General features: G+C 42.5%; 5 protein-coding genes, 2 long non-coding RNA genes and 1 pseudogene across 18 annotated transcripts; 6 read left to right on the top strand and 2 right to left on the bottom strand.

Moving 5' to 3' along the window:
• Positions 1 to 28,547: 28,547 nt before the first annotated feature.
• On the top strand, positions 28,548 to 36,712 carry fam98a (family with sequence similarity 98 member A). The gene is made up of 8 exons (XM_071481585.1): positions 28,548 to 28,719; positions 30,050 to 30,198; positions 30,546 to 30,680; positions 32,681 to 32,862; positions 33,152 to 33,232; positions 33,324 to 33,440; positions 34,163 to 34,330; positions 35,368 to 36,712. Exons 1-8 carry the CDS (start codon positions 28,682 to 28,684, stop codon positions 36,031 to 36,033), a joined length of 1,536 nt encoding a protein of 511 aa, XP_071337686.1. The 5' UTR covers positions 28,548 to 28,681; the 3' UTR covers positions 36,034 to 36,712.
• Positions 36,713 to 38,419: 1,707 nt separating this feature from the next.
• Positions 38,420 to 54,098, top strand: LOC139623375 (micronuclear linker histone polyprotein). Of its 2 annotated transcripts, none has more exons than XM_071481583.1 (8): positions 38,420 to 38,857; positions 48,385 to 48,530; positions 48,635 to 49,277; positions 49,612 to 50,266; positions 51,341 to 51,405; positions 51,495 to 51,591; positions 51,675 to 51,793; positions 53,003 to 54,098. In XM_071481583.1, the coding sequence occupies exons 1-8, from the start codon at positions 38,663 to 38,665 to the stop codon at positions 53,540 to 53,542; spliced, it is 2,460 nt and encodes an 819-aa protein (XP_071337684.1). In that variant the 5' UTR covers positions 38,420 to 38,662; the 3' UTR covers positions 53,543 to 54,098. The 2 variants fall into 2 exon arrangements, with proteins under 2 accessions (XP_071337684.1, XP_071337685.1); XM_071481584.1 differs by having other exon boundaries at positions 38,422 to 38,857; positions 53,006 to 54,098.
• Positions 54,099 to 71,947: 17,849 nt separating this feature from the next.
• Positions 71,948 to 73,461, top strand: LOC139623374 (uncharacterized). Its single transcript, XR_011691490.1, has 3 exons — positions 71,948 to 72,058; positions 72,540 to 72,647; positions 73,339 to 73,461. It is a non-coding gene; the product is annotated as an uncharacterized lncRNA (long non-coding RNA).
• Positions 73,462 to 74,257: 796 nt separating this feature from the next.
• Positions 74,258 to 91,592, top strand: LOC139623373 (B-cadherin-like). Its single transcript, XM_071481582.1, has 18 exons — positions 74,258 to 74,643; positions 75,875 to 75,989; positions 78,414 to 78,502; positions 79,006 to 79,254; positions 80,144 to 80,284; positions 80,712 to 80,867; positions 81,782 to 81,926; positions 84,252 to 84,424; positions 84,794 to 84,922; positions 85,639 to 85,824; positions 86,905 to 87,149; positions 87,445 to 87,587; positions 87,766 to 87,857; positions 88,000 to 88,132; positions 88,508 to 88,726; positions 89,667 to 89,797; positions 90,415 to 90,558; positions 90,720 to 91,592. Exons 1-18 carry the CDS (start codon positions 74,593 to 74,595, stop codon positions 90,930 to 90,932), a joined length of 2,754 nt encoding a protein of 917 aa, XP_071337683.1. The 5' UTR covers positions 74,258 to 74,592; the 3' UTR covers positions 90,933 to 91,592.
• A 3,602-nt stretch (positions 91,593 to 95,194) lies between these two features.
• On the bottom strand, positions 95,195 to 150,053 carry rasgrp3 (RAS guanyl releasing protein 3 (calcium and DAG-regulated)). 6 transcript variants are annotated; one of them, XM_071481579.1, is made up of 18 exons: positions 149,835 to 150,053; positions 130,413 to 130,601; positions 118,487 to 118,619; positions 117,634 to 117,736; positions 116,259 to 116,321; positions 115,911 to 116,042; positions 115,519 to 115,666; positions 114,344 to 114,517; positions 109,346 to 109,462; positions 108,402 to 108,680; positions 104,912 to 104,992; positions 104,572 to 104,685; positions 104,342 to 104,457; positions 103,053 to 103,200; positions 102,768 to 102,804; positions 101,583 to 101,732; positions 100,451 to 100,809; positions 95,195 to 100,186 (listed from the first exon to the last, which is right to left on the bottom strand). In XM_071481579.1, the coding sequence occupies exons 3-18, from the start codon at positions 118,554 to 118,556 to the stop codon at positions 100,178 to 100,180; spliced, it is 2,100 nt and encodes a 699-aa protein (XP_071337680.1). In that variant the 5' UTR covers positions 118,557 to 118,619; positions 130,413 to 130,601; positions 149,835 to 150,053; the 3' UTR covers positions 95,195 to 100,177. The 6 variants fall into 6 exon arrangements, with proteins under 6 accessions (XP_071337680.1, XP_071337676.1, XP_071337677.1 ...); XM_071481575.1 differs by having other exon boundaries at positions 100,439 to 100,809; positions 149,835 to 150,050; XM_071481576.1 differs by lacking the exon at positions 149,835 to 150,053 and adding an exon at positions 135,076 to 135,573 and having other exon boundaries at positions 100,439 to 100,809.
• Positions 150,054 to 153,164: 3,111 nt separating this feature from the next.
• On the bottom strand, positions 153,165 to 269,393 carry ltbp1 (latent transforming growth factor beta binding protein 1). Of its 6 annotated transcripts, none has more exons than XM_071481568.1 (31): positions 268,537 to 269,393; positions 261,306 to 261,376; positions 248,121 to 248,481; positions 219,304 to 219,449; positions 210,445 to 210,618; positions 200,134 to 200,337; positions 197,727 to 198,028; positions 196,781 to 196,883; positions 195,603 to 195,662; positions 191,177 to 191,299; positions 187,143 to 187,310; positions 182,300 to 182,473; positions 178,865 to 178,887; positions 178,317 to 178,419; positions 175,836 to 175,922; positions 174,491 to 174,616; positions 174,007 to 174,132; positions 171,442 to 171,561; positions 169,039 to 169,161; positions 166,192 to 166,317; positions 165,949 to 166,077; positions 163,392 to 163,520; positions 161,829 to 161,966; positions 160,987 to 161,148; positions 160,397 to 160,486; positions 160,070 to 160,198; positions 158,471 to 158,611; positions 158,011 to 158,187; positions 157,734 to 157,889; positions 156,435 to 156,584; positions 153,165 to 156,348 (listed from the first exon to the last, which is right to left on the bottom strand). In XM_071481568.1, the coding sequence occupies exons 1-31, from the start codon at positions 268,911 to 268,913 to the stop codon at positions 156,176 to 156,178; spliced, it is 4,671 nt and encodes a 1,556-aa protein (XP_071337669.1). In that variant the 5' UTR covers positions 268,914 to 269,393; the 3' UTR covers positions 153,165 to 156,175. The 6 variants fall into 6 exon arrangements, with proteins under 6 accessions (XP_071337669.1, XP_071337671.1, XP_071337670.1 ...); XM_071481570.1 differs by having other exon boundaries at positions 178,865 to 178,884; XM_071481569.1 differs by having other exon boundaries at positions 210,445 to 210,615; positions 268,537 to 269,392.
• Positions 207,089 to 207,555, top strand: LOC139623372 (nicotinamide riboside kinase 2 pseudogene; annotated as a pseudogene).
• A 5,494-nt stretch (positions 269,394 to 274,887) lies between the features above and the next one.
• Positions 274,888 to 282,405, top strand: LOC139623369 (uncharacterized). Its single transcript, XR_011691489.1, has 3 exons — positions 274,888 to 277,819; positions 280,400 to 280,477; positions 282,113 to 282,405. It is a non-coding gene; the product is annotated as an uncharacterized lncRNA (long non-coding RNA).
• Positions 282,406 to 288,358: the final 5,953 nt, after the last annotated feature.

Genomic DNA, 288,358 nt, shown 5'->3' with positions numbered 1-288,358 from the left:
GGCTTCCGATGCATTCAGTGGATTTTGTCAGTTAAGACTGCCCCAACAAGTAGCACTTACTGAGTTCAACAGACATGTCAATGCTCTAGTCAGGGTAATAGTAGTGACTTACAGAAAATTCTCAAAATGTTTTACTTCCAAAAGCATAATGTTCTAGAATGGTTGTCCAAATGAATTTGTGGAAGCAAACAGGGGTCTCTGAAATCAGCAACACTGCCCCAACAAATAGCACTTACTGCTTTCATGACTCAAGTCTGTGCTTGTGTTAGGGTAATGCTGGTGTCAAATTGATGTACTTTGTCATGTGAATGTTATGCAAGCTGGTAGTCTGTAGAAGAGCTGAAGAACTCACAACCAGGACAACCCCAAAGAGAAGCACTTATGAACCAAAAAAATCATCAGTGTCTCCATTTGAAGTGATCAGAGCTGGATTCTCATTTGATTGTGGCTTCCAATGCATTCAGTGGATTTTGTCAGTTAAGAATGCCCCAACAAGAAGCACTTACTGAATTCACTAGACAAGTCAATGCTCCAGTTGGGGTAATAGTAGTGACTTACAGAAAATTCTCAAAATGTTTTCTTCAACCATTTTCTTGAATGGCTGTCCTGATAAATTCTTTGAGGGGAAAGAGGGACTTCTGAGGTCAGCAACACTACCCCAACAAATAGCACTTACTGCTTTCATAACTCAAGTCTGTGCTTGTGTTAGAGTAATGCTGGTGTCAAATTGATGTACTTTGTCATGTGAATGTTATGTATATTAGGGTAATGCTGGTGAGAAAATAATGCACTATGTAAACTGGCAGTCTCTTAATGTTTTAATTAGAATTGTACCTTTGCTATGGTCCAGATGATTATTTGTGGCATCTTCGTGTTGTGTCTCTGTTGCAGTGGATATTCTTTCAGAAATGTTCCCTTCTTAAATTTGACTGAAGCCACTCCCACCTCACTCCACCTTCTTTTTCAGGAAGTTTCAACGGTCTTGATAATGGTTGGCAACTAATCACACATTTTGTACTTGATGAACAGACAACGATCATCTCAAATTCATGAGCACCATTAGCAGTTGATGAGAGGACAGTTGGACTCCAATGAATTTCCATTATTCAACTAACTGCCACATGATATTCTGCAGTTACAGCTCAAAACAATTCAGTATCTCAAAACAATTCAAAGAAATGCAACATTGGGTATCATTGCATAGCTATAAAAACAATGAACCAAAGAAGAGCTACGTGTAGGAAATAGGTAACACTAAACAACACACCACCTGCATAGCACTTTCCTCTGTTCTTTCCAAGGGATGTGTGTAAAGTTGAGTGTCATACTGAGGTTTTGAAATTCACCTTCATTACACAAACCTAAAGTTCCAGAGGTCAGAGCTGGATTCTCATTCCATTGTGTCTTCCAATGCATTCAGTGGATGGTAGATAGATTCTTTGAGGGGAAAGAGGGACTTCTGAGGTCAGCAACACTACCCCAACAAATAGCACTTACTGCTTTCATGACTCAAGTCTGTGCTTGTGTTAGGGTAATGCTGGTGTCAAATTGATGTACTTTGTCATGTGAATGTTATTTATACTGGTAGTCTGTAGAAGATCTGAAGAACTTACAACCAGGACAACCCCAAAGAGAAGCACTTGTGAACAAAATAATCATCAGTGTCTCCATTTGAGGTGATCAGAGCTGGATTCTCATTCAACTGTGGCTTCCGATGCATTCAGTGGATTTTGTCAGTTAAGACTGCCCCAACAAGTAGCACTTACTAAGTTCAACAGACATGTCAATGCTCTAGTCAGGGTAATAGTAGTGACTTACAGAAAATTCTCAAAATGTTTTACTTCCAAAAGCATAATGTTCTAGAATGGTTGTCCAAATGAATTTGTGGAAGCAAACAGGGGTCTCTGAAATCAGCAACACTACCCCAACAAATAGCACTTACTGCTTTCATGACTCAAGTCTGTGCTTGTGTTAGGGTAATGCTGGTGTCAAATTGATGTACTTTGTCATGTGAATGTTATGCAAGCTGGTAGTCTGTAGAAGAGCTGAAGAACTCACAACCAGGACAACCCCAAAGAGAAGCACTTATGAACCAAAAAAATCATCAGTGTCTCCATTTGAAGTGATCAGAGCTGGATTCTCATTCAACTGTGGCTTCCGATGCATTCAGTGGATTTTGTCAGTTAAGACTGCCCCAACAAGTAGCACTTACTAATTTCAACAGACAAGTCAATGCTCTAGTCAGGGTAATAGTAGTGACTTACAGAAAATTCTCAAAATGTTTTACTTCCAAAAGCATAATGTTCTAGAATGCTTATCCAAATGAATTTGTGGAAGCAAGCAGGGGTCTCTGAAATCAGCAACACTACCCCAACAAATAGCACTTACTGCTTTCATGACTCAAGTCTGTGCTTGTGTTAGGGTAATGCTGGTGTCAAATTGATGTACTTTGTCATGTGAATGTTATGCATACTGGTAGTCTGTAGAAGAGCTGAAGAACTTACAACCAGGACAACCCCAAAGAGAAGCACTTGTGAACAAAATAATCATCAGTGTCTCCATTTGAGGTGATCAGAGCTGGATTCTCATTCAACTGTGTCTTCCGATGCATTCAGTGGATTTTGTCAGTTAAGACTGCCCCAACAAGTAGCACTTACTGAGTTCAACAGACATGTCAATGCTCTAGTCAGGGTAATAGTAGTGACTTACAGAAAATTCTCAAAATGTTTTACTTCCAAAAGCATAATGTTCTAGAATGGTTGTCCAAATGAATTTGTGGAAGCAAACAGGGGTCTCTGAAATCAGCAACACTGCCCCAACAAATAGCACTTACTGCTTTCATGACTCAAGTCTGTGCTTGTGTTAGGGTAATGCTGGTGTCAAATTGATGTACTTTGTCATGTGAATGTTATGCAAGCTGGTAGTCTGTAGAAGAGCTGAAGAACTCACAACCAGGACAACCCCAAAGAGAAGCACTTATGAACCAAAAAAATCATCAGTGTCTCCATTTGAAGTGATCAGAGCTGGATTCTCATTTGATTGTGGCTTCCAATGCATTCAGTGGATTTTGTCAGTTAAGAATGCCCCAACAAGAAGCACTTACTGAATTCACTAGACAAGTCAATGCTCTAGTCAGGGTAATAGTAGTGACTTACAGAAAATTCTCAAAATGTTTTCTTCAACCATTTTCTTGAATGGCTGTCCTGATAAATTCTTTGAGGGGAAAGAGGGACTTCTGAGGTCAGCAACACTACCCCAACAAATAGCACTTACTGCTTTCATAACTCAAGTCTGTGCTTGTGTTAGAGTAATGCTGGTGTCAAATTGATGTACTTTGTCATGTGAATGTTATGTATATTAGGGTAATGCTGGTGAGAAAATAATGCACTATGTAAACTGGCAGTCTCTTAATGTTTTAATTAGAATTGTACCTTTGCTATGGTCCAGATGATTATTTGTGGCATCTTCGTGTTGTGTCTCTGTTGCAGTGGATATTCTTTCAGAAATGTTCCCTTCTTAAATTTGACTGAAGCCACTCCCAACTCACTCCACCTTCTTTTTCAGGAAGTTTCAACGGTCTTGATAATGGTTGGCAACTAATCACACATTTTGTACTTGATGAACAGACAACAATCATCTCAAATTCATGAGCACCATTAGCAGTTGATGAGAGGACAGTTGGACTCCAATGAATTTCCATTATTCAACTAACTGCCACATGATATTCTGCAGTTACAGCTCAAAACAATTCAGTATCTCAAAACAATTCAAAGAAATGCAACATTGGGTATCATTGCATAGCTATAAAAACAATGAACCAAAGAAGAGCTACGTGTAGGAAATAGGTAACACTAAACAACACACCACCTGCATAGCACTTTCCTCTGTTCTTTCCAAGGGGTGTGTGTAAAGTTGAGTGTCATACTGAGGTTTTGAAATTCACCTTCATTACACAAACCTAAAGTTCCAGAGGTCAGAGCTGGATTCTCATTCCATTGTGTCTTCCAATGCATTCAGTGGATGGTAGATAGATTCTTTGAGGGGAAAGAGGGACTTCTGAGGTCAGCAACACTACCCCAACAACTAGCACTTACTGCTTTCATGACTCAAGTCTGTGCTTGTGTTCGGGTAATGCTGGTGTCAAATTGATGTACTTTGTCATGTGAATGTTATTTATACTGGTAGTCTGTAGAAGAGCTTAAGAACTTACAACCAGGACAACCCCAAAGAGAAGCACTTGTGAACAAAATAATCATCAGTGTCTCCATTTGAGGTGATCAGAGCTGGATTCTCATTCAACTGTGGCTTCCGATGCATTCAGTGGATTTTGTCAGTTAAGACTGCCCCAACAAGTAGCACTTACTAAGTTCAACAGACATGTCAATGCTCTAGTCAGGGTAATAGTAGTGACTTACAGAAAATTCTCAAAATGTTTTACTTCCAAAAGCATAATGTTCGAGAATGGTTGTCCAAATGAATTTGTGGAAGCAAACAGGGGTCTCTGAAATCAGCAACACTACCCCAACAAATAGCACTTACTGCTTTCATGACTCAAGTCTGTGCTTGTGTTAGGGTAATGCTGGTGTCAAATTGATGTACTTTGTCATGTGAATGTTATGCAAGCTGGTAGTCTGTAGAAGAGCTGAAGAACTCACAACCAGGACAACCCCAAAGAGAAGCACTTATGAACCAAAAAAATCATCAGTGTCTCCATTTAAAGTGATTAGAGCTGGATTCTCATTCAACTGTGGCTTCTGATGCATTCAGTGGATTTTGTCAGTTAAGACTGCCCCAACAAGTAGCACTTACTAATTTCAACAGACAAGTCAATGCTCTAGTCAGGGTAATAGTAGTGACTTACAGAAAATTCTCAAAATGTTTTACTTCCAAAAGCATAATGTTCTAGAATGCTTATCCAAATGAATTTGTGGAAACAAACAGGGGTCTCTGAAATCAGCAACACTGCCCCAACAAATAGCACTTACTGCTTTCATGACTCAAGTCTGTGCTTGTGTTAGGGTAATGCTGGTGTCAAATTGATGTACTTTGTCATGTGAATGTTATTTATACTGGTAGTCTGTAGAAGATCTGAAGAACTTACAACCAGGACAACCCCAAAGAGAAGCACTTATGAACCAAAAAAATCATCAGTGTCTCCATTTGAGGTGATCAGAGCTGGATTCACAAATGAATTTGTGGAAGCAAACAGGGGTCTCTGAAATCAGCAACACTACCCCAACAAATAGCACTTACTGCTTTCATGACTCAAGTCTGTGCTTGTGTTAGGGTAATGCTGGTGTCAAATTGATGTACTTTGTCATGTGAATGTTATGCAAGCTGGTAGTCTGTAGAAGTGCTGAAGAACTCACAACCAGGACAACCCCAAAGAGAAGCACTTAGGAACCAAAAAAATCATCAGTGTCTCCATTTGAAGTGATCAGAGCTGGATTCTCATTTGATTGTGGCTTCCAATGCATTCAGTGGATTTTGTCAGTTAAGAATGCCCCAACAAGAAGCACTTACTGAATTCACTAGACAAGTCAATGCTCCAGTTGGGGTAATAGTAGTGACTTACAGAAAATTCTCAAAATGTTTTCTTCAACCATTTTCTTGAATGGCTGTCCTGATAAATTCTTTGAGGGGAAAGAGGGACTTCTGAGGTCAGCAACACTACCCCAACAAATAGCACTTACTGCTTTCATGACTCAAGTCTGTGCTTGTGTTAGGGTAATGCTGGTGTCAAATTGATGTACTTTGTCATGTGAATGTTATGCAAGCTGGTAGTCTGTAGAAGAGCTGAAGAACTCACAACCAGGACAACCCCAAAGAGAAGCACTTATGAACCAAAAAAATCATCAGTGTCTCCATTTGAAGTGATCAGAGCTGGATTCTCATTTGATTGTGGCTTCCAATGCATTCAGTGGATTTTGTCAGTTAAGAATGCCCCAACAAGAAGCACTTACTGAATTCACTAGACAAGTCAATGCTCCAGTTGGGGTAATAGTAGTGACTTACAGAAAATTCTCAAAATGTTTTCTTCAACCATTTTCTTGAATGGCTGTCCTGATAAATTCTTTGAGGGGAAAGAGGGACTTCTGAGGTCAGCAACACTACCCCAACAAATAGCACTTACTGCTTTCATAACTCAAGTCTGTGCTTGTGTTAGAGTAATGCTGGTGTCAAATTGATGTACTTTGTCATGTGAATGTTATGTATATTAGGGTAATGCTGGTGAGAAAATAATGCACTATGTAAACTGGCAGTCTCTTAATGTTTTAATTAGAATTGTACCTTTGCTATGGTCCAGATGATTATTTGTGGCATCTTCGTGTTGTGTCTCTGTTGCAGTGGATATTCTTTCAGAAATGTTCCCTTCTTAAATTTGACTGAAGCCACTCCCACCTCACTCCACCTTCTTTTTCAGGAAGTTTCAACGGTCTTGATAATGGTTGGCAACTAATCACACATTTTGTACTTGATGAACAGACAACGATCATCTCAAATTCATGAGCACCATTAGCAGTTGATGAGAGGACAGTTGGACTCCAATGAATTTCCATTATTCAACTAACTGCCACATGATATTCTGCAGTTACAGCTCAAAACAATTCAGTATCTCAAAACAATTCAAAGAAATGCAACATTGGGTATCATTGCATAGCTATAAAAACAATGAACCAAAGAAGAGCTACGTGTAGGAAATAGGTAACACTAAACAACACACCACCTGCATAGCACTTTCCTCTGTTCTTTCCAAGGGATGTGTGTAAAGTTGAGTGTCATACTGAGGTTTTGAAATTCACCTTCATTACACAAACCTAAAGTTCCAGAGGTCAGAGCTGGATTCTCATTCCATTGTGTCTTCCAATGCATTCAGTGGATGGTAGATAGATTCTTTGAGGGGAAAGAGGGACTTCTGAGGTCAGCAACACTACCCCAACAAATAGCACTTACTGCTTTCATGACTCAAGTCTGTGCTTGTGTTAGGGTAATGCTGGTGTCAAATTGATGTACTTTGTCATGTGAATGTTATTTATACTGGTAGTCTGTAGAAGATCTGAAGAACTTACAACCAGGACAACCCCAAAGAGAAGCACTTGTGAACAAAATAATCATCAGTGTCTCCATTTGAGGTGATCAGAGCTGGATTCTCATTCAACTGTGGCTTCCGATGCATTCAGTGGATTTTGTCAGTTAAGACTGCCCCAACAAGTAGCACTTACTAAGTTCAACAGACATGTCAATGCTCTAGTCAGGGTAATAGTAGTGACTTACAGAAAATTCTCAAAATGTTTTACTTCCAAAAGCATAATGTTCTAGAATGGTTGTCCAAATGAATTTGTGGAAGCAAACAGGGGTCTCTGAAATCAGCAACACTACCCCAACAAATAGCACTTACTGCTTTCATGACTCAAGTCTGTGCTTGTGTTAGGGTAATGCTGGTGTCAAATTGATGTACTTTGTCATGTGAATGTTATGCAAGCTGGTAGTCTGTAGAAGAGCTGAAGAACTCACAACCAGGACAACCCCAAAGAGAAGCACTTATGAACCAAAAAAATCATCAGTGTCTCCACTTGAAGTGATCAGAGCTGGATTCTCATTCAACTGTGGCTTCCGATGCATTCAGTGGATTTTGTCAGTTAAGACTGCCCCAACAAGTAGCACTTACTAATTTCAACAGACAAGTCAATGCTCTAGTCAGGGTAATAGTAGTGACTTACAGAAAATTCTCAAAATGTTTTCTTCAACCATTTTCTTGAATGGCTGTCCTGATAAATTCTTTGAGGGGAAAGAGGGACTTCTGAGGTCAGCAACACTACCCCAACAAATAGCACTTACTGCTTTCATGACTCAAGTCTGTGCTTGTGTTAGGGTAATGCTGGTGTCAAATTGATGTACTTTGTCATGTGAATGTTATGCAAGCTGGTAGTCTGTAGAAGAGCTGAAGAACTCACAACCAGGACAACCCCAAAGAGAAGCACTTATGAACCAAAAAAATCATCAGTGTCTCCATTTGAAGTGATCAGAGCTGGATTCTCATTCAACTGTGGCTTCCGATGCATTCAGTGGATTTTGTCAGTTAAGACTGCCCCAACAAGTAGCACTTACTAATTTCAACAGACAAGTCAATGCTCTAGTCAGGGTAATAGTAGTGACTTACAGAAAATTCTCAAAATGTTTTACTTCCAAAAGCATAATGTTCTAGAATGCTTATCCAAATGAATTTGTGGAAGCAAACAGGGGTCTCTGAAATCAGCAACACTACCCCAACAAATAGCACTTACTGCTTTCATGACTCAAGTCTGTGCTTGTGTTAGGGTAATGCTGGTGTCAAATTGATGTACTTTGTCATGTGAATGTTATGCATACTGGTAGTCTGTAGAAGAGCTGAAGAACTTACAACCAGGACAACCCCAAAGAGAAGCACTTGTGAACAAAATAATCATCAGTGTCTCCATTTGAGGTGATCAGAGCTGGATTCTCATTCAACTGTGGCTTCCGATGCATTCAGTGGATTTTGTCAGTTAAGACTGCCCCAACAAGTAGCACTTACTGAGTTCAACAGACATGTCAATGCTCTAGTCAGGGTAATAGTAGTGACTTACAGAAAATTCTCAAAATGTTTTACTTCCAAAAGCATAATGTTCTAGAATGGTTGTCCAAATGAATTTGTGGAAGCAAACAGGGGTCTCTGAAATCAGCAACACTGCCCCAACAAATAGCACTTACTGCTTTCATGACTCAAGTCTGTGCTTGTGTTAGGGTAATGCTGGTGTCAAATTGATGTACTTTGTCATGTGAATGTTATGCAAGCTGGTAGTCTGTAGAAGAGCTGAAGAACTCACAACCAGGACAACCCCAAAGAGAAGCACTTATGAACCAAAAAAATCATCAGTGTCTCCATTTGAAGTGATCAGAGCTGGATTCTCATTTGATTGTGGCTTCCAATGCATTCAGTGGATTTTGTCAGTTAAGAATGCCCCAACAAGAAGCACTTACTGAATTCACTAGACAAGTCAATGCTCCAGTTGGGGTAATAGTAGTGACTTACAGAAAATTCTCAAAATGTTTTCTTCAACCATTTTCTTGAATGGCTGTCCTGATAAATTCTTTGAGGGGAAAGAGGGACTTCTGAGGTCAGCAACACTACCCCAACAAATAGCACTTACTGCTTTCATAACTCAAGTCTGTGCTTGTGTTAGAGTAATGCTGGTGTCAAATTGATGTACTTTGTCATGTGAATGTTATGTATATTAGGGTAATGCTGGTGAGAAAATAATGCACTATGTAAACTGGCAGTCTCTTAATGTTTTAATTAGAATTGTACCTTTGCTATGGTCCAGATGATTATTTGTGGCATCTTCGTGTTGTGTCTCTGTTGCAGTGGATATTCTTTCAGAAATGTTCCCTTCTTAAATTTGACTGAAGCCACTCCCACCTCACTCCACCTTCTTTTTCAGGAAGTTTCAACGGTCTTGATAATGGTTGGCAACTAATCACACATTTTGTACTTGATGAACAGACAACGATCATCTCAAATTCATGAGCACCATTAGCAGTTGATGAGAGGACAGTTGGACTCCAATGAATTTCCATTATTCAACTAACTGCCACATGATATTCTGCAGTTACAGCTCAAAACAATTCAGTATCTCAAAACAATTCAAAGAAATGCAACATTGGGTATCATTGCATAGCTATAAAAACAATGAACCAAAGAAGAGCTACGTGTAGGAAATAGGTAACACTAAACAACACACCACCTGCATAGCACTTTCCTCTGTTCTTTCCAAGGGATGTGTGTAAAGTTGAGTGTCATACTGAGGTTTTGAAATTCACCTTCATTACACAAACCTAAAGTTCCAGAGGTCAGAGCTGGATTCTCATTCCATTGTGTCTTCCAATGCATTCAGTGGATGGTAGATAGATTCTTTGAGGGGAAAGAGGGACTTCTGAGGTCAGCAACACTACCCCAACAAATAGCACTTACTGCTTTCATGACTCAAGTCTGTGCTTGTGTTAGGGTAATGCTGGTGTCAAATTGATGTACTTTGTCATGTGAATGTTATTTATACTGGTAGTCTGTAGAAGATCTGAAGAACTTACAACCAGGACAACCCCAAAGAGAAGCACTTGTGAACAAAATAATCATCAGTGTCTCCATTTGAGGTGATCAGAGCTGGATTCTCATTCAACTGTGGCTTCCGATGCATTCAGTGGATTTTGTCAGTTAAGACTGCCCCAACAAGTAGCACTTACTAAGTTCAACAGACATGTCAATGCTCTAGTCAGGGTAATAGTAGTGACTTACAGAAAATTCTCAAAATGTTTTACTTCCAAAAGCATAATGTTCTAGAATGGTTGTCCAAATGAATTTGTGGAAGCAAACAGGGGTCTCTGAAATCAGCAACACTACCCCAACAAATAGCACTTACTGCTTTCATGACTCAAGTCTGTGCTTGTGTTAGGGTAATGCTGGTGTCAAATTGATGTACTTTGTCATGTGAATGTTATGCAAGCTGGTAGTCTGTAGAAGAGCTGAAGAACTCACAACCAGGACAACCCCAAAGAGAAGCACTTATGAACCAAAAAAATCATCAGTGTCTCCATTTGAAGTGATCAGAGCTGGATTCTCATTCAACTGTGGCTTCCGATGCATTCAGTGGATTTTGTCAGTTAAGACTGCCCCAACAAGTAGCACTTACTAATTTCAACAGACAAGTCAATGCTCTAGTCAGGGTAATAGTAGTGACTTACAGAAAATTCTCAAAATGTTTTACTTCCAAAAGCATAATGTTCTAGAATGCTTATCCAAATGAATTTGTGGAAGCAAGCAGGGGTCTCTGAAATCAGCAACACTACCCCAACAAATAGCACTTACTGCTTTCATGACTCAAGTCTGTGCTTGTGTTAGGGTAATGCTGGTGTCAAATTGATGTACTTTGTCATGTGAATGTTATGCATACTGGTAGTCTGTAGAAGAGCTGAAGAACTTACAACCAGGACAACCCCAAAGAGAAGCACTTGTGAACAAAATAATCATCAGTGTCTCCATTTGAGGTGATCAGAGCTGGATTCTCATTCAACTGTGTCTTCCGATGCATTCAGTGGATTTTGTCAGTTAAGACTGCCCCAACAAGTAGCACTTACTGAGTTCAACAGACATGTCAATGCTCTAGTCAGGGTAATAGTAGTGACTTACAGAAAATTCTCAAAATGTTTTACTTCCAAAAGCATAATGTTCTAGAATGGTTGTCCAAATGAATTTGTGGAAGCAAACAGGGGTCTCTGAAATCAGCAACACTGCCCCAACAAATAGCACTTACTGCTTTCATGACTCAAGTCTGTGCTTGTGTTAGGGTAATGCTGGTGTCAAATTGATGTACTTTGTCATGTGAATGTTATGCAAGCTGGTAGTCTGTAGAAGAGCTGAAGAACTCACAACCAGGACAACCCCAAAGAGAAGCACTTATGAACCAAAAAAATCATCAGTGTCTCCATTTGAAGTGATCAGAGCTGGATTCTCATTTGATTGTGGCTTCCAATGCATTCAGTGGATTTTGTCAGTTAAGAATGCCCCAACAAGAAGCACTTACTGAATTCACTAGACAAGTCAATGCTCCAGTTGGGGTAATAGTAGTGACTTACAGAAAATTCTCAAAATGTTTTCTTCAACCATTTTCTTGAATGGCTGTCCTGATAAATTCTTTGAGGGGAAAGAGGGACTTCTGAGGTCAGCAACACTACCCCAACAAATAGCACTTACTGCTTTCATAACTCAAGTCTGTGCTTGTGTTAGAGTAATGCTGGTGTCAAATTGATGTACTTTGTCACGTGAATGTTATGTATATTAGGGTAATGCTGGTGAGAAAATAATGCACTATGTAAACTGGCAGTCTCTTAATGTTTTAATTAGAATTGTACCTTTGCTATGGTCCAGATGATTATTTGTGGCATCTTCGTGTTGTGTCTCTGTTGCAGTGGATATTCTTTCAGAAATGTTCCCTTCTTAAATTTGAATGAAGCCACTCCCAACTCACTCCACCTTCTTTTTAAGGAAGTTTCAACGGTCTTGATAATGGTTGGCAACTAATCACACATTTTGTACTTGATGAACAGACAACGATCATCTCAAATTCATGAGCACCATTAGCAGTTGATGAGAGGACAGTTGGACTCCAATGAATTTCCATTATTCAACTAACTGCCACATGATATTCTGCAGTTACAGCTCAAAACAATTCAGTATCTCAAAACAATTCAAAGAAATGCAACATTGGGTATCATTGCATAGCTATAAAAACAATGAACCAAAGAAGAGCTACGTGTAGGAAATAGGTAACACTAAACAACACACCACCTGCATAGCACTTTCCTCTGTTCTTTCCAAGGGGTGTGTGTAAAGTTGAGTGTCATACTGAGGTTTTGAAATTCACCTTCATTACACAAACCTAAAGTTCCAGAGGTCAGAGCTGGATTCTCATTCCATTGTGTCTTCCAATGCATTCAGTGGATGGTAGATAGATTCTTTGAGGGAAAAGAGGGACTTCTGAGGTCAGCAACACTACCCCAACAAATAGCACTTACTGCTTTCATGACTCAAGTCTGTGCTTGTGTTAGGGTAATGCTGGTGTCAAATTGATGTACTTTGTCATGTGAATGTTATTTATACTGGTAGTCTATAGAAGAGCTGAAGAACTTACAACCAGGACAACCCCAAAGAGAAGCACTTGTGAACAAAATAATCATCAGTGTCTCCATTTGAGGTGATCAGAGTTGGATTCTCATTCAACTGTGGCTTCCGATGCATTCAGTGGATTTTGTCAGTTAAGACTGCCCCAACAAGTAGCACTTACTAAGTTCAACAGACATGTCAATGCTCTAGTCAGGGTAATAGTAGTGACTTACAGAAAATTCTCAAAATGTTTTACTTCCAAAAGCATAATGTTCTAGAATGGTTGTCCAAATGAATTTGTGGAAGCAAACAGGGGTCTCTGAAATCAGCAACACTGCCCCAACAAATAGCACTTACTGCTTTCATGACTCAAGTCTGTGCTTGTGTTGGGGTAATGCCGGTGTCAAATTGATGTACTTTGTCATGTGAATGTTATGCAAGCTGGTAGTCTGTAGAAGAGCTGAAGAACTCACAACCAGGACAACCCCAAAGAGAAGCACTTATGAACCAAAAAAATCATCAGTGTCTCCATTTGAAGTGATCAGAGCTGGATTCTCATTAAACTGTGGCTTCCGATGCATTCAGTGGATTTTGTCAGTTAAGACTGCCCCAACAAGTAGCACTTACTAATTTCAACAGACATGTCAATGCTCTAGTCAGGGTAATAGTAGTGACTTACAGAAAATTCTCAAAATGTTTTCTTCAACCATTTTCTTGAATGGCTGTCCTGATAAATTCTTTGAGGGGAAAGAGGGACTTCTGAGGTCAGCAACACTACCCCAACAAATAGCACTTACTGCTTTCATAACTCAAGTCTGTGCTTGTGTTAGAGTAATGCTGGTGTCAAATTGATGTACTTTGTCATGTGAATGTTATGTATATTAGGGTAATGCTGGTGAGAAAATAATGCACTATGTAAACTGGCAGTCTCTTAATGTTTTAATTAGAATTGTACCTTTGCTATGGTCCAGATGATTATTTGTGGCATCTTCGTGTTGTGTCTCTGTTGCAGTGGATATTCTTTCAGAAATGTTCCCTTCTTAAATTTGACTGAAGCCACTCCCAACTCACTCCACCTTCTTTTTCAGGAAGTTTCAACGGTCTTGATAATGGTTGGCAACTAATCACACATTTTGTACTTGATGAACAGACAACAATCATCTCAAATTCATGAGCACCATTAGCAGTTGATGAGAGGACAGTTGGACTCCAATGAATTTCCATTATTCAACTAACTGCCACATGATATTCTGCAGTTACAGCTCAAAACAATTCAGTATCTCAAAACAATTCAAAGAAATGCAACATTGGGTATCATTGCATAGCTATAAAAACAATGAACCAAAGAAGAGCTACGTGTAGGAAATAGGTAACACTAAACAACACACCACCTGCATAGCACTTTCCTCTGTTCTTTCCAAGGGGTGTGTGTAAAGTTGAGTGTCATACTGAGGTTTTGAAATTCACCTTCATTACACAAACCTAAAGTTCCAGAGGTCAGAGCTGGATTCTCATTCCATTGTGTCTTCCAATGCATTCAGTGGATGGTAGATAGATTCTTTGAGGGGAAAGAGGGACTTCTGAGGTCAGCAACACTACCCCAACAACTAGCACTTACTGCTTTCATGACTCAAGTCTGTGCTTGTGTTCGGGTAATGCTGGTGTCAAATTGATGTACTTTGTCATGTGAATGTTATTTATACTGGTAGTCTGTAGAAGAGCTTAAGAACTTACAACCAGGACAACCCCAAAGAGAAGCACTTGTGAACAAAATAATCATCAGTGTCTCCATTTGAGGTGATCAGAGCTGGATTCTCATTCAACTGTGGCTTCCGATGCATTCAGTGGATTTTGTCAGTTAAGACTGCCCCAACAAGTAGCACTTACTAAGTTCAACAGACATGTCAATGCTCTAGTCAGGGTAATAGTAGTGACTTACAGAAAATTCTCAAAATGTTTTACTTCCAAAAGCATAATGTTCTAGAATGGTTGTCCAAATGAATTTGTGGAAGCAAACAGGGGTCTCTGAAATCAGCAACACTGCCCCAACAAATAGCACTTACTGCTTTCATGACTCAAGTCTGTGCTTGTGTTAGGGTAATGCTGGTGTCAAATTGATGTACTTTGTCATGTGAATGTTATGCATACTGGTAGTCTGTAGAAGATATGAAGAACTTACAACCAGGACAACCCCAAAGAGAAGCACTTGTGAACAAAATAATCATCAGTGTCTCCATTTGAGGTGATCAGAGCTGGATTCTCATTCAACTGTGGCTTCCGATGCATTCAGTGGATTTTGTCAGTTAAGACTGCCCCAACAAGTAGCACTTACTAAGTTCAACAGACATGTCAATGCTCTAGTCAGGGTAATAGTAGTGACTTACAGAAAATTCTCAAAATGTTTTACTTCCAAAAGCATAATGTTCTAGAATGGTTGTCCAAATGAATTTGTGGAAGCAAACAGGGGTCTCTGAAATCAGCAACACTGCCCCAACAAATAGCACTCACTGCTTTCATAACTCATGTCTGTGCTTGTGTTATGGTAATGCTGGTGTCAAATTGATGTACTTTGTCATGTGAATGTTATGCAAGCTGGTAGTCTGTAGAAGAGCTGAAGAACTCACAACCAGGACAACCCCAAAGAGAAGCACTTATGAACCATAAAAATCATCAGTGTCTCAATTTGAAGTGATCAGAGCTAGATTCTCATTTGATTGTGGCTTCCAATGCATTCAGTGGATTTTGTCAGTTAAGAATGCCCCAACAAGAAGCACTTACTGAATTCACTAGACAAGTCAATGCTCCAGTTGGGGTAATAGTAGTGACTTACAGAAAATTCTCAAAATGTTTTCTTCAACCATTTTCTTGAATGGCTGTCCTGATAAATTCTTTGAGGGGAAAGAGGGACTTCTGAGGTCAGCAACACTACCCCAACAAATAGCACTTATTGCTTTCATGACTCAAGTCTGTGCTTGTGTTAGAGTAATGCTGGTGTCAAATTGATGTACTTTGTCATGTGAATGTTATTTATACTGGTAGTCTGTAGAAGATCTGAAGAACTTACAACCAGGACAACCCCAAAGAGAAGCACTTGGGAACAAAATAATCATCAGTGTCTCCATTTGAGGTGATCAGAGCTGGATTCTCATTCAACTGTGGCTTCCGATGCATTCAGTGGATTTTGTCAGTTAAGACTGCCCCAACAAGTAGCACTTACTAAGTTCAACAGACATGTCAATGCTCTAGTCAGGGTAATAGTAGTGACTTACAGAAAATTCTCAAAATGTTTTACTTCCAAAAGCATAATGTTCTAGAATGGTTGTCCAAATGAATTTGTGGAAGCAAACAGGGGTCTCTGAAATCAGCAACACTGCCCCAACAAATAGCACTTACTGCTTTCATAACTCATGTCTGTGCTTGTGTTAGGGTAATGCTGGTGTCAAATTGATGTACTTTGTCATGTGAATGTTATTTATACTGGTAGTCTGTAGAAGATATGAAGAACTTACAACCAGGACAACCCCAAAGAGAAGCACTTGTGAACAAAATAATCATCAGTGTCTCCATTTGAGGTGATCAGAGCTGGATTCTCATTCAACTGTGGCTTCCGATGCATTCAGTGGATTTTGTCAGTTAAGACTGCCCCAACAAGTAGCACTTACTAAGTTCAACAGACATGTCAATGCTCTAGTCAGGGTAATAGTAGTGACTTACAGAAAATTCTCAAAATGTTTTACTTCCAAAAGCATAATGTTCTAGAATGGTTGTCCAAATGAATTTGTGGAAGCAAACAGGGGTCTCTGAAATCAGCAACACTGCCCCAACAAATAGCACTTACTGCTTTCGTAACTCATGTCTGTGCTTGTGTTATGGTAATGCTGGTGTCAAATTGATGTACTTTGTCATGTGAATGTTATGCAAGCTGGTAGTCTGTAGAAGAGCTGAAGAACTCACAACCAGGACAACCCCAAAGAGAAGCACTTATGAACCAAAAAAATCATCAGTGTCTCAATTTGAAGTGATCAGAGCTAGATTCTCATTTGATTGTGGCTTCCAATGCATTCAGTGGATTTTGTCAGTTAAGAATGCCCCAACAAGAAGCACTTACTGAATTCACTAGACAAGTCAATGCTCCAGTTGGGGTAATAGTAGTGACTTACAGAAAATTCTCAAAATGTTTTCTTCAACCATTTTCTTGAATGGCTGTCCTGATAAATTCTTTGAGGGGAAAGAGGGACTTCTGAGGTCAGCAACACTACCCCAACAAATAGCACTTACTGCTTTCATAACTCAAGTCTGTGCTTGTGTTAGAGTAATGCTGGTGTCAAATTGATGTACTTTGTCATGTGAATGTTATGTATATTAGGGTAATGCTGGTGAGAAAATAATGCACTATGTAAACTGGCAGTCTCTTAATGTTTTAATTAGAATTGTACCTTTGCTATGGTCCAGATGATTATTTGTGGCATCTTCGTGTTGTGTCTCTGTTGCAGTGGATATTCTTTCAGAAATGTTCCCTTCTTAAATTTGACTGAAGCCACTCCCAACTCACTCCACCTTCTTTTTCAGGAAGTTTCAACGGTCTTGATAATGGTTGGCAACTAATCACACATTTTGTACTTGATGAACAGACAACAATCATCTCAAATTCATGAGCACCATTAGCAGTTGATGAGAGGACAGTTGGACTCCAATGAATTTCCATTATTCAACTAACTGCCACATGATATTCTGCAGTTACAGCTCAAAACAATTCAGTATCTCAAAACAATTCAAAGAAATGCAACATTGGGTATCATTGCATAGCTATAAAAACAATGAACCAAAGAAGAGCTACGTGTAGGAAATAGGTAACACTAAACAACACACCACCTGCATAGCACTTTCCTCTGTTCTTTCCAAGGGGTGTGTGTAAAGTTGAGTGTCATACTGAGGTTTTGAAATTCACCTTCATTACACAAACCTAAAGTTCCAGAGGTCAGAGCTGGATTCTCATTCCATTGTGTCTTCCAATGCATTCAGTGGATGGTAGATAGATTCTTTGAGGGAAAAGAGGGACTTCTGAGGTCAGCAACACTACCCCAACAAATAGCACTTACTGCTTTCATGACTCAAGTCTGTGCTTGTGTTAGGGTAATGCTGGTGTCAAATTGATGTACTTTGTCATGTGAATGTTATTTATACTGGTAGTCTATAGAAGAGCTGAAGAACTTACAACCAGGACAACCCCAAAGAGAAGCACTTGTGAACAAAATAATCATCAGTGTCTCCATTTGAGGTGATCAGAGCTGGATTCTCATTCAACTGTGGCTTCCGATGCATTCAGTGGATTTTGTCAGTTAAGACTGCCCCAACAAGTAGCACTTACTAAGTTCAACAGACATGTCAATGCTCTAGTCAGGGTAATAGTAGTGACTTACAGAAAATTCTCAAAATGTTTTACTTCCAAAAGCATAATGTTCTAGAATGGTTGTCCAAATGAATTTGTGGAAGCAAACAGGGGTCTCTGAAATCAGCAACACTACCCCAACAAATAGCACTTACTGCTTTCATGACTCAAGTCTGTGCTTGTGTTGGGGTAATGCCGGTGTCAAATTGATGTACTTTGTCATGTGAATGTTATGCAAGCTGGTAGTCTGTAGAAGAGCTGAAGAACTCACAACCAGGACAACCCCAAAGAGAAGCACTTATGAACCAAAAAAATCATCAGTGTCTCCATTTGAAGTGATCAGAGCTGGATTCTCATTAAACTGTGGCTTCCGATGCATTCAGTGGATTTTGTCAGTTAAGACTGCCCCAACAAGTAGCACTTACTAATTTCAACAGACATGTCAATGCTCTAGTCAGGGTAATAGTAGTGACTTACAGAAAATTCTCAAAATGTTTTCTTCAACCATTTTCTTGAATGGCTGTCCTGATAAATTCTTTGAGGGGAAAGAGGGACTTCTGAGGTCAGCAACACTACCCCAACAAATAGCACTTACTGCTTTCATAACTCAAGTCTGTGCTTGTGTTAGAGTAATGCTGGTGTCAAATTGATGTACTTTGTCATGTGAATGTTATGTATATTAGGGTAATGCTGGTGAGAAAATAATGCACTATGTAAACTGGCAGTCTCTTAATGTTTTAATTAGAATTGTACCTTTGCTATGGTCCAGATGATTATTTGTGGCATCTTCGTGTTGTGTCTCTGTTGCAGTGGATATTCTTTCAGAAATGTTCCCTTCTTAAATTTGACTGAAGCCACTCCCAACTCACTCCACCTTCTTTTTCAGGAAGTTTCAACGGTCTTGATAATGGTTGGCAACTAATCACACATTTTGTACTTGATGAACAGACAACAATCATCCCAAATTCATGAGCACCATTAGCAGTTGATGAGAGGACAGTTGGACTCCAATGAATTTCCATTATTCAACTAACTGCCACATGATATTCTGCAGTTACAGCTCAAAACAATTCAGTATCTCAAAACAATTCAAAGAAATGCAACATTGGGTTAAGACTTCCCCAACAAGTAGCACTTACTAAGTTCAACAGACATGTCAATGCTCTAGTCGGGGTAATAGTAGTGACTTACAGAAAATTCTCAAAATGTTTTCTTCAACCACCATTGTGTTCTTGAATGGCTTCCCTGATAGATTCTTTGAGGGAAAAGGGACTTCTGAGATCAGCAACACTTCCCCAACAAATAGCACTTACTGCGTTCATAACTCAAGTCTGTGCTTGTGTTGGGGTATTGTTGGTGTCAAATTGATGTTCTTTGTCATGTGAATGTTATGCATACTGGTAGTCTGTAGAATAGCTGAAGAACTCACAACCAGGACAACCCCAAAGAGAAGCACTTGTGAACTGAAAAATCATCATTGTCTCCATTTGAGGTGATCAGAGCTGGATTCTCATTCAACTGTGGCTTCCGATGCATTCAGTGGATTTTGTCAGTTAAGACTGCCCCAACAAGTAGCACTTACTAAGTTCAACAGACATGTCAATGCTCTAGTCAGGGTAATAGTAGTGACTTACAGAAAATTCTCAAAATGTTTTACTTCCAAAAGCATAATGTTCTAGAATGGTTGTCCAAATGAATTTGTGGAAGCAAACAGGGGTCTCTGAAATCAGCAACACTGCCCCAACAAATAGCACTTACTGCTTTCATAACTCATGTCTGTGCTTGTGTTATGGTAATGCTGGTGTCAAATTGATGTACTTTGTCATGTGAATGTTATGCAAGCTGGTAGTCTGTAGAAGAGCTGAAGAACTCACAACCAGGACAACCCCAAAGAGAAGCACTTATGAACCAAAAAAATCATCAGTGTCTCAATTTGAAGTGATCAGAGCTAGATTCTCATTTGATTGTGGCTTCCAATGCATTCAGTGGATTTTGTCAGTTAAGAATGCCCCAACAAGAAGCACTTACTGAATTCACTAGACAAGTCAATGCTCCAGTTGGGCTAATAGTAGTGACTTACAGAAAATTCTCAAAATGTTTTCTTCAACCATTTTCTTGAATGGCTGTCCTGATAAATTCTTTGAGGGGAAAGAGGGACTTCTGAGGTCAGCAACACTACCCCAACAAATAGCACTTACTGCTTTCATAACTCAAGTCTGTGCTTGTGTTAGAGTAATGCTGGTGTCAAATTGATGTACTTTGTCATGTGAATGTTATGTATATTAGGGTAATGCTGGTGAGAAAATAATGCACTATGTAAACTGGCAGTCTCTTAATGTTTTAATTAGAATTGTACCTTTGCTATGGTCCAGATGATTATTTGTGGCATCTTCGTGTTGTGTCTCTGTTGCAGTGGATATTCTTTCAGAAATGTTCCCTTCTTAAATTTGACTGAAGCCACTCCCAACTCACTCCACCTTCTTTTTCAGGAAGTTTCAACGGTCTTGATAATGGTTGGCAACTAATCACACATTTTGTACTTGATGAACAGACAACAATCATCTCAAATTCATGAGCACCATTAGCAGTTGATGAGAGGACAGTTGGACTCCAATGAATTTCCATTATTCAACTAACTGCCACATGATATTCTGCAGTTACAGCTCAAAACAATTCAGTATCTCAAAACAATTCAAAGAAATGCAACATTGGGTATCATTGCATAGCTATAAAAACAATGAACCAAAGAAGAGCTACGTGTAGGAAATAGGTAACACTAAACAACACACCACCTGCATAGCACTTTCCTCTGTTCTTTCCAAGGGGTGTGTGTAAAGTTGAGTGTCATACTGAGGTTTTGAAATTCACCTTCATTACACAAACCTAAAGTTCCAGAGGTCAGAGCTGGATTCTCATTCCATTGTGTCTTCCAATGCATTCAGTGGATGGTAGATAGATTCTTTGAGGGAAAAGAGGGACTTCTGAGGTCAGCAACACTACCCCAACAAATAGCACTTACTGCTTTCATGACTCAAGTCTGTGCTTGTGTTAGGGTAATGCTGGTGTCAAATTGATGTACTTTGTCATGTGAATGTTATTTATACTGGTAGTCTATAGAAGAGCTGAAGAACTTACAACCAGGACAACCCCAAAGAGAAGCACTTGTGAACAAAATAATCATCAGTGTCTCCATTTGAGGTGATCAGAGCTGGATTCTCATTCAACTGTGGCTTCCGATGCATTCAGTGGATTTTGTCAGTTAAGACTGCCCCAACAAGTAGCACTTACTAAGTTCAACAGACATGTCAATGCTCTAGTCAGGGTAATAGTAGTGACTTACAGAAAATTCTCAAAATGTTTTACTTCCAAAAGCATAATGTTCTAGAATGGTTGTCCAAATGAATTTGTGGAAGCAAACAGGGGTCTCTGAAATCAGCAACACTGCCCCAACAAATAGCACTTACTGCTTTCATGACTCAAGTCTGTGCTTGTGTTGGGGTAATGCCGGTGTCAAATTGATGTACTTTGTCATGTGAATGTTATGCAAGCTGGTAGTCTGTAGAAGAGCTGAAGAACTCACAACCAGGACAACCCCAAAGAGAAGCACTTATGAACCAAAAAAATCATCAGTGTCTCCATTTGAAGTGATCAGAGCTGGATTCTCATTAAACTGTGGCTTCCGATGCATTCAGTGGATTTTGTCAGTTAAGACTGCCCCAACAAGTAGCACTTACTAATTTCAACAGACATGTCAATGCTCTAGTCAGGGTAATAGTAGTGACTTACAGAAAATTCTCAAAATGTTTTCTTCAACCATTTTCTTGAATGGCTGTCCTGATAAATTCTTTGAGGGGAAAGAGGGACTTCTGAGGTCAGCAACACTACCCCAACAAATAGCACTTACTGCTTTCATAACTCAAGTCTGTGCTTGTGTTAGAGTAATGCTGGTGTCAAATTGATGTACTTTGTCATGTGAATGTTATGTATATTAGGGTAATGCTGGTGAGAAAATAATGCACTATGTAAACTGGCAGTCTCTTAATGTTTTAATTAGAATTGTACCTTTGCTATGGTCCAGATGATTATTTGTGGCATCTTCGTGTTGTGTCTCTGTTGCAGTGGATATTCTTTCAGAAATGTTCCCTTCTTAAATTTGACTGAAGCCACTCCCAACTCACTCCACCTTCTTTTTCAGGAAGTTTCAACGGTCTTGATAATGGTTGGCAACTAATCACACATTTTGTACTTGATGAACAGACAACAATCATCCCAAATTCATGAGCACCATTAGCAGTTGATGAGAGGACAGTTGGACTCCAATGAATTTCCATTATTCAACTAACTGCCACATGATATTCTGCAGTTACAGCTCAAAACAATTCAGTATCTCAAAACAATTCAAAGAAATGCAACATTGGGTTAAGACTTCCCCAACAAGTAGCACTTACTAAGTTCAACAGACATGTCAATGCTCTAGTCGGGGTAATAGTAGTGACTTACAGAAAATTCTCAAAATGTTTTCTTCAACCACCATTGTGTTCTTGAATGGCTTTCCTGATAGATTCTTTGAGGGAAAAGGGACTTCTGAGATCAGCAACACTTCCCCAACAAATAGCACTTACTGCGTTCATAACTCAAGTCTGTGCTTGTGTTGGGGTATTGTTGGTGTCAAATTGATGTTCTTTGTCATGTGAATGTTATGCATACTGGTAGTCTGTAGAATAGCTGAAGAACTCACAACCAGGACAACCCCAAAGAGAAGCACTTGTGAACTGAAAAATCATCAGTGTCTCCATTTGAGGTGATCAGAGCTGGATTCTCACTCGATTGTGCCTTCCAATGCATTTAGTGGATTTTGTCAGTTAAGACTGCCCCAACAAGTAGCACTTACTGAGTTCAACAGACAAGTCAAGTTATTTTGTTGCATCATTCAGATAGTTCTTGGAGGGCTGAAGCGAAATAGTTTCAATGTCACTTCAGCTTTCACGCCATGCTGCAAGCAAATGTCACAGGAAGCAGAGAACCTCTTATAAGGTAATCATGGAGACTGGATTCTGTGGACCTTTCAGTAATAGTGGTGATGTTAACAAATACATCTAACTGGACCTTGTGAAATTTAATTAGAATATGAAAAAAAAATCAAGAAAAAATTAAACTTTTTGAGAGCAGTGGGGGAGGGGCTCTTGTGGCTCATGTCGGGCTTCATATCCACGACATGGCAAGTCTCAAGTTTCATCCTTTCACACAGCCACCAGAAGGATACAGGCTGTAATTTGAAGCTCTTCCATGTTTGAGAGAGTAGATGTAGGGTAGGAGGTAAACAGAAAAAATGACTCTCTCTCTCTCTCTCTCTCGATTTGAAAATATGTACTGTCATAATACATTTGGTCTGAACCCAGTGTTATACTTGAATGTGAATTAAAACTTCAACTTCAACTTGCTATCAAAACTTACTCCTGTAATCCTACAGTTGATATAAAAACAAAAGTGCCACTGATTTAAGACAGAACTTTGAATAAATGAGAATTCAGCATTCCTGAGCAGAGCTGGGAAGAGGTGCAACATATCGAAATATTTAAAACAATTTTTAAGATTAGCAGTGAATTTACCTCCGAACAAACTGCAGCATCCTTGCAGCATCTTGTTATTGTAAGTTGAAAATTGAAAACAATAAGTGAAACAATGTCATACATTGGTTTAAGGGCGCTGTCCAGGCATTTTTATGGTATTGCGATTGGCTAGAACACACCCAATGACTAATGCTCTATAAGCCTCACTTACCGAGCAGTAAAATAAAGATTAAAAAATACTAAACCCTAGGGAAATTCAAAAAGTTCAGTAACAGTTGCAGACTAGCTGATAAGGTCAGGTTGCACTCAACATCAACTGGAGTGGCAGATATCTGTAGAATATATACAATAGTATCTAAATTAAGAATTCATTTTGCATACAGTCATAGTAGACATAAAAAATAATGCTAAACAAACCTTACATCAGCAAGGAGTATCAGGCCTTCTGCTCTCTCATCAAAGCCATCAGCAGCTGGATGATGCAAGAGTCTACTCCCCATCTTCAACCTGGGAGATGACAAACTGCACATCTCTCTTCTTTGCTTTTGCACTGAAATATTTGTCCATTCCTTGTCCACATTCTTCAATAGATAGCTCCAAGGCATGGAACATACTAATGCCAGTTTGTAACTCAACCTGACAGTAGGTACTCTTTTGGGTAAAAAGGCAAGGTCACTGTATTCTTCAATATTCATTGGAGTCTGATGGATTTGGTCATGCTGAAGACAGGACGTTGTTTTTATGAGGTTTAAAACTTCTGCCCTCTCACCACCATGAATACCTTCCTAATTTGCAGGACATTTATTGTATATTAATTATTCAGAATTAATCATAAATTACCTATCAGCATGTTAACAAAAAATGCAGCAGTCTCCTCCACATAGCCAAGTTCTGTCATTGTCATGAACCTAATGTGTTTGTAATTTCCACAGTCTGACCTTCAATAAGCCAAGAGGAGTTGTAGCCACTGCAACAGTTGTTTGCCAGAAGTTAGCCCATAATTACCTTTCCCGCTACCTGTAAAGTGCAGTGTTTGTTGTTTCTTAAAAATATATGGGTAGTTACCAACATGAAAATGGGCCCTTCTTTAAGCCATATCCAAAGCTTCATTCAACAAACCTCCGACATTCCTTCCTCTAAATCTTTCAAATATCCACTCACACCATGACTTTCTGCATCCTTATGATCATTGCCCTGTTTCCAGTTTTCACCACCGGTCCAACTCGATGTGCAGTCTCCACCTATGGTTCAGATTAGAGTTTGTCTTTGAACAGTTGCTTAAAGAGGGAGTTCATGTAATTTGTGTGATTTCCCTTTTTAATGTCTTTAGTTACTCCAAACACTCATAAACTGTATTTTCTGCTAGGGCTGTCCAGCCTCTCTGCCCTTTCTTTTAGTTCATTATTCCTCTTGTGGAGTAACTCATGTGCTGTCTCCAGTTTAGTAATCTGACTGTCCATTCAGCATAATGTGTCTCCCACATTTCCAATTGTTCAATTGCACACAGATACATCCTCCTTTAAAGCCTTTAACTGTGGTTTTAGTTTGTCTGTCAACACATAAATATAGTAACAACAGAACATGTGTTTTATGTTTGTGACACAATCAAACACTTAGGAAAATCCTCATATGATTTTCTCAGCTTTAAAACCATAAATATAGATTCCTGCTCTTTCAAATCCAGTTAGGAGTCATCATGAAGAACAAGCATATTGAATTTCTAGTTAACAACATCATCATATCAAAATACTATATTCCCTTCCATTGTGTAAAACACTAAAAATGTATTTTCTCTATTTAACAAAAGTATAAAATTGTCATGACAGGAAATTCTGTGTCTGAATATCATTTATTCTGACCTCTTGTTCAGTTCATTATTTTTGATTTAATTATTACTTTAATGGCTCAACTTTCTCTACTCCTTTCATGTTTCTTTTTTCAACTTTCAAGGTTTGCCTTGTTTTTTCGGTTAGACAGGGAGGATTTAGCGTCCATGTAAATGCAGTCAGATTCTTTCAGCACGGTGGTTGTTTTTTCCTAAGTCTTTGTGATTTCTCCTTCACATCTTTCCCTCACCTCATGATGTTTTCAAGGATCAAGGAAAAGTGGTTAGGAAAGTAGATTATTTTGACTTTTCAACCGCAACCTTGGATTTCCATAAGATGCTTTCCTCCAATGCATTCAGTTGCTATTGTTAGTTATAACTGCAACAACAAACATCACTTTCAGAAAGTTAGACAACAATTCAAATTGATGCACTTAGCCAGCACAGACACTTACAGTCGACTAGACTACAATGACTTTTTTTTGATGCAACTTATTGCATCAGTAAAACACTAACAAGATTATCACACATTCTTACCTAATGATATTTCATATGTTTAGCCATATCTTCAAGACCTGGTTTGTAGTGGTTGCATCCTTTTCGACTGGACTGCAACGGCAAGGGCAGCCTTATAATGTCTGTGACTGACTGACTTACTGATAGAATTGAGGGATAGTTCCACCATTGGTCAGCTAAATGCCATGTGACTGAGTTGGGAGGGGTCTGCATTATTTAGCAGCTTGTCCTTTATCCTTTATCCTATCCCTTGTCCTTTATACTGTATAAAAAGTTTCTCCGTTTCAAATGAATTAATTGTTAAAATAGCCATGTTGTGTGCTTATTTAGACTATCAAGTTGTGATTAAATTATTTTAAATAAATATTTAGGTACATATTCCTTTATTTTAGAGATTTCTTTTTGTAAATACAGTGAAAATATTGTGACCCAGTCACTCCCAATACTCTAATGTTCTACCTAAAAACATCACATAGACACAGTACTTTCTTAAGTTTTATAACAATACTAATGTGTTTTTATTGTTTGTAGAAGTGGTTTTGTTATGGCAATCAGCCCAGTGGAGCAGGCCATGGTTCTCCCTCACCTCTGCCTCCCTCTCCAGTAAACTACGTAGAGTTCAGTCCTGCAGCTCCGTCCACCTGCTCACTGTTTCTGTGTTTGTGTAACTCTGCGGACTGTGGTACAAGAGTATAGCTCCCAGTGCCGCTACCAGTACAGCTACCAGTGTAGCTCCCAGTGCAGCTTTCAGTGCAGCTCCCAGTACAGCTCCGTGTGCAGCTCCCAGTGCTGCTCCCTGTACAGTTCTCAGTGGATCCAGTTTGAAAGCATAAGCAGTAGGCAGAAGACAACAAGAATCTGTTGTACAGCTTTGTTTTCTGGTCCTCAGAGTCGGTGTGATCACCTCAGATCTGCAGAATTTTATCACAGAAAGATTCAGTGAAGGAAACTAAACTGAAACTAAAATTCACATCTGTCTGCTGCTGTATTTACTGCTGTACCGTCCAGGTTTTCTTCACAAACTAATAAAATCATCATTGAGTCTGTAACTGAATTGTGTAAATAACAAATAGAAGATAATATTACAAAATTATATAAATATAATTTATGTGTATGCGTTTCTATTCAATGTATTCTTCTATAAATCACCATAATTAATCTATCCTCTGTTTACTACATGATTCTTGTAAAGTGTGACACAGGCTACATGTGATGGTGTCTCCAGATGGGTTTTGGTGGACCAGTCCTCGGGCCCACTCCGCTCCTGTGTCATGTGATCAAATGAACTGAAATCAGTGCCTCAGAGTGTGATTGTATGAATCAATCTCTTAATTTTTGGGGGATATTAGTCCCTTGAGATTTTAATACCAATATTAAAAACTCTCTTCCTCTTCCCTGCAGTTCCTGAGCAGCTGAAACCAGAGTAACTCAGTAGACTATAACAAGAGGTGTAGCTCTAAGCCCCTGGTCAGCATCCACACACGGTTCAGACAGGCACCAGACAATGTGCTAAGTTAGCAACACTGCAGACTGTAAACACCCCTGATAGAACCTGTTTGCCCAAAAACTCCAACTCAGTGATGTGGCATTCAGCTGACCAGTGGTGGAAATATGATCAGTCAGTCAGTCAGTCAGGGAGTAACATGACCATAGGATCATATGGCTCAACATTATTACAATGTGTGATGAGGAGAGAGGGGAGGTAGTACTCTAAAAGAACCAAAACATAAAGTCTTTGGAAGACATAGTGATAAGTAGGGTTGTGAACGATAAACTGATGCGACCGGATATTCGGTTCAACAAGTGAGAGATACGGCTGCATCGGTAGCAGCCTCCTCAATCGATATGAATTATCAATGAATTCCTAGATGAATCGGTTATAGAGTCATGGATCGGGTATCGCAAGACTTTGAATCAGTCATAGACCAAGCCTTTAGAACCAGCAGGTCCAATCTCTTTGTGTTCTGGTCTGACCTGCTGCTGCCCAAGCAGACCACAGCAGACAAGAGGACACTCTCCACCACTGACTGATAAAACATGTGCAGCATTTCACTGCAGATGTCAAAGCACCTGAGTTTCCTGAGGAAAAACAGCCGGCTCTGTGTGGGGGTAGAAGGGAACCTGGCAGCTGATAGGGCAGCTAAAAGGCACTGGGGGGGGACATAGATGTGAGAGTACTCACTGGGACACAAGAATACAAATCCATTATCAAAAGAAACATATCAGCTCTGTGTCAGAAAGAAGGGGTGTCATTATGTTACTATACAGAGCAGTGTAAAGACAGAACATTGTTGTAGAGAGGGAGACAAACTGTGGCTGGGGTGAGACTTAGTAAAGATGGACAAGCATGGAGATGGGATGTGTGAAACATGCAACATGCAACAAACTGTGATGGAGAGCAAATGTTAGATGTAAGAAAGAGAAAAGCTGCATTCTGCAGTATTGTGCCTGAGCATAAAGAGTGTGCTTCTGAAGAAGAAGAAGAAGAAGAAGCAGAAGAAGAAGAAGAAGAAGCAGCCGCCTTTCTGCCGCTTCAGCCCCTCCTCCAGTAGGTGGTGGTAGAGGCGTCCGAGCTGATTTGACAAGCTTCAGTGAACACACTGAGAACGCCACAGAAGAAGAGAAGTAAAACGTGTATCAGCTGAGCTGGCTGATGAGAAAACCCTGTTTTACAGTACGTGGCTTCTCGACATCATCGTAGTGGGATGGAGAATGACATCCTTGTCTCTCTGGAAGATTTAGGGTGAGTTGAAAATCTACATGTGCCTGACCCGTTGTGAACAGGATGTGCGGACACTGGCTCTCCAGTGACCAAGCCTTATCTGTCTCTCCCATGTTAGCCAGCGCAGTGTAGCTTGCTTTAGCTAAACGGCTAATTTGCCTTTTGTAAGAAACGTTTGTGTGACAGTGTCGAGCTTCTCCCCGGTGAATGTGCTTCATCGCGGTGTGTCTACACGGTGTGTCAGCGCTGACGGACCCGTGCGGGCTCGTTTTCTGAGCTGAGCCATGAGCTGCGTCAGCAAAGCTGCTCCCGTCATGATTCATCAGGTCAACACATTCCTGTCTGTTCACCGGGGTCAGACCCGGTTTCTGTGGAGCATGTACGTGTGAAATAACCAAGACCTCCAGATAAGTAAATAACGAGGTTTTAAAATGTGGTTGGTTGGTGCTTTGCTTGAGTCAACGCTGCCCCTGCACACTAAACCACTGAGAGGGTGAAGGTTTGATGCGCTGTGTCGTCATCTTTTTCTCTTGCTTTAAATCTCTATAAATGGAACAGATGGTTTGTCAGATGTTCAAGAAAATAACTGCATGAAACTCTGGGTTTGGACCAGTATCGGATGTGAGCCATGTTCACATCTCACCTGAGAGTCTGCAGCTCACCGGTCTCTGTGTGTGTGTGTGTGACATCAGAGCTCAACCGTCTGTGTGTGTTGCTTAAGACTGCTGTTGACAGGATTATCAGAATAAAATTGTGCCTGATGTTAACAAGCACATGAGTTGGACAAGCTGTGGCTAACTGACTTTATGAATAATGTTTGTGTATCAGTGACGGAGTAACACTCTGCACACTGTGCAGAGGGAGGGAGATCATTTAAAATGTGAACTAAGAATGACAGTAAACTTGAGGTTTGATCCCATAACTTCAGTTGCTGTGGGAGGTTCTTTCACCTACAGTGATGAAGCTGTTAAATAAGATGACATGTCTGAGCAACACAAAGCAAATTAGATGAGGTTTGAAATATTTCATTAAATCCTAACCCTTCATATCCACCACCACTGCTGGTCTGCAGCAGGTCAACAATGCATAATTTATTTTCTTTCACTCTTTATCATAGTAACCAAGGTTTGACAGAAAACAAACCAGATCCTACTGGGAACACAAGTGGAGAGTGTTTGTTTGAGATGGGTAGAAATACCGCAACACCTCAGCTTACGTAGGAATATGTCTCTGCTGCCCAAACCGAAATCTAAACCTATAACCACCACCTTGCAGCTGAACTGATGATAGAGGGAAAGGTCTGTGGCTCAGTTTGACTAATACGGTTTGGTGTGTGTGTGTGTGTCTGCAGGTACCAGGGCCCTCTGTTGGAGGAAGGAGCTCTGGACTCTGCCGTGAGTGGAGGAGCAGCTTCACCAGAGTTTACTAAGCTCTGTGCCTGGATTGTCTCAGAGCTCCGACTCTACTGCAAGTTGGACGAGAATGTCCACGCCACAAACTGTGAGACATGTTAACATCATTCAGTGAAGTCGCTCCTGACAGAGAACTAAGAGACAGAAGAGTCGCTCAGAAAATTATTTGACTTGTATCATTTCCTTTTCTTGTTGATAACAATAAAATATATGCTTAATTATCTTAAATGACACAGGCTTTTGCTCACGTTCTGTTGGTAATGAAGTCATTCGGTTTAACTGGATATTTCTGAATGGCGTGTTTCTGGTGGAGGTTTACCAGGCTGTTGCCAACATAACCTGCAGTATCGCTTTGAGTATGTGTGAGATCTGACCAGGCTATTGGTCTTTGTCATGACATCAGGTCTGATGCGTTTGTTCTTCCACCCCTCCCAGGTCCGAGTGAGGCAGAGGGCTTCCAGTTGGAGATGAGTGGTCTGCTGTCAGAGCTGGCATGTCCTTACTCTGTCCTCACCAGTGGAGATGTCACCCAGAGGCTTCTCAGCAGGACAGACTGTCTGCTGCTGCTCAGTAAGACAACAGTGACATCTTTAATTAAACAGGTGTTGCTGCATCCGTGGCCCTGTACATGGATTGTTGTGCAACAGTATTATGAAGTGCTGTACTGGGACACAGCATCTACTCACCACTAGATGGCAGCATAAGCAGCCTGTGTGCACTCACTTTTCCCATTCTGCACGACATGACAGTGACACAGCTGTTGTCAGTTACACCTCATTCAGGCTGATGCAGGTTAAGTGTCAGGTCTACCTGAACAGGTCAGCCAGCGTCAACTGAGCCTCCTTCAGCCACAGTTCAGACCTGGGTCAGACATAGGTTAGACCAAAGTCAGACCAGGGTCAGATGCTGCCAAGTTTGGTGAATTGTTGTTGACACAAGGAATAGCAACTAATGAAATGATACTGACGTCTTAACGTCATTAAACCAATCTACTGAAAAGAGAGGGAGAGCACGTGTGTGGGCGATCAACAGAGAAGAGCCAGAAGTGAAACTGAAACTCGACTTTTCTCTGCTGAATAGTTCTGTGTAGCCCTCAGGTTTATCAGTAAGGTGTTTGAATGTCAGTCCAGACTGGGGTCTCTGACACTGGGGAGGGGGTGAAACTGTCTCAAGAATGGGTCCAACAGGTGGAATGCAGGTTGTCCTCGCCTGCATCATATGAGTGACAGAGCTTTAAGACACATGGACCAGTTGATTTGTCTGTGACTTTCATGTGTCGCTGTTGCGTTGAAATGTAGGTTGTACCTTTGCTGCTTTATTTTATCAGCAAGCTAACTCTGACACTGCCTCAGTGAGTCACTCATTCAGATGAAGACATGTTCATGTTCCTCTTCTGCTCCACAAACAGCCACACTTTCTCCTGACCCTCAGTCCACATATCAGACTGACTCAGGTTTTGGTTGCTGTTGGTCCTTATTTTTCATCAGCTTGTGTAGATTAATATTCCATCCTCAGACTACAGCCTGGAACAGAGCTCTTACAGACACAACAGTTTGTGTATCCAGTGTTTATGTATCACCCATGTGAGAGGATTCTTTCAAACAGAAGGTTAATGTAACTGTACTTTATGTCATCAGGTTTGGTGACCTCATTTTAATTACTATATAGCTCCACCAGAGTAGATGTTAATTACTGATAACTGAAAGCACCTGAGTGTTTAGGGCCTTTACAGCAGACACTCTGGGTATCACAGGAGAATGTAGTTCATCCCATTAATGATGCCTCTGGACCTGTAGTCTTCCAGTGAACAAACGTTTACAATGCCCAGACCCTGGATAAGCCACCAGTCTATGACAGTGGCTATATCCTAATCCTGGGGCCCACATCCTTCAGGGGCCACATCCTTCAGAGGATCTGGTCTACGAAGGCATGGCCTACGTAGCCATCATAGACTGTGAAGGCTGAACTGAAATAAGATGGTCTGGTCTTTGTGTCACCAGCTGTTCCCGCACTTACTGTTGTGTTGCAAAGTGCAGCTCCTGTTGCCTAGCAGCCTTGACACACATCACCTTTTTTCACAGTAACTTGAGGTTTTAAGGTCCTTGGTTTTAACAGTTGTACTGTTAGCTTCATTACCGACACGCAATGAATCCTGGGAGTTGTTGGACCATGAAGGATCCACCGGTTGGAGCCTTCCAAGGATCCACCTGTTGGACCCTTCATGGTCCAGGTAAAGAAGGACAGACTTGAAGGAGCCTCTGAACTGGGACAATCTGGTCTCCGTGACACAGTCGGTCTTTAAACGCAGACTCTGACGGACGAGACCCTGAACTGAGACACAGCTGGTTTGTGGGCCTCATCAAACACAACTGGATTTAATAAGTCTTATTAGTCTAATTCCTGGTGATTTTTTGTCACTTTCATTGACAAATCAACTGTTTGATCCAGATTTCTCAAGTTTCTCTTATTTAACTCTGGAAACAACTAACACAGGTTTAAGTGTGACTTTCTGAAACCTGAGTGTCCTTTAGCAGGAATCAAAATTTAACCAAATCCACTTCCTCTGCCAGCCTTTCTGGTATCTGAGTTGGAGGCGTCTCGGATGACCCTGGTTAACAAGCCTCAGAAGAAAGCCCAGGAGTTGGGCAGCCCTGTGTTCCAGGAGCTGAAGGGCATCTGCGTGGCGCTGGGCATGTCTAAGCCTCCCGCCAACATCACCATGTTCCAGTTCTTCAGTGGCATTGAGAAGAAGGTCAGTGGGTTCTGTAACCAATAAGGTTCAACCTGTGTTTAAAACTAGACTTTCTCATTCAACCAAACCCTCAGTGCAGGTGGACTGTTGTGACCCCGACCATCAGATCTGTGGGTAGTTCAACTGCCTTCAAGAGCTGAAAACCACACACAGTTTTGTGATCGTAGTTGTTTGTTCTGATGAAACTATAATGATATGCAGTAGAAGCACACAGCCCCAGTGTCAGAGAACATGTCGTCCTGCTCATGTCACTTTGGTGTCATTCACTGGATGTGTCTGTGTTTGGCAGCTGAAAGAAGCCATAGGTCGAGTTCCACCAAATCATGTCGGAGAGCCTTTGCTGAAGAAGCCGCTTGGACCTGTGCACCTGGTAAACACTGACAAGTGATGAAGTATTACACGATGGAGGAACACTGTAAGTGACTGACTCTTCTCTTCTGCCTGCCCCCTCCTGTCTCCAGGAAAAAATTGAAGCTATAAACCAAGCACTAGTGAATGAGTACGAAGTGAGAAGGAAGATGTTGTTGAAGCGTCTCGATGTGACCGTGCAGTCGTTTGGTTGGTCTGAAAGAGCAAAGGTATGTGGCCACTCTGAACCACTGATGAGACACAGATAATGCCTCTTAAACAGGAAGTCTTGTGTTCAATGTTAGTTAGTCCTCTCTGATCTATTCAGTAATGGCACAGTGACATATAACACACTGACATTATCAGCACCACCACACAGGAGAAGCTCTGTTGAATCAGCTCCCCCTTCCCCAGGTATTCGGCTGCAGTCAACATGATCCCTGACTGTGATATTCAGTGTTACACACACAACTTCCTGCCTCTGTACTGTGGAATAGACAGCAGCATCCTCTGTTTTACATCACCTCTTATAACAGAAACAGTGTAAACAATCTGAACATACTCAGTTTACTGTAATGTATCTTTTTTTAGAAGCTGGAACTGTAAAAATCTTTTTACTTGTATTTAACACGTGATTCATCAATTATCGAAATAGGTGTTGATTCATTTTCTATCAGTTGACTGATCAGTGAATTGACTAGTTGTTGTAGCTCTAAACATGCTCATATTTATACTGCTTACTCTTACACAGGCACCAACAACCGCCAACAAAGAAGCTTCATGTTACTCAAAGTGTTTAGTGTTGGCCTGAGTTTCCATCATGGTCCATCCCACATAATACATTGATATAACATATAAAGCTTCAGGTGATTGACATTCATGCTCCAAACTAAAACACCTCCACATGTTACACAGTCATACAATATCTGATTGATGTGTTGTGTGTTTACAGACTCAAGCTGAGAAGTTGGCCAAAGTTTACCAGCCTCTTCGTTCTGCTCTCTGCCCCACGAGTAAAATCTCTGTCGCTCATCTTCTGGCTGCTCGACAAGACTTCTCCAAGATCCTCCGAACAAGCAGCGGCAAGATCCGAGAAAAGACGGCCTGTGCAATTAACAAGGTGGGTTCAACACCATGTGCTGGCTTCTGTTTTTAATGTATTCTAAAGATGATTTAATACTGTCTCTGTCTATATGTGTGAACGTCCTGCGCATTGTCTGAGTATTTTGTGTGTGGTGAAAGCTCCAGCTCTTGCAGGTTGTTGAACTAAACATTAACACTACTGATGACTTGTGTATTATCGTCAAAAAAGGCATTAACTTTGTCAGTTTTATCCTGTGCCTCCTCTCAAAGCACTGGTTTATCATTACTATACATTTTTCTTACTGTCAGCAAAACCAACAGAGTGTGAGGGTGTCAGTGTCTGTCAGTGCTGAACCACTCCCCCTCTGTCTGGGGCGCTCAGCCCCCAGCACAGTGTTTCCCATTGAAGACATAGATATTTAACAATGAGCCATAAATACATAGCTTCATTTTTCAAAACAGAAGCAGGAGGAAATAGTGCACTTGTGATAACTGTTAACATGCTAAAATAAGTTTTCAAGTTTTAGATAGAAAGTGGAGATGTTCAGGATGTTGTTTAAAATCTGAGTCCTCCTTCAGGAACCCAGCCGAGGAACCGAAGCACTGGCGTATGTCAAATTTAGTTTTAGGGCCCTCTCCTTAAGTCTGTGACTCCTGCCCTATAGTGGTCTCTAAGTCAAAGCTATAACAAAAGATGCTGTCTGGTGACATGATGAAGCAGTGTGGGATCATGGGAGTTATAGTCTCCTCCTGGTCTGGATCCTTCAGTGTCAGTGGTTCAGGAGGTTTTGACCTGGAGCTGAATTCTCCAGAGTCTCCTCTCCACACTGACACATGAGCAGAGAGGATATGATGTCACTGACAGGTGACAAATGAAACGGAGCGTTACCTGGATTAAAGTCACAGATTTCTCTGTTCGAGAATGATAGGTAATATATGAACACAACTCAACAACATGTAGAACAGAAGTGTGGTTGATTTTAGATGTTTAATGAGGAGAAGGTTTAACATGTCACGTTGAATGACTGATAGAAACAACTGAGCATCTCCTTAAACCTTTCTCCTCCTCCTCAGGTTCTAATGGGCCGAGTGCCCGATAGGGGAGGCCGACCCTGTGAGATTGAGCCCCCACCACCAGAGATGCCCACCTGGCAGAAGCGTCAGGATGCTCCCCAGGGTGGAGGACACTATGGTGGAGGTGGGCACGGAGGTGGCAGGGGGGGCTATGATCAGTACTCCCAAGGTGGCCGCGGAGGCTACGAGAGAGGACATGGAGACAGGGGAGGTAGAGGAGGAGGAGGCGGCAGAGGCGGGAAGGTGCAGGGAGGCTGGGGGGACGGAGGTGGAGGAGGGAGGGGCAGTTACAACCAGAGCCACTATCAGGATGCAGGAGGTCATCATGGGGGAGGAGGGAGGGGTGGTTATGGAGGAGGAGGGAACAACCAAGGGAGCTTCCAGGAACCCGGGTATCATGGAGGAGGAGGGGGGGGGGGTGGAGGAGGTGGAGGAGGTGGGTACCATGACAGTTATCACCAAGATGGAGGCTGGCATCACGAGAGAGGCGGGGGTCGAGGAGGACGGGGGGGTAGGGGGAGGGGAGGTCGAGGAGGAGGAGGAGGCTGGGGAGGGAGAGGGGGGCAGAATTTTAACCAAGGAGGACAATTTGAACAGTTCTTCCAGCACGGCGGGCAGCACTACAACCAGGCTGGTTTCAGTCAGGGCCGACACTACACAAGTTGAAGACACAGTGAGGCACTGCAGCAGAGTCCACACTGACAGCGACCTCGTCTCATGTATGAATGGATTTCAATGCCTTATCATCCTCCCTTCAGTTTCCAGCATGGTTCAAAGATGACTGAACTGTTACACGAGGACACACACACAGACATACTGCACACACTCCACACACTCACTGTAGACTGGTCTGGAACTATTGTTTCACTACAGAGGGCAGTCCCTTTAATTTCTCATCCTGGTGTTAATGTTTTCTTTGCTTCCTGAATGTTTAGACCAACAGCTTGTCATGGAGTTGGACTCTGCTGCTGTTTGACCTCAGTGTGCCACTAAATTAGCCTTATATTGGACATTTGTTTGACAGACAGGAAAGGTTCCTCAGATTTCAGTGTTGATGTACCTGCTGTGTGTCTGACACAGGCAGACATGACTGACATAGGAATTATTACATGTGTAATTCTTGAAATTCTTCTAGTTAAATTGAATTTGACAGGTACTTGAAAAAGAGCTTCATCTTTCCAGTCTCGGGTTTGTTTCAGTAGATTTGACTGGAATCTCCTTTGTTACTTATTCAAAAGATGTCACCTTGAACTGCTCTTGGAAGATTGTGTGTACACAGATTGGACATTGGAAGGTTTGCATGGATGTGTAAATAAGCAATAAAACCTGAAATGACAATATAATCGTTTTCATTCACTGGTCTGATTATCTGAGTCACTGTGAAATGCTGTTTAGGTTACAGGTAGTTTTGATCAGAGATCTGTGCAATAGGTAAAAATATCAGCATTCAGATGAGGTATACGACTAAATAACTGCAGTGTAGTTGTTTGTACCGTAGTATCAAAAGAGTGCAGCATACATTTATTAAGATGTGAAACATGAGTACACAAATTCATACTGTAAAACACACTGAGTGAAAACAAGAGACAAATTGAAGAGCTTTTATTTTGAATGAGTGGGCCTCATATCTAATATGTGAGTATTAGTATAAAAGTATAAAAAGGAGCCATAGAGAGTGACTTTTACCCTTTATTATACCAAATAAATAATCCACTTACTACAGGGAGAAATTTGTGGGATAATTAGAAATAGTGATAGTGCAGTAACGAATAAAGAGAGCAGAGTTATGATACAGTTCTAATAACTGGAGTGAGGAGGTAGGAAAGAGCAGGGAGAAAACTGACTGAAAACATGGAGGCACTGGAAAAAAAGCATCATACTCTAATGAGCTGAGTGTAATATTCGCTATGGGAGATTTAACTAAAGTGCTGCATGAACCAGGGAAAGGTGAGGTTATATAATGTTTAAGTACTGAAAGACTCAGCAGGGTGTTGATAGGGTATAATGGGGTATGAAAGAAAGGAAGCTCACCAACAAGCTGAAGCTGATGTACTGAGGCTGTAAAATCATCTCCAGTTCGCCTGAGACCCCTTTGTTTACAGTGAAAACAGCTGTTAGACAGTTGATGGTTGAATGTCAGAGGGCATGGACACACATACCCAATAAAGATGGTGTTAAAGACCTGGGTGGAGCAGGTAGGGGATAGAATGGTGAGAAGCATGTGAGCATATGACGTATGAAGTATATCACTCCAACTGTGGCCTGTAGCTCTGATGTTGATGTGTTAGAGAAATAAAAATGTGGAAGTGACTTTTATCAAGAGTAGATATACAGGATATATCCACATTTTCACAGACTGCAGGATCCAGTAACATGTGCAGCAGTTCTGGTCCTGTACTATAAATATGAACTAGTAAAGACAATGTCAGACCTCCTAAGTAGCAGTCTGTCATTCTGATGTCTTTAGACTGGGTGGAGGGAACCAAAGAAACAAAGAGCTGATATACAGTAACTGTGTTTCTGTGCTGTATAGTGTTAAATCTGGTAAATCCAGTTGTCACAAAGTATAAGCCAAACACATCTTGTCTGTCAATAAAACGTGCTCATTGGGACATGATGACAGGGGTCTAGAGAGTGGACTAACAGGACCAGGACTGAACCTGACTGTGATGGAAGTGGGCAGGGCCCAAGATTCTTATTGGATTTTCTAATGAGAACTGGTCTGTTGAGCAAAACGTGAGGATTTCCAGACATACATAAATCCAACAGTAAAACATCTCAGTGGATGCAGGCGGCTGTAAAACCTCATTTTTTTCATATTTATAAACATATAAAGATACAAACAAACAAGGCACTTTTCGTTATTCACAGAGCAAAAATATAACTCATCGAGGTTGAGCATAAGCATATTAAATAAAGTACAATTTTAAAAAAGTACATTACATAAAAAGAAAGAGAGAAAAGGGTCTTATTTAAGGTTAAATTAAATAAATCAAGTAAACAAATAACTTGAGGGCTTTCTTATCGTCCTTTATAAGCTTCAGAGACTTACTCAGGGAGCGTGTTCTGTCTCTGTGGTTTGAACTGCTGAAGAAACGTAGACTTTTATTTTGAATCTAATCCTCCGGATGTTTTTCTATGTCACTTCCTTTTCCGGCGGCAGAAACGACCGTTGCGCTCAGTGGAACCAGACTTGTGTGAAATGAAATAGCACATTTGCTTGGAAATACTTTCCCCTTCATTAGGTCTCTTCCCGCGGTGATACTGGGGTTAGCATGCCCACTTGAACACGACCATGTACCGCCCAGGTAAACCTCCACACGGCCCGCCGCCGTTCGGACCTCCACCCTCCCATGGCCCTCCTTTCAGACTCGGGGGGTCCTGTGGTATCCCTCCTCCTGGACACTTGCCCCCTGGTCCTTGCGGACCGCCATCGGCCTCATCACCGGACTTTCTCCACCACAGACCAGCAAGAGGGCATTTCATCAGCGTACGTACCCAACAGGCTGACAGGCTTGGTTTCATGATGAAGATGAGGGGCTAACTAGCATAACGCAAATATCATAGACCAATGTGAGCAGTAGTTAGTTACACATGTAGCTACATGTTATGCCCGAGGAGTAAACAGCACATTGTCTTATATGTATTTTCCATAAGAAACTAATCTACGCTGAAGTTTACGATTCCGTGGGTTATGGATAAGTTAAGAGAAACTAAACTCAAAGCTGAGTGACTGATCCTCGGTTTGAATCTGTGTCAGATATATGAGGTAAAACATTAACACTTTGTGAACCTCACGTTTGTGAAATTTTTATTTTACTGTGAAAATACAAAGAATGGAGATTTTACTGCTTTTTTTTCATGTCTAGACCACCTAGGACCAGGTCTAGGTCAAAAACCACTAGACTTAGACCACTAAAATCTGGACCAGATTAACCCAGAGAAGGTTAAGATTCATTAAGACACGTCACGTAAGGTTCAGAACACACTCATGAGTTAAGACCAATATCACCGTATTATCAAAAGCATCCGGACTTTGAAGAAACTGTGAACTGGGCCAATTCTGAAGAAAGACCAACTAGTCTAGTGTGTGTTAGTAAGAGAGGATTAAGATGCTTCTACCCTTACTGGCAAATAACTTTTAATTTTTAGATTACGATATTTACAGCTAACCTCTGATGTGGTTTGAATAACATATTCACAACATAGTCTTTATACCAGTAGATTCCTGACATGCACTGCCCTGTTTATTCTTACTCTAAATGAGATTGGTTTGTATGTGTTTCACTCAGACTGTGAACACTGGTTTCACAGACTCTTAACTTAAGGTACAGTGTTTATTTTATCCCTGAAACACAGTTTCCACATATTTTTCATTCTTTCATACTATAACTGGTTGGTAGCTCAAATTAGCTGGACAAAGATCCTCTAATGAAGAATGGTCACATAGTATATACAGTATATATAAGCTGTAGTTATGGGATGAAAATGAAACAGTCAGTGTCCCCTTAATGAGAGGAGAGAGCAGCCAGTGGACCACACTTTTCTGCATATTCACAAAAAGAATAAATTAACTGTTTTAAAGATTCTCTGGCTGTCATAATCTACTCTAGATTTGACCGGTCTCAGTTTAGTGGTTTTTGAAAGAGACCTGGTCCAATGTGGATGAGGTGTGGGGGGGAAAAAGTGAAATCTCCCTTTTTTTGCATTTTTATCAATAGACTAAGCAACAGAATGAGGAGCAAAAAAAACCAGAGGTTTGGTCACTCAGCACTGTAATGTAAGTTTCCCTTAAGTGCTGAATGGGAAGCTGTGAGTCTAGAGCTAACTTGATGTTCTTCCTACTCTGTCTCTCATTTTTGAGACAAATATGATGGCAGGAGGCCTGTGAATATGTCAACTGACCTGGGTCACACCAGAGGTTGTGTTAGACTTTCTCACTATCTGTCATTTTGATGGACACTGTAGAAAAAAAATCCATCATTTTGATTTACATTTTTATGATAATGAGACAAAGACTGTTTAACAGCATTTGATTTTCTAACTCAACTCCATCACAATAGAATTTAAAAACCAGAACAAACTTAAAGATTATACATTTATTAGGGCATGGAGAGAAGCGATGAACAGAGACATCGACTGTAGAGCAGTGACGACAACAGCATGACCCCAATACCACCGTCACCAGATAGAGAGACAAAAAGAAAGAGAGAGAGAGACAGAAAAAGAGGGAGGGAGAGACGGGGGCAGAGAGAGAAGGAAAAAGTGAGAGGGAGAGAGAGACAGAAAAAGAGAAAGGGAGAGGCAGAAAAAGAGAGACAAAAAAGAAGGGGGGAGGGAGAGAGACAGAAAAAAGAGGGGGAGAGAGAGAGAGAAAAAGAGAGAGAGCCAATGGGTTGACTTCAGCTCTGCTCTACAATGAAGCAGCAACATAAAACAGCTTTAGATCTGTTCGCTTATTATGAGAAGTGTAAAAATATTTCTACCCTCAAATCAAAGGTAGAGTAGAGTACTAGTAGAGCCAGGGGGGTTGTCCACTATTTATTTGATCAGATGGTGTGGTTCTTTTGGAAAGAATTGTTAAAAGAATGTATTTGGGTTTTTATTTGATAGGAACAATGCATTTTATTGAACATTAGTACAAAATACATGATGTAAACATGCCAGATTATAGAAAGAATGCTAATTTACATCCGTAGACCATAGGCATAGGCAGGTAACAGAAAACAGAAAACATGACAAGTCACAGCACACAAATACAAAGTACACAAATAAAGGACACAAATTCATTCATTAATTGAAAACATACAATGAATGTGACCTCTTGGTCAGATGCTGCTGGTGAACTGGCATTGTTACCAGGAATAGAAATTAATGCAATGATAATGATATTTAAATGTAATTTAACCAACCTATTGAAAAAAGAGAGAGACTGAGCGAGAGAGTAAAGGAGAGAGAAATCGAACATAATGAAGTGAGAGTGAGCAGATGAACAGACAGAGAGGTGAAACTCATATAATTGATAATTCTCAGGTTCGTCAGTGAAGAGGTTGGAACAACACAGCAGACAGGAGTCTCTGCTGACAGCAGCTCACAGCTGTGGATGTGTCCATGGTCGAATGTGTGTCGAGTTGCTGCTTTCTCTGAGCGATACAGATCAGCTGATTTGTTTGTGACGTTCTTGGGCTGATGGCTGCACTGATTTGAAATGCCATCACTGCAACCACAGGCTAAGAGCTGGGCCAGGACTTCCTTGACATGGTTCAATTAAAGATTTCTCATCCATGGCAGGACACAGATTAGGACACAAAATATAGCCCAATCTGTTTGATGAAAAGAGCTGAATGTGGCGAATTATTAGTAAAATTATACTTACATGGCATGTAAAACAGTGGCTACAAATATAGAGTCCTGTTTGGAGCTCTGGTCGAGAGGTGGTCCTGTCAGACCACAGAACCTTTCTTATACATGTGACTTTGTCAGTGCATCCCAGCTACCGTCCACTTGCTCTCTACAAACCTCCCATTTCCCTGACAGCCATACTGGAATGGTAATTTCCGTCGACGACAGAAGGTGCCATCAGATTTGTGATCACAGCACGGAACAGCTACTTTCATTGGCCACAGCGGTTGATGTACTTACTTTAGATCAACATAGGTAAGTCAGCAGAAGCAATCCTTGTATGTTTTAATGAAAAAGAGACCAGGTAGTTTGTGTGCCATTCTTTTTCCCTGCCATATATAATTACATAGCTCTGAACTGTAATGTTGTCCAATACTTTCTAATATGAGTAGTTATAACTTGTGCACTGATATTGTAAAGTTAAGTTTTTGCTGTTTTTTGTTTGTTATACATTACTGACCAGATATTAGATTCATTACAATATGCATTACATTATCATCATTTCTACAAAATAACAGGCAGTGTTCTTCATTTTGCAGTGAAAAATATAAAGGAGTCAAGACTTGGCAGAGTCACTTGACCATGCAGAAAGGTGTTTGCAGCATCCTCATAGCTGGAAAAAGGGGAAGGAACTTGTTGATGCACAGAAGAAACTACAACATTGATTTACTCTGATGTGGATTCAGACATCACTCTGGACAAAGCTTCTGCCAAACAGATGAATGTAAATGTAGTGGTGTGAAAGTATAGAAAGTAAGTCAGAAGGAAATACTTCAAGAAAGTGATGGTATCTTCAGACTGTACAGGAATATACTTGTGTGTATTTACATTTGTTTTATTTTGTTAACATCAACATGTTCTATTTAATGAATTTGATACGTCTCTGGAAGACAAGGTGCTGAGGTTTGTTTTGTGGCATTTAAAGGACATCTGAACATGTGACCAAAGATAACTTGAATCCAGGGCAGTGCCATCTACAGGAACTACGTCATTAGATATATAATAATAATACAGTATAATAACTTCAGTTCTGTCTGCTGGCATTGGTCATCCAGGTCTTTATGTCCTCGAGGTAAGGTTGACATTTAGCTAACCTCACCTGGCTTCACTGATAAATATAATTGGGTGTCATCTGCATAACAATAGCAGTATATGGAGTGTTTCCTAATAAGATTGCCTAAAGGAAGGATATGTAAGGTGAATAGAATGTGTCTAGACATAGAATCCTGTGAGGCTCTGTGTCTGTTGCATGCGTGGTGTATTCATCATTAACATTACAAACTGAGACTGCGCTGATACATATGATTTAAACCAGTCTATGTAATAGGATGTGATGGTCAGTGTTGAAGTCTAGATGCAGTTTCAGTGTAGCTCTACAAAGGCCAGAAGTATCATGTAGTATCAGTAGTTTCTTTTTTTTTTTTTGAGCCAGCAGCTGCATGACTCTAAAGGCCCTGTTAGACCAGGAAGTTGCAGAGTGAAATGTATTTATACGTCTTTGTAAAATGTGGTTTTCTAGAAGCTGATAACATAGCAACTATTTCCAGGGCCAGATGATAAACTGCTGTAGATGGTAAAATTTCTGTGAACAGAAATTCCACATTATAGATGCTTGTGTGACTGGGTCTCAAGGATGGTTATGTCTGTCTGTCAGTCCAGCACTTTTGACCACTTTGGTTTAAAATACTTGGAAATATTTCACATGATCAACTTAATTCATGTATTTCTTGATCTCATCTTATTGAAACACTGAGGCTCATTTAATGGGCTTTACAGCACAGGGCCACTGGTGTGGATGTAGTATTGATGTGTTGTTTAAACACCACATTCACATAGAGGGCAGTTACCAACTTGAAATAAAGGTCAGTTAGACACAGTGAATGATTATATTGATATGTACTGTTCATAATGAGATTGTAATGTGATCTCTACTAAAGGTTGTGGCTCTTATCAATTAAGGTGCTTTGAACAAGTTTTGTGTCATTTGCTCTGATGCCATTGTTTTCTGAACAGAACATGAATGTTGATCAAATATTTTTACTGACAGTAATGAGAGATGAAGCCAATCACATCATTTCATGTCTCATATACATGGTATACATATATCACTTCATTTAAACTGCTGTATATGTATTAACCTATGGAAATATCTTCTTGTGTTTTGTTGTATCTCATAGAGGGAACAACGTACAAAATACATGAGAAAGTTTAAAGAAATCCTGTTTCCTGTCTTTTTCTAAGCTGGTCCATTTCCATCTTTACTGTGGTTCTTGGTCTCAACAACATCAACATGCTGCACATTCTGACACTACTGTGTAATAAAATACACACTGTTTTTGTTTATCATCATATCCATCCATTATCTATACCACTTGTCCAAACTGGGTCGCAGGGAGCTGGAGCCAATCTCAGGGCTGAAATATAGAAACAAACAACCATTCACGCTCTCATTCACAACTAATTTAGAGCCATCAGTTAACCTAATGTGCATGTCTTTGGACTGTGGGAGGGCGCCGGAGAATCCGGAGGGAACCGATGTAGACACAGGGAGAACATGCAAACTCCACACAGAAAGGCCCCGGGGTTCAAACCCAGAACATTCTTCCTGTGATGCGACAACTCTAACATCTGCACCACCGTGCAGCCCTTGTATAGATTATCAAGTTTGGAAAAGTGTGATGTATGATTAAAGGAGGTACCATTCCCTGGCAAGTACACCCATAAGATGGATAGGCTGTTATGTTTAAGGGGTTACAGCATAGCTACACACCCTGCTAGTTGCTTCCATAGCTCCATCATAGCTGCTGTGGACCACCTCAGCAGTACAAGAACACATCAGGGCTCCAGTGTTTATAAAGATACTATGTGGAGACAGCCGTGACTGGTGAGCTTGGGCTGTTTGTGTTTCCTCAAGTATCAAGGGTTGGAGAGTGAAAACAACTTCAAAAAGTTTCTTGGCAAAACACATCTACCAAAGCTTTTTGCACTGTTGACCTTTCGCTTAGTGTCATCCTCACTTTCTATCGTAGTTAATGACAGTGTAAACAATGATTGCATGGAATTGTCGCCTCTTCAGTAATTAGACAAGATAAATGTCCTCATGTTGCTTGTCTTCGCTCAGTATCACCAGATGAATAAAAGAATGGATATCATTTAAGCACCAATAATCCATTAACACTTGATGGTGGTGTGAACCAAAACCTTCAGTGAAAACCTCTGACCTGTGTCCAGTAGAAATCTATACAGTAACAGTTAAATTCTTATATACACCTGCTTGATAAAAGTCTTTGTAAGATTCAGATTAATTAAGCTGGAGCGGCCCGATGGCAGAGTGGTTAGGGCGCGTACCACATCAGCAGGCGAGTGCCGGTTCGACTCCCGACCGGCCCGACTCTCGTCATTCCCCCTCTCTCTCTGCCCCTTTCCTGTCACTCTCCACTGTCCTGTCAATGAAGGCAAAAAAAAAAAAATGCCCCAAAAATATATATATATAAAAAAAGATTAATTAAGCTTGTGTGTCTGAGAAGAGCTGTGAAACAAGAATTGAAGGTTTGTTGGATTAAACAGTTATCAATGAAGTCATCCTGAAATTATTAGTTTGCATACAGTTTGCGTACTTGCCTTATCAACAATACACACAGTGAGATGGTGGTTAAATTCCACTGACAACACGCAACAAAAAATAGCATCGATTTTATGAAGGACTTGTTATTTGAATGTGTACTGCATCTGACATCATATTAAGCTAATTTTAGATTAGATTTATGTTTAAGATCTACCCATAGATTTTCAGTGACGTTCAGATCAAGGGACTGTGAAAGGTTGTGTCAAAAGCATTACTTTGAGCGTCATCAGTGGAAAAGGGAACAATCTGCATTCACACCCGGGTCACATGACTCTGCAGTAGACGCAGGTACTAATCAACTGTGGCTCCAATCGGCATTGATGTAAACACAACACCCAGGGCAACCTATTCACTTTCACCCCTTTTCCCACTGTAGCATTTTTCAGAGTAGAGTCACTGTAGACACACCTGTCACCTGTCCAGCACGGTGCTGTTGCACCATTAAAACCACAGCTGCACTGAGCTCGGAGATTAAAAAGTGAGCACATCCCTGAAATAAGTTTCGAAAACACACAAACACTGATGGCAGCATCTCACACAGAAGCCCTGACACTTCTACATCAAATTATGGTGTAAAATGGTATTTGTGGTGGATTTTGAGGTCTGCTGTGGATGACTGTCCTGCTGTAGAAGTCAGCCTTTTTTCACTGTCACTTTCTTGACTGCAGGCATCTGCCTCCAGAATCTGCTGATATTTGGTGGCTGTCTCTGTGTTTCCTGTGCCATTTTGCACCCAAAAACAGAATATTTCCACCCTTATGCTTTACAGTTGTTTTTCACAAATGCTCCTTCCTTTTTCTCCAAACACACATGTGGTGGTTGTGGCTCAAGAGCTCAGTATGAACGTCATCTGTCCACAGAAATTGTTTGCTAAATGACTCTGGTTGACTCTTGTCTCTCTTACTCTCTCTGCTCTCTTGACCAATACATCATGTTTTCATTGTCATTGTAATATGGACATGTACAATAAACCCATTGTGTCTTTTCTTCTACTGAAGTTGGCATGCTAACCAGCTAGCTACAGCCTGCTCAGACTGTCTTATCCCTTTCCGATAGCGAGCCACTGTAGCATCTAGTCTATCCTGAGGAAGTAGCTCCTCAGAGGACCTATTATAACCTCTTGTAATGTAAATGCAACAGTGGCTGAAGCTCTTAGTTGTTGCATTTACTCCTTTCCATTATAAAATCAGCAAGATATGTAATTTGCCCAGTGATGGCCAAACTATTTCATACAACTGTAAGCTCATAAAAGCTAAATATCCCACATGTGTGCAGCTTGTTTATCAAACATACTCATGTCACAGACTGTGGAATAATTTTACTGTGGCTGGTAGCATCTTTTTGAGCTCCTCATCAAAACCCTGTGATGAGAATAGTAATGGTAATTCTTGGCTGCCTGACACATGATTCCCTCTCCTGTCACTTTCTGTAGACACGTAGACATTTTCAACTCATTCTCACTCTTCAGGAATGAATTTCACACAAGCTGGGACATTAGTTTCAGTAGGCCAGTGCAAAAGCATTGGCCCAGGGATCCTGATTATTACCAGCTGTGACAGCAGGGCTGGTATTGTTATCACCTTGTGAGTGTGTGTGGTCATGGCAAAATGTGGTCCTGGAAACACCTACTGTAGCCAAAACTACCACACATGTGGTTTTGAGTACTTAGGAATGTCTCTGTCTGTCTGTGGACAAATGTCACCACAATGGTGTCACAATGGTGAAACTTCACAGGTGTGTAGTTGAGATCAATATTAAGTGTAAAAAGGGTTGTGGTCCAACCCATGAGCACTGAGTGCTCATGTAATAATGTAGTAATGACAACTCAGTCCTCATGTAATAGTGTAGTAATGACAACTGAGTACTCGTGTAATAGTGTAATGACTACTGAATGTTTATGTAATAGTAATAACTATTGAGTACTCATGTGATAATGTAGTAGTAACTACTTAGTACTCGTGTAATAATGCAGTAATGACTACCAAGTACTCGTATGGTAATGTAGTAATGAGTACACAGTGCTCAGGCAATAATACTTAGTGCTGTGATAGTAATAGCTGAGGATTACTCATATGATAATGTAGGGACAACCCCTGAGTGCTCATGTGATGATGTAGTAATGACTACTAAGTATTCATATAATAGTAATAACTAATGAATACTCATGTAATGTATTTATGACTTCTGAGTGCTCAGGTAGTAATTTACTATTAACTACTGCATACTTGGATAATAACGCAGTAATGACTTCCAAGTAGGCCTACTCATGTAATAATGCTCTAATGATTACTCATTCCTCATATATTAATGTATTAATTACCAAGTACTCAGGTGGTAAAGTAGTAATGACTACCAAGTACTCATATGGTAATGCAGTAATGACTACATAGTGCTCAGGTAATAATGTAGTAATGACTACTGAGTACTCTATAATCATGTAGTAATAACCCCTGAGTACTCATGTAGTAATGACTACAGTGTACTCATGTAATTATGAAGTGATGACCACTGAGTACTGATGTAGTAATGTAATGACCACTGCATACTGATGTAATAATGCAGCAATAATGCAGCAATGACCACTGAATACTGATGTAATAATGTAGTAATAATGCAGTAATGACCACTGAGTACTCGTGGGTTGTAGCGTCCACATGTTGACACTGTGGCTGCTGTGATCTTGTTGCATCATGGTGTCTTGTCTCTTGTCATTGAGCATCAGTGGTGGATATAATTGACGACAAGCTGTGATATGACTCCTCGGGAAATTGTAAAACCCATTTTACATTATCTGTGATGTAACAGACTCAGACTATTTAAACTGTTGCTAATTTGATCACTTAGTAAATGTCTAGTAAATTTGTAAGTATTAGCTTTGTGCAACCCTTTTTAATATATTCATAACGTGAACCACACAGTAAAATTGCCAAAAAATGCTACTGCAGTTCTGTCGTGTACAGCACTATAACATGAACTCTGAATACTCTCAGCCCCACTGTAGCAGCTTCTCCATAGACCGTAGTACAGTGATTGCTTTGGGAGGCAGCCAGCAGGTCGTCCCTCATGCAGAACCACCGCACCTTCAGGTCCCACAGTGGAATCCCACTCTTGTGGACCATCATCTCCCAGACAACAGGTATATGTGTTGACAAAGTATTTGATTTTATTTAAGTCTAAGCTTGCTGTAATGTACTTGTTGTGTTTACTGGTGTATGAAAACATGTGCCTGTTTATTTTCAGTGACCGAGCTGGTGAGGAATTCTTGAGATGCATTGCAGCTAACAAGCCTCTCCCAGACTATCTGAAAGGGAACATGGCTTATAATTTTGCTGATGCTTTTAAGTCAGCTAATGTCCTAAAAGATGCAGTAAAATCAGACCCTGAGTTCCAGAAACTTGTTACTAGGAGCAAAAGTCGTAGTCGAAGCAGAAGTTGTGGCAGAAGCCGTGGCAAGAGCCGTGGCAGGAGCCGTGGGAGATCACGAGCCAAGAGCCGTGTGAGAAGCAGAAGCCGAGTACGCAGCCGAAGCAGAGGACGGAGCAAAAGTCGTGTTCGTGGCAAGAGTCGAGCTAGAAGCAAAAGCAGGGCAAGAAACAACAGCACACCTCGCAGTATGAGTCGTAGCCCAAGCCGAAGCAAGAAGAAAAGTCATGCACGGAGCAAGAGCCGGGTCAGGAGGTCCAGGTCACACAGTAGCAGCAGTGAAAAGAGTGGTGCTAAAGACAAAAAGAGAAAGAGGAGCCCCAGCAACAGCTGCAGCAGCAGTGTCAGCAGTAACAACAGGACAGGGAAAAGTCTTTTAGAGGGACTGAAGCTGGTCATGAACAGCAAGGAACTGGACGAGCGGTTGCCCACCCTTAAAGACGCCATCCTCACTATTCAGGTAGAACTCCTCATCATTCATTCTTCAGAGTGTCTCATTTCAGTGGCTTATCAGCAGAAATCTCTACAACAAGTGATTCTGGAAGATGGTCTGTTTGGGTGTGCCAAGGTCACACCAAAGCCATTTTCATCAGTCTCATGAGTTCAGCATGTCTGGGCCACAAAGAGCAGCAGGTTGCCTCATAGGTTGTTGTGGTTATTAAATAGATGGGTGAACACAGGCAGTTATTCATTCAGAGACTGTAACTCATCATTTCACTAAACATTTCAGCAGCACTCCAACAGGAGCTTGCATGTGTTTAAGTGTTTGTTGTGATGTGTTTGCTTCTGTCCAGGCCTCTGATGAAAGCAAAAAAGTGCAGAGTGTGGCAGATGAGTACAGACATCAACAACCTGACAGTCAGGAGAACTCAGCATCACTGGAGAGCGACAGCGTGCTCCTTCCCCATGACAGAGTGGGCAGTGATTTCTCTTGGCTGCAAGTACAAAGTCAAGAGGACTCCACAGTCCAGAGAGCTGATGAGCTCGATGATGAAGAATCATTCTTGTATGGGAGTGAAGACACTGGAGGAAAACAAGACAACAAATCCTCTTCCAACCTTTTTGATGCATTTTCCCAGATTGGAAAACATCCCACACCACAAGAAACGGGGGTTCCTGCTTTGTGCATTCAACAGCATCAGACCAAGTCCACATTCAGCAGCTCTGGAGATCAGCTCGATCTGAAGCAACCCCTTCAAATGAGCTCCTCAAGCCTAGCCTCTGCCAATCTGGACAGCAGTGAGTGTGAGAAGATCAAGAGCATATTAAAAAGTCTGGGCACAGCAGACATCAGTGAGATCATGGTGAAAATGCAGGGGCATAAGGAGGAGAAGCAACTGTCTCCTACACTTCCTGCTTCTGACCCAACAGCAGCAAGCCTGGCCGTGGCAGCAGTGAATAACCCAAACGTGAGGCACGCACTGGAATCTTTACAGTCTCTGATCAAAGGTGAGAACCCGATTCACCTGCATCATTCATTTTGTGCAGCATTTCTATTTTATATTTTATATTCACTAACCACAAATACACACAGTGATCAACTGGTTTCTTCAATGTGGATGAAGTTTGAACTGCACTGTTTAAATATGTGCAGTACGTGTAGTTTTCAACATATGTTAATCGTTGTGTGTCAAAGTGATTTCATAAATCTACTATTAAACAAGTTTCTCATGACATAAATACCTGTTTTTGTTTTGCAGCTGCACCTTTTGACTTAATGGCTGAAGATATTCTGTATTTTTGTATTCTGTATCACATGAAAAGACCAAAAGCAACACTGAAGTGATCCAACCTCTGCTGTTTCTTCATTATGTTAAACTGTAGTTTATTTTGTGTCCCTTAAAAATCAGGAAGCTGTAAATACTCACTTCTGTGCTGCAGACTCACCTGTTCAGGTAACATTGGCTAAGAACTGCAGAGCTCAGAAGTTTGGGGAAATGACTGAGCCTTTTAAAGTGAAATGATATGTTTGCGCCATTTTGTGTTTGTGAGTGTTTCAGCTGTAGACCAAGCAGGAAAGTTAGAGAGTGATGAAAAACTTTGGTCTTTTTATGGGATTTGTTCATAACAGTAAATCTAAAGGTCCTGAAAATCAGTTTCCTTCAAAAAGGAGGTCATAAAAGGGATTTTGTTTTTGTGATGTGATTGTGGATACTACACAACTATTCACTCACAGTGAGCTGTTGTGACAGTGGATTCTGGACACAGGAGGATGTTAAGACTCAGATAAGTGAATCATTTTCAGTTGGTTAGTCCTTCCATCCGCTTTTCTGTCCAGGGCACATCAGTTTAATTAATTATGTCATTGTTGTTAAAAACAGCAGAAACAACTGAAAAGTGAGACATAATAAATAATTCTAGCTCATAATGTCTACCGCTGTCATCCTTTGGCAGGTCCGAGCGTCAAACAGGTATTAAACTTTGTGTGGTATCAACAAGGTCTTAGATTTCACCTGGTGAGCCCTGCAGGAGTGAAGCTGACCTGTTGTGAACTAACACAGGATCATGTTCTCTCTCCTTCAGCGACAAAGGAGAAACGGACCAAGAGTGAAAGCAGCAGCACGTCTCACAGCTCTGAGAAACACAAGGTGAAGAGCCTCAGTCTATGTCATCCACTCCTCAGTATGTGAGTGTGAAGGTGAAGACATTAAGAATGAGACTGTACCTTGTTTTCCAGACAAGTGACGATGAAGACAGGAAGAGAGAGAAACAGGCCAGAATCAGTAAGATGGGGTCTTTGATGAAAGAAGTGGAGGTGTTGTTGAAACAGGATGGTAAAGCACCTTTTCTCTTAGCTCTTTATCTTCTTCTACTGAAAAACTACACATGCTTCACTGCCTCTCTTGTCCGTCTGCAGGACTGAGTTTTTTGACACCAGTGATTGGCTTTTACTGTCAGAAATGTGAGGAGTTCATTGGAGATTTGAGTTGTGCTGAAAACCATGCAGCTGTCCACCGACACAGTACCTCCAACAGTGTGAGTAAAGACCAACAGCCTGACATCCTCCTCCTGGTGCCTCACAGCTCCACTGTGTCCTATATCACCATGAATACACAAACACACAGTTTATTTAACTCAGTCTAACACACCACACAGGCCCTGTTCAGACCTGGTACTAACATCCGTCCTGAGTGATCTGATGACAATGTTCAGCTCTAAGTTCAGGTGTGAACACATTTAGGACACATGTGAGATCTGATTTCCTTAGACCACATTCTAAGGTGGTCTGGACCACACATGTCCACGTTCTTTTAGCAGTGTGAATGTGAATGTGTCCTGACCACACTGAAGGACCATGACCATGACCAGACCATGTTAATACCAGGTCTGAACAGGGCCATATAGTCACTAAGTGTGGGTTAATCCGCTGCTGAAAATAGTTCCCAACAAATGTGCTATTTCTCTACAGTGTTAGGACACTACTGAACCTCTTTACCTGTTTTCAAAGATTTTTGTCTTCAGCTGAAACTGACGGGGCTGAGTGCCACAGACTCAGAGAACACCACAGCAACAACACACAGGATAATGGCATACGCTCAAGTGTAGCACAAGTAGAGTCTTAAAGATATCATAGCTTTGTTCTCACAAGGAGTGTTTTATGAAATCTGCTGTGAAAATTAATTCTTCAACAAATATGAAATTTTTCATCTCATAAAACCATTGGCTTTTAGCTCCATTCCTGACAAGGCCCTATGAAAAGCACAATCTGTTCTCTAGAGCTGTTGTTATCAGTCTTAAGTCAGCAGCAGATTTTCCAGTTTCTTTATCTTCTAGATAGATAAATAGATTGATAGATCAATAAAATACGTTATTAGTCGCGTGGGAAATTCAGATAATTCAGATTGTTGCAAAATAAGTTTGATTTTTATTCCTCCACGCCAGCAACAGTTAGAGCTGGAATCATGTTGTTTTCAGGTTCTTCGTCCATCTCTTTCTCATGGACACGATATCTCAGTAACACCTTCACAGAACTTCTTCAGATTTAGTACAAATGTTCACTTGGACTCAAAAACAAACTGATTAGACTTGAGTGGTCAAAGTTCAAGGTCAGTGTCACACGTTTAATATTTGATCTGACTCTGGATAAACAGGATGTGATCTGAGACTAGTCTGAGTGGAGGAGGGAGACGACCACAAGGCAGTGCTTCATTTTTATTGTATTGTTATTTATTCCCTTTTTTTCAGCAGAAAGTGCCGATGGAAAAACATGCTGGAGACAGCAAAGGACACTCACACAATGCTCGCAGCAGCAATAGCCGACAGCCACACCCCTCAGACAGGAGCGACCACAGGGACTACGGCTACCGTAGAGACCCAGGAGACCACGGAAATGACTATCAACAAGACTGGAGGGTGGAGAGAGATCACGGAGGAAAACTGGACGACAGCCGCAGGAATAACAGGGCGAGGCAGGGAAACATCTCCTTGAAAGAGGAGATGAGTAAGGAGAGGATGCTCATAACGGTGTCACGGGGACTGACACCTCCAAACAGCAGGGTCAAGGAGGAGGTGAAGGAGCAGGCTGTCGCAGGCTATGGCAAAGTCAAGGTGGAAGACACAAACAGCAAGGACAGCAGAGAGAAGGAGAGCAAAGAGAAGGATGACAGCAGCAATGGAAGTGACGAGGACAACAACAAAGGAAAAACGACCAAGATAAAATCACAGAAGAAGAAAAAGAAGAGGAAGGAGAAGAAGAAGAAGAAGGAGAAGGGGGGAAAGTCCTAATTGTTTCACAGATCCCTAAACCATGTTGTTCTCTCTTCCCAGTCAGTTCTTACTTGGTGCGATCAGGAGGTTGGCCGTCAGGACGAGCTGATATCAGTGTGGTGTTGTGTGATGCAGAGGTGGCTCTGTGGGGATGTTTGTGTGAACCCAAGGCTGAACAGACTGACACTGACAAAACTGAATGTTCTTCTCTGTCTGTCTCCACGTCTTCAAACAGCATTTTAAACAAAGGTCAGCATGTTCCTTTTGCTGTGTGGCGACCTACAGATCTTTGTATGAAAATGTTTGAAATATGTCGTCACATCCTGGTTTCATCTTTTAATTAAAAGTGTGAGTTATTTCTCTCAGCACGTTGCTCCAGTGCATATTTTCCAAGGACCAACAGCAGTGTAGTGTTAGAAATGTAACGTGTGTTTGAGTTTAGATCCATCATGTCTTTTTTTAATCTGAACCTAGATGTAAATACAGAATCTGTGTACAATTTCATAAAAGATGTTAAAAAGTCAAACGTTATCTTCATTAAAGTTCTCACACAGGTTCAGTTCTTTGGACATAACCTGCAGAATCCTGGGTAGTTATTGTGATAGAAAACAAATTCAGAGTGATGCTGGATTTTATACATGAAATATGTTTGTATGTATGTATGTATGTTGTGGTGGCAAACACAATTTTCCACCACCCAGCAGCTGCAGTGAGGAGGTCAAGGTGGATGGTCAGGAATTTGACTGCCCTCAGACCCGCCCCAAGCCTCGCCCACCGGGACCCATCATCCAACCTTGCAGAAGTTGGTCCCTTTAAGTGTTTACCTGAAATCTGCTATATTTTTATTGGATCACCAAGAAAACAGTCAGCCAATCAGAAGAGAGGCTCAGAGCCACTGTAACGTTACAAAATTATGTGAATATAATTTATATGGAGTTGTTTCTATGTCATATTGTAGTATAAATCATCATTAATTAATTTATCCTCTGTTTACTACATGATTCTTGTAAAATGTGAGGGTTTTGGTGGACCAGCACTCAGAAACTGGGGGAAACTCTGACAGGAGTCTGTAGTCCTTGTCTGATTTATATTCCCACTCCGTCCCTGCTGTATATACAGTATATAGAGTATATACACGTACAGTATATATACTGTATATATAAGAACATGTATTTATATAAGAAAACAGTGTCTATGTGCTTCTCCATACGTAATAGGCCTATAAATTATGTATTTGAGGTATGGATTAAGAATTAAGTAATTGAACCAGTAAATGAGATCTCTGCATCATTTTGGATAAGAACTTAAAATTTGACAGTCAGGTTAAGTACATTTGCAAGAATGTCAAACCAAATCTGAACTGTTTTTGTTTTATTGGAAGGCACTCCCATGTCAAACTGCAAAACTATACATGCACACAGTGATTTTTTCACATTTGTCATATTGCATCACGTCATAGTCACAAGCTTCTCCAACTACATTAAAACCTCTTAGTTCAATTTATAAGCAGACAATAAAAATCATGGACCAGAAACCTATGAGATGGCATCACTGTGATATTATAAGAAAATATAACCTTTTTAGCTTTGAGAATTTCATGAATTTTTGTTATATTAAAATGGTCTTTAACTGTCTGAATAATTATGTGCCACCACTGTTTTCCAAATTAGCCATTAGGTGTCAGAGCACTCAGAGGACGATCACACGAGCCCACAGCAGTGGTGATTGTCTTGTCCCAATGTACAAGACCTCTTTCGGTAAGTCTGCTTTCTCTGCAAAGGGGACTAAACTTTGGAACTCCCTGCCTATTAACTTAAAACTAGAGACCAATAGTAACATTTTCAATGGGGGACTTAAGCAATGGCTAAAATCTAAACAACAATGTTCACATGAATAGCCTATCACTGGTTTACTGTTGCCTTTGCTCTATAGTGCATTCATGTATTTAATTCTGAATACACCATTTCTTTTATGGTCTTTGTAATATTTTACAATCTATTGTCCCTCTTTCTTTCACTATTATGTTTTTATTGTTAATATTATTATTGTCATTAATGTAATTGTTATTATACTTTTTTCTTAAAAGCCTCCCGTGGACAAGTGTTGAGAATTAGCATATAAGTATAATATAAGCATATAAGTCCTAATATTGTGCTTAGAGACACAGACATACACTTGTGTCCAGAGGAGTTAGGAAACTCTTCATTACAGATTTTTTACTAAGTTGTTATATCCATGCTTGCCCAGCAGATAGAGACAACTCCTCTAACACTGGACTGTCTTACAGAGGAGGGAGTGAAACAGTGAAGCGGCTTTCATTTTCACAGTGACTCATGAAACACCCAGGAACGTGTGGCTGTACAACACTGGACGCTTTGATGATTCAGGTGTTGCTGCATTCTCATCAGTCACTGCAAGTCCCAACCTGCCCCATTTGTAACAACCTGTGATATGAAGAGGCTGAAGTCTGCTGCTTTGTACTTTCACTTAAATGTCTGTATGAGTTCACAGCAGCCTGTGTCAGTGTGTGCACTGTCCGAGACCCACATCATGTGACTATCAGGTACATCTGTTTAAAATATACATAAGAACGCGGGGTAATAATGTGAGACGTATAATAATAAGTGGTAGCAGAAGGTGTTGAGCAGGATCATATCCAGACTCTCAGAGGAGACGATGAAGCACAAAACTACAGGAGAGAGAGGAAGCCAAGTTGGTAACGTATTTATGGGATATGACCCTTTATTTTGAAAGGGTCTGTCATAGTGCTGAGCCCACTGAGAATCATCCATCTGCCGCTCTATGGTGCTTTTTACCTTTTTTTGTTCATTGTTTTTTTTCTTTCCAGCCCACATACAGACTGTACAGTTGACTCACTCAGATAATTCCCCTACTAATAAAAAATATAAAACCGAAAGCACAGTTTCCATCAGACAAGATAAGACAGGCTGAGTGTACCGAGGCCACGTCGCATGAGCAGTAGAGATAAAGTAAACTGTGAAGCCGCTGTATATGTGTGTATAGATATAGATATAGATATAGATATATAGCCATAGCACCACTTATCAGAAACAGGAAATGACATGTTGTATACATTAATGCACTTCAACTGGCGGGTTGACCACATCCATCTCAAACTCGGTCAGAAAATGTGTGACACCCTGATGATGCTACTGATGATATTGTGAAAATTGTGAGTTTTCATTGAACAGCTTTGTCTAGGAAAATTTTGATGTTTCGCAACGACAGAAATGAAGGAATGCGTGTCTGTGTGAAACCACACCCTGTTCTCCTCATCACTACCTTCAAATACCTACTGACTGTTTTTTCAACAAGTTAAATGGTGGTATTCAGATCCTTCACTGAGGTAAAAGTACCAATACAGAAAAGTAAAAATACTCCATTACAAGTAAAAGTCCTGCCTGAAAAATCCTACTGAAGTAAAAGTACATAAGTATCAGCAGCAAACTGTAGTAAGAGTATTAAAGTAAAAGTCCTTTTGTGTTTTTATCTATGACATCATTAGATTTCTTGTGGTGAAACCATGTGAGAAGTTCAGACTCAGTGTGTGATGAAGCTGTTAATAGCTCACAGACATCTGAACTGTGACCTGACCACGCTGCTGTTTGGCGGACGTCAGGTTGGAAACTTCTGGTTTCATCTTTAACTGTGTTGTATTTTAAAAGCTTGCTGCTATAACTATAGTATAATAGTAGTATATAGTATATAACTATAAACTAAAGCTGTCAGATAAATGTAGTGGAGCAGAAAGAACAATATCTCCCTCTGAAGTGTAGGAGTGGAAGTGTAAAGTAGCTTAGAATGGAAATACTCAAGTGAAGTACAAGTACCTCAAAACTGTAGTTAAGTACTTGAGTAAATGTACTTGATCCTGACTCAACATGTCCAGTGGAGATCTGACTCTGATCCCAACATCTAAACTTCAATATCTGCCTTTAACAAAGATGGACTCATGTCTCTATTGCTCAGATCTGATAAAACAGCCAGAAAAGGTCCCAGTCTATAACAAAGTGTATTAGTGAGGCACCAAAAGGTGAAGAGAAAAATCTAGATTATGTGCTTCTGCATCTACCTGATGAAGCTGGGAGCAACTGCCTAGAGAAAAATCTGGCTGCTCACAACAGTAACGTCATTACTGTGTCTGGAGAGGGAGTGGTGATAAAGAATGATGGCTGGGTCCAAATCAGGGTAGCTAATTAGAGTTAGTAACACAGTGTCTGCACTTGTTAATGAAGGTTTTCTTTGAGACTGTCAACCTGGCAAAAACCCTCCCTGTACTGCCACCAGCAGGCTCAGCAGTGCATCTGCTCATGTTTAGATGAAATGTGAGAAGTATCTGTGACCAGTCAGTGAGAGACTGAAGTTTATATGTAGATCTTGTTTATTTTTTTGACACAGACAAATCTCAGACAGACTACACAGAGTTGAGACTTGATCACTGATCACTGCTCTTGATTTATTTATGCCTCCATATAGTTGTGGGTAATAGAGTTCAACTGAGGCATGTGTGTTGTCTCATGTTCTCTCATTGGTTTCTTCTTGTTTAATGAGTAACAAGTCCAGACCTCTGCTGCAGCTTGAGTGACGGTGTTTTATGACATGATAAGACATGTCCCTGTGTGTGTGTTAACTTGTATTAGCACTCAAATAGATCACAGCTGTCCCCAGCTCTACTGAGAGGCAGAGATGTGTCCGAGTCTGAAGGAAACATGCAGAGCGCTGTCAGACCTGGGTACTTTTTTATCATTGTATTCAAAATTCCTCAAGACAGCATGTTACTTATTAAAAGTTTTCACTCTCTTTATTGTTTTTGAAGCATCGAGTTCAGCAGTTGCAAACCTAACCTCGTTGTTCCTCTGCAGTGACAGTAAAGATTTTCTCCTCTCCTTTGAAGTGTCCTGTGCTCCTGCCCTGCTCACTCTGTTTTAAGGTGGATTTGTTGCCTGTGTTTGCTTAAAGTCAATGACTGTAATTGTGAGGAGGAACCACACCCACAGCCTCAGAACCAGGACAATAGACTGATGGTTAAACACATGCAGCGAGGATAAAAACAGGTTAAGGTGTAGGGTGTGGTCAGGAGCTTTCTCAGAGATAAGCAGACTAACAGCAGACAGGCCTCACCTTTCCAGGAGACGCAGAGGAGGAATTGTGTGTGTAAGTCAGTTCATCTCCAGGTAGAACAGAAAGCACTTGTTTGTTTTTTTTTATCGCAGGACTGAGTGTACTGGTGAATTAACGATGAATAAGTGTCTGAAAAGTTTTTGGGAAATAAATGTTCAGCTGCAGAGAACATGGCAGCACAGGTTCCGCTGGGTGCTCCCTGAGGGTCTGTTTAGGTGAGAACCAGTCATTTGACCTGCAGTGAAACAACAGAGTGGGAACAGAAACAACATGAATGCTTTGTCACCAGATGAAGGACCCCTGGCCCCTTCCTGAATGGTGTTGGGGCCAGTCTTAGAGGCTTCCCATCACAAAGCTTTGAGAGGAGGCTGCATGCTGCAGTTTATCAGATGTCGTTTTGTCCTTGTCCTTCAGGTGAAACCTGCTGTCTCACCTTCATGTCTCCTTTAGCGTTTGGTATTAAGTGCAGCCTGAATGTCTCATTGCTGCCCCCTGTGGCAAAAACTTCCTGAGGCTGAAGTGAAGATGGGACCCTCAAGAACTGTGTGCATGTTAAAGTGTTTTTATGCTCTGTTGTTTCCTCTGCTGCAGTGAAGTGAAGTGAGGTTTATATCCACACACTCCACCTCTATTGTTAACTTTCTGGTTTCACTACAGAGGGAAATAAAACTGATGAATCAGTAAATGCTGTAAACTCCTCACGAACTCCACAGGAAGCTATTTTGGTCCAGTAAATGTCTGACGTAGTGTAACAGATGTATTCTGGGTATATTTATCTGTGATAAAAAGCAGGACAGTTGTGTTTTTATTACAATGATGGTTTTAATCTTGTGAGGCATCTGGATTTCACACAGAATCCAACTTGACGCAGTCCAAACTAGATTGACCCACTGTGCCTCTGACCAATCTGCATCTGAGGGAGGAGCTACTGGCTACAGGCATCACAGGTGTGACAACAGCGAGAGACAACTATTCATAAACAACAATGGCACAACTCCTAACGAGTTTAGCATCGATGCTAGTGTTGATGAGGTCACTAATAGGTGGCTTGTGGACCCATAGCCTATAAATTACTGAGGGTTATTACATTTTGACAGAGCATTTTTATTTTCATCAGTACAGCTTTTCTAACCTTTACAGTACTGGTCACATGACTCATGGCCACACAGCCACTGAGACATAAAGTCAGTGAGACACAGGAGGAGTCAGTGGGAGAGAAGGAGGCATTAATGTGTTCAGACTGTTTATTATAAAACTGTTTCATTTAATTTTTCTAAAATTAATCACTTTATATATTAAGATATTTAAGATATATTTATATCAAACTCTGAGAAAAGAAAATTTAATAATAATTATTAATTATTATTAATGATCTATGGGGTTTATTAACAATAAGAGAAACACAGCTTCATCCTTTAGCCTTTAAGACAAAGTCCAGCTGAATAAAAATTCTGTAAGAGTAAAGGAACAGTCTGTCTGTTCAGTGTTAGGTTGTGTACCAGCTGCTTCTGCCTTCTTCATATGTGTCCCAGTGAACTTTGCTGTTGGTGAATAAGGAACCAAATGTTGATGACAGGAAACGACACAACACAACACCATGTTCATGTTTGGCCACTCCCTTGTGTGTCTGTGTCCATCTTCATCAGACAGTGTCACAGCAGCTGGATCAACTTTTCCAGTATATCAGCTTGTGAGCCATGTGAGTTTTGGCTCTATAGATTGTGACTGTGAACTTACTAAAATAAAACCGTACAGTTAGTGAGACTGACCTGTCAGGATGTTTCTGATTGGCTGACAGATAATAAAACTCTACATTGATCAACAGTTTGTCAGTGAGCACAGTGCAGTTAATACTCAGGAAACCATAGCAACAACACTTAGTCTTTATATGTTATACTGTGTGTGTCGCCATTGTGCGCTATGACTGTTGAGAGTGTGGACCAGACCTTAAAGGAGGCAGAGCGGGGGATCGTCTACACGACAGTACTAAAATCAAACACACACTGTGTTTGTAGATGAGATAAGAGAAGACCTCACCCACCACAGGAGGAGGTGGGAGTTACCCTAAACACAGCATGACTGACAGACCCATCACAGCATGACTGTCAAGGCCCCGGGGGCATGACACACACAAACACACACACACACACACACACACACACTAACAGGAAGTAGCATAAGGGCAGAGTATCATATGAACGTCACTCATGTGAAACTCCACAGTGTGATTACAAATGTTTCATCACTCTTATTATTCCAGTTAATTAATTCTGTCGACCATCAGGTACAACATCATAATCATAAAACTCAACACAAAACACTACAACACTACACAAACTCACTATATATAGGCCTACATATATTATAGGCTATATGAAATATATAAAATAAAAACATACTGGTTCATGTAAAATTGTAACAATTTCATATATTGACATATATGTGAAGCCCATACAAAGATGTATGTTTATGTATGTCTGCTTATAGATATATATCACATAAACGTATATCCATCCCAAAGCCTGTCAGTATATAATAATATTATATATGCAAATTTAAAACATAAACATGTTTGTTTCAAGGTAATAAGACAAACATATATAAGGATGTAGGAATTTTAAATGGAAGTTGTTTTAATAAACTTACAAATACAAACTAAACATATATTGTTAACATATGACTACAACATATAATACCATATAAAAATTAATCATGTAGATATTTTTGATATGTGCATATATATGGGAAATATCTTCATATGTCCAGAGAGTGTAAACAGGTGATAATAATATATCTTCTTAAAGGTGACATATATGACATCATTCCTCTTGATATAGGGATGTATATGTTATATATTAGAAGAGGGTCAGTCTAAGGGGAAACAGGATCACATCAGTTCAGTCGCGTGAGGCTGTTTCTCTGAACACCAGTGCTATAAGCTAAATGCTAATGTCAGCATGCTAACATGCCAACAGCGACATTACTAACATGCTAGTATGTTCACCATTGCTAATTAGCCTTACACAAACAACATGGAAACATCATTACAGAAATTTTGTTCACAAACCAAAAAAACATTTTGACCTGATGGATGAAAAAAATTACTCTAGTGATCGTCATGGTTACCTGTACCTTGTGACCTTGTGATCATGTGATTCATCCAGAAGAATTCTGGGTAACAGAAAACAAAACAAATGCACCTTTTATAAATAATCTATTAGATTCCTAGAAGCCTAGAGGTAGTTTTCATAGACATGAGTCTATGAATTAGAGTTAAGTAGCTTACTGTATCTCATAACTAATGTATAATGTCCTTACATTTACAATATAATCAATGCGCAGTTCCTGTTCATCTCCTTCTGCTCCTTCTAACATTTCAAATGTCTAGTAAAATACAACATAAGAGGAGTATTTGTGATTTTCTGTGTCCTGTGGCCTGTATCAGACTGTCCTACAGGAAAGTTAAAATGAGATCTCTTTTGTGTTGAGCCTATTTCTCCGAGACATAACTGAGCTCAATTTAACATCAATGTAAGAGTTTAACCATTTTTCCATATTTAATCTCAAAACCAAAGAATTTAACTCTTTATTTCTCTCATTACTCTGATCTTTACTTGTGTGAAATAATCACTTCTTCAGACAATAGTAAGATCCTGAAGAAAACCTGACTGTGATCAGATGAAGGTCTGTAACTTTCTCCTGTTATTCCCAGACTGGACAGGATCAATCTCTCACATCTCATCTCTCCTTATTTCTCCTAAAAGGGGGGTTGATTTATTCTGTGAGACTAAAAAAGACAGAAATTTTTCCTCTGGCGTGTCAGTGTGATGTAAATGATCAGCTGTGAAAGCTTCACATGTACAACAGGCTTTGTTTTACACTAAATGCTGATAATCCAGACCATGAGTAAGAAGGAGGAGAGCTGTGAAGGTGTGAAACTCTGATGACAGGAACTGTTGTGAAAGACAGAACATTTCCCATCATGGGCTCCTTTTATGGACTCTGAGACAGTGTTGATGAACTACAGTGGAAACATGACCAGTTTTACTTTACACAACATGTGACCTGAAAATCACACTTTTCATATTTCGGCCCCCAAGCTTCAGTTTCTTCATCAAACACAAACTTGTCACATTCAGGGATGCAGACAACAACTGTGATTACACAGTTAACAAAAATGTGCTAAAACAATTACTCAAGAGCTGGAAGAGGATCCTCTCCCTCACCCCGCCAACCCCTCCCACACTGCATTAATGTGGCACTTCAGGTGAAACCACAGCACACACATTCCAGGTCACGACCAGGCCTGTCCTCCACTCACACACACACACAAATACACACACAAACACACACACACACACACTGATATAATCTAACACCGTGTGGTTTCAGGCTGAAGTTGTGTGTCTGCAGCTGTGAAACTCTCATCAGAGGTAAAAAGCCTTTGCTGCCATAAACATCTGATGGGAACTAAAAGCTTATGAGTGGCCTGATGATGGGCTCTTAACAGGAAGTGCAGTGCTGCAGGATGATGGAAGAGCTTTTAAGCTGCAGACGTGGACAAACACTGGACTCCTCCAGCACAGAGGACACAGATCTGATAGGTTCTCCTCCCGGTGGAGCGTTTCCTGTCATCCCACTGTGGTCATCATCACTGAGCAGGAAGTGAGATTGGAGCATGTCTGCTGGCACACACTGCCTCACACTGTACCACCACTGCTCACAAATGTGGCTGTATCATCCATTGTCATTTTACAGGCTGGTGCACAGGTGTGAGGAGCAGAGGAACAGTCTGACTGTCCAAACCAGCCTCCATGCTGCAGACGGACACACCAACAGCTACTCCCTGACCAACAGACACAAACCAGCTGAGGTGTATGAAGAACGGCAATGAGAGTCTGAGTCCATCCTTCACAGCAGAGATCAGAGGTTCAACGTCACATCTAATGTCACAAGCACCTAGAGGCCACCAACAAGCAAGAGATCAACAACCATGAAACACACCAGTGCTCAGACTTTGTTGAACAAGCAGCTGCAGACTACAGTGTTGGAGCTCTGTCACATTAAGTCCTCATCCACACTACTTATTTAAAATGAAAACAACCTTGGTCCAGACAACCATTTTAGCTCCATATCTGAATCGATCTCCATCCACACTAACACACCTGAAAACACACATCACATGACCATTCACCTACACTGAGCATGTGCGAGCTGGTGTAACCAGGAAGCATTTTGTCTCCTCTCAGTTGGTTAGTGACAGTAAATCCTCTGAAGGAGGAACAGCAAAGACAGTTGTAGAGTTAAAATACAAAACTGAACTGAACAACAGCTGCTGCAAAAAAGTGAACACGGGCTGGAGATGAGCCAAGGAGGGCTGGGAAGCAGATTGTGACTCAGACAGCATTGGGTCAAACAGAATGGCCCTGGGCCACATGTTCAAGTCCCCACATGTTCAAGTCTGGACACTGATGGCGAGGAAGTAGCTCTGTTCCTCTACACTGCTCAGTTCAGTAGGGTTTCTCTCACCCACCCTACCCTCACAGAAGGTTCCTTACTTGCTAACTATGGTTTCAATTTCTACCATTTAGTCAGTGACCAGCTGACATATCATGGGTTAAAATCCTGAAACTCCCTGAGCTCTCTGGTGGCTGAATGATTACAGCACATGCCTCCTACCACAGGGGACCAGGGGGCTGTGTTGCAGGTCACAGCCCCTCTCCTCCCATGTTTCCCTCTGCCTCTCCACTGCTCACAGTCTAATAAAAACCAAATGCAACCAGTGAATAAAAATTCTAGATTATTTTTTAATTTAATTTTCTTAGATTTTATGTCAAAACTAAAACACAACACTGATAGTTATAAAATCCCTCTCCCATCTGTGATTGGTTGTATTAATTCCAATAAAGTGTTGTGTGTTAAAAAAAAAAAAAAAATTCTATCATTTTATCTTAAATCAAAAATGGCAAAAGACCAGGTTTTCTAAAGCCCACATCTGTAGGTGTTAGTATTATTGGGCTGCAAATGTGAGTGTTGCTGTGTTGAGATCATAGTGATCCAGGTGATCCAGCCTCTGATGCCCTATGGTGGTTAAACATGGAGGTCATCACAGTCACCAACAATTCCCTACAGGCTTCACTTATCTCAGACCCACTGCAGAACAGATTCTGTCAGAATTTTGAACCAGATTAGGAAAGTGTTTAATTTAACCATCCTGGAACCAGATGAATGTCCCCGCGCCTGTAGAGGAATCAAAATTCTGAAACTAGTCCAACACATCACTGACTGTTCTGACATCACAACACACCCTGAGTCCAGGTGACTGTCCGTGGACAACAGCTTGTATATGGACACTCTGTCATGATGGGGGCACAGCAATGTGTGGGACATGGTCAATGCCACCAGCACATGACAGAGACATGAACATATGAACAAACCTGTTGTTATGGGAACTACAGGACACAGGGATAATGATGAACCTCAGAGACTCTACTGTAACTCCACTGACTCAGCTGCCAGTGCATCTGCTGCACTGGATCCAGAAAACGACACGTTTCTTGATGACAAGGCTGTTTTGAAGAGTTTGAAGATTGTTGTGGTCAGCCAGGGCACCAAAGTAGGGGTAGGGAGGGGGTTATGGTCCCCCCACTTCACACCTTTGGCAAAACTTGTGGATCACTGTATCCTAGTGTAAATCATTCCTGTCCAGTCTGGTGCCCTTTTTACACCAAAATTATCACGTACAAGCAGGTTTTTTTCCACTCCAGTTTGTCTTTCTGTTCAGACTGAGGACACACACAACTGCAAGGAGTGATGTCATCACATGCACATAGAGCACACACACAGACACAGTGGAGAGAAAGTGAGCTGCTGGCTGCTGTACAAACAGGTAAAACTGATCTGTCTCATCTCAGGTTGATACTCCTGTAAAAGTGTCAGAGCCTCAGTGTGAGGCGCTTCGATCTGAGATTGTGTGTTTTTGAAACTTATTTCAGGGCTGCAGCTTACTCTGTCATCCCTAAGCTCAGTGCAGCTGTGATGTCTCTGGACTAACAGTACCTTGATAGGTGGCAGGTGTGTCTACAGCAACTACAGCAGGAAAAGGTGAAAATTAGTGGGTTCACCCAGGTGTCATGTGTACATCAATGATGATCAGAGATGGAGCTGATAAATACCTGTGTACCCCCCCGGTCTCTCTCTGTCTCTCTCTCCCTCTCTTCTCTGTCTTTCTCTATCTCTCTCTGTATTTCTCTGTCTCTCTCTGTGTCTCTTTCGCTCTCTGTCTCTGTGTCTCTCTCCTTCTCTTTCTCTTTCTCTCTCTCTCTCTCTCGTGAGAGATTCTGACACTGAGCTTGTGTCAGAGAGAGTAACTACATGATCTTATAAACTTATTGATGAGTCAGTTCAGTATTAGCTCATACAGCACTGAACGCTCTGTTTCTGTGTTTCTGTATTTCTATTTCTCCACCTCTGCCAGCAGATACCAGATCCTCTAAACATTGACCTGACAGTTAATAATTGACATGAGCCTCCACTAATGGCCTTGACAGAGGGGACAATCTGCTGGACACTAAACAGACAGAGGAGCAATGCTGAATAAGTCAGTGTTGTGTATTGTTAGGTTTCACTAAACTGAATGACAGCGGAGGTTTACCAAATTAAAAGCTGAGCCATCTCCATGACAACTGTGCAAAGACCATGAGCAGGTTTGAAAGCTCCAGAAACAGCTGGTTACGTTTTGTTTGTGTACCTTTTAGTAAAGTGTTTTGTTGTTGAAGATCAGAAGTGAAAGAGAAGTGAACCTCTCACTGTCATTTGAATCACTCACTGATAAGGATGAGTCTGTTCAGTTGTTGCACAGGACTGAGGCTCTGCCCACACTGGCAGTACTTTGAGCCAAAAACTAACATTAGCATGCTCACAGTGAAAATGCAGGCTGGTGCCTTGCAGGTGTAATGTTAACTGTGTTCACCATCCTGAATTAGTATTTTAGCATGCTAGCATTAAAAACAAGTACAGCTGGAGCATAAACCAAAGAGATGACAGGTCGTCCTGAATGTCTGTAACAAATTTCACAGTAATCATTTCATTCAATATTGAGATTTTACTTAAAACCACAACTGTCAGCTTCATATTGCTGGAGGAGAAGTCATAAGGTCACTGGTCAGCAGGACTCATCCTCTGGGGACCATGAGAGTCTGTACAATATTTAATGTGAATCCAGCGACTGCTGTAAGAGTATTGTGGTACTGCAGCCTCCTCAACAATCAGTCAGTTCAGTCAACATGTCTCTGAAAACACAACAACACAAACTAAGCATTATAACCTAGGGCTCTGAGTGTGCATGTGTGTGTGTGTGTGCGCGCGTGTGTGAGACACCTTCGTGTCAAATTTATGTTGCCTGTGAGTGTGAACACTTTTTTAGCCATGTTAGCAGCGCGGTTGCTAACTTATTGTGTGTGTCCTTTACCTCTGGTCCTGAACAGAGTGTTTGTCTCTGTTGTTTCTTCCTCCTATAAAAGAAGCTCCTCTGCTAAAAAGTGATCTATAAATAAACAACAATTGCCTCCTCCTCTCCCACCCCATCATCTCCCCTTTGCTACTCATGCTAATTCATCTGATTCAAGTTCATGTGGATTTTGGGAGCTTGCCATACATTCCAGTTTGATATTGGAAGGACACTGTGCTTGTTTGTGTGTGTGAGAAAGTTTGAATATTTCACTATCAGAAACTCCACCATGGATAAGACAAGAGTAAACTGTCTCACACAGGCTCAGTCAAGGTCAGCTGTTCAACTTGAAGGAGGAGGATGGATGAATGGAAGACTGCTGCAGCTTGGATATGATTTATTCAGAGATGTACACAGGAAGCACAGACACTGACAGACGTGTTACAGGATCAATTCAAAGGCCCAAACCTTGATCATTTATTAAGCTTGTCATGGTTTATTTCAGTTAGAGGACAAATGGCTTCATAAGTGAAGATATTTTAAACTGATGTCACCTAAAGTAGAAACACCTGTCCACTGAGACAAACACAACAAAGTAATCTATTGAAGCATTAACCTCCTGTCAGGGGTTTTGGTAGGAATATCTCATGTCCCTGAACTAAACTCACTAAGATCAGTTTTTGATCAGTGTATGGCAGCAACAAGTTGTACTGAGAACAGTGTGTCAGGCTGATCAGATGTAAATACCTAACACTGTTTCATTAGTTGAAGTGACAGCTTTTAGACATCAGGACGATAGTGGGGAGACTCACAATGTTTGTGTGAGATTTGTGACCTGGTGCATGAGAGGGAGTGGTGTCAGAATTGAAAGGTAATAATATGAAGGAGGATGGTGTTATCAGTCCCAGGCTGCTGCACATAACGATGCACATAACAAAATTAACTGGATCAGACGTATGCACTCACTGTACACTTCCACACACTCTGGCTCCGTCCACTGAGACAACATTTCTGGGAAGAAGTAACCACCACACGATCTCTACTCCTTGGCTGTGTTCATTATCCCCCTCTGTGTGCTTAGTCTGCGATCTGGATGTAACACATGCTCTGAACCAGTGGAGAACCATGAGTATTAGAGCTTTAGAGCTTGGAGTATTTTAGAGGATTTTTGGTGTAGAGAGGTTGTGAGAGGCTCTGAGCATTTTCCACAAAACCAAAAGACTTTTTTTTTTAAAGATATTTTTTTGCATTTATTGACAGGACAGTGGAGAGTGACAGGAAAGGGGCAGAGAGAGAGGGGGAATGACACGCAGGAAAGAGTTGGGCCGGTCGGGAGTCGAACCGCCGCTCGCCTGCTGAGAGCATCTACTCATGTGGTACATGCCCTAACCACTCCGCCATCAGGCCGCCCAACCAAAAGACTTTTTGTAGTTGGCCTGAATCCCTGACACATAACATCGAAAAACAACTGTGATACAACTTCTCTCTGTGTAATGTTTGGGCTTATTTTACACACCTGTATTTAAATCCAACAACTGTGTAATCAGTCCACTCCTACTGTCCTCACAGCTTCAGTCACTACTGGTAAATCAACTGGATGGACAGGGAAATAGTCACAACACCAGTGACACCAGTCTCAGGTACAAAAGGGTCATGTCTCTGTTTTAATCTGGATTTTGGTGACACCTACATTCCTTGCAGGGCCACCCAAGGCAAAATAGTTGCGGGAGAGGGGTCAAAAAAATTCCCTCAGCCAGGACCCTGGGGCCAAGTCTGGAAGTGCTGCTCCTGGTGGCTGGGACATCTTTAGAAAGCAACAATAACACTGAACGGTCAGCACCTGCAAGGATGAGAGCAGAGACTCTGTTTGGATTGCTTCATATCCAGGTCTAAAACCATGCTTCACTGTTTTATCTCCTCACTCTGTCCCGTCACTCCGCCCTGGAGTATTGCAAACACTGTTGATTTTCAGCTAATCAGACTGCACATTTAAAAACTAGTTCTGACAGGGTGAATTGCATTGAGTGAGACAATAATCAGCCACGAGCAGTTTTGCTGCCAGAGTAGTTCACCTGTAGTGCCAATAAAGCTCCACAATAAAAGAATCCTGCCAGTTTTATCAGCAGTGACTTAATACGGCTCTGATACAGCTCAAAACTGTAAACAGTATGATGTTATGACATGTTTCCAGTGCATGTCATCACAGTGACTAACGCAGGTGAACCTGGGCAGGTAGAAAAACCCCTTTGTCAGTGGGACCTTGGCAGGGGAGAATGGCCTCTGGAATGTGAAATATGGAGTCTCTGTGGGGGAGGAGGCTGAGCTGTGCTGGGTCTGAAACTCCACTCCTTCATACAGGATGGTCTTTTTCCTCGAGGACAGGAGGACTATTTAGTTACTTTACCAAATGACATGTAGCAACCCCACTGAGGCACTTCTGTGATGTGCTGTGACTGAAGTTGGAGGTGCCTTCTAGCTGGTTTGACAATGTTGTCATTCAGTCTGGGTTTGACACCAGGTGAACTTGATGTAAAAGGTAGAAAAAAAAGGGAGAAACAGTTCCTGTCAATGTTTCTGGACAAGAACACAGATTTCCCGGGACGTCTCTTCAGACTCAGCCTGAATCACCAACATCCTTAAATGTTCAGATATTTCAGTACGAGGTGGTGGACCTCCTGACCGACTGACATTACCATCCAATGATGTAAAGAATTATCACAGTAGACTATTTGTTGACAAATCATTTTACATTGGTGAGCCTGTGCACTGTCAGATGCAGTTGCAGTTACAGCTGCTCTAACTTTTAACTGTCTTTTTTGGTCATACTTCTTTAAACTTCACCCTGAGACTTCAGGTCTATGTTTTTTGTTGTGAAATTAGTTTGTAGTGAGAGTAGTATTGTGTGTTTTAATTTAGCTGTGCTACCGTTGTGCAGCATCTCCAGGGTCACATTGTGAACACAATGGGAGCAGCTGAAGTCTGGCTTCCAGTATATTTATAAGCACATTCGCTCACTTTAAACACAACAATGCCACATGAGGATCCACCTTGTTTATGTGGGTTAGTGATGCTTTCACATGACCGGTCACATGACGTGTTTGATATGTGCAGTTGTCCACTGAATGTGAAATGTGAAGTGTGACCTTTAGACTTCAGAGTTATGATAGCAGCTGTGAATCACTCAAGGAAACTCAAGGAAACTAACAGTGTAACCTGACACCACTCATTGCCTTCCTACGTCACTGCCCCTAAATCCCTCCCTCCTCTTTTCTTTTCTCCTTCCTTCTGTCTCTCGCTGTCTATCCCACACTGATGCTTTTCACTGGCTAAGTGGTGGCCACTGTAAACTGACCACCCTTTATTCTGCCCCCACTTCCCTCTGTCAGTCTGTGGGAGGGATAGATGACTGATGGAGGAGTAGAGCAAAAGATAACAACACATAATTGCTTTTTGAAAAATCCCCCTCTTCATGCTTATTCACTGTGAAGCTTTCAGACTTTTACATTATTGACTGTATAAGAGACTCTATAGGAGCGTCCGTGATTGTGACTGTCACATGAATGTTACTAAAATCTCGGTCCTGATGAGTTAAATTTCACAGTTCTCCTTTTGTTTTTGTTTTTTTACTTTTCTAGAATGATTCCTTGTGTTCAGACAAAAGTCTTCTGTTCCCTCTGTGACCCTGACAGTATTTCACAGTTATTATGAGGACATAGTTGAAAGCTGTTGTGGAACCGCTGTAAACAACTGACATAATCACGTCCTATTATCAATCAGTCTATCAATCAGCTGGTTTCAGGTCTTTATCTGTTTGACTCCTCCTCTCTGTATAGAGTATTTTGATACACCCGCTAAAATCCTGATTTTATAACCATGACTGATGTCTGACATACGGTGGCCGACAAAGGCAAACGTTCTGCAATGGCCCAAAATACCTCCATTAAGAGAAACAAGGTAAGGAGACACCTTGAGCACAAGTTTGTGCTCCGACCAAGTGTCAACCCACCATGACGTCACCCATTGATTTGTGAACCGCCATTTTGAAGCATCAAGTTTTCTGAAACCAGAAGAAACCATATTTGGAGGAGAAGGTAGAGCTGAGGAGGAAACGGGGTGGATTTGACCAGCTCTGTACTCTATTCTGATTGTCAGGTACAGTCTGTCAATCACACAGTAGCCCCGCCCTAATGCATCCCCTGCTTTGTGGTCTATTTTCCTCTAAATTGACCATAATTTAAAAAATGAACATCATGTTGTATTGAGGAAGACTTGAAACTAGAGACTGAGACCATAAACTCATTAGGAAAACGTTTAGTGAGGTAATAAGTCAATGAGAAGTCGAGACATTTTCCCATAGACTTCAATACAATCGGACTTCTTTTTACAACCAGTGGAGTCGCCCCCTGATGCTCATTAGATAGAATGCAGCTTCAAGGCTCCTCAGCATTGGCTTCACTTTTCAGACCTGGAGTCTACGTCCAGGTTTATGAACAGTCTGTGGCTTCGACCCGAGAGGCAGAGACATTTTTATTTATTTTCTCATTTTTATTCAGAATCTTTATAATGCAGTCAAAAAGTCACAAATCACATTCAAGATAATTCAGCCACATGCTGACATTATTAGCTGACATTACAGTGTTAACCTCAACACATCACTGAGCGTTGAACTAACATTCTCAGAACCACACTACAATGATCACTCCAAATTTGTTAAATATAATGACCTTTATAGTGAAAGACAGTCTCAGTCCTTTAAACAACATGGGGCTAAACAGAATATTAAAACTCATACATATATCATGTTTTATGTTAATCATTTTGCACCCTGTGAATAAATATGAACATTTGCCTGTGATTATTGTACAGAACTTCAGGGATAAAAACACTACAGTCACAGCAGCTAATTTTCCTGCTCCTCAAATGAATACTAATGTTAACTCATGGTAAGTAAACTTAGATTCTGTGTTTTATTTGCTTTCCTCCATCATAAGTAATTTACTAACATTTAAAGAAGCGCTGTTAATTGTTTGCAGTTGAGTGAGCTAAGATTAGTTAAAGTTAGCAAACATTAACAAGGACTTGTTAGCAAGAATTTCCTGCTACAAGAACAGTTAACCAAGTTAACATTATATCAGCATCATAAATTTGAGTGCACAGCTAGTGAGTAACAGGTCATTTCTAGCTAGCATTGTCGCGAGAGACAGACACAATGAATCTAACTGAAACAGTTTGAATATGTTTACACCTTCAATGCACTAATGCTTCCTACAAAACACTTACCTGCTGAGTATTTATATACTGTTTCTACTGCTTATTCATTTGACACTGACAGTATTTGGAGCTGTCTCTTAGCTTGTTCACAGATGTTAGCTGGTCATGCTACAAACAGGCTGAGCACATTCTGTTTGTTTTTGTCCATCACAGCAGGCGCCTTTAGGTTCTCTGAAGGACCTTCCCTCGTGGGCCACGTCCTCCATCCTGAGCTGTTTGGGACGACGCTATTGTCACACTTAACAACTGGTCCAGTCACAAGTCAGTTGGTCAGGCTTACTTCACTTTGTCAAGGAGGTGGAACAAATGTCATTTTATCCAACTCAATGTTTAACAAATTCGTCTTCAGTTTAAATAAAGGAGTATTAAATTCTAACAGAAAAACTATGAAAATATTTAATTTAAAATGGAGTTATGATAATTGTTCATTTATTCAAAAAGAATTTCTTTATTACAATATTTCTGTGATGAAGGGTTTGGTCAAACTTAATTGTGGGTGTTAATTATGCTCCAAAAATGCTCATTACATTTCTAAAGATGAAAAAACAAAGATATAAATATACAGTTTGAATATATGGAGTTTTAAGCACATGAATGCAAATTTAAAGCACATTCCTCTTAACTTTCTGTAAAGCCAATGTTAACATTGCATGTTTTTCATGTTGAGCGGTATCTGGTGTAGTGGTAGTAAAAATCAAAGACACAACCATTAAAGCCTCACCTCTCCTACCCAGCTGCAGTCAAAAAGCCATACATTTTACTGCAATAAAACTGAAACAATGGCAGCATCAAGTGAGATTATTACACAATATTTTACTTTTTCATTTTCAGTTCGTACATTTTAGTTCAGGGTCTCAAAAAGCCAGTTAAATTATTTTGAGAAATGTAAATTAATAGTAATAAATAAAATCAAGCCACATCATCAACCTGCCTATGACTTTGTGTGTTACAGGGCTCATGGAAGTTTCTTGGCAGTCAGGAGTCACTTAGAAACTCTGACTGCAAATCAGGTCATAGTCCAGGCTATTAACCTCCTCATCTTTCAGTCAGCTGATGTCCAGACAATCAAGGGAAAGGGGATGGATGGATGGATGAAGGAAGTGCTCATGTCTTTGGGTTTAATTATTGATGTCTGAGCATTTTAAGAAAATGGTTTATAAGACTGTGTGTACTATTAGTCTGTGATATATAAAATGACACATTGAATAAAGAGGTTAAAAAAGGAAGCATCTCTGTATCGGCTGCACAAGCGTATCCTGACAACTGTTTCCTTTTTTTTGTGTGTCACCCTTGTAGGGAGTGTCATGGTGCCGAGCAGTGACTAAACTGTGTCCTGTGTAAATACAGTGAGACATCAGATTGTGCTTAAAATCTGTGTTGCATGACATCCTGAATCTGTCTGCCTCACCGTGCTGATATATATAGATCTTTTAGCTGTATGAAAATGTGGAACCTGAAACTTCCGCTGGATTTTAGAGAGCTACCGTCCGGTTTTCAGGCTGGTTTTACACTAATGACTTAACAAACACTTTTAGCTTGGTTTCACACAAACAACTTTACAAATGAAAAATAGTTCCCATCAGCAGTCCTCATCTAGAAACATATGTTTTGTTGTCATTCAAATCAGATAATTACATCACCAAACAGATAAATAAGTGTTGTCAATATTTAAGCAAAAACTGTTGGCAGTTTGTTTGCAGACAGTTCCAGTATGGTGTGTGTGGTGTGTGTGTGTGTGTGTGTGTGTGTGTGTATGTCTACGTGCGTGTTTGAGAGAGAGAGACAGACAGAGAGACAGAGACAGAGTTGGTTGGGGGTTGATCGGTGGTTGTCAGTAAGAGGAAATGAGACAGAAAGTGGTAGATGCAGCTGACTAAGCTTGGACACAGCTCGCTGTCAGTGAAGAAGAACCGGCAGCGTATTGACCTTTATCTGCTGAATATCTTTATCAACAGGAAATAACAGAGGCTACTGGAATCTGTCTCTGCAGGTGTGTTCAGCCTGTATGACCATATCAGGAACACGGAACCCGCGCACCTGTAGGCTGACGTCACCCCCTGGAAGTACCTGAAGCCACTCGTCCAGCTGAAGCCATCCAGTCACCGAAACTACCTCCAGGACACAGGACAAAGGAGGCCGACGATTCCCGGAGGATTACAGTTTTCAAACTTTGACGGAGAGGGACACTGACAGAGGATTCACACAGATGGGGACCGCTTGGTTCGCGGCAGTGGCTATTTTAATCGCCGCTTTTCAGGTGAGATTTCCTGCTGTCGTGACTTTACAAACGACGTCTCCCCCAATTTCGTCGTGTTTAACTTGGAAAACACGCTGGTAGTTAATGTTTACTTTGATTTGTTCTTTGTCTTACTTATTTACGCCAGATTGAGAGCTGTATGCGTTTTTTTCTTTAAATTGGAGGATAATTTCGGCATCAAGCTGACGCACCAGTCGCTTTTTTACTTGGTTAGTTTCATTAGCCTCCCTCTACCTGCCGCGGCTTCGCACCGGGGCTCAGAGGCGGCGGTAGTCTACGGTGAAATAGTGTTTTAACAAGCGCTGCTACGTGAATGTAGAGTTTGACGAGAAGTTAACTAAATTACCAAGTTTTGTAAACGTGTCAAACCCCAACGCAAAGTCAGCTTTAAATCGCCATTTTCAGGAGTCGGAGTCGGTGGATGTTCGCGGGCCTCGCCCTGTTTCGTTGATGTCGTCATCAGCAGGTTAAATTTCAGTCCAACACGTTTCAGTTTGATCGCACACAATTTATTCACATGAAGCTGTTCCACTTATGTGTTAATGCAGTTTCTTAAACACATGAATATGTGTATTAGTGTTTGATCGCTGCGTTCATGGAGAATTATAGGTGTAGGAGTTAATGATTGATGGAGTTAGAGAGCAGTAAACAAGGTTGATAATCTATTGTTCATTTATCAAGGGAAAAATGCTAAATATGCTCGTTCCAGAGAGCAAAAATACCGGCCCATACTTGGGCCACATGCTGGTATTCTTCTGGCCCAGTATGCACCCGTTTCCACGGCCCGAATCTCGCCCACACACACACAGCATGATTGTCAGATGCTATTTCACATCTGGTCCAGTTCTGGCGCACACACAGAAAATCTTCTGGCTGTCGGTCAATACCGGATTATTACAGCCAGAGTCTGTCCAGACATATAAATATATGGGCCAGACTCGGGCCAACAACCCAGGTGTATGTTGGGCCAGTGCTTTGACATCTCATAGGTTAAACTAATAGATTATTCAAGAAACAAACCGAGTCCAGCCTTATGAGGCATTTTGTGGGTTTTTCAGTTTGTCTACCTCATAACAGTTGCAACAACCATAACAATCGCACAAATTGTGATATGAAATGTCGTTTCGTGTTTCTGCAATAGAATCTGACACCGTCTTTAGTGACCTACGGATTACATGTTTTCCATACATCTGGATTCTGTTGGATTGAAATGCTGTTGTTGCTCTCCTAGGCCTCAGCTTCAGCTGCTGCTGAGGAGCCAACATGTGTACCTGGGTTTGAGTCAGACATGTTGATTTTCAAAGTGGACAGGAAGATCCTGAGGAAGGGCATGAGACTGGGCAAAGGTAAGAACAATCCAGGAAGTTGTTCTCACTCATTGTCTAATGCACACAGAGCTGAGTGAAACTGTTGTTTTCCAACAGTCAGCATAATGCACAGATTATTTTTAGTCTGTACAATCTAGGAAGAACATTTTAGCTATGGATGTGTCTAGACCCAAATCATAGCCACAGATGAAATTCCTGAACCTCTGTAAAGTGCTGCTCTGGCTCTGATGGCCTTCTACAGCTGAAGCCCAAACAATCTCACGTCTCAGCTTGCACTCGCTGCACCTCATGTAATGCTCTTATCTGCAGGGCTAAACAATGTCCCTGAGCCTGTTTTGCAGATCTGGCTCTTCAAGCCGTGTCAAATATACAAAGAAAAGGAGCACTTGATGTTTATTTTTGTGTCAGTTTACTGTAAGGTTTTTACATACCCTCTGTTCTGTCACTGCACTGTAACTATCATCTGTCAGATCATGAAAGTTTTCCACTGTTTTTATGTTCGTCAGTAACTATACTGATTGTGGTGGCTTTGCTTGTCTGTTTAACACAAGTTTAAGTTGTTGTGAACCAGTTTCCATTTTGCTGTTTGCAGCTTAAAATTGTGCAACATTAGTTGAGCTCTACCTTGTACTAGAAAAACTGGAAAAACATTGATGTGAGCTAGACTGAAACAGCAGTCACAGTGGACTAAGATTACTTCACTGTTCTTTGTGTGACTGAGTGGGGGGGGGATTTGTTGTTTTCTTTGTCCCATGTGTAATAAATCCAATTTATTTTAAAATTTTCTTTCCCATCAATACAGAAAAACTTGAAATTTCTGTGTTTCACATAACTTTATTGCACAATGTCATTCATTGCTATTCGCATGAAATAAGAATGGCTAATGAAACACACACAAACTAACTTGTTTTGTTCTTTTTTTTTCAAGGTAGTCATGTGTGAGTTTTGGCTGAACAAGATAGACAAATATGCATATACAAATGAAATATTACACGAGTATGACCCAAAAGGTGTGTCTGCCCTTAGAGGGCAGTAATGTGGGGTGACTGTTTTCCCTTTGAGCTGAATGTTTGTTCAGCACAACTGTATTTACGAATGTTTGGTTTCCTGCCTTCACCACATTATCGTGTGTGTTGAGTGCTTGCAGCTTCTTCTGTGTTACCTAGCTCACCTGTATCATCACTCCTGAGTCCACACCAGTGCTCTCAGCTGCCTGCTAGGTTCCTCCAGTCCCCTCTATCTTGACTGACCTCTGGTGGCGTGTGTCGTGCACTGCAACACAACACAATAGTAAAGCGTCTCTGTGCCAGTTTAAAAGGAGGAGCATATGTTTTTGACGGTATTGAAAGTCATACTTTAAAGTAAGTCTTAATATCATGGTATATCTTCATATCGTGATGCAACCGAAGCCTAGTGGAAGGCTTTCATCAAAAAGTCAAGGGATATGTTTCATCAATTGAATAAATTACCAAAACTGCAGTGCCAAGTGGAGTGGATGAAAAAAGCATTGATGTTGCTGTTGACAGACATTACGGGGCACTTGGTCGAGGTTAGAGTGCAGGCGGTGATGATGGTAATGAGCTTGTCCTTGCAGCAGGTGTCATAGTTGTGCTCTGGTAGTAATGCTCTAACTAGAACTGAAATATGATCAAAGTCTCAATGAGGCCAAGGTCAATATTCAAATCACAGGAGTTGTGTGTTTTTGATGCAGGTAAAATGTGCCACAGCAGGACATAAATGAAGCATTGTGCTGCTACAGAGACACCCCGGTCTGTGAATCATATTCTCCAGACCTGAGCGAACATGCCTTTGTGGTGGTTTTGTGCATATTGTTCAGCCCTAGCTGTAACCATTGCAGCCCCAGTGGAACTCATGCTGTACCTTGTGTTTAGAGGTTTAAAGAATACATGTTAATGTTAGTATGCTGAATTCTTTGCCCTTTTCTTTTATCAAGCTGTTTGAGACCACTTGTAATTTCATACTTGATTGGCTTGGTTATAATTCATAATCTGTGTGTAGTTCAGACCATTATATGGTACAAAACCTCTTGATAAAAGCTTAGTAGAAAACATAACGAGAATAGAAAGCAGTAGCACTTTAAATGAGTGGAGCACAGTGATTGATCTTCTCAGCTGTGAGTCACAACACATTAACAGACTTGTGTTGCATTAAACTTTAACATTTCCTTATTCTTTACAGTAATGTTACATTTACATCAGATGTCTGTATCAAACATGAGGGAAATGTGTGAGACACAAGCTCAGTTGTGCGTCAGCTCTGAACAGACGACCATGACGTGCTGATGTCAGCTCGTTAGTTTATTTATTTATTTATTTTTTTTTTTTTTTTTTTATCTAGAGTGCAGACTTGCCAATGGTTTCTGTGTTTTCTGTGCATGTGCTGCATTTGTAATGGATAACTGTTTGTTCTGTCCAATCTCAGTGGGCTTCACTGACTGCACGGACCGCACAAGATTTCTTTTCAGAAGTGATGACAGCCGTTTTACTTTACAGACAGATGGCATATTGTCGGTGAGTACACTTTAACAGGCTTGACTCCAAAACGCCTACCTCCCCAAAATCCTCACATCATTTTACACCTAAAAGAGTTGGAAGTAATGAGTATGTTTGGGAAATAAAAGAGGAGGAGGAGGAGGAGGAGGATTTTTTTCTGATAAAAATGTAAATTGTGCATGTTTAAGTCCTGGCTTTCTCTGTGGGAAAACAATCAGACTGAAACACAATTTTAGAGGGTTTTAGCTAAATCTGCAGTAACAACACAACTTGGACTCTTAGACAGTTGAAGTATGGGGACTATCAGTTATCATTATAGTAAATAAAACACATGTTAATTTCCAGGATCCTCCTCTATTAGATACCCCTGCATGTTCTCTAGTCTTTTCTAAGTCTTTATTTTCCTACAGCACCTTAACCCATCTGAAATGTTGCAGATTTAAGCAACATGGGTTAAGGTGCTGTAGGCTGTAGGCTGAAGTAGCTGTGACTATTTCAACCTTCACTTTTTTTCCCTCCAGGTAAACAGACAGGTAGTTCTTCATGAAGGACACCAGGACTTCTTCATCCACTCCTGGGACTCGCAAGGTCGCAAAATGACTGTTCCAGTCAGGGTACTCCACCATGGGCACCGCCATGGGCACCGCCATGGGGACAGCAATGGGGACAGCCATGGGGCCCACCACCAAAATGTTGAGCATCACCATGGAGACCACAGACACAACCATCAGCACCACCTCGCTGAAGTGGACTCTGCTAATAACACAGAGGTATGATTAAAGACACTGCTAATAGAGCTTGAAGAAAGAAAACAATTTGAAAAATACAGCTGCAAGCAGCAATGAGCAGGTTTCTGGCTTCGCAAAGTCAGCTTGATGAATTCTGTTTTAAAGGAGTGACACCAGTAACCGTTCAAATTTTGACTTTTTGATTGTTTATGATTGCACCACCATTAGGCTGATTGGAAATTATGTGCTACTGCTTCCTATGACATGTGATTCCAGTCATGTTACCAATTGTCACGTCTGTATTTTTTTCCAGTTCACAGCGAATTGAGATTCTGTCCACCAGATTTAGAGCTACACATGTTTTAGAATTGGTGACGACCCTGTGAGTTGGGTTTAAAATGATTTGGTCAACGTATTTCCGAACACAGACTGAAAATATCCACAAAGTTTTATGATGATGGGACAAGTCTTTTATGAGTTATGGCCACCATCTGGCCAATCTTGCTCATGTTTCATGGGAAGCATTTGCACATCAGTTCTAGTTATTGGGGCAAAGTTTCATGTTTCTAGCTCATTTCAAATAATAAAAACACAAACAAAAGGATTCTGGCCTTAGGGTCTTGAACCCTGATAATACATTTAATGGAAAATGTTGTTTGCAGGCCCTTCGTACATCCAGGGCTTTGAACAATATGGACCTTGTGAGAAACAGCCTTCAGTTTTATATATGTGGGTCAGAGTGGTTGAGTTCTCCTGTCTCTGCAGAGGATGGAGAAATGTCTCTGGACAGGGTCATGATCATCTGATGAAGCATTTGAAGATAATGTTGATGTCCACGATAACATTAGAGCATTTCCTTACAGTTGGTCTGTTTCTATGGGTGTTGTACTGTTCAGCCCCTTATTGACTAAATGTGTGCATGTTTTCCTAGGGAGCAGCCGACCCACAAGTTCCCGTTCTGCATTTCCCCAAGTCTGGTGATGGCCTGAGGAGGAGGAAGAGAGACTGGGTTATTCCTGACCTCACTGTTGTTGAAAATGACAGAGGACCCTATCCCCTTAAAGTGTCTCAAGTAAGAACTTACAGCCCCTGTGACTGACTAGTTGATAATGAACTGCATTATGAATATTTTCTTCTGCAAAGGATGTCTCCATGTTGGTTTCCACTGCGGTCATGGTGGAAACCATCACTTCTCCTAAGTAAAGCCATAGTCACAATTATTCATTAACCTGAGACACTTGAACTTGAGTTCAAAAGTCAATGACCTTGTTTCTCAGGACAACAAAGTTGATAACTTGGAACAATGGTTGAAGATTTCTGTTATCAGGAAAAATCATAAGGTTGTTCTCAGGTGCTCAGGCTGATGTGATGAAACAACACTGTTGTCCAGAGATCACAATATAATTGACTGGATCTAATAACAGGATGTAGAATATTGTAATCAGGCCAGGCTTCGTTTCTGTGCCTTCTATAACTCAGACCTGGTGTGTTTCGTCCAGATCCGCTCTAATGAAGATAAAATGAAGAAGATCTATTACAGCATCACTGGTCCAGGAGCTGATCAGCCTCCTGCTGGCCTTTTCACCATGGACAGAGACACTGGTATTCTGTATGTCACACAGCCACTGGACAGAGAGGAGGTGGCCAGGTACATGGTAAGAACTCCCTCTATCACTTTTATTCACTTTTTGTCAATTTTTCAGGATCAGACAGGGAGTCATAGGAAAACCCACCTGAGAACATTTAGTCCTGTTTCCCCTCACAAGTAATTTCATGCTGAGGTAAATGTAAAACTACAATGAATTACCACTGTCTTACTTACAAGCATAAATCTACTGTTGCTTCAGAAAGTATCAGACCCCTTCACTTTTTGCACACTTTTGCACACTTCATTGTGATGCAGATGTATAGAACTTAATTGGAGTCCACCGGTGGAAAGTTAAATTAAGTGGACATAGTTTACAAAGACACACACCTGTGTGTGTGTGTGTGTGTATATAAGGATCCCACAATTCACACTGCATGTCAGGACAAAAACCACAAAGTCCAAGGAGCTGTCTTTCTGAGGAGTTAGAGTTGGGTTAGGGTAATCCTAACTAAACTGAGTAACCAGGAAAGAGGTCATAGTCAGGAAGGAGACCAAGAACCCAACGGTTAGTCTAAGGGCTCATTTATGCTTCTTTTACATACGAAAATGGATCCATCCATTTCAGACTATGTAAACATAAGTGCCCACATATTTCCATGCATCATTCACATTAGCATGGATGTTAAGCAACATATCCACTAGAGGACAGTTCAGAGTCAATAAAAATATGACAATGGTGGAGGCGGTTGCAACAATGTCCCTCTTCAGAAAGAGGCAGAAGCTGAGGCAGTGTTGTAGAGAGTGGTGGTCTGAGGCCATTAAACACATCACACTATTGCTCCTCAAAAAATTCCAAAGTGGACTGTGGCTGGACTGTGCATCACATGACCTGCACACATGTTTTAGTGATATGGAATGAAAGCATGCTGATGAATTATTCTTTAATGTATGATACTAATGTGTGTCCTCCCTTGTGTGCAGTTTCAAGCTCATGCTGTGGCAGAAGGAGCAGGAAACGCTGAGGAGCCTATGGATATCGTAGTCAATGTAATAGATCAGAATGACAACAAACCTGTTTTCACTCAAGACACCTTCCTGGGAGAAGTTCCTGAGGCCTCACCAAACGGTACAGTCAGTTTATGAAGTCTGAAAAACATGTTGGTTGGTGTTGATTATGTTTCATGATAATCAGAGAAAAGAGCTGGGCAGAACTGCTAATGTCTGTCCTGAACTTTGATATGATAAAATCCAGGAGCTGCAGTGGAAGTGACAAATCATCCACACCACAATCACCAGGTGCATTCTTAGGTTGAAAAGAAAACAAACATATTCTTGGCCCTGCACAGCCCAGGTTTATCTTCTAAATTACCTCTTTAATGAAGTGATCTGAGTACATTGTGAAGCTTCTGTACTTGACTCCCATCGATCCGTCCATTGTCTGTTGCATATCTGGGTTCAATCCCGAGGCATTCCCAGACCAGATGAGAAATATGATCTCTCCAGTGTATTTCGGGTCTACCCCAAGGCTCCCTTCCTGTTGGATGTGTCTGGAAGACCTCCAGTGGAAGGTGCCTAGGAGGCATCCTAACCTGGACTACCTCAACGGGCTCCTTTCAATGTAGAGCAGTCGCTGTACTCCAAGCTCCCTCTGGATGTTGGAGCTCCTCACCCAAACTCTAAGGCTACATCCACACTACTATGTTTTTGTTTTAAAACATCGTTTTGAAATGAAAACAATCTCCATCCAGACGAGCATTTGAGCTCCGTATCAGAAACGATCTGCATCCATACTAACACACCTGAAAATGCATCCGCACGTGACCATTCACGGACACTGGGCATGCGCAAATGGGTTTAAACAGGAAGCAGATTGTCTGCTCTACTACTGTCCACCCCAGTTGCACTCAGCCGAGTAGTTGCAGAAAATACTATGAACAAGGAAAGCAAAGCTAGTTGTAACGTTATCATGCAGAACCTTACTGAATAACAGCTGCGGAGGCTAATAAGACCCAATCAGGGAGCAACCAGGTGTGTCTGTGTCATTGTTTCCAAAGGTCAGTTTTTGCCCATCCAGACTACAACACAGCCAGAGTTTTCAAACAAAAACGGGGCCAACAGCATTTCCAAAACGCTCCGTGTATGGGGCTTGAAAACTCCAGAGTAGTATAGACGGGAGGTGAAAATGTAGCAAAAGAGTAGTGTAGACATAGCCTAAGGCTGAGCCCAGACACCCTGCAGAGGAAACTCATTTCAGCAGCTTGTATACATGATCTCATTCATTCAGTCACTGTCTCAGCTCTCTCTTTATGACAACAGTCTGGTGCAACATGTATTATTTCTGATGCTGCACCCATCTGCCTGTCAATCTTCCACTTCATCCTACCCTTGATCCTACAAGAACCCAAGATACTTAAATTAAAGATACTTATATTTTCCAGCAATGAAAAATGGTACCACAGGCTCAGATTTGGAGACACTGATCCTCAGTCCAACAACTTCACACTTGGCTGTAAACCACACCTGTGTTTGTCATCATTATTGATAACACCATTACCTATACAGCTGTTCCTGGTCTTTCTCCCTCTCTTTTCTCTTCTCTCCTCCCCCCTCCCCCCCTTTTTTATCTCCTCCTAAACCCAACCGGTCGAGGCAGACGGCAGCCCACCCTGAGCCCGGTTCTGTTGGAGGTTTCTTCCTGTTAAAAGGGAGTTTTTCCTCCCCCCTGTCGCCAAGCGCTTGCTCTTTGTGGGAACTGTTGGGTTTTTCTCTGTAACAAATTGAAAGTAAGGTCTTGACCTTACCCTGTAAAGTGCCTTGAGATAATGTATATTATGATTTGGCGCTATTCAAATAAAATTGAATTGAATTGTATGCTGAAGGTCCCAGACTGACGAGGCCTACAGAACCACTATATCTGCTAATATCAGGAAGGGAATTCTGAGGCCCCCAACCGGACACACTCCTCCCCCCGGGTGTACCTTGAAATCCTATCCATGAAAATCACAAACAGGATTGGCGACAAGGGACGACCCTGGGGGAGGCAGATCAGATGATACAAGCACAAAATTCAACATTCTTCCATGAATTGCCACCTTAATGTGGTGAAGGTATTTGTGTGTCTCAGTGATCCTGGGAACTGTGTTATTTGTCTAACAACAGTTTGGACTATCTGGCCATATTGGTGTTGGTGGGTGGCGTTGTGGAGGGTCCCCACCAGGGGATTCTGGGGGACTTCAATGCCCATGTGGGCAATGATGGAAAAAGCCTAAAGGGGGGTGATTGGGAGGATGGTCTGCTTGAACTTAACCCAAGTGATGCTTTATTGTTGGACCTTTGTGCCAGCCCTGGATTGGCCTTAACAAATATTAGAGCATAATCTGGTTTGTAAGTGTACTTGGTACCTTAGGGCTAAGATGAACTTAATTTATACTTCTGAATTCCTTTTGTCCAGGTTTTGAGGTGATTACGGTTAAGGCCACAGATGCTGACCAGCCAAATACTGACAATTCAGATGTCCGCTACCGTATCATAAGCCAGGATCCACAGTTGCCCACTGACTACCTGTTTGTCATCAACCCAGTCACTGGAGCCATCAGAGTCAATGCTGGTGGGCTAGACAGAGAGGTGAGGTTTTTAAATCATCTTCTTTGTCTTACTGTGCGTTCACTCTGACCTGTTTAAATGATCTGTGTTTTCTCATTTGATTTGGTTCAGTTGGGTAAAAACTTTCACACAAACTCGAAGCTCATGATTGCAAATAACTGCACCAAGAACGATTGAAAAGGTGGCTTTTGGTCCACTTTACTTTGCAAACGCAAAGTGGTCTATATAAGATTAGAACTGTGTAATAGTATATGTGTTAACTTGGTATTGTGTAGCAGAGGTGGAACGCAAAAATAAAAGGTCATTTGTTTGTAGATATTTGGACATAAACACCTTAAATAATGAGTCTACTATCAGCTTGACAAACTCATTGTATGTCCCCTCCAACAGAAATACCCCAAGTACACTCTGGTGGTACAGGCAGCAGACATGCTTGGAGAAGGGTTGACTGGAACTTCCAAAGTAATCCTCACCGTAACAGACAGCAACGACAATGCTCCAGAATTCACTCAAACATCTGTAAGTGCAACATACGTGAGACTAGAAATGTATTCAAATGTATTTATTACATGTTTATTAGAGCAGTTACTGTCTGTAGCCAACTAGCTTACACTCAAAAGGAACCTAACAGGGTCACACATCATTAACTTTAGCTAACGCCATTATTTCCAGTCCCAGCCTGGTCGGGTGCGAGAAAGAACTGATGAAGCCTCTTGGATGAGAGGTGAAACGTCTTCCTAGACAAATAACCAAGTCCAGTTGCTTTCGATTTAAAACTCCTTTGAGATACTATGACCTGGACAAATGAGAATATTCACAAGGTTTGCTGGAGAATGTAGCTGAATATAGTCACTGTTGGTAATGTGCAAGTAATACACACTGATCCTTTTCATTTTACTTTGTAGTTGAAGTGGGATTGTATCTTGGTTTTGGTCCTGAAAGTTTGCATTAATCTTTGGGTCTTTAGCAGTACGTTTCATGTAATGATAAGTTTTATGTTAAAAAGATCAATTTGAGGTTAGAGGTATGGTTTAAACACTTGAGCATATAGGGAATTCATTATATTAAACCAAGAATTCCACAGCTGTCCAGGAAAACTAAACTTCATGATGAAACAGACCAAATAGATTTCTTCTTTTACTTGTTAGTTTGCAAGCAACACCAAAAGCCTTTTTTCAATCCTGACTTACCCTGTTTTGCTCTCACACTTTAACACATCTCTTGCATTCTCACAGTACGAGGCGACAGTAGCAGAAAATAAAGTGGGCGCTGTGGTGATAACAATGTCAGTAACAGATGGTGATGAGCCACATTCCCCAGCCTGGAACGCCAAGTTCAAGATTGTTGATGGTGATCCTGGAGGACTGTTCAACGTGACAACAGGAACTAACAGACAAGAAGGAATCATCACAACGGTCAAGGTAGGAAGTAAAGCAGACATTCTCAAATAAGCCACATTATTAAGGTTGAGTGATACACTCACTGACAACCTTATTAGGAACACAATATTAACACTGGTTAGCTCCTCTTTTGCTCTCAAGCAGCCTCAGTTCTTTTTCACCAGATGTTGAAACTCTCCCCTGACTCTGTTCCGTGTTGATGTGATTGCATCACATCATTTCTGCAGATTTGTCAGCTGCACATTCATGCTGCCAACCTCAGGTCTGAAACATGAAGCATCAACCGTGAAGAGAGTTAGAGTTCTTCTAATGACCACTAGAGTCTGGCTCTAACAGTGAGTCTGTCTCCATAGACTCCCATGTTAAAATGTCCAACTTTACAGCAGAAATAAACATGTTTACAGCCTGGTAAAAAGAACTGTTTTGGTCTCTAGAGCTAATTTCCTCGTTCATGACAACTGTATGCCTGAATTTTATAGAACTCACTGTTAACATTTTATTGAGGACTAAAATTATGGAGAATTTGAGGGAGTGGCCTCTTTGAGTGACGGATGGGTGAGCATATGCTCGCCACAAACTGACATGCACCACAGTCTTAGCTCCACACACACCCAACCTCTTTGACCATTTTTGGATTAGCCAGAAGTTAGGGGGGGAGTCAGGCACTGCCAAGATGGCGAGAGCAGTCCATTCTATTCTGACATCTCTCATCAACACAGAGCTGCTGCTCACTGGACTGTTTGGAGAAAAAACAAATATAGATGAGCAGCTTCAGAAACCTGCATCTGACACCAGCAGTCATGTGACAGTCACTGAGTCACATCAGTCCTCTTTCTGATGTTTGTGAATATGAACTGAAGCTCCTCACCTGGATCTGCAGGAAGTTATACATTGCCGCCACGTGATTGGCTGACATGATTAAGGAGGTGTACAGGTGTTCCTAATAAAGTGCTCAGTGAGTGTATCTGTCAAGAAATGACTTTTATTTCATGGATGACTTTTCAGTCACTAATTAGTATTGAAGTGGTTTAGAATGAATCAGGGTTTTGATTGGTTGAATAACCTGTTTGATGAATGAATATGCTTCTTTCATCTAACCAGGGTCTTGACTTTGAGATGAACAGCAAGCACACTCTGTTGGTTACAGTGGAGAATGAGGTCCCTTTTGCTACCCCGCTGCCCACGGCCACCACCACCGTGGTGGTGAATGTGCAGGATGTGAATGAACCTCCAGTCTTTGATCCACCACAGAAGGTTGTGTCAAAACGTGAGGACCTTCCCATCAACAGTGACGTGGTGCAGTATACCGCTTCTGACCCAGATACTGCACGCAAACAGACAGTCATGTAAGGTCAAACTCTGATGAAAGGGAGGGGGGATGTCTGGGTGGAAGAACACCTATTAGAGACTTTTTCAGGATTTTTTAATTATGACTTGTGATTAAAAAACTGAACATTCAGCCAAACAAAAGTAAATCTGACATGTGTCCAGCTTTCATTGCCCCCATGTCCAAGTTCATTATATGATAAACATAAACTGAATATTGTTTAAATGGCTGAGTATTTGAATGAATGGTTGGGTGATCCGTGGAATAAGTTTGTCTGCTCAGCATTGACATGATTTCCTTCTGTGATTGTCCAGGTATAAAATAATCAGTGACCCTGCCGGCTGGCTGAGCGTGGCCAAAGAGACAGGTCTGATCACAGTGAGAAACCTCATGGACAGAGAGTCCCATTTCGTCAAGGGCAACAGATACACAGCTCTCATTGGTGCATATGACAGCGGTAGGTAAAACACACGAGTGAAACATGAGAGGTTTTAATTGTTGTGTTTTTGACACTTGGATAATGTTGTGTTCATGTAAAACTAGAGTGTGTTAAACCAAACGTACAGATTAACTGATGACTCTTTGCTTTTCACTGTTCGTGTGTGTGTGTGTGTGTGCGTGTGCGCGCTCACCAGATGACATCCCAGCCACAGGAACTGGAACTCTGATCATTCAGCTTGAAGACGTCAATGACAATGCACCCAGCATTGAGGAGCGGTTCTTCAAGGTGTGTGTCCTTTCACAGGCATCTTGTGTTTTAATCACTGGTGCAGAACTTAGATTTTGTGCTGGTCTTCAGGGTGTAATGAACCTCAAAAGTGAGGATGCTATAGGTGTGCAGTGACATAAGTCTGACAATGTTTCCTCAGGTGTGTAACAAGGAGCCGGCTCCTCAGCTGCTGACGGTGACAGATAAGGATGGTCCAGGCTTTGCTGCTCCGTACAGAGTCTTTTTAGATGGCATGACAAAGAACAACTGGACTGCCAGGATGAATGACTCCAGTATGTACACTGTTAACACATGACCAAGACACAAACACAAACTAATGTCATCTAACCAAACATCCAGGCCCAGGAGAACCTCAGTCATTGTTTCAAAGGTTTTGAAAGTCAGGAATATGACTGGATCATGAAAGAGGAAGGTGCTTGCAGCCTTCCTCAGACTGCCTGGAGCTGGTATTCTGTTTCAGACATTGACATTTGAAGTGAACACATCTGTGTCCCACACAAAGTTAGCTCCAGAACTTCAGCATATTTAGGTCAGGAATAATTATTGCCAGAGCAGTCAGGAAGTGATGAAAGGTGTCCTCACTGTGAGTGCTGGTGACACGCAGGTGTTAGGAAGTACATTCTAACCTCTCTTCCTCTTTGTTGCAGAAACGGGCATCATCCTAAACTTGGTCACTGAGCTGCCCAGTGGAGAATACAGTGTGATCCTGAGGGTTTCAGACAACCAGGGCCTGTACCAGGACAACACCATCCAGGCCAAAGTGTGTGACTGCACTGGGAAGGACGTTAACTGCATAGTGCGATCTCCATCTGCCGCTGGCCTGCCTGCAATCCTGGGAATACTGGGAGGCATCCTGCTGCTGCTCAGTGAGTCTGACGTTTACTTTTAGTTACCGTATTTTCCGGACTGTAAGGCGCACTTAAAAGCCTTTAATTTTCCCAAAAAACGACAGTGCGCCTTATAATCCGGAGCGCCTTATATATGGATTAATTATGGATGTGTTTACTGACCTCGAAGCGATTTTGTGTGGTACACGGCGCTCTGTCAAAATGTTTTAGTACGACTTTGGTAAACTACAAAGCCACATCGCTTGCAGCATTACAGCTATCGTAGTCAGGAGTGTCGCGGAGTAATACATACTGTGCTTCACCATAATATTACAGTGTGTGTGTATAAGGAGTTATTGTGAATACGCTAACGTTTGATTTAGCGGTATCAGACTGTGTTTTTTTTTTGTTTTTTTTTTTAACGTGTTACAACTGAACAAGGTTGGGAGTTATTGTGTTTGACTTATCTGACTGTTTTGTTTCGCTTAATGCGCCTTATAGTCCGGTGCGCTTTATATATGAAAAAAGTTCGAAAATAGACCATTCATTGACAGTGCGCCTTATAATCCAGTGTGCCCTATAGTGCGGAAAATACGGTACATGTTGATCATCCCAGGGACTGCAGATGAAAATTATGTTTTTCAAGAAAAGAAAAGTCATGAAGCCAACTTAAACCCTGAGTTGCAACTGCTCAGTCTGCAGGACCTGTTCAGAGGAAGAGACGCTGTGAGTGTGAACATCAGTGTCAGGATTGGTTGATGTGCTTCTCATGTGATTGTCGTACAACAAACTGACAGCTCCACTAACAGACCACACTTTTAAAGAGTGAGGCTTTTGAAATGGAGCATCTGTTCGTCATCAATAATCCAAACTTGGTCCTGGAATATACAGCATCTCCTTTAAAGTGACTTTTCCAGGAGTAACTGGTGAGCTCTGATTGTCTCAGGTGTTTGGTGACTGAAGCTCTACTCTCTTTCAGTGCTGGTGCTGCTGCTGCTGCTGCTCGCTAGACGGAGAAGAGGAGAGAAGAAGGAGCCTTTACTGCAGGACGACGACATCAGAGACAACATCTACTACTATGACGAGGAAGGGGGTGGCGAGGATGACCAGGTACGTGCGGACCCAGGGTTTATTTATTAGACTGAGAAGGTCATGACCTGGAAGTGAATGCAGCAGTGACAAACTTTAAATCTTTAATTTTAAGATGTGGGGTCACACCTGGGGGATGGAGTCAGATTGAAGAGAGCTGAACACACCTCTGTAGCCCCCACCTCCACCTCATCTCTGCTGCAACTTACAGGATATGTTAGCCATTACTAGCGTAACACACCTAAATCTCAGAGCCCAACTGTCAGTGGCTGAGTTGCATTATGGGTAATGTAGGCAGCAGGGTTTGACAGGGAAGAGGAATGTGTGGAACAAAGATGTGTGTAGATGCGTGTGCTGTAGTCAGTTCGATGTTTGAAGGGTTAAAGGAGTACGATGCTAAATCAGTGGAGTTTAAATTTATGATTCCATGTCAGTTCTAATGAAACATTAACAAGTTGAGTCTTCCCTCACATTTTATGTGAAGATGTAGATCTGTCAAAATAATATCCTTATTAAATCTGTCATTGATTAGAGTTACATTGCCCAGCCCTGCTGCTGTAGTCAACACAGTGAGCAGTGTGGATTAGTTCTGACAGTGGATTATGTAATGAGACCAAACCTATCGTGTTTTCTGTCAGGACTACGATCTGAGTGTTCTCCACCGTGGTCTGGACAACCGGCCCGAGGTATTCAGGAACGACGTGGTGCCAAACTTCATGCCGGCTCCTCAGTACCGGCCTCGCCCTGCCAACCCTGAGGAAATTGGCAACTTCATCGATGATGTGAGTCAAAGATTCAAAAGCTTCTCCAAACATATTTAATTCTGACATTTAAATTAGATCCTTTACAACCTCTTGCTCCATTTCCAAAAAATTCCTAGTGATAAAGACTTCCGTCAAATATGTGTCACACACTTAGAATCTGTCCTCTGCTCCTCCCTCAGAACCTGAAGGCAGCTGACAACGACCCAACGGCGCCCCCCTACGACTCCCTGCTGGTGTTTGACTATGAGGGCGGTGGCTCCGACGCAGGAAGCCTCTCCTCTCTGAACTCGTCGAGCAGCGGAGACCAGGACTACGACTGCCTCAATGAGTGGGGGCCACGCTTCAAGAAACTGGCTGACATGTACGGAGGAGGAGAGGATGACATGCTGTAAATGTACCAAAGAACAAACAATATGTACAGGTGGATGCACAGGTGGCTGCGCGGATGTTGAAGTGATATAAGCATGAACTGATAAATGAATGCATCCCAGGGAAGCTGGTCTCAGATGTTGTTTCTCTTTGTTTGTGGTTCTATGAGCAGTTAACAGCCACTACTCAAAGCCAGAGGATGTTTTTTTTTATTTTTCTGCAGGACTTCCTGTTTTGAAAGCTGAAGCTCTGTTTGTCTGTCTTGTAGATCCCTGTTTGACTTGTAGGCCAAAAGCTAAAAACTAAAAACAATTAGTGTTTATTTTCTGTTCAGAGCTCTGCAACAACATCTTCAGTCTCCATGTTGATTTTGGAATTTTGATATTTTAGCCTGCCTATTATCGAATCAGGTGACACTGGACACAGACAGACATGCTTACAGTTGCACTGGTAACGTTTGTGTAATTTTGGTAAAGTGTGCTACTTTTGTATTGCTTTTCTGTGTAGTTTACACTACTACTACAGTTATTGTTGTTTTGTATTTCTGTTGAATGAAATAAGAAATGATCCACGTAGCTGCCCAACACCAGGGTGTGGTCAATGAGTTATCAATAAATGCTTTGCAGTTAACGCGTTATTATACACTGTTGATTTTGAACTTTTATAAAAGTATTTTAATACAATGATGGACTTTGAATGGTCTTTTATTTCAACAGAAATCTGTCTTTCAGAAATCTGTCTTTTACTGCAAATACATTAGACATCCAGAATTAAAGAAGCACCAGTGACAAAAGTACATCTACAATGTGAAGTTAAAGGATTCTCTCGTGCAGGTAACTGCAGAGAACGCTGTTGAAACAACCCACTCTGGAGATTCCATTTATTCTGGTTAATTTGACTTCTCCAACTCGGACAGAGCTTAAAGTGCAGTTTGTCCACTTCAGCCGAACTGGGCACCCAAAAGGTTCGACTCAGTTTCCCTGTTCCCATGATGCTTCGCAACATGCAACACATCACAATCACCAAATGGAAGACAGCTGTAGAGGGTGACAAGGACCCAGAATGATCACTTACCCCTGGGTGGCAAACATGCACAGTCAAAATGCCCAACAGTTTTGCAGGAACGAGTCCAATAGCCCAGAAATAAGTCACCACTTTCTGTTCCCTGGTCCTGAGTCTCAGGTTGTTTGAATGTGTTTCCAGTTGATGAATCCATCAGTAAATCCCCCAGTCCTGATTCTTGACAATTTTCTGTCTGTTAAGAAAGGCCGGTGAGACTACAGAGGTTGTTGGGGACATTAAACATCATTTCTCCAACATGAAAACCAACCTACTCACAGTCCACCTTTCCAGCCTCGTTTCTACTCGCGCTCTTACAAATTCTTACTAACTTTGTCAGAGGAAAGGCTTCTGTAGAAGAGCTCAGAGCTAAATCAAATTACAAGTTGAAGTTTAGTGGTGGTGACAGTTAAGTCATGTGACCGTGGTGTAGTTGGTTTATAGCCTAACATTAGCTTTTTACTGCTGCTGATTGTATTTAGGCTTCAGACATCATAAAGTGGTGTCATTAGTGAAGATTATCCTGCTGAACAAAGCCTGACAGGATCAGAAACTGATGTTTGTCACAGAAGTTTATTTCCTGTAATAATCCAAAAGTGTGATTGTGAAAGGTGACAGTAACTTCCAGGTTGGCCAACAAAAATACGTCATCCCTGCAGCTCAGTACAAGCCCAGGAAATTGGCTGCAGACCCCCAGATTCAATAAACAACAGTAAAAGTAAGAGCTAGAACTGAGGTCCACAAAACAGCACATAAATATTAACACATTACATATACAGATGGACAACAAATGAAAGAAAAACCTTTCAAAAATGTGCAACTAATATGTTTTTTCAACACCTACATCCAGAACAGCTTCACTACTCCTAGTCTCTGTACTCTGAACACAATTCTTCTTAAAGATATTCCCTCATCTGTTTTTTTGATGATGGTGGTGGTGAGCACTGCCAAACATGTCATTTCAAAATCTCCAACAGTTCAACTGGACTGAGATCTGGTGACTGTGTAGGTCATGATTCACATAATTTTCATCCTCATCAAACCATCAGTCATGTTTCTGTCTGGACTGCAATGTGTACAAAGTTGACAGTTTGTCCCGTGGGTGGCACAAAGAAATTAGAGCTGCAATAATTAGTTAATTACTTGTTTGGATGATGTGAAATAGGTCTGCCACTCTTGTGCATCCAATAATTACAATAGTTACAAACCTGGCTCATGATTTGCATCAAATAAGTCCACACATTACTGAAAGTTAAAAAAAAGGGTTTATTAAACCAAACATAAAAACTAAATGAAACATGGAAATGGTAGGCATCAGTGGTGTAAAGCATGCATTGATAAGTGAAGGTGGTAAAAGTAAAGGAAAATAACACAAACCAACTAATTTAAATTGTAGCCAATGGGGAAGGCGTAATTACTACTTAGCAAGAGGGAAAGGGAAATGTAAAACGTTTAAGGGGTTGTGGTCAGTATACACTATAAGCCATAATATAGACCTCAAAATGTTTCAGGGCCCAAATAAGAGCCAGGGGCTCTTTCCACAGTGGAATAATTCAACTCATAAGAATTGAATTTCCTGGAAAAAAAACTGACTGGGTGGTCAATATATCAGTACCAGTCTGCAAAACGAGTCTGCAAAAACCTCACTGACACTGAGGGAACCCGTCAAAGTTGACCTTGGAACCCAGAAGGGTAGTAAGAGGTACAACACAGCAGAGAAATTTCTTCAAAACCCTCTGTAGTACCCTGCCATGCCCAAAAAAATAAGTACTTTCTTAGTGGTCGGAGGTGGGAACTAGTCAATAGCGAATTTTGCTCTAACTGGACCCTGTCTAACCACCTTCCCCAGATAAGTGACAGAACCCTGGGCAAACTTGCTTTTAGCCAGATTTACAGTGAGATTGGCCCATGCAAGAAGATTTAAAAAACCACTAATTCAGTGCACATGCTATTCCCAGCTCCTGCTACTGAATTATTTAAATACACTGTGCATCCCTCTCCCTCACCACGACCTTACTCATCAACCGTTGAAAAGTGGCTGGTGCGTTTTGCAACCCAAATGGCATTTCCTTTTAGGAATAAAGGCTTGTGGGTGTTGTGAATGCTGAAATGTCTTTAGCTTGTTTTGACAAGGGGCACCCTTCAAAAGTTCAAACTTGCTGACAAATTTCGCTGAGCGCAGGTGGTCAACACAATCCTTCAAGAGTCTGGCTTGATGATATTTCATTTTTTTGAAACTGTCTTGATGAAATGACAAACATCACCGCCAAAGTCCTTCTCTCCTCTAGGTTGCCACTGTTTCCAACCACATGGACCCTTATGCAGTAATCCACCACTTCAGTTTCAAGGTTATTGTCTTTGGACCACAAAAAGCGCAAAACATCTCTGTGTTCTTCCTGGACAAGGAAGCAGTAGAACATTTCCTTAATGTCGACGGTTATGGGAAAAGGTTCCTTCCTGAACCTGAGAAGGACTTCTGGAAGGCTATTGTTGAGGTTGGGCCCTTGAAGCAGACCTCATTTAGTGACACACCCTCAAACCGAGCACTCAAGTCAAACACAACTACATGTAACTAGGCCAGCCATTTTCCATAAGACATGTCTTCAATGTGCTCACTTCCTTTGGACTGTGAGCTCCGCTCAAACAGATGTCACCCACTATGACCCACCCAAGGTCATGCTTTTGGGCAAATGGAGCGTTGTTCGGCCATAATACTGCTAACATACCTTGTGGACCTGGAGAACATTTCATCCTAATTGGAGCAAAATGTCTGCAGAGGTATCAGGTATTTAATTTGCTCTTGTGGCTGTGGTGGTATGCTGCTAATGGAGTTGGGATTTCTGCTCAACTCTTAGGCACATTATTGCACTCTATCGGGGATGGAAGAGGAATACTGATTTGTCCTGTGAGCGGTTCAACAGCGTAACCACAAGTTCTTCTTCCAGACACATTGACAACTTCAGCAAATGTTGTTAGGCTATATGGTACTGATGGTCCCTGTGTGTGGAAGGCATCAAGAACCAGATATATGTTTAAACATGACTTTCCCCTGAAGCCCTCACTACAAACCTGTGTGCACAATATAGTACCAGCTGAGCTTGGTCCATCACCAAGCACACTCTCAGCTACCCTGCCGTTATTTTTAGAAGGGTTCAGCCCCTTTGACTCCTTTGGAGTGCGACCTGGATGTAGTGCAGCTAGATATCTCTCACTGTTGCACCAGTTCTTGGCCTGGTGGGAGACTGAAGCACAGTAGCAAAACATATGCCCTTGTCTTTAAGGAATACAAATCAATTCAAAACCAGCTGAGATGTGGTGCTGGATGATATTGTCAGCTATTGGGATCACATTTCGCAGCAGCTTCTGAACCATTCCCAAACACACCTTTAGCTGCTGGAAGGACTAAAGTTTTCCCTTAAACACTCAAAGAGCCATTTGGACCCATTTCCCACAGAAAAGAAAACACCGGGAGCCACAAAACCCTTTTGACATCTAAAATGAAGATAACACTACATATATCGTTTTTTTACCTTTATGCTATGTATAAAAAAGAACTATAGTGTGTTGCATTTATGAAATGAATGAACTACTGCAGAGAAAATTAAATTACCGGGGGTCGAAAAGCTCAATAAATCGCGTGCCAGCGGGTGTCACACATCAGTGGTTGTGACGCATATTTTGAGCGACAAAAAATTAAACATGTTTTATTTTAATGTTACAAGATCACCATAATCTTCAAATTTAGAATTACATTTAAAAAACTAACAAACTAAAATAAAATAAATTTGAATTAAACACTCATTATTTATTTTCCAAAGCCACAGCGAGCCACAGCAGAGGGATGAAAGAGCCACATGCGGCTCCGGAGCCGCAGGTTGCTGACCCCTGCTGTGGGGTGTACCTACCTTACTGAGTAACACCACATGACATGATGCTTCAGTTATAATTTACAAAATTCAGATATTTCAAAATGATTTAGCATGAGCAAGCAGTGTTGCCAACTTATCACCTTTGTCACTAGATTTTGTGACTTTTCAGACCCTTTCACCATCTTTTTTTTTTTATCAAAAAGCATCTAGGTGTCACAGTGTTGCAGCGGTTAGTACTGTCGCCTCACAGCTGACCTGCCGGCCAGCTGGGGCCTTTCTGTGTGGAGTTTGCATGTTCTCGTACCTGCATGGGGTTTTTTTTTTTTTTAAGCATCTAGCAACAAATCAAGAAACTTTTTGGAAAAACATTTTATTCAATTTATTATCAAATAACTTCTTCACTGTGTTGGGACTAAGAAGATTTAGTGTTTTTTTTTTTAGAACAATCTCGTGGAGGATGTCTTTATTTCTATAGCACACTGTTATTCAGTCTTCAAAGGACAGTGAAAAAACCAAATCAGCTGGATGAGGGTTAACAGGATTATTTTAGCCTGATGAGAATAAAACAGGATCATGTTCTTCAAATGTGCTTTAATGAATCATTAACCCTTCCTCCCTCCACACTCACAGAGCTCATTCAACTGAAGGGTCTGTTTCTTCCACCTGTTGACACCTCTCGCCATGTCAGACCCTTCTGCTGTCAATTGTCTCTCCATGTCAGAGTCACCTGATGCACAGACATGCACACACACACACACACACACACATGGCTACAACAGCAGCACATAACCACACCAGAGCAGCTTCTTCACTTATTCAGACTTTCAGCTCTAACATCAACATCTTACAATAAAATGAAAATGTATCTTTCACTTTTATAATTTATCGAGCTTTTCTTCATTTTACTTGATTTTTATTAACTGCTATTTCTAATTAATTATTTATTAAAAAGTATTATTAACCATTAAATATTAAATATGATGATTTCATGTGTCTCTCTTTAATTACCCGTACACTTTGGGCACTGTATGTTAAAGGGTGTGTTATATCTACCACATACATATCAGCCTATACTTATGTAAACCTGCTCACATTAAAGCTGAGACTTGGCTCTTTAATGTAGAACCTATTAATTTATTTCAGATTGAATGTGCTGACGAACAAAAACTGTCCAAATACTTATGGCCTGGACTGGATATAAATGACAAATATATGAATATTATATATAAATATACTAATATATTCAAATATCAAATCTCAGCAGTGTATGTATTTTGTTTTGATGTATACTCTAAGGTTCATTTCCATTTATTTTCAAAATAAAACCATGAAAAAAACATTGTAAATATAAAATTTTAAGCATGTAAATAAAATCTGCAGTATTTAAAAAGATGGTGTGATTCACTGGGCTTCTACATCAGTGTGAACGAGACAAGACATTTCTTAAAGTGGGATTTATCTTACAAGACCATCACATCATCACATGTCCCTGGATAAAGCTTCTGTCCACCAGGTCTCTCTACATGCAGCACACACAAGTTGCAGTGTTGAGTATCTTAGATATAATTTAAAACCATCAGGTAGATCACACTGAAAAAAGGCCTCAGTACCTCAGTGCAACAAACGTGATTACACCTGTGATTTGCAGGTAAAATAAACTGTAAACACCACAGCCTCCTCAGTTCTTTGCTGGATTTTGTCTAATTCAACACGATTCCACGTAGTGAGGAACTGCCTGAACAAATAAAATCAGACTGTGAGACATCAGAGATGTGAGAGGGTCCGAGAGCATCACACAGTTCATGATTTACACAACCTTGTGAGTAGGTGCTTCTGACTTTGCACAAAGATTAACTGTAGAAACTGCTGGAAGTCTACGTCTACAGACGTCCCAGAAGGAACTGATGCTCACAGAACTACAGGTTAAACTTGAAGAAGATGAAGAGGAGCCTGATGAATGCTGGCACCTCAGTCTCTGATGAACAAGAATAATTAGTCTGGATCAGATGTAGTGCAGTGTGTTTGGTGTGGACCTGGTCAGGACCACAACAGCACCGACCATGAACTGTGGAGGTGGAGTGAGCTGATCTGAGGTTGCATGAGAGCAGAAGCTGGAGGACAGATGACGTTGCTTTGACCCACAGACTCTAAATAAAGATGGACACAGCCTCTGTGACGTCACCCACAGTTTTCTGAAGCTCGGAGTGAGCTGCTCCATGTCACCATCAGTGTCTGACTCCGCCCCTAACTCCCAGCTAATCCAAGAATGGTCGAAGAAGTGGGATTTGGGTGGAGTCGAGACTGTGGTGCATGCTAGTTTGTGGCAAGGATATGCTCACCCACTCAAAGAGGCCACGCCATCAATTCTCCACACCTTTAGTCCTTAATGAAATGTAAACATGTGAGTTCTACAAAATTCAGCCCGCACAGTTGTCATGAAGGAGGAAATTAGCTCTAGAGACCAAAACAATTTTTGTACCAGGCTGTAAACATGTTTGTTTCTGCTGTAAAGTTGGACATTTTAACATGGGAGTCTATGGGGACTGACTCACTGTTGGAGCCAGACTCTAGTGGTCATTAGAGGAACTGCAGCTTTTAGCTCTTCACTGTTGATGCTTCATGTTTCAGACCTGGAGGTTGATGGTTGGTTTGGATGCAGGTTTGTACCCAGACACTGAAGTAAAAGATGATTCCCACCATCCCACCAGAGGAGACAATAGTGATCCCAGACCAGTGAAAACCTAAGACCTGGTCAAGTCTGGACCTGAGTCCAGTAGAATAAAAGGTGAAGACAGATCAACAAACCTCGATCAAAGAGCAGCTGAGGAGACTCTGAAGCAGCTGAACATAAAGGTGGACGTACAAAATATTAACAAAATAAAAGAATGAAATCTCCGGTGAAGGCGAACCGACTTTTTTTGCAGTTATGTTTTAAATGTGGATGTCTCATTACAGTTTCATTAGTCAGACATTTCTGTTTTTTAAATGAATTGACTTCATTCTTCTTGAGCTTTCGCTAAACAAATTATTATATGGATTGTTATGAATATTTTAGTGATACTGAACAGAGGTCTGCTCAGTCTTGTGTACTGTGTGAACTGAAACAACACTTTACAAAGGTAATTTGTCTAAATGAACATAAATAATAAAAAACATTGTGCATTTTATGAAACAATGGGTCCCTTGACACAGTTATGAAAGAGGCCCCTACCACTCCTACGTTGGACCACAATGCAGTCACCTGTGTTGCAGCTCCAAACTGTTCCTCAGTGTTGGCAACATGATCAGTGTCCTCAGGTCTATTTTTATCCCTAAAACTATCTGAAAATTTAAGCTGCATAGCTGAACAAATGTGAGCTTTGTGTGCTGATCAGCACCATGGACAGTATCATAGGCTGAAGGGGACAGAGACAGTAAAGATGCTGTCTATAGTGCTGACACTGACAAAGCTAACCAAGACATATTCCTGTTCTAGGTCTTTGTTCCATCAACCTTTTTACCTTCATATCATCACCTCATGATATGACAGAGACGAAGATAAAGAAAACCAGACTGAGTAAAAAAACAAACAAACAAACTCACCACTTAGTGAGGTTTTTACATAAAGAAAAGAAAAGATACCAATTAGCAAGACAGCAGAGATTGTTAACAATATATCCGAGCAACACACACTGTTAGGCAATAGCATGTGTACAGTCAGATGAATGAGCGTCACTAAGACCGGGCATAAGCTTGGATGGTGCACACGGCAACTGTGTTTTGATTTTAATGTGTGATGGAAAATTCATGTGACATAAATGTGTTCAGTTATTAAAGAGAAGAAGTTCAATCATTTTAAGAAATCGTTTGTTCGCTCCTGTCCCTTAACATTCACTTTCAGATCTCTTTATTTGCAGCTCAACATACAAACATCTTTACACTCACATGCACCACGCTCTTTCTAATCCTCCTCAGGCAGAGACAGTTTCTGGTCCTGGATTTGTCTTTGCCAGACTGTAACAGAGCTGGATGTAAATCCTAGCTGCACTGAAGTAACTGGCAAGCAATGATCCACTGAACTGAGCCGTTCCACTCTGAAGTTTCTTCTCACATCTTCAACATCCATGTACATCCTGGACCACAGTAGTCTCAGTAGGTGTCAGTTCAGTATCCACTGAGCTCGTCTCCCTGATCACAGTGTCCACATGCAGCTCTGTCTGTGCTAACATCTAGAGAGGACATGATAACTTCAGGTCACCGAGGGGGGGCCTCAGGCAGCCCAGCACCTCCCCCAGAGAAAAGAGCTTCCTGGTTCCTGCTGCCAGGTGTTTTCTGGACCCACAGGATTGGTCCTCATCAAGTCAGCTGTCCTGTAGAGGTAGAGGAGACACACTGAGTCACATGTGTATGGAAATCTGCCTTTTGTGGATTCAGTTTCATTGTCTGACAACATAATGAATAATGATGTCCTCTAAATTACACATGACCTTTACTGACATGTCTACAACCAGAGGCTCCACATCAATGTCTACTAACGAGCACTGTCCCTGATAACTAGTCAATAAATAAAATACTGAAGAACGTAGGCAGTTAATTTCATTTAAATAAAGATCTGCAGCCACCTTCTGTGTTACCTCCCCCCTGAGCGTCATCCTGTTCTGTACGTCCAACGTCTTCTGAGACTCCAAGCTGCATCGTGAAGAAACCACCTGGTGCTGCTCATTCTGGTTTTCCCAGAAGGCGAAACCTTTGTTTTTCGATGTCTTCCTGTGAGTCCTGTATTTCATTTTAGGGAAGGTATGGGAGCCGCCATCTGTGGCCCCCCAGCTGTGTTCAGGCCACAGGGGGTCGGTCTGGGTGGCCTGGCTGGTGGTGGCCCTCTGCAGGCGGACTGAGATTCTCTGGGCTGAACCGGTCATCAGGGTGATAGACTGAGTGTCCAGAGCTGGACCTGCTGATGTGACAGCTGGGAACTCAAACACCTCGTCCTCATCTGAAGGAGGGAACACAGAAGATTATGAACTGAACAGTTATTGTATGGAGCAGTTACAACAGCAGAAATGTAATATGTAAAATAAACTACATTTATCAATAATAATGTAGTTTATTGTGAACTGGACAGAGGCCACATCTCTACTAAGACACATATCTTTTAAACATGAATGTAATTAAAAAGTGCTGAAGAAGTCTATGGTGGCTGAGAGAGCTCAATACACTTCAGAAAACACAAGCAAGTGAGAAAAAATCAATTTCCCCAAGCATGTAAAAAAACATGGCAAATAATTATAACTCAAGAAAAACATTAAAGCTGAATTTAAACTAACATTAAAAATGACGCAGCAGAACCACAGACATCGACTTTTTTATTCCACTCATTCTGCTGTTTTGTCAAAACCTGACTCCAACATTACCCATAATGCAAATCAACCACAGACAGTTCAGTCGCAGAGTGTGTTGGTTAAGTTGTAGTCCTCATCAGGATCAGCGCAGTATCAGTGCAGCTGCCCGGTCATTATTCAAACAAAAATATCATACAGGAAGTGGAAACTAAAGATTGTCAGAACATTATTGATGGCAGACAGGATCTACACTTATCTTAATGAGTGTGCCTAATGACGTTCATAACGTCTGGCAGCATGTGTTCACTTTGTGACTGATTACTTTCCAGTTGAGCACTGACTCATGCTGCTTTAAAATTCTCATGTAACACATAAACCCTTTGTACGTGCATTATTGCCATGTTTAGTATCTGTAAGTGAAAGTGACCTTTGCAGGCAGGCAGAGCAGGGCTGCTGGGCAGTGAGCTGTGAGTCAGTCTGGCAGGGGAAAGCCTGCCCACAGAGCCGGAGCGGATCAGCTTTCTGCAGGCCAGAACCAGGAGCTCCCGACACTGTTTATGACAGTTCACGCCACAGTCTGCAAAGAAAATGGAGACACATCAGCAAACGTTCAGGCCAAAGGTGTTTCTGGACACACAGGTAATATCAGATCATAGAAGAACCTGTAGTGTGATGGCAGTGAGGCTGAAAGTCAAAGTAATGTGCAGGCTGACCTCCTGGTCAGGTGATAATTGTCCTGTTACAACATCAGGTAGATCTATTTGCCATGTCTGACTTTGTGTCTTAATTTGTCAAAACATTAACAGTGGGCAAACATGTGAAGAGGATGCACCACTGGTTTATATAAAGACCAACAAACAGGCATTTTATCTTTCAGCATATTCTGTAGTTGAGAGCAGAATAAAATAGGTAGGAAACCAGGTATTTCCATACTGCAGACACGCAGGCAACAACTGATAAATCACTCTTAATTCAAGGTCCATTTACTCCCTTGAACTGGAGCTTTTGACTTTCTCACATGGTCTTGACAGTCGTGAAATGTCAAGCTCAGCTTTTATGTCACCGTGTCTCACAGCTGCTTGGTTTAACCTCTACAGTACCAAGACATCTGCTGATGAAGACCGTGTGATGCAGCCAAAGCTCCAGAACAGGTAGGTGAACTTTTATGCTGCCTGAAGAACTTACATCAAACATACAAACAGATACCAAACTCATACCAAGTCCAGATACAGTTTTTTTTGACAGTGGAACTTAAAGCCCCGTCACTGAACTGTGGTGTCTCTGTGATGTTCCCTCTGCTGTCTGAGCTGACACTGTTTTCACTTTCACCTGCTGAAGGAGCCAAGCTTCTCTGTGCTCACCTTAAATCTCAGTTTAACACCTGGACATACAAGCAGGACTTTGTGACATCACACCTATCAGCCAATCAGAGTCCAGTATGCAACTAAAACAACTGTGATATGGAGCCCTGAAGCCTCTGGAGCATCTGGTGTCAGCAACAGGTTTTCAGTGATTGGGAGGGAAAAGATGCTTTAAAGGATTTGTAATGAGTTGATTTAACTTTGTTAAAAAGCATATGGAATGCATATGGAAGAATCCCATGAAACTGTACCTTTGCACTTGTAACCCTGTTTGATGATTCCCCAGAGCTGCAGGTCCAGATGTGAGGTCATGGGAACAGAAAACACACCAAAAAAAACAAAACCTCATTAGATGATGAAGAGGAGCAATGCATTTTAAAAAAAACATTTGGCTCAGAATCCGGAAACATTTCCTGTAATCCTGTGAGGTCTTTTTGTCTATTACAGACATGATTTGGTTCAGGGTGACTCAGTTACACTGCACTGTCGATGGCAGCAGGACAATTAAAGAGGCATAAATTGTTAGAGATACACACAAATCCAGCACAGTGTTCACAGAAGGTGGGCTTCAGGTAAGTCATCTCCTGGAAATTGTGGAGGAATCCTGGTCCCATCTTACACTGGAGCAGTGGGTTAGCGCGAAGGAAATACGCCATCATTTCATCCTTACTGATCAGTCCATCTCTGAGAGAAAGACAGGGGGGGGGGGGGGGGGGGGGTTACAGAGCTGAACTCAGAGGTAGACAGGGTGCAAGAAACTAAACTATCTATCTATCTATATTCCAAAATGTAAAATTCAATTCCAGATTTCATTTGCAGTGTAAAGAGAGCAGCTTTGAAAGTTTGATAAATTAGCCTCAAGCTAATCTTAAAGTGGCTAAATTTTCCCTGTTGCTGAACAATGGTTTGTTGCCATTAGCAACAAAGAGCTTCAGCCATAATTTACAATACTAAAGGTTATAATACACCCTGTGCAGCTACGTCTTGAAGGCAGCCTGGACACTACAGAATCTATGACCCCATTCAGGGGCCACATCCTTCAGCGTGGTCTACCAAGGTGTGGCCCTTCATAGTTGTCATAGACCACAAAGGCTGAACCAAAATGAGACCGTCTGGTCTACAGACCATTCTCATGCCCGCCCTTACTGTTGCATCACAAAGCACAGCTTCTGTTGCCTAGCAACCTTGACAACACCTAACATTTTTAAGGTCCTCAGTTTTAACAGTTGTACTGTTACTGTTGAACTGAGCTGAAACACAATACAGACATTTAACAGTGTGATCCTCAGGGTCTCTGTCTGTGCTTTGCTTTCATTAGCACATGCAATGAGTCTAGCTGGTTAGCATGGTGACTTCAATCGAAGAAACCTTCGGAAACAGCTGATGGTGAGGCACCAAGTTTCATAATGAACTCACGTTCTTTCAAGACTGGTAAGTAAACAGGTGCTAATGCTAGCGTTAGCTATGTAGCAATAGAAAAACTTACAAATAGCCCCTTTAATTGTAAAAGGTAGCGACAGCAACACAAGGCTTTTTATTGAAAGTACTAAAATAGACTTAAAGCTGCCCAGAAGAAGTAGCTTAACAAACTGAAGCTGTTTTACATCATCAGACATCCACTGTAACATCATCAATGACTGAACCGGTTCTGTTGTGGTGAAGGTTATAAAACAAAAGATCACAGGCTCCAGAATGTGGCACAGAGAAAATCACTACTTCCAACTGTAAATGTTATTTGATTTTAAAGCAGCCATTTAGTAGCTAACTAAGGAAATACAGTTGCTGTGATTATCTGAACATCTATTAAGAACTTGTCCACACTCACTGGTCTTTGTCCAGAACACAGAAGGAGTCCAGAAAGGGAAAGTTAGCAGCGATGCTCTCAAAGTCTTCTTGAGAAATATAGCCATCGTGGTCGTGGTCATAATTCCTGAACACAGACTTCACAAAACCAGACAGGAAACAGATTACTCCAATAATACTTCATACACACTGTAACATGTCCTGAGTGTTTTTTCTGTGGGTGTAATTTGAAACAGGATGTTTTCTACTCACATCCACCACCTTCCTGATGTGTTTATTGACCACAGAGGGGTCTGGTTTGGTGGTGACACCAGAGGCCCAGTCCAGCGGGGCCAGGGGCTTGTTGGGGGTCGTTGGAGAGGTTGGCTGTAAAGACGGACACGCATACACAAATCATCAGTTACACCACAAGTACAGATGTTCACTGCTACATAAACGTCCACAGCACCAATTGAAATATCTCTAAACATGTTCCTATGATATGAAGAAGTATTATAATGGTACAGCATAAACATCAAGTTTGTCAAAACTGGACACACCCAATGTGGACAGTCCAGACTAAAAAATAAAAACCATTTCAGCTGAAACTTACCAATGATTTAGGGTTACGTGGTTCCCTCAGCAAGGAGAGCTCATAAATCTCATCTTCAGTGTAATAAAGGTCTAAAGAAAGCTGTAAATTACAAAGGTTATGAATGTAAATCAGCCTATATTTGACAATGGCATAGTTTCAATCAACCAAACTTTATTTGAATTTTTCCTGCATGTTAGTGCAGCTTGAAGAGCCTCACAGATGACTGATAACTGATAACAGACACCAATAAGATGAAAAAAAAAGCTGCTATAAAAATAATCATGAAATAGAGTGAGATAAAAGCTGGAACAAAAAAATTTAAGAACTTGAAATTTAGGGAGGAAATTTAATTTGAGATCAGTTTCTCTCTCTGAGCTTCAGAACCTTTGAATAAAGTTTCAGAATTGTTCTGGTTGAGCTGTAAAATATTTCGAGACATCCAGACATTAATATCTAAAATACACTTGGAAAGGGAATCAACTGATTTTGTGTCATGAGACATGACAACATGAAGTTGTGTGTCCTCAGCAGAGCTAGATGTCTCCTGATGACATTGTACATATGTAAATTAAACAGAAATTTGCCTAAAATTGAACCTTGGGGAAGCCCACAGGTTATTTTTGAGGTTTTGGAGACGTTATTAATGAATTTAACAAATGTAACACATTTAATATGAACATAGCTTTTTAGTCAATATAGTGTATGGTATGCTCTATGCAGGTGTCAGAATGTGCTGTTAGTCAGCTCAGCTCATTTCCCCCAGGACTGTACTCCCACACACTCATTCATACACACCAACCCAGGGACCTCACCAACCTCTGCTTATTGCACTATCACACTACCTCACCTTTAACTGCCATGTACTGTCATGATTATTTATGCACTGTATCACTGCACTATATCATTGCACTACATGGCACTGTCCTTTTGTAAAAAGCTGTCTACATTACATTTATATTTTATATTTATATCTATTTTTTTTTATTTGCACCGTGGGTCCAAGAGGACTGAAATTTCTATTGTGCTGTATGTCCTGTATGTGTAACATAATTGACAATAAAGCTGACTTTGACTTTGGCTTTGAGAAACTGATCACACAGGAGGTTCAGTATTCTCCTGGAAAGGTATTATTATTTTCATCTTATACTGTTACTGTCTAAAACACACAGGAAGAAAGGAGTTATTGAGTTTAAGGGTTGATGTTTTTCTAATCATTCAAGGCTTCATCATCTGTGTCATTTTGTGATAAATGTCTCTGTCTGTAACAAAGTGACAGTCGTCAGAATCACAGCAACAACAGTGGCTAAAACTGACAGAGCATGTCCACTGATGGTCTGGCCTGTACGGTGACTCTCTTTATGCTGACAACCTTGAGGTCTGGTTTGTTTTAGAACTGTTAGTTGATGATGAGTGATAAATCTGGTTGGGTGAAGTTAAACACTACACCTGTACCACAGACCTTTGATCTAGTCCTACACCAGCCTCACTGTACACTTCCTCAAGATTTCAAGACTTAAAACTGAGCCATGTGTCCATAGACAGCCTGCGTCCCCGGAGAACACACCAGAGGAAACATTGTGTGTGGACTACACAAGACTTCGTCTAGCTGACATGTACAGGAGGAAGAGCTGGTTTTCATCACCACCAACAACAGGTTTTGTAGGAAGCACATTGTCCTGATGAGATTCCAGAGAAATATCAGGTTTGTGAAAATGCAAAATTAGGTTTTCTGTTTTCTGTTTAATTTGATTTGTGGTGGAGAGCAGCCACGATGTAGGAACTGTTTTACAAGAGGAGGATATTGTAGGAAAGCAGACAGTCTCCAAAGACACATAGCAAATGGATCACAGCAGGAATTAATCATCTCAAGTTCAGGACAAGAAACAGTGAAGACTCAGTTCTTCTGCAAAATCTACTTTGAGGTGAAATGTGGCGGCAAAACATTAGGAGCCAGCAGTGTGAGGGTGGATAGCTGAAGGTAAAAGTGCTGATCTTCCTCGGACAGTGGTTTTAAAAGGTGAGCACTGAACACCTGAAAGATTCCAGGAACCAGAACCACAGAGTCCTCACAGGATTTCCACTGTTTCTGCATCACAGGCCTCAAGCAGCAACTGAACCTGTGGCCCCAGAGCCAGCAGCCATCACTGCAGCTACACCACCTGCACCACCTCCACAACCTGCACCACCTACACCACCTGCAACCACTGTATCTGTTGGCATGCATCCATGGCAGTGGAAGTCTGGGCAGCTGAAATCAAGGCAGCAGCCCCTGCAGCTATAGCTCCATCAGTGAAACCACCACAGCAACTGAAGCAATGGCCCCAGAGCCAGCAGCCACCACTGCACCTACACCACCTCCACAACCTGCACCACCTATACCACCTGAACCACCTGCACCACCTACAGAACCTGCACCACTGGCACCACCTACACCACCTCCACAATCTACACCACCTACCTGCACCACCTGCAGCACCTGAACCACCTCCAGCATCTGCACCAACTCCACAACCTGCACCTCCGACACAACCTGCACCACCTACACCACCTCCACAACCTGCACCACCTACACCACCTGTAACCACTGTATCTGTTTCCGTGGCAGTGGAAGTCTGGGCAGCTGAAATCAAGGCAGCAGCACCTGTAGCTACAGCTCCATCAGCCTCACCACCACAGACTGATGGTGGGGATTTTTAATGAACACTTCCACTGGATGTTAACAGTAGAAATGTGACTGGAGCTTTGATTGATTGTTAATTAAGAGACATATCTGTTCTCTGTTCTTCTCTCTAAGGATTGAGCTTTACTTCACAGCCTGATAACAGTTGGTGGGATGTAGCTGAGTTCAGGTTGTAGCAGATAAAAAGGAAGAATGATTTTCATCATCCACTCATACAACCTCACAACCATCCACAGCACAGCATCCCCTTCTCACATCCTTGACTCTCTATAGATGTGTTCATGAATTCATTTAAAGTTTTGATATTTTGTCGTAAATGTACACAGAGGTCAAAAGTCTGAGCAATACGAGCATTTCACAGTGAATGAGTGTTTACTGATGAATCCCAGTGAAAGACAGTAACAGAGGGGGGTGTGAGGAGACCAGCAGGACTGAAACCACAGTGTATCAGACCCTCAGTTGCTGCCCTTGCATCACAGCAGTATTTTAGAAAAGTAAAACACAACACAGTTGTGAATGTTTGTGTTTCCACTGAGTGATGTTATAGCTTTGCTCTCTCCTCTCTTGATATTGTTCCATTTAAACGTGACGATGGATTTACATCAGTCTGCCTCTCAGTGTGCCGCTGCCATGTTTACACAGGAAACTGTGTCTGACAGCACCTGAACTGAACCAAACATGAGTCTGATCATTGATGACCTGAAGCAGTGAGGACATAAAGAGTGAGGAGAATAATGAATCCTTTATCTGGTTTGTAAACTTTATTCCTCGTGGCCAGTTACACGTTATCATTTTCCACCAGATTTCATCTAGCTGGTGATCCCTCACCGTTAGCAGGTAGATGAGGTCCATGTTAGGCTCCACTTGTGCTGCTGCACTCTGTAACGACACCAGCTCATTGAAGGTCATGTAGAGCTGATTCATCTTCACCAGGTTCACCTTGTTACTGTCATCAACCCAGTCAGGAAAGACCACATGCACCGCGATCAGGTCCTTGAGGTGCACACCCAGGATGGGGATTTTAAAGCCCTGGCACTCGCTGAAGGCCTTCCTGTAGCAAGAGTAGTTGTTGCTGGAAGACACCAGCTCTGTCATCTCACTCCAGATCTGAAGCAGGGACAGAAAGTAAGTGGGTAAGTATGATGGTCGAAACACAAAGTGAAGAAATTTAAGCACAACATCAGATGTGAAAAGGTTGCTCCATCCCCTTTTCACTGAGCCCTGACCCCCCACATCATCATTGTGTTGTTATTATCATTGTTGGAGTATTAGTACTTTGGATAAATGTTTCTATTAATTTTTCACCCCTCACCCCCCTACTTACCTGAGATGATGGAATGCTCCACTTGGAAGGAGAAAGAGAAGATTAAATGCAAGCAATTCAGTGGTTAAAGAGAGAGAGAAATGGAGCAGGTGGCAGTTTGCTGATTTTTTTGCTATGGCTCAGGTTCTTTTTCTTTTTGAATTGCCGGGATTCATTTTATCTTCTGTTGTGTAGTATTTTGTTAATAAAATATCCCCTTTTTGAGCATGTACTCCAGCCTGCTGACCATGCTTGTTGAAACATCTTTTTAAAAGTTTCCAGTGTTCATACCACCATATGCCCTTTGCAGCGACACCTCAATCAGATTATCACTACACAATGATAATGGCCTAAAGATTTCACAGTTTACATCAGGGCTGGATCTCCTGTAACCACATTGGTCTTATTTTGTTCTCATGCTGTATGAATCCATCAGTGTGGACACATTATACAGCTGCTGTTGTCTTACCCTCACAACCTCTGGAGCCAGATAAGAGTGAGTCTCTTTAAGTCGAGATATGGCACTGTGGCTCAGCCCCCCCACCACCGCCATCAGAGTGTTGAAGTTCTGCAGCTGCAGGAGTTTCTGTTGAGACAGTGACAAGTTTTCTTCTTCACTGCTGATCAGAGAAAACATATTTCATGTCTTGTTTTGTAAAAATCCAAGTTAGGTAGATGAGAATAAGATGTGAATGGCCCATTCAGGTGTGTGGCCCCCATCATGTGTCATCAACATATATGATAATAAATGAGATAATAAATCTGTTAATGTCTCAGATTTTTTAAATTAAAGACTTTAATTCTGCACTGAATGAAAGCAGCAAGACGTTCAAAGACACCAACTGTTTATAGCATGTGGTTATATGGTTGTGTGGTTAGCAGTTAGCAGGGCTGTTCTATTCTCAGATTCAAATTGATCTTCATTTGAATAATCTGCTATCTACGGTGGCCCAGATGGGTCAATGCAATGAAAAGCCACAGCACAAATGCAAATTAAGCCACAACAGAAGTTAGCAGTGGCCCATCTACACTATAGGTGCAGGTTGCAGGGGAGCTATTATTGCTGGTGAAGGGGCATTTTAGAGAGAAGGGGAATGATGTGCACCAAAAAGTCTGAGTTGAACAGGGCACCCTGACCACTCAGATATCAGGTGGATTGGGAACATTTTTGAAGAAGTTTGAGAAGTAAGTAAACTATTGTTACTAGGTAACTGTAATTAGTGTGATTGTCACAAACAAACAATGTTGTTCAATCTGCCATCTAATGTTCACTAAAGCTGTAATTTTACATCTGACTTGAGAGAATTAAGGCTTCTCTGATATTATTTTATCAAGGGAATGACTCATCTGACTGAGAAAACTGGTGTTCATACATGACAGACTAAAGGATCAGTTAATCTTCTCTCACGGGAACATCTAATCTCACTGATATGTCTCCATACACAGGTACAGAGAGGCTCAGTTCACACTTGTTACACCGGTTCACACCTGCATTAATACAGTGCATCCGGAAAGTATTCACAGCGCTTCACTTTTTCCACATTTTGTTATGTTACAGCCTTATTCCAAAATAGATTAAATTCATTTTTTACCTCAAAATTCTACACACAATACAAAGTGAAAAACGTTTGCTTGAAACTTTTGAAAATGTATTAAAAATAAAAAACAAAAATATAACATGTACATAAGTAATCACAGCCTTTGCTCAATACTTTGTTGAAGCACCTTTGGCAGCAATTACAGCCTCAAGTCTTTTTGAGTATGATGCTACAAGCTTGGCACACCTATTTTTGGGCAGTTTCTCCCATTCTTCCTTGCAGAACCTCTCAAGCTCCATCAGCTTGGATGGGGAGCGTCGGTGCACATCCATCTTCAGATCTCTCCAGAGATGTTCAATTGGGTTCAAGTCTGGACTCTGGCTGGGCCACTCAAGGACATTCAGAGAGTTGTCCCTAGGCCACTCCTTTGTTGTCTTGGCTGTGTGCTCAGGGTCGTTGTCCTGTTGGAAGATGAACCTTCACCCCAGTCCGAGGTCCAGAGCGCTCTGGAGCAGGTTATCATCAAGGATGTCTCTGTACATTGCTGCATTCATCTTTCCCTCGAACCTGACTAGTCTCCCAGTTCCTGCTGCTGAAAACATCCCTGCTGCCACCACCATGCTTCACTGTAGGGATGGTACTGGCCAGGTGATGAGCGGTGCCTGGTTTCCTCCAGACATGACGCTTGGCATTCAGGCCAAAGAGTTCAATCTTTGTTTCATCAGACCAGAGAATTTTGTTTCTCATGGTCTGGGAATACTTCAGGTGCCTTTTGGCAAACTCCAGGTGGGCTGTCATGTGCCTTTTACTGAGGAGTGGCTTCCATCTGGCCACTCTACCATACAGCCCTGATTGGTGGAGTGCTGCAGAAATGGTTGTCCTTCTGGAAGGTTCTCCTCTCTCCACAGAGCAACGCTGGAGCACTGTCAGAGTGACCATCGGGGTCTTGGTCACCTCCCTGACTAAGGCCCTTCTGCCCCGATCGCTCAGATTGGCCAGGCAGCCAGCTCTAGGAAGAGTCCTGGTGGTTCCAAACTTCTTACATTTACGGATGATGGAGGCCACTGTGCTCATTGGGACCTTCAATGCTGCAGAAAATTTTCTGTACCCTTCCCAAGATCTGTGCCTCAATACAATCCTGTCTCAGAGGACAACAGACAATTCCTTGGACTTCATGGCTTGGTTTGTGCTCTGACATGCACTGTCAACTATGGGACCTTGTATAGACAGGTGTGTGCCTTTCCAAATCAAGTCCAATCTACTGAATTTACCACTGGTGGATTCCAATCAAGTTGTAGAAACATCTGAAGTATGATCAGTGGAGACAGGATGTACCTGAGCTCAATTTTGAGTGTCACGGCAAAGGCTGTGAATATTTATGTAAATGTGGGTTTTTTTTGTTTGTTTGTTTATTTTAATATATTTGCAAAAATTTAAAGCAAACTTTTTTTCACTTTGTCATTATTGGGTATTGTGTGTAGAATTTTGAGGTAAAAAATGAATTTAATCTATTTTGGAATAAGGCTGTAACATAACAAAATGTGGAAAAAGTGAAGCGCTGTGAATACTTTCCGGATGCACTGTAAATTGTGTTGTCCTTCAGTAGAGGAGGCGGTCCTTCAATGTGGCCCAGGACACATTAATGTTCACACTGCTAAAAGAATGTGACCACATGTGGTCCAGACCAGCTCAGAATGTGTTCTGAGTGACCAGGTCTGAAATGTGTCCTCAATGTGTTCACACCTGAATTTAGAGCTGAACACTGGTGATCAGATCACCTGAGACACAGGTTAAAACAGGTGTGAACAGGTGTGAACAGGTTTGGACATGTGTGGACAAGTGTTAACATGTTTGGACAGGTGTGAACACATATGAACAGGTATAAACAGGTGTGAACAGGGGTGAATTGGTGTGGACAGGTGTGGACAGGTGTGGACAGGTGTAAACAGGTATGAACAAGTGTTGACAGATGCAAACCAGTTTGAACAGGTGTGACCAGGTGTTAACAGGTGTGAACACGTGTTGACAGGTATGAAAAGGTGTTAACAGGTGTGGACAGGTGTGAACAGGTATGAACAGGTGTGGAAAGGTGTGAATAGGTGTGACCAGGTGTTACCAGGTGTGAACAGGTGTGACCAGGTATTACCAGATGTGAACCGGTGCCTCAGTGGCATCCTCAGATAATGTTGTGTGTTTAGTTCCAGATATCAGACATGATACACGGTATGACAGAATATTAGGAAACCATCCAAGGAGAGCTGTGATGACAAAGACATTGTGGAGTTTGTAGTGACATGAAGAAACACACACATTTGAAAATAAATGTTCTCAGATTAGGACTTGGAGGGTACTCAGACCTGAATGGATCAGGACTGTGTCAGGTGTTTCTGTTTTGTTGTGCATAACCTGCTCAGATGGTGGGAAGTAAGTGTTTTCATGTTCTTGCCAAGAGATTAAAAAGCAAGTATAAGTAAATATGAGGCAGCAGGTGATTAGCTTAATTTAGCATAAACGGTGGAAGGGCAGGCAGATGAGATGCTCAGATGATGTAGGAGCAGCCTGAGGGGAGTGTTTGTTTTCTTCAAGGGAAATTAAAACTGATCAGACGTGAAAAACACTGTGAAAAACACTACAGAACAGAAACGTAGTGACACTGGTCAGGAAATCTATGACAGGACTGTTCATGTGGCCAACAGGAAAAGACTGGATAATGAGAGTAACAGCCCAGTGATACAGTCTTATGGACCAATCAATAATATTAATGATACAATACAGTAAACAGCAGTGTATTCAGTGGTTTTATCATGTCTGCAGACAGCCACTGACAGGAGACAGGATGACAGAGGAGTAACGGAGAAGCTCTTTGGCCCCTCTTACCATTCATAAGCTTTTCTGATCGGAGGATGACTCAGGTGCCTCTCTTTGTGTTTGTGAATGGACACAATGTCTTTGGCTTCGTTAAGATGTGTTGTTTAAAAAGACAGAAACGACTGTTACTGATGTTAGAAACAATCATCAGGTTAGTTATCTCAAACAAAATGTCACCAAAGCTCCTCATAAAAACACAGGAGAGGCTGGAGGCGTGTGATGAGAACAGGTGTCAGTTATGATTGGATGTCTGAGCCCCGTCCTCTTTAAAGACCAGAACAGACTTAGAAGAGGGGGGCACTTTTGGAATAAGAGCAAAAATGTGTAAAAATAAAATTTGAGAAAACCCTTTTTTTTGCTGAATGCAGTGTGTTTGAGTCGTGAGTCCATATACTTCTAAAAAACAAATCAATGAGGTGAGCTACTTTTGACTCAGCAAGAGTCTATAAGATTGTACTTGTCTTTATCGGTGGTTAGCGTTAGGGTCAACCTTTTCCAGCTCATGTCCCACTTGAAAATCTCAAAAATGTTGGCGGCCCATATCCGACTCCTTAACAACAATATGATGTGGACCGCTGGTGAAGTGGTCCAGCCGGTCCCAACACTTCCTGTTACTGGCTTATCACTGTGGTAGGTCTTATTTATTTTAAATATCTTTAAGGCTGCTAAAGATAATTTTTTTTCAGACATTTAAAAACTTGTTATATTCTTATTTTTCTATGATTACAGTTTTTCATCAAAGCTGTTCTGTTTCACAAATGATTTGTTTAACCGCTTGCAATACCTTCGCAGCCCACCAGTGGGCCCCACATCACAGGTTTGGAATCACTGGTCTAGATCAACAGAGTTTTAGGTTTTTAGGAATTTTAGGGAGCAGGATTCTGTGTTTGGCTGGTGGGGGGGTTCAGGATGTATGTGCATGCCTGCCATCAGTGTGAAGAAGTGGACGATAAAGGACTTAGTTTAGAAAAGATCCATATAAACACAGTCCATGGAAACCAAGCAGCCTCCGTCCTCATATACATGAGCAGAATGTAGTCTCTGCCTCCTCGCCATCTTACCTGAGCCACATGGATGTACTTGGTAATGACCTCTGCTCGGGTCTGAGGGGTGAGCTTGCTGAGCACCATGAGCTGGACCCACTGTGAGACCCCATTGAACAGGGCAATGGAGCGCTCCAGAGTCGGGTTGTCCACAAGGTAGCCGTGGATCACGTAGCTCTGGTAATCAGTGAACTGGGGACAGACGGAAAGATCACGTGTCATTTTTCAGTCTAATGTAGAGGGACTTCCATGGTCCCCATAGGGCCCGTGAGGCCTGCTAACAACATCAACATCACATCTTTCCACAAAGACAAACTCTCTTCATTTCATCACTTCCTGTTCAGCATGTCCTGAATACACCTGTGATCCTCCTGCTGTGTAGCTACCAGTCAACCTGTCCAGTCTAAACCAGGAAGTTCACCCAGAGGTCAGCTCTACATCAGAGCTCAGCAGGTGGTCAATTTCCCAAAGGACCATCAGGAACATTTTATCAGAGCTGCAGTCAGCAGGGACTCAGGGAGTCTGAGTGACTGTTGATTAGAAACATCATGTTTCCCTCTGACCAACTTTATCAGCCAGGGGCCACCATTAGCTAGCAAAATGTGACATTTCTCACGTTACAACGCACACACCCTCACAACGCACACATCCTCACAACGCACACACCCTCACAACGCACACACCCCCACAACGCACACACCCTCACAACACACACACCCTCACAGCACACACCCTCACACACACACACTCCCTCACACACACACACTCCCTCACACACACACTCTCACAACACACACACCCTCACAACACACACTCCCTCACAATGCACACATCCTCACAACACACACTCCCTCACAATGCACACATCCTCACAACACACACACATCCATGTTCAGCAGGTCATCTTTTCAAGGTTTTTTAAGATCTGTGTGGGTCTGTGTGGGTCTTATAACAACAGTGTGAACCTCATGGAGGCACCTGAGAAGAAGTCAGAAGGTAAGAGGACCACCAGAGTCAGGAGGGTTCGTCCTCAGGAGGCCATGACTGTCATGGACATGAAAAGGACCCTTTCATTAAACCAGATGTTTCAGTTCAGACCAGCAGGAGGGCTGACATACCCCTGAGCCTCAGTGTGATGAATGACATAAAGTAAGTGGACAGTTGTAGGAGAGCGCAGCAGCCATTAGATCTACCGATATCCTGCGGATAGACTTGAACTCCAGGAAGGTGAGGTGTTCGGCCAGCTCCATGGGCTCCAGGTGGTCAAACAGCAGAGAGGCCTTCCCTTTCTTAGCCTGCTTCTTCCGCTGCGTCAGCTTCCTCATCCAGTCGTACGACGGACTGCAGAAGAACAGTTTATGATCAGCAAAACACATCTGGAAACATATGGCGTGCTTTACAAACAGGACACAGAGACTGTTTGTATCTGACAGAGTGAAAATGAACCAGCACTGTGGTCTTCTGAGCTGAGCCTGTGAAGGTTTTTATTCTGTAGGTCCTGTAGGTTCTGTAGGACTAATCTTAAATTGTTGAATCTTAAACCTGGAGCAGCTGCTGCACTGTCTGCTATCATCTGATGTCTTACATGGTGGAGATGTCGATGAGCTTGAAGTGCTCCTCACAACCAAGCTGAGCAGCCATGTCTCTGAACTCCTCTGTGATCCGGATCAGACCCAGGTCCAGGTTAAACTCAGCAGGGAATGTCACTATCCAGTACCTGTACACACACACACACACACACACACACACACACACACACACACACACACACACACACACACACACACACACACACACACACACACACACACACACACACACAGACACACAGGCAGTTAGTGTGAAACCTTTAAACTGTATAAACTCAGATTTATGTGGAACTAAGCTCTGTTAATAGCCACAGTGAGTGTTGGGATGGACAAGTGGACCTTACCTCATCAAATAACAGATCTTCAGCCTGGTTCTTTGGCAGTTGTCACCTTTGCAGTCACGGTACGTGAAGTTAAGTTAAGGTCTTTTTACAATGTCTGACAGACTGTACAATGAATCATCACATGAAGGCATTAATCAATTAAAGGTTCATCCAGTCTAAAGGTAGATGTCCATGTGTTCTATATTAATACTGCAAAGTATCAAAGCCTCAGTCCACAGAGAAATGCACACAGCCTGTATTCAGAAACTGAGCCTTAAAACCAGCCGTCAGGACTTCTGGAACTTTGTGATGTCACAATAAAGCAGTCACCACCCTCGGCCACGCCCCAAGCCCTGCCCACCTGAACCCACCATCTAACCTTGCAGGATTTGGTTTCTCTGGGTGTTTACCTGAAATCCACTATATTTTTATTGGATTGCTCAATCAGAAGAGAGGCCTTTCCTCTGATTGGTTGACAGATCAGTTATTACTAGAACTACTTTTAGTTCTTAAAACCACAAATATATGACCAACAGGAAGCCGTCCCCTCCTCTTCATCTTCTTCATCTTCATCTCAGCTGTCGGCCTGTCTCCTCCTCAGCAGTGGCCTCTGATAGTGGTAACTCAGACTGATGAGAGAAATGCTGTCTCAGACAGCACATCGAACACAGCCATCCTGGTTCAGAAAGGTGTGTGTGGTCATCTCTAAAGCGGTTTGACCACCTGACCTTTTAATGAAGCGAGCTGGAAGTTTAACCTGCACGTCTTTGTAGTGAGGGAGGAAACCAGAGCCGCCACAGGAAACACAGGCTCTGTGTTTTTATGAATGAAGCTTTGGCAGAGTTAATGAAGGATGTTTTCTCTTTTATGGCTGGTGTATCACTACTTCTTCCTGCTCTGATCTTGTGTCATTTTTCCCACACTGTCAGTTTCCCTATCACAAAGTATTTCTGTCATCATCACATCTGGCTGATGACCTTTCCCCCAGGCTGACTGCTTCTTCACAGCCGTTCATCCTGTGATTCTGTCTCTAACATCACCACCATGACAGCATCACAACATCAGTTTTCTTCCCTTAAAACTACACAGCAAACACACCAGTGATAAGTGCAACTGAAGACTGTAATGACCTTTTGATTTAATGACCCACCAACATCTCTCAGCATCTCAGCAGTGCTGCTGCAGATGTCAGGAGGAGGAACAACAACCCCTGACTCCAGGGTAGCTCAGCCAGGACTGGATCGGTGCTGCTCAGAGGAACACACCACACATTAACAACATCAAAGATTTAGGTTGGATTTCCTTCACATCAAGTCTTCAGTCACTTGAAGTACAGTCGTAGTTGTTGTTGTTGCTGTTGTGTGATCGCTGCAGTCCCTGCAGTTTTCTGGGATATATCATCAGTAGTTTTCCTGCCAGTTCTGAGGACGTGACATACCAGCGATGCATCAGCAGGAGGCTTCGAGGAAGCAGGTTTCCCTGCAGCTCACCATGGTCGTCTGTGAAGAGAGGTGAGTCACAAATGTCTCCACTGTGATAGGCTCTGTGTTCATGACATCATCTCCTGACTTACTGATCAGAAACTATCAGTCTGATATTATTCATTTTCTCATTGTTAATAAAGATGCAGGAAAGTAAAAGATTGTTTTTTTGTCACAGACCATGAACCATGAACACACACACACACACACAGACACACAGACACCATCCTGCTGCCTCAGATACTCTGTGAATAGTCCTAAACTATGTTTGCTAAAAACTGCTGAAACCTAATGTTTGTTGACCATGTTTAAAGGCTGACGTCAGATTGTTGGTTTTCATCATTAATAGAAATTAACCCTCAGGTGAATTCATGTGTGTGGGATCTGTGTAAAAGAACAATAACGTGTTTTGTGTCTGTGCAGTCAGTTCTGTTGTTATACTCAGAAGGTCAGGGCTGAAATTTGGGAAAACAAGTCATTAAATTAAGTATATCAGCCACGACTGTCATTAATGAGTCTTATTACACTGCAGTGACTGTGGACAAGTGACAGGTCTATATGTAACATAACCTTCATGTTCTCTGACTACACTGTGGCTGTGTGTGATGGTGCTGCCTATTCAACAAGATACAGAGCTAACAGAACCACAGAACAGAACCAACTGGAACGATGAAAATAAAACCAAAGCTGTAATGAACCTCAGGTTGAAGATGACACCATGTTCACGGACACTGATGAAGGCCGGACTCTGTCCCTCCTGGTACTTACCAAATGCTTGAATACATTCATCTAAGAGAGAATTCAGAGATGCTGCCTTTCCCAGTGTGGACGATCCCATTGTAGAGGCTGAAGGTCAGAGGTCAGCACTTCCTGTTCACCGTTCTGAACCACTCAGGATTTTCTGGGAGCAGGAGAGAGAGAGAGAGAGAGAGAGAGAGAGAGAGAGAGAGAGAGTCATGATTCATTATATAAGACAGGAATAAAACAAGTGGAATTGATCCCCACAGGGAAGCAGCTTTGTTAGCCAACACAAGAGGCTATAATACATCCTCTGAACAGCTACTTCAGGACAGACTGTACACCACAGTGACTCAGTATCGGAAAGTGATGGATGATCCAGTCGGATCGGGGCTAGTTGGTTAGCATGCTACGTAGAAGAAAAGAAGTGATAGGAACAGAAGCGAACCAACCGTAGTAACGAAATTAATGAAGTTTGACGCTGAACTGCGTGTCTTCTCGACTGGGAAGTAAACAGCTGCTGATGCTAACGTTAGCTATGTAGCAATAGCAGAACTTACAGTTAGCTCCTTTAAACAGACCGTGACATCTTGATCCCACAGTTTTCTCATATAGTTCATCTGCAGTCTGATAACACTAATACTGTTATTTCCTCAGAAGCTGTGTGACACAGAAATACACACACACTGACCTGCTGTCAGTCACATGTGGTCCTGGTGATGCAGGGTGACATCACAAAAACTGTCCAGTCAGTGCACTGCCTGTCAGTCTATTTCACTTCATGTTTACAGTATGAACATGATCAGAAGTGAAAGATGACAACATGTTTTCCTAAATGAACCAAACTGCAGGTGAGAACAGTGGCTCCAGTCAAAGCTCCACATATCAAAGGTCCTCTGTACAGGACCTGAAAACATCTGGTAAGGTGAATAACTTTAACTTAACTGTGTTAATGTCTAAAACCTTCACCAGCTAGTTTCTAACTATGTCAACAAAAGTCATATATCTCTGAATCTCCCATGGTGCACCAGACCGTACCACGTCAGTGCTGTGAACACATCTTTGCTGCAGCGCTGAAACAGTATGAGAGTCTGTTCATCTGTGTCAGTAAACCATAATAAAGTCAAACCTGGACATTGTAAAATATCACCAATCACTGGCTACTACAACTTTCAGTTACAGCTTCAGCCAATCACATCAAACAGAAAGCTATAGGACTGGTGCTGACGTGGTTTCCAGGGCAACCTGTTGACCCTGTCAGGAAATAAAACATGTTCTGTTGCATAATCACAGCCGTGTGAATGATTCCTTTATGTATGCATTCAAACTGTGGTGGGGGACCTGCTCACGTCCTCTGGTCCTCACAGCAACACAGCAATGTAAATAAAGTCCAGCAGAGCATTATTATAACTATGATCAGCTGGCAGTAATTTGATGTAGTAGCTGGTGAAGCCTTTTAGCCTCAGTAGTTTTATAAAAAGCACTACATGACATCTAAAACTGTGATGACAGCTTGTGATCAATATTTTCATTTTAATAGACCAAATGATCAGTGAATTCTATTACATTTTATTTGTATAGCACCAAATCATGATCTACATTATCTCAAGGCTCTTTACAGGGTCAGGTCAGACCTTACTTTATTATATAGAGAAACCAACATTTCACACAAAGAGCAACACAGGGGGGAGGACCTTAATCAGTTATTAATCAGATTAATCAACAAAGAAAAAATCTTCACTGCAGCTCTGAATGTATCTTAATTTGTAAGGTGACTACAGCTTTATAATAAAGGTATTTGTTACTCAAATGTAGTGGAGTCAAAGTATAAAGTAACATTAAACTTAAATATTCACTGCAGTACTGATACTTCAGCAGCAGGTGAGTAAATGCACTCCCACCACCACTCACTATGGAGCCCCTGATGGGTCACAGTGTCTGTTTTTTTTTTCCTCCATAGAGACAGTTACTGTGTTGGTCGAGATCAGACATGCACTGTAAAAAAATGATAAATAGACTGCTTTTATAGCTTTTCTAATCTTACTGACCACTCAAAGCACTTTAAAGTGTCAGCCACATTCAGTTGCCACATTCAGTTTGGGGTTCAGTATCTTGCCTAAGGGGAATGAACCACCAATGTGGTGATTAGTGGACGACCAGCTCCACCTCCTGAGCCACAGTCAGTTTAGGGAAACACTACAAGCAGAGATGATGGGACACTTCCCATGCGGCTAAGTCCTCCCAACACACAGAGCTCTGACACAGTCACCGAGATCCATTTGCAGCTGTGTGTGTGGTTCCTGTTCAGACTGTGGCTGTGGGTCAGTCTGTGATGCTGTGGATACGACTGTGGTTACTGTTACACTAATTATAAACTAATTTCTTCTAGTCGTAACAACCAAAGCACAAACACAGTTGTGATCAGAGCTGCAGTCACTCAGAGACCTGGGTTCACTGGCTCCATGGTTCAGAGTTCAGTACATTACAGTCCAAAACTGTACCAATGTCAAAACCAAATACATGATACAGCTCAGGCTTTTTCTGTGGATCAGACACAAAACATGTTGTGAAGTAACACAAAATGATTTCAGAAAAAAACCTCTCACTGTGATCAGTCACAGACAGACACATGTAAAGTGGACATGCTGCCAGGACATATTAAACATCTGACCTGAGGCCATGTGAAGTTTCTGATGACACAGAGGTCCAACTTGGCGTTGTATATTTTCCTATTCAACTCAATACATTCTATAGATTCATATATATATATATATATATATATATATATATATATATATATATATATATCTGAAATAACTTGAAACTGACAAAAGGAATAATACATAAAAATGTACTGAAAATTAACTAATGAAAATCAGACATTGCTTTTGAATTGTGGTTCAACAGAATCATTTAAAAAAACTATTTTGTTTTTTGTACAATTTTGTCCATGTGTATATATATATATATATATATATATATATATATATATATATATATATATATATTAAGGCTGTCAAAGTCAACGCGTTATTAACACATTAACGTAACATGCCTTTAATGGGAGTAATTTTTTTAACGTTATTAACGCTTGTGATATTTGAACCTCGGGCCACTCCGTAGCTCGGGAAATCAGGAAGCAATGCACCGAAGTCGATGCCATCGTGAGCAGTAATGGATAAAAAAGATATTTTGAATGGCATTTCAGCATCTTGTTTTACAATGCAGTTTGCACATGTTAGTTACTTGAACTGAGAGTATTTTTCATTGTAGCAATAAATAAACATGATTTTTTTGCATAAAGCAAGCATTTGTCTATTCTCATGTTGAAAAGAGTATTACAATTTGAAAAAAATCAGTTTAAGGTACATTTAGAACAGATTAAAAATATGTGATTAATCATGATTAACTATGATCACTCATGCAATTAATCGTGATTAAATATTTTAATCGATTGACAGCCCTAATATATATATATATATATATATATATATATACATGAATATATGTTTTCTTATACGTGCTTCAAAAACATTCAAGGAACAGAGTAAGATAATTAAATGGAGATGGAAAGATTTAAAGGACATGTTCACAGTTTTGAGGCCTGTCTTTAAACAGTACTCAGGTACCTATTCAATTCAATTCAATTTTATTTGTATAGCGCCAAATATACAATATATATTATCTCAAGGCACCTCACAGGGCAAGGTCAAGACCTTACTTTGTTACAGAGAAAAACCCAACAGTGCCCACGAAGAGCAAGCGCTTGGCAACAGGAGGGGAGGAAAAACTCCCTTTTAACAGGAAGAAACCTCCAACAGAACCAGGCTCAGGGTGGGCGGCCGTCTGCCTCGACCGGTTGGGAGATAAAAAAGGGGGGGTGGGGGGAGGAGAGAGGAGAAAAGAGAGAGAGAGAGACCAGGAACAGCCATGTAGGTATTGGTGTTGTCAATAATAGTGGCAGATAACAGTGGTTAATAGTAATGATGAGTAGTGGTGGATCTGGATCCTGCTGCTCCAGAGGCAGATATACAGTGGGGCAAAAAAGTATTTAGTCAGCCACCAATTGTGCAAGTTCTCCCACTTAAAAAGATGAGAGAGGCCTGTAATTTTCATCATAGGTACACTTCAACTATGAGAGAAAAATGAGAAAAAAAATCCAGAAAATCACATTGTCTGATTTTTAAAGAATTTATTTGCAAAAAAAATGAGTATTTGGTCAACAACAAAAGTTAATCTCAATACTTTGTTATATACCCTTTGTTGGCGATGACAGAGGTCAAACGTTTTCTGTAAGTCTTCACAAGGTTTTCACACACTGTTGCTGGTATTTTGGCCCATTCCTCCATGCAGATCTCCTCTAGAGCAGTGATGTTTTGGGGCTGTCGCTGGGCAACATGGACTTTCAACTCCCTCCAAAGATTTTCTATGGGGTTGAGATCTGGAGACTGGCTAGGCCACTCCAGGACCTTGAAATGCTTCTTACGAAGCCACTCCTTCGTTGCCCGGGCGGTGTGTTTGGGATCATTGTCATGCTGACCCAGCCACGTTTCATCTTCAATGCCCTTGCTGATGGAAGGAGGTTTTCACTCAAAATCTCACGATACATGGCCCCATTCATTCTTTCCTTTACACAGATCAGTTGTCCTGGTCCCTTTGCAGAAAAACAGCCCCAAAGCATGATGTTTCCACCCCCATGCTTCACAGTAGGTATGGTGTTCTTTGGATGCAACTCAGCATTCTTTCTCCTCCAAACACGACAAGTTGAGTTTCTATCAAAAAGTTCTATTTTGGTTTCATCTGACCATATGACATTCTCCCAATCCTCTTCTGGATCATCCAAATGCTCTCTAGCAAACTTCAGACGGGCCTGGACATGTACTGGCTTAAGCAGGGGGACACGTCTGGCACTGCAGGATTTGAGTCCCTGGTGGCGTAGTGTGTTACTGATGGTAGCCTTTGTCACTTTGGTCGCAGCTCTCTGCAGGTCATTCACTAGGTCCCCCCGTGTGGTTCTGGGATTTTTGCTCACCGTTCTTATGATCATTTTGACCCCACAGGGTGAGATGTTGCGTGGAGCCCCAGATCGAGGGAGATTATCAGTGGTCTTGTATGTCTTCCATTTCCTAATAATTGCTCCCACAGTTGGTTTCTTCACACCAAGCTGCTTACCTATTGCAGATTCAGTCTTCCCAGCCTGGTGCAGGTCTACAATTTTGTTTCTGGTGTCCTTTGACAGCTCTTTGGTCTTGGCCATAGTGGAGTTTGGAGTGTGACTGTTTGAGGTTGTGGACAGGTGTCTTTTATACTGATAACGTGTTCAAACTGGTGCCATTAATACAGGTAACGAGTGGAGGACAGAGGAGCCTCTTAAAGAAGAAGTTACAGGTCTGTGAAAGCCAGAAATCTTGCTTGTTTGTAGGTGACCAAATACTTATTTTACCGAGGAATTTACCAATTAATGCATTAAAAATCCTACAATGTGATTTCCTGGATTCTTTCCCCCCATTCTGTCTCTCATAGTTGAAGTGTACCTATGATGAAAATTACAGGCCTCTCTCATCTTTTTAAGTGGGAGAACTTGCACAATTGGTGGCTGACTAAATACTTTTTTGCCCCACTGTACCTGCAGAATGAAGACAGAGAGAGGGAGAGAGAGGAGAAGCACAAACTACGGGGAAGAAAAAAAATACAAAGTTCATGGCATAAAGTAATCGAGAGAGAGAGAGAGAGCGAGAGAGAGAGAGAGAGAGAGAGAGAGCACCCAGTGAATCATGGGAATCCCCCAGCAGTCCATCTCTATAGCAGCATAACTAAGGGATGGGTAAGGACATACCCGAGCCAGCCCTAACTATAAGCTTTACCAAACAGAACAGTTTTAAGCCTGATCTTAAAGGTAGAGAGGGGGTCTGCCTCCCGAACCCACACTGGGAGCTGGTTCCACAGGAGAGGAGCCTGATAGCTGAAGGCTCTGCCCCCCATTCTACTCTTACAAACTCTGGGAACCACAAGTTGACCTGCATTTAGAGAGCGAAGTGTCCTATTGGTAAAATAGGGAAGTATAAGCTCTCCAAGGTACGATGGTGCCAGACCATTAATGGCTTTGTAGGTGAGGATTTTAAATTCTATCCTGGATTTTACAGGGAGCCCATGCAGAGAAGCTAACACAAGAGAGATGTGATCTCATTTCCGAGTTCCTGTCAGTACTCGTGCTGCCGCATTTTGGATCAATTGGAGGCTCTTTACTGAAGTTTTGGGACATCCTGAGAATAAAGAATTACAGTAGTCCAGTCTTGAGGTAACAAATGCATGAACTAGCTTTTCAGCATCCTTTAGACACAGAATGGGTCTGATTTTTGCAATATTGCGCAGGTGGAAGAAGGCTGTCCTAGAGACTTGCTTTATATGTGAAGTAAAGGGCAAGTCCTGGTCAAAAATGACACCAAGGTTTCTGACTGTAGCACCGGAGGCCAAGGTAATGTCATCCAGAGTGAGTATATTATCACATAGTGTATCTCTGAGGTGTTTTGGGCCAATTACAATAACTTCAGTTTTGTCTGAATTTAAGAGTAAGAAATTACTGGTCATCCAGGTTTTTATGTCCTTAAGACACACCTGAAGCTTGGCTACCTGGTTAGTCTCACCTGGCTTCATGGATAAGTACAGCTGGGTGTCATCTGCGTAACAATGGAAATGTATCTGGTGCCTCCTAATAATGTTTCCTAGAGGAAGCATATGTAGAGTGAAAAGTACTGGTCCTAGCACAGAACCTTGTGGAACTCCATGACTGACTTTTGTGATGATAGAAGAGTCATTATTAACATGAACAAACTGGAGTCTATCTGACAAATATGACTTAAACCAGCTTAGTGCGGTTCCTTTAATGCCGACCATATGCTCTAGTCTCTGTAATAGAATCTTATGATCAGTGGTGTCAAATGCAGCAAGATCTAGTAGGACAAGTATAGAGACAAGTCCATTGTCTGAGGCTATGAGGAGATCATTGGTAACCTTAACCAGAGCTGTTTCTGTGCTATGATGGACTCTAAAACCTCACTGGAAATTTTCAAACAAACCATTTCTGTGCAAATAATCACATAACTGGTTTGCAACGACCTTCTCAAGGATTTTGGAAATAAAGGGGAGGTTGGAAATAGGTCTATAATTGGCTAAAACATCAGGATCAAGAGTAGGCTTTTTAAGTAGAGGTTTAATTACTGCAACTTTAAAACCCTGCGGTACATAACCAGTTGATAAAGATAAGTTAATCAGACTTGATATAGAGTTGTCGATTAAAGGAAAAACTTCTTTGAACAGCCTTGTTGGAACAGGGTCTAGAAGACAAGTCGATGGTTTAGATGAAGAAACTGTTGAAGTGAGCTCAGAGAGATGTACAGGAGAGAAACAGTCAAAATATAAGCCAGTTACAGTCGACTCTGAGGCTGCTGAACTGGACAGTACATCTGAGCCAGCTGTGGGGAGGAGATGGTGAATTTTTTCTCTAACAGAGACAATTTTATTTGTAAAGAAGCTCATAAAGTCATTACAACTGAGGGCTAAAGGTATAGATGTATCAACAGAGCTGTAGCTGTCTCTCAGCCTGGCTACAGTACTGAACAGAAACCTGGGATTATTCTTGTTTTCTTCTATCAATGATGAATAATAGGATGTTCTGGCTATACGGAGACTTTTTTTTATACGCCAATAGGCTGTCTTTCCAAGCCTTTAGAGATTCTTCCAGGTTAGTAGAACGCCACCTTCTTTCTAGTTTCCTTGAATTTTGCTTTAAAGCTCGTGTTTCTGAGTTGTACCATGGAGCTAGCCTTCTCTGACTCACTACCTATATGAACATTACTACAGATCTGCTGTGAAAAAAAGAGAAAATGTAAGAAGAAACATCTGAATAATTAATCCAAATACTAACAAGTAAGAAGCTGGCAGACTTTCAAACCCAGGACCTTTGTACTACACAGACAGAGACTCAAGCTCCTTTTCCACTGGTCAAAAAACCTGCTAAGACCCGCTAACATCAGGCTTTTGTCGGCAAAGGAAAAGGGAACAATCAGTATTCATACGTATGTCACATGACTCTGCAGTAGACACAGGTATTTATCAGCTCCAGTTCAGATCAACATTGATGTAAACACAACTACCAGGTGAACATGCTAACTTTCACCCCTTTGCTGCTGTAAAGTCTTTCAGAGTCACAGTCACTGTAGACACTGTTAGACCAGAAACACCCCAGCTACACTGAGCTCAGGGATGACAGAGTGAGCTGCAGCCCGCAAATAAGTTTCAAAAACACACAATCACTGATCGAAATGTCTCACACTGAGGCTCTGACACTTTTACAGGAGCATCAACCTGAGATGAGACAGATCAGTTTTACCAGTTTGTACGGTAGCTAGCAGCTCACTCTCTCTCCACTGTGTCTGTGTGTGTGCTCTATGTGCAGTCAGTCTGAACACAAAGACAAACTCAACTGGCAGTGGAAAAGAGGTCCAATCAACTTTTATTAGCAGGTTTTCCCATGTTTAAAAAACCTGATTGTACCTGCTAATTTTGGTGTAAAAAGGGTATCAGTGACTGTGTCACTGGGGACACGTGGTTCCCACACACTTTCACTGTAAAACTGTGCATTATTTTCTATTTACATTTGAAAATCACAGTCAAAACATTGGTGATAAGATTCTGACTAAAATCACACATCACTCTACTGAGGTCAGTGTGTTGTCAAATAGGAAAAAAATAGAAATGCTGTTGACACATTGCTAACTAGAGTCAGACACTGAAACATCTGTACACCACCGACACCATCTGAAACATGTGATATCTGGTGTCCAAACAATATGAATGAAGACTTGTGGAAATATCAGTGTTAATTGATTTTGAGTATACTGACTGACTGAATTTAACTCAGTGAGACAACCTTTTTCACACATCAGTGGATGTGCTGAGGGAATTTCAGCTGTGTAGGATGTACAGGTGATTTATTTTGATTTTTTTAAGTGTGGAATGTGAAAATAAACTTTAATCAACCACTCTAATCAAACCTCATAAAAATCTGATGAACGGCCTCCATCTAGTTTTTGAAAGATGATGTTGGCAAAGGAGAAATTCTCACAAATTTGAAGACATTTGTGAAGAAGAGAGTAGACATGTAAGAAAAAAATCTTAGATCTTTCAATTATAAACTCATTAAAGTCAAAATATTCACCAAAACACATTTACAGATTAATGATTCTTACCACATTTCTAAAATAACTTTTACTGTCAACCTAAGATCAAATATAATAGTAATGTTAGCTACATCAGTCATGAATCAGTTTGTGGATGAATGAAATGCATGTGATGTGTGCAAAATAGTGATTGTTACAGTGCCACCATAAGGTCAATGAGTGTTGTCTTTTAGCAGAGAAAAATAAGAAAGAAAAGGAAGAATAACAACTGCCGGCAGGCAGGTTTTAAGGGGGTCCCACAGGTGTGATAATGCTACATGCAAAAAATTATGCAGATTGGATTCAATGATTTAGAAAAAAGTAGGTTTTGCATATATTTCAACTCTATAAAAGCACAACCTAGAGGCCAATATGCACCAACTTTTGTATAGAACCTCAGTGTGTCCTGGAAAACAACTGGCCCAAGTTTCATGATAATCTTATAGAGCCATGTAAAAATACATCACTTCCTTAGTATGGGTACAAAGTACATAAGTAAGTTTTTCCTGTATGACCTTTGATAACTTGTGATCATCAGAGGACACAGATGATACAAGAAAAGTTTCATGCACATCACTTAAAGCCTAAGCCCTCAGTTAGTGGCTGCAGACATCGAAGATGCACTGTGCACTGTAAATCGTCATCTATGTATTCTGCGCATGTTTGCAATCAAATCAATATGGTGACACCCATGCAAGAAGAAGAAGAGCTGTTTTGTCGTCTATACTTATTGTTCTAAAGATGAGCTGTAGAGGTGAGGGTAGAGGTGGACCTCCTCACAGCCTCTCTTCAAACTCAGCATCACTGTCTGTTTTCCAGCTCATTTGCAGTGGGACTGCTGTCGTGTTGTGGCCATATGGTCATAACAAATGAAGCAGACATCCACACCTCAAGGACGATTTTTATATCACGTGGACCCCAGCTAGTGTACTTGTGGATGTGGAAAGTATAACACTGGTATATAAGTAGAGTTTGCATAGCTCGTGATTTTGAAACAAAATCACCACCTAATGGCCACTATCTGTGTGCAGGGATGGCGATGACAGACCACATTCATTACAGGAACATAATGGAGGAGAAGGAGCATCAGGCTGAATGACTGAGTTCAGACCCAGAAGTCTCTCTTAAGCAGCATCAGAGACTGGATCTGGTTCAGGGTCAGGGGTAGTTAGTGGAGGTGGATGAGGAGCAGAGTCATGAAGACCAGACCTGCTGCTGCATCTGGACTATCTGCAAGGGTTTAACTGTGAGTTAAGGGAGGCCTGACTGACGAGGCGAGAGATAACTATGGTCTGGACCAGGAGCTGGGTGGAGGACTGAGTCAGGTTTGATTTCTGGGTGGTATGAGCTCCTTCACCCTCCTGCTTCTAAAAACTCAGAACAAGGGGCAGAAACTTTCAGAAATAATGCACATTTAATGTAGAAGCAGCAAGGACACAGTCCACAGGAATATCTGAATCAGATAATAATCAGATAACCTACGTTACAGCTGCAGCCTCCACAGGCCCTGTGAGCACTTCATCATCTTTAACCCTTTAAGTTTAATGTTTGCACAAAAGCAACATAATGAACATGTATAATGAACATCAGTGGGATGTGGGGAGCACTGTATGACCACGTTCACTCTGAACCAGGAAGCACCATATGACCATGTCCTCTCTGTGACTGCTCCATGACGTTCTCTGTATGAGTGGCTGTATTCGCCATGTGCTGCATGCGCACTGAATCTGTCTGTAACCAGGTCCACTTTACTCCTGAGAACCAGGTCTGTCACAAGTCTAACACAAACATATTCACACCCACAGTCACACCTGAGGAAAGTTTACAGTCTCCAAACGCTGCAGGTTGTCCTCAGAGGACCCCAGCCGCACAACATTTCATAACTTCACAACAAACTGCAGCAGTGATCACACCACACATTTAACTCCAGTGTGAACAGAGAGAGATCTGAGGCCTCTGCAGTCAGTGTGCGACAGTTAACGCTGCTTGTTCCCGACACCGTGGCGTCAACGTGCATCACATTGAACAAACAGGTCATTCTGAACCTTCAGCGTCTCCTCTTCCTCTTCATCACGGTGCTTTCACAGTGTGTCAAACATTTATGCATTATATGTCAACTGCTACAGGACACACACCAACACATTCTTTGGTTTGTCCTCCTTTTGATTTCACATCTCGGCTCTGCATGTCACAGTCAGCTGTGCCCTTTAGCATCACTTGTGCTTTTCTGCCTCCACAATGGGTCACTGTGTCTCTGCCTCTGGTTTGTGGATGCGTCACTGTGTGCTTCTGCACAGTCCAGTGACACACGCCGCTCATAAGTGTGCACACACACACACACACACACACACACACACATACACACACACACAATCAGACAGAGTAAAAAATGCAAAAACACACACCTGCACAGATTCAAATTCACACCTCACAGTAAGGTCTGTTTAATGTGGTTCACAACTGTTTAATAGGCAGAGACACAACACACACACAAACACACACACACACACACACAGAACACAACACACACATACACACACACACACACACACACACACACACACACACACACACACACACACATACTGCTTCAGCCCAACACTGACTTAACACTAAACTTAAATAAACAAATAAACTGTAACATTGTTCATTTCTCTTGCACAACAACAACCAGCTGTTACATCTGTCACAGAGACACAAACTACACAATCTGTACGTCACAAACACTCAGGTCTTACCCTCTGTGCAGCCAAGCAGCAGCGACCATCCAAGTTAATGCTTCGTCCTCTGAGTGAGTCTGTAGCTGCAGGCTCCTGCTGGCTGTCAAGCTGAGACTCCCATGGTGGAGCCAGTACTACGCTACGACCTCCTCTTTCACCTCCTCCTCCTCTTGTTGGTAAACACTTCAGCCTAGAGCAGCAGCAGTCCTGACATGTGACCCACACACACACACACACACACACACACACAAATATGTCTTTAACTCCTCACAAAGAAACAACACAAATTAAATGATAATTATCTTATCAGTTTTTCATTGTTTTATCATCTACAGTTTATCTTCTATCAGTAAGATTAACATTAACATTTGTGATCACTGAAAACATTACTGAGTCAGACGTCAGTCCAAACATTTAAGTGACCCACATTTTAACATTTTACACCCTGAACAAACCACAACAATCCTGCAGCAACATTAAAGACAGTGTTATGTCAGAGATCACATTGTCCCTCCTCCTGTCAGTTTAAAGCTGCAGTAACAGCTGATAGTGAATCTGATCCTCCAATGTTTATTGGCACCAACACAGTTTTATTACTGAGAAATCAGATTTCTTTAATAACACTAGATGGCTCCAAAGGCCAGGAACTACTCTCATGCAATATTATTAAAGTTTGAAAAGAATTTTATTTTCCTCTGAAATTATCATTTTACAGTTTGATTCATCTGCGCAAGCTGCAGATGTTTCAGCTTGTAGAAAAACAAACACAGTCAGTGCCTCCAGCTAGCTTACAGCTAACAGGTAACAGCTGTACAGATGTTACAGGTGTAAGCTGCAAAACTGAGAAGAAACATCTTTAAAAAGGGAGTGCCAGCAGATGATAGGCGAGAAAGTGTGTCACCCTGCTACTGGTTAGTTGTATACAGCTGACAGAACGGCTGAAAGGACAGATGACAGGCACAGGCCGGAAGAATGAGGGAATAATGAGTGAATATGTGAGAAGAGGTGTGTTGCAATCAGGATTATATACAGCATATGCATGCAAGAGGCTAGTTCTTCCTGACTGAACTTACAATAGAGCTTCATATAACTTTATCCACTGAGCAGATAATCACGTGTGTCAGACACAGGTACTTATCTGCAGTTGTTCTCTGTCAATCAAATCTCAACAACCAGATGTAAAGAATGTGAAGATGTCAGCTTTGTCATGAGCATTGTCTCAAACTTAGCCTTGTCTGACTGACTGAGAGTGACTGAGTTTTCAACTACTGTACTTCCTCAAAAAGTGGGCAGGGCCTTTATTTACCTCACCTGCAGAGGGTAACTCCCTCTGTTTAGTAAGAAGCCTTGTTTTCAGTTGCTCCTGTTTGACATGTTTAAGTAACTGCATTAATACAAACTCAACACTTCCTGTAATTGTTTCAAATTAAAAGCCCTCTAGAGTTTCAGTTGACAGAAACCCTTTATTTCTTCACAGGGCTTTTATTGCTGTGCTGCAGGAAGTGTATTGTCTCATTTCCTGTTGCTGTTGTTTACATATAATTCAGATCTGCTAGTTTCTTTAGCAGTTAGCCATGACTTCTCTCTCTCTCTGCTCAGTCTACTCACTCACTCACTCATTCACTCACTCACTCATACCCTTTTTCCACTAAAATCAGCAGGTATAAGTGGGTTTTTTAAACATGAATAAACCGGTTATTAAAAGCTGATTGACCTCTTTTCCACTGACAGTCAGTTTATCTTTCTGTTCAACTGAGGATGCACAACTGTAAGGATGATGTCATCACATGTACTTAGAGCACACACACAGACGTAGTGGAGGAAGAGTGAGCTGCTAGCCGCCCTGCAGACTGGTGAAAGCCTGTTAAGGTGTCGGAGCCTCTGTATGAGATGTTTCCATCGGTGACTGTGTGTTTTTAAAACTTTCAGAGCTGCAGCTCACTCTTTCATCCCTGAGGTCAGTGTGGCCACAGAGTTTCTGGTCTTACAGCACCTGGACAGGTGACAGGTGTGTGTCTGTGTGCTTTGAAAGATGTTACAGCAGGTTCACCAGGGTTTTGTGTTTACATCAATGCTGATTGGAGCAGATTGGAGCCAATAAAAACCCATGTCTACTTCAGAGTCATTTGACCTGGGTGTGAATGCTGATTGAACCCTTTTCCATTGCCAACAAAAGCCCGATGTTAGCGGGTCTTAGCAGGTTTTTTGACTAGTGGAAAAGGGGCTTCACTCACTCTCTCACTCATGTAGGAAAATGATGTTGGCCATTGCCAATGTCATCAAACAGTGAGGTAGAGACAGTTCAATCAAACCGTCCACACCATCTGTCTCTATAAACACTCATAACAAACACTCAGACCAAAAGAGCTGATGAGACGGCAACAATGACAACAACAACACCTGTTATCCTGATATTCATTTGTCACTCAGTGGGTTTTAGTCTCAGTGAAATTCTCCGGTCAGAACAGAGGCTGACTGAAATGTTTTCATAACTTCATAGATGGTCAGAGATCAGACTGCAGCCTCAGTCAATTTCAATTCATCAGTTCTATACACGTAACAGTCCATATGCACTTCATACATTTATATATGTGTAAGTGTGTGTGTGTGTGTGTGTTTGTGTAGTGAATAAATCCTGACAAATCCTTCACACTGAAGAGATGAAAATTTTCTACTTTTCATTCTTTTTGTGTCCTTAATGACACCAGACACCACCAGCCCAATAAACCTCCTCCTGCACCACATCAGGCTGGAAACCTACCTGCAGCAGCGAGGTGAGCCACAGGTACCTGGACAAACTGCAGCGAGGTGAGCCACAGGTAGCAGTTGAGTGTTTTATGAATAAATGGGACAGTTTTATAAATTCACAGCAGCAGAGTCAGATTACAGTCAGTCTGTTCTGTTCTCAGGTGACAACCAATGAAATAATTATGCTAATTAGAGTTTGCATGGGTCGGTCATGCTGTTGCTCATTATGAATGTGTATGTAAGTGGAGGCACTGAAGTTTGTCGACAGTGAACCTGTGAGACTGAGACATGAGAGGTCAACACTCCAAAAATTCTTGCAGTAAACAGAAGACGTTTATTAGAGCGACATATTTCAGCTTCGACCCTGATGTCAGAGCTCAAAACAGAAACCAATCGTCTGTCTAATAAACTTCTGTTCCCTCTCACTGGAGGTTTGACCTCTCTGGACTTCTCTCTCTCTCCATGCAGGTTGGAGGTGAATCAGACCAACAAACTGTTTGTGTGATAGCAACACACTCTGCCACTTGCTTAATGTTAATGTGTGTGTGACAGAGGGTTACACTGAGTCTGCACACTTTAAACTGTGGACTGCATTAATATAGAATCAAAGTTACTCTACAAGCCACAGTCACATTAGTGGACAAGCTGCTCGACCTCCTGAGCCACAGCCAAACTACAAATATTCAGGAGTAAGAAACCAACCATAAAGACCCAGAGTGAGTTTTCTGCTTCAACAGGATGTGAAGGCCCTGCACAGTGTGTGAAGAGGCTGCAGTGCTAGTGATGAACAACATTAAAAGTCATGAACATGGAGTCAAAGGAGCCATAAAAAGAATAAACCTGTAAAAGAATAAGAAAATAACTGGAAATATAAAGAGGAATAAATAAAAGAATAAAAAGATGCTTTTACTGATTGCATTTTCTTTTCCTTGGAGGGCAAAGAGGTCAATCAGGTGTCTTTGGGCAGGCTTTCCTGCCCAGGCTGAGGGGTCGATTCACAAATCCAGCTCTGACAGGAGCTTTTAGTAAAGACAACAGGAAGTAGACACAGACCCGAGCACGCACAGTGTGACACACAACCAGGACACACAGCCTGTGTTGTGTGTGTGTGTGTTCACACTGCCCACTGTGTCACTATTGCCATCAATAAGTAAAAGCATTTTTTTCTTCTTTTATTTACTCCTGCTTTTATTTTCTTAATCTTTTACAGACAGCCCTTTATTTTGGAACTACATTTTTTTAACCATTGAACTACCATGTTACTACACACAGCTTTTTTCTTTGAGCTAATTGGTCAAAATATGTCTCTGTTGACCCCACCCACAGCAGCTCATCACTCAGCTCCTGCTGCTCCTCTAAATTGCATCTGCTGCAGTAACACACTGACTGTAGATCAGGACCCACATGTCACATGACCACAGCTGTCACTTTAATATTCACATATATTATTATTCTCATGACAATTGTGCGCCTCATCTCACTGCATCAGCATGAATATTTATATTGAGTGACAGACTGAAGGACATCTGAGAACCTGGTGGTGAAACAGGTTCAAACCCACAACCACAGTACAACCACAGTGCTCTCCACATTCACCTCCAGTCATACAAACCAACAGTGTGAAGACAGTATGCAGTCAAACAGACCAACAAAGTGACTCTTCAACATACTCACTACACTCATGTTAAATGTTAAAATGTAAAAAAAAAAAACTGGCTACACAATCAACTACACACGCAGTCATCTACAGCACAAGTTTGAATTAGACTAACAAAATCATGTGGTGTAAACAACTACAGAACCATTAGACACATCCTCAACAGAGAGTCCTGACAAAGACCACGATTCCCACAGCTGATCCAGACCAGCACAGAGCTTCACCACTGGCTCACATTAATATCACATCACTGATGTTCAGGTTCAGGCTCCTTACCTTCCAGCTGCTCAGATCTACCAGCAGACCACATGAATCCACCCTCTAAACATTGTCATGTACAGATCCCTCAAATACACAGAACCCGAGTCCAGCTGGATCCACACGGCTGTTACTAAACCCAGCATAGCGGTCCAGTCCGCAGTGCTGGATCAGAGTATCCTCACTCCTGTGTCTGTCTTTGAGTGTCAGCCACACACAGCACTGCTGTGTGTCCAGGACTGATCCCAGTGTGTGAACTGTTTGTCTACACGGCCACTAGACTTCCTCCAATTCTTTCCAAACTTAGTTTTCCTGCCTGTGTCACTCAGTTTCCCTGCACAGAGTTAAATATAGAGACCACACAAGGTAACATGGAGCAGAGCACGGCAGGAAACGCATCACAATGTGCTTGTGCGCACGTTCATGTTTGTTTCTGTGTGTCTTCCTGTGTCAGATCCCAGCAACAGTCATGATGCATCAGTCCAGTAAACCTCCAGTGAGACACAATGTCTCAAGTTTAGATTAGACGACTTAATTTCTGTGATTTTCTATAAGTATTAGTACTAGTACTAGTACCAGTGTTAGTATTAGTATTAGTACTAGTACTAGTGTTAGTATTAGTATTAGTATTTTCACTAGTCCTAGTGTTAGTATTAGTATTAATGGTATTAGTATTAGTATTAGTATTAGTATTAGTATTAGTATTAGTGTTAGTATTTGTATTAGTATTAGTATTGGTACTAGTGTTAGTGTTAGTGTTAATGTTAGTATTAGTACTAGTGTTAGTGTTAGTGTTAGTATTTGTCCTAGTGTTAGTATTAGTATTAATGGTATTAGTATTAGTATTAGTATTAGTATTAGTGTTAGTATTTGTATTAGTATTAATACTAGTATTGGTACTAGTGTTAGTGTTAGTGTTAGTATTAGTACTAGTGTTAGTGTTAGTGTTAGTATTTGTCCTAGTGTTAGTATTAGTATTAGTATTAATGTTAGTGTTAGTATTAGAATTAGTACTAGTTTTAGTATTAGAATTAGTACTAGTGTTAGTATTAGTACTAGTGTTAGTGTTAGTATTAGTATTAGTATTCGTGCTAGTGTTATATATTAGTATTAGTTCTGCCCAGCCTCTTCAGCAGTACGGTGGGTGTGTGTGTTGCTGCCTTGTTGTTCTGTCCTTGTGTGTGCGGCTGAACCTGATGACGTGGTACACATTGTTTTGTCTCTAAAAATGTCACCCAAACACAAACACTGATGGCACATCCTGCCACACAAAGAGCTGAGCTGACACACACACACACTCTACAACAGGCTGTGTGACCACCCTCAGTCCAGTCCACCTTGTGCTCTGATGGGTCCAGGTTCCCTGGTAGGTGGTGAACTGAACTGGACTCCTGGAACATGGGTAGCTGAGGTCTGTAAACACATGTGCCACAGATATTCTCAGCATTCAGACACATCTGATGATGACGTTTTAACAGCATCCTCATCAAATTAAGGTGCTGTGACTGGTCCAAACTACAGTCTGAAAGAAGAGGTTCACATCTTTTCAACTGTACAACACTCACAAGCCCATGTACACTGACAGAGTTGTTGGTTGCTGCAACTCCCCTCTGTGAGGGGAGTCCACAGCCCTGCACAGATGCATTCTTTTCATTTTTAGTTCATTTTATTTTATTGTTTTATTTTGTTTTGGAAAAGACAATGTCAGGGAATGTCCAAACATTTGGGATATTTCTACACCATTTTTATACATGTACAGTGCATCCGGAAAGTATGCACAGCGCTTCACTTTTTCCACATTTTGTTATGTTACAGCCTTATTTCAAAATGGATTAAAGTCATTTTTACCTCAAAATCCTCACACATTACCCCATAATGACAAAGTGAAAAATTTTTTGCAAATATATTAAAAATAAAAAACAAAAGAAATCACATGTACATAAGTATTCACAGCCTTTGCTCAGTACTTTGTTGAAGCACCTTTGGCAGCAATTACAGCCTCAAGTCTTTTTGAGGATGATGCTACGAGCTTGGCACACCTATTTTTGGGCAGTTTCTCCCATTCTTCTTTGCAGAACCTCTCAAGCTCCATCAGCTTGGATGGGGAGCATCGGTGCACAGCCATTTTCAGATCTCTCCAGAGATGTTCAATTGGGTTCAAGTCTGGGCTCTGGCTGGGCCACTCAAGGACATTCACAGGGTTGTCCCAAGCTCTTTTTTTATCTTGGCTGTGTGCTCAGGGTCGTTGTCCTATTGGAAGATGAACCTTCACCCCAGTCCGAGGTCCAGAGCGCTCTGCAGCAGGTTATCATCAAGGATGTCTCTGTACATTGCTGCATTCATCTTTCCCTCGACCCTGACTAGTCTCCCAGTTCCTGCTTCCAAAAAACATCCCCACAGCATGATGCTGCCACCACCATGCTTCACTGTAGGGATGGTACTGGCCAGGTGATGAGCGGTGCCTGGTTTCCTCCAGACATGACTCTTGGCATTCAGACCAGAGAATTTTGTTTCTCATGGTCTGAGAGTCCTTCAGGTGCCTTTTGGCAAACTCCAGGCGGGCTGTCATGTGCCTTTTACTGAGGAGTGGCTTCCATCTGGCCACTCTACCATACAGGCCTGATTGGTGGAGTGCTGCAGAAATGGTTGTCCTTCTGGAATATTCTCCTCTCTCCACAGAGCAACGCTGGAGCACTGTCAGAGTGACCTTCGGGGTCTTGGTCACCTCCCTGACTAAGGCCCTTCTGTCCTGATTGCTCAGATTGCCCGGGCGGCCAGCTCTAGGAAGAGTCCTGGTGGTTTCAAACTTCTTCCATTTACGGATGATGGAGGCCACTGTGCTCATTGGGGCCTTCAATGCTGCACAAATCTTTCTGTACCCTTCCCCAGATCTGTGCCTTGATACAATCCTGTCTCGGAGGTCTACAGACAATTCCTTGGACTTCATGGTTTGTGCTCTGACATGCACTGTCAACTATGGGTCCTTATATAGACAGGTGTGTGCCTTCCCAAATCTTGTCCAATCAACTGAATTTACCACAGGTGGGCTCCAATCAAGTTGTAGAAACATCTGAAGGATGATCAGTGGAAACAGGATACATCTGAGCTCAATTTTGAGTGTCATGGCAAAGGCTGTGAATATTTATGTACATGTGATTTTTTTTGTTTTTTATTTTTGATATATTTTTAATAATGAATCAATGACAGTCTCATAAAAACAGATTCAGACAGCCAGGGATTCATACATCATAGAACCTAAGGAATCCTGTCGACTTGTGGGGACGGGGGGCAGGGCTAAATACACCTGAAACCATGTCAGTACAGAGAGCCAGAGTTAGCATTAGCACAACCACTTACACTGTGTCAGCCACTGCCAGTTAGAAAGCTAACAAACAACACAAACAAATAAGAGATGCTAACTATGCTAACCGTTCTGATACATCTGCTAGTCTCCGATTGTGTTCTCAACAGACTCCTCATCTGAGTCTGGGTCTGACTGAGGCTCAGACATGTGGCTGAGTCTCTGTGATGTTTCCTCCTCTAACCATTTTGATACTCTCTGCTCTTTCACCTGGACACCTGGAGCAAGAAGGTGGTGAGCGGGGCAAAGGCCTGATCCAGGTGTCTCAGTTAGGAAATCAGAGTAGATGAGTGTCAGACCAATTTTTATGTAAAAACATGTTCAACTAAATATGAATCAGCACAGAGGATTTTACAGAGTTTAAAACACATCTGAAGATAACTGAACACGCTGTCAGTTGTAGCTCTGCACTAGTAAACACGAGTCATCATGCAACTGTACTAGGTTGAAAAAAAAATACAACATATAATAAAAATAATATAGAGTCAAAGATATTTCATATTACATAAATATTAGTTAATGAAGAGTTAAAAGAAGAGAGCAGAGAGTTTTAAGAAATGTTCAGTTGCATAGTTATAAATATGTTTTATTGTGAAGAGTTTGTTCTTATAAGGGGAAGTAGTATTGAATAGGAGAATAGGAGCATTACTGGTCATTCAGGTTTAGGTGGGTGGAACACACGGATGGGCAGGTAGAGAGAGAAGAGTGAGAGGAAGTGAGAGTGTGCTAAGTTTTCATGACTTGGCTGCTGAAGTTGCAACCCGCTGTGTGGGTGAAGTTTTGTACAGACAAGTATGTAGTTTGTGTCTTAGACTTTCAGCTCGACAGTGTACGCCGAGACACACTCATAAGTTTACTACAGTATGGTAATTGTTTAACTGTTTTATTGACTGTTTTATAAGACACTGACGAAAGGAAGGAAATCAGGCCAGCTAGCATGGAGCCAGCCACGGAGACTACTTTGGACCCTGAAGTAGTAGCTTTAAAGAAACAAGTGAAGCTATTACAACAAAAGGTAAACTCAAAAATGTCCCGTCAGGCTGGAACTCCTCCAACTGTAATGACTGTAAACACTACAAGTTCTGAAGTGACTGATCCTGAAGAACGCTGTTACTGATGTGGTGAAAATGGACACATCGCAGGCAAATGGAGAAACTCTGAGAATCAAAACAAAGTAATTCAGAGGCTCATTCAAATTCTCAAAAAAGCTAAACTCAATCCACAGTCACAGGGATGCAGCACCAAGGGAAATGGCTTGTACAGTTAGATAGAGTGCAGTAGATATGCTCGAGCCAGTGGATATACCAGAGGGCTTAATAGGGCCACCATCCTTGGAACCACTGAAAATGAATGGACACCTGTGTGATGCACTTTTGGGCAGAGGTTCCAGGGTTAGCATAATCTTTGAATCCTGGTACAAAAGATGTTTATCAGACACTGAAATCACCCAGTGAGTAAGTTGGCCATCTGGGGCTTAAGTTACTCCAGTTATCCATACCTTGGCTATATAGTGGTAGACACTGTTGGTAGGAACCCCAACAACTGTGTCAGTCCTACCGATTGGTCCAGCTTTGTGATGATACAACGGGCCCTGAAAAAGAGAGAGACCCCTGAAGCTATCTGCAGGAAGCAGCTGTAAAACAATCTACACAGTTGAGCTAGAACAGCCACTGCCAAATGAAATATTGATGGTTGAAGCCTTGACCAAACGCCCTCTTCCTGCAGGTGTGCTGTTGCAATCCATGGTAATACCAAGCAATGCTGTGGATGTCAATAAACTCATGGTATTGGTCCAGAATGAATCACTGAAAAATGTAACTATAGAAGCGGGTACTGTTGTAGGTCGTTTGTGTATTGCTGACGTTGTTACAACAGTGTCCAATCCTCAGTCAGGATCTGAGGAGTTTGATGCCAGCTTGATTAACTTTGAAGAATGGAAAACAAGGCTCCGGCAGAAGCTGTCATAAAGAGCTGCTGTCTTCTCCCTGTATGAACTGGATGTGGGACTAGCTAAAGGAGTGGAGCATACTATTTGCCCACGACCATTTCGTGAACACTCCAGACGCATTGCTCCTGTAGACATTGAAGATGTGCGGCGTCACATCCAGAAGTTGGTAGCAGCAGGCATCATCAAAGAGTCTAAAAGTCCATATGCGTCCCCAGTAGTAATTGTCAGGAAGAAGAACAGCGATATAAGGGTGTGCATTGACTACTGCACGCTCAACAGCTGTACTATTCTGATCAGGATACTACACCACGCATCGATGAGGCTTTGGACTGCCTTTCAGGTAGCAAGTGGTTCTCTGGCTTGGATTTGAGGAGTGGCTATTACCAGATAGCCACGAAAGAGGAGGACAAAGAAAAGACTGCTTCCATTTGCCCTCAAGGATTTTATCAGTCCGAGAGGATGCCACAAGGCATCACAGGAGCACCCGCTACTTTCCAACGGCTGATGGAAAAAGCAGTCGGTGACATGAACCTGCTCATGTCAGGGCTGAACAATGGCTCGGACTCAGATGCAGATTGACACAGTAAGCGAGTTCACAATGTCCTTTAATCAGGCAAAAGTCGGTACACTGGAGATCAGTCCGCGGAGCAAAGGTATCAAAATCGGTGGGCAAAGGCAGGGTCAAAAACCAAAAACTAGACAAGACACGAGTAAGGCACACGGGGAATAAAGGCTGGAACGTAGTCATACAGAACTAGACGAACTGGCACAGAAGGGAGGGAACACAGAGACTAAATACTCAGGGAGAGGGAAGACAATGAGACACAGGTGCAGCACATTAGGGCAGGGCAGGTAATCACACAAGGGGAGGACACATGAGGGCAGGAAGTGAGGAACCTGAAACGAGAAAAGAGGTGAGTCTCAAAATAAAACAGGAAGTACAAGACAACACACTAGGGGAAACAAAAAAGGGAACTCAGCTATCCAGCTGAGGCATGACAGTACCCCCCCCTCCACGGCCGGCTCCAGACGGCCCAGGTTCGCCAGGGTGGGCCCGATGGAAGTCCCGGATGAGGGAGGGATCCACAATGTTGCTGGCGGAGACCCAGGAACGCTCCTCAGGGCCGTACCCCTCCCAGTCAACCAGGTACTGGAACCCCCGGCCCCGACGCCGGACTGCCAGGAGCTTGCGGACGGTGTAAACAGGGCCACCATCGATGAACCGGGGGGGGAGGAGGGGGTCTGGAGGCAGGGACCAGAGGACTCTCTACGGCTGGTTTGATCCGACTCACGTGGAAGACTGGGTGGACTCTCATGGCTCTGGGGAGTTTGAGCTTGACCGCAACTGGGTTTATGACTTTGGAAATGGGGAATGGCCCGACGAACCTGGGAGCGAGTTTCTGGGACTCCACTCTGAGAGGCAGGTCTTTTGTGGAAAGCCATACCCTTTGACCGCTCCTGTACGTGGGGGCAGGGGTCTGCCGCCGGTCAGCCGCCTTCTTGTAACTCTCAGAATTGCGTAGCAGGGAGCGACGGGCCCGGGCCCAGGTGTGACGGCAGCGGCGGACTAGAGCCAGAGCTGAGGGCACACCAACCTCCCTCTCTAGAGCAGGGAAGAGAGGAGGCTGATAGCCATAGGCACACTGGAAGGGAGAGAGACCAGATGATGAACACGGGAGAGAATTGTGTGCATATTCTACCCAGGTGAGCTGTCTGCTCCATGTGTTGGGACTCTGTGAGGCTAGACAGCGTAGACTGGTCTCCAGCTCCTGGTTCAGCCGCTCCGTCTGACCGTTGGTCTGGGGATGGTGGCCCGATGAGAGGCTGACAGAAGCTCCCAGGAGTGAGCAGAAAGCCCGCCAGAACTGTGCCACAAACTGCGGGCCCCGGTCAGACACAATGTCCCTGGGAAAGCCATGGAGGCGAAAAACATTATGTAACATCGCCTCGGCCGTCTCCTTGGCCGAGGGCAACTTAGGCAGGGGAACAAAGTGGACCATCTTAGAAAATCTATCCACCACCGTGAGGACAGTGGTGTTACCTTCGGAAAGGGGAAGTCCAGTAACAAAGTCCACGGAGATGTCTGACCAGGGACGATGTGGCACAGGGAGTGGGTGGAGCAGACCAGAGGATGGGCGTCGGGAGACCTTACAGCGAGCACACACAGGACAGGCTGCCACATACTCTGTCACCTCCTTCTCCATGGCCGGCCACCAGAACCGCTGTCGAATGACGAACAGAGTCCTGCGTACTCCAGGGTGACAGGATAACCGGGAAGAATGGGCCCAGTGGATGACCTGTGAACGCAAGGCAGGAGGCACAAATAGTCGGTTCGGCGGGCAGCCGGCCGGAGGGTGACAGTTCACATTAGCCTCGTTGACCCTCTTCTCAATGTCCCATGTGACGGAGCCCACAACACACGAGAGGGGAAGGATGGGAGCAGGATCATTAGAGGATTTTTCAGAAAGAAACAAACGTGAGAGAGCATCAGGCTTTAAGTTCTTAGAACCAGGACGATAGGAAAGGGTGAAATGGAACCGGTTGAAAAAGAGAGCCCACCTTGCCTGTCGAGAGTTGAGCCTCTTAGCTGTCCTCAGGTACTCGAGGTTCTTGTGATCCGTCCAGACGAGAAAAGGCTGCTCAGCCCCCTCCAACCAGTGTCTCCACTCCTCCAGTGCTACCTTTATAGCAAGCAGCTCGCGGTTGCCGACATCGTAATTCCTCTCAGAGGCCGACAGCTTGCGGGAAAGAAAGGCACAGGGATGTAATTTATTGTCCTTAACTGACCTCTGAGAGAGAACAGCTCCCACCCCCACATCAGAGGCATCCACCTCCACCACAAACTGCAGGCTGGGATCCGGCAGCTTGAGGATGGGAGCCGAGGTGAAGCTGGTCTTTAGCTTCTGGAAGGCGAGCTCAGCCCGGGGGTTCCACTGGAAGTTACACTTAGAAGAGGTCAGTGCATGAAGGGGGGCAGCAACAGAACTAAAATTTCTGATGAACTTCCTATAGAAATTAGCAAACCCCAGGAATCGTTGAACCTCCTTACGGCTTGTGGGAGTAGGCCAGTCAACAACAGCATTGACCTTTATGGGATCCATTCTGACCTCCCCCTCTGACACGATGAACCCCAGGAAAGACACAGAGGGCACATGAAATTCACACTTCACAGCTTTGACAAAGAGTTGGTGCTGGAGGAGGCGCTGGAGGACCCGCCGGACGTGCTGAACATGAGTCTGCTCATCAGGGGAAAAGATCAAGATGTCGTCAAGGTACACAAAAACAAATTCATTAAGCATGTCCCGAAGAACATCATTCACCAGGGCCTGGAAGACAGCAGGGGCATTTGTTAGTCCAAAAGGCATGACCAGGTACTCATAATGACCACTGGGAGTGTTAAATGCTGTCTTCCATTCATCCCCCTCCCTTATTCTAACTAGATGATAGGCATTTCTTAAGTCCAGCTTGGTGAAAACCTTAGCACCTTTTAGCTGTTCAAAGGCAGTGGAAATTAAAGGGAGGGGGTACCTGTTGCGACTGGTGATCTCATTGAGTCCTCTGTAGTCAATGCAGGGTCGCAGGGTTTTATCCTTCTTCTCTACAAAGAAGAACCCAGCGCCAGCAGGAGAGGAGGAAGGCCGAATAATCCCTGCAGCCAGGGATTCCTTGATGTACTTTTCCATGGCCTGAGTCTCAGGAGCAGACAGTGAGTACAGCCGACCCTTGGGTGGGAAGGTACCAGGGAGCAGATTAATGGCGCAGTCATAGGGCCTGTGCGGGGGCAAAGAAGCAGCCCGGGCCTTACTGAAAACCTCCTTCAGGTCGTGGTAGCAGGTGGGAACCCCGGAAAGGTCGGGAAACTCTGAGTCTGGGCTGGAAGGGTTGAGAGAATGAAACTCTGACGGATGAGGCTGAGAGGGTGAAAAACAGTCCTTTTCACAAGCCTTACCCCATGAAATGACCTGTCCAGTTTTCCAGTCAATATGAGGACTGTGGAGTGTGAGCCAGGGATATCCTAAGATCAGAGGGTGCTGAGGAGCTTTAACGACATGAAAACTGGTTCTTTCCGTGTGGGAGTCAGGAAAGGACAGGTGCAGTGACTGAGTGCGATGGGTTACCTTACATAGATGCCTGCCGTCCAAAGCGCTGGCATCCAAGGGCCGGTTGAGACGGAAGGTCTTGAGGCCCAGCTTCCTGACAAGACTAAAATCCATTAGGTTAGCATCAGAACCAGAGTCAACTAAAACTGGGTGTTTAAGAGTACACATAGGGGAGGTTAGATGCACAAGAGGTTGCAAACGAGAGGGATTGGAAACAGTCAACATATGGCTCACTAATGCCTTCACCTTGACTGGTGAACCCGATCCTTTTAACGGGCAGAAGGCGATGAAGTGGCCCAGTTGACCGCAGTAAATGCAGCGTCCCTCTGAAACTCGTCGCAGGCGTTCCTCAGGAGTCAGGCGGGTTCGGCCAAGCTGCATAGGTTCCTCCATAGCGGAGGGGAGCGCAGAGGTAGAGTCGGCAGGAGGTGTGCGTCGCCAGGAAGGAAAGGAAGAAGAGTCTCCAGCTTGCTGCCTCCGCTGGTTCTGCGGGGAACTGCCGGGTCTGGTTCGGTCTCTCTCCCTTTCATACAGGCGCTTGTCGATCTTAATAGCCAGAGCGATAAGGGAATCCAGCTCTGCGGGAAGGTCGGGGGGGGCTAACTGGTCCTTGAGAATGTCAGACAGTCCATCAAGAAATGCATCAAACAAGGCTGGTTGGTTCCACTCACTCTCTGCTGCTAGAGTGCGGAACTCAATGGCGTAATCAGAGACCCTCTTTTTACCCTGTCGCAGTCTAACCAGAGCTCGGGCTGCCTCCCGCCCCGGAGCTGTCTGCTGGAATATCTGGGTGAAGGTCTTGGAGAACAGCGACAGAGAATTGCAAATAGGCGATTTCCGACTCCACTCGGCCGTCGCCCAGGCCTCCGCTCTCCCAGTCAGGTGAGAAATGATGTATGCAATCCTTGAGCGATCAGAGGGAAAGGCAGCAGCCTGAAGCTCAAAGTGCAAATCACACTGGGTTAAAAAAGTTCTGCAATCACCGGAGTCTCCGGAGAAGCGCTCGGGTCTGGAAAGATGGAGAGGCAAAGACGGAGTAGCAGGCGTAGGAAAAGCAGCATCGGGCCCAGCTCCCGCTGGCGCCGTCGGTGTTGAATCGGCTGAAGCCGGCGGGTTCTGCATCCTCTGCATATTATCAACGAGAAGACTGATCTGAGTTCCGAAAGCTGTCAGGAGGGACTCCTGACGATTAGTCAGCTCCTTCATTTCATGGCGAAGGAGGCTGATTTGTTCGTCTTGGCTGTGGATCTTGCAGACCTGTGCCTGGAGCATGGCGCGCACTGCGTCTGAATCTGCTGAGTCCATGTTTTGGCCAGTTCGTACTGTCAGGGCTGAACAATGGCTCGGACTCAGATGCAGATTGACACAGTAAGCGAGTTCACAATGTCCTTTAATCAGGCAAAAGTCGGTACACTGGAGATCAGTCCGCGGAGCAAAGGTATCAAAATCGGTGGGCAAAGGCAGGGTCAAAAACCAAAAACTAGACAAGACACGAGTAAGGCACACGGGGAATAAAGGCTGGAACGTAGTCATACAGAACTAGACGAACTGGCACAGAAGGGAGGGAACACAGAGACTAAATACTCAGGGAGAGGGAAGACAATGAGACACAGGTGCAGCACATTAGGGCAGGGCAGGTAATCACACAAGGGGAGGACACATGAGGGCAGGAAGTGAGGAACCTGAAACGAGAAAAGAGGTGAGTCTCAAAATAAAACAGGAAGTACAAGACAACACACTAGGGGAAACAAAAAAGGGAACTCAGCTATCCAGCTGAGGCATGACAGCTCAAAGTACTCTATTTGGATGATCTAATCGTTTTTGGAAAGACATTGGAAGAAGAGAGAAGAGAGACTCCTCAAAGTTCTTCATAGACTCTAAGAGGTAATGTTCAAGATTTCCCTTGAGAAATGCCAGTTCTGTCAAACAAAGGTCAAATATGTGGGACACATAGTATCAGCTGAAGGCGTCGCAGCAGACCCAGCAAAGATCGAGGCTGTCACTAAATGGCTTCAGCCCACAAATCTAAAGACCTTGCGACCCTCTCTGGGGTTTTGTGGGTATTATCTATGATTTATCCACAACTACTCATCCATTGTCTGCCTATTGACGGATCTCACCAAAGGGTACGCCCCCACCCAGCATGGGAAAAAACCAAAAAAGGGACAAAGTGATGAAAGAGATCCATTTGGAGCCAAGTGGGACCAGGCATGCAGTGAAGCATTCGAAAAAAATAAAACATTGCTTCACAAATGCCACAGTTTTGGCTTTTGCTGACCGCAGAAAACATGTTGCATGTGGATGCCAGTCTTAGATGGACTTGGCACTGTTCCAAACCAGGAACACCCAGAGGGACTGAGACCAGTTGCATTCTGCAGTTGGAAATTGAGTTCTTCGGAAAATAACTATCCAATTCATCAGCTGGAATTTCTGTCCCTTAAGTGGGCAGTGGTTGAGAAATTCCACGATTGTTTCTATGGAGCTTGCTTCACTGTGCACACGGACAACAATCCACTAACATACGTCCTTACCTCAGCAAGACTTAATGCTACAGGGCATCGTTGACTGTCGGATTTGTCATTGTATGATTTGACATTATCTACTGACCTGGCCAAGACTACATTGACGCTGACCTGTTGTCAAGACAGGAACCAAAGGAAGGGCTGAGTGGCAGAGTATCTCTCAAGCTGGTGTTAAGTCGATATGCCAGCGAGTCAGTTTCCTTGGCTCCTCTGGAGACTCTTCCAGTTATGTGGAACAGCTTGGAGCTCCTCCTGATTGCATTCTTGATGTATATGGTTTTCCAACATGCTTGCAGCTTAACACACTAGGACAAATGTCCAAACAGGAGTTGATGGTAGCTCAAGTTCAAGATTCCCTGAACAATCCATGCTTTTAAGTGTGGTATACGGCCAGATGATGTAAAGTCCAATCCAGAGATGCTGTCATTGAAAAGGGAAATAAGTAAGTTGGTCATGAGGAATGGGCTACTCCACTGTGTCAGTATAAGTCACACAGGAGAGAAAACACACCAGCTGGTGTTACCTGCCAAATTTAGGCCAGCAGTGCTGAAGTCTATGCCTGATGACTTAGGTCATTTAGGAGCAGAGAGGACTAATGACGTGCTCAGAAGTAGGTTCTTCTGGCCAAAGATGGTGTTATTTCTTTGGTTAGAAAAATATAATTATATCATAAAGAAATGTTTATGTCAGTTTGCTCAAGGTCATAAGTTTACTACAGTATGGTAACTGTTTAACGATTTTATTGTTTGGTACAAGGGTAATGAGAACAAAACATAATAATCAGGGTGTTACAGCTCATCAGATGTGGTTAAAGAGACTCAAAAGTGTAAAGGCAGAAGAAAACAGGATAATCTTCACTTAAGTATTCTTAAAGAACCTACAGTATACCTGATTTAGGTATAGGTTCGGTTATATGTATTAATCAAACCTGAAGTTCATTTGTCAGTCTGACTCTGTCCACTCTGATAGGATTCATGTGGAGTTGTATTACTGAGGGTCTTCGCCTGCAAGATGTTCAACACTATCTCATACTTTTATTACTCTTGGTACTTCAGTTCTTGTCGTTGCTAATTCTGTTAGCCTGAGGTGGCTTTAGACAACCTTACCTCATTCAGCTGAGCTCATTGAAGAGAACAGCAGAGCAGAACTCAGTATATTTTCTGCCTTTAATATTAAATTTAAATTAAATAATTAAAATGCAGCAGCCTATGACACAGTGAACCACCTCATCCTGCTGTCTGTACTTTCCAACATGGACATCTTGGGCAAAGCCCTTTCTTGGTTTGAATCCTTCAGTGTGTCATGCTGAGGACAAACATCCTTATCCCACCCTCCCCTGCTGGGGTGCCCCAAGGATCAATATTGAGACCCCTTCTTTTTGCTATATACACCACCTCCTTGACACATTTATCCACTCACATGACTTCTCATATCACTGCCATGCAGACAACACCCAATTATACCTGTTGTTCTCACCATACGACCCCACGGTCTCTGTGACATATCCACATGGATTTTTCAATTTGTAACACACAAAAATGAGACAATAGCAAAATAATTTAAACTGACACTCACAGAGCAAAACCTCACGTCTGCACAACTCTATAAACATACTTTCACTTTGAACTCAATTTGTAATTCAACATGACACTTTTTGCAGTACACTACACACAGTTTTCTACCCAAGACACAGCAATCTGACATAAAGTCTCTAGTTGCCATTTGAAAACACTGCTATTCAAAATGCAGTACACATGCACAGTTGACCAAACAACTGACTGCTTAACCGTCAACTCATCAATCAACAGAGAAGGAGGATGAGTGAGAGGAGGAGAAAGAGTGAGAGGAGGAGGAAGAGCTGGAGGGGGGTTGTAGAAGAGCACATCTTTCTAATCCAGTCTAGGCAATGTTATTTAACCATGTTGTGAAGCATGTGCTGAAAGTGAGTCGAGGCTCCAGTCATCATCAACATGAGCTGGTTTCCTGTTTCCTCTGTCATCCAGACATCTACACTGACCAGTTACTATATTTTTGGTTTGTCTAAAGACCATGATTTAATGGTGGAATGGGTCAAATGTTGAGTGAGGCTCAAGAAGAAGCAATATTAGCAAAATAATTACATAACACAGTTTTCAATAACATCAAGTCAGTCTGTCCACCTTGCCCTGTATTCTACATTGAAACCAACATGAAGCAGCTTTACATGATCCCTTTTGAAAGCAATCCTGAAAGAAGCATTTGATTGATTGATTGATTGATTGATTGATTGATTGATTGATTGATTGATTGGTTGGTTATGGATGAAAATAAGCAGCAGAACTCTCCTTATTCAGAACTATGATGAAGAGACTACCTATGACTGAGCACAACAGTGTGTTGTTGGTTGGACAATAATGTGGTGATATGAATGAAGTGTGAGCCATTTGGTTCTTTGGTTAAGTGTTTATATAGTTTTGATTGCAGTGCTTCATTTTGCAGGATATATGGGGTGTTTTGTACTTTGTCTGGCTTTGTGAAAATGAGCCTGTTTTCAAAATGGTGCTTAAGCAATTGTAAAAAAACTGTAAATCGATGTAGAATTTAGACCTTCCACCAGGTCTCCAACGGCACTGAAGCTTCACTGATCCACCTCACTGACAGATGGATACAGATACTGTTTTTGGTCATTATATGTTTGACACCTTCAAAAACAGACAAACTTCACCAACAAAAAAAAGTTCATACCTCATCACAACTTCAGCAGGAATACACACCTGACGACACCCCCATGTGTTGTGATTCACAGCCGAATATAAATGAATTAATTTATCACTTTAGAGTTGAGATAAAGTTAAAGGTGGACTTACCTCACTGTGATCCAGAACAGCTGTACCTCCAGGTGGTCCCTGCTACAAACCATGATCCTGTCACATCAGAGGTCATCAGGATCAACACTGACACACAACTCTGACACACAACATATTGCATTGAAGAGCTGCAGGTGAACTTTGTCTTCAATAACTTCCACATACACTCTCCCTCCCTTTCACTCTCTCTCTCTTGCTCTCTCTCTCTCTCTCTCTCTCTCTCACACACACACACACACACAAGAGTCTATAAATAGATTCTGAGTTTACTGGAAACTAAGGATGGTGAGCAGCAGCTCTGCAAATATCACTGAGTCTTGTTACAGAAAGAAAAAGAGGCTGGTCCAGCTTCAGTTCATTATAATAACATTAGAACACATTAGGTCGAGTATAACACTGGACACAGGTAAAGGATGGAGAAGACACAGAGGTTTACAGCTGTGAAACACTGTCTCACTCCTTAAGCCTTATCAACTCTTTGTGAGGTTAAATATAGAGACAGGAGCTGACAGAGCACTCTCACTATGAAGTCCATTTACAAACTGCCCTGGAGCTTTTGATTGTATCACTTGATCTTCCTCAACAGATGGAGTTTAAGCCAATGTCCCAATTCGGAGAGAGCCCCCACCTGCTGAAGAACGTGATATGATTGAGAGCTGCAGAACAGCTACTAAATGGGAGGCAGTGTTGGTCGGTTGGTTGTGATGGTCATGGTCCACACAGGATGGACCGGGTTACTGTGGTGATGCCCTGACTCTGTCTCTAGCGCCACCAGCAGGTAGACAGTGTGGATCTTTAGTGAGATATCAGTTTTGGCTCGATCACTGTTCCCCCACAGGATGTGTTACAGAGGTCACTGATAAATCAGTAAAACCATCTGATTCATCCATTCACTGTGATCACTTCTTGCAGATGGTTGAAGGACTGGGGCTGAACCAAGAAACTAAACACAACCAACTGTGTTAATGAATCTTACTTTTCATCCAGCTCCATTAACAACAGAGGTGGGGGATCTGATGATTTTGTATCATGGACGATCTCACTCTGTCTTCTGATCTACTTCAGATCAATCCTTCAGATCGCCTCATTGAAAGTTTCTATATTTAATATTAAAAGTTCAGTCTCTGCCAACCAGACCATGTTAATTGTTAAACAGCTAGCTACTAACAGACCATGTTAACTATTAAACAGCTAGCTGCTAACTAGTCCATGTTAACTGTTAAACAGCAGAGGAGGCTTTCCTACCACATAAGTTTAGTGACATATATGAAACCTTGAATTAAAAGTTAAAACTTCAATAAAACTTTTTTTTTTTTGCTTAAAAATTAAAAATTTCTAAAATTTAAATGCTAAAACATTAAAAATTCTATGACTGTTATTATCATTTGACTGTTTTTGGAGGGAAAACAGAGAGTGTTATTAGACTGAAGTGATCTTGTACTGGGTTGATATTAAGCTAACGGATAAAAATGAGCTGCATAATCAGGCAGACATCACATCCGCACCTACTTAGAAGACAGTAAGTGTTTCATACTATTGTCGCTGCCTGTAATCCGTTATCTTCTATATAGAGGATCTTTGGAGACAGTGGTCCTTGTTCTGGCTCTGCAGGCTCAGTGAGTTTGTACCAGTTCTCCATCAGAGCAGAACAAGAACCACAGTCACCAGCTGCAGTCCAAAACAGTGGAGTTACAGTCCGTCCACGGGACCAGAGACCCATGTTGAGTGTGTCAGGTCTGTCTGACTGGTCCACTGCAGGCAGCTCTAAACGTATTACTACATCAACACAGTTTAAGCTTGAAACTCTGAAGTTGCAGAACAGTAAAAACCACAAATCCTGCCAGGACCAAACATGACTTATATGTATCCTAATTGATCATACTGATACCATACTGTAGCAAAAACACAAAGTGAGACAAAATCATGTGCTGAGTGATCAGAAGGTCAGAAAGTCATTCTTCTGTTGATCCTTCAAAGAATAAAGACACAATACATAAGAGTAAAATGTAATGACTGGGTTATATTCAACAAAGATTAAATTGTATTAAAGGAGCTATTTGTACATTTTGCTATTGCTACATAGCTAACATTAGCATCAACAGCTCTTTACTTACCAGCCTCACCAAGAGTATTAGCCATCGTTGTGTTTATAACACGAGAGGTTATAATACGTCCTCTGAGCAGCCACTTCTTCAGCCTGGACACCCTGACTGGGCTGGGACTAGTTGGTTAGCATGCTAACTTTTATTAGTAGAAGAAAAGAAGTGATAGAAATAGAAGCGAAACTAGAGGGTTTCATTCAGCCTTGATGCTGAACTCACATTTCTTCTCAACTGGTAAGTAAACAGCTGCTAATGCTAACATTAGCTATGTAGCATTAGCATGACTTACAATTAGCTCTTTTAAAGATGCTCACTTCCATAATAATTTTACACTAGCAACAGTGTAGCAGTGTAGCAGTATGTGTGATGTGTTCATTGGTGTGTGTGATCACAGACTGAACTGATGATAATAAAGAGAAACAGTTGTGTTAGATGTGATCACATTCTCATCATTTTACTTTTATTATTTTAATCTAAAAAAAATCCACTGACGAACCAACAGTCTGGTTTTTGATTAACAGTCTAAACTGTGAACTGACAGGAAGCTCAGTAACCAAACTGTGGCCAGCTGGTTGCCATGGGGACCACGTACACACTAACTCACCTTTACCCACCCTGTCTCTAGTTTTCAGATCTTCTTCTATCTATCTTTTCTACATATTTATGTGAACTGTTCAGACCCACACTGCTCACTACACTCACACCTGAGGTAATTATTTATTAGTAACTGACATGATCCCGGAACAGAGACCTCAGGGTGATGGGTTTTTGGTTTAACTAAAAGCCACTGACAATGAAAACACAAACACTGGGCACAGTGAAGACACACTGGCACCTTCCTCAAGGTTTTATAAAGGTCGCACACAACACACAACACACACAACACAACACGTAATACAGTGACCTGAGGTTAAACACAACATCTGTCATTGAATGGCCAGTCCACCACTAAGGACACAGGGCCATGTCCATGACAATAACCTTCAGGTCTGGACTCTCAATAGAGCAAGAGCAGCTCAGCTGTTTGTGATTGTCTCATCAGATTTGATTTAAATGAAATGTTTCTGTTACAGCACCTGGCCACCAGAGCTGAACCACTCAGGTGTCAGACACATAGAACACAACTGAGACCTGGACCCCACCCTCAGGTCCACAACATGCACTCAAATTTTCCCACAATGCAATACTTCACCTTTGATGTGAAAATGAAAGTGACAGACAGTCTGAGTTAAATATCACAATTTGTGGTTTAATACCAAGGGGTTTCATGTACATTGTAATATGAATTCATAGAAAAAGCTATTTATTCATGTACAAATTACAAATACATCAGCTGTTTCCTCCGCTCTTCTGTTTAAATGTACACAAGTTTCTTCTCTCCCATCGCTGTCCCGTAGCAGCTTTGCCACCTGGCAAGACTTGGCAGTGAAATGTAGTTAAGAGAAACACAAAAAAATAAAACACAATTCATCTCAGTCGTCTCAACACAGACACGGAGAGGAGGGAAAACCAGTCTGTTAGCTGTGTGTGTCTTCTGTCCCAGACCACAAGCAGGTTCATGTTTTTACTGCTCTTACAACACAAAGAGGAAATCCTACAGAAAGCAGAGTGGGCTAGTGACAGAGGGATGGCGAAGGAGGAAGAGGAGGAGCAAACAGCTGGCCTCTTCACAGAATTAAATATCCACAATCAGTTTGACTGGGTACAAAATGCAACTGGATCCCCCAGCACAAGTCCTTAGGGTTTGTCAATTTGTTAAATGAGCAAAACGGCCTCGTGTAACAGTGAAAACTCCACTTAAAGACAAAATGAGAAACAAACTTAGAAAAGCAACAGACAAAACATACATTTTATACAATTCTGTGTTTCTGTCCCACGATACGGTCGACACCAGAGAGGAGAGTTCATCTTCATCTCAAGTAAAGGACTGTTTCATTAGTGTGAATCTTATACAGTGCAGAATATATGGGCTTGATTAAGTACGTGTGTGTGTGTGTGTGTGTGTGTGTGTGTGTGTGTGTGTGTGTGTGTGTGTGTGTGTGTGTGTGTGTGTATGTGTGTGTTGTATTTCTATACTTTTAAGGACCACACGTCCTCTCAGGATCAAAGAGGTTCAGCTTCATCTCAGTATTTAAACCATCATTAAACATAATGTAAACTCTTCAAGGCCTCCATCAGATGTTGAACTAAGTGACTCAGGTAGGATAACAGGTAACTTTAAATTTCTATACAGTCTACAGGTAGATTTCCATGTGTTTCTGATTATAAAGCAGGTCTAAGTTCTATATTAATACTGTGAAAGTATCAAAGCCTCAGTCCACAGAGAAATGCACACAGCCTGTATTCAGACACTGAGCCTTAAAACCAGCCGTCAGGACTTCTGGAACTTTGTGATGTCACAACAAAGCAGTCACCACTCTCAGCCAATCAGAGGAGAGGCTCACAGCCTCTCCTCTGATTGTCTGACTGACCTGTTGTTACTAGAGCTCCAGAGAGAAGCCTGAGAGAGGAGATGTAAAATTACACTGAGATGGTTTTTTGGTTCTTAAAACCACAAATATATACTTTTCATTTGAATCAGTTCAACGTTACAATTTATCTAAGTCTTTGGTTGTTGTGTCTTCCTTACTGCACTACATTTATCGTTCACTGAGATGTTAATGCTCTACATCAGAAATCTGTACTGGATGAAAAATGTGTCTGTGACACATTCACTACTTCTTCCAAATGATTCTCATGGATGTGTGAGCACAGGTGGAACATTGATGGTTATTGATGGACTCAGTAATGTTCAATAACAGCCACCAGCCTCACTCTGTAACCACGTCCTCATAAATCTCCTGTTTGTGATCTGAACCAGTTTCTGTTGTCCTCACCCTCCTGTGTTGTGTGTGCTCCAGTCAAGTTTACCTGTTGTCAGGTGAGTGGGCGGACCCTCAGAGTGATCCAGGACACGTTTTCATTGACACTGCTACAAGAATGTGGCCACATGTGGCCCAGAGCCCTCTGAATGTGGACTGAGTGATGCATCCTGGGTGTGTTCACACCTGAAAGCTGTCCACTCATGATCAGATCACCTGAGCTGGATGAAAACACCAGGTCTGAACAGGTCTGAACCGGTCTGAACAGGTACAGACAGGTCTGAACAGATCTGGACAGGTCTGAACCAGTCCGAAGAGGTCTGAACAGATCTGAATAAGTCTGAACAGGTCTTAATTGATCCAGCTCTCGATGCAACCTGCTAACAGCTTGTGTATCATTTATGCCTGTGAACATAACCCTGAGCACCTCCAAAACATGAATGAACTACACTCAGTACTGTGCCTGAATACCTCCTGTGCAGACTCACATGGAGCTTTGCAGCTTCAGTTTCTGCTCTGCTAAAATGCTAACATGCTGATATTCTACATGAATTTCTGCATTTTGTTCTCCACAAAGTGGCAGCTTCTGTCTTCTGTCAGTCGCAGCTGAAGGAAAATACAGTGATTCACTTTGTTTCTAAAAGAGAGGAAAGTTGATACCACTCTCATGTCCTGGGGTGAGGATGTGGTTAGCCTAGTTTAGCATAAAGCCTGGACAGTTGTTTCCTCCAGCTTCCAGTCTTGTACCAAGCTAGGCTAATTACTAGCTCCCCCCACAGAACAGACACATGAGATCTCATCTATGTGTCAGAGAGATGTCAATCAGCACGTCCCCAAACACTGACTCCTTCAACGAGGACAGTCACAGTGTCGACAGTGTGGTTGGTGGAAAGTCAATGAAAATGAACATTCTCAGGTTTTAGGCCTTAACATTAGAAAAACTTTAAAATATTTAGGTTTATTTCAAAATGTCCATGTTGGAAAACCACTAAAATGAAAAAGTATAACAACTATAATACACCAGGAGAAGAATAAAACCATCCACAGTGATGCAAGAGGGGAATACAGGAGTGAGTTAGAGTACTGACAGTGGTGAACTGATCTGGATCATGATTAAATTATAGAATAAGATCAGGATCAGGTTCATTCAAAGACAAGGTTCAGGTTTTGGACCTTTGGTTTAGATCATAGTCTCTGCTGTGAGGGATTCTGGGATTTGTGCTGCTGGACACTAACCAGACCAGGACCTGGTCTCTGAGGTGGGGTTGAGGATCTGGAAGTGACTGAATGTAGTTAGTGGACGTCCTCACAAGTATAGTAATACAAGCTTGTGCGTGTGTTTGTGTGTCTGTTGTCGCCCCCTAGTGTCTGTCCATGCTCACTGTGTGTGTGTTGATGTCTGGTGCGTTGCGCCCTCCACACAGTAGTTGGGTTTGTCAGAGGCCGTGAACCCCGGCAGACACACACACTGGTAGGAGCCCACGGTGTTGATGCACTTTGCGTTTTTACACAGCGACATGCGACTGTTGAGTTCTGAGCACTCGTTCACATCTGTGGACAGAGGAGGGAGGGAGTCGCATCAGAAACACTGTTAGTGTCTCTTTGTCTTAGTTGTGTGTCACCTGTGTGTGTCTTACCAATGCAGGCCATGCGGGACATGTCCAAGGTGTATCCGTCAAAGCAGTCGCAGGTGTACCCTTCCTGAACCCGGACACAGCGGCCATTCTCACAGCCGTTCAGGATCCCACACTCCTCCGCCCGCAGACCCTCAAAGGCCCTGTACGGATCTGCAGCAGAGAGTCCACCGCTCAGATGTCAACACAACACACCTCTGATAAAAACACCTGGAGGACACAGCATCAGGCTCCGCGTCGAACCTGCTGATTCAGTTGACTCAGCACCAACAGGTGCTGCTCAAAAACCTTCAGCACACGATCATCAACATCTGTGTCCCAATCATGAGTGTGGGTCAGTAAGTGTCAACATGAAGACAGGATTCATATGTTTTATGATCATGTTGGAGGCTGCAGCTGTCTAACTGCACCATGTGACACTGACAGGTGACAGGTGTTTCTATCAGTGAGGGTAAATTCACCTTTTCATTCCAACCAGAGGAGACATGCTGACGTCTTTGAGGTTTCAATAGAAAATCTTAGTTATTAATAAAAATAATAGTAAAAGAGGCTTTAAAATGAAAGTTTTTACAACTTTTTTTGATAAAAGTAAATATGTCAGTGGACCACTGATGTTTTCTTCACGTATTATTTTTTATAGTGTTTATTTTTAGAGGCCTGTGTCCTGCTGTGACCTGAGATAAATGAACCACACCATCAGCAGCAAAATGGATGTATCTCACACAGTGAACCAGACAGACTCAGAATCACTGGACGAGGCAAAATGAAAAATATTCAGTCTGTTTTCCTGTTACTCTCATGAAGTTTTGTCTTCTCTTTGTCTGTTATAAAATCTTTGAGAGGAAAATGACCCAAGAACAGAAACATCTCATCCAGATCTTCATGCACTTTTGAAAAGATCAGAAAATAATCAACAGTCAGAACGACTGAGTGTCTTACATCGTCCTGTCACCAAACCTCTGATAGAAAACCGATTCACCATGAAGATTTCACCGTTTCAGTTGAATTTCAATGAGCCACATTCACATCAACTGTCTGTGCCTCATTCTACACTGTATTTATTGTCTGTGTGGCTTTAACTTCCAACCACTGGTTTATTTATTTTATGTTATTATCTAAAGACTTCAACTTACTGAAGAATCAGATAAAACAAGAGGACAGAGGAGGAGCTACCACTAGCTACACTACCAGGGTTACCTCTGTAGTTCTGAACCTCGGCCATGTCACCTACAAGAACTATGTTCTTCGTAAAGACCTGGTCCAGTTGTAGAAAAGTCCTGTGTTCAGTGCACAAATACTCACGCTCCTCGTTATAGAAGGGCAGGATGGCCTGCTGCTCAGGTGACGGCGAATAGTCTGTCACTTCATATTCATGGACCGGGCCAGCAGCAAGGGCGTCGTGACCATACCGCCGCCGCCCGCCCCCCAGAGGAAGGTTACACATGGCAGCGTAGTCCTCTAAGAGACACAGAGAGGAAGGAGTGATGTAATGATAACACCAATAATCAATAATGTCACAGGTGAGAGGAGGAGGCTCCAGTCAATGACCTGGAGTGAGGACAGTGACTGTGGTGTGTACCTGTGTGTCTGGGGGGGCACAGGGCACATTCCATGCCCCAGGCCTCTCCGTACAGGCAGCAGCACTCTGTGTATGTGGTCTTCCTGTTGAGACCCAGTGGCTCGGTGCAGGTCCTGGTCTCTGTGACCGTCTGCCAGCAGATCCCCTGGTAGTCCACCTGCTCCATCTCGTGGGGCTCTGTGGACACACACTGCATTACAACACACACAAACACACACACACACTAGCTGGTGTTCACTGCATTACAATTATTTTTTTCAGAGCCTCTTTTCCAGATTTTAAAGAGATGAGGTGGTTGTGAAACTGTTGGCCTGAGATGTTCCAGTTGTGATGATGAGGAGACGAGGTTTGAACTGGTCACACTTGTTGTGGCCTCACAACAAGTCAAACACTGTGCGAGACCTCTCCAAGCAGAGGAAGGTCTGAGCAGCATTGAGCGGTTACACACATGTTCTCTTACCGACCGCCTCGGGCAGGGGCACGCAGCGGTTACTGCTGGGGTCCAGCACCATGGGGTGTGTACAGAAACACATGTACGAGCCGTCTGTGTTCACACACTGTCCACCGACACACATCGACTCGTCCACACACTCGTCGATGTCTACAGAACAGAACAACACAAAATAACAGAAGTATTTATGGTTTTCTCATTATCTTAGTCTTACACTTAAGGAATCACTTAAAGTCCGTTAAACCTTAGTGATCAGAGTAAATAAAACCCTAAAGTTTCCTCTGACTCATCTGACCTCAGCATGAGGTTGTGTGTTTGCATGAGTTCATGGTGACAGATGAAGAACATGAACTTATCAAAAGTGTTCCTCCACCTGCAGTCACTGTACGATTTATTCACTCTCCTCAGTTGAGCTTGTCCAGCTCCCTTATTATTAATCATCATTACTGATCTATGGTTTCATGTCACATAATCTTTCTGGTCAGGTATAGTGTAGGTGTTTGATGTGCCGGGTCACATGATGAGCACTGTTTAAACTCTCTGACCGTCTGATGAACCACAGGAGGATAAGGTAGCAGTGACTACTTTAGTGTTACCAGCTTCACAAAGGGAGAATAGGTATCACAAGCGCTAATGGAAGCAAACAACTGGTCTCCATGGAAACAGTTAGCCTGTAAAATCTCTTTCACTGCTGCAAATCACTTAACTTTTTTCCTTAACTAAGGAAACATTTAAAGAGATTCTGTGTAACTCCCTCAGCTAAGGACAAATTAAACCTTAAGTGTCAGAGCTAAGTAGAAACCTTAAGGGGTTTTGTGATTTGATGTTTGCAGATTCTGCTTCAGTGTTTCTACATTTTCTTCATCATTGCTGGTTTTGCACTTTCCAGACTTTCCAGACAGCCGTTGTTCTCTGTGAGTCCAGCCTTTATGTGCACGAATGCTAATGCTAACGTTAATGCTGCAGGTCTTAGTCTCATTCTGCAGGATCTTTCCAGGCAGGTGTGCAGAATCTTTTTTGAAATAATAATTTCTAACTCAAGGTTGACTTACTAGCTTTTTTCCAGAGCTTTCTACTACATCTCATGGTCTTCACAGTCACGTTTTTTCCCCCTTCCTGAGTGAGTATAGTCTGTGTTGCCTCCAAATGATGGTACTTTACTGAAATTATCTACACTCAAATTCCACTTACTCTGTTTTTCTGGAGCAGTTGAAATCTGTGGGAAAAGCTCTTTGTCTCATTCTCCTGTCACCTCCATGTTTACAAGTTAAGTGAGCTCAGGTGAGAGGTCCTCAAAGTGCTATGAGGACAGTGAGATGTGCTTGAAATCTCTGGAAAAAGCCAGTGAGTTGACTTCAGTACTGTTCCCAGGGTGAAGACACTCAGTTTCACCCAGTTACTCTGACTCTGTGTGAAACCTTTAGACGACTCTGGTCCTGTTTAAATCTGGGTAGAGTCTCACATACTCCTGCAGGTCTTCAGGTCACAGCTGTAATTTAGATTACAGATGTTTATGATCAGATCATCAGGGTTGTTTAAGAGGCAAACGAGGAAGCACAGGGTTACTCTCTGTCACTCACACACATACATACACACACACACCCTGACCTCTGCACTCCAGTCTGGCAGGGTCGTAGTCCTGCCCGGTCTTGCAGTAACACTCATAGCTGCCCACAGTGTCCAGACAGAAGCCTCCTTTACACACCTCCTCCCCAAACAGAGAACATTCATCTGCATCTGGAAACAGGAAGTGGAAACAGGACAGGTCTTAGTCTTAGAAACTGTGTCCGCAGACACAGGTGTGACGTGAACAGGTGTGATAACTACACAGAACTACACCTTCATGCTTCATGTAAAGTAACATTTTAAACTGATGTCACACACTGTAGATTCAGCTGTGGGACAGGAAGTCATGTGGGAGGACCCTGGTCTCACCTGTGTAGCTGTCAGCAGTGGGAGCTCCGTACAGAGAGTCCGTACTGGGGATAAAGCCTCTGCCAGATGGACACATCTGGTTAAACTGGTCTGAGGGGACAGAAAACAAACATGGAGGTTAAAGTCACACTCTGTAACTTCAGAGGTCTCCTCCTCTCCACAACAAACAGAGAAGCTGATTAGAACCAGTACAAACACTGAAAAACAGTTTCACATTTAAATTCAGTGATTGGTCGATGCTCTTCAGTGACACAGGAAGTCTCTGATTGGCTGGAGCTGAGCTGTCTATCATTTCCTCAGCTTGTTCCTTTGATAACTTCAGATCCAGATGTCCAATGACTAAAATCCATCTGGTTCAAATATAGAGCTGAAAACCACCAAGGTGGAAAAAGAGGATCTTAAACATGAGACTTCAAACTTCCAACATGCACAGAGACACCAGGACAGATGTTTGAGGGTCTACATCCAACTTCTTCAGCACCGGGACCTGGTCTACAGTAGATAACCCTGTCTGTTCTGGTCCTGGAGTCTGAGCTCAAAGATACTGCCGTCGCTCTGACTCTCTCTCTGTCTCTGACCCTCTAACTCACCTGTGCCATTGACGGGACAGGGGTACACCTCACAGTTGTCACCCCAGCCAGCTCCCAGCGTGCAGCAGCACTCCTGCAGGGTGACATGGCTGGTGAGCACGCTCTCACACAGGTTCTCGTCGTTGAGGTGGTAGTAACACTCCTTGCGCTCCACTGATGATACTGAAACCAGGAGAACATGGATCAGAGGGGAGGTGGGGCTGGTTCAGCCTGGTGGGAGTCACTCATGTGAGACAGTCCCCAGTCAGCTGTCTCTGACTCTTATGATAACACAATCTGATCTTTCAGGTCACAGACGCTTTCAGAAAACTGTAGCTGCTGCATCTTCAAAATGTGGAGCAGTTTTCTCTGGTCAGACCTCAGCTCTTGGTCTGTCCAGGCCTGTTCAGACCTGTTTGGTGTGAACAGGCATGAACAGGTGTGAACAGGACCTCTGTTATTCCAGACACCGTCATGGATGAACACATCAATCTTCACTGTGTCTGGAGGAGATTTAACAGGATAAGTTCAGCCTGATAAGACCATGTTAATCTGGATTAGTGGTGTTTGAGGAACAGGCTCTGTCATGTAGCTATCCAGCCCAACACCACAAACCACCACATCTTCAGGTAAATACATGTGTGAAGTGAAGATGGTGGAGTAAAGGTTAAATGTCTGATTCCAGACCTGCAGGAGCTGTTTTAACTTGCCCTGACATTACATCACACACACTGTTTACATACACCTGGATGTACCTATGGATTCATCTGATCCTCTCATGAGTGTAGTTTGGTTAAAGGAGGTGACTGTTGTATGGAGATGTGTTCACTCTGAACCCTCAGGTTTTCTGGTCTGTGACTCACCTGTAGGAACAGGTTCACACTTGGCGATCATGACGTTGTAGTCCTGGCCGCTGGGACACTCACAGAGGAAGGAACCGTCCGTGTTCACACACTGAGCTTCTCCACACACACTGCTCAGCAACTCACATTCGTTCACATCTGAGGAGCGGGAGCAGGTTTATGATTATTACAGTGTATCAGCCTCTTCACATTAAACCACTACCTGATGTGGGCTCTGAAGAACCTTAAGATCAGGAGCTGTGAGGTCACTGGAGGAGCTGTTAGACCAGACCAGTCCAGTCCAGTCCAGTCAGTCCAGACCAGTCCAGACCAGTCCAGTCCAGTCATGACCAGACCAGCCCAGTCCAGTCCAGTCCAGTCCAGTCCAGTCCAGACCAGATCAGTCCAGTCCAGTCCAGTCCAGTCCAGTCCAGTCCATTCCATTCCATTCCAGTCCAGACCAGTCCAGTCGAGTCCAGTCCAAACATTCACCTGCTGATTTACAGCAGTGATGTTCTGAGAGGAGCAGGACTCCTTCACGGTCCTCCTGCTCTGTTTCAGAGTGAAGCAGTTGACAGTGTGAGTCTGAGGCCTAGTGAGAAGACCCTCCTGACCTCTCATGGATCAAATGTGGGAGTAGAGGCTTTAATTGAGCTGAGGCAGCCTGAAGTCAGGTATTGGTGGTTTGGTGTGATCAGTTATGCTTTACGCTCTGACACACAGCCTGACACACAACCACTGTGGTTACACACATAGAAAGAGACTTGAAACTGACTACACATGTGAAGCTCAAGCAAAACATAAACCATCACAGAAAACTGAAGCGGATCTGTTACATCAGACATAACAGGGACTAGATTTCCAGCCTTGTTTCCTCTAAGAACCAATCAGGTTACAGGAAATGTGGTCACAGCCTACTTCCTGAGTTAGAGTTGAATAATGATCAGAGGTGTTTCTGCGGAGCAGTATGATGTCACAGTGAAGTTGACCTTTGACCTTTTGGATATAAAATGTCATCACTTCATTTTGTCCTATAGACATGTGAGTTAAGTTGTGTAATAATTAGTGTATAGTGTGGAACCATCCTGAAATTAAGTGATCTCTCCTTCATTTGATCTCAGAACAGCTTTCTGTCCCATGAAGGATCTGATGTCTGTTTGTTCATCATATCATTTACTGCCCTCTGGTGGTGGCAGCAGGGTGTTGTCTCTGGAGACTGAGTTTCTATCAGACGGTAGTTGGCTGCTGGTTCTGCTCACCAATCTGTTAAAATCACTGTACCACTGTAACTGATTTATTACTGATTTATAACTGCTCTATAACTGATCTATAACTAACTGATTAATAACTGATCTATAACTGAATATAGAAACACATCATCCCTGCTGTGTGTCTGACATCGACTGCACATGTTGTATTTGACAAATGAAGGTGTAGTGACACATGTTGTTGTGATGTTGTGTTTCATTAATGTACTAATTCACTTTCTCTCTGTCTGTTGTGTATCAACTGTTACAGTAAACTACAACCTGACAGGAAGTATATGATGATGTGAGCTCTAATCATACACAGACCAACACTCACCCACACAGCCGGGGCCGTCCTGGGACTCCTGGTAGCCCTGGTCACAGAGGCACCTGAAAGAGCCCAGTCTGTTCTCACAGAAGCCGTGGGGGCCACACAGGGTCTCGTTGAGGCCACACTCATCAATGTCTGGAGAACAAACCAATACACGTCAGAGCGATCTGTTCGACCCACATCTGTAACACCTCTGTATCATCTGTGTCTCTGACATCACAACACTCTGAATTACAGACACATACTCTGCAAAAACACACAACCTCCCCTGTGTTCTCATGTGTTTCCTCCACACAGATGAAGGAATCACATGTGAACTGAAAGCAGAGGCTGAGACAGAACTGACCACGTAAAGAAAAGACAAACATTCAGGTAAGAAGATCTGCTACTTCACATCTCTGTGGGTCAGCTGTTTCATTTTCTCAGTCACTTCTGCTGCTACAGAACCACAGTCTACTTTTTGTCCTCTTTTAACTTTAAATCTTCAAGATCCTGAACCTGGACTCCAGCTCCAGGGTTGCTCTCGGGCCCAAAAGACCGTTATCCAGCCTACTTCAGTGTGTATGAGAAACCCTCCCACAGCCGGCTGACCTTGTCTCACGTCATCATTAAAACGTCTTGATGCTCAGCTTGTTCACTCACTGTCATGATTCGTGATTTTATCTCCTCACAGTGGAATCATAGTCTGATCAAACTGTCCTGGTTCCACCTCAGTACATGTTAATACATCTCCATCTGATCTGTCCATGTGGAAATGAAGCTTTAGCAACAATGAAGAACTGTAGCCTCACTGCCACAGGTCAATCTGTCTGTCTCATACAGTCTCTAATGTTCTCTGTGAGTCTCTGATGTGTCCTGAGAGGACGAGTTCAGCTGAGCGCTTGGTGATCAGTTCACACTTAACTGGTGACGCGTGACGCCTCACTTCCTGTCTGTACCATGTAACTGCTTTAGGCGGCAGTTTGAATGATGGAGAGACTATTGATGGTGTATATAAGAGAGAAATTAGGCTCTGAGCCTCTCTTCTGATTAGCTGACTGTTTTCTGAGTGATCCAATAAAAATATAGCAGATTTCAGGTAAACACTCAGAGAAACCAAATCCTGCAAGGTTGGATGGTGGGTGCAGGTAGGCAGGGCTTGGGCATGGCTGCGGGTGGTGACTGCTTTGTTGTGACATCACAAAGTTCCAGAAGTCTTGACGGCTGGTTTTAAGGCTCAGTTTCTGAATACAGGCTGTGTGCATTTCTCTGTGGACTGAGGCTCTGATACTTTCACAGTATTAATATAGAACCTAGACCTGCTTTATAATCACAAACACATGGACATCTGCCTTTAGACTGGATGGAGCTTTAGGTTTATTCAAATATAATTTATACTCAGACATATGTGGATTGTCTTTTCAGTATTTTCTACAAAGGTTTGTTGAAAATAAAAATACAACCACGTTTTCCCTGATATTGAGTTAAATATTCAAACCTGTCGCACATTCTGTCCAGTAGGTGTCGCTCTGTTAACTTCAGCATCAGAAATGAACCTTTGCTGAACTGGATCATGAAGCTTCATCTCTCCATCACTGAGCCACTCAGTCCTTGGTTCTTTACCATTTATAAAGCCCACCTCCTCCCCACCTCCACCTTGACCTTGTGCTCCATCCACCCACTGACTCTGCTCCACCACCTGCATCTAGACTCCAGTCCTGATCCACTGGGTCCTGATCTTAATCTCCAAACCCTCAGACACTTCCAGCTGATCTCTCCTTATTGAACTGTTTTCATAACGTACACACACACACACTAGAGTCTGAGCCCCTGCATAAATCATGAGGTAGAGAGTAACAAATATCCCTCCTTGTCTAGACAGCCAGCTTAGAGGCTTCCATCTGTTTCTTTTCCTCTGTTTTTTCTGAGGCAGTGAACCCAGCTCTGCTCAGAGGAGGCTGCTCCCTCCATGGGTTAGAAAAGATGGAGTGAAGACTTTCCCTCATCTTCATCGTCTTGTTTAAGAGGTGATGAGAGGGTAGAGCGGAGGAAATGAGATAAGGAAACTGATGTGATGAGAGGGTAGAGCAGAGGAAAGGAGATAAGGAAACTGATATTTACAAATTCTATATTGGGGGGGTGGGGGGGGGGGGGGGGTCACTGAGTCTAAACCAACAGTTTTACAGATTCACTTAAACTATGAAACATCATCATCATCATCACTGACTTTATCTTCTTCATGTTGGTTAATTCAGTTTCCACAAGGCTGCATTCATGAACTGACACAAACACTGAGAACACAGAGAACACAGGGAACACAGGGAACACAGAGAACCTGAGAACACAGAACCTGAGAACACAGAGAACCTGAGTACACAGAGAACATAGAACATGAGAACACAGAGAAACTGAAAACACAGAGAACCTGAGAGCACAGAGAACATGAGAACACAGAGAACCTGAGATTATAGAGAAAATGAGAAGTTTATTCACCCTGACAGATCAGGACAGTCAGAATTAAATATGTTACACTTCTACCTAATTAAACCCAAACCTGTGTGTGTGTGTGTGTGTGTGTGTCTACCATCACAGGAGGGTGTGTCGAGGCTGGCGGTGAATCCACTCTCACACACACACAGATAGGACCCCTGTGTGTTGAGACAGTCTCCGTTGGGGGAGCAGAGCTCTGGCTCGTCCACACACTCATCAACATCTGGAACGACACACACAGAAACACGATGAGAGGTGTGTGTTCATCTGAGCAGCTCTACACACACTGTGTTACTGTAACCAACAGTTTTGGTTTGGGTGGGGTGAGGGGTCTCACCTCTGCAGCTGGTGCCATTGACCTGCTGGTATCCCTGTGGACAGGTACAGGTGTAGGAGCCGAGGCTGTTGACACACTCTCCTACAGCTTCACAGGACCGAGCCTCCTCTACACACTCGTCCACATCTGAAAAACACACACATGCACGTACACACGCACTCACACACACACACACACACACACACACACACACACACACACACACACACACACACACACACACACATCAGTCCTTTGAACACACACACTCACAAACATGAGCCAGACCAGAACTCCAGCCCACGTTGCCTCCTCCTCCAGACTTCACCCAAGACCTCAGTCTTTAGCTGGACGCCATCTCAATGCCTCCCCCCTCTCCCTTCACCACCCTTCAAACCCACTCAACTGGGGGTCCTGAGACCTTCACATCACCCCCAACCTCTGGACCCACATCTGCAGCAACATCTTCACCAGATCAGCTAACACAAATATACAGCTCATACAAACAGAACCAGCCACAGAGGAGCTACATACCACATAATACTGCATCCCACCATCCCCTCACCATGTCTCACCGGAGATCAATCCAACAGCAACCCTAACTACAAATCCAACACATCACTCTGTACAGCTACCTGGAAAAATCTACTATCTGACCACTCTAAACCTCCATCAAGGCCCCAACCACAGATTTTAACTTAGATTCTTAACTCTACACAGATACCATTCATCTCTTTTCACCTGTAAATAATATACCAACATCTAAACATTTATTTATCTAATATATTTTATCACTGTCAGTATCACTGTTATTTCCATTATCCCCACATGTATGTTCAGTCTCTCCACGCACACGCACACACACACACACACACACACACACACACACACACACACACACACACACACTTAAAGTTTGATGATGTGTATAGTAGAAGTACTTTGAAGAGAGTACATTGAATCTTTGTGTATCTTTTTATCCACTTGGGGGCAGAGTTCCCTCAATAAAAAAAAAAAAAAAAAAAAGAACCATCAGGTTTGACGTGTTCTCTACATGTTTAGTATGTATCCACATCTACAGGCTCCATTCTTCTATCACAGGCTGAGAGGTCAGAGAACCAGGGGAGTCAAATGGTTTACTACCCAGAATCCAGAGGCAGCTGGGTCATCTGCTCATCAGGGAGAAGCAGTTTCACTCAGTCCATACATGTTATTTATTATGTGACTCAATCCACTACTTTACTAACAGAATAATCATCTGTAATTATTGAATCTGGATTGGTTTATTTCTTTATTATCACTGCAGGATGTTGGGCATGTGTTTTCACCTGCACAGACCAGTCTGTCATCAACCAATCACTGTGGTGCTTCCAACAAGCTTGTCCAGAGTCTCAGTCTGAGCTTGGGAGTTTTGGTTGGTCTCAGCAGTTTAGTGAGGAGAATTCAAAACTTTCTTTTTTTAAATTATTTTTTTGGCCTTTATTGATAGGGCAGTTGAGAGAGACAGGAAATGGGAAAGGACACGCAGGACAGGGCCACTCAGAGTGGGACTCGAACCGGGGCCGCCTGCAGTGAGGACTATGGCCTCAACACATAGGGTGGGTGCTCTACCCCCTGAGCTAAACACCACCCCAAGTTAGAAATTTTTAGTCGACTCAGGAGAACTCAGAGTGGTGAGAGAAATGACTTGTGAACATGAGCCCTGGTCAACAGTCAGGCCTCAGATCCAGTGGACAAATACCTCTGGCATTTTAAATGAGTCAGCTGGCGTTTTTTTTATTTGACCATAAACAATGAAAAGTTCTTTTATTGTGAGCTGTGCTGAGGATAAATCTCATCTACATGTGTAGTGCAACAACAACAGTTACTGTTGTACCTGAAATCCATGAATACGATAGAACGGGATCAGTGTATATTTCTATAGGATGTTAATGCAGTTTGTGATGTAACAGACAACACCCGAGGCTGAGAACTTCATAATGAAGCACCTGTCTGTGAGCTGTGTGGTGGTCCTGATGGGAACTGCAGTTAAAGTGATGGAGTTGGTTTGATATCAATACTCCTCTCAGTATGAGACAACCAACACTATATCCTGACATGTGACAGCAGCCTCACAGTACTGTTGAACAGTGTTAGCTGGTGTTAGCTCTCAGCAGCTCACTCCAGTTCTCTACTCACTTCCATGTCGGCTCCTGATGAAGCCAGGAGAATCAGTATTACAGAGCTCTGGTCCACCACATGTTTATGAAGATACATATACAACCTCTTCAGTAGAACTGGAATCCATGTTTCCAATGTTAAAGCTGAGAGCTTTAAGATGTCATTTTTGAGGCAGGCACAGCACTCCCTTTAATATCCCATATGTATGGAAGCCCAGAGAGGCAAGAAGAGTTTTTTTTTTTTTTTTTTGCCAGGATAATTTTTTTAGGTTTCTAAGACCTAAAATCATTCAGGACCTCAACCCCCCAAAGCAACTACTAAAAAAATAAAAATCAAACAAATGAATATATAATGAGAAAGAAGGTTGGGAGGGGCCTGCACTGACCCGTCCCAGCTGTCCTGTCCCCTGATGAGACCTCTATTTGTGTTCCTTTGTCACACTAGGTCACTAGTGTGTTGTATGTTATCATCTGTCTACTCTGTCATATATGTTTGTTTTTTTGTCACAGTATTTCACCAGTTTGGTGGACTCGAACCCTGGTCTCTTATAAGCTTGCTTTAACAGATGAAAAAAAAACACCTAAGAAAAATGATCCCAAGAAAAAATATATTTTACTTTAAACTATATCTTATAAATCATTTTCCTACAGACTGACTCACTGGTGTTTCCACCTGTTCATGTTGTCTCAATGATGGACTCCGTCCTACCGTCACACTGGTGTCCTGTCGCTGACACTCTGAAGCCCGGCCCACACTGACAGATGAAGGAGCCCTCAGTGTTCAGACAGTGGCCCCTGGTACAGACCCGCTGGTCCTGACACTCATCTACATCTGAGACAGCACAGACAGAGAGAAATTATTTATTACTCTAAGTGATGCTGCAGCAGCTGAGTCACTGACAGAAGTTACTGAGCCACAGAATAAAACCAGGTTATAAAAAATACAGATGAAATGTCACTGGTGCAGCTCCACTGAGCTGTGGTCACCCGCATAAACACCATCACTGGTTTCCACTGGTTTTCTGGTGTTTGGATTAAAGTCTGTGTTTCTATCAGTAAGCAGCAGGAAGTGAACTGAGCACTGTTGGAGAGAGGGAACGAGCTCTGAGCAACAACACCTCCATTCATCACACACACACACACGCACGCGCACACACACACACACACACACACACACACACACACACACACACACACACACACACACGCACACACACACGCACACACACACACACACACACACTCTCAGTTTGGCAGTGTAACACAAACATCTGTGAGCTGGGTTATTAACTTTTATAAAGGCCTCAGCTGCATGGCCTAATTATTTCCTCTCTCCGCCGTCACCATCCTCTGCCACCCCGCTGTGGCTTGGCGAGGCCTGCATTGTGTGTGAGCAGAGGAAACCTCAGGGGGATGAAGGCAGCAGTGAGGCTGTGACAGAGCAGAGAGGGAGCTGCTCCAGTTTCTGCTGGAGTCAGATCACTGTGAGCCTCTGGACGGGTCAGTGGTTTCACCTCCTGACCTGGTGTCTGTGTGTTGATGGCGACACATTACACGGCGAGATGTTACACAGCAAGATATTAGTCTGCTGCTAGTTGAGGCATGAAGATGTACTTATATTCATATCTATATTCAGACATGCAGGACGGGGACATGCTGCGAGTTATGACTCAATGTGATGTTTGTGGCAAATGGTCAGTCAGGTCCAGGTCTGTTCAGCTCACTTATCTGAACACATGTCAATAAAGTTTTTGTGTACACAACCAAGATGTAATTCTTCCATGATCTGTCCAACTGAGACGACATTTTAAAACTAAACTAAAACCATCTCCCTCCACACCTGAAATACACATCACATGACCATTCAGTACACTGAGCATGTGCAAGTCACTGTGAAAGGGGAAGCACATTGTCTACTCTGCAGTTGGTTAGTTTACTTTCACCACTGGTACTCGAGGCTGATAAGAACCAATCAGGAGCCACCGTGGGTTTATACATCATTGTTTCCAAAGGTCTCTGTTTCTGTCTGTCCAGACTACAACACAACCCTGGAGTTTTAGAGTAAAATGTGTCCAGCAGCGTTTCTGAAAGTCTCTGTTTTAGGGGCTGAAGACTCTGGAGGACAGTGGACAGAGGAGGAAATGGAGAAGAAGAGATGAGTTTAAACTAAAACGTAGAAGAAGAGACAAGTTTAAAACTAAAACGTACAAGAAGAAGATGAGGTTAAAACTAAAATGGTCAGTGTGGGCAGAGTCTCAGTTTAAGACACAGTCGTGATTTAAATTAAAGCAGCACATGTATTGAAACAAGATCCAGACTCAGTCTTCAGACCTCTTCACTTTATGATGTTGTTCATTTAATTTTAAACAGATAAAATCTCAGGTGCTTCCTCATCCTAAAGGATGATATAATAATAAACTGTGGCAAGACACAGGTCAGGACTAAAAGTTCTGAGTGTTCCCATGAGAACAAGAGCTGTGAAGAGGAAGACGTCTGGAACCAGGGCTCTTCTAGAGCTGGTCCAGACAGACTGAGGGACAACAAGAGGGACCTGATCAGCACTGATGAAGGATGAATGAAGCCACGGAGAGGTCCTGAAGAAAACCTGATCCAGAGTCCACAGATCTGAGACTGGAGCAAAGGGTCACCTTTCAGCTCCACAGTGAAGCAAACAGACAAGATAACACTGGAGAGTCTTCAGGACAGGTCTCTGACGTCCTTAAGAGGTCCAGCCAAAGTCCAGACTGCACAAACACTTCACATCGAGTCTGATGGAGTCTGAGAAGACTGAGACAAACTGATCCAGATCCAGGTTCACAGCTGTAGAGACTCAAGAAGACTGAAACTGTAACTGATGCTCAAGGGGGTCCTACAGAGTCCTGAATCAATGGTCTGAGGACTTTAATAAATGAGAGGTTTCAGTGTTTGATTTTTAATCAATAAATAAAAATGTCTTTGTGGATTAATGAGAGGCGACTGATGGACCATTTAAAATTAACTCTACAACATAAAAAGGTGAGGTAGTGTGGATCCTGTCTGTACATACACACACACACACACACACACACACACACACACACACACACACACACAGACACAGTGTCAGACCCACCTACACACCGGCCTCCCTGTGCCCTGAAGCCATCTGGACAGGAGCCACAGTCATAGCTCCCCGGGACGTTGAAGCAGATACCAGAGGGACACACGGTCCTGTTCACACATTCATCGATATCTGAAAGACATCAGACAGATTATGGTCACACACAGACAGGTGTTAATGACACACACCACACCACTGAGAGGACTGATGAAGTGTAAGCAGTGATGTGTGTGTTCATGTGTTTTCAGATCAGATCTGAGCTGTCTGATGCAGTGAGTCTGTCTCTGTCACAGCTGGTGAGCCTGGATCTCTACATACTGACAGCAGCGGTGCTGGTGCAGGTTCAGCAGAATCTGGTCAACCACAGTGTAATTCCTCCGTGCCTAAAAACTGCTGCTCCTCAGCCTGTTTTTGTATTTGTCTTATTAATAGAGACCTTGGTTACACATAAACCTGTGAGAGTCATAATCTGCTCCCTCACCCTCCACAGCTGAGGGGAGGAGGTTTTTACTGCAGCTCGGGGGCATGGTTGGCCTCACAGCTCTAATTCAGTATCATTTTGGTGGGTGGGAAAAGCTGCGTTGAAATGGCAGGAAACCACGTAATGACAGAGTGCCTCATATTTATATCCCAATAAGAGGATGGAGCAGGGAGGAGGGTGGTGTGCACGCTGGTAACAGTGTGGTCGCTGGTGTTGTCTAACATTCCTCAGACTTAAAACTCTATTAGACACTTAGCGTGCAGAGCCTGGGGCTGACCCCAAGTCCAGATTTCTTAGCATGCCATGTGTTCATGTGTTCATGTGTTAATGTGTCATGCGTTCATGCGTTCATGTGTTCATGTGTCATGTGTTCATGTGTTTCATGTGTTTGTGTGCTCACGTGTTTCATGTGTGTAATGTGTTCATTTGTTTCATGTGGTTCATGTGTTTGTGTGTTCATGTGTTTCATGTGTCATATTTTCATGTGTGTCCTATGTTAATGTGTCATGTGTTCATGTGCTCATGTGCTCACGTGTTTCATGTGTTCATGTGTGTCATATGTGTCATGTGTTAATGTGTCATGTGTTCCTGTGTTCACTTGTTTCAGTTGTTCATGTGTTTAGTGTGTCATGTGTTCATTTGTTCATGTGTTCACGAGTTTCATGTGTTCATGTGTGTCATGTATCCATGTGCTTCATGTGTTTATGTATTTCATTTGTCTATGTGTTTCATGTGCTCATGTGTTAATGTGTCATGTGTTTCATGTGTTTGTGTGTCTCATGTGTTCATGTGTTTCATGTGTCCATGTGTTTCATATTTTCATGTATTTCGTGTGTTCATGTGCTTCATGTGTTCATGTGTGTGCTGCTACATGTCTCAAGTTTATGAACAAGTCTTCAAGTTAATGTATAAAACAACAGCAGACACAGTTATAAGATCCTTTCAAAATAAATCAATTTAAAGTGTCCATTGCAAAAACAAATAATGATGCTAAAAACACTTAGAAAAATGGGAAATGTTTATTGAAGCAGAAGGCTGATAAATCTATTGTGTTAACCTGACTTATTTTGGCTTTGTTTTGGTTTCTTTTTTATCTATTTTAGCTGTTAATGCCTTATTTAGTTTGGAAAGCCTGATTGATGTTGTAGTGTTGTGTCGTTGTGTTTATTATTTTGTTAGTTTAGTGTGACTTAGTGTGTTAACAATTATCTGTGTTTGTGTTTTTGTCTTTTGGTTATTTACCTCATGTTTTTGTTTAATTAAAAAAAAATATTAGCACATAAGAAATCTAATTTTGAATTAATAAAATCAATAAAATTATCTGGGAACATTAATGCTTGTGGTTATGTAAAAAGTTGGGCTAGGTGATATGGCCTAAAATAATATCACAATATTATGAGTCCATATTGTGATACACAACATATATTTCAATATTTTGAAATCTTTTCTTTTTTTTTTTTTTTTAAGATTTTTTTTGGGCATTTTTTGCCTTTATTGACAGGACAGTGGAGAGTGACAGGACAGGGGCAGAGAGAGAGGGGGAATGACACGCAGGAAAGAGTCGGGCCGGTCCGGAGTCGAACTGGTGCTCGCCTGCCGAGAGCATCCGCTCATGTGGTACGCACCCTAACCACTCCACCATCGGGCCACCCTTGAAATCTTTTCTGAAGCACTTCATAAATGTTTGATGCTTAAATCAAACCATCCTGATGATTCATGTCTGTGCAACATGTGTCTGCACTAAAACAGCATGTTTACTGTTCATTCATCAGTGGTTTCTGTTGTAAATGTTTTAAATGTACATACAAAAAGTTAAATTTGACTTCACAAAACAGAGCTCAAAGCAACAGACAAGAATAAGAAGAATCCAGAGAAACACATTTAACACAGAGAGGTTTCTGTTCTGGACCAATTCCTCCTCCAGCTTCAGATACCGTCTGTGAACACTGTGGCTGTGGATTCAAACAACTACATGAGAATGTGACGCCAAACTGAGTGATCAGAAATACTGAGCTGTCCTTTAGATGAGTATCAGGACTAACTACCTGGTGCTCTGTGTGTGTGTGTGTTTGTGTGTGTGTGGTGAGAATATATACCAACACAACTGGTTCCCTCTTCGTTGACCAGGAATCCCCACGGACAAACACACAGAAAACTGCCCTCTGTGTTCTTACAGTCACCACCAGAGCACAAAGATGGAGTGTCCACACACTCATCTATGTCTGGACAGACAACAAGAGTGCACAACACAGGACATCATGAGTTCAGAACTCTCACACACAACAGTGTGATCATTTGTCCTACACAGATAAATGAAGGGTTTTGTCTTAATGAAGCTTGTTTCATTGTGTTGATGTAATAAGAGAACTGACACCATGTTCCAAGATGGTGTAAGTTTCTCTATGTGACATCACACAGATAGGTGTCTCACACACTACACTCACACAGGAAGTTACACACACTTTCCAAACTTTGCTGGTCTGTTAGAGCGGATCGTCCAGTAATCAGAAGGTTGGTGGTTCAATCCCCCTTTTCAGGGTATGACTGTGTGTAACAGACTTTGACCACTGGGCTCCTCACCTACACAGGTGATCTGGGCATCATCCAGGCGGTACCCCTCATCACAGTGGCAGACGTAGCCTTCAGCTGTGTTGTAACAGATCCCCTGACCACAAATATATGGGTTGATCTGACACTCATCTACATCTGGCTCAGAGGGGAGAGAGGGAGAGAGAGAGAGAGAGAGAGAGAGAGAGAGAGAGAGAGAGAGAGAGAGGAAGAGCAAGAGGGAGAGAGCGAGAGAGAGAGAGAGAGCGAAAAAGAAAGAGTGAGAGAGAGCAAGAGGGAGAGAGAGAGAGCGAGCGAGAGGGAGGGAGAGAGAGAGAGTTTAAAAACTAATAACTGCTCTCACAAAATATTAGACAGAACCACAAGGAAGCACAGCATCATACCATTAATGTACCACAAGTCAACTGCTTAATATAAAAGTACCACAAATTCACTGCCTGTACCACAAAGTGTCCTGGAGTAGCTGACTGCAGAGAGGGAGTAAACAGAAGTGAAGGTGTGTGCAGGCTGGAGAGAGGGGCATTAAAAGATTTACATTACATATATCATTTTCTCATTTAAGGGCTAACCTTCCAAACTTCTCAATATCTTCAGGTCAGACACTGCGTTAAGGACAAGTGTCCACCATCTGTCCTTTCCTTCACAGTCTCTCTCTAAGTTCAAGCAGCTGGTGTCAAAGTGTGTGAACTGTCTGACTTCAGGCTGACAACAGTACAAACCACTTCCTCTGGATGACATCACTAAATGGACACAGAATTTTTCACATGCTAGTACAGCCTGGTTAGTTGGCTAGTATAGGCACCAGAAAACAGGAAATGACATCTCCTCTGTTAATCATTATGTGGGGGAGAAGCCCACAGAGGCTCTGAGCCTCTCTGGCTGACTGTTTTCTGAGTGATCCAATAAAAAATACAGCAGATTTCAGGTAAACACTCAGAGAAACCAAATCCTGTAAGGTTGGAGGGTGGGTCCAGGTAGGTGGGATTTGAAGCATGGTTGAGGGCGGTGACTGCTTTGTTGTGACATCATAAAGTTCCAGAAGACTTGACGGCTGGCTTTAAGGCTCAGTTTCTGAATACAGGCTGTGTGCATTTCTCTGTGGACTGATGCTTTGACACTTTCACAGTATTAATATAGAACCTAGACCTTTATAATCAAAAACACATGGACATCTACCTTTAGACTGGATGGACCTTTAATGGTACAACCCCATGTAGTAAATCACCAGTTAGGAACTGCAGTTATTAAGCACAAAGTTGTATTTACAAAAGCTGCTGTGCCTCAGAAGAATAGGAGAAAATAACATTTCAAAACAGAAAAAGAGGGAAGATAAAGAATGAGGACTGCTTTATTTTACCGGTTGACTGGGTGGGGGCGATGTCCTGGCCAGCGTTAGATGGGAGGATCTCCACTGGTGCAGGTGGAGAGCTCCTCTCAACAACCTCTACCAAAGCAAACACACAGCAACAGACATGAAGTCCATCAATACACATTTTATTATTCATTTTATTAAACATGGCTCATTGACTATTGATTACATCTTCATCAGTACATCTTTAGCAGACTACATTCTGTATAATAACCTCTGATTATCTAAGATATGTTGATTGATTTTCTTGCTCAGAGCAGATGTCTCTCAGTCTCATGTCTGAAGATAAACTCCAGGTCACTCACAAATTAACGAACAGAGGAGAAAGACGAGGTCATAAAAACTGACGACCACTCTGATCCAAAATGTTCATGAATCACATCCTTTAGATGTTTGGACAGGTGTAGTCTGCATTCTGCGTTGGAGTTTATGATACTTTCAAACACCAGTGTCGACTCTGCAGTGACTGATCCACAGGTGTGGTCATACGTAGCCAGAGGAGGTGGTGTCTGTTCCTAAGAGAGGTGAGAACCTGGATAGAGTTCATCAGCCAGTGTGTGGGGACAGATGGACTGCACAGCAGGTTTTCTGACACACACAGAAATGCAGTTGTCTGTGCGTTAACTGTCTGTCTTTATCTCCAGTGTCACAACCTCTGCGTTCTTCACTCACCATGACGACCCCATTAGGTCTCCTCCCACATACAGAGCTAGCCTCTTTTAAAAAAATGTATTACAGCTCAACATGTTTGCTTTTGGATGGTTGATGATGTCACTGTCTGACCTTTTTCTAACTGACTGACTGTACCAGCTGAAAGGTCAGGGGTCACCAAAACCAAACCACACCATTCTCAGAGGACCCTGAATATCCAACAGAAAGGTAACTGTTAAGGTATGTTGTTCCGTATCCAAGTCTTGGACACACAGTCAGCTGATGGACAAATCAACGTCTCCATCCTTTGGCTCCATCAGTGGTGAGGTGAAATGATACGGTGTGAAAACATGCTGATGATGAGGTCAGAGAGGACCACACTGATTCAAGGCCACGACTATACAAAGAAGAACAGTAACAATAGCCATGTTTAGAGACTCTGTGACTCTTTGAGCCTCACTGTGGTTGGGATGTTACAGTAGCACAGTGTCCTGGGACGACTGCAGCTAACACAGGCAGTCTGAGGCTGCAGGGGACAACCTGTACTACTGAAGACAGTGGGACATCAACACATTACTGGAACAGCAGAGTGTTTCCACCTGTTTCCAGACAGCCACCATCATCACAGACAATATCCCAGCTGCCTGGACCCTCCCCAGTTCAATTCAGACCCAACAGGGCCACAAAGGACGTCATCTCCACCCTCCCTCCTCCCGTCTTCAACATAACAATGCCCACACCAGGATGCTACATTCAGTATTCAATGTTATGACCTCCGTGAAACTTGTTGTCAAGCTCACCACTCCTGTGAACTTTGAGGCTTTAGCACCACAAACTGGACAATGGACTTCCTCACCAGTTCAGATCGGAGGTCACACCTGCTGAACAGCGGAGGACCTCAGGCCTCTGCCCCGTCTCGTTCTGAACATCCTCGTCTGCAAAACCCAATGTGGAGAGAACTGAGCCGGATTATAAACAATGACAAGAGGACAGTAAGAGTCTTGAGGTGGAGCCGGTTACCAGTTTCAGCATCACATGACATCAACTGTATCCACAATGGATTTGGTTTATTTCAACAGTGGCTGTACTTCCCCAGAAGGCAGAGTCCCTGTGTGAAGTTCTTGTTAACCTCTGCAGAGCAGCAACGAGGCAGTGTGACTAAAACCATCACTGGTCCTCATCCACCGTGCATCAGGGTTATGGGGGAGGTGCCTGCACAGAACCCGAAGAACACTAAAAGACAATGCCGTCAATCAAAGCCATGGTTGTGAGGAGGTTCTGGACAGTCCTCTGGGCTGTTTGAGGTTAAGACTTCAAATATCTTCCTTGATGAAGATATTCTCTCATCCACCGGTGCAGTTGTATTGGAAAGTGTCACTTCAGTATTGAAAAGAAGAATATCCTGCACACTGCTCTTATCAACATCACAATTTCACAATCAATCAATCATCCTAACATTTCAGTCTCTAGACCTTCGTCAGAGGTATTTTTATTTGTGCTTTAAAATGATAAAACACTGGAAGAATAATGTGTGTAAAGTAAATAAATCAATGAACAAATACATCAATTATTACTTTCTCTGGACCAGATCATAGACTGCAGTCTGAAATGCCCCTCAGTTAACATTAGCATGCTTGTTTTCCTAGCATATTTGCTTAAGTTATGAATGTGTTAATTTTAGCATTTTAGCATTAGAATGACAGTACACCTGCTGTCAAATTGTAACTGAACATGAGTACAGCTGAGACTGACAAAGTCCTCAGATATGTCCTACACTGGCCACTGTAGCACAGAGTATAAAGGGTAGAAAACAGACACCTGGGTAGGCTGCCTCCATCTTGACAGTGGACACCCCCGGAGACAGCTGGGGCAGGATAGGTTCAACTACTGGCCTATTACTAAACACAGGAACTAGCAGCTCCTTCAATGACAAGACACACAGTAACAGCAGGTCAACAAAGCACCGTCTGCACACGTCACAGTCCAACAGTGATCATTTAAGCTTTGCACTCTGCATCGGACATGCAACACAGATGTTGTGCTGGGAAGCAGATTAGCATTTAGCTTGCATGGCAACTGAATGAAGTTTAATAACAGAGCGAGAACGAACAGCTCAGCGAGCAAGCCAAAAAGCAAAGAACACCTGTCCTGGTCCAGTTTGGAACCCAGTCCAGGATTTCAGTCCAGGTGTATTTTTGGTACTTACGTGTACATACACATATAAAAGGTGTACACACTGACTCACAGCTCTGTGCTGACCAGCCAGTCATGCAGCATTGTTGCTGACTTCATGCAACCCCTCAGTAGCTGGGAGGAGTGTGTCTGTGCATGCTGCTGCAGTTTAGCTCTTTGAAGCACCAACCTACCTGATCAGGTGCAGTTGTTGCTACTGACCAAAGGAAACACAGAAACAAAAATGTGGGTTTGTCACATGATACACTGACATCAAAGCTTGAATGTCCTGGTCATGAGAAGTATGTCCCAGATTATATTCAGTTTTATTTGAAGTGCTGATCTCAATCAGAAGATATATTTGTGGTTTTAAGAACCAAAAACCATCTCAGTGTAGTTTTACATCTCCTCTCTCAGGCTTCTCTCTGGAGCTCTAGTAACAACAGGTCAGCCAACAGGTCAGACAGCAGGTCAGCCAATCAGAAGAGAGGCTCAGAGCCTCTTTTTTGATTGGCTGACTGTTTGATCCAATCTGAGTGATCCAATAAAAATTCAGCAGAGAGCACTCAGAGAAACCAAATCCTGCAAGGTTGGATGATGGGTCCAAGTGGGCGGGGCTTGGGGCAGGGCTGAGGGCGGTGACTGCTTTGTTGTGACATCGCAAAGTTCCAGAAGTCCTGATGGCTGGTTTTAAGGCTCAGTGTCTGAATACAGGCTGTGTGCATTTCTCTGTGGACTGAGGCTTTGATACTTTCACAGTATTAATATAGAACCTAGACCTGCTTTATAATCAGAAACACATGGACATCTGCCTTTAGACTGTGTGGACCTTTAAGGTTTTCAGAGACACATTTCTTCTAAAACTGTCCTTGTGTTTATGTCCTTTAGTTTGGTGTTATTATAATGAACCAGAACCAACATGTTAGTTTCTGGTTCTCAGCCCAGTTCCACTGTTTCTCATTGAAGAAGTTCATCTGTAGAGGTGCCTAACGAATATATAGATTCACTTTATAAAGGCTCTTTTCTTAAAATATCGGGACTCTGCAGTTTGTGGCAAACATTATTTAAACTGTGGAAATAGTGCATTTATTTCAACCACAAACTTGGTGCTGTAGTGAGTGCTGGAGGAAGCAGAACAGTAATAATAAACTTCACTGCCTGTGCTCCTTGTAATGAACATGTCAGCCAGTACAGTCGTTGGCTCACTGACATAATTAAGTCACAACAGCTAAATAGACATCTTGCAAAATTTACTTGCAAAATCATAAATAATTATTCTGTAATCACAAGAAAAGCCACACCCTCCATGATCAGGGGATTAAATACAGAGACATGCCCATATTTATAATTAATCTCAGCCATGTGAAACACCTCTGTGGCATAAATACCTCTTGCTAAATGGCCAGTAATCACTCACAGGCCCATGTTTCCATGTTGTGAAAAGGTCATAAACATTGCAGGCCACATTCTTAAGTCTGAAATATATCAACACTGTGGATTTTCTCCTCCTCCCACCCTGAACAGTTTTCTGCTGGTCCTCAGTGCCAGTGTGTGCGGCCGCCAGGCGCCACATTACTTTCTGCTTGTATCCAGACACTAATCTATGCAGGGTCTGGGTGGTGTATTTCTGTCAGATTGTGTTTTTAAAGCCTGGAAAACTCTGCACTCCTCTGCTTCAGAGAAGCTCAGTAGTCATTTGGACTCTATCTGGCTTTGGCTAAGATGCTGCAAACGTTCTCCTTCCCTTGATGTCTGCCAAGCATGTCCTGAATAATAAGAGAGGGTGAGGCTCCTCTAACTCCCTCCGACAGGTTTACCCCCCCTCCTCCCCTCTTTTGAAGGGCTGCGTTTGAAGGGAATGTGAACTGAGCCAAAGCACTTAAATCCTTGTCCTCTGCAAACAGATGTCACAGGATGGATGTTTCTTTAAGATCTGGGTCCTAATCACATGCAGCAGGGACCAGACATCAGGATTTCTGCTGTCACCTTCAGAGCTGTAAAGTGAGATGAGTGTTCATCCCACAGTCAGGACATTTTTAACTGGGACACTGACACTGTGATAAATGAAGACCACATTTCAAACAAGATTCATTCAATACAGAGAGACACAAACAGCATTACACATGTCTCCTTCTGCAGCCCTTTAATAACACTGGTTTCTCTGACAGTTCAGTCCCTTCACAGGTGACAGATGACCCAGCTGAACAGTGACCATGTCTCAATACTTCATAGTAAATTCAGTGATTTTCTGCTGCACTCTGGAGCAGGCTGAAGTGCAGCTGATGTTGCCTCACAGTGATGGACGTGAATCACATGTTAATCTCATGATCACAAGAGGCTGGACAAACAGGAACACCCACAAATCACCTAAATGAGCCCCACAGCAGGTAGTTCCTCCTGTAAGGACTATCTGAATAGACTTTAAGTTTGGACTTTTGTTTATTTCCTGTTTTATTTAGAAATAACTTACCTTGTGTGCCCACTGTTTGTTTTACTTCCTGTCTTTATCTGGTTTTCCCACCAATGTGATTGTCCACTCCACCCTGATGTGTTTCACCTGTGTTCAATTCCCATCATCTCCGTTGTGTATTTAAGTCTCTTTATCTTTATATATTCGTACCTTTATTATTAGAAATTATCTGTGTCATGTGTTTTTTCAAATTTTTATTTCTCTTTCCCTCAGTCTTTGTTCACCTGTTGAGGTTTCCTGATGTTTTCCACCAGCTCTTTCTTTGTACCTGCTCCTTTGTGTTGTCTGCGTTAGGGTCCAGTTACCTTTGAACCCTGACATAGTTGTTGATTAAACAATCAATCAATCAATACATCACTGGGGGATAAATACTGTATCTGTAGGTTCCAATAGTTGGACAGAGCAGGTTATTTAAAGACAAAGACTGCTCTGTCATTTTGATATATATATATAGATGATAAGTAGGATTTTGTACCTTTTTAAAGTCTTAGCTCAGCTGTAGCTCTGGATCAGCTGATAGCGGCAGTTTCCTCATGACTGGATTATTGCAGTTGACTGCAAACTAGTAAAACAAAACCTTAACAGTCTTCTTGTTGGCAGCTTGATGATGAGGTTTTATATGAGCTGGCCTTGCAGGATATTTAAGTTTGAACCTTTCTAACACCGTGAGTAAGAGCTAACGTAAATTTAGACTGAACCTGACTGTCGACAGAATTTGTGCGCTACGTGGAACAGTTGTGTGCTGCAGTTATGGTGAAAAAAGACAGAGGAGTATCAGCTGCTGTGATGCAATCCTCTCCACTGAGACGATCCAGTAATGCAGTTCAGCAACTGTTTTGTGTCCTGGCAGCCTCCCTTTATAAATGGTCTGGGCCTGACACTGGAGGAACTCAGTTTTCCAGCTACACCAGGAATTCCCGGGGATACCCAGGAGGAGCTGGAAGAGATTCCTGAGGCTGTTGACTCACCCTGTAGCCATCACAGCCCCGACAGGGACACGTTTACTAAACTGTACCAAGGTTAGCAGGTCATGTGATTCAATTAACCCGTATTCAAACATCTGGCTGGTGCTAAACAACAGTTTTCACCTGTGCTAAACATGTGATGTCAAAATAACCAGGTGGAACATGCACTGGTAATGTTACAGGTAGAGGCTCACCTGGTATGATCTCCTCTGGTTTCCCAAAGGCCTCCACTGGTCGCTCTGGTGTTGGCAGGGGCTGGGGGGGCAGGAGGTGGGTGGGCTCCTGATACACGGTGACAGGCTTATTTACAGGAGGATTTGGCAGAACCGTGTAGCCCATTCCACCAGGACAGATCTCTTTGAACTTGGCTACACAATAAAGAAAAATACAAGTGCAGAAAATGTTCTCCTTAATTGGGTACACATGGTGATTTTCTTAATTGCACATGTTAATTCCACATCTGTTATAAGGACTTTTGGTGTGACAGATTATACACGGCTTCCTTCAGCTGGACACACTACACTGGAAAAGCAAAAGTGAACTAGTGAGAAAAGGTCTACAGAGGTTAGGTAATGAAGCAGAATCTCTGGTGGAATATGTGCACACGTTCTAGCATTAATCTTTAAACTCTGTTCATCTCCCTTTAACCACAATTTGAGCCACAGTTCTCTTCCTGATGGAGAGAATCAGATGAAGACACAGTCTTGGCTCCATGAGTATCAGCCTTTCATACAGACCACCTTCACCTTTACCTACAGAGTGCTGCCTCTGTACAAACAACTCAAACTGCCAGTTTTCACCAGAAACACGTCTCCCAGTGATAAGATAAAAGCAGACAATGTTTGCATTTAATGACTACTGAAAAGAGAGAAAAATCATATTTAAATTGAGAATGCAATGACCAAATAGAATACACGGTCAGTTTCCATGGAGAGACGAACTCATGTCTCGTAATTAGCTGTTTAACAGTCCTTAAAGTTCCCCAAAGTCCACTTTGTGGAAGAGGCAGCACCAACAGCTGGGGGATCCTGACATAAAATCAGCCTATATGCTGATGATAGTCCTCTTTTGTTGGTGTTTTAAATGGTCACGCTCGTGTTTCAGAACAAGTACATCTTCAGCTTATTTATTTACGGACAGGTGTTTCTGTATAAAAACTTTACATTAAGTACTGATGACACCAAACGGTCTCTGCTATGTAGCAGCCGTAGGTTTGTTATGTGTTCATTTAAGAGACTGGATGCTCATGAATCCAACTCCTGAACCCATCACAGCTCTGTAAGGTCATTGCTTCAGTGCTCCTCTATCTCTGAACCGTCTGAACCGTTTCAAACAATTTATTGTTCAGATATAACATCTATCACCTACAAGTCATGGAACCACAGTTACATATGTAACTCCCATTGTAACGTCTATACCAGCCTGTAATGTTTCATGTTTGCTTAAGTGTGAAGCTTCTCTATAAGTTGTGTTAATCAGGTTTCAGGGTGGGTTCAGGCCTTTGCTGCACACAGCTTTAGCTTTGGTGGGACTGGAGTTTGGTTATTTATGTAATTTATTGAGAAATTCTGTCTTTCTCAAAGACCCAGACTCAGAGCTTCAGTTTGACTCAGAGGGATGACTCAGTGCTGGCTTCAGTGCTTTTTGGCACAGTGGATGATTCTGAGAGGGAAGAATGAAACTATCAGAAAAGTATTTGCAAATCAGAAAACAATGTCCTGTCTGTTAAGACACCATTTAGCTCAGTGCTAAAGCAGTGAAACAATACTCTGAATACACAGGCACTAGTTAAGGTTAATATCTGGAATCAAATGACACTGCTGTAAATCTTTATCATTTTGATCTGATCAATAACCTGAATGAACTGAGCAGTGACTCCAGCTCTTACAGTCATAATGACCTACTTTAGTGTAGTGTGCTGGCAGATCTCTGGGAACTGGCAAGACACAGAACCTGGAGGATCTGAGACAATCATTTCTACTTAAGTATCTGGAGAGGCATCCAAGACTGTGTTAGTGGTGCACAGAGTTCAGGCATCGACAAAGACAAGACTTATGCTTGTTCCCAGGCTACATAGCCTTTCATAATGGAAAGCTTGGCTCATGTTCATCAACACACAAAGGCACAATATGTTCTGTGAAACTGTGAGAGTCTGTCCTTCCTGAAACAACTACCCCACAGTCTGTGCAAGCATCACCTACAGTTACCTTTTGTTGTCAGGCAACCTCTAGTAAGAGCAAAGGTGACATAGAGGTCGCCATTAAGTACTGATGATACCAAACGGTCTCTGCTATGTAGCAGCTGTAGGTTTGTGAGGACACCAATGTCCTCTGTGAGAGTCTGTAGTCAGTAGTCAGTCAAATCTATAGTCAGTGTTGTTTCTGACTACAGGTTGGACAAAGGTCCAGTACACCTGTAGCAGGTACTCTCCTATGGATCATGTAGGGACTTAAGGTTGGAGGACTTGTTGAAGTGTAACCATGAGAAAGCAACAAACCTCACCTGTTCTAAGTATTGCTATGAAAGCTATGAAACAACACTGGCAATATTGGTAAAGGAAAAAAAGGGTCAAATGTCAAAAGAGGCATTATGTGATTCTGACCATTTGACCATTTAAACTGACATGAACTGAAGGAACAGAACCCTTCAAACCTTTTCATCTAAGAATCTCAGATCTCTGTAAAATAAACAAACTCAACAATCTGGAGTCAGTGCTGATGGACAACTTAATACCAAGCACCAAAGGTTGTTCACACTGAACAGATGCTCAGCTACAGTAGTAAACGCCTGGTCAACTGAAAACTGAACTTCCCCGTGCTTCACTGTGCTGAAAGACTCTGTTCATTGATGAACTAATAAAACACTCTACACTCACCTGTACACTCACCTGTAAACACCCACACAACTCCGCTCCCCATCATCTTTACATCAGTTCATTCACATATCAGTTAACCACTTACACTGTTTTACCCTGATGGTCTGTTCTGTTATTCTAGTTTTTCTCTACATATATCATGTATATTACATCTGAACCTCCACAAAATATACTGCTGATAAAATACAAGGTTTAACAGAAGACATACCCAAACCTTTTAAACTCCATTGAAATGTTTGGTCATCTTAGGGTTGAACCTGGCTGCAAATGAACTACCAGACTGAACTGTACTGACATGAAGAGCTGAGTGGAAATAAAGATAAACAGGAAAGTAGAAAGATTAAGTGTGAAAACAGCAGAGGCTGCTAATATTATCTAAAAGCACTAAACACTACCGCTCAGCCAAGCTGCTAAACCCATGGAGAGAGACAGTGTCAGGATGAAAGAGTGGGAGACATGGCATATTTTTATTTCTTTCCTTTGTGTGCAATTCCAAATTCACGGTCCTGACAGGTGAAGTTAACCTGTTATAATAACAGGTGTCTTTGATGGATGGATTAATATACCAGATATTAGTTCAATACATATCTCATTAATGTCACTGATAGGCTCTCACTCTTATTAATGTGTTTAAATTTACAATGATGACTTTTATTCTTCTGTGTTACATCCTCCTGTCTCAGTTCATGCTAAACAATTTGCATAATATTTTATGGAGACTTCAACCTGAGTTTCTCACCATGAGAAAAACTCTGGTGTACAGTCAAACCCTCCTCTGAAGATCACTCTCTCTATATTGTGTATGATTTTTAATCAGATCACATTAACTTTAAAATAACACTTGTTAGAATTGTTCTGATGTCCACATTATTGTTATACTGTTAGTTATAACAATGTGATGGAATCAACATATTAAAATTCATTCACAGAAACATCCTCCTGTGTCCATGTTCATGAACAACAGACTGAAGGCCTCTAATGACCAGCCCCTAATGTTCATTATGTGATACTGGGTGTTTGAGGCAGACACAAACACTGTGACTCAAGTTTAAAGTGGGTCCATCTATCGTCCATCACCTTATCCTACAGCTGTTTTCAGCCCTCAGGTGGAGGCAGCAGTGACCCAGGTGAGCCTGTGCTGATAGACAGCAGCTATCCCGTGGAACTTACACAGGCTAAAGCTAAATGCTAACACCAGCACTCTATCATGCTGAAAATGACAATGCTAACATGCTGATGTTCAGCAGATACAATGTTTATATGTTAGCTTAGCATGTTAGGAGACTGTCCTCCTGTCTGGGTGTGAGATGATCTGTCAGCTTTGTTTCTTTTAACCACAGCTGGTCCTCTACCTAAACTGCATGTTTATTATTGTTACCATGATGACAGACATCAAGCACACCTGCCACAGGTACACTCATATAGGTTGTATTATTGTTACCATGACAACAAGGTCCAGTGTGGCTGACAATGGGTCATAACGTACGAGAGCAGGGACAAGTGACAGCTGAGGTGGTACACCTGAGGATGATGTGATCTGGTTTACAGATGTTTGGTCTTAAAATACTGGATAATATTTAAAGTGACAGTTGTGTCAGATGAAAAGATGACAAGTAAGAGGATGATTCAATTCATCCTGAGGGAAAATCCATCCAACAACAAGTCACCCTGCAGGTGTTGTTCACCGTCGTACTTTGGCATGTTAGCATGCATGAATGTGTGTGTCACATTTAATGTCAGTCTATCCAGTTGTCAAATAGTTTCAGTCAAAACCAAAAACCATAAAATCTCATTGTGGGTCATCAGTCATTATGATACATCGCTGAGGAGCCATGAATGTCTGAACCAGGTTCAGATTCATCAAGAAGATGTTGAGCTGTTTCAGTGGATAAGTAAAAACCTGCTGCTGACATCACTAAAGCTCATTCAGTACCTCACTGGTACTTGACTGCTCCTGGTTAGTTAACTAAGTCCTGCAGAACACTGGTCTGTTGGACTTCAGCTCTGTCAGATCACTGAGGTTGAAACCTGCCAAATGAACCTGTAAGTTTGTTGAATAGTGTTTGGTATAATGTTCCCTCCTCACAAGAGAGAGAACAAGAGTTCTGGGCCTTTAGTTCTCACTGAGACAAGATAAATGTCTGGCGTGGCAGGGGCCTTACCTGTTCCTGGAGAGGGGCATTTGTCGCAACGAGGGCCCCAGGCTTTGCCCACACTGCAGCAGCAGAGCTGTTTGCTCAGCTGGGCAGAAACTGGGTGCAAACACTGCCTCCCTGAGCTGACCAAACGGAAGCAAGCCCCCTTCTCCTCTTGGATGGCAGGCGTGTTGGCTGAAGAGGAGCGCAGGAGGTGCACAGAGAGGAGGAGGAAGTGGTGCACCAGAGTGTAGGAGACACATACATGTGGGAAAGAGAGGACAGAGAGTGGAGAAATAAAGAGGTCCCCTTCACCAGAGCAACCGTCTCACCTGTACACAACTGGGCCTTGAAGACAGTCTGAACTAAGACAACACCAGAGTGCATAAAGAAAAACACAGGTTTTACAGTGAGAAGTAAGGCAGCACAAACAACTACATCTAAACTATTAAAGCAGAAATACATTCAAACACAACAAAGCACAGACCACATGTTTTCATGCACTAACACAGTCAGCGTCGGCTCAGCTTCATGCAGCAGAGTTTTACACATCCTACAGTTTCACTTTTTACCATTTACCTGAAATAAAACGTTTCAATTACTAATTAATACTTCATCACCAGATTTCTAATCATCAGGAATGATTGAGCCACACAGGCAGTTGAAGTGATTATCACTCATTATATATGAATTTCAGAAAACTGTTAACACTATGTTGTTATCCACCTTGTTCAGATGCGTCCATGTGTTGCTGATCACATATTTACAGTCAGTGTGTGACGAGGCTGGAGTAGGTGGAGAGAAGTAGCAGCATGTGCTCAGCAGACGACCCAGATAGCTAATTAGCTTAGCTGGCTGAGAGACAACAACTGAAGGAGATATCCACACTGACACTTTATACAACTGCACTAAACACTGACTGTACAGGGTCCGGTATCCACAGTGCCACACACAGTAATCACATGTGAACAGCATTAACACTCTTAACTTTAACTTTAAAAGAAAACTTCAACATTATAAAATAAACTTTAAAGGCGTGAGATGAGAAAACTCACACCATCAGTCTAAGTAACGGACATTGTGTGTTCATATACACCACAAAAACAAGACCACAACCAGACTAAAGGCTGTGTGTTAACAGTCCAAAGCTCCTGGTGCAGGTAAATTTAGGACACATCTAAATGACTGTTGTTGTTTTAACGGTGAAAAAAGAATCAGTGGTCTGATAAGAGCTCTACAAAGAGGTAACAGCAAAAATCACAACGTTGGACTTCTTTTATGTTTATCATGAGAATTGTGAATAAAGCTTCAGTTCCATATGAAACTGTGGACAAATTTTGTCTAAGTGATGAATGGGAATTTACCAGGTAGTATAAAAAGAAGCTTCTCTGCAGAGCCTCGTTCATGTCCAGCACACATCCATGACAGATGACAATGTTGTGCAACACACAATATGTCACAAAGAATGCTCCAACCTTCTGAGGTTGTACTGTTCCACCTGACTCATCAAACATCTGAAACTCATTATCAGCTCACTCTGCTTGTGTGTAATAGACACGTGCACCTGTCCATGTAGGAGCATATCCTTTCGATAATTCATCCTTAAAATACCAGTGAAATAGTGCACCACTGACTTCAGACCAAGTTTTTGTTGGTCAATCACTTTGTGCTGACTCAAGATAGCAATACGTCAACAATGCACCTGACCACACCTCATTATGAGACCAACACGTCCAGGGCGCTAAGATGGTTGCAAGTGTATTCCCTATTTAAACAATGTGGGCGCTGGACAGGAGAATGACAACTGTGTCAGTCTGAAACTAGAAAAGATGTGCTGAAAAGTTGTGTCACACTTTGTGCCATTATAAGAGAGTCTTAAGAGTCTACAGCCACACTAACAGCACCATGAGGCTGTACAACCAACTGACCAACCACCCGACCAACCAACTGACTGTCCAACCACCTGACTGACCAACCACCCGACCAACCACCTGACTGACCAACCATCCACCTGACTGACCAACCACCTTACTGACCAACCAACTGACTGACCAACCATCCACCCAACTGACCAACCACCTGCCTGACCAACCAACCACCTGACTGACCAACCCACCACCTAACTGACCAACCACCTGACCGACCACCTGACTGACCACTCGACTGACTGACCAGCCAACTGTCCAACCAACCAGCTGACCAACCACCTAACTGACCAACCAACTGTCCAGCCAACCAACTGACCATCAACCGACTGACAAACCACCTGACTAACCAACCAACTACCTGAGCAACCAACCACCTGACTGACTGGACTGGTTTATGTGCTGGAACAACAATTTGAACACCCACTCGACTGAACCACCCAGTGCTTCTATGCAACATCTCCCTCTGAAGTTCAGGTTGTCAGATACAGATCTTGAGGTGTTGGTAGGGGTACTGATCTTTGGACAGAGTTAGCTCTTCAATTACTTATGCTAAGCTAGGCTAATTTTCTCCTGGCTCCAGTTCCATACTTACTGAGACTAGGGACACAGGATGACACTTTGTTTTTGAGAATGACTTTTGGGAACACCTTTGCTTATAGATGTAGTTAGATAACATGTCATTAAATCTAATCCATATCTAATCCAAGGAGTACTCTGTGAGGAGCTGTTTCATTTCAGATTTAATAGACAGTGGACAGATATTTGTGTAAATTTACTTCATCAAGTGAATCCTCTCATCATTACAGTTCTATTATGATGATCTCACTTGTTTTCATTATCAGACCTACAGCAGTGGTTGGCAACTGGCTACACAAACAGTCACAGGCATCACTGTAGTCACTGCACAGATCTCCAACAGTTACCCACAGACTCACTTCCTCTTTAGTGTTTATGCCTACAAAATAAAAGCATAAGAAAGTTTTTTTTTTAATTGCAGCAATGCTTTATTTGAAGCTATTGTGAGCTTTTATTATGAAAAGTTCTGACAGGAAGTTCCAATGGTTCAGTTGCTTGTTTAACAAACCTCTGACATAGCGAATATACAATGTGTGATATGAAAAAAATACGTTTGGTAAATCAGTAACCATGAATGTGGGCCACAGATGATCAGCTTTTATCAATCAATTTCTTAAATTAGCCTTTGATTATCTTCTGGCTGCCATCTAATGGATTAGAAAAACACTGGCCCGAGGCTAAACTTAATAGGCCGAACCCTGACCCACACAGACTCCATCCACTCGACCTAGACCCTGACAGGTTGACTGCAGACAAGACCCTCATACAGGTCCATCAGTGTTAACCTCTGTTAACCTGCATTAGGCCACAGTGAATATAATGATACAGTGTGAAGATTAAAGACAAAGTAAATCTGGTTTGTTGTGTTTGTGCAGCTGTTGGTTGTAACAGGTTACAAGTCTCCTTGTTCAACTCTTAACATCAGTGGTGGTGATGAATGGACACTTCCTTTCATTAGATATACAGAGAACCGAGACACAACAACCCAACTCTTCTGCACCTACACCTACACACACACACACACACACACACACACACACACACACACACACACACACACACACACACACACACACACACACACACAGCCGTCAACACGCAGGGAAAGCAGGAATCAACACAACTGATAAATCCTGATTCAGACTGGTTGATCTTCGTCTCTCCTCCTCCTCTCCCCCCTGATGGGCTCTACCCTGTGTTAGATGCTGGAGTGGGAGTCTTGACAGCATGCTTTTATCCATGCATTTTTTTCATATGCACAAGATCACAGACACTTTAGTTTTAGCAGCATCAGCAGCCCTTTTTAGCTTGCTTGTACTTTGAGCAGGCGGCATAGAGAAGTCATGAAACAGATATTTCCCATGCCCTATGTCGTCATGTGACATCACATCACACTCAAGACAGTTTCTCTATGGGCAGATCACAGACCGCATGCAAATGGAAAGTATTCTCTTCTGCTTGTGCTCAGTTTGACTCTGCTGGAGGTTCTGAGGTTGATTAATCATGAATGAGGAAGTGATGAGGTAATACAAACTGAAAGAAAATGTTAGATCTTACATATGCATGTGGTGAGTGTGGGGTCAGGGACATAGCCAGGTTTACACATGCACCTGTAGCTGCCCACGGTGTTCACACAGTTTCCATTGGGACACACACCCTGCAGCTGGCACTCGTCCAGATCTGTGGAGTGAATGAGACAAACAAATCAGTCCAGACAGGTCACACACATCTCCACTGCTGTTACTGTTAAGTATGAACCAGGTCTCCCTGAATCTGTCTCTGACTGTGTATTATAAGTCAGCTGTCTGTCATGTTGTAAGAGGGACTGAGTCAGTTCAGCAGGCATCCATCTAAACTTCCCTATCACCACTTTTTCTGAGCTTTTCCTCTCAAGCTGAACACAGACTGTGAAGGAGTGAGTGCACCCACTGTGTGCTGTGCTGCTAATAGACTGAATCAGGGATCAAAACATTAGAATCACTCAGTTTTAAAGGTCCCTCCAAATACATAGACAAAGTCTTATCTGTCCTGGATTCAATCCAATCACATAAGTACAGAACAAATAAGGACAATATGCAACAAATATAAATAAGATGTTGAAAAGTGCAGATATTAAAATCATTAAAATCATTAAGTCCAGAAAACTAAAACCAGTTTCAGAAAGCAGTATTACACAAAACCGTCACCTTCCACTATGAAATTAATTAAAAATGAAGAGAAATCCAACATTTAGGTATCCTGCAAACTCTTTGCAGACAGACAGAGCTGCAGTAGACGGGGCAGACACACAGTCAATGCGTCTCCAGTGTTACAATTAACTGAATGTGATAATAATGAACTGGTGTTGCACATCATATCATGTTGGTTACTGTGAATATGTTAGATGTGAAGTTGTTCCAGGTCGACCCTTTATTTCTGTCAACAAATCCAGACAAATCATGTGTCCCACTAACAGGAATTGTGTGTCAGTCTCACTGTTGCACTGGGTGACATGTTTCTTCATCACCATCAACACACACTGTAGTTTATTTTGAATCAGCCCCCCCTCCCCACTCCAACAAACACACACACACACACAGTTCTGCTGCCAGATACACTCACTACAGCACGAGATGTGGATTAATCCGCTGCTGAAAACAGTCCGAAATAAATTCACTGTTTCCTCCTGTTAGAATGATGTTTTCTGAAAACCACAGTGACCAGCTGTTTCAGCAAATTTCTGACCTTATCTATTTTAAAAACAACTATGTGCTTCACTTCTACTACAGTAAGAACCAGTCACATATGAATCAAGTGGCAGTAGAGTATGAAATCTGCTGATACAGGTCAGGAGCTTCAGTCAACATTATTATTAACATTTACATTATTTTTTCTTTTATCATCCTCCTCTTCTGGTTCACTCCCATCAGCCTTTCAGGCACAGCAGTGTGAAACATAATGACAATGTTTACATGCTGATGTTTAGCAGGTGTAATCTTCACCATGACCATGTGTTTAACATGCTAACGTTTGCTAACTAGCACTAAAACCAAAGTACAGCTGAAGCTGAAGGGTCTTGTATTGGATGTCACTCTAATCTCTCCAATAGTCGAGACAGCCTCAGGCCAATGTCACAGTGGAAGTAGAGAAAAAGTCAGGTGGTCACCAGAAGCATTCAGGTTCATCATCTGGGGACCATGAAGATCTCTACTAATGTCATGACATCACTTCCTGTAGTTATCAAGATATTTCACTTAAAACCAAAAGTGTCAGCCTCAGGTGGAAAAGACAGAGGATCACCACAGTCATTAGTGTTCAGAGAGAACCATGAGTATGATGTCAATCCAGCATAATAAAGATGTGTTCACTGTAGACAGCCCATCCATACAGTCACACTGCTTCCATATGTCCTTTGTTTTCTGTTCCAGTTCACAGCTTAAACTCAGCTGTGAAATGTGTCAGGTTTTACCCATCAGGTTCCTCCAGTGAGAACACACTTGGCTCCTGTAACAGACTGTGACTCATGTCTCTGTCCCACTGTGGCTTCCAGTTTATAGGTGAAAGGGAGCACAAGCTTTTCAGCCAGTATGTTTTAATAGGCTGTTAACAGCCACCTTGGTTGGTCTTTTATTAGTGTGTTTCTCTGTCCTCTCCTGTTACTAAAACCAGAGACTTTTACTGCCACACAAGCTTCAGTCAGATCCCAGCACATGACAGGAAACCTGGTACATGACATGAGAGGATGTCACATCATCTGCTGCGGACAGTTATCACTCACTCTGCAGTGACGCTTTTTACCAAACACATAGTACATGTAGTGGACTGACCGTGGTGGACTGACTGGTGGACTGACCATGAAGGACTGCTATGGGGACCACCAGCGCAAATCCTGGTTGGCCAGTGGACCGTCAAAACATCCAGAACGTTTTCAAGTTTTTACCCCAAACAGGTCTCCACTCTATCACAGGGCTGACATACAGACACACAACCACTCACACTCACATTCACACCTATGGCAACTGAAAGTTACTAGTTAACCTGCAGGATTCTGGACTGTTGGAGGAAGCTTGTGAACCTGGAGGAAACCCACAGAAGCATTGTGCTGCTCACAAGACACTTACATGAAACACTACAGGTCTTGTCACATGTTCTTCTTTTTGAGATGATGGACCATGTGTCAGAGTAAACATGAAATTTAACAGGTCTCAAATAAAGTTGTTAAACTATGAAGAGGTCAGTGACATCATCAGCTGATTTACCTGGTAGAGGTCCAACCCACACAGTTTATTGTTTTTATTCAGGTCCACCTTTCCAGTCCTGTTATTACCAGCTTCATCACACTATTTTCATCTGCTGGTTTAATAAAGAACTTGATGCTGCTGTAAATCTGAAAAGTCAGAACATCACACAGAGGTCTGAGTCTGAGTCTGCAGGCCAAGGTGAAGGGAATACAGGTCAGGAGCTTGGAGGATGAGGAGCCTGGAACCTTCCTCACACTGACACATGAAACAAACAGAACTGTCAGATCTCCATCATCTTCTCCATCATCTCAGCTTTGACTGGATCTGTTAATGACCTCATCTTCTCCTACAGGTTTTCAGAGACTTGACCAGAGAACCAGGTCCACCAGGTCTTCATCCAGTGAAACAGGACATTTACTTCACAGAGCTGGATGGAAACACAAGACAGAAACCTGCTGCTGCTCTCTGTACCAGAGCCAAACCATCAGACAGCAGAGTGCTCACAGTTCAATAATATATATGTTAAATATGATAATACTATACTAATCAGGAGGGAAAGTGGTGTACTGTTAATATTTGACGTGAAGCTGTTTTATTATCCCACAAAAAGAAAGAGAAAAAGCTCTGAATGTGTTTTAAACACAGAGTCCAAGTCAAACAGGAAACAGGTCCAAGAGAAAAATCATCATAATAATAATAAGAAGAGGATGTGGTGGATTACACACACACACACACACACACACACACACACACACACACACACACAGTGTACTGGTTTTCATGGTGAGTCCAGTGCCCTCTCTTGCTGCTGTAAGGAACCACGTTATTGTGGGGTCGACTTCAACAAGCAGCAGGAGACACAACAATCTCATCTCAAAGGCCATTTAGTAGCTAATCTGGATCCTTCAGCCACAGAACATGGTCTTCATCAGCAGATGGACTTCAGTTTGCAGCAGGCAGTTCTTCTACCATTAAAAGACAGTTACACAGTTTTTATATTCGTATCAGATTGATGAGCCTGACATTTGTTCAGATTAACACTGTAACTCTACCTGAATCTGATTTGAGTGACAGGTGTCTATTGGTTAGTTTGGACCTGTGCTCTCTGAGATTATCTCTCCACAGATGAGTTATTTCCACCTGGTATTTCAAGAGTCTTGCCTGTTTATAATCTGACACACTGTGGTTCACACTCTGCCACATTCTGTACATGCCCCTGTTAGTCTGACTGCATGTGTTGTAGGTTTCCAAGACCAGATGCAGACTGAGGTCAGGTCCTCTTCCAGCCTGCAGGGTGGATGAAGCTGTTTGGTGACGACCAGTGTGTCAGTCACACTGTAATCCATCTGTACTTCTGATTTACACCCAGGGTGCACGAAGCAGCTAAAAGCTCTGAGAGCTGTCTCATGGCTTCAGGAACTGACTGAACCCTGACTGTTGTCTCCAAAGACCCAACTGTCCCTGAAGAGGCCACACTGTCTGTCATGTCTCCATTATCAGCCTGTGTTAGAACTCAGACTGACCACGTCCCTGATAAACCAAGGGGGGCTAAGTCTGATGATGATTATGATGCTCTAGCTTCACAGGTATTAGTCTTCAGGACAGGTGCATGATGAACAAATCAAATGAAAACCCATCCAGTAGTTGATTAGACACTTAAAACCACAGCATCAACCTCATGGTGGAGCTAGAGGAAAAGTCACAAAGTCATTGCAATCGACCTGATACCTGAGACAGACCCACATCACCAGCACAGCTCTTACCTTGGCAGTAAGAGCTGTTGACTCTCTTGTAGCCCTGAGGACAGTCGATCAGAGGGATGGCTGAAGACAGGAGCGAGAGAGGAGAGAGAGGGAGAGAGAGAGAGAAAGAGAGAGAGAGGGAGACATGAGTCACTTCAATCAAACATTAAGGACTGATGAGAATATGATCAGGTGTCCTCTCAGCTGTGATTGTCCTCTGTCAGTGCGGCAGTTTGGTTTCTGTCCACAAAGCATTTTAGAATTTAAAAATCAATTTTTTCTAGTGGAACCTGAAGTGAGCAGCAGCCTGTGTTAATTTTCATTTCATCACTCTGAGACCATGAATCGGTGTCCTGACATCCTGTGTCTCAGTCGATGTCAGAGGTTCTACAATGATCACCCCTCTGCTCCGTCCCATTGTCTCCTCACAGTCACTTATTCTGTGTGATTTTCACCTGTGTGATGTTATTCTTTAATTCTAGATTATATTATTGAATATCTCTTTGTTTCAACAGTATTTCATGTTTCTGGGTTCTTATTATTACACATGTTGTTTTATTTCTTATTAGTTATTATTCTTCAGTACCTGCTGTTATGTAAAATAAAGTGTATCATAACAGAAACAGGAGTGAGATGTGCGTGAGTCAGCTGCAGGGTGCAGGGTGCAGGCTAGAGATTGGAGGCTGTCTCATGCTGCACCGAGGGTGGGGGGTGGGTGGTGGTACCCAGGCACCTGAAAGCTGATTGGTATCAGCTCCACAGGAAACAACAGGAAATAACAAGGCTTTGTTTGTCTAATGGATAAAAGCAGTTTATTTCCCAGCTACCAGCGGCTCCATGGCACCGTGGTCCACATGGGAGACCCTGTGCCATGGAGCCGTGATGTAAAACTTTAAACGGAGTCAGTGTAAAACAGGAAATGTTGTAGGGAGCAGAGAGGGGCCGACCTCTGGGTTCTACTGAAACATCATCCTCCTGGTGGTTATGAGGCAGGAGGCTGAGACCTCTGATAGACACACGCTGAGCAACATGTTGAATGAATAACAATGCATTAGGTACAGTACAGGTGTACAACATGATCTGTGATCAAGCTGCTAAAGATTTGAACACTCAGAAACTGCTCACTTCACACAACTACAGGTGCATCCTGGGATATAAGTAGGACACCTCAGGTGTCCACACAGACCAAAGATACTTACATGGTTTCTTTGGACACTTCTGACACTTGTGGAAACCCCAGGATGTCCCAATGGTCCCACAGCACTGCTCCTGCTTAGTGAGACCTGGCAGAGCCTTCCCACACTGTTGGGAGGCGGGAGGAGAGAAGGGACAGAGGATGGACGGAGAAGGGACAAAGAGGGAAAGAGGATGGGCAGAGGAGAGACAGAGGAGAGACAGAGAGGGACAGAGGAGGACAGAGGAGCACAGAGGACAAACAGAGGAGGACCAAGGAGAGACAGAGAGGGACAGAAGAGGACAGAGGAGGACAGAGGATAAACAGAGGAGGACAGAAGACAAACAGAGGAGGACGGAGGACAGTGAGTTATTCTTTTAATATAAGAAGTTACATCTGTCACATCCACAAAAAAATTAACAACACTGCAGCCACGGACGTAGAACATTAGAATGTTGCAAAAACTACAGAACAAGTTGTAATTAAAGCTCAGACAGTTGACTGCAGTGGTCATGGTATCAACCTTGACCCAGTGAGTCAGGAGGTCAACTTCACTCATCCCATCAGTGTGTTCACGTTGTCCTAACACACTGATCTTCACTCAGGTGTGACTGAGTGTGTCTGCCTCTCTACACATGTTGTGTTTGTGAGGTGGTTGCAGCAGAGTGTGGTGCAGTGTGTCATACACACTTCATTTATTTCACCAGTGTGTGTGAGGCAGGTGGTTGGAGAAACTATCAATATTAGCTGTTGCATGAATGGACCCATAGTGCATTGATTCTGCCTTGCTGCCTGATGTCATCACTGCAGGACCTCAGTGGAAGGGGTCACGTTAAAACTGATGAATTGTTGCTTATTGAACTTTACTGCCACATTGTAGGACTTTGGTTTTACAGTGGTTGCTATGACGCTGGCAGTCATGTGACCAGCCCAGTGTCTCTTGCTCCACCAGAAGTCATATGGTCCTGTACCTGACTGCCTGTGGTCTCCTGGAAGCAACGGCCCAGCGTGTTCTTGGAGGTGACCGGCTGGTACTGAGGGACCTGGTAGCCGTGCTGGCCGGGGTAGACTATGTTGTAGCCATGGTGCTGGATCTTCTGGCTGCTCTCTGTGTGGTGGTAGGTGTAGCTGGTGGATGAGGAGGAGCCAGACTGGGGAGCTTTCAGCTGGTGTCCATTGTTGTGGTAGTTGTCCAGCTGAGACACCTGGTGGACCTGGACCGAGGCCTCCGGGGGATGTTTGATGTGGATGTTGACGATGCTGGGGCTGAAACCTGGAGACACAGGACAACATGAGTAAGACCACTACCACACAAGAGGGACCTCTGAGGACGGTGACCGTGCAGCGAGACATGACTGCAGGTTGACAGGCGAACTGGAACCACCTGAACCACAGGGGGGTGTTGTTTGTTGGTGGGTATTACTGGAAAGACAGAAATGATTTCACAAATGAAGATTAGTTTCCTCATCAGGAGGAGAACCACTCAGTCACCTCCGTACAAGACAGAGAACCGTAAACATCTTTCTGCTGTGATGCTGCTGTGATCAAAACACTCTATGAACTGACTTAGACTTGTTAGTTTTATAAAAATGCTAGTTAGTTTCCAGACATACAACAACTGTGAAGCTCTCCTCAACATGTTTCTGTCTTGTAGCTGCCAAGTGGCAACCCACCGTGACGTCACCCATTGGTTTGCAATTTGTGAGTTTGCAATTTGGCCACCGCCATCTTGATTTTTTGAAACCAGAAGAAACAATATTTGGAGAAGAGGGTTGGAGCTGAGGAGGAGCAAGGGGTGGGGCTGACCTGAGAGCTGAGGTCACTATGCCCACCCACCTAAACTGTTGACCTGACAACAGCATCAATCTTTCGGCTCCGCAGCGCTGCTGAATCCGAAGTCATTTTCCATAAGTCGAGGTAAACTTTATTACGAAGTGTTAAAGTACTTTTAATAGTTAATAGTTAAAAGGGACTGCTCTTGATTGACAAGCCAAAATGTGTCAATCATACGTTAGCCACGCCCCAATGCATACCCTACTTCATCGTCTATTTTAAATTAAATGGGACTATAATTTTAAAAATGAACATCATGTTGTATTGAAGAAGAGTTGAAACTAGCGATTGAGACCATAAACTCGTTATGAAAACATTTACTGGGGTCATAAACCAGGTGAGAAGTCGGGTCATTTTCTCATCGACTTCCATACAATCGGACTTCTTTTTGCAGCCAGTGGAGTCGCCCCCTGATGGTCAGTAGATAGAATGCAGGTTTAAGGCACTTCCGCATTGGCTTCATTTTCCAGAGCCGGCATCGACGTCCATTTTTATATACAGTCTATGGTAGCTGCTAGCTCAGTGACTGAATGACTGCTTAGTGTCGTGTTGTTAATAAAGTTACAACAAAACAAACAAAAAAAAAAACAAAAAACAAGTCATTAGGGGCAAATACCACATGAGTATAAATACCCTGAGCAGCGAGTCCCTGGTTTGGACTTGTTTCCGGTCTGTCTTTACTAAAGATATAAAAACACCCAAAAAACTAATTTAACAAATGAAATGACTGAACTTTAGTCCTGATGACTCAATAACAAGAACTGAGAACATCCCAGCCTCAGACTAAAGCAAACACAATGATGTTTTTCTAAAGAACAGATTAAAGTGAAAACCTTAAAGGTAGATGTCTAAAGGTAGATGTCCATGTGTTTGTGATCATAAAGCAGGTCTTGGTTCTATATTAATACTGTGAAGGTATCAGAGCCTCGGTCCACAGAGAAATGCACACAGCCTGTATTCAGACACTGAGCCTTAAAACCAGCCGTCAGGACTTCTGTAACTTTGTGATGTCACAACAAAGCAGTCAGACAATCAGGGGAGAGGTTCAGATCCTGTCTTCTGATTGGCTGACTGAACTGTTGGTACTAGAGCTCAAGAGAGAAGCCTTAGAGAGGAGATGTAAAACTACACTGAGATGGTTTTTGGTTCTATGGACATGGAGATGAAATGGAAGAGTGAAAATCTCTCATCTCTGATTTGATGAAAAGGGTCATGTGACCAGTGCCTTTGGAATGATCCCTTCAGATGTAATGAGACAGTGTCTGCTTGGTCTCTTGTTACTGGACAGTGAAGCAGTTCCACTGTAGGAAACATGTGTATACCTGTTTTAGTCCATTTACCTCTAATTAGCTCCACTTTACATGTGTCCTGACCACCCTCCAGAGCTGCAGCCTTCATGCTGCATGACTTGAAATAAATGGGCTGAGACATGAATCCTTCAGAGAAAGCTGACCGATAAGAGGAGAAACGTTTTACTGCTTCACTGTTTCCACCCTCATTTTCTAACCGTCTGCTGTACCACTGGCATCACAGCCTTTGACTCACCAGTGCTCTGTCCGTTGCTGTAGGTCAGCGGCAGCGTGTGTGTGGAGTGGACCTGAGTCTGGCTGTAGCCACCTGTCTGCTGGTGCTGCTGGTGTCCGCTGTGAACTGGCATCTGGCAGAACTTCCCGGTGAAGTTTGGGGGACACTGACACTTGTCCCTGGTGCTGCACTTACCACCGTTAATACACGGGAGGTGACACACCACTGAGGAGAGAACAGGGAGGCAGTCACAATGATGTACGACAGCCTCGCACACACAGACATACAACGACACAAAGGACCTGACATCATCAACACATCAGTGAGTGCACAGATGTCAATAATCAGGCCTGCACACATCTGGAGGCTGAGACACAGCTCATAGAAACAGAGTGTATGTGTATGTGTGTGTGTGTGTGTGTGTGTGTGTGTGTGTGTGTGTGTGTGTGTGTGTGTGTGTGTGTGTGTGTGTGTGTGTGTGCGATGTGTGTGTCTCCTGGCCATCCTGCACACCTGACAATAATCTATTGATGTCCTCCTGCCCCAGTTATCCGGCTAACCCTTCATTCCTCCCTCAGTGGTCATAGCTCTCTCCATCTCCTCCTGCTCTTCGTTCACCTGATTCTCTCCTGTACCTCCCCTGAGTCAGAGCAGAACTCCAGCCCACACTGCCTCCTCCTCCAGACTTCACCCAAGATCTCAGTCTAACCTCCTCCCCAAACAGCCAGGCTGCCTCCACCCTAACCCTCCATCACCCTTCAACCCCACTCAACTATTTTTCCTGGTAAGTATGTTGCCAACACTCCTGCCTCTCTAAATGCACCTGTGATAACCTGTTGGCAAAGACAGAGGCTCAGCTGCACAGCTTGGAGCAATAAATACAAATGAATGAATGAACGAACAGCTGTGAATGACAGCAGGAGGAAGGAGCGAGAGGTCATGTGACCAAGACTAAACAGACAATGTAGAGATGAGGAGTCACAGGTAAAGGTGAGAGAGGCAGATTGAGCTGTGTGAGATTAGCTCATCATGTCTGAGGATGCAGCAGCATCAGTACAGTTCCTCTTCAATATCTCACAACACAGAAAACCAACTGTGGAGTTGTGGAGCAACTGTCAACAGAGCAGCTGATCTCTACACACACTACATGTTTTGTGTAGTGAATCTGTTCATGGTCTAAGTGTGGTGATCCCAGTCTGTGTGCTGCAGGGTGTTAATGGATGACACAGAGGCTGAGAACCACCCAACGTGAAGAGGAAGGTGGTTTGCCTGGTGTTAACCCTCACATAAATTCTGCTGCTCCCACACACACACACACACACACACACACACACACACACACACACACACACACACACACATACTTGTACTTCTATCTTTGTGAGGACACTCATTGACATAATGCATTCCCTAGCCCCTTACCCTAACCTTAACCATCACAACTGAGTGCCTAACCCTAACCCTGACCCTGACCCTGACCTTAACCTAAACCTAATTCTAACCATGACTCTAAAACCAAGTCTTAACCCTCAAAATGTGATTTGAAGGTGTCTCAAAAAGTGAGGACCGGCCAAAATGTCCTCACTTTCCCAAAATGTTCTCACTCTGTTAGTAAAATACTTTTTTTGGTCTTTACTATGTAGCAAGTACAAGTACACACACACACACACACACACACACACAAACACACACACACCAGACAGTGTGAGCTGGTGTAAAAGGGGAGGGACACAATGAATTCACAGACTCTCAGTGATGATATAAACACGTATGAACCATAGACGTTTACACCCCCACCCCCCTCCATCAAGTCATCATCAAGACATTACCTTGGCCTCCAGTGCTACAGTCAGAAACCTTGGTGTCATTTTTGACCAGGACTTGCCCTTTACTTCACATATAAAGCAAGTCTCTAGGACAGCCTTCTTCCACCTGCGCAATATTGCAAAAATCAGACCCATTCTGTGTCTAAAGGAAGCTGAAAAACTAGCTCATGCATTTGTTACCTCAAGACTGGACTACTGTAACTCTTTATTGTCAGGATGTCCCAAAAATTCAGTAGAAAGCCTCTAATTGATCCAAAATGCTGCAGCACGAGTACTGACAGGAACTAGGAAACAAGATCACATCTCTCCTGTGTTAGCTTCTCTGCATTGGCTCCCTGTAAAATCCAGGATAGAATTTAAAATCCTCCTCCTCACCTACAAAGCTATTAATGGTCAGGCACCATCGTACCTTAAAGAGCTTATAGTTCCCTATTTTCCCAATAGGACACTTCGCTCTCTAAATGCAGGTCTACTTGTGGTTCCCAGAGTTTGTAAGAGCAGAATGGGGGGCAGAGCCTTCAGCTATCAGGCTCCTCTCCTGTGGAACCAGCTCCCAGTGTGGGTTCGGGAGGCAGACACCCTCTCTACCTTTAAGATCAGGCTTAAAACTGTCCTGTTTAGTAAAGCTTATAGTTAGGGCTGGCTCGGGTATGTCCTGACCCATCCCTTAGTTATGCTGCTATAGAGCTAGACTGCTGGGGGATTCCCATGATGCACTGGGCTCTCTCTCTCTCTCTCTCTCTCTCTCTCTCTCTCGATTACTTTATGCCATTAACTTTGTATTTTTTTGCTCTCCCATAGTTTGTGCTTCTCCTCTCTCTCCCTCTCTCTGTCCTCATTCTGCAGGTATCTCTGCCTCTGGAGCAGCAGGATCCAGATCCACCACTACTCATCATTACTATTAACCACTGTTATCTATCATTATCATATCATAACATCATCACCTATACAGCTGTTCCTGGTCCCTCTCTCTCTCTCTCTTTTCTTCTCTCTCCTCCACCCACCCCCTCTTTTTTTCCTCCTAAACCCAACCAGTCGAGGCAGACCCCCCCACCCTGAGCCTGGTTCTGTTGGAGGTTTCTTCCTGTTAAAAGGGAGTTTTTCCTCCCCCCTGTCGCCAAGCGCTTGTTCTTTGTGGGAACTGTTGGGTTTTTCTCTATAACAAAGTAAGGTCTCAACCTTACCCTGTAAAGTGCCTCAAGATAATGTATATTACGATTTGGAGCTATACAAATAAAATTGAATTGAAATTGAATTGAATCATCACAGGACTTCCAGCAAACCATCCATCACGCCAGAAAACCTTCATTCAGGTCAGCAACATGGAACATTATGAGTAAAACTAAGACAACAGGACATCCACTCTACTCCTTATACAGCACGTCCGTCTGTCCGTCTCTAAAAGCTTCTTCACCTCTGAGTGATCTGCACCTGCTCTGCAGACACACACATACTCACCACACTCCCTGATATGAATGAGAAGCTGGATGTTACAGGGGCTGTGTCACAGAAATCAAACACATGAGATAAAACACTGCTGACAGCATTAGTACTTAGTACAGATCCTGACACGTCCACCAGGAGGGCCTTCACTCAGGTGGATTCCCTCATTTTACGTTCAGTGTCCAGGATCCAGCCCTAAGACCTGGTCACTCAACATACTGACAGGACACTTCTTGGCCCTAGAAGCTGCAGTAACACCCAGTAGAACTAGCTGGTGAACGACTGTAGCTGATAAGCTAACCACAAACTGGACATGAGGGCAGTAAACACTCAAATAAGTTCCTAGAGCTTCTGTTCCCTCTTTTCTGTGCTGTTTAACCCCTTTTACACCTAAATTATCATGTATAAGCAGGTTTTTTCCAGTTGAGTTTGTCTTTCTGCTCAGACTGAGGACACACACAACTGCAGGGAGTGATAAAGAAAGAGTTACTGAAGAAAAAAATCTACAAGCTAAGAAGCTTGCTAATGTCAATCAGTAAGCAGTTAGCAAGCTCTAATAACAATAACTTTAAACAGTTTAACTGACTGTAAACCATCCCTCTATTGTTGAGGAGATTAATTAAGGTGGATAGTAAAACCAAGACTAACTCACTAATTTTATTATGGACTTAAGTTATGGAGAATTGAGGAGGAGGAGCTGAGAAACTCGTGGAACTAAAGGAAAAAAACAGCCTGTTGCTGATTGCTGCACAAGATGACACATATACTTTACACTGGGGTTATTGCATATAAAATGAAAAGAACAGTGAGGAGAAAGCCAAGACACATAAAGTGCTACACCCGTCTTTTCCTTTATGTCCTCCTACCTTCAGCTGCACATTCAACTCACCTCCCAAACCTCTCCCAAATTCTACTTGATTTAATCCAACTGTAAATGATTTGAAACTGTCTGGATGGCAACTGACACAAACCGGCTGGCAGCTGCAGGCGTCTTTAATAAAGGAAGCAGGAGCTGAGGGCCAGAGAGCTCTCAGCACTTGGCGAGCTGCTGTGCTCACCTGGGAGAGAATATGCCAGAAGAGCTGGAAAAACACCACTTAAATCCTCTCTCCAGAGGCAGCAGCCAGCCAAATGGGATACACACACAACAGCCTGAATCAGGCCACTTTAAAAATCATCCTCATAAACGGCATCGAGTCATTCCATGAATATTTTCTGTTATCACCAAACTATCAGCGACTGGCCGAGTAGTTTTCACCTCACCTTTGCCAAAAACTAGATTTCCTACAGCGTCTGCCGAACCAACCACAGCTGAAAAATATATTGACAAAAATGATAAGGATGTAAAACAGGAAGTAGAAGAGGGGAAATGTATGTGCTAGCTTCAGGATGAAGATCCAGAATTACTCCTTTAATACATTTAAAGTTGCAGCAGTTGCAGCATTGGCTGTAACAGCAGCTATTTGTGGTGGTTGCAGAACAAGTGACAGTTGCACATTTGCATTAAAAGTAGCTGTGGTTGCAGTAACAGTTGTGCTAGTTGCATCATAGAATAATCTTCCACTGAAGGAATGTGTGCATGAATCATTTACTCGGTGTATAGAAATCTTATAGCAAAAGCTCTTATTTCTTCATTACACCCTTTAATGTCCAAAATACTGAACACAGCTGCACCCTCCTGGTCTCTGTTGTTGTTGGACATGGTTGATGTGTGGCTCCTAAAGCCATGAACCTGATTTACACAACTGCTCTTTATGTCAACAAATATAAAAACCACTGTGTTTCCATGTGTTGGTATGAAACCAGACCAAAAGTCTACAGCCATGTTAACAGGTCTGTACTTAGGCATACTGATGCTTTGAGCTAAATGCTAATATCAACATGCTAACATGCTCACAATGCTAACAACAATGCTTACTATGTTAGTTTAGTTTTAGCAGAAAACACAGCATACAGCTGAGGCTGATGGGTAATGTGAACACAGGAGGGAGAAGGTCCTGCAGACACTCATACCTCCACATACACATACACAGACCAGGTCAGACCTGGATTAATGCTCAGCTACTGTTGATTTTGCTTATTTGCATCCCAGTAGGTACCTAGCTATGGCAGCCTGTTAGCTGAAAGTACAGACTACACCTCATAGTCTGGATATTTACAACTCTGACCAGCCACTGGACCTAGAGGGAAAATCTTTGATGTGCAGTTAAAGGAGAAGAAGAAGAAGAAGAAGAAGAAGAAGAAGAAGAAGAAGAAGAAGAAGAAGAAGAAGAAGCTTAACTGTAGCAAATACCAGGCTCCCCCTACCAGAAGGAAACTAACTACATCCATCAGATAAAAAGTGCAATATTACCCCATGAAACACAGTAGAAGTATGAGGTCTAATAAATTTGAAAACTCAAGGGGAGTACTGGTATTACAAGTACTTTAAAGCTCAGTCATGTACACATTTCTAAATAATTTACTGTAGAAAGACAGAGCCAGTATCACTTATCAGACAGACGGATGGTGGAAAGACCTGAGGCTGACATAGAACCAGGCTACATGTGGTGGAAAACTAAGTTTACTCCACTGTGATACATGATTATTTAAAATAAGTAAGAAATACTCCACAATAAAAGACAAATTGTCAATAATTACAGTTTTTGATATTTTTTTGAAAATTGATATTTTCCCACAGTTCATAAACTCTGATCTTGTGGACTTGATATCTCAGTTAACGTGTCATCATCAGCTGTGGGCAAGTTTCAACACATCCACCCCTTCCTCCTTCTGATTCGTGAATCAACACTCTGCCCTCATCGCCTCTCTCATCAAGTGTGATAAGTATGATAAACGAGATGAGTGCGATTTACTCTGCCAAGCTCTTTGAACTCAGTCTGGACTGTAAATAAACGTTCATCCTCCCAACCCAGGTCTGTGGCTGGGGAGGGAGGAGGGAAAGAGTGAGGGCAGAGGAGGAGTGAGGCAAGTCTGGACAGGCTCAGGAGTCTGAGGCTCTGTCTCTGCACCTTCAGTCAGATCCAGGTGCAACATGAAGAATCTGCAACAGTCTCTGAGGATCAACATGTCAACAGCTGGTTGAAAAACAATACACAAACATCTGTTTTACAACCTGTAGCTTTTTACATCTACTGATATGTCAAGTGATTATTGTGATCTTTTGGTTTTATTCGAAAAAAATGTTAATACTAAGCCACAGATGAAAACAGCACCACCTACAGACACTGATACAACTTAACAGATCTGAGGAAAATATGCCTCTGCACCATGCTTGAGGGGGGGTCAACCCACCATGACATCACCCATTAGTTTGTGAGCTGCCATTTTGAAGCCTCCAGTTTGTAATTTGTCCATCGCCATCTTGGTTTTTGAAACCATATTTGGAGGAGGGGTGGATCTGACCTATTCTGTACTCTATCCTGATTGTCAGGAACAGTGTGTCAATCACACGGTAGCCCGCCCTAATGCATCCCCTGCTTTATGGTGTATTTTCCTCTAAATGGACCATAATTAAAAAAATAAACATCATGTTATATTGGAGAAGACTTGAAACTAGAGACTGAGACCATAAGCTTATTAGGAAAACATTTACTGAGGTAATAAATCAAGTGAGAAGTAGAGACATTTTCCCATAGACTTCAATAAAATCAAACTTCTTTTTACAACATCTTCTTGCAAGCTTTTTGACCAACCCATCCAAAATCATGTAGTATATCATCGGCATCGGCGGCGTAACCAGTGGAGGGAAAACCACCCTCACCAACAGACTGATCAAGAACCTGCCCAACTGTTGTGTGGTACATCAGGATGACTTCTTCAAGTCATTACTGCTTTGGACATGGACGCCATGATGAGCACCATCTACGCATGGTTGGAGAACCCAGTAAAGTTTGAGAAGTCGCATGGCGTTAATAACACTAATAACACCCTGGATACCGAGATCGTTCCAAAGTCCGACCCTAAGGAGGAGGAGACTCACATCCTTATTGTCGAGGGATTCCTGTTTTACACCTATGGACCTTTGATCGACGTGCTGAACCAACGTTACTTTATTTCCATCCCATATGAAGAATGCAAAAAGAGGAGGTGCTTGAGGAACTACTTGGTGCCAGACCCCCCGGCCTGTTTGATGGCCATGTCTGGCCCATGTAGTTGAAACACAAGAACATGACCATCAGGGGGTAACCCTGATGGTCATTAGATAGATTGTAGCTTTAAGGCTCTTCAGCATTGGCTTCCCTTTTCAGACCCAGAGGTTTTTACCAGCAGCCAAATTATCCACAGAGGTGTCCTCCCCTCCGTATCAAATGGACCAGGGGATTAAAACTGGTAGAAACACTGAATCAAGGACTGTCACTCTAAAAATCTGTGATTAGCTGACGCTTCTCGCTGGACACAAAGTCTTGAAATGGCTGGAAACTGAGAGTCCTTACCTTTGTATTTTTTTGATAACCCTAACCCTAACCCTAACTCATGAACCAGATATTCAGGATGTTCAGGATGTTTTTACTGTTACTGCAGGTCATTCCCTTCTCTCTGTCAGTCTCTGTCTCTCTGACTGGTTTTTATTGACAGCCGTCAGTTTCACTTTAGGAATCAGAGATTCACCAACGCGCTTGGACACAGGGCAGTTGATACATGGACATCCATGTGTGGATGGGACCTGAGCTGCCATTTGCCTGGCTGCTTTCTCTAATAACTTAAGATCCAGATGTCCCATGTTTAAAATCCTTCATCCGGTTAAAATATACAGTTGAAAACCACTAAGGTGTATAAGGGTATGTTAAAATGTGACTTAAAACAAGATAAAAGTCAATTTTGACCTTCTGGTAAGCAACCACCAAGCTTTTTTTTTATTTTAGTCTAGGTGTCATTTGTCATTTGTGGACATTTGAATGTGGAAAACAAACATATAACTTTAACTTTCAGTTAGCTTCATATTATTTCACAACTTCAGGTGTTATCATCTCATCACCAACGAATGGGCCTCAGTCTCAATAAATCAGTTATAGGCAGTATAGTCTAGGTTGTCCTGCTGATGAGGTTATTGTTAACTTTGTGAAATCACTGCATATTACCGTTTGTTTTTTCCTCAGTGCTTGAGCTCCAGGCTGTGTGTCCCTCTCTGTCTCCACTTATGCTGCTCTGTGATGGTTAACAGGTGATAATCGGTGACATGATGCAGTTTGTTGAAAGACTCCATATTAGATTTGAATGTGGTTATATATGGATGAATAAATATAACAAATCTAGGTTTCTATAATCCAACAGGTTCAACTGTAAATAACACTGGTGTGGGGTGTTTTAAAATTTTGTTGCATGTGTTTAACTCCTGACCCTCTGCAGGTCTGTGCACGGCCCTGCTCAGTACTGACTGGAGACACCTCTGGACAGTGAATACTGATACATCACGTCTGTAGTTTACAGTTTTAATTAACACTATAATCAACAGTTACTACAGTTTTACAGTTTAAATTTTTATCCACCAGTATTTATTCCTTTCTGTTTAATTCTTTAATTACTTTTAAAATGTTTGATTAGTATTTAAATGTTTTAGACTGAATTTCCTGTGGATGTTTTAAGACTGTGTTTAAAGCAGCTGTCATTGCTTCTGGGAAATCTATTAAACTGTGACAGGACATTTATAACATTATACAAGATAATCATTTCTCTTTGATTATATATTTTTAAAGATTTCATGTTGTAAAACTGTCTCTGAGCCTCAGTGTAGAGTCAGTGAGACACGTCAGGACCAGGGAAACTACGGCACAGGGTAAATGAACTGCTCTTTTCTGCCTTAACTGATGAAGCACTTTACAATTTGCCTCTCTTCACCCATTCACACACACAGTCTCTAACACACACACACACACGCACTAGTGGTGTCCAGTTAAAAACACTCAGTAACACTTGGTTCTGTATTATGACTGATACAAAGAAAAAAGTCTCCTTCAATGATGTTTTAATTCTGTCAGAGAACAGCTGAGTCCATGTGGACCTGGAGCGTGTCCACAGTGCAGATACCTGGTCAGTGGCTCTGATCTTGAAGCAGCACAGACATGTACAGTGCAGCCTCCAGTGAATCCAGACGTCACTGCAGATCAGCTCCAGTAAACAGAGGAGCAGCGTCGCTCTGGGTCACCCAGAGTTAACAGTCTGCTGTTTTCTCTCTCAGCGAACTCCAGTTATACTAATTTGTTCAGCTGAGTCAGACAGGAATTCATCTTGTTCCGCTCTTCCCATGTTTCTGCATGTGTCAGAGCCAGAGACACTGATCTGCTCCTTGTAAGGGCTGAGGCAGGTTCAGACACAGTTATTCGAGTCTGTGCAACACATTAAAGAACACCCAGCTCCTGTGCTCCTGTACACAGAAGCTGACATCCTGACACATCTATATCACTGTATACGTTCACTTCAAGGACCTTCAGCCCTGAGTAATCAGGCTCCGTAGACTTACTCCATACAGACAGTCTACAGCTGTGATCCACTGGGCTCACATGTTGTACTGTACTGACTCCACTTCACAATCACCAGTCCATCACAGTCCAATTAACTGTTATCTAAAAGAGTTCAGAAACACACATCTCAAACACTCCAACAAGTCTGAGGACATCGCCTGTCTCACCTGAGGTCAGATGACACATCCCTCCCATCTTAACATCCATCTAAATAAAAACCAAGTGCCCGTGGATCTTCTGACATCATTCATCTGACAAGTGTTTGAACTTTCCAAACTCTTAGTCTGATGCAACACAAGCTGACACCTGTGCTGCCAAAGGTTAAAAGAAGAGTATCCAGAAACCTCCAATATTATTTTAACTTGAATTAATGGCTGTTTTTTGTTTTCTTAGCACAAATCTCATGACCACATCAAACTTCATCACTACGACTGGCTCCTCTCTCTGTACACACATCATTGCATCATCCAGTGTTTTAATGTGAGGACACCGTAGTCAAAAGATCTGATGTTACAGATGTTAGACAGTTAACAGCTGCTTCACTCCACAGAGTAGAGCAGAGCAGTGTGTGTGTGTGTGTGTGTGTGTGTGAGATCACTCACCTACTCTGAAGTTGGGGGCAGTCAGGGTGTCTGTGGCGCGACCGTTCTCACTGATGATGGTGGTGGTGTTTCCCTGCTCACAGTTGTTGTGACACTTGCCCCCAGTGCAGGTCAGTTTGCAGATGGTAGGTGTGAAGACCACCTTGATCCGTCCGGTGTGGTTGCCCACTGCTGCTGAGAACATGGCACCCACCACGAGGAGGGGGAGAAATCTGGTTATTCTCTGATCCATGGAAAAAAACAAGTTAAATCACTTTCAGGTTGAGGCTAGTCTCGATCAGCTGGCGAGGCTCCGAAACAACGACAAATTATCTACTGTGTAATTATCAATTCAAAACCCTTGTGATCGTCTCCGCCCTGCTACCCCTCTCTATCTGTTCCTCATCCTAAGTCCAGTGGCGCCTCTGAAACGTGAGCAGCAAAAAAAAAAGAGAAAAATCTGGGAGAGAGAGAAAGAAGTCAGCAAACAAAACTCTGGGAAGTGGTCCAGTTCTTCATCACACTGTAAGTCTGTGAGAGGTGGACACTGAGCGCTCTTCCAAAACAGACACACAGCAAGCATGATACCTTCAGCTCGTCTGCCTGCACTCTCCCTCTCATTCTCTCTTCCTCTTTACTTTTTACTCTTCAGGTTCAGCACTGAAGTATCAGAGAAGCATTTTGTCCACACAGAGATCAGGAAGGAATCACAGCAGCCTTTAGACGTGCTGTAAGACAGGAGCTTATCCGTCTGCAGAGTCTTCCTCCCCACCCTCATAAACCTAGCCCTCAGTCCTGACTGACAGGAAGGAGTGAGGAGGACAGACTTACAGAAACACTGCTTCCTGTCTCAGAGTACCTGTCACAGTTAATCTGTCTACCTGCTGTGCAGCAGCGTCTCACATACATCTCTTTAGGTACAATTAACCTCTGCTGTATTCCCTTCTCTCTGTCTATGAGTCTGTGTCAGATCCAAAGCCTTGTCTCCATCAGCTGTTCACAGTGAGGAGCACAGATACTCAGAGCGAAGCAGAGCAGCCAGAGGAATGTTTCTGAAGCTGAGAGGCAAGAAAACCACTGATTAACATGTCCCAGGCTACCACAGGGGACCTCATATGATGTAGTGACCTCCATGCATTCATATATGGAGGTCCAGGACCTGACATCCAAACACGGTCTGACTGATTCCCTTTAGTGTGTAACAAGATCCTGATGTCTTTAATGGAACAAAATAAGCTTCAACTCACGTGCGCGCACACACACACACACACACACACACACACACACGCACACACACACACACACTGACTGTTACATTAGACAGCAGCTGAGTCTAAGTCCTTCATGTTCTCTGAAGCTGTTAAAGCTTTAGCTCTGTAGTGAAGCTGGTTTCTGTGACACAAAGTGATCATTGACATGTTACTGTTCTGTTCTCAGAGACTGGACATGAACAGCCTTGGGGTTTAACACACAGGTTCAACTCTGACAACAAACCCTCACTAGCAGGTTTTAGTCATATCCAGATGTGTCTCCGGGATCCTGACCCAGACTAATGCTGACAACAGTCAGCTGATGCGTTTCCCTCTGTCTTCTGATAAGAGCTGGATTTGATTTACATAGTCTGAGCATCTGTGCCTCTGTGACAGTAAATAACCAGTAAATCTGTATATGATCTATATGCTCTAAACAACACAGCAAAAAATGTCATGGTCATCTGAATTAAAAACTGCTGTCAATCAGTTCAAATACCAACTCAAACAACAACAGTCTGTTTATACTATGACCTGTTCATTCTATGGTCAGGACTACATACACCCAGCTGCATTATGGGAGATGTAGGATAAAGTGTTTTTGGATCTTCACCCATACTAGGGATTACAGTTCAGGATATGTTGCTCTCTGCTGCTTCAATGTTGACCCTTCATGGATGTGACATTGTAGATTCCTGGAGTACAGTTGGAAGGCCATGGTTTAAAGGAGCTGTTTGTAAGTTTTCTCTGCACTGAACATGGTTTCCTGTCAGGAACAAGTGGTGGTGATGGTCACCTGACAACAGCTTCAGCTATCATTGTCTTTATAAGACCAGAGGTTGTAACACATCCTCTGAGCAGCTATGTCTTAGGGCAGACTGGAGGCTACAGTGAGTCACTGTGGGGAAAGTGACCAGGCGGGCCAGGGTTAGCTGGTTAGTATGCTAACTTCAGTAGAAGAAAAGACATGATAAAGACAAGACTGAACACTGATGGCTGCAAGCTTATGTCTCCTGCAATTAGCATGCAAATCAAGTGTCAACCCACCATGACGTTACCCACTGGTTTGTGAGCTGCTGTTTTGAAGCCTCCAGTTTGTAATTTGTCAGTCGCCATCTTGATGTTTTGAAACCAGAAGAAACCATATTAGGAGGAGAAGGTGGCGCTGAGGAGGTGTGAGGGGTGGATCTGACCTGCTCTGTACTCTATCCTGATTGTCATGCAGGTGTGTGGTACAGTCTGCCAATCACACGGTAGTCCCGCCCTAATGCATCCCCTGCTTTATGGTCTATTTTCCTCTAAATGAACCATAATTTAAAAGTGAACATCATGTTGTATTGAAGAAGACTTGAAACTAGAGACTGAGACCATAAACTCATTAGGAAAACATTTACTAAGGTAATAAATCAGTGAGCAGTAGAGACATTTTCACATAGACTTCAATACAATCAGACTTCTTTTTACAACCAGTGGAGCCGCCCCCTGATGGTCATTAGATAGAATGCAGCTTTAAGGCACTTCAGCATTGGCTTCACTTTTCAGACCCAGTCTACATCCAAGTTTATAAACAGTTTATGATGCTAACCAGCTAGCTCCAGTCTGGGTCGGCCCAGCTCCTCATTTTCTGATACTGAACCTCCAGTCTGTAGCTGCTCAGAGGACGTATTGTAACCTCTGGTATTGGCTGCAGCTCTTCCCAAGACTGGTAAACAGCTGTTAAAGCTAATGTTAGCTATGTAGCACTATCAACAACTTGCAATGGCTCCTTTAAGAAATCAACTTTGTCATATTTCACTCAATCGCAAAGCTTCAGTAAAGGTAGACACAGGTTGTTGTATGTGTTTGACCCACTGACCCATGCTGCCGTTGTTCTGCTGAGGATAATCTCAAGATAGTAAAAATGAAAACAGCCTTAACTCCTCTTCACACTGAAAGAGCTACACCACCATGAAACAATGGTACCCGTCCACCATGTCAGACCTGCTCTGACAGGTTCTGAGCTGCAGCTCCCTGGCCCAGCCATGATAAAACATGTCTGAATCCTCCAAATTCTCCCTCCTCCGACTCTGTGCCTCTGTCAGTATGCACATGTTGCTGGCAGATTTCTCTGGTTGTGTGGAGCATATGGAAAGAAAGTCAGCCGAGCATCTCAGACACAACACAGAAATCAATCATCCTGAGGAAAGAAACGTTCAGGGGGAGGCTCAGCCAGGCTGCAGAGGGATGGTCGTGTAACTACTGAAGTCAGGGGGTCATTTCTGCCTGTATGATGTTTTTCATTGGGCCAGAGTGGGTTTATTTATCTGAGCCAAGGAGGGGAATAAAAGAGAGGAGTCGTGTGGCAGTAGAGAGATTGAAACCAGGACTGACTGAGGAGGAGAAGACGGGTCATTTGCACCTCTTGGCCAGTAGCTACTTGCAGAAACATAACAACAACACACATGTTCACTTGATCATCAAGTAGCTAGCTGGATTTTCTGGAATGGATTTTGATTCTGTTCATCAGAGAGACTGGTAATACTGGCACCAGCAAGGAGAATGGACGGCAATATTGGTAAAAAATATAGAGAATGGACCATGATATCTTCACTCATTCCACAGTTGAAGAGCTGCAACAACATCACGCATTTTACAAGTTTACTGAGTATTACTGTAAATGTGAAACAAAGCCTGTGTGAGTGTGATAAATGTCCTCACGTGATGTCACTTAAGTCAGCTTCAGTTGGGGCTGAAGACCTCTTTAGTCAAAGATAGTCAGGTAAGACCTGAAAAATCAGGTATGGCTCAGGTATGGAGGCCTCTTCCTTGTCAAAACCTAGTGCCTACATTACCAACAATGCCAATGATAGTTTGGTCAGAGACACAGGTGTGTTATGCTAGTAGTGGCTAATGTACCCTCAAGCTGCTAACCTGAAGCAGAGATAGGAAATGAACTACATTACATCATGTGTCAGAGTGTTTCCTCCACAGACACTCAGTGAGGTGGATCAGTGAAGCTTCAGGTCAGTAGAGACCTTGGTGTCAGGACTCAGTTCTACATCTATCTAATAAGTGAAGGAGATCACAATGGTGTCTACATTAGCCAATGTGGCATTGTGGGTAATGTAGACACCAGGTTTTGACAAGGAAGAGGTATCCATGGAATAAAGGAAGAATGTATCTCTTTTGAATCTTCTGTTGCATCAGTTCTGATCCTGTTTTTTAAACAGAAGTCCGTCAGAGTTGCATGTATTCTGGCTTTTGGCTTCATCATCTCATAGAAGTGATTAAGTTGAGCCAAAGAGGCGGCATCAGAAAGGAGGAGACAGGACTGATGACTTCTCAGTCTCTGAGATAGACTTCAGGACTACAAGCTGAACCTAACGAAACCATTTCCTTTCTCCTTGCACCTTAGAACAAGGTGGAGGTGCCAGAAATCGGTTTAGTCACTGGGGTGATGGTAAGATGATCCTCTCTGCCCAAACTGTCAGGGCTGAGACCATGGCCATTAGTCTGAGGGTGTTTTGGCCATGTGAGGGAGCTGAGGGAGATCTGAGGGGAGACGGGGAATAACTTTCCCATATGTGGCACCAAAGCCAGTTGCTGACAGGCCGTTTGTCACATGGGACGAGGCTGACAGAAAGGCTGTGGGCTTCTTGTTTTAGAAGTACAAACATGTCAGTGTAGCTCTGACTGCATGCCGCCCAAAAACCAGCCATGCTATTCCCATTAGTTTAGCGTCAGGCCTGAAGTGCTATTTGTAGATACACAACTGTGCTCTAAGTGCTAAACAATGAAGAAACCATGCATGAACTGCTCTGGTATGACTGTGACAGGATACACTGTAATGTGATTGAATGGAAAGGTCACATTGCTCTGCTCTAACAGAGGTTAAAGACAGTTCAGTTTACCTGCACAACTAGGTCCTGTTTTTCAGGGGAAACTCTGCCAATGAGCTGCAAACGTTATCAATGAGGTTGACAGAATGGGCACATGTAAGGGGTTTGTGGGTCTTTGGTGCACAGAGGAACTCATCTAGGTTCACTGAGCTTTTCATCAGGAACACCTGCTTATTCATTCACTTAGCCACATATATATAAATAGTGATAATCACATATTTAATCTTTACTCCACCACAGTGTAACTATAGTGGAGTAAAGATGGAAGGTCCCTACATGAGTATGATCACATACAGGACACACTGGGCTGCTGCAGTGTTTATTTGACCCCTGGTCTCTGTGGGGGTGCGAGGAGCTGTGAAAACAGTAGATTTTTGTCTCATTTGTGTTTCTTAAATATGATGCATTCATGTATTTGTGTTAGATATGGATAATAAATGAAAGTGTCTCATCTGGAGACAAGACGTAGTGTAAACAGGGGCAAAATGGCTCTGATATAGGATTCAAAAGGTTGATTTGAAAGATTTGATACTTCAGATTCAGATTCAATAAAATACTGTTTTAAGACAGATAACCTACTTTTATTTTGAAGTTGACTTTTCTTCGACTGACTGAAAAAATAAAAACAACAGTGAACCTCAGCAGCTGTATCAGTTCACCACATCCTTTTCATCTGGAAACTGTAACTACAGCTCTACTTGGTAGATATTTGATAACCTATGCTGTAATTTAGAGAAAATATTTACTATTTCAATCACAATCACAACACTGGTCTGAAAAATTTTCAATTTGATATTTTTGTCACACTATGGTGAATCCTCTCTGTCTCGTTTAGAAGGAGAACTGGTTCAAAAATCCCTCAGAGCATGGAAGACCACATTCTGGTAGACCATACACAGCACCTTAAATCAGGTCCTGAAATAAGACAAGAAGCCATATATATAAAACCAGTCATTTCCCTCCGGTTTCCCCACAGATGTACTGAACATGAATGATTCTCCTGGCAGCTGCCCGCTCCCCTCTCTGTATGTGTTTGTGCACTTTTAATGTCTCGCCATTTCTCTGGCATTTACATACTGCTGGCTGAAATTAAACTGTGCTGAGGAGGTTATTTTAAAACTGGGTCTGGCTCACTGTGGCCAGGTCTGGGTCTGCACAGCCAAACACCAACACTGTTCTGTCTGCTGACCTCCCATTAATATCCCTCAGGCCAGAGGCACAACCACTCAAACTGCAGTCTGCAGAGAAAAATATTGACTTATTCATAGACACACACTGGAGATGCTGATGCTGGATTCTGGCCTTGAATTTAGGACAAACCACAATAACCAACCACCAGCTTGTGAATTATGGCTGTTGTTGATCTGTAGGAGTTTGACTGCTGGCCAATGCTGGTCTAGAAAACTTTTTATTTTCTTTCTAAATGGTTTGAGCGGCTCAGATATGAAGTGTCTCATAAACAGGACAATGGGATCTGTCATAGGAAGTGAAGTGTCTGTTCATCCGACAGACTCACTGACTGCTGATGGTGCCTCAGTCCATCCATGGGACATCACTAGACTGTGGACTCAACTCATCGTAGAGTGACAGGCCCACCATGGCAGCAGGGAGTCTCGTTAATGACTGTTCTCCCAGGACACAAAGACAGTCTGCTCTGCAGCCCTATACCTCAGCAATGAAGTCTTCCCAGTGTCACCCTGCCTAACAGTAGCCTCCACCTACCCTCCAATACATCTCAAAGGAAATCAAACATGTGGCGCAAGCATCCGAACTGGCTGGTTGAGCTGGTGGTGCAACATGTAGAAGTCGGTGTTGGTCAGACCTTTTGTTATCATGGTGCAAACATTAAGGAAATTAACAGCTCTGCACTGAGCTGCTGGGACAACACCACTCTGCTTTTGCTGTTGTCTTATTGTTGTTGTACCGTGTTGTCAACTCTTCAGGACCAGTCTCTGACGTCCTTAAATGTTCAGAGTTGTAGAGACTCAAGAAGACTGAAGCTGTAACTACTGCTGAAGAGGGGTCTACAAAGTTCTGAATCAAGGGTCTGAAAACTTTTATAAAAGAGAGATTTCAGTTTTGTTTTGTTTTTTTAAATAAATTTGCAAAAATTTCTAAAAGCACATTCTGACTTTGTGTCAGTTATTGAGTGTTGCTTGATGGCAAAAAAGAAAATGGCAAAAATGTCTTGTTGCAGCAGAGTGAGGGGTTCTCCTCCAGATGGACCCCTTGCAGATGGTGTTTTGCACTTTATTCATGTCTCTAAAAACATTTCACCCCACAGCAGAACTGTAAATGGCCAAATGCAACATTCAAATCACAGGAGCTGCAATTTTTTGATAATTGTAAAAAGTGTCACAATGCGTCTCTTGGTACAAGAGCTCATAAAAATCACACCATCATCATTTTTATTTTCTTTTTCAGTGACAATGAAATGAATAAAAAAAAGACCATTCCCTTTGTAGCTCAAATCATAATATCTGTCAAGATAATTGCAATATGTTTTTTTGTGCAGATTGTTCAGCTCTATTGGAGACATTACAATTCCACAGAGACACTTATTTTATTGTCAGACTGAAGGTTTCCAACTCTAAAAGCAGAATTAAAAAGCAGGAACTTAAAATTTGACATTTGTGGAAGAAACTCACCCACTGGAATTTCATTGTAAGCTACCCTCAGATTTTACCCATGAGTCTCCTCAGCTCAAAGTTCATGTAACCTCCACATCTTCCTCCACCATAGTATAATCACTGAAACCACCTTCACTTCTACATATAACATGTAACACAGCTAATAGACGTGGTTTAAAGTGGGACATTGTTCGCTTGATCGAGCCTGTTTGTCTGTCAGTGGCCTTGTATTAACTGACAGACACTGGCTGATCACAGTGGTCCACCATTGATATAATGGAGCTGCCTCACTGAACCACAGAGCGAGTGGTTTTAATCCCGGTGATGGAGGATTTTACCTGCAGATGTGTCAGTCGGTAAAACTTTAAAGGAGCTATTTGTAAGTTTTTGCTAAATAGCTAACATTATTATCAGCTGTCTACTTTCCAGTCTAGAAGAAACATTGTGAGTGCTGTCACTTTTCTGCTACTCAAGTTAGCATGCTAACCAGCTAGCTGGGTCTGGGTCAGCCTGTCTCGTCACTTCCTGATACTGATATCCAGTATGATACTGAGTCCAGCCTGAAGACGAAGCTGCTCAGAAGACGTATCATAACCTCTTATCTTGTAAACACAACGATGGCTGAAGTTTTTGACCAGACTGGTAAGTCAACAGCTGTTAATGCTAATGTTAGCTATGTAGCAATAGCAAAATTGACAAATAGCTCCTTTAAATTACTTTCCCTGAATCCCCCTTCACTAAAGATCCATGCATGTTGTAATCTGTTAACTTAATTTATTTACTACTCAGCACTTCTCAATGTTGCTTTAGATTTTTTTTAACATGGTTTTTCTGTTCCTGTTTCTATAAAAATCAACCTGTAGAGATGTGAACTTTGATGAGATATAAATCATCACAGTGACCATCGTGTCCACTTCAGTATTCATTCAAATTATTTTATACATTGAACTGAACTGAAGAGTGAGCAGAGTAACTTCTGGCAGTGATACAAGCATCCATGGCTGAGATGGATTGAGTCTCTGGAAGCAGATTTTTTGGAACCGCAGGAATGAGAAACTGGACAAAAGTCAGAAAATGCACTGGAAATATTTTCACAACCATTATGTAGAATTTCCCACTCACCATGGAAGGGGTTGTGTCCGACTCTCAGGGGGATTGGTCTCTCTGGTTGAGACTGGACGTGCGTCTGTGTGGTGTGTGTGTGGTAGTACTTGGGCTTTATAACATATTGCTGGCTCTGGACTGGGTGCATGGGCATGGGCCGGATCCTGGAGGGAGAGAGGAAAACAATACATACAATACAATAAATACATCACTTGAAAATTAAATCGAAACACAAGCTAACAAATCTATAAGAGAGACAGTCCAGTTATAGTTTTTGTTCGTCAGGCTGTGAGCTTCAGCACATTCGGTTTGATTTGGATTCATGAAAAAGTATGGGAGGGAGCTGGTGGACTGGGGAGCACAGGTCCTGTGGATGAACATCATCAGCATGGTGAAGAAAAAGCCCTTTATGACCGCACAGCAGGTCTGAACTCTCTCCAGGATGTAGGCAGACATGTTTCCTTGTCAACGATAAAGAGAAGACTTCAGGACCAGAACCTCAGAGGATTCAGCACAAGATATAAAATCCTGGTAAGACTCAGGAACAGAGTTCAGACTGTAGCTCATAAAAATGCACAGTCAGAAACTGGTTCTGGAACAAAGGTCTGTGGACTGATGAAACAAAATCCACCTGTCAAAATTATGCAAAGAGGACAGCAGCCCTGTTCCCATATAATTGCTAAACAAATTTGAGGCTAACTTTTCCGTCAGCAGAAGGTAGCGGTAAAAGCCACGCTACGCAAAGAACCAGAAACAAAACACGTTGTTTGACAACCTCAAAAAACCTTGAAGAAGAAGAAAAAACAAAACCAGTCACATTGTCCAAGATAGGGCTTCAGGGATCTTTTCAGTGGGGCAAGTTGTAATTATTGATTCATGTCAAATAGCACTGGAACAGTGTTTGACTCTCGACTTTAACGTAAATAAAGTCAGCTGTGAAGACGGATCAACAGAGATTCACTTACTGTGGAAGCTTAACTCTTTCCATATCTGTGATACTGTTTATGTCATTTTGATCAGTGAAAGTTCTGACTCATGTATTTGCTGGGATAATAGGTCATCTGTGAAGGACAAGAAGAGCCTGAATGGTATCATGAAAGTTTGCTCAGACATGACTTCAGTCCAGCAAAGACACTTGTGTTTCCTTTGAGAGAAACATGTGGCCCAGAAATCAAAAGGAATCATCAGCCAATCAGATAATGTTCTGCCCAGTGACATCACTGGAATGACCTCACAATGTCGCAAACCGCTGCTCCAAGTCCTTCATTCCCTCTGCTATGAGGCCAACAGTTGCCATTTTAATGACTGTTAAAATTAACTTTGAAATTCAGTCGTTTATTTATTTATATTATTTATTCACTAAATTAACTGTAACAAAAGATTTTATCTGTTTTATCTATTTTACTTACTGCTGCTGTTGCTCCCTTGTATTGACCCATGTATGATCTGTTGCCTCTCATATTAATCAATTTGACTGTTGGTTTTGAAGTTGTGTGTATGGACTGGGTAAGCCACAAAGGAACTGCACATCTTGGGATTAATAAAGTTATCTGAATCTGATTCATTCTGTCCGGTGGTGAAGATAAAGAAATGTGTGTTATGGAAATAAGATGCTGGAAACAACTTTGTCTTCTTCTTCTGCAGTGGAAACAGCTGATCAGTCATGTGAGCTACATGTTTGCTACATCAGAACTTATTCAGAAAAGGTGCTTCCATCTTCCATAATAACATTATTATTATTATTTGCACCAAGTCTTTTTCAAACAAGGCCAAAACCACCTCAAGTGAGCGTTAAATTTTTTGTTTTTTTGAATGTTGTCATTTTCATCAACCTTTTCTGATGCAACTCTTCAAAATGTGCATAAAAATATGTTGATGGAGAGAAAACAAACAGCTGAAGACAGAAAGCTGATGCAGAGCCGATGGCTGACTGTAGGGGGGTGAGGACCTGTAGTGGCCCCTGATATAGCCCATTATAGGCTATGTGGAGAGAGAATGAGAGAGAGAGAGAGAGAGAGATTGACATCAATAATGATGATGTCACATCACCTGTTGATGTTAAACTGGGAGCAGGTGAAACAAAAATCCATCAGACACAAAGACCGGCTGCCAAGTCCACTCAGAACAGTGGGGGCCCTGCTAGGGGGGTACTAAGGGGGTGGAAGCAGTGACAATACAAACAAGCCACAGTGCCCCCACTGCTGTTGGTTGCTGCACGATAACCCTTTGACAGTGGTGGGGGCCTCTTGATAAATGATTAAAAATAACACATATCTACAGCTCTGTCTCTGTTTGGTGTCAGTCTCATCTGTTTCTTCCTCTCCCACAGCAGCATGCTCAATATCTGGGCTGTGTAACCTTAGACATTCAAATATTTCCTGTTAGATATCAAACCTAGACATAAATGAGCTTTTAGTATGTATTCAGTATGATCAATCTGCCAAAAACTCTGTCACAGCCTGGACCGTAACTACAGAGCCAGCTCTATTAACACCAATGTCACCAACTGACTTGACTACCAGCTGACCCTAGACTGAAACCAGCTGACACTAGACTGAAAACCAACTGACACTAGACTGAAACCAGCTGATACTAGACTGAAACCACTTGATACTACACTGAAACCAGCTGACACTAGACTGAAAACCAACTGACACTAGACTGAAACCAGCTGATACTAGACTGAAACCACTTGATACTACACTGAAACCAGCTGACACTAGACTGAAAACCAACTGACACTGAGCTGAACCATTTCCTCTTGCAAGCTCTGGTTAAGTTATATTTTTATTTTCCAACTCATTCAATCTTCACCAATTGTCTTGTTCCACCATGTAAAATCTTTATAGGAAGTGTCTGTGGCAGCTTGACAACAAGAAAGTATGCGTCAAAGGGTCAAAATAGTAGCAGCCAAAGATTCTAGAATCTTTGGTAACAGCACCAGTGACGGTTTAAAATTAAGAATCTTTGGCAGCACATGATTGTTGTGCACAGGTAGGGGCAATTTGGTTATTGGTGTATAATATTAATGATTATCAGTGACAATCACCAATATATATATAGATGTTTACTACAAGTAGTAACCTCGGGGCACCACCCTGTCAACAGGGACCAATGACCAAATTGATAGCTCAAAATGCAGTCTCAGAAGGTTGGTTGAAGGGTAAATTCAAGCACTGACTGTCGTGAATCCAGCTGTTATCACAAATATAGTCACAATAATCACAGACAACGACTAGTTAAATTATAACATGATTTATTAATAAGGGTAATAATTATTCAAAATGACATTACTTGATATTAAACTGATTATAATTCAACTATAACTAAAATAAACATTGGTTACTAACTAGATAATTACAGGCAAAACACATATGTAACAACCGTGTGTGTGTGTGTGTGTGTGTGTGTGTGTGTGTGTGTGTGTGTGTGTGAGCAAGAGAGAGAGAGAGAGAGAGAGAGAGAGAGAGGAGATGATGACAAGATGGCGGCTGGCCGCAGAGTGTGAATGGCGTGAACACCGAGAACATGGGAGGGGCCCTTGATCTTTACGTGTTATGACGCGATGACACCCTAGGGCAGCCTGAATGTGAATCCAAAGCTAAGTTTGACTATCCGGAATTAACATTGTAGATATCAACAACATATTTTTGACTAGTCGTAATTACATTTTGGATAGTCGTATTTTTCATTCAAGATATCTGTAATGTAACTGTGACTAGGCGAAACGACATATAGAGATATCTGTAGTTCAGTTTTGACTAGGCACAACTGAATTAAAGATATCTGCAATGACATCACTGAAAACGTCACTCAACTCGTCACACATCTTAAATTACAATTGCAGATATCTGTAATTCAGTTTTGACTAGGCAGAATGAAAGTTAAAGATATCTCAAATGTCATGCATGACGTTTCTCTATTTTAGATATCCAGAATTACATCGCTTCCCCTCCACGCCGAAGAAGAAGAAGAAGAAGAGGAAGAAGAAGAAGTCAGTTCAGAAAGAAGCAGGATGGCTTTGGCTGTAATTGAGAAAACAACAAGAAAATGCCATGAAATTGAAAGAGCCCTCAAACAGGGGATTTGTGGAGAGAGAGAACGTCGTTCTGTCGAAAGCTGTGGAAGAAATATCGAAAGAATTGAACATTTATTATCACCAGACACAAACAATGAACTCAAAAGCAGTTTGGCTGTACTGAAAACTTTAATTGACGCAAATTTCCAGGCTGGGGAAGACCGACGTTTCTCTGTCAGGCGCATTGGTTCCGCTCCCGCCTCAAGTGGTAGGCGGGGCCATCTGCAACGTCATTTCACCTAGTCAAAACTCTCATTCAAGATATCTGTAATTACATTCTGACTAGGCGGAATGTAATTACAGATATCTCCAGTTTCAGATATCTCTAACCAAAATTCAGTTCAAGATATCTATAACTTGATAATAGATATCTACAATGTAATTATGGCTATTCCTAATTCCGGTTTGAGATATCTACACCGTCATTTTGACTAGTCATGATTCCAGTTACAGATATCTATTACGTCATTTCGCCTAGTCAAAACTTAATTTAAGATATCCGAAAAGGGACATGTAGATATCTTTAATTGAGGTGAATTAAAGATATCTTGAACTGGAATTATGACCAGTCAGAATGAAACTGTAGATATCTCAAACTGGTATTAGTACTAGTCGTAATTCAGTTACAGATATCCATAATTCACATAGTGGATATCTGCAACTGAATTGTAGAGATCTGTGATGACAAACCCCAGACACATGAATGGCGAAAGTGACGTCATTTGTCCTAGGAAGAATGTAGTTGCGGATATCTGAAATATTCGTTTTGATTAGGCAAAACTGAATTACAGATATCTGCAACTCATATCCAGTCTGGCTTTTAAATGTTAAAATGGCTTGCCATAGAGTGAGATGTAGATGAGGTGTGTGATTGGGAGAAAAGAGGGAGAATAAAGGTGAAGAGAGGAAGAGTCCACAAGCGATCATCACCACAGTTAATAATCACCACAATATCACTACACAATAACAGAGCCAGAGAACCGGAGCTCGTCTGGTCGGATATTGGTCCTTTAACTAGTGATTAAGCTGATCGCAGTGAATGATCTAAAACAACAGGATCTGCAGCAGGTATAAGTTAAATTACAAATACAACACGCCACACTGATCGTGTCTCTGCCCAGACATCAGCCTCGTACTGTGAGCTGCTCCGGTCCTTCAGAGTTAGAACAGAAAGTCTCTGGGTCTCCACAGCTCGGTCCTCGGCTGGAGCTCGGCCCTCGGCTGGAGCTCGGTCCTCGGCTGGGGGCTCGGTCCTCGGCTGGGGGCTCGGCGGGTCGTGTCTCGCTCTCCTGGCGGTGACAGTGATGAGTTCCTCGGCGGCAGCGGGAAGGTCACAGATGAGAGACGGTGAACTTTGTCTTTAACAAAGTCGGCGCTCGTCCTCACAGGACGTGAAATCAGCTGACTGCACAGCGATGTACGTCGGATCCGAAAAAAACAAAAGGAAGCAAACACAGCATCTGTGCGCTCGGCCCGCGAGTTGAAGACTGTGACCTGGGCTTTAAGAAGTGGTGGAAAAAGGTCAAATGTTGCAGGTTGCTCCCTTTCAGCAGCCGAGTCGCGGAGAGAGCTGGAGGAGCTCTCTACTGTACCTGGTGCCCGGGAATAAGCAGCGGCGGAGGGTCGCGGTGCTGGAGTTATCCCCTGAGTGCCTGGCCTCGGCCAATGCCGGTGCTGAGTTTACATCCAAACTCTGATTCGCACCTCGGTGTGAATCGTGGCTCCGTTGTTCAAACGGTCGACCAACTCTGGATCAGGCTAATGGAGGGACATGTAGGTCTCTCCATTGTTCTTTTCAGAACCCATGCCTTGAGATCCCAACATGATTAACACGATTTTTTTTTTAAAATAGCGCATTATGCTTGGTCCTTAATCTCATCGCAATTCATGCGTTAATGCTGACAGCCCTATACTGTTTGTTTGTTTGTCAGCAGGATTACACAAAAAGTACTGAACAGATTTACACCAAACCTGGTGGAGGGATGGGGCACGGACATTCCTTGACATTGTTCAGTAAAGGTTTCTCTGGAAGTTATGTTTGAATGTTGATGTAAGAAGCCAGTTGCATTAATGGTGTCGAGATCTGTGAGTTTGTACAGTTTGGGGCAGATCCTGGTAATAATGTGGATGTGAAAGATGTGAAGGATTGTTTGGCCTTGGTGGAGGAGATATGGTTCTACTGAGTATCATTCCAGTCTTGTTACTTTGACAACTGATAGAAACCAGCTACTGTCACAGCAGAGACTGGGGGCAGGCAGGAGTACTCCCAAGTTCCAACCCACAGAAAGCAGTGCAGTAGCATCTTTCTGTCCCTGATGATTCACTGTGGATTTACCCTCTGAAGGGTGTGATCTGTTGCCGGGTCATTGACAAATAAAGCGTTTAAAAATGTTTTTAAAATGGATATTATGTATATTTTTGAAATTAGAATAATGTGTTTCAACAAGCTTTATTTGTGTTACAACATTTCAAAGTTTTAAATTCATTTTTTTGACTGTATTTTTAACTTCACCACCTGAAAAATGTCAGGTGGCACCACCAAATTTATATACTTTCCTTCTATTTATTCTAAGTGAAACTTTTGGCAAGTATACCTGAGTGTGTCTATAGTGGTGGCTAACACATTGTTACTTTGTGGTTGAGTTTTTTGTTAACTATAATTTAAGATTCTTGCATTTCAGTGGCCAGGTATTTAATATTTTTAATATCTAATTTTACATTTAAATACAGAAAAACTTGTATATAAATATACAAATGAATCTATTTAATACAATAGCTATATACCTCATAGTCTTCAACCATTTGTTCACTTTAACCTATCATTTATTGATTTAAATAAATATTTTACCTGGTCGCACCACCTGACGATTCAGTTGTGTCACCTGACTTTTGCAGCTAATTTCAAATTAAACAGGCTTCTACTTAGACACCTGTTTAACCTTTAGCCTTTGCTAGCAAGTTCATACATATAGTTTTTTAATAAAATGAAGACTTTTATAATAAAATAACATTTTCCTAGTTTTACCTTGGTTGTACCACCTGACATGAAAAGTGTTCCAGCCCAACTATGAGTTGAAAGTAGCTATTTTTATCAATATTTGAGAGAGCTCTACAAACCTTTTCACTCATCAATAAAGATCACTTGGGGTCCTCTGGCTGATGGAATATCCTTTTTGATGTTGTAACCATTCACTTCAGAATAAAAGATGCATGTATACAGTTGCACCACCCTGACATTTGACAATACACAAATTCCCAGACAAAAGTTTTTGAATTATCTTAACACCTTTAAAACTATTAATATTTGTGAATTTAGTTTATTTGAAAGGTCTCAAACATGAAATCATGCCACAGTATCTATTTTGAATTTATTATTATTATTGAAATATCATATTTAATACTTTTCTCAGGCTGTTCATTAACTGAGACGGTTGCGCCACCTTACATTTTAGTGGTTTGAGATACCAAAATATAAAATATATACATTATTATAATGCACTGAAAACATGGTCAAACTACAGCAGTTTTATAGAATAAAAAGATGCATGTCATGAATTCATTAAAATTATTTTAAAGGAAAGTAATACACTCGAGTATGAATATGCACGTCATGTCAATGACCCTGCCAGCACCTGTCTGTTGATACTGAATATTGTGGTTATGGAAGACATGTACTGATTAGTGTCAGGAAACACTGTACAGTCCTTAACCCTGTAATGCCTGACCCCAGAAATAATGGACAGAAAATTCAGATTTCTTGAATCTGGAACCTTTATTTGGCCCTTTCACAAAATTTGAAAAAAAAAAAAATTACAAAAAATTATTTGCATATAGGTTTTTCCAAATTTTATACACGATTTTACTACATACTAAAATGCAAAAAATTATGTAATTATAACTTGCTTCAACAGATTAAGTTTTCATGTTAGAATATTACTAAAAATTTCAAAGAAAATGTCACTGGAAAATCGTAAAAATCGCAATTTTCTTTACCTTGATCCAGTGAGTTGGGAACTATCTGAAGGTGGCCAACTTGGATTGTCCCATGTACTGTGTTTGAATTGTTGTAGTGATAAAGGGATCCACCAGGGGTTGGAAGACAAGTATCAGATTGGATACAAGAGGGTTTTGAGTGAAGTTTTTACCATAAGGTGATGCAATAGGTTTCAGAAGTGCTTGTATCAAATTTGATGCATTTGGCATTATAGGGTTAAATTGATTCTTTCAAATGACATCACTTCCTCAAGTGTTCCCAAATTCTTCAAGTTCTTCAAGACCAGCGTCATCATCCTCTACTTCCTCTCACCAATCCTTTCCCCTCTTATCAGTCTGGACCTCGACCAGACCACTGGGCTGAAACCTCACCAACAGATTCTGCTGCACACAGTCCTCTGAGTACAGTGCAGGCATTTTTCAACACATAAAATATTATGTCAAACACAAACACAAAACCAGAAGCAGGACCTAGTCCTGTCCACATTATAGTTTGGGTTAGTCTCACTATAGAGACCATGACAGAACAAGGGAGGGGTTTCAGACATGGACTTAGTCTATATATGTTATGCAGCAGTTGCATTCTAAAAGGTATATTTTTTATCTCACATATCTGCTGTCTGCCTGAAATGATGAAAGTGAAACCAACGCATCGTGCAGCAGACTAAACATACAGCATATATATTCAGAAGTAAAGCAGATGAGAGAGATCAAAATACCTTTCAGTAATTCAGAGAGGTGTTGTAATTCATAAAGCTTGAGTTGATTGTGATTCACTGACAAAAGACAAAACTATCAAACACAATTACTACAATAAAACATCACAAACCCTGTGTTTGTATAGTTTTAGATATCTAAATGAACTATGATGGAGTTTGAATCCTCTGAAATGTGACAGAGCATCATAAATCTTCCATCTCTTAGACAGATGGCAGGGAGCAGGAAGTGAGGTGCTGCATGTCACACAGGTGGATTTAGTGGGCTGAGTATACATGTTGTTACTCTGTGATGTGGCTCCTTTTTAAGGGGGCCAACAGGAAGTGAAGGTTATGACAGCAGAAGGTTTTTCTCTGCTGTTACTCGCTGCTCAGCAGACGCTGCCTCTCCTGAGGCATTGAGTCAGTCAGTGTTACAAGTCTAGTTTTAAACAGTCTTTATTAACAGTGCACTGCATGTTTCCATACTTGTCAATATGAACACATTTCTGCACTCATACATGGTACAGTGGCCGACACCCTTTACCTCTATACTTGTCCAACATCAGAGTTCAGGTAGCTGAAACCAATTATCCAACAAACCCTCCAAGCCCCCTTCTCTCCCAAGCTTTACAACTTTTTTCCATCACTTTTGGGGTTTACAAATGAGTGCAACACCCAGGGGTCGTGTTGACTGAATATTTTATGTCATTGACTGAATTTTCTTTAACAATGACAGAAAACTTTGAAGACTGTCCACCGTTTTGACAGATTAGATCAGAGTTAGATGGCAGATTCTGTGGCATCATGCTCAGATGGACGCACAGACCTTTTCCATTTTACCCACAGTGTACATGGTGGATGTAACTAAAATCCCCTCGGAGCAACGCGTCTTACTGTCCAGATGTTGACAGCGTGTTACTGACAGAAGGCCTTGGAGCACATCTGCGACCACTACACAGAGGGTGCAGCTGCGCCCTGTACAGAAGGACCTCATGCTGCAGGACTTCCTCCTGATGAAGCGAGTAATTGCAGGATCGAGATATCCCACGTTCAAAGAGACTTCTTCACTTCTGATCACTACACTGTAAGACAGGGGTGGGCAATTATTTTTTTTCCGAAGGGCCACATGAGAAATCTGAGCTGTGTTAGAGGAAATTATATAATTTTGATTAAGATACTGGTAATCAAAAGACTAAGGATATTCTATTACAATAAAGATATAAAATTGTGGAGTAAGTCAAAAATACAAGTCATAAACAGGAAAACAACAATTACATCAGTATTTCATTTTATTTTTAACACATAACTCAGAAATACTGAATAGTTGTTTTGCAAATGTAAGTAATTAATTAACTTTCTAGCGATTTTGTGGGATATGACAGCTACATCCTTGGATGCATGAAGTTTCGTAAAAAATCCTTGTTGGTTTTGCAGTTAGCTAGCAAAGCATCCGACTGCTTGACCCGCTCCTCATCAGACAAGTTCTTGTATTTTTCTGCATGTTTGGTCACGTAGTGCCAATGTAAATTGTAGTCCTTGAACACAGCGACTTGTGCACCACAAACTAAGCGCACAGCTCTTCCTTTGAATAAATATGTTGCAGTCCATGCCTTGTTAAAAATGTGGCATTCGGTATCAATCTTTCTTTTTTCGTATGAGCTGATATTCTGAGGGTCTGTCGGTGAGCGTTCACCTGCACATGTGCCCGTACATAAATAAAAGTCACACTTTCAAAATAAAAGCAGCACAGCATGCAGGGCGTGAGCTAGTTTTCATTTACATTTCTTGTTTGTGAGTGACCGGACATGGGCCGGACAGGAAGGGTCAGAGGGCCGGATGTGGCCCGCGGGCCTTAAAATGCCCAGGTCTGCTGTAAGAAATGTTCCCCAATTTCAAAACTCTACTAACGTGGCAGTGATAATACTTGTCTCCATTACTGAGAACAGGTTCAGCCTTCAGAACAAAAGTACAGCCATGAGAGGTTGTCTGTTTGAGGCAGTAGGACAACCCTATCAGGTCCATTTAATGACGAGGCAGAAGCTGAAGTCACTGACCCAATGACTGTCAACAGTTAAACGTTGAGACTTTGTCCTGACATGCTGCCAGATGGGACTGCTTGTGTATGACTTTAGTGTGCATAACAAAAATAGTAAGTCTATTTGAGCCCCCAGATCCTGGCAGGGGCCTGTGGTAAAAATAAAAGTCAGGATGAATATGTCTGTGTGTGCTCATCATTGTTTGATCAGCTGTTAGTGATTGGAACCTCCAGGCATCCTCTACATCCTCCAGTATTCAAAGTAATGATGTGGATGTTCACGTACTGCTGAGACAAACTGCGTTTTGCATCCTTTATCAGGTCAGATAAACTTTATACTCTCAGCCTGTTGACTGAACCCAGAGCTTCATTCAGCTGAATGTGCTCTGATCTGTGGTCAAGAAATCTGACATGAGTGGAGATACACAGCTTATCTCAACTTTGTTACAGAGATTCCTCACCAGCTGAAAGAGGAGTTGAGGCTTCCTTAAAAACTGTTGCACACAACACCCTTAAGTCTTCTCCTTAAAGTCTCCTTAAAATGTTCACTGAATTATTCAAGGTTTTCTTCTTATCTTGGTCTTATACTTAAGGAATCATTTAAAGTCAGTTAAGCTGTTGCACTGAAGATCTTTGTGAACAAACTAAGGAAAAACTAAAGGTACCTCTGTTTGTATCTCAACTCAACATATGTGAGTTTGTGGTGATAAATGAAGAAGATGAACTATCCTACCACCTTGTAAGAGTTTTCTGTGAGCAGAAGAACCTGATGGATCCTCAGCAACAGGAATTAGTCAAGGCAGATGGGTGCCCACCCTGAGCCCCGTCCTGTTGGAGATTTCTTCTTGTTAAAAGGGAGTCCACGATGTTGCCAAGTGCTACTCTTTGTGGGAACTGTTGGGTTTTTCTACAAACAAAGTAAGGTCTCAGCCTTGCCCTGTGAAGTGCTTTGAGATAATGTATATTATGATTTGGCACTATACAAATAAAATTGAATTGAATTGAATTGAATTGAATTGAATTGAATTGAATTGAATTGAATTGAATTGATTTTGTTCTATAGATTTGATCGACAGTCAGTTTATGATTTTCCAAACATCAAGAGCTGATCACTCTACTTTCCACAGCTGAGCTAGTCTCTGATTCTGGTCTCAACAGACTCCTCATCTGAGTCTGGGTCTGACTGAGGCTCAAACATGTGGCTGAGTCTCTCTGATGTTTCCTCCTCTAACCATCTTGACAGAGTTTAAAATACATCATCAGAACAACAGGAGGATGAGATAACAGTGACTCCTTTAATGTCACCGGCTTCACAAAAGTGACAACAGGTATCACAAGTGCAAATAAATGGTCTCCACAGAAACAGCAGAATTTTACCGCAGTAAAAGCTCCTTAAGTAACTCCCTCAGCTAAGGAGAAATTAAACCTTAAGTGTCACACTTAAGTAGAAAACTTGTTTTGTGTCCCTGGTGTTTCCAGTGTTTGAGAATAGGAATAATGATGAACCTTTGTTTGTCCAAGAAAATTATCTTCAAAGCAGACGTCTTCAAGGGTCTGAGACCCACCTGGAACCTGGAGACCTACCTGGACCCCAAGTCTGACCAGGCCAAAACTATATTTAGTATAGTTTATGTGGTAAAGTCTGAGTAGAATCCTTTTCAGATATCCAATCTATGTATGTCTGTCTATATATTCTCTCTCTGTTTGGTTCTACTGAGGACAACAACATTTTGGATCATTTCCAATGATCATCAGGCCTATTTCAGTCCATTCCCATCTCTGTTATTTTTGGAGGAGCCTTCAAAGACCTCCTCCACAAACAAGTTTTAGCCACACTAATTATGTACTACTAGGGATGGGAGTGTCTTCAGTTGGTCAGTCCTCTACCATGGTCCACACTGAAAGGTCTTATGTACTGCAGTGGTTTTATGTACAGAAACTCACTGTCCTCAGAGGATGAATCCTAGTAACTGTAGAGATCTCCTGACATCTAAAACACAATAGGTTCTGTACTGCAGACATTCAAGGTCCCCAGAGGAATGATGATGGTTTTACTGATCCACTGACATATCTTCCTCAGACTGGCACAATATTTGCTTCAAACATTCATGGCTCCACAACAGCGTGTCCTTATAACTGTCTTGAATTAGCACCCTCACTCTCTTGTGATGTGCTACCTTTTCATTTATTACCACCTTCAGGTCAAAGTTTCAGTCTGATACTTTAGTATCTGACTAAACACATGCAAAATCATCATCCTCAGTTGATTGGAACATCACATTAGCATGCTAATTAGTAAATATTAGCAGACTACCACACTGAAATAACGTGGTGAATATAGTAAACATTATACCTGCTAAACATCAGCATGGTAGCACCATCATTTCAAGCATGTTAGCATGCTAAGGTTAGCAAGCACAAAGTACTGCTCTGCTAAGTGTTTGTAACTACTACAAGTGGGTGAAGAACAGATGAAGCTAAAATTTTAATTCTTTATGTCTCATAACTTTGGTTAGTTCAAAATGTCCTGTTGACCTTTAGGAGGAAGGGTGAAAAGTTCCCTGACACATGAAACAACACGTTCATATGATGGAAAACTGATAGAGCCTTCCCCAGGGCTGTCCAATGAAGGATACAAGGAGAGTGCAGGGCCACAGATAGGATATAATAAACACGGAGGAAGAGTCATTTGTCAAGCGGACATATTTTCATCCCATTCATATGACAGGCTCCTGCCACACTATAAATAAACGCAGTGATACCCTGGTTAATGGCTCCGCTATGACCCTGTAATGTCTTCAATGGCTCTTGTGTTTAGAGTCTTAAGGAACGTTCTCCTTTATGATGTCCACTAACATGTTCATATGTTACTATGTGTATGAAGTGTTCACCTCTATGATGCAGTCATAATAACAGCATCTGCACAATTTGATTATGATTATTATTGATTGTGTGTTCATGTGTGTAAACATGTTTGTGCATGTGCGAGTACAGTATGCACACACTGCATCTCCTGTTATGTGAGGATGGGGGTGGTAGAACCTATATTCAGACAGACATATACAGTAGAGAGTGTGCGTTTTTATTAGCATGATGATCCCAAACCATCCGTCCTAAATATAAACTTTAGCTCATCTTCTACCTGCAGCCATGAACAATTCTTCCATTTTCATTAAAGACCACAACAAAAAGCTGCTGTTCAACAGTTCATCTCTGGGACGAGAGTTTATTTATTCAAAACTTTGTAACATTTCTTTACAACACAAGTAACACTGTGGAGCCATGTTTTCATTTTGTTTACTCTTGTGTACCTTCAACAGGACAAACATGCACACGAAAAAGCAACAGATGGACTGTAAGGATGAGCCAAGAGACGCAGCACCATTCCAACAAAAGGCAGGAAAGATGACAGTAAACATGGATATAAACAATGCAGGTTTCAACATTTTCAAAATATGGTTCTGCAACGCTGACATGTTATCATGAGAGTAAAATAGTGACAGGTTAGCTGTTGGACAGGTCGTGTCCAGTGGCTCCATCAGAGCTTTCTGCACTGAAAACTATTACATGCTCCACCAAACCTTCCTCACTGAGACATATTTACAGCATGTAAACCACAAGTGGCCTTTTTTACATGTCTGTTTATATACACATCAAACAAACACACGGCCCTCCCTCTGGACAGAGCCTGACTGTTTCCCTTAGGCTCCAGTCCTCACGCTTAGCCAGCTGCTAACCAAGTCCTAACTCCAGCTGCAGACATAAAACAACTCCACACATTTAGCATTGACCTACAATGGACAGAGATACCATCTTTTCTTTTCTATGCATCCTTCTTACTTGTCAAAACCTGGCACCTGCATTCCCCACAATGCAACTGATAGTATGGTGGGAGATTCAGGTGTAGCCTTGAGATGCTAGCCTCAGGCGTCTTTCCTTGAAGACGTTTATCAGAATTCACACAGCTGAATCACTCTGGAGACACTAAAGGCTTCATACAACTTTTCTCTCATATACAGCAGCTCTCTCCAACACCTGCAAACACACCTTGATGTGTGATGATTCCTCTTTAACAGACAGCCACAAGACTCGATCACTTTCAGGGATGGAACAAACACATGTTCAGGAACTATTTCTTTAAGAGGATTTAGTCGACACACTTTAAAACCTGCCTAGAGTTAGGACACACCTCTGCTGGTCCTCTGATGACAGATGGAGATGCAGCACATGACCAATTTCATGCAATTTCGTCTGATCTCGTGTTACATTTTGCAGTAGAGGATGTAATAAGTCAGAACAGACACTGACACAAGTCTGTTGCCTCTTCCTCTGTCTGTCTACATGTGGTACAGGTCAACCTGGACTCATTTTCTATCCTGTATTTGACTTCATCAAGTGGAGGAACAAACATGTGGAGCCTGTGAGGTTGTTCCTCTTTCCTCTTGCAGACTTTTGTGAGTCAAAGGTTTCTTATTATTTTTCATTGTAGTAAAAAGCCAAAGCAGTCACAGATTTTTGTTCCGGTATCAGATTAATAACCAGATCTACAGAGGCCTGGTCCTAAATATAATATTCAACCCTGAGCTGCGAGACAGCGAGAACAGTGACGGTAAGGGAGAAGTTATAAACATGAGAACTCACTCCAGTCTCAACAAAATATCTGGCACGGCTGCAAGCACTGGCAACGACTGCACCATTAAATGAAAAAAGCAAGAAGAGTCTGGAGAGAGTCCAAGGAACGGTTACAAGAGCCTGCAGGTTTTAAATATCAGAGCAGAGATTTTACTCATTTCTACATAAACAGATCGGTGAGTTAGGGTGGAGGGAGTGAGAGGTGTGTGTATGTGTGTGTGTGTGTGTGTGTGTGGAGGGGGGGGTGAATCTGCTCTGCTCTGGCCGCAATCACAATCCACCACCGACCTCTACGCTCCTCTCGTCCAAGTCTTCTTCCCCACGAGAGCTGACATACTCTGGTCCACCGAACCCACTGAACCTCACCAGAGCACTCTCACGTATTAGCAATGCTGAGCTGAGGACAGGCAAGACTGCAGGGAGGGAGAGGAGAGCTGTCTCTGCAATGGATGTCAGAGACAGAGCAAGAACCGTAAGAGAGTTTGTCTCTTTAATGATCTGCAGGGACAGATTCGGTAAAGTTCTATCATTGTCTGATGTACTGTGGGCTGTTCCTGGTTCCGGTAGATACAGGACTTGGAACTGTATGTAGAATCAGACGGTTTGGGTTCAAACTGAAATAAGAGCATCATCAGTTTCTTTTATAAATTACATTCATCCTTCCAATCATCTATTTTGAAGAATGTACCTGGGAGTGGGATACATTGGCAGTAAGCTAAGGCAGCCTTCTCAGGTCACACAGGAAACATGATTCCTCCACTGTATTCTAGTTCTATCCCAAGGCTTCCTCCTGATTGGATATGGAGAGCTCCAGGGGGCATCCAGATCAGATGCCCCAACCACCTCCACTGGCTCCTTGCAATCTGAAGCTCAGCTGGATGTCTGAGCTCCTCACCCGGTCTCTACAGGTGAGTCCGGACATCCAGTTAAGGAGCTTATCTCAGCCACTAGTCCATGATCTCAGTGTTTCTGTCTGTACACCAAGATCATGACCAGCCAACCCAGTCTGTGTATGTTTTAAAGAAAGAAGCTGTAGCTGTGTCCCAATTCAGGGGGTGCATCCTTCGGAGGACGTAGTCCTGCACCTTCATAGCCGTTGTAGACCGCAATGATGCAAATGAAACGGATCGTTACCATAGTTTAACTCACAGATTTCTCTGGTTTGAGAATTGATGGAAAAATGTGGGATAATGACGTAACATACGTCTAGTCATTTTTAGACATTTTGATGTGGAAAAGTTACACATCATAACTTTAAATGCAGCTCAGCTACTTTCAGCCATTAATTTCATTCTTTCGTCCATTCTATTCATTTCAATTGCAACTTAAAAAAAAACAACAATTTTAATAGTTTCTAGTCTGTTTTAGAGCAAACCATAGTACCCAGACAGCTTTTCTTAAGGTTACAAATGACTTATTGTCGACTGCTAGCATCCTCCATCGACTAGAAACATGGGTAGGCATTGAGGACTCAGCCCTCTGTCTATTATATGTCTTCCCCCTTAAACAGGTAACTCAATTTCTTCAACGTCTGAGTGAAGATGAGGTGTTCCTCAAGGTTCAGTTCTTGGCCCCCTTCTCTTTTCAATTTACATGCTGCCATTTGGCCAAGTTATTCTGAATCATGGTGTGTCTTATTATTTTTATGCAGATGATACCCAGTTATATTTGTTTCTGAAGCCCACAGATCCAAGGAGCCTCGTGACTCTTACTACTGGCCTCTCAGATATTAAATCCTGGATGTCCCAAAATTCTCTCAAATCTAACAATGATAAAACTGATGTAATTCTGTTTGGACCCAAATTCTATCAGTTCTCTCAGTGCAAATCTTGGTGAGCTCTCTAATTATTAAGCCTGCTGCTCAGAATCTAGGGGCGATATCTTAAACTAACCTAACTTTTGTAATCAAGTCAAACATGGTTCAGTCTTGTTTCTACCAGCTCAGGATCATTTCTAAAATCAGATCATTTCTATCAATCGCTGACCCACAAAAAGTTGTTAATACATTTATCTTTTCTCAGCTTGATTACTGTAATGCACTTTGTTTGGGTATCAGCCAGACCTCCACCCAACGTCTTCAGCTCGTACAAATTGCTCCTACTGCTCTAATTTCTGGAACAAACTGGTACTGTCACATTACTCCGCCTCCTTACAGTGGCCCTGTAAGATTTTGGATTCATTTAAAATTCCATTGCTGACTTTTAAGGCTTTAAATGGCTTTACCCCTGATTGCATCTCTGATTTATTGACAAGCTCACCTAAGAAGGTCAGATCTGCAGAGGGAGACCTGCGGAGGATGGCCTTCTGGTCAAAGTTTGTGACTAAGGGTACCCACACTCTGAAATCTCTCTCGACTGAAATCAGACACTCTGACTCATTAACTTATTTTAATTCTCTTCTTAAAACACATTTCTTTGTCTTAGCCTTTGGTAATGTTTGATATATGTTTTATTCATATTGTTTTTTTGTTTGTTTTTTTTTTGTTTTTTGGGGGGGCTTTTTGTGCCTTTATGATAGATCAGTGGAGACTGTCCACTGATGTCATTCAGTCATTCCTGCCCTAACCACTCGACTACCAGGCCGCTCCTTTTATTCATATTGTTTTATACCTAATTATTGTTTTTATATATTTTATTGCCTCTCTTCACCTCCCGTCAGATCCATGTTGAATCATGTTCAATCATGTTGATATATGATATGTTTTTATTTATTTTGGCTCTTTGGCTTCCCTTCTATCTGGTACTATTTGGTGAAGCACTTTGTAACTTTGTTAAGAAAAGTGCTATATAAATAAAGTCATCATCAACAGAGCAGCTAACCTGAGGGCTCTCCGGGGTCAGGGAGAAAGGACGGTCTCCTCCTGTAATTCCAAGTGTCTGTTTTTACTCCTGCGGAGAACAGCAATGAATTACTCTGAGTGGTCCTTCCTCCCCTCCAAGGTATCACACCTTCAAGGGTTCAACTGCAGCGTTTGACCCTCACAGCTCAACCATAGTGACAGCCATTACAACAGCAATATCCTGTCCACAGTGATTTATGGGCTGGGCAGCAATGATGGGGGAGTACTCTTCATCACTTCCCTGCCTTCCAAGCACACATAAACCAGATGGGAATCGCAGCACCACTGATATCCTGGTACAATTGTTCTTCCTCCTGCTGACACTGACAACACTTTCCAGACGTTCATCTCTCCCCATGTGTTTCCACCCTTCCGTCTTCTTCAGGTCCCGGCCATGTTCCATCACTCCACACATGAGAGTTTGAGCTAATCAGGATGAAAAGGGTCCAACAGTCTAACATCATGGTACAGGTTCGACTAAAGCTTGAGGGTAAGTCACGAGTGATCCATAGGTTGGTAGCTTAGATGCTTCATATCCTTACATCTTACCCCTTGTTTACACGGAGACTCAAACACAACAGGCCTGACAGCAACAACAACAACGGCACAGTGGTGTACTACCAGCATCATCAAGAGCCTGAAGCAGGTACTGAGATATCTGGAGAACCTAAGAGTAGAACCCAGAACCATCTCCACTTCGAACTACCTGTTCTACTCAGGTCATACTGCTTTCTGGAGCCTGACCGCACATAAAAACATTTATCATTTACTCAACTGCCCAAATACGACCTGTGTCTACATTTAATGGACAAGCAACCTCTAGGGCCATGTGACCGATGACTGTCTGTTGGGAGGAAGCAGTGCAATGTAGTTATAGGTAGGTGGAGGTGGATCAATAAAGCATGTGACTGTGATCTGGATGACCTGTTCATTTCCTGTTTCCTAACAGGAAAGAGTGGACTACCCACGACCTTAGTCTTTCCCTGACCTGAACCATGTAGTTTTGTGTTTAAACACAGCAGCTCAGATCTACAGCCAGGACTAGGACTAGGACCAGGACCAGGACCAGGACCAAACGATGTCTCTGAAGTTCAGTTTACTTTGAAGAAGTTGACTATATTACAATCATCATGTTTTCTGTCTGTAATGAGCTGTTCAATTCATCATACAATGATCCACATCACCTGTCGTTAAATGTCACACTTCTGCCAGAAGTGATGAAGTTAGAAAACCACTCTAGTTTTATCAGGTTGTTGGGGTTTGTTTTTGGAAACACCACAATAAAGTGAAACACTAACAGGTAACAGGTAGCACTTCAATGATCCAAATAAAAAATAGAATATAGAAATATAATATATATATATATATAAATAGAAAATTTAAAAATTATTTTTCACTCATCAGATCAATTAATCATTAAGATTTGTTTTTCATGAAAATGGAAATTGAAAAATCGGAAAGTTTTTATTTCCGTTTGCTGCCTGAGAGTCTAAGTGTCCAACTCAAACGTCTGATTGGCTGACAGGGCTGCTACATCTGATCATGGCTGTGTAAAGATCCCACGATTGGTTGTAATGTTTGGTAGAGACACCAACTCATGACGAAGACTCTATGTTTATGTCAATAAACAGCATATAATCTGGGAGACATATATAGTGATTTTTCCAGGACCAAAAGGCTTTGTCCTGACATGCAGTGTGAAGTGTGGGACATTTTATACACAGGTGTGTTCTGTTCAGTCAATTAAACTTGCCACAGGTGGACTCCAGTCAAGTCCTGGATTCATCAAGGAAAATTAAAGCAAACTGGAAGCAACTGACAACAGTGTGGAGCAGCAGTGAAGAGTCTGAAGACAGATTTCAGTTTTGATTTTTAATAAAGTTTCAATGTTTTCACTTTATTATTACAGATTATTAAGACTAGACTGATGCCCACTGTCAATTTTATCCATTTAAATAAAATCTACCACATAATAAAGTTAAGGGGTCTGAAGACTTTCTGAAACTGTCTCCTTCACTAACTTTGTGCTCACCTGACTGCTGAGACTTTCCTTACCTGTGGATTATTACCTGTTTTTATCCTCTCAGATGACTGGACTGCTCTGCTGCTAGAGGCAGCTGGAGAATAGCTCCTTGTGAGAGATAAATCCCTTCTGCAAATTGAGAGCAGCTTTTGAGGACACAGATCTGGAAGTAATTATTTGTGCCTATGCAGTGCATTAAATAACCCTCTGGACGTTTTACAGAGTGCATGTGAAACACAGCACATGAAATGTATTAACATCTTCAATATCATTCGTTAGTGTCACAAGCCTGCTTTAATGTGTGACAACATTAATGACAAGAGAATACCAACCGGGAAAATCACAACACAACAGCCCTCACACTGAGAGACTCCTGTTTTAAAGGTCCATACAATCTAAAGGTAGATGTCCATGTGTTTGTGATTATAAAGCAGGTCTAGGTTCTATATTAATACTGTGAAAGTATCAAAGCCTCAATCCACAGAGAAATGCACACAGCCTGTATTCAGAAACAGAGCCTTAAAACCAGTTGTCAGGACTTCTGGAACTTTGTGATGTCACAACAAAAGCTCAGAGCCTCTCTTCTGATTGGCTGACTGACCTGTTGTCACTGCAGCTCCAGAGAGAAGCCTGAGAGAGGAGATGTAAAACTACACTGAGATGGTTTCAGGTTCTTAAAACCACAAATATATCTTCTGATGGAGATCAACACTTCAGATAAAACACAGAAGTTAAAATATGGAACTTTAAAAAACACACAGGATATTCTTCATGTCTCCAAGAGTCACTGAGCTGCTAAACTCTCTGCCTTTGATATTATCAACACATGAAGCCTCATAACATTTGACAGTGACCATGATGACTATACAATTATATTGTTGTATTTTACATTTGAGTTGTTTTTTTATAATACATAATTACAGTATTACATTTAATAGATCTATATATTTTTGATAAATATTACATGTCTGGAAAAATTGTGATTATTATTATTAACTATTGGCCTACTCCTATTAGACACATAGACTTGTGGCAGAAAGTACAGTGGCCCAGAGAGCTCAACACACTTTAACTGTGAAAACACAGTTACAGAAAACACAAGCAAATTAAGAAAACATCACAACCAAATACACCAACACACGGAAGTAGCACAAACGGACGAAAAAAGTGACAAACCCAGCTGGAACAAATTATTATACCCTATAATGGACTTATAGTATCCCACAATGCATCAATAAACGGAGTGTACAGCTGATGGTCACTAACCAAGCAATATATATCATCATGCATTGTGCTCGCGCTGAGAGAAAGAAAAATAGTGCTGAGAAAAGGTCTGTGTCGTTGGCAGTTAGTTTGTGTGTTTGGTTGTGTTGTGTGTATTTGCATGTTTTCTTAAGCTGCAGTGCATTGAGCTCTCAGAGCCACCGTAATAAAGGGTCACAGGTCCAGATATCAGACTGGTTCAGGTATCAGACTGGTCACACATCTGGATGTTCTTGTTGAACCTGAACTATTGCAGGTGTTATCCAGGTTCCTTTGAGGCAGTGTTTTCCACTGCCTCAGGACCACAGACCGGTACCTAGCCTCAGAACTTTGGTCTGATCTCAGAAAGAAGCTGAATAATTAATATTTAATTTTACAGGCTCTAATGGGGTGTTTTTGGAGTGATAACCTGGAACATGAAGCAGTCTGTCCATGTTGCATCTGTCCTTATTGCTTCCTGTCAAGACCACAATAACTGATTCATGATTTTGAATTTAAATAGGTCAACCGTTTCTCTCCATACACCAGTTCTCTTTTAAAACCTGTACACCTGGAGCTCACTGGGATCACAGATTTCTGTAGGACTGAAGTCGGCAGCCAGACTGTGAGAGTGACTGTAACTGACAACCGGAAACACTTTACAGTGGACCTATCCTGTTTGGTATAAACATGGTTTGCAGTGCTAAAACAAAAAAAGAAAGGAACCTGTGCTTTGAGGAACCAGTTTGATGTTATCTCTCAGAACACCACGGTCAGTGGCTGCTTTGTGCTGTGGTATCCTGCAGTACCAGTATCACAGCTCGTCACAGAAACAGGATTAAGAAGCTGATTCAGTGGAAGGGTCTGTACTCTGAAGTGGAGAAGCAGGAGAAAGGTTCAGCTCTTCAGTGTGATGCTAACACTCAGTTAAACGAGCCCAGATGCTCCAGAAACGTTGGGAGTCTCTGTGCCTGCAGCTGTGGTTTGTTATATTAGTTTGCTCAGAAAGACTGAACATACTGAGAGATTTACAGCTATATGTGTTTGTGATTTATTGGCTTTGTTTGGTTGTAGGGCTAATTGTTGACATTTTTATTGCTGAATTGTCTTCATAGTGACTTGTATTAACTGAGGATACTCCTTTGTGTTTAATAATGGTGTACTGGTATTATGGTGGATTTTTTAGGGCTGGCTCCTGTGATGTGGCCACAATGGGCCTCGATGCGTAAAGAATGAAGTTTGATGCTAAACTGACAATATTTCTTCTAAACTGGTGAGTAAACAGCTGCTAATGCTAACACTAGCTATGTAGCAAGAGCAAAATTTACACTTAGCTCCTTTAACGTCATATAAAGCTGCATAAAATAAGACACACATAACATGCTTTCTGGGCAGCAGGGTGGTGCAGTGGTTAGCACTCTCCGGTTTCTTCCCACAGTCCAAAGACATGCATGTCAGGTTAATTGGTGACTCTAACTTGCCTGTAGGTGTGGATGTGAGTGTGAATGGTTGCTTGTTTGTCTCTATATGTCAGCCCTGTGATAGACTGGCGACCTGTCTAAGGTGTACCCCGCCCTTGCCAAATGTAAACTGGGATTGGCTCCAGCCCCCACGCGACCCAATTCGGATAAGTGGTATAGATAATGGCTGAATGGATGGATATCATGCTTTCTACCAGATAACTGAAATCTTCAGTTCAGCAGCCTGATCCAAACCCAACTGGTCCTATTAATGGGTCATGTCAGATCGAGTTCAGGCCACTTAGCTGCATAAGCTTTAGGATAAGGTTAGATTATTTTCATACATGATAATATAACTTTCACATTAAGTTGACTGAAATATGGCAAACAAATAACTTTGTCTTTGAAGAAGAAACAACTAAAACATAGCCTCAGGTTTAGGTTCAGGTTCAGGTCTCAGATCTGACAGTACTAGGTGGAGCAGGTGTGAAAGACATGGGTACGGGCTGGGTTCAGGTCTTGGTTCTAGGTCCTTGCAGGACTCTAATCTGCAGTGTGTTCTTCTCCTGTGTCTGTTTGGAGTTGTTGAATGTTGCATGTACAGTGCATCCGGAAAGTATTCACAGCACTAGGTATGTTACAGCCTTATTCCAAAATGGATTAAATTAATTTTTTACCTCAAAATTCTACACATAATACCCCATAATGACAAAGTGAAAAAAGTTTGCTTAAGATTTTTGCAAATATATTAAAAATAAAAAACAAAAAAATCACATGCTCAGGTGTATCCTGTTTCCACTGATCATCCTTCAGATGTTTCTACAACTTGATTGGAGTCCACCTGTGGCAAATTCAGTTGATTGGACATGATTCGGAAAGGCACACACCTGTCCCATAGTTGACAGTGCATGTCAGAGCATGAACCAAGACATGAAGTCCAAGGAATTGTCTGAAGACCTCCAAGACAGGATTGTATCGAGGCACAGATCTGGGGAAGGGTACAGAAAATTTTCTGCAGCATTTAAGGTCCCAATGAGCACAGTGGCCTCCATCATCCGTAAATGGAAGAAGTGTGGAACCACCAGGACTCTTCCCAGAGCTGGCCGCCCGGGCAATCTGAGGGAGGTGACCAAGAACCCGATGGTCACTCTGACAGTGCTCCAGCATCGCTCTGTGGAGAGAGGAGAACCTTCCCGAAGGACAACCATTTCTGCACCACCAATGAGGCCTGTATGGTAGAGTGGCCAGACGGAAGCCACTCTATTTTGGAATAAGGCTGTAACATAACAAAATGTGGAAAAAGTGAAGCGCTGTGAATACTTTCCGGATGCACTGTCTGTTCTTATGAAGTGTAACTGAGCTCAGTACTCCACCTGACATATAGAAAAAAATCCTGATTCAGAAACATGGCTACATGAGTAGGAACAACTGTCGTCTGTGTTTCATCATGAATAAATGTAGAGTACACCCGTCTTTCTCTTGTGGAGTCCTTCATACAGAGAGAACATTTCACTTTCATTTGAACTAAAAACTGATGTGAACTGTACACTGTGTTGAGGAGATGTGTGCAAAAAAGGTATTCAGCCTCAGAAGATGATAAAACAACAATGATGATTCTGCAGTTATTATTACTGCCAATGTTGTCCACTGAAAATCTCACATGATCCACTCGTCAGCACCATCCTGACCATCCTGACGACAGTCAGTGCCGAGTGTCGCTTTCAGTCGCTACAGTGACAAATGTTATAGCTGTCACTAATTAATGTTAATTCAGTCAGTAGCTGTGTCCCAGTTCAGAGGCCACATCCTTCAGGGGCTGCAGTCTACAAAGGTGTGGGCCTTTAGCAGTCGTAGACCATGAAGGCTGTACTGAAATCAGACGGTCTGGTCTATGGAGGATTTTCATTTTGCATCACAAGCTGTTCCCTCCCTTATTTTGACTGTTTTACTCCTGTACATCTCTCTGAGCTCGCTTCAACAGTTTCGTCATCTAAACCATCGACTTGTCTTCTAGACCCCGTTCCAACAAGGCTGTTCAAAGAAGTTTTTCCTTTAATCGACAACTCTATATTAAGTCTGATTAACTTATCTTTATCAACTGGTTATTTACCGCAGGCTTTTAAAGTTGCAGTAATTAAACCTCTACTTAAAAAGCCTACTCTTGATCCTGATGTTTTAGCCAATTAGAGACCTATATCCAACCTCCCCTTTATTTCCAAAATCCTTGAGAAGGTTGTTGCAAACCAGTTATGTGATTATTTGCACAGGAATGGTTTGTTTGAAGATTTTCAGTCAGGTTTTAGAGTCCATCATAGCACAGAAACAGCTCTGGTTAAGGTTACCAATGATCTCCTCATAGCCTCAGACAATGGACTTGTCTCTATACTTGTCCTACTAGATCTTAGTGCTGCATTTGACACCATCGATCATAAGATTTTATTACAGAGACTAGAATATATGGTCGGCATCAAAGGAACCACACTAAGCTGGTTTCAGTCATATTTGTCAGATAGACTTCAGTTTGTTCATGTTAATAATGACTCCTCTATCATCACAAAAGTCCGTCATGGAGTTCCACAAGGTTCGGTGCTAGGACCAATGCTCTTCAGTCTATATATGCTTCCTCTAGGAAACATTATTAGGAGGCACCAGATACATTTCCATTGTTACGCAGATGACACCCAGCTGTACTTATCCATGAAGCCAGGTGAGACTAACCAGGTAGCCAAGCTTCAGGTGTGTCTTAAGGACATAAAAACCTGGATGACCAGTAATTTCTTACTCTTAAATTCAGACAAAACTGAAGTTATTGTAATTGGCCCAAAACACCTCAGAGATACACTATGTGATAATATACTGACTCTGGATGACATTACCTTGGCCTCCAGTGCTACAGTCAGAAACCTTGGTGTCATTTTTGACCAGGACTTGTCCTTTACTTGACATATAAAGCAAGTCTCTAGGACAGCCTTCTTCCACCTGCGCAATATTGCTAAAATCAGACCCATTCTGTGTCTAAAGGAAGCTGAAAAACTAGCTCATGCATTTGTTACCTCAAGACTGGACTACTGTAACTCTTTATTGTCAGGATGTCCCAAAAATTCAGTAAAAAGCCTCCAATTGATCCAAAATGCGGCAGCACGAGTACTGACAAGAACTAGGAAACGAGATCACATCTCTCCTGTGTTAGCTTCTCTGCATTGGCTCACTGTAAACTCCAGGATAGAATTTAAAATCCTCCTCCTCACCTACAAAGCCATTAATGGTCAGTCATACCTTGGACAGCTTATACTTCCCTATTTTCCCAATAGGACACTTCGCTCTCTAAATGCAGGCTCCTCTCCTGTGGAACCAGCTCCCAGTGTGGGTTCGGGAGGCAGACCCCCTCTCTACCTTTAAGATCAGGCTTAAAACTGTCCTGTTTAGTAAAGCTTATAGTTAGGGCTGGCTCGGGTATGTCCTGACCCATCCCTTAGTTATGCTGCTATAGAGCTAGACTGCTGGGGGATTCCCATGATTCACTGGGCGCTCTCTCTCTATTTCTGTCTCTCTCCCTCTCTCTCTCTCTCTCGATGACTTCATGCCATTAACTTTGTATTTTTTTCTCTCCCATAGTTTGTGCTTCTCCTCTCTCTCCCTCTCTCTGTCCTCATTCTGCAGGTATCTCTGCCTCGGGAGCAGCAGGATCCAGATCCACCACTACTCATCTTTACTATTAACCCCTGTTATCTATCATTATTATTGATAACACCATTACCTACACAGCTGTTCCTGGTCTCTCTCTCTCTCTCTCTCTCTCTCTCTTCTCTCCTCTCTCCTCCCCCCACCCCCTCTTTTTATCTTCTCCTAAACCCAACCGGTGGAGGCAGACGGCCGCCCACCCTGAGCCTGGTTCTGTTGGAGGTTTCTTCCTGTTAAAGGGTGTTTTTCCTCCCCCCTGTCGCCAAGCGCTTGCTCTTTGTGGGAACTGTTGGGTTTTCTCTTTAACAAAGTAAGGTCTTGACCTTACCCTGTAAAGAGCCTTGAGATAATGTATATTATGATTTGGCGCTATACAAATAAAATTGAATTGAATTGAATTGAATTGTTGCCTTGCAAAGCACGGCTCCTGTTGCCTAGCAACCTTCACAACAGGTCCTTAAAAACTTGAGGTTTTCAGGTCCTTGGTTTTAACAGTTGTACTATTACTGTTGAACTGAGCTGAAACACATCACTGACCTTTAACAGTGTGATCCTCAGACACTCTGTCTGTGCTGTTTGCTTTCATAACTGGCACGCAATGAATCTTGGGATATGTTGGACCACGAAGGATCCATCTGTTGGATCCTTTGTTGAACCGAGACACAGCTGGGGACTTGATGTCAGTCCTCAATGAAACTCAAAGATAGTTTGTGAGGGAAGAAGCTCCACTCTGTAACAACACTGTACCACCACAAATGAACTGAGAGTGTCTTTAGCTCATACAGAGTGAGACATCTTCTTCTCAGCTGACAGACTTTTGTATTGGTTCAATGGTTAATTATTAAATAAATACAGAAAGGAATAATTATAAACCTGGTGTACTTATTGTATTCACATAAACTGAATCATTTTTCTTGTTAATGTCTCCTCATATCCCTTTACTGAGGAAAACACCTTATTTCAGACATTTTCATTTTTAATAACACCCTGGATACCGAGATCGTTCCAAAGTCCAACCCTAAGGAGGAGGAGACTCACATCCTTATTGTCGAGGGATTCCTGCTTTACACCTAGTGACCTTTGATCGACGTGCTGAACCAATGTTACTTTATTTCCATCCCATATGAAGAATGCAAAAAGAGGAGGTGCTCGAGGAACTACTTGGTGCCAGACCCCCCCGGCCTGTTTGATGGCCATGTCTGGCCCATGTATTTGAAACACAAGAACACGTTTTTTTCATTGTTTTCATTTTCAACTTAGGAGCACAAGTGCACTCTGGGAAAAAGTAAGCACAGAACCCTGTTTATGAATACATTTAAGAAGAAAAGGACATTTACACAGACTCATCTGTCACAGAGACTCTCAGTGAGGCGGATCAGTGAAGCTTCAGGTCATTAGAGACATGTTAGGCATGTTAGGCTGTTAGAGGTGTTAGGAGAGGAGGTGCTCTCTGTAGAGAGGAGTCTTCTCATCCAGACGTTCTTAAGATAGAGAGGGACGCCCCTGCTCTGATAGACTTCAGGAGCTGGTTCCACCATCAGGGAACCACAGACCAGAACAGATGCAACATGATCAGAGAAGGAGAGCTGGTCATCAAACATGACACCAGGTTTGTGAGTTAGTGAATGACGATGTGGTTTACTAACCCAGTTTCTCCACTTCATGGTCAACTAGAATCACTACCTCCTCCACTCAGACTAGTTTCAGATCACATCCTGTTTATCCAGAGTCAGATCAAATATGAACCATTTGTGTCAAATTTTGTCATAATTGCTGAGTGAAGTCTTGACAAATGGTTAAAAAGTGTTTTGTGAGGTCACGCTGACCTTGACTTTTGACCTTTGACCACCAAAATCTAATCAGTTCATCCTTGAGTTGTCAAATGCCAAATTTGAAGAAGTTCTTTCAAGGTATTACTGAGAGATCATGTCCATGAGAATGGGACAGACAGACAACCCAAAAACAATATATCACCGGTCCCTGTGCCATGACCTTAACCCCTCCAGCTGTTGAGTGGAACAATGGTCAGTAGGTTATTGGTGGAGGACTGAGAGGCTCTGAACCCGTCTCCCACAGTGATTCAGTGAAACTACATAGACTTGAGGACAGCCTGGAGGTCAGCTGATAAAGGTGGAATCAAAACATGGTACTTACTGCTGCTGGATGTGTTGCTGGATGTAATGTGGTCGCACGAGCTGGGGGGCTGGCTTGACGGTGAGTTTCATCTGAGCCATATTGGTCGCTGGTGGGGGGGCAGAAGCGTAGCCATTGGGAGACACTTGCTGAGGTATGGGCCGCTGGGGTACCACATTGTGTCCATTAGAGTAACTGGTGGTGTGTCCATTTGTGTGAGTGGTGGTGTGCCCGTTGGTGGGTTCGTTCCCAGGTGGTGCTGGGAAGGGGTGTGTGGACACAGTCTTCTGTTCGCATGCCTTCCCCTTTGAACCAGGCTTGCAGACACAGAGCTGAGGCCTCAGGCACATTCCTCCGTTTTGGCACTGAGGGACACAGTTGGCTACAACACAGAACGCAGACAGAGGAGAGGAAGGAAGAGGAAGAGACACACAGAGAATGAGAATGCGTGAGGATGCTGAGAGGTGGCACACACACACACACAGGGATATAGATACAGAAATGCACACTGGACTTATCTGATTTTAAATGCACACACACACACACTCTGCAACTCATTCATCTATGAATCCAATGAACTATAGTATGGTATGAACTACGATATATGTATTGTACAAGTACCCTGTGAAAAGTGCATGAAACATTAAATACCCCCACCCCCACCAACACCCCCGTCTCTTTCCCCCGTCCTCCTCCTACACACTCTGCATGATCTCTGATCTATGACATGTGGGCTCCTGCAGCAGATGGAATGGTCATAATAAAACAGATGAAGAAGACTTCATGCACCAAACAAGCAGTGGCTGAACCTGGAGCCTCCAGAGACAGGACACTGACTGAGGATGAGGAGTGATGAAGTCTGGAGCTCTTTAGTGAAGCAGCGGAGACGTCTGAGTCATTCAATTGTGTTAATTAGGGTAGGTAACAGGTGAGTGTCAGAGGACTGAGCAGCACTTCTCCCTTCAGACCGACCTCATGTTTCCACCTCGTGGTTCTTTTGTAAAAATCAGTCTCAAACCAAAAGGAAACGATCTTGGTTCTGTCATTGGTCTGGAACAAGTTAACACAACTACAGGTGTGATAGGAGCCTGCAGTTCAGCACAAGCCTGGTATGGTCACACACACACACACACATAAATGTATTGTGATGTCAGCTGGCAGCAGGCTCCAGTCACTGAAGCTGGTTAAAGAGTCTTTTATTAAAGTCATCTGCTGCTGTTACATGTCAACCTTCAACACACCACACACACACAGACACACACACACACACATGCAGACAAACAACAGAGGAGCTCATGTTGAACAGGAACATGTTGTTACAATATTCAACATGGCCTCTACAATCCTGACAGATTATCATAATGTCTATATTTTCCTTTATCAGCCTCTTCATCTTCATCGTCCTTCATTCTGTCCACTGAACACTTAGTTCCACAGTAAGACACACATCAACACAACGACAGAACAACACATCAGCACAACAACTGTGTGCTTCGATGACAAGAGACCAACATGACAACCCTGATAAAACACTGAGATCTTAATGTGACATGATGTCACATCAGTTTGAGCAGTGAACAGTCGACCACATTGATACTGAAGCTACAGAGTTAAACAGTGCGACTCTAACCTTCATTAAAAAGACATAGTTTCGGTTCAACTCCCTCAGCCCTGCTGCACTCAGACAAACACATCCAACTTATATATGTATACAAACCACCAGCTACTTTAACAGAGCATGCTTTCTCCAAGATTAACTAATTAACTGATGGACTAGTCCAGGTGTTCAACACTTGGTTAGTGGAGGCAGGTGTGAAATTATGATGATATGCATATGTGTGTGTTTGCAGGTTTTTGTGCATCTGCACAGTAGTGCAGCAAAGAGCCTGTAATTACACAAAGCCCTGTCCTCTGCAGGCAGATGATAGGGGTGGGTGTGTGTAGGTGTATGTGTGTAGGAGCTGGGGGGTGGAGGGGCCTCCATTCACCAGGTCTGTCTCATAGACACAGGCAGAGGTTTACATACTTTGCTCCTGGACACACATGTACATACATGCACAGATATGTTTGGTTCAACCATACAAAGACGTCAGAAAAAACACACAGACTCACTCTCACACACACACACACACAGCCTCCTTTATACAATACACTCCATTGAGAGCATTGACTGTGTGCATGTTTGAGGTGCGTATACACGTGAGACCAAACTGCTGTTTGGTTTAAATGACTGTGGGTTGAGACCTGGTTCTATGGTTAAGACCAGGTGTGTGTGTGTGTGCCTGCACCAAGCTTATTAGTCTAATTAGAGGCTTTGATATTTGTGAAAATGATTAATGAAGGGAAACGAAGCGACTGATGAAAACCATCTGCTGGTCCATGGAGGTGCTGGCCCCTGTGTGGTGGTCGACAACATCCTGAGGCTCTATTTAAGACTAGTTCCAGTCCAGTTTGAACAGACCTGATCCTGGATGATGTTATGATGCAGTCACTCAGTGTGTGAACTATTGCCTCAGACAGTGAAATATGAAGGCCACCCCCCCTTAGTGACAGCACGCTGTTTGCCCTGCCCCTCAGTGGTATAAACACTTTGGCCTTAGCTTTACACATTTTACTGCCACAGACTGTGAATAAAGATGGACGTTGTTTTACAAAGAGTGGTTCTGAAGCTCAGAGTGAGCTATCCACTGTCGACATCTTGGCAGTTTCTGACTCCACCCCTAACTCCTAGCTAAAATGGTCAAAGAGGTGGGGCGTGTGTGGAGCTGGTTTGTGACAAGCATACCCTCACCCACCTGTCACTCAAAGAGGCCATGCCGTCAATTCTCCATACTTTTAGTCCTTAATAAAATATAAACATGTGAGTTCTATAAAATTCAGGCATACAGTTGTCATGAAGGAGGAAATTATCTCTAGAGACCAGAACAGTTTTTGTACCAGGCTGTAAACATGTTTATTTGTGCTGTAAAGTTGGACATTTTAACATGGGAGTCTATGGGGACTGACTCGCTGTTGGAGCCAGACTCTAGTGGTCATTAGAGGAACTGCAGCTTTCAGCTCTTCACTGTTGATGCTTAATGTTTCAGACCTGAGGTTGATGGTTGTTTACAACTCGGTCAGTGTGAAGCACCCTGAAGCTAACAGTGTCTGTCCACAGGACGACCACAGGGGGAGCAGCCTCTCAGAGGGAGTGACAAGCACCAGGACCCTCAGAACCGGAACCAACACATCCACTGTGGGACCACCTGAAGTTCACTGTCTTCTAAACTGATCAGCTGGTGTCTGAGGTCTGCTGCAGGACTCTGACCTCCAGACTGATCTGTCAGGAACAACCATCCATCAGTGTTGAGGAGACGGTTCCGTAACAGACTTAATTCAGAGTATTTACTTGTGTCTCATGACTGGCCTCATGACTGGAGCAGTGTGCGCTCCCCTTCTCATACCTTCACCAGGCTGACCCTGTCAGGACCATCTGCCAACACAAACCCAAGTCCACCAGAGCACTGAGTCCACATGAGACCAGCTCCTCTCTCTTCTATCTGCCTGAACATCTGAGGTAAGTCAGACTGGAACTGTGTGGAACAACATGTATGCTAACAGCAGCGTCTTCTGTCACCATGACCAGTTTGGTCCCGCCTCTCCTCCACACAGTCATTACCTCAAACATGACCTCATTGCTGCCCCCCCCCCACCACCAAAGCTCTTTCTGCTTTCTTTTCCAACTAGCGTGAATAGTTTTCACCCCACCTCCACCCCCCAGCCTGGGACTGAGCTGCCATCTGTTCTGTGAATAGTTTTCTCTCCGCTCTGAGGTCATCTACATGAGCTCTGTGACACACTAAGTGATGGTAATTTAGGGGACAGGAAACAGATCAGTCACGCTGATGCCCTCGCCCCCTCTGATCAGACCATGCCCCACCCACAACCACACCCACACCCACACCCCCGTCTGCTAGGGGTCTGCAACAGTTAAAAATACTGTGTCTGTGTGTGTGTGTGTGTGTGTGTGTGTGTGAGGTGAGGAGGTATAATGACTTCCTTTGTGTCACTGCCTTAAAACTCCAAAATGGAGAAAAGAAATTTGCTCAGACTTGTGTAACAGCTCCGCTCTGTTTGACCTTGCATGTGGCTGGGACAGATGTTCCCTGAATTCAGAAGCAGGTAGTAGAGGGAAGATATGACATGGATATATGAGGTATTGAATTCCACATTATCTGAGTCACTGCTGGCCCTCAGAGCTCAGATCAGCTCTGATAAGAGCGTCTGCTGAGGATCACGCTAATCCTCTGGGCGAGAGATGCACAGGCCAGGGATGACACCATAGAAACATCATCAGACTGAGCATCCTGGTTATTAAAGACTTCACTGAGTCCACTTTGACTCCAGGTAATCAACAACTTCACATAGAAAATCAGCTGTGATCTGATTAAAGCTGAGTTAATGGGTAAAAGTTCCATCATCACCTCTTATCACATGATTTAACTGTTCTGAGGAAACCACACGCCTGCCACTGTCAGCCAATCACAGAGAACATTCCTGTTGGCTGCTCTACATATACAGATGTGTGTGCACGTCCCTTCCGGTGGACGTGTGTCAATGGAGAACCTGCTGTTCTTCACCTGGACAGTTAACAGGCTGCTCCTTCATGTTCCTGTAGTATCTCCATGTGCTGTAGTGGGTGGCTATGTAGGTAGATTCACCATGAGAGCAGGAGATGAGGGACTGTGGTGAATGATGCTAACGGTTTAGCCTTCTGCTAGCTGCAGCCCGAGGTTGCCAGCTGCAGCTGTGTTGCTCCTGTTGTGTACATGTTAAGTTTGCGTATATGAGGTGAGAGCTGCAGGAGGGAGGCTGTGTTTTCAGCTGACCCTCACACCTCCACCGACTGTCTCCTGTGCATTGTGCTGTCACCTTCAAGTTATTCCCATGAAAGGAACCTCAGTTTATTCCAACTCTATTCCAACAGCTCTGTCCATCAGTCCCATTAGTCTTAACACTGCACTCGGCGGAGCTGTCCCCTCAAATGTCAATGCATCAGTGGAGAAGACCGCGAGTTAACTCACATCCTCACCTCACCTTCTTTATCTGCATCAGTGTGACAGGCTGAACACGTTACACACGAGTCTTAAAATGATCAGTCCACAGAGCTGATGTAGAGACGGGAGGTGGCAGCAGGTCGGACAGGGCAGCTGTTAGCTGCTCCAACACTGTCAACAGACCAGCAGGACACAAACCACAGGATTTCAAAACTAAGCTGTGACCATGACGCCACCTTGTTCTCTCTGTGTGGTTTTCACAACCACAGTGATGAACAAAGACATGAGTCATGAGCGATGTGGGGCGGCTGCAGCTGAACTGATTCCACATGTGCAGGGGACTGAATGATGTGTTTCTGCTGTGTGTAGCTAAGGACTCATGAACACCAGAGGTTATAGTTTACATGGTTTTTGTCTTCAAGGTGTATGTTGTACCTCATGTGTTCTGTCTCCTACTCCGTCCTATGCTGCTGATGTAGCCGTCCATTAGCAGGAAGGAAAAACAGTCACCATGAGACTGAGGAAACAACAGTGTAGAACTCATCAAAGACAGTCAGCCTCTCCTGTGACAGTGACCAGTGCTAAAGAAGACATGACATCACTTCCTGCACTGAGGTGCTGCAGGAAATGATTCTGTTACTGGAGACTAATTCAGAGCTCGACTCTGTAGCACTGGTGAAGTGTAGACCTCACGTAGACACAACACCCAGAGAGTCACTTCTTTAGACCTGACGCCCTCTTTGTCCTGTGGATGGAGCTGGTGTCGGGCTGAACAGTCACTGTCCTCCACTAATGGAGCAGCTGATGGACACAATAACAAGCAGCAAACTACCTGAGTCAGCCAGGTGTCAGGTGGTGTTGAAGTTAACCCATATTGACAAAGGGCCCTCTGGTTTTGACAGACATTGACATACGTTAAAAAGGATGACAGAGTTTTTTCTAGGGCTGTCAAACGATTTTTTCTTAATCACGATTAATCGCTGAATTTCGATAGTTTTATCACATGATTAAAATTCTATTATTTTGCATTTCAGAATATCCACCTTATTGACCTTATCCAGACGAGCTCTGGATAAGGTATATTTTTATTTTCCAACTCATGCGATCTTCACCAACGACGATTCAGGCAGTGGATTTAAAAAATTTAGGTCTTTCGACACGCCCCTTCATGCAGACTGGAACCGACCCCCTTTTGCTCCTATAGACATGAGTTGCCATGAAGTATCTTGCTCCACCATGTAAAATCTTTGTAGGAAGTGTCTGTGGCAGCTTGACAACATGTAAGGGTGTGTCAAAGGGTCAAAATAGTAGCAGCCAAAGATTCTAGAACGTAGTGCTCTAAAAGCACCAGTGACGGTGTAAAATAAAGAATCTTTGGTGGCATGTGATTAACACGATAAATAAAAACAAAAAAAAAAAACATGTTATGCTCAGTCCTTAATCTCATCACGATTTACAAATTAATGCTGACAGCCCTAGAAAAAACACAACATCTGCCTACATCAGCCTACTCACTGTCTGATGTCGTGATTAGAGCCTAACCAATACATCAGCACGAAACTGAATAAAGTTGAAATGTAATTATGTCAAAAACAGATGGGTTTATATATCAGGGTTTGTGAGCCAATCACTTAAAGATGAATAGGCCTAAAACTCCAGGACTGGTTGGGTTCCAGTTTTGATGATGAAGACTGACATTAGTTCTTTTCTGTGCATCCAGAGACCAGGTTACCAACAGTCCAACAGTTCTAGTGACCACTGCAGTGTAATATTAACTGGGGACGTCCCAGTGATCCCTGAGTATCTGCAGATACTGAGAGTCCAGTTCTTACATTTAGAAAGCAGCAGTTGACTGAGTGTGTATCTGACAAACAAACTGATCCAAATACTGAAGGTCCTAGTTTAAGACGATGTGGTGTACTTCAAACTAAAGTTCTATAACCATAAGATGTATAACAAATCAGAATGCATGGAATAAATAAACTAAGACATTCTCTCGAGTATGTTGACAGAAGTTGAGAGTTGTGTAGTCATTAGAGACGAGGATTAAGTGTGTAAACAACATAAATCTGATCATGCTGTAAGAAAAAACCTACACATACCAAGAACATCCAATGGGAAATCAAGACCATCAGTGTGTAAAAATAATGCACTTGGACCAATGTCACGTTAGTTAAATTTAATCAACTAATGTTAATGACTGCGCTGATTTAGCAAGAATCTGGAAATAATGGTGGAGAAATTTCCTAACAGGACATTATGGGATGTCCTTTTCACATTCACATGGACATATGCAGTAACATGCTGCTCAGCCGGCTGATGTGAGGCCGATCAGGACTGTAATTAAAGATTCAGGATTTGATCAGTTTCAGTTTAGCTGATGAAGATCCAGTAAAAGATGCCAGGATGAGCTAATCCTGAATTTACTCAGCACATCTCTAATGTCCATGAGGTGGCTCCTGTACTGTTACAGGACTAATGATTTGATCCTGAGGAGGAACCCTGTGTCATGTTTACTCAGCTGAAGAGGAAGCAACAGGCCACATCTGGCTGCTTTCGTTCAGGAGAGAAAACTGAACAATTCAGATTTACAAAGACGTTTTGTCTGTGAGATCACCGTGATGTGTTCATGTCAGGAGATTTGACAAAGCACTATTCTGTCTCACAATTAAATAATCCACCAACGTGTGACTGCAGCCAGTCTGGAGGAGGAGCTGGAATGTCTCCTGATCACTTCTCCTCAATCAGATCAGTTTGTGCAGCTGGATCACATGTTGTCAACTATGGCTGCCAAGAAAATAAGCAAATAAAACCTGTGCGCTACAGTAATAAGGGAGGGTCAGTGAGCACTTTATTAGGAACACCACACTGTGTGTACTGTAGCTCCTCAGTTCTTCAGGTCCTGGATCCGGATGTTGAAACTTTCCTCTGAAACTCTACTCCATGTTGACATGGCTGTTTCACATTCATGCTGCAGGTCTCCTAATCTACCACATCCCAAAGTGGGTCTACCGGATCCAGGTCCAGAGACTGAACTGCACTCACTGTCATGTTGATGAAACCAGTTTGAGACATGGAGCATTATCCTGCAGGAAGTAGCCATTAGGAGATGGTGAACTGTGGCCATGAAGGATGAACATGGTCAGCAACAAGACTCAGACAGACCGAGACATTCAGACCAGGACTGATTGGTGTTAAGGCCCAAAGTGAGTCCAGAAAACACCCCCACACCATCACACCACCACCACCACCACCTGGACAGGTTGGTCCATGGATCCAGACTATGACCTTCACCTGTCCAGTGGACCCATCTGCTGCCTCAGCAGATCCAGATCCATCAGACCAGGTCTTCACCTGTCCAGTTTTGGTGAGTCTATGTGCACTGCAGCCTCAGGTTTCTGGTCTTGGTGACAGGAAGTGGACCCTGATGTGGTCTCTGCTGTTGTAGTCCATCCACCTCCAGGTTGGACATGTTGTTCACTCTGAAGCTTCTCTGCTCAGCTCAGGTGTAAAGAGTGGTTATCTGAGTGACTGGAGCCTTTCTGTCAGCTCCAACCAGTCTGTCCATTCTTCCCTGACCTCTGATCTCTCTCATCAACACAGAGCTGCTGCTCACTGGATAGTTTTTGTCTGACACCAACAATCAAGTCACAGCCAAGGTAACATTTCTCCTTGTTCTGATGTTTGATGTCAACATGAAGCTCCTCACCTGGAGTTTATACACTGCTGACACATGATTGGCTGATTGAGTAGTTGCATGAATAAGCACCACCTGACTGACCACCATTAATAACATCAGGTATAAAATACAAAGACAAACAGGTCATTGCTTTATCTTGAGAAGCCATTAAGACCTCAGACTCCCTCTAAAGCCTCTGCAACCTCAGAAAAACCTGACATTCACTAAAACCTTCATTACTCAGCCTCTGGAATAAAAACCATCTTAGAGCTTAAATCTTTGACTTTTATTGTAAGACATCTGAGAATTAAAGGTTTTACAGACAGCGCTGCACCAGATGAATCTTTACCTCTAGCTAGCAGTGATACTGACTGACATATCTCACCCTGAGCCTTGGCTGAAGCTTGTTAGCAGCTCAGCAGGTTGAAGTGAGTGTTTCTAAGTTGTAACACGTAACTGATGTAACCTGCTCCAATATTGCTCAGTTAATCAGCCGTTGTCCAAACTGTGACTTTAAAGGTCACATATTTAAATTTCTCCTGTGTTTTATTTTAAGTTTTGATATGCATAAGAAGATCTTCTGATTGGTTGATTGGTACTTTCATATATAATATCTATATAATATAGAACCTAGACCTGCTTTATAATCAAAAACACATGGACATCTACCTTTAGAATGTATGGACCTTTAAAACTTTTTCACAGCTAAAACCACCAAAAAACGAACAAAATGCATTTCCCATTATGGATTTCACCCTCCTCCTTCCTGTCACGAATTTCAGTGAATCACAAAGCATTTCATCAGATCAGTCACATGTCTTAAAAACAATGTAATCATATACTACCCGTGTTTGTCTTATCCACTCTTAAAGGGCTCAGCCATGATGAAGACAGTGGAAAGTGTAATAAGTTTGACACAACACTGAAAACATCCTTCATGGAGGATGTGGGGTTGAACTGCCAACCTGCAGGAATGCTTCATACATGGTGACTCAGTTGTTCCTGTGGTTGTGTGAAAGGCAGAGCCAACAACAAAACCAGGTCAGCTGTTCATTCACTTCCTGTGGAAGTCATCAAAGAAAAGGCAAATGTTGAAGCCAGCACAGGGCTCCATGTCAGGGCAACCTGTCAACAGCTGCTGGGCCAAAAAAAAGAATCAGAGAACCAACACAGTTTAACTGCATCTGTCAGACCAGAGGGTTGGACAGACCCTGTCACTATCCAGTTTCCAGCACTTATCTGGGTATGGGTCACTGTGGCAGGAGGTTAACCACGGTAGGCCAGATACACACTACAGGCTTTCCCAGGCCAGATAGTTTATGTAATCCCTTCAGCTTGTTCTGAGTGTGCCCAGAGAGCCACCCAGGAGGAATCCTGGCCCTGGTCGGACTAAATGTGGAGCTCTTGTGTTCCTGAGATACCACATCTCACCATGTCAGCCCACACACCCTGAGAACAAAACTTGTTTCAGGATGTTTTTCAGCAGCGGTGCACACAACACTGGACCCATGTTTACCTGCTTCAGTGGGGGAGGAGCTTCAGACAACACTAGAGTCACTGCAGCCATGGTTACTCATGTTCACCCTGTCATGTATGTGTTAATTCACTGGCTGTATAGATGAAATCCCTCGACACAGAACTGAATAGATGATAGACAGTATGGAGCCAGTGTCTCAGACTCAACCTTCACTTTGTTTACACACATTCATTAGGTACCTGGTCGTTATACTCCTACTGACGTCAGCTCAGGTAAAGACATTACATTAGCAGAGGTAGGCGGGTCTACCTGATCGTCAAGGGCCACTCCTCCTTGTACACTGGCCAGCTGCTACACACACTCACAAACAACCTATGCAGGACTGATAAATAGTGACGTCACTGCACGTGTGTGTATTTGTTTGTGGGAGTGTCACCTTCATTTCACACTGGGTGCAGCAATGTTTCATCAATAGTTTCAATAAACCATGTTTCAGCAGCGGTTTTCATAGCTGCTGTAGAGGAAACAGTCCACCTGACAGAGCTGAGACACTGTGAAACTCTGAGGCGACATCAGGTTTTTATGGAAACAGCTCAAATCTGCATCACCTTAAACTTAAGACAACACTGACCAACAGAAAACATCTGTGCAGTGCTGGGCTGTGAGGGAAGTGAAGCTATCTTAACCCATCAGCTGTGCTGCCCCAGCATCAGTTGCCCCAGCAGAGGGGTGGTTCTCACACAGTCACACTGTCCACACTGTGTGGATTTATCGTCAAATCAAGATAACGCACTTGAACCAAATTGAAAGACAGAACACTAACTAGCTCAGAGAGCCACTGGGAGTGATTAGTGCTTGCATGCTATCAAGTGGATAGCTTGTTAGCAGTTAGCTCAGTAGCTACAGATGTGAGCTAATTAACAAGCCCTGCAGTAGCACCTGTGTTCCTGCAGTTTCTGGTTGGTCCAGTCTCCACGGTGCTCCTCCTGTAGAACAGTATGTAGAGGTCAGAGACAGAGCCGGACCATGTGAGACCTGCTGGCCCCTCCCTCTCCACACTACCACAGACAGGCACTGCAAAGCTGTTTACTTCTTCAACAACAAGTTGGCAGGACGCTGCATAAAGAAAGTGATCTGCCCAGGGAGCAGGCCAAGAGGTATAATCCATTTCACGTCTGTTTTTCTTTCACTCTGAGACACGCGCTCGTGCCAGTCCAGCGGTATAATAACAGTCCTCTCATGACTTGGCAGGCAACTGTCCAGACACTGGGCCCCATTCATGAAATGAATATTTGCACAGATTTGATCTTAACTTGTGTACATGCACACAACAACTACTGTATATGTAGGAACAAAAAGCATGTGGAACTGTTTGTAAACTGATTTGTACAAATCCTCCTGGTGACAAAGTGACACACAGCAGATAAACAGGAACACAGTCTGACAACAGTCAGTCACATGTGCAGGGTGTTTTCTAACTATACACACAAAGGAGCCACTTCATCTCCAACTATTAGGTCCTTGGAGAGTGTTTGTTGTTTCTTCATTTATATCCAGGTTGTGATTAAATCTGGATCCAAGACCAGTGAACCACCATGAAACCCACTGTTACTGAGTGAAAACCTGAGTTTCAATGAATGGTCACGTCATTGGCTCATTCGTTTTAGGAGTGCATCAGAAATACACTGCATTCGGAAAGAATTCAGACCCCTGCAGAGCTGCAGAGACACCTACTGTGTTTCTACCTTTTCTTCTTCATCTTCATCTTCCTCTGCCATGGGAGTCTGTGGCAGCCCCAAGAACCGTGTGGTAAAAAGTTTTGAAATTTGGCACACTGATCAGAAACACTCCCATGATGCTTTTCACCAAGTTTCATGTCTGTGCCTCAAGCTCTCTAGCACCACCAACAGGTCAAATTTGGAGGTGTGTTCATACATGTGGCTTTTGAACTGTACTTCCAATTTTAAAAAAATGAGGAACCACTGGATTCTTTTGATCAAGCCGAGTACAGTGACCTCAGTTTCCACCATATTGGAGTTGATTTTCATGTAAAAGTGCTAAACAAAAGTTTTCATGTGGATTTTTGATTTCTGAAAGTGTTTGTCCATCGCAGCTAATCAAAAATAACAGATGTAAGGTCATATGTCAGAAAATGTTAGAAAACTCTGATGCACTTCGACCTCTGGGGGTCGGTGCCATAAGATAAATTACAACTGATGATGTGCTGATCTTAAAATTCCAGTCCAGTGACATCATAGAGGGACCCAAGATATGGTCACTTGTCACGTCAACCTAACTGATGCTGCCACCATTTAGGATTTTATTTAAGTGTTTTTTCTACTTCTTGCAAAAACTTTGCTTCGTCTTCATCTAATTGGCACAGATAATATTCAGAGCAAGCTTGACAAAAATTATCACATTTTGATTTTGTGTCCATCCGGCACAGCCAATCAAAGCCACCAAAAAGAAGTGAGGTCAGCTCATGAAACCTTTGACCTCAAGGTGGCGCTGGAATAAAAATTTTTTATTTTGCCTCATAACTGTTGATGTGTCTGCCTTAAAATCTAAATTTCAGTCTGGTCTTTACCAAAATGGACTCAAATGTTTTTCAAACTAACTGAACCTGTTTGTTGGCTTTTGGATTTGCAGAAGAGCCAATCCAAACTGTGCCCACCGAGAAATCAAGTCATATATCAGCCGATCTTCAGTCAGCTGGCATGAAGCTGTGAGGGCTTACAACCATGCCCTTGACATCAGTTACGACATCATGTTTCCATGGAAACTCAGTGGGCTGGGCTGCTTGGCCCCCCACAGTGCTGCATGTTGTCATGTTGCAGCCTTTTGCTAAAGTCAGAAATCAGCCGACATTCAGTGAAATGTTTCAGTGACTTCAACCTCACCAACATCAAACCGTGTGTTCAGAGTCCACGACCTCTGGCTGTGGAGACTGGAGCTGCTCAGTTAACGTGAGGACGTTGTCGTGTCGTGTTGTGTTGACTTTAGTATGCACTTACGTTTGGTGCAGCGCTGCGATCCCTGAGCTTTACTCCATCCATGACAGCACTGCCCTCCACAGACGTTCACCCTGCAAACAAGCACACAACACACAAAGATTCACACATGAAACCCAGCAGAGAGCAACACAAACACAAGACACCCCCCCCCTCCCCTTCTTCTGCAGTACAGCTCATCTGTATCTGTAGAGATGCTACTTCGTCACACCACATCAGCTCAGTCCACAGCAGACTGGATGGGTGCAGATCCTCCTGGGCCGTCACTGGTTTGCACATCTGGGTTTTACACAGAGCTAACGTTCAGGTTGCATCACATTTCCTCTGAGCTCTGTGACACCTACCGTGGTTTCAAACGCTGTCCTCAGGGTTCACAGGGTTTAAGACGTCATCCACCATAGTTATCTGACTTTTGGCACTAATCTGCCGGCCTCCACCAATTCTCACCGGATATTTTCCAGACTTGAACGCCATCCCGAACACAGAGCTCATGAGATGTGGTTTGGCCTGGTGGTACTGAATTCTCCATGATACTGAGGCTGCTAAGGTGTAGTGTTTATGGGGGGAGGTTTGTTACCCCGTCAGAGCCAGCCTCAGACTCGGTTTTACTACAAGAGTCTGGTTTGGAAAAGGTCCACAGGGACTTGATTGAGTCAGGCTGTTGGAAGCTGGAACAACCTGGGAACTCACGACCCACATCATCATCATCATCATCGTCATCATCAGAGAGAGTGGGTCAAATGGATATGAGTCACCACCTCTTGGACTCTTGAGTTTAAGAGACAAAATGTAAGAGAGAGAGAGAAAGAGAGAGAGAGGGAGAGAGAGGGAGCGAGAGACCACAGTGTAGGGTTTGAGCTGTATTTGTACTTCAGCATTTTCCTGAGTCTGAGAGGTCAGGGTCCGTCTGAAGGACTGAGGACATTCTGAGACCTGCTCCTCCTCAATCTCCTCGACCGGTCTGCAGTTTGGAAAAATCCAATAATAGAGACTCTTTTTCAATTTTAAATTTTCAGGAGCAACTATCAACACGTGTGAGTAAGAAATGGTCAAACTCCTTTTCCTGGTAATGTTGTGTAACACTGATTAGCTCCCAGCAGCTAACCTGCTCAGACCATTAAGCTGTGACGTGATCGGCCGTTCAGATCCACAGGCACTGATATCACTGCGTTAGTGTGTGAAAACTGTCACAAACACTGAAACTCACTGGGTAAATGACACTTTTAAACAAACAGTACTTACAAGCTTTTGGTCTGTCACAACTTACACTCACGGTCAAACACTGTGTGGAACCAGTTTGATTTACTGTAGGACCAGGCTCCACCTGGCTGCTCTACACTACAATGGAAACTGACCACAGGCCTCCACATCCTCCCCTCAGTCCACTTCCCAAAGACCAGCAGGAGAACACGGAGCCAAACCATTGACGACTGAGCTCAAATTTTCACTCCTCTATTTTTCACCTAAGAACCTGTGTAATGTACATGTTTTATTTACTGCTGCACTTCAGTTTCATAAGAACACACAATAAATAAAGTAAAAATATACAAACATAGATGACTAAAATATGAATTATATGAAGTGTAACACAACGTAAAACAAAATTTGAAACAGACTTTCAGTCACTGTTTTGTGACAGGTACATCAAAATGAAAAGATGTAAACTAATTGTATGTCAAATATTTCACAGTGTGTGTGGACAACTTGAGGACAGAAAAAGCCTCTATCAGTCTATAAGTGTACATTACATTTTGAACTGATCTGAGGTGCACACAGATCAGATGTTTGAGTCAGAGTTTAAAGTGGTTAAAACAATGTCTCTGCTGACCCTGCCCACAGCAGCTCATCACTCAGCTCCTGCTGCTCCCCTAAACTGAAACTGAAACACACTGACTGTAGATCAGCATCACAACCACACGTCATATGACTACAGCTGTCACTTTAAAAGAGATCAAACACTGTTAAAGACTCAAGAACATGAGGAGACCAGACACAGCTCATCACCTGCCCAGTACCTCCCCACTGGTGAAGCCTGGTGGAGGCAGAAAGGAGACTGGAGCAGAGTACAGAGATACCCCTGGTCCAGAGAAACCTGGTCCAGAGCTCAGGATCTCAGACTGGGCCAAAGACTTATGTCTTCGACAGATCATCCGAGAACACACGTGTGTCCATGTTATGTTTGTCCACCAGAAGCTCTGTTAGAGTCTCAGACACTGAGACCTGACAAACACTGCTTATTATTTATTCATAAATCAGAATCAGAATCAGAATCAGTAATAAAGCAGCACCGCTTCATACATCACTTCCTTATTGAATTGGTACCAGTCATTATTTGACCCCTTCAGGTGGCTAATGCTCCAGGTCCCATGAAAATACATCGGTGGCCCCTCCCCTTCCACTACGCAGCAAAGATAGTGACCATTGAGGGTGAGAAGTGTCCAGTGCTGAGTGCGCCCTTCAGGTCCTTGCAGTGCACTGCATGTTTCTGTACTTGTCAATGTGAATGTACCTCCACTAAAAATAACAAGTGTGAATGGTGACGTATCCAAACTGAGACAGAGCGTAGGTCTCAGCCTGGTGTGTCTCGTCCTCACTAAATTGCTCCCAGGCCTCCATCAGCTGTATGGTCTGGTCCAAGGAGAGCAGCTGCCGGAACCCTTCACTCTGATTATTCTTTCTTTCTTTCTTTCACTTTGTTTTTGTCTGGAAAAAATGTTTGTGTAGCAGAAACCGTTGGCTGCCAGGGGGTTTCCAAATCCCACCCACTACCCAGACACAAAACATGACACTCATTCACCTCAAGGTGGCGATGTAACAATCAAGTTTAGGTTTCCAGAATCACCTCACAGACAGCTTGACCTGGAGTCAAAATCCTTTCATCATTTTAATCTCTGCTTCTGGTCCTCTGCTTGGAGCCTGATCTTTGCAGCTGCATTCTACGCATTCTGTTCAACACAGGCCCTGAGAGCAGGACTGTGAAGAATCAGCTGATCTGTACTGACCCATTCACACAGGCGTCACAGTCTCAGGCTGAATGAAGTGATGTGAGTGAACACTACAGTGTTTCCCACAGTGTGGAGGCTTATTTGCAGTGGTTGAACCAACTGATGGGGGAGGGCTGTTCATACACTGGTGAGAAGCACTTCACTTCAGAGTCAGCTGTGGAAAAGGGACTGTATTTATGAGCTGACCATTTCTTACCTGTCATTTATTTAAAATGACTAAGAACATGTCAGATATTTGAGCAGTCACCACATGTTCAGCTCTGACACACAACACGCACCAAGGAGAAGTCAAGGGAGCCATAAAACACTAAGTAACGCTGCTGGTGTTACATGACCTGCAACAGCCTCTGCAACTCTTGATAAAATGACACTGGAGCATTGAAAATAACACACTTTTGTTACAGGCTCCATATGCATGAAACACACACACACACGCACCTGATCCTCCCAGCCCTGTGTGACCTGGTAATGATTCTGATAAAGACCAGTTCACAGCCTGTATTCACTAATCACACATCAAAACGTTAAGACGGGACACAGACAGAGGCCAAGCTGCTGGACCACACGCAGTCTGGCTGCTTTCCCTTCCCAGTCTCCCAGTCTGTCCCACCCACTAACAAGCCAGTCAAATAACTGGATTTATTACTGTATTCTGTACCTACCACAGCTAAAACTGGGTTATTGTAGCAGCTAATATTACACATTATCATAACATACATATGTACACAGGGTGGGGTGGGGGAGGGGCTGCCAACACAGAGCTGGGCCAACCACAGGTAACAGACTCTAGCCTGCTACTGTAGCTTGGTCAAACTCACCTGTGATGGTAACAGTGAGTTAGCACTGAAATTAGACTGATAAAAATGCTCTGGCTGGATTTTGTGTGGCGCTAAACAGAGCCTTAGGCCTGGTTCTGGTCTTAACCTCTGGGTGATCTGTCAGCATCGGGGAGTCCGGGTCCAGTGCAAGGGTGGCGGGGCCCACTGCCCCTGCAGGATCAAAACCATTGGGGACATTATGAAGGTGGGGGATCAGGCAACTGGGACAGCTGGATTACCAGCAGTAGTGAGAGTGAACAACGTTCATGTTCAAAAATCATGGTGACAAAGAGAAATACATACTCATACAAATCAAGGTTTAAATAACTATGGTAACCTCCGGATTTCAACCTTTCTAAGGTTAGCTAGCAGTATTTTGATACGGGTCTCTCTCTCTCTCTCTCGCTCTGTGCATGGGGTTGGTCTAGATGTGCTGTCTCCCAGCGCTAAATCAAATGAATTATTAATATATATGTTATTTGATAGACTGGTCATATTGGAGTTTTGTGCAAAAAGAATAAAGGCCTGTCCCAAATATGAGCCAGTTGAATTCAGTGACTGAAGCAAACAAAAGCCCGGGCTATTAATTAAAGTTTTACCGTATTTTAGTTTAAAACATTCAAAAATTAACTGAATAGAATGTGAAGAAATAACAGTTCTGTCCTAATGTTAAAAACACCCACTAAAGTTAGCATGCTAACCAGCTAGCCCCAGCATTTCCAGTCTCATGTTACCACTTTGTGCCGCATGCACCACGATAGTGAGCTGAAAATGAAGCATCAACAGTGAAGAGCTAAAAGCTGCAGTTCCTCTAATGACCACTAGAGTCTGGCTCCAACAGCGAGTCAGTCCCCATAGACTCCCATGTTAAAATGTCCAACTTTACAGCACAAATAAACATGTTTACAGCCTGGTACTAAAACTGGTCTCTAGAGCTAATTTCCTCCTTCATGACAACTGTACGGGCTGAATTTTATAGGACTGACCTGTTTACATTTTATTAAGGACTAAAGGTATGGAGAATTGATGGCGTGGCCTCTTTGAGTGACATGTGGGTGAGCATATGCTTGTCACAAACCAGCTCCACACACGCCCCACATCTTTGACAATTTGGAATTAGCAGGGAGTTAAGGGCGGAGTCAGAAACTGCCAAGATGGCGACAGTGGAGCAGCTCACTCTGAGCTTTAGAAACCTGTGGGTGATGTCACTGAGGCTCCACCCATCTTTATTAACAGTCTATTGTCTGCACATGGAGGAGGGTGAATACATAATGCTGCCCAGAGGACGTATTCTGACCTCTCTTCAATCATGATGAATGTGCTGAACTAAAGCTTATGGCAACTGACCATTAACACCATCACTACCACCACCACCACCCATTCCCAACAACAAACCACATTCAGTGGCAAAGAAGTGATAGAATCAGAAGTAAAACAAGAGTAAACACTGGTGATTGTTTCCATCACTGGAGACAGATGTTGGTGAGTAAAGAATGAACTCAACGTTTCTTCTAGACGGGTGAGTAAACAGCTGCTAATGCCACACATGCACAAACTTAACTGAAATATGAACCACATTCACACAAGAATAACAATAACATCATCTGTGTCATCATAGTGACATCATAAACATGGCTGACATCGCTGTGCTAACATGTGTCCAGGATTATTTGTAGCGGAGGTCCAGCCAAGGAAAAGCTGCTCTCCTCAGTGTTTATTTTCACCTGGCTTAATGATGACCACAGGTGATCTGCACATTATCACCTACCTGACCATTCAGACAGCAACAGGAACCAGATCCAGGACCACATATGCAAGATTCTCACACCTGATATAAAAACATCTGATTTGGTTTGTTCACACATCTACCTGTACAACTGTAAACCAGTTCTGTGATCCTGCAGTAAACCATTATGTCTACACTGTACTATAATGCAGTGATTTACACATTAAGTCATAATCTGGTTTGGACAAGAGACATGTTTGGATCAGACAACAGAAGACCAGGGATGCAATGGAGGGTAGAGATTAGAGCTGAACTATTAATCAGAATATTATCAAAGTCACAGTTTGACCAAGTGTAACATCCAAACCATTGTGGAGCTACAGAGACATCCCGGCCAACAGATCTTATTCTCTAGACGTAAAGGAACATTATTGTTTGGAACAAGAGCCAACACAAATCTTTTTAGATTTTTTAAGTGAAAACTGATCACACATATCTTTCAGCTCAAGTGGGGATTCATAGGAAAACAGTTCACCTCTCTTTGAGACTGACACTCATATCTGACTTCACAATAACTGCATCTGGTTTACACCCAATGTAATTAGACCAGTGGTTCCCAAACTGTGGGCCAGGGCCCACTGGTGGGCCACGAAGGTATTGCAAGTGGTCTGACAAATCATTTGTAAAACAGTTCAGTTTCTGGTGTCAACATGCAAGGGTACAAAATATAATGTTCTTAAATGTTTTCAAGTGAAATGATCTTTAAAAGCATTAAAACTGTGGGGCACCTCCTGGTAGAGTGGATACCTCATAGGGCTCAGTCGTTACTGCAGCGGCCTGGATTCAGATCCAGCCTTGACCCTTTCCTGTCTCTCTCTCACTGTTTCTATCACATTAAAGACAAAAAAACTGCCCACAAATACCTTAAAAACATTACAATTGTAAAAACTGTACAACTGAAAAATGTTATTTTTATTTCTTTCCCGTTTCCAGATAATATTACTGTGATAAGCCAATGATAGGAACTTTTATGTTGTCGCTGCCAGACCACATCATAAACCTGTTTTCTATTTCAGTCTGATTGTGCACTAAAACATTACATTTGGTAACAAGAGGAGTTAAAGGGTCAGAGAGAGAAGGTGAATCTACAGGTGATCTCTCCTCCTTAAAAACTGAGTGTCCCCTGTTTTCAGTTCAGTCCCGAATGTTTAAATAAAAAGTGCTTTAAGAAGACATCATTTAGCCTCCATACTGTGGCAGGGTCAGATGTGGGCCACCAACATTTCTGAGACTGTGACAGAGAAGTGTGACATGAGCTGGAAAAAATTAGGAACCACTGACATTCGACATTATCATCAGTATTCATTCAACAGGTCGACCAACCCACAGCCTTAAATCATCACAGTCAGTGCAGTCAGCCTCTTTTACACTGGAACATTTTGTGTGAGTCTCCTCTGAGGGACAGACCAGCCCAGCACGGTTTAGCCCTCTTTGAGGTGAGGGTACAGTGCTACAGACTACATTAGACCAGGGTCCAGTGTACTTTTAGGAAACTTTTCACACAGTTTGTTGACCTGCCTGCTGCCTGCTGGTTTGTGATAAAAGCTGACAGGAAGTCATTAAGTTCACTCTCATTTCCCCACTAGCTCACATTCCTCAGTCCTGACACTGATCCAGACTCTTACCCGGACAGCTTCAGGAGCTGCTGCTGCTGCTGGCTCTGCTCCGGACCGCTCTGCCGGACGACCGCCTGCTGCTGACTGAACACCGGGACCGAAGCCGCTTGGTTCCCCATCCTGCGGGTCCGGACCTGGCCCCCGAAGTTAGCGGTGAGCTCCACGTTGTACGTGTGCGGCTGCCCCGCCGCGCCGCGACGCGTCGAGATGGAGCTGACCCGCACCCCGCCGTCCGCTCCGGCCGAAGCCGACCCCGGGCCCGGCCCCGGCTGGAGCACGTACAGCCTTCTGAAGCCGCTGTGGCCCTGCTGCTGCTCCGCTGACACACACACCGGGGAGAGAAACACACCGAAGGAAAATAAAAGGCCCCATTTAATCCAAGCCATATCGACACCGAGTACCAAGTCAAATTTGGGAGGGGGGTCCAGGTTAAATTCGGATCCGGAAAAATCCTTTCACTTCTTCAGAGTAACAAAAACGGTTGTATTCCTGAGCATATTCCCGTAGATGCAGAGCTCCAGCCCGGTGTGGGAACACACCAATTCAGCGAACGTTACCCAGAAAGAACTGGCTTCACTTTGAACAGTTTCAAATAAAATAGGTCACGTCACGTAAAAAAGTTCCTCGGGTGGAGACGTGAACGCAGCCCCGCTCTCTGTCCTCCTCTAGCCGCAGAGTCTGCGAGCCGCCGCGGCTTCCTTCGGGTCGTAATTGCCTTGGTCCGCAGTCAGAGAGCCTGAGAACTCCAGGAAAGTTTCTCTGCTGGAGGTGGACGGTGTCAGCAGCACGAGCAGCCGGCCTCCAGACGTGACGTCAGGAGGGGGAGCCTGCACACCAACCCCAAGAACGTTAACTCCGAGTTTCTCGGGGCCCAAGGGTGTGAGGGGACCCATACCGAAGCCCCCACCCACGCACAGACTCACTGACTGACCCACCCCAACACCCACACATCCCACACACATTCTCCAGTCAGGTCTGTCACTCGATCCTGACTTCAGCTTCGATGAGCGGACTGTACACCCCGGGAGCAGACAGGGTGTAGAGCGCGGGTTCAATCCGACCTCAGCAGGTGATCAGGCAAACGCGAAGCCCAGAGCAACAAGTTATCCCAACTCCATTATCCTCATATCTCAGACATTTAACTGTTCTCATGTTCACAACTTCACCTCTCATGTTTTCTTTATATATGTCAGCTATGGAAACTCTAAACATGTTCACATATTCTCTTCAACGTAGCTGAAGTAGATCACATTTGATTTTACTTCAAAAATTAATGAAAAATGACTCAATATTCCGTTCCCATAACTGTAGTCAAACACCCGCTCCTCAAGGTCCCATCATGCACTTGCAGACGTTAGAAGAATATTCGAATGACCATACTAATGTAAAGCTGAGTTCACATGCTCACCAACAGATCATCGAGTTATTCAACAGATGAAAAAAACAACACAATCAGATAGTCTGAGAGGAACTCTCACTGAACTATATTATAATATATAGTCAAAGGTTTCAGTGTAGCTGCTTAAAACCTTGGTAAATGTTGCGATGTGAAACACTGTCAGCGTCCTCCTCATCTATTGTCATGTTTATTTGAAGTGGCAACCCACCATGACGTCACCCATTGGTTTGCGAATTGCCGTTTTGAAGCCTCGAGTTTGCAATTTGGCCGCCGCCATCTTGATTTTTTGAAACCAGAAGAAACAATATTTGGAGAAGAGGGTGGAGCTGAGTAGGAGCAAGGGGTGGGGCTGACCTGAGAGCCGAGGTCACTATGCCCGCCCACCTAAACTGTCGACCTGACAACAGCATCAATCTTTCGGCTACGCAGCGCTGCTGAATCCGAAGTCATTTTCCATAAGTCGAGGTAAACTTTATTACGAAGTGTTAAAGTACTTTTAATAGTTAATAGTTAAAAGGGTCTGCTCTTGATTGACAAGCCAAAATGTGTCAATCATACGTTAGCCACGCCCCAATGCATACCCTACTTTATCGTCCATTTTAAATTAAATGGGACTATAATTTTAAAAATGAACATCATGTTGTATTGAAGAAGAGTTGAAACTAGCGATTGAGACCATAAACTCATTATGAAAACGTTTACTGGGGTCATAAACCAGGTGAGAGGTAGGGTCATTTTCTCATCGACTTCCATACAATCGCACTTCTTTTTGCAGCCAGTGGAGTCGCCCCCTGATGGTCAGTAGATAGAATGCAGGTTTAAGGCACTTCCGTATTGGCTTCATTTTCCGGAGCCGGCGTCGACGTCCATTTTTATATACAGTCTATGGTTTATTTTAACTGCAAGGCGTGCGCACACGTACACACTTCCTGGGTGACGTGATTCCTGCAGCACAGTACCGTGAAAAGTCACATTTAACAATCTGCGTCACACGGACAATATAACTCAATGTTTCCATTAATTTAATGGTAATGCTAGCTAGCTAGCTTGCAAGTTATTTAGGTTAACGCTATCAACGTTAAACAGTTTGGCAGGTCTGCATTAATTTAACTCAATTCACACTGTCAACTCTCCACATCCACCACAGCCCGTTTACCTGTGCAGAGGAGTCAGAGCCCCGCCCTGACCTGAGGAAGCAGCCAGACAGAATGAGGAGCGGTAAACAGAGAACACTCCTGTTTCTGTTTCTGTTGACGCTATGGTTGGTCGAACTTTTCTTTTTCTCTTGCTCAGCAGACCAGACACTGCTGCCTCCTGCTGTTAGCCTTTAGTACTGCACATGCACAGTAGAACTCACAGGTGTCACCAGTTGTTGGCGTAGTTTACAGTGACAAAGCTTTGATGTCAAAATGTGTACAGCAGGTCTGCAGTTGTGTTACACAGTGTGAACATTCATGACGAATGTTTTTACCCGCGCAGCTTGTCATTTGTTCTACATTAGTTAGCTGCTGCCACTGCTAGCTGTGAGGTTACTTGCTGTCATGACGAAGACACATGTAAAGTGTTTCTGTTGTAGATAAATGGCAGCAGCTGTTGCAGATATGTTCACAGTTCCCAGCTGTGGCACAGCAGAACTGCAAACTCCAGGTTAATACTTTAATGTTTCTGAGCTCATGTCTCCGCTGTACCTCAGTGCGGATGTGTTCGACTCCTTTACCCTAATGGTTAAGGTCAGAGTTTCAAGGTTGCATTATCACTAATTGAATGTGTCACCCAGCAAACACAGCAGCGGACCCAAATACACACTTCCACAATAAAATACCACAGGTTGTCTGTTAAACTGCCTAAAACATCTCTAAGCTGTCATGACTGTCTGCATTTAGTTCATCATCACCACTTTGACATGGACATTACCAAGGAAACAAATAACATGACATTTTAACTAAAGACAAACTAATGAAGATTTGTTGAACTGGTCCAGACTGAAATACCTGAGCTGCTGGATGATTTCCATTAAATCAGGTACCTATCTACTGGGTACCCCGAAGGAAACTCGGGAAGGTCACTTTCACCTGAACGCTGCGTACTGCACAGAGCCATCTCACCTGTGGGTGGTGCCAGTGTGTTTATAAATGTTGGGAGGGTCAGTGGTTTAACAGGAGGGACTCACATGCACTAACATGCACACGTACTATACTAACATGGACACACCGCTGTCCCAGATACTAAAACAAAGACCAGAGAAACTCAGACAAAACACACACAGAGGAGTTGTGGCTTCGTTCTCCACTATATATTCACACAGAAATTAGTTGTTTGCTGCTGTGCTATTGTTTAAAATCTCATTAACAGAACCTTTAAGACCCCAGAACTTATCAAAGCGTTTGCTTGGTGTGTGAAACCCATGGATATATGAAGAGAATGGGAGACAACACCACCACTTGGCAGTGGCTACCTGCAGTGCTGCAAGGAAAGAAAGATTTTTCTTATAGACTGCTCTTATCATAGAGACAGCCGTAACACCTGCAACTCCAAAAATTATTACTCTTTGTATTATGATTATTTAATTCATGTGGGTTTTATATATGTATGAGAAACACTGTGCAATGGGCCACACAAACCTGGCAGCTGAATGGGCTGAATAAATGATGGCTGACAAGGGTATATTAAAGATGAAATCCCTCTGTTGAGACAGTAAGCTGTAGTTTCTAACTTTCTGAACTGAGATGTTGAACATGGTAAACATCAACATGTTACTGTTATTCTGAGCATGTTAGCATTCTGACATTAGCATTTAGCTGAAAACATTGCTGCGCAGAAGCACGCGCTGCATTTAGATAAGATGCTAACTTAGGTCAGACTTATTTAAATCCCATTTATAAAACAGAAATTCCTGAAAACAAGTCTGACTTACTAAAGACCTCTTTGGTCCTCCCAGTGGTGGTATGAAAAAAAGACACTGTGGCAACGCACAACACAGCCCTCACTCTGGGCAAGACAGCAAATCTTATTTAAAAAGTCAAAACATGAATTCACTATAGAACCTAGGGAACTGGTTTTAAAGACTGTGGAGGTTAACATGCCTGCTGTGGTCAGCAGGACGCCACTCTGGAAGTCCTCAGACATATTATTCAACCTGAGTCTGAAGCCTCAGGGAAACATCTCATCTCTCCTGACAAATGACACCAGCTCATTCAGATGACTCGGTGTCTAAAGTGGTTTATTTAATACATCTCATTTTCCTCTGAATATTAGATGATAATTTGATATGAATTCATTTGGACCATTAAACTGATACAGCATGAATGCTGGCTTTGTTAAACAGCCTGGAAGCAGCACAAGAAGACCAGAACCGAGCTGCCTAATTAAAATCCTGATGGTGACCTTGCAAACACAGAGAAGGTCATTTTTTCTGTACTGTCAACACTAACATATCAGCTCTTCAGGACACCATCATTAAAACATAGAGTGTGAAGGAACTGACAACTTCCAATGACTGTTTGATGGTTAAGACCTGGTTTTAAGGCTCAGGTTAGAGTGAGGTTTTGGATAGGGGACTAAAATCAGGTCCTTGATGATAGTTACTCTTTGTTTAGGAGAAAATCCCAAATATATCCAAGCCCATTAGTATATAAAAGCAAAAAGGGAAGGAAGGGTGAGAGAATTTTAAATAAATGATGTTATTAAAAAAATAAGGCAGGTGCTATTTGCAACCAGGTGCCCTTAGCCAACAATACTATTTGCACCTGGAAAGCCAATCTGGCTATTGACTTAACAGTTAGAAAAAACAAGATAAAAAGTCAACTAAGCCTAAAAATAAATGAATACCCACCTCTGATACACGCAGGAGTCAAACACATTCATGTGGACTTTGTTGCTCTTCACACCGTCTCAAGTGACCTCCTGAAGCCTTCCTGCTCCAGCAGCGTTTAGCAAGCACCTAACAGAAGCAGACATTTAGAGCGGCACCCAGTGTTTGGCATATATTAAACAGCACATTGAAAACACTTCACACTGTCCTGTGCACTGTTTTTTTAAAAAAAAAAACAAGCACTTACAGAGGTACTGGTCGTTCCATACAGGTGTAAATTCAATTCAATTCAATTCAATTTTATTTGTATAGCGCCAAATCATAACATACATTATCTCAAGGCACTTTACAGGGCAAGGTCAAGACCTTACTTTGCTATAGAGAAAAACCCAACAGTTCCCACAAAGAGCAAGTGCTTGGCAACAGGGAGGAGGAAAAACTCCCTTTTAACAGGAAGAAACCTCCAACAGAACCGGGCTCAGGGTGGGGGGGTCTGCCTCGACCGGTTGGGTTTAGGAGATAAAAAAGGGGGGGTGGGGGGAGGAGAGAGGAGAAAACAGAGAGAGAGAGAGAGACCAGGAACAGCTGTGTAGGTAATGGTGTTATCAATAATAATGACAGATAACAGTGGTTAATAGTAAAGATGAGTAGTGGTGGATCTGGATCCTCCTGCTTCAGAGGCAGAGATACCTGCAGAATGAGGACAGAGAGAGAAAGGGAGAGAGAGGAGAAGCACAAACTATGGGAGAGAAAAAAAATACAAAGTTAATGGCATAAAGTAATCGAGAGAGAGAGAGAGAGAGAGAGAGAGAGAGAGAGAGAGAGCGCCCAGTGAATCATGGGACTCCCCCAGCAGTCTAGCTCTATAGCAGCATAACTAAGGGATGGGTCAGGACATACCCGAGCCAGCCCTAACTATAAGCTTTACTAAACAGGACAGTTTTAAGCCTGATCTTAAAGGTAGAGAGGGTGTCTGCCTCCCGAACCCACACTGGGAGCTGGTTCCACAGGAGAGGAGCCTGATAGCTGAAGGCTCTGCCCCCCGTTCTACTCTTATAAACTCTGGGAACCACAAGTAGACCTGCATTTAGAGAGCGAAGTGTCCTATTGGGAAAATAGGGAACTATAAGCTCTTTAAGGTACGAGGGTGCCTGACCATTAATAGCTTTGTAGGTGAGGAGGAGGATTTTAAATTCTATCCTGGAGTTTACAGGGAGCCAATGCAGAGAAGCTAACACAGGAGAGATGTGATCTCGTTTCCTAGTTCCTGTCAGTACTCGTGCTGCCGCATTTTGGATCAATTGGAGGCTTTTTACTGAATTTTTGGGACATCCTGACAATAAAGAGTTACAGTAGTCCAGTCTTGAGGTAACAAATGCATGAGCTAGCTTTTCAGCTTCCTTTAGACACAGAATGGGTCTGATTTTAGCAATATTGCGCAGGTGGAAGAAGGCTGTCCTCGAGACTTGCTTTATATGTGAAGTAAAGGACAAGTCCTGGTCAAAAATGACACCAAGGTTTCTGACTGTAGCACTGGAGGCCAAGGTAATGTCATCCAGACTCAGTATATTATCACATAGTGTATCTCTGAGGTGTTTTGGGCCAATTACAATAACTTCAGTTTTGTCTGAATTTAAGAGTAAGAAGTTACTGGTCATCCAGGTTTTTATGTCCTTAAGACACACCTGAAGCTTGGCTACCTGGTTAGTCTCACCTGGCTTCATGGATAAGTACAGCTGGGTGTCATCTGCGTAACAATGGAAATGTATCTGGTGCCTCCTGATAATGTTTCCTCGAGAAAGCATATATAGAGTGAAAAGTATTGGTCCTAGCACAGAACCTTGTGGAACTCCATGACGGACTGTAGTGATGATAGAAGAGTCATTATTAACATGAACAAACTGAAGTCTATCTGACAAATATGACTGAAACCAGCTTGGTGCGGTTCCTTTAATGCCGACCATATGTTCTAGTCTCTGTAATAAAATCTTATGATCGATGGTGTCAAATGTAGCACTAAGATCTAGTAGGACAAGTATAGAGACAAGTCCATTGTCTGAGGCTATGAGGAGATCATTGGTAACCTTAACCAGAGCTGTTTCTGTGCTATGATGGACTCTAAAACCTGACTGAAAATTTTCAAACAAACCATTCCTGTGCAAATAATCACATAACTGGTTTGCAACGACCTTCTCAAGGATTTTGGAAATAAAGGGGAGGTTGGATATAGGTCTCTAATTGGCTAAAACATCAGGATCAAGAGTAGGCTTTTTAAGTAGAGGTTTAATTACTGCAACTTTAAAATACAGGTAGAGACCAGCTGATATTTTTCTCAGGAGATGGAGGAGACCAAAGTTTCAGATTTCCTGAAACACAGCATCAAGGGATGAAAGTCTGAGGATGACATTTTTAATTGTCAGTATTCTCAGTTCAACAGCTCAACTGTTAAAACCAAGCACCTTAAAGGTTCTGTAAATGAGACTTTAAACAATAATATGTCAGTGAACAACTATTTTCTATCTAAAGTTATAGTGGGGTCATGGCGTCCTGAGTAGAACAAAGTCACACCTCCTCTGTGTGTTTCTCTGTTCTCTGTTTTGGTAACCGGTCTGAGAAAGTGGGATGTTCATGTGTTTGAGTCCCTCCTGTTAAACCGTTGGTCCTCCCCATGTTTGAACATACAGGCATTGCCCCCACACGAGCTGACACAGTGCAGTATGCAGCACTCAGGTGAAAGTGTCCTTCCAGAATTACCTGTGCTGAAGAAACCACTTCTTCATCTAAAAAGACTCCAACGAAGAGAGGTGAGACCAGAGGACGGGCCATGGGGACACCTGGCTCAAATCCTGGTCAGCCAGTGGACCATCAAAACATCCAGAGAGTTTGTGCGACCACGAATAAATCCAAGGCTGGATTCAGGCTTTCCAAGTCAGACTGCTGTTAGATCCTGTTAAGCTGATGGACTGTTTTTGTCTTTACCAGCTCCCTCAGTGTCATTTGTGTGAACGTGGATCGATCTAAGATTGAATTTCTTTCCCAGTCCAACCGTGGAGCCAGTACTGGTCTGTCTTTACTGAGATGGAGAACTCTACGAGCTGCTAAAGGCTCCAGATGGACTCAGAACTGGTTTTCCTCTCCTCAATGTGTCAGTACCTTGATGCTGCATAATGTCACATGTCCATTTTCATTAGTTAGGGATACAGTAGCATGATAACATTAGCTGACTTGCTGTTAACAATATTGTGAATTTGTTCAGCAAATGTTGCTATCACTAGCTGGCTAACTGTCAGCACTGCTGTGGAGCATATCACAGCAATGCTAGCATGGGCTAATGGTTGTGTTGATTGTCTTTTGTGGGGGGTTGGAGGGGGCGAGCGGAAGCTGGAGGTGTGGCTGAAGAAGTATTTGTTTTAGATGCTGATGGTCAAACGCTAAATTTTGTGGCAGTGACGATCGTTTACAGAACAGTCAAGTTTTTGTGAAAAAAAAGTTTTGTTGTTGTCAAGGTTGCTAGGCAACACGAGCCATGCAAAGCGAAAATCCTCCATAGGCTAGACCGTCTCATTTCAGTTTGGTCTTCACAGTCTATGAAGATGTGGCCCTTTGTAGCGTGGGACCACATCCTCCAAAGGATACGGTCCCTGAATTTGGACAAAGCTAATCACAAAAGCAGGAAATTAGACAAGGACAGGTGGTAAAAGAGACCAAAAGAGAAGAGATTACAGAATAAAACAGGAAGCACAGATTCCATATGAAGTTATTTAGAGGTAGACCCTGACATAAATAAGAGTCAGACTCAGAATTTATTACTGCTGCCATTTTCAGAGGAGTCTGGGTTAGGGTTGTGTCTAGAACCTGGTTAGGCATTACGTCAATGAGTGTCCTCACAACTACAGAAATACGGATGTCTGTGTGTGTGTGTGTGCGTGTGTGTGTGTGTGTGTGTGTGTGTTATAGACAGTATGGTTAAAGTTCAGACAGCTCCTGTCTCCTGCAGTAAACAACATGTTCCAGGGAGGGAAAGTGAACATCAGCAGACACATCTGTTCTGGAGAAAGTCCATGCACGTAGCGATCTGTCAGGTGAGGTGATGTAAGTCCAGATGTATGTCTGAACTCCAACTTTCACATTTTTGGTTTGAACTCCTTATGTGCACATGCGGGATCCTGGTCCTCAGACTCAGACACTGAAACTGAGACAGGACAGAGTGAAAACTGCCTCAGAATCAGAGGCGACAGAAACCAATGAAATTACACCAAACAACAGTACAAATGATTTTTAGAACAACATTTGGATTATTACATGGAAATTATTAATGTTTATTACTACAGGCTGTAGGCTACTAATCATTACTTTTATAGTAATAATGGATTTAATATTTAACTGCACTCATCAGTGGTCTTATGTGTAATGTGGAAGGTGGTGCTCATAGTGATGCACCCATAGAGAATAATTACCGGCACCACAATGTCCCTCAGCTCTATAGATGCTTTCAGTTACACAACCTTACTGTTTGGAGGATCTGACAAGCTCTGTCATCAGCTGTGTACCAGGCAAGTAAAAGTGTTTCAGACTGAGGTGATAACATCAAGTAATCAGTGAATATAACAAACCATTTAGATATCTTTAATAAACACTGTCTTGTCTGCATGAGTAACAGTCAGGAGCACATTTTCTAATCTCATGTCCATTTTAAAAACTATATTTGTGTCTACATTTAACAGACTCACATTGAATCCAGTGGATCCTTTTCTATGTTGTAAAGAAATGTTGTGGAAGAAGACCTTCCTCTGATGAATCAGCACAAACCTCGGGAGGAGGGAAATTTCCTCAGTAAACATAGTAAAATTCAGGTGTATACAGTCTGGAACAGGCCTCTTTGAACATTGTCAGCTACATATAGAATAACCTCTAAAGAGTGTCCATCACCAATGGACAGGACATTCAGATTGTCAAAAAAAAAAAGTATGAAAGTTTGACTTGTTCTTATGTATATACAGTGGATATAAAAAGTGTACACACCCCTGTTAAAATGATAGGTTTTTCTGATGGAAAAAAATTAGACCACAATAAATAATTTCAAAACTTTTCCCACCTTTAATGTGACCAATAACCTGCACAATTCAATAGAAAAACAAACAAATCAGTCAGGGGGAAAACATAAAAAGTAAAAAACGTACAATAAGCTGGTTGCATAAGTGTGCACACCCTTAAACTAATACTTTGCTGAAGCACCTTTTGATTTAATTTTAGCATTCAGTTTTTGGGTAGGAGTCTATCAGCCTGCCACATCTAGACTTGTCAATATTTGCCCACTCTTCCTTGCAAAACCGCTCCAAATCTGTCAGATTGCGAGGGCATCTCTTGTGCACAGCCCTATTCAGGTCACCCACAGATTTTCAATTGGATTTAGGTCTGGGCTCTGACTGGACCATTCCAAAACTTGAATTTTCTTCTGGTGAAGCCATTCTTTTGTAGATTTTGATGTATGCTTGGGGTCATTGTCGTGCTGAAAGATGAAATTCCTCTTCATCTTCAGCTTTCTAGCAGACACCTGAAGGTTTTGAGCCAAATTGACTGGTATTTAGAACTGTTCATAATTCCCGCCACCTTGACTAAAGCCCCTGTTCCAGCTGAAGAAAAACAACCCCAAAACATGATGCTGCCACCACTATGCTTCACTGTGGGTATGGTCTTCTTTTGGTGATGCGCAGTGTTGTTTTTGCGCACAACATACCTTTGGAATTGTGGCCAAAAAGCTCAACCTTGGTTTCATCAGACCATAACACATTTTCCCACATGCTTTTGGGAGAGTTGATGTATTTTTTTTGCAAAATTTAGCCATGCCTGGATGTTTTTCTTTGTAAAAAAAGGCTTCCGTCTTGAGACCCTACCCCACAGTCCAGACATATGGAGAATACGGGAGACTGTTGTCACATGTAGTACACAACCAGTACTTGCCAGAAATTCCTGCAGCTCCTTTAGTGTTGCTGTAGGCCTCTAGGCAGCCTCCCTGAAAAGTTTTCGTCTTGTCTTTTCATCAATTTTGGAGGGACATCGAGTTCTTGGTAATGTCACTGTTGTCCCATATTTTCTCCACTTCTTGATGACTGCCTTCACTGTGCTCCATGGTACATTTAATGCCTTTGAAATGTTTTTGTACCCTTCTCCTGACTGATACCTTTCAACAATGAGATCCCTTTGATGCTTTGTAAGCTCTCTGCAAACCATGGCTTTTGCTGGAGGATGCAACTGAGTAAATGTCAGAAAAATCCTATTAGGACAGCTGAACTTTATTTTGGGTTTATCAGAGTAATTTTAATTGAAGGCAGGTCTGTACGCAAAAAGACTGAATGCTGTAATTAAATCAAAAGGTGCTTCAAAGTGTTAGTTTAATGTGTGCACACTTATGCAACCAGCTTATTGTAGGTTTTCTATTTTTTATGTTTTTCCCTCTGACTGATTTGTTTGTTTTTCGGTTGAATTGTGCAGGTAATTGGTCACATTAAAGGAGGGAAAAGTTTTGAAATTATTTATCATGGTCAAATTTTTTTACATCAGAAAAACCTATCATTTTAACAGGGGTGCGTACACTTTTTATATCCACAGAACATCAAATGTTTCAGTTCTTGATGAATTTCTAATTGATCATTGTTTTACAGCTAGAACCTGTGTGAACCTCCACCAAACTTGGCAGGCAGACCACCTCAGCCCCAAAAAAGACACTCGTCAGCCTCAAGGTTGGGCTCTAACAATCAATTTTATTTTTTTCACAATGACGTTAAAATCAGCTTAGAGTCAAAACCCTGTCATCATTTTAATCTCAGCTCTTCTGCTATGTCTCTGTTGATTTGAAATGATCGTTTTCATACCTGTGGCACAGTTTCACTTTAAATCTTCCAGGTCCAGTGACCCACTGAGGTCTGAACCTTCTCTCCTTTCTCCTCACTGATCAGATGTTGATGAAACCAGAGGTGGACAAGTGTCCCCTCATGTCTGTGTCTTTTGTACACCTGGGCCCTGTGTGCCAATGCTCTTAAAACTGTGCTGGAGCTCAGGTCTCCCCTCTCCTCTCCTCCCTGAGATATCCATTTGGTTTTTGGTTGGTGTTTGGTTTGTGGTGTTTCTGTTGCTGCACCATACAACATGACACACAATACACTTGTTCACTCATGCACTAACTTACACTGTTGATCTTACAGATTACACCAGCCATTGTTAGTTTAAGTTCTCTTCTTAGATATTATTCTGTTTATTTAGATTATTAGATTCAGCCGAACGGTAGAGACGAAACATGATTACAGAAACTCCTCCAATGTACAGGTGACACATGAGTGAACATATTGCTTAAGGTGAGATCACTTATACTGGTCAAACAATGACAAGATGAGCACATACCCACATCATACACTGGTTTCATCATAGATTTCACCTCTGTCATAAAGTACAGTGAGGCGCTGACATTCCTTTTGTCCTTATATAAAGAACAGAAATGATGCATGCATGAGTTCTGTGCATACAAATGTTAATAGACTGCACTATAGACTCTACAGGTCAGAGCTCTTTATGATACATGCCACATTCACATCCATACATCTGGGGTTTAGTATTTACTCAAGGACACTTCAACAAGCAGAGCGGAGTCAGGAATTGAACCAATGAGCTTCAGATTAGAGGACAACCAGCTCTACCTCCTTTTAGCTTTCCCCTGCGACCAAAATGTCAACTGCTCTTTGGCAAATTTCTGCTTTTCCACTACCACATGCCACTGAGCGTCTAAAATATTAAAGGTCCATACAATCTAAAGGTAGATGTCCATGTGTTTTTGATTATAAAGCAAGTCTAGGTTCTATAGCAATACTGTGAAAGTATCAAAGCCTCGGTCCACAGAGAAATGCATACAGCCTGTATTCAGAAACTGAGCCTTAAAATAGAGCCGTCAGGACTTCGGGAACTTTGTGATGTCACAACAAAGCAGTCACCGCCCTCAGTCACGCTCCAAGCCCCGCCCACTTGGACCCATCATCCAACCTTGCATGATTTGGTTTCTCTGAGTGTTTACTTGAAATTTGCTGTATTTTAAATCGGTCACTCAGAAAATACCTGTTGTTACTAGAGCTCCAGAGAGAAGCCTGAGAGAGGAGACGTAAAACTACACTGAGATGGTTTTTGGTTCTTAAAAACACAAATATATTTTTTGATCGATATAAACACTTCAAATTAAACACTGGAAAAGTTAAGATATGGATGTTTAAATGATTCCACATGAGTCTCATTCCAGCACCATGCTGACTTTTACAGCAGTGATGTGATGTGAGCTCAGTTTGGTTGCATGAGAAAGTTTCACACATTTAACAGAAGACTTTCCCCCACAGAGGCAGGATGGAAAGACCCTGCTGGATTTGGACCCATCAGGGGCGATGGTAAACAGAGGCCAGAGGCAGCTTGGGTAAGAGGGTGGAGGCAAGTAGCTATTTGCCAAACTTGTGGGGGAAGACATGGCTGCAACCACGATGTGTAATCACAGATGATGCAATGTTTGAAAATCAGGGCAGAGAGTTTGTTCATTCAGTCATCCTGGGTCATCCTGGGTTATCAGCACAGAGGCTGCCTTCATCAACACGTCTGAAACATGGTGAAGGAAGGAAATAGTCATTTTGGAAAAATCCACACTTTTCTCCTCTTCTCTCCACTTGTCCCCACCCCACCCCCCACCCCCCCCCCCACCCCCCCCCCCACCCCCTTTTTTTGCTGCGCAGTCATCCTGTTATGTCTGTCTTATTATATGTTGTATGCCCTATGTGTAGACAGGGTGATTGTTGAAATTTCGCTGTAATTGTACTTGTACTGTTACAGTGACAATAAAGCTCATCATCATCATCTGACATAAAGCAGTGATGCTAGAACATGTATTTATTTCTTAATTGTAACCTTATGTGTAGTTAGTTTTGTTTGTGGGAGTGATCTCACATCCAGTCAGAAACATTCTGTCAGTGACTGGATGTTGGCCCCAGCATTAAGAGCTGGGCTGGACCAGAGTCCAGCTCCAGCTGCAGCAGACACTGCAGCGACTCCCTCTGGCTGAGACCTGAGATGGCAGGGTGAGGGTTGCTGAGTCTCCTCCATGTTAAATGAAATCATGATGCCTCCAAGAGACAACAGTCATGATTCCTGTGGCTGAGAGAGGACTCGGTTGGTTGAATAAAAACGTGTCAGACTCTGTGAGTTACAGCCAATGAGTGAAGCTACTCACCATCAGCAGAATAACGTCTCTGTCTCTCTCTGTCATCTGCTTTTTATATTTTAACTACAAATTTAATTTCAACTGCTAAATTATGGTGAATTAGAAAATAATCTATTTTAAATAAACTTTATTTTGCTTCTATCTACATTTAATCTGCACTAATCAATGTTTTTTACACACTCAGTTGTCAGTTTATAAGGAATACCTAGCTAAAACCAGAGGTGGGTGTTAAGTCACACATGTGCACGTCACAAGTTTTAACTTTAAGTCTCAAGCAAGCTCCAAGTTATTGTGCAAATCGAGTCATTATTCAGATCACGCCTCAAGTGAAGTTATAAAAACTCCTGATGATCTCCTCCAGTCTCCACATTACACCAGGTAAAGACATGAAACATCAGAGAAAACTGTTGCAGCTGTTTACACCTGATAAATCTGAGTTCAGATCAGTGACAGCAGCCTCCGCCTGACACTGTTGTTATTATTATTGTTGTTGTCGTTATGTTTTCACCTGTGGCGTTTATTTTTTAAAAGTCCTGAACTGGTCTGAACCAGACTTGTTGGAGGATGGGGGAGGGGCTGGAGAAGAACTGGTTTCCTGTTGGTGCAGATCTGGTTAAAGGGGTGCAGCCAGGAGTTTGTTCTCACTGTCTTTAATATGTAGGATTGTTTGGACTTGGTGGAGGTGTCATTCTGGTTCTTACTGCCCATCTGTATGTGGAACCTGCTCTGTGCTCTGTTCTCTGTCCTTCTGTGGTACACATGTTAGTATTTATGGACGTGACCCCTCCCCCATGAGAGCTGGTTAGTGGGCGTCACACTAGAGATCAGCCAATCATGTTTCAACAACAAAATATAACTGATCAAAAAAATATCTAGAAAAAAGTCAAGTCCACCGAGTTGTCTGCCTCAAGTCATGAAACCAGGTCAAAGTCAAGTCCAGTCTTTCCTCAGTGATGGTCAACAAGTCTCAAGTCCTTGACTTTATGACTTAAGTCAAGTCATGTGACTCAAGTCCCCAACTATGAAAAAAACATTAAAAAAAACTGATCATTACAACATTCATGGAGAAGGATTTATTATAGGCCATTTGTATTAGTTGTAGCTAATGCTCCTAATAAACTAAATATATAATTTGAAAGGTGTCACCTGTAAAGGTAATTGTCATCTGACTCTGCAGCTCATTGTCCACAGCTGTTCTCTGGTCATCCTCACCACTCTCATTAAGGAGCTGTTTCCAAACCACTGTCCACTCCCTGCTCAGCACCAAACAGCAGACAGATATAGGCAGAGCCCAGCTGATATTTTTCTCAGGAGCTGGAGGAGACCAAACCAGGGCAGAAAACACAGCTTCAGGTGACTGATAACAGCTGTGTCTCAGTTCAGGGTCTCATCCTTCAGAGGCTGCACGTGAAGACTGATAACATCACAGTAGTGAGACTAGACTGTCTCAGTTCCTTCAGATGTGTCCTTCTTTACCTGGACAATGAATAATCCAACAGGTGGATCCTTCATTGCCCAACATATCCCAAGATTCATTGCGTGTTAGTAATAAAAATAATATGTCAACCACAGACAGAGAGCCTGAGGATCACACTGTTAAATGTCAGTATGTCACTTCAACAGTAACAGTACAACTGTTAAAACCAAGGACCTTAAAACCTCAAGTTGCTGTGAAAAAAGGTTAGTTGTTGTCAAGGTTGCTAGGCAACAGGAGCCGTGCTTTGCGATGGGAACAGCTGGTGGTGCAAAGCGAAAATCCTCCAGACCGTCTCATTTGGACTCGGCCTTTGCATTTTATGTCTTTGCTTGACAGGACAGTGTGGGGACAGAAAATGCACCGAGGGAACAGGAATGACATGCAGCACAGAGTCCAGAGAACAGCATGAATCCTAACCACTCAGCTATCAGGACATTTCTGGTTCATTACTCTATTATACTGTAAAAGTTTCTGAAGCAGTTTGAGAAGTAAGTGACGTGTGATCACTATGTAGCAGGACACAGTCATTGGCCCAGTGACGTCATTTAGGAGGCGGCCCCAGCCAATTGCGGTGGGTGAATGGCGCATAAAAGGCGGGCATAGAACACCTGTCTGTCGTGTGCTAGGCTCCGTCATTTCCTGGCGTCCGCCCCTCTGGTAGCAGGTGAGCTGTAGGCCGCGGCTGCACTTCTCTCCACGTTGTCCCATCCAGTGCTAATTTGAGTTATTTTGGTTATAGAGGCTCGCTGGCTGTTGCTGCTGGCTGCATGCTGCTCACCGCTTCTTAGCGCCCTGTAGGTCCCTCGCTGCTCGCTGCCGGTAGGTGAGCCTTCTGTCTCAGGGTCTTCCCCCGTGGTGTTGCACCTGTCGCGACCTGTGTGTGTTTACAGGTCGCTCGTGTATAGCGCCGACCCTCCGCTCCGTGCCGTGTGGGCCGGGACTGCCTGACCGGGTAAGGATGTCCATGTAGCGGCTCAGCGCCGGCTAATCTACCGCTGAACCACTGCTGCTTTGTCTCGCTGGAGCTTCCTGGCGGTCAGACACCGCTTGCTGCAGACTGAGTGCTGCCTATTACTACTTCGCTGTTTGCCTGAGCTCCCACTGTCGCCACGGCCGACTCGGCCCCTGCTGGCCTTGCCTGGCTTTGACTGTCTGGTTGGCTGGGTGTCTGTGGTGCTGCCCGTTGCTGCCGGGGCGAACCTGTGGCTTGGCTGTCGCTTTTTTGTTCATCCAGCCACTTCTTAAAGTGTGTGTGTGTGTGTGTGTGTGTGTGTGTGTGTGTGTGTGTGTGTGTGTGTGTGTGTGTGTGTGTGTGTGTACTTTAATTTTGTTTTCTGTCATCTTGTGTGTTTAAATGTTGGTGGTTGTATGTTCTTTATTAATTTTTCTTGTGATATTGTATATTTTGAGTAAGCAAATTGGTTTGCTATTGTGCTTAATTATAGATTTTGTACATTTAAGTTCTTTATCCATTTATTTTCTTTTTTGCTTTTTTTTTTTTTTTGTTTTCCTCTGTTCCTAAACTGTCTCTCTCTGCCCCCCCCCCCTTCAGGTGCTGAGCCTACGGTGGTGGATTGGTGTCCGGTGGTGGTGCCCCTCTTTTGTGCTGTCTCCACTGGTTTGAGTTTTCACTTTATTCTTATTTTGTTGCACGTGTGGTGTTCCTGGTATCCCCTTTTTGTTGACCCATCCGTCACTAGTAGGCCTCAGCCCTGATTGGCCCCCCTTTTAACTTCCCCAGTGAATGATTTCATTTAAACCAGAGTTTTAAACAAATTGATTGTGATTAATAAAATAATAATATTTTGTACCTTTGAACTGCCGTCTCTGCCTGGCTTTGTTAGCGGACCTGAGTGCCTCCTCTTGAGTTAGTTCACTAAAGTCCCTGGGTGAAACTCCCAGGGTGGCGTTGTCTGGCAACCATTTAATTTACATCACTTAAACATTAAACTAACTAATCCACCTTCCTCACGCCTCCACAACTACATAACTGATTAATGCTGCTATGTGTTTGTCACAAATGAGCAGTGATTGTCAATGTATTTATATTTTCATATCTATGTACGTTTGTCATGCTCCATTTTCATATTTATTGTAATAGTATAGCTGGACCACTGCTCACTTCTGTTGTGGCTTCTGGATTGTGTTGACCTTTCTGGGCCACCATAGTTGTATTTGTGTATTTGCAGCACAGGTTGAAGATGCTGATGAAGATGTTTTCTATATTGCATGTGTTTTCTTAAGTCAGACTGTGTTGAGCTCTCAGGGCCACCGTACAAACAGGAACACAACCTCCAAACCAGTTCAGGAAGACACTACATCAGTCCTGAGAGCTGAAGGCAGACAGACTTTATGGCACAGACAGACGAGTTTAGCTGCCCAGGACTCAGCCAAGGGGAGGAGATCTTCATCCTGATCGTACCTGCTACAGACCAGGACCATAAGAGCCCGGCAAAGCACGGCTGTCCCCTGCTGTGAGATTATAGTGGAAACACCATCATGGCCTGGCTCAGCAGAAAGCAGACTCGGACCTGTGGAAAAACCTCATACAATAATACATATAATAATGAGCTTCTTCACAGGCTCCTGTTTAATTATAATCATACTAGTCTAAAACCACAATATGAAAATCATCATGCTAAAGGGTTAGTCTTTAAAACCAGTTCCAATATATTCTTTCAGATGACTGTATATGATGTGGATCAATAAATATTGAACAGGAAGTGCCAGAGACTGAGGGCACTGAAATAACCCAACCTGGAAAATAACTGTGGTCATGAATCAGCCCATACATGAGAATCTGTTCTAACTAAATAGTCTCTCCCACATGAACTAAGATGTGATGTAATGGGAGTTTTGTGAGCGGTTACATCAGTGTCAGAGCTTTCCCACTAAGGAATACCAGGAATTCTAGGAGAGTGAGTCTGAGGCAGAACAAGTAGACTGGTGTTTGTCCTCTGGGTGATGACAGAACAACAGCAAATCACTCTGATGTGGTTTATCTCATAGCATTTACAGTCCCATTAAGAAGATTAGTCACCCATGCTGACTGATCCTGGGTCTGAGCGATGAATGAACCATACAGAGGCTGAAATAGGTCATTACACTGCCATTTTTATTCCAGGACCAGAGCTGACAATTCACTGCAGCAAAACCATCAGACAGTGATTTTGTACTTAATATCCAGGACCTGTGTCCCAGTCTCTCACCTGATAACAGCCACATCGTCCATGAACACTGGTTTCCAGAAACAGTCATGTGTCTCTATCTCTAAGAGATCAGGTCATGACCTCCCTTACAACAGAGGACACAACAGAGAATCAGTGATAGGAAGAACCAGGCTGAATGAGACAGGAGCTCCATTACAAGTGGTAAGAGGGAGGACTGAGTGAGTGAGTGAGTAGCAAGAGTGAATGTGCGTTCATGAGGGAGTGAGTAAATAAACAAGTGAGCGTGAGTGAGTGAGCGAGCGTGTGTCACTGAATGAGTGAGTGAACTTGCCACCTCTTCTTTTTGTAGAACACTGTAACCTTGGTAAGAATAGTGCTGTATAAATATAGTTTATCATTATTATCTCTCTGTGCTGACACTGATCTCAGAGCATCATCTCTAACAGCTGTTTTAAAACTCACAGTGGTTCAGTGTCTGAAAGGCTCCCTCACTGACAGAAGAAGTTGTGGGATTGTTGCTGTGTTTACATGATATTATTCAAGGTGTAATTAAGTTCAACCATTCACTTCCGCCTCCTGGTTGAATGTCTGAGCTGCAGCTCCCACTGAGCCACAACAGTTGGTGACTGTGAGCCACCATTAGTATCAGTTCTATCAAAAATAAATCTTCATTCCAATTCAGCTCATTAAAGGGGAGTTAAACATTTCATTGTATCTGGCATCACACACT

Source organism: Trachinotus anak, unplaced genomic scaffold (assembly GCF_046630095.1).
Source record: "Trachinotus anak isolate AG129_WGS33_773 ecotype Australia unplaced genomic scaffold, CSIRO_AGI_Tana_v1 ptg000007l, whole genome shotgun sequence".
NCBI lineage: Eukaryota > Metazoa > Chordata > Actinopteri > Carangiformes > Carangidae > Trachinotus > Trachinotus anak.
The sequence above is the reverse complement of the archived record's forward strand: the minus strand, read 5'-3'. Positions and strand labels throughout refer to the sequence as shown.

Bases quoted from the DNA above. Each gene is read 5' to 3' on its own strand.
- rasgrp3 (XM_071481577.1), bottom strand. From the start codon at position 118,556: ATGGGATCGTCCACACTGGGAAAGGCAGCATCTCTGAATTCTCTCTTA. The intron at 116,043-116,258 runs GTAAGGTCCACT...GTGTGTGTACAG, and splicing joins AAGATCTGTTATTTGATGAG to GTACTGGATAGTGACATTCC. The intron at 100,810-101,582 runs GTCACTTTCACT...TCCCTCCTTCAG, and splicing joins TGCTCTGCCTGCCTGCAAAG to ATGAGGACGAGGTGTTTGAG.
- LOC139623373 (XM_071481582.1), top strand. From the start codon at position 74,593: ATGGGGACCGCTTGGTTCGCGGCAGTGGCTATTTTAATCGCCGCTTTT. The intron at 74,644-75,874 runs GTGAGATTTCCT...TTGCTCTCCTAG, and splicing joins TTTTAATCGCCGCTTTTCAG to GCCTCAGCTTCAGCTGCTGC. The intron at 90,559-90,719 runs GTGAGTCAAAGA...CTCCTCCCTCAG, and splicing joins TTGGCAACTTCATCGATGAT to AACCTGAAGGCAGCTGACAA.
- ltbp1 (XM_071481568.1), bottom strand. From the start codon at position 268,913: ATGGCTTGGATTAAATGGGGCCTTTTATTTTCCTTCGGTGTGTTTCTC. The intron at 219,450-248,120 runs GTAAGTACCATG...CTCTCCCTCCAG, and splicing joins CAGCAACACATCCAGCAGCA to GATCCGGCCCATGCCCATGC. The intron at 169,162-171,441 runs GTGGGTCTGACA...GTGCTGTCTCAG, and splicing joins ACAGGGAGGCCGGTGTGTAG to ATGTAGATGAGTGTCAGGAC.
- LOC139623375 (XM_071481583.1), top strand. From the start codon at position 38,663: ATGTACCGCCCAGGTAAACCTCCACACGGCCCGCCGCCGTTCGGACCT. The intron at 50,267-51,340 runs GTGAGAACCCGA...TCTCTCCTTCAG, and splicing joins TTTACAGTCTCTGATCAAAG to CGACAAAGGAGAAACGGACC. The intron at 51,406-51,494 runs GTGAAGAGCCTC...CTTGTTTTCCAG, and splicing joins ACAGCTCTGAGAAACACAAG to ACAAGTGACGATGAAGACAG.
- fam98a (XM_071481585.1), top strand. From the start codon at position 28,682: ATGGAGAATGACATCCTTGTCTCTCTGGAAGATTTAGG. The intron at 30,681-32,680 runs GTAAGACAACAG...TTCCTCTGCCAG, and splicing joins AGACTGTCTGCTGCTGCTCA to CCTTTCTGGTATCTGAGTTG. The intron at 33,233-33,323 runs GTAAACACTGAC...TCCTGTCTCCAG, and splicing joins CGCTTGGACCTGTGCACCTG to GAAAAAATTGAAGCTATAAA.